The sequence below is a fragment of the Pararge aegeria genome, chromosome 15 (assembly GCF_905163445.1).
Source record: "Pararge aegeria chromosome 15, ilParAegt1.1, whole genome shotgun sequence".
Lineage (NCBI taxonomy): Eukaryota > Metazoa > Arthropoda > Insecta > Lepidoptera > Nymphalidae > Pararge > Pararge aegeria.
This window is the reverse complement of record NC_053194.1, coordinates 6,494,059-6,782,416: the sequence shown is the minus strand read 5'-3', so window position 1 is coordinate 6,782,416 and position 288,358 is coordinate 6,494,059. Positions and strand designations below refer to the sequence as shown.

General features: G+C 35.2%; 14 protein-coding genes and 1 long non-coding RNA gene across 20 annotated transcripts in view; 8 read left to right on the top strand and 7 right to left on the bottom strand.

Moving 5' to 3' along the window:
• The window catches only part of LOC120630050 (circadian clock-controlled protein daywake-like), a 20,892-nt gene extending 9,000 nt beyond the window's left edge, over nucleotides 1-11,892 (top strand). The window contains exons 2-5 of the mRNA XM_039899179.1: nucleotides 4,267-4,486; nucleotides 7,336-7,466; nucleotides 9,084-9,239; nucleotides 11,517-11,892. Coding sequence (XP_039755113.1) covers nucleotides 4,267-4,486; nucleotides 7,336-7,466; nucleotides 9,084-9,239; nucleotides 11,517-11,680 — 671 coding nt within the window. The 3' untranslated portion in view covers nucleotides 11,681-11,892. The remainder of the gene's footprint in view (nucleotides 1-4,266; nucleotides 4,487-7,335; nucleotides 7,467-9,083; nucleotides 9,240-11,516) is intronic.
• Nucleotides 11,893-42,736: 30,844 nt separating this feature from the next.
• LOC120629861 (prominin-1-A) lies at nucleotides 42,737-90,357 on the top strand. 2 transcript variants are annotated; one of them, XM_039898933.1, is made up of 18 exons: nucleotides 42,737-43,697; nucleotides 44,147-44,202; nucleotides 61,488-61,711; nucleotides 64,403-64,590; nucleotides 67,410-67,505; nucleotides 67,908-68,110; nucleotides 69,114-69,249; nucleotides 69,323-69,493; nucleotides 70,761-70,860; nucleotides 71,027-71,108; nucleotides 74,166-74,326; nucleotides 77,349-77,570; nucleotides 78,268-78,383; nucleotides 79,450-79,640; nucleotides 82,098-82,256; nucleotides 84,424-84,557; nucleotides 85,802-85,857; nucleotides 89,920-90,357. In XM_039898933.1, exons 1-18 carry the CDS (start codon nucleotides 42,773-42,775, stop codon nucleotides 90,075-90,077), a joined length of 3,378 nt encoding a protein of 1,125 aa, XP_039754867.1. In that variant the 5' UTR covers nucleotides 42,737-42,772; the 3' UTR covers nucleotides 90,078-90,357. The 2 variants fall into 2 exon arrangements, with proteins under 2 accessions (XP_039754867.1, XP_039754869.1); XM_039898935.1 differs by having other exon boundaries at nucleotides 85,798-85,857; nucleotides 89,920-90,044.
• On the bottom strand, nucleotides 45,954-52,881 carry LOC120629862 (protein takeout-like). Its single transcript, XM_039898936.1, has 5 exons — nucleotides 52,809-52,881; nucleotides 48,147-48,369; nucleotides 47,056-47,180; nucleotides 46,558-46,710; nucleotides 45,954-46,105 (listed from the first exon to the last, which is right to left on the bottom strand). The coding sequence occupies exons 1-5, from the start codon at nucleotides 52,879-52,881 to the stop codon at nucleotides 45,954-45,956; spliced, it is 726 nt and encodes a 241-aa protein (XP_039754870.1).
• Nucleotides 88,304-88,837, bottom strand: LOC120629865. Its single transcript, XR_005659004.1, has 2 exons — nucleotides 88,663-88,837; nucleotides 88,304-88,376 (listed from the first exon to the last, which is right to left on the bottom strand). It is a non-coding gene; the product is annotated as an uncharacterized LOC120629865 (long non-coding RNA).
• A 40,235-nt stretch (nucleotides 90,358-130,592) lies between the features above and the next one.
• LOC120630133 (pupal cuticle protein C1B-like) lies at nucleotides 130,593-131,929 on the top strand. Its single transcript, XM_039899283.1, has 2 exons — nucleotides 130,593-130,604; nucleotides 131,366-131,929. Exons 1-2 carry the CDS (start codon nucleotides 130,593-130,595, stop codon nucleotides 131,927-131,929), a joined length of 576 nt encoding a protein of 191 aa, XP_039755217.1.
• A 10,512-nt stretch (nucleotides 131,930-142,441) lies between these two features.
• On the top strand, nucleotides 142,442-143,911 carry LOC120629863 (cuticle protein 16.5-like). The gene is made up of 2 exons (XM_039898937.1): nucleotides 142,442-142,473; nucleotides 143,180-143,911. Exons 1-2 carry the CDS (start codon nucleotides 142,462-142,464, stop codon nucleotides 143,846-143,848), a joined length of 681 nt encoding a protein of 226 aa, XP_039754871.1. The 5' UTR covers nucleotides 142,442-142,461; the 3' UTR covers nucleotides 143,849-143,911.
• A 3,878-nt stretch (nucleotides 143,912-147,789) lies between these two features.
• On the top strand, nucleotides 147,790-157,986 carry LOC120630131 (RNA-binding protein 14-like). The gene is made up of 8 exons (XM_039899282.1): nucleotides 147,790-147,814; nucleotides 148,351-148,886; nucleotides 151,866-151,929; nucleotides 152,280-152,815; nucleotides 155,477-155,522; nucleotides 156,310-156,412; nucleotides 156,843-156,859; nucleotides 157,417-157,986. Exons 1-8 carry the CDS (start codon nucleotides 147,803-147,805, stop codon nucleotides 157,984-157,986), a joined length of 1,884 nt encoding a protein of 627 aa, XP_039755216.1. The 5' UTR covers nucleotides 147,790-147,802.
• Nucleotides 157,987-162,260: 4,274 nt separating this feature from the next.
• LOC120629864 (pupal cuticle protein C1B) lies at nucleotides 162,261-163,743 on the top strand. The gene is made up of 2 exons (XM_039898938.1): nucleotides 162,261-162,272; nucleotides 163,240-163,743. The coding sequence occupies exons 1-2, from the start codon at nucleotides 162,261-162,263 to the stop codon at nucleotides 163,741-163,743; spliced, it is 516 nt and encodes a 171-aa protein (XP_039754872.1).
• A 957-nt stretch (nucleotides 163,744-164,700) lies between these two features.
• LOC120629913 (PHD finger protein ALFIN-LIKE 3-like) lies at nucleotides 164,701-166,129 on the bottom strand. The gene is made up of 2 exons (XM_039898996.1): nucleotides 166,090-166,129; nucleotides 164,701-165,803 (listed from the first exon to the last, which is right to left on the bottom strand). Exon 2 carries the CDS (start codon nucleotides 165,414-165,416, stop codon nucleotides 164,739-164,741), a length of 678 nt encoding a protein of 225 aa, XP_039754930.1. The 5' UTR covers nucleotides 165,417-165,803; nucleotides 166,090-166,129; the 3' UTR covers nucleotides 164,701-164,738.
• Nucleotides 166,130-168,030: 1,901 nt separating this feature from the next.
• On the bottom strand, nucleotides 168,031-186,177 carry LOC120630130 (ice-structuring glycoprotein-like). Its single transcript, XM_039899281.1, has 6 exons — nucleotides 186,155-186,177; nucleotides 185,387-186,072; nucleotides 175,654-175,711; nucleotides 174,413-175,155; nucleotides 169,555-169,597; nucleotides 168,031-168,789 (listed from the first exon to the last, which is right to left on the bottom strand). Exons 1-6 carry the CDS (start codon nucleotides 186,164-186,166, stop codon nucleotides 168,031-168,033), a joined length of 2,301 nt encoding a protein of 766 aa, XP_039755215.1. The 5' UTR covers nucleotides 186,167-186,177.
• A 19,390-nt stretch (nucleotides 186,178-205,567) lies between these two features.
• LOC120629849 lies at nucleotides 205,568-225,199 on the bottom strand. Of its 4 annotated transcripts, XM_039898912.1 has the most exons (9): nucleotides 224,954-225,032; nucleotides 224,533-224,680; nucleotides 217,042-219,436; nucleotides 215,499-215,757; nucleotides 213,148-213,264; nucleotides 212,068-212,177; nucleotides 211,233-211,365; nucleotides 210,295-210,536; nucleotides 205,568-207,515 (listed from the first exon to the last, which is right to left on the bottom strand). In XM_039898912.1, the coding sequence occupies exons 3-9, from the start codon at nucleotides 219,411-219,413 to the stop codon at nucleotides 207,440-207,442; spliced, it is 3,309 nt and encodes a 1,102-aa protein (XP_039754846.1). In that variant the 5' UTR covers nucleotides 219,414-219,436; nucleotides 224,533-224,680; nucleotides 224,954-225,032; the 3' UTR covers nucleotides 205,568-207,439. The 4 variants fall into 4 exon arrangements, with proteins under 4 accessions (XP_039754846.1, XP_039754844.1, XP_039754845.1 ...); XM_039898910.1 differs by lacking the exon at nucleotides 224,533-224,680 and having other exon boundaries at nucleotides 224,954-225,199; XM_039898911.1 differs by lacking the exons at nucleotides 213,148-213,264; nucleotides 224,533-224,680 and having other exon boundaries at nucleotides 224,954-225,199.
• Nucleotides 225,200-227,674: 2,475 nt separating this feature from the next.
• Nucleotides 227,675-239,451, top strand: LOC120630011 (cyclin-dependent kinase 8). The gene is made up of 8 exons (XM_039899128.1): nucleotides 227,675-228,070; nucleotides 228,908-229,159; nucleotides 229,951-230,140; nucleotides 231,316-231,529; nucleotides 232,458-232,626; nucleotides 235,070-235,186; nucleotides 237,248-237,320; nucleotides 238,775-239,451. Exons 1-8 carry the CDS (start codon nucleotides 227,825-227,827, stop codon nucleotides 238,903-238,905), a joined length of 1,392 nt encoding a protein of 463 aa, XP_039755062.1. The 5' UTR covers nucleotides 227,675-227,824; the 3' UTR covers nucleotides 238,906-239,451.
• A 370-nt stretch (nucleotides 239,452-239,821) lies between these two features.
• LOC120629961 (mucin-2-like) lies at nucleotides 239,822-247,938 on the bottom strand. Of its 2 annotated transcripts, none has more exons than XM_039899056.1 (3): nucleotides 247,824-247,938; nucleotides 241,795-242,793; nucleotides 239,822-241,161 (listed from the first exon to the last, which is right to left on the bottom strand). In XM_039899056.1, the coding sequence occupies exons 1-3, from the start codon at nucleotides 247,855-247,857 to the stop codon at nucleotides 240,998-241,000; spliced, it is 1,197 nt and encodes a 398-aa protein (XP_039754990.1). In that variant the 5' UTR covers nucleotides 247,858-247,938; the 3' UTR covers nucleotides 239,822-240,997. The 2 variants fall into 2 exon arrangements, with proteins under 2 accessions (XP_039754990.1, XP_039754992.1); XM_039899058.1 differs by having other exon boundaries at nucleotides 239,822-241,158.
• A 3,006-nt stretch (nucleotides 247,939-250,944) lies between these two features.
• Nucleotides 250,945-256,406, top strand: LOC120630045. The gene is made up of 6 exons (XM_039899173.1): nucleotides 250,945-250,956; nucleotides 251,776-251,897; nucleotides 253,133-253,289; nucleotides 253,738-253,848; nucleotides 255,461-255,595; nucleotides 256,055-256,406. The coding sequence occupies exons 3-6, from the start codon at nucleotides 253,200-253,202 to the stop codon at nucleotides 256,277-256,279; spliced, it is 561 nt and encodes a 186-aa protein (XP_039755107.1). The 5' UTR covers nucleotides 250,945-250,956; nucleotides 251,776-251,897; nucleotides 253,133-253,199; the 3' UTR covers nucleotides 256,280-256,406.
• Nucleotides 256,320-266,394, bottom strand: LOC120630129 (coagulation factor IX-like). Its single transcript, XM_039899280.1, has 12 exons — nucleotides 266,381-266,394; nucleotides 264,600-264,759; nucleotides 264,386-264,502; nucleotides 263,507-263,635; nucleotides 262,672-262,743; nucleotides 261,643-261,804; nucleotides 260,926-261,071; nucleotides 259,802-259,964; nucleotides 259,270-259,386; nucleotides 259,004-259,129; nucleotides 257,873-258,037; nucleotides 256,320-256,331 (listed from the first exon to the last, which is right to left on the bottom strand). The coding sequence occupies exons 1-12, from the start codon at nucleotides 266,392-266,394 to the stop codon at nucleotides 256,320-256,322; spliced, it is 1,383 nt and encodes a 460-aa protein (XP_039755214.1).
• Nucleotides 266,395-288,358: the final 21,964 nt, after the last annotated feature.

Genomic DNA, 288,358 nt, shown 5'->3' with positions numbered 1-288,358 from the left:
AATACATCTTACTTATCTAGACAAAATCACTTTGCATTTTATGTATAACCTATTCTTGACATTAATAATTAATAATTCGCTGCTGATATCTAAAGGCATTATTATGAGTGATGATAAGCCCTGACTAGATCCTAATCCTAACCTACCACCAAACCCCATTGGGGTAACCTTAAGGGTATTACTATCCTTCCCTTCTATGGAAAGACCAGTGCCCTGCAGTGAAAAAATGTTGATGATGACTTGATGAGCTATGAACCAAAAATTTGTTGATGTGTTATTCATTAATATCGTGTGCAACGTAGTCCAACGCATATTATATACCTCTCGTTAAAACAATATAGCTTCAATTCTTACGAAATTGAAAAGGTCAAAGACAAGTTTACGTTCATTTATAATTATTTATGCTGTATGTTAAACGTTTATTAAACGTTTTAAGACAATCTGGTTCAATGTTATTCGTTTTATATAGGAGTGAAGGAGTGCAAACTCCAAAAGCACTGCTAAACTTCTGTTTTCTCTCAACTGCTCCAGAAGAGTGACATTTGTTTCTAAGTTATGTATGTAATATACCTTAGAAACATTTGAATATAATCAAAATTCTTACTAGTTATAATGCAAGCAATCTGGGTGTAACATTTTTAAGTCTACAGTATTTTCTAAATTTAATTAAATATTTATATATTTTTTTGGTTTGTCTTTATTCTGACTTACTTGTATTTATACTTTTCATCATCGAACGGTTAGAAAGCTGGACGAGATAATGTCTTTTATATAAGCTTATGAGATATGAAAATTAATATTTCAATTTAAAATTTAAAATTAACTCTAAAATAATTTACTTTAAATGACATTGAAATGTGTGTGCGTCTGAACGTGTCGGTGATTTCTTCTTTAATATTATCTAGGAACCACAGAATTCAGTGTTCTGTATTCTGAGCTAGGAAGATATTTTTTTACGTTATCATAGTAATCCGTGAGCCCATTTGGCCACGAATGTAAACACAGCTGATGTTATGATTGCCACTGCATATTTCTTATCACAACTTTGGAAAGTTATCCCTAAAAAGTTAATAATACGGCTAAGTATCACCTTGTGAAGCTGTGAGCACAGCACTCTCTTTATTTTCTTTCGTGTTAGGTTTGGCCAAAATCACGTCTATTTACTACTTATTATTTAAAGAAGATTTATTATTATTAATAGTGCTTTTGGCGTACCTACAGAATATTACTTACTAGTATATTCAAAAACAAATTGTTACAAGTACGATATTATGTAGATACATTAGACTATGCAATGTATCTAAGTGTATGATGAGCCAAATCAATAACACCTGCTGTTTTATTTAAGACTCTGTTTGTACAGCAATAAGAGCCATAAAGGTGAGATGTCTTCATGTGAACGCATGTTTCGTGTATGGAGGATTCAAAATGCAATTATAGGGTATTTCGTGAGAAGCCTGAAAGATTTTCTCCCATGATGAACAATATGTGGTGCGTTTGATGTTAGGGCACAAAATCTAATTACAAGATTGATTCCGTTCGTTCGAGATATTGATGTATTCGCAATTATTTATTGCTTGTGTTAATATTATTAAGGGCCATTTTAACTGTTACTGTAGCTTAGAAATTCCTGATCTCATTTGACCTTTAAAGTAAATACAGTTGATATTATGGTTGTCGCTGAGTACTTTTCTATGTAATAGTGTTGATCTCAGGAAAAAGTTGAAAAACAAATGTTTTATCCTTGTTATGAATAATGTTATACACCCCTCGGCTTATTATTATTTAACAACACACCTTAAATAAAATTGCTATTGATCAAGACTTAATAATATACCCACTTGTATTGGTAAATCTTACCTAATACCTATTACATTGAGGTAGGTGTGTTATGTTGTGAAACATTGGCTGGCTTTGAACTTGGCCTTTGGGCTCCGCATAATATTATGTTTCTATGTGTTCACAATATAATAAGGTTTATTTCATAAGATTAGGTTTATTTAATGTCAGACATGGTCCATATATCAACATAAAAGAGAATCCACAAAGAAGTGTTCTAATTTATTTTATAGAACAAATAGTTTCATAATTTTTACACTTACCTACTTTACACAGCAAAATAGTTTTTTTTTAATCAAATTGCTTGGCTTAATTACTAAAGATTTGTTTCATCTATTAGATAGAATCAGATAAAGAATATTTTAGACACTTTGCAAGTCAGGTTCAGGTACAGTAGTTCTCTAAAATAAAATAATTCCTTTACTTTGTGCTTTTGTTTTAAGTAAATTAAAATCTCGATGGCCAAACCTAAGGAATTGTATATGTATATATTTTATTAAAGGAAGCATGGTATGGTGATTTATGTTCACTTATCGAGGAACTGGATAAGAAATTTGACTCGTTCAACATGCATAAGAAGATTAAAGAGTTAATAGCCCCTAAACACCAAGGATGTTCCCAAACAACTCTTGTTAATAATGATGGCAATTACACAACCTGCACGAACGAAATACTAGTTACTTGGGAACAATATGTAAAAGAACTCTTTCATGATACGCGGTGTGATCCGGTCGATTTCATTTGTAAAGACGCGGGGCCAGCCATTACCAGGAGTGAAGTCTATCATGCCATTAAAACTGCAAAAACAAGAAAAGCTGTTGGTCCCGATGAGATACCAGTTGAGATTATTAAGGAAATTGAGGAGTTTAACATATATTATCTCGTGAAGCTCTTCAATGCTATTTATGACTCTGGTAATATTCCATCCGATTGGCTCAAATCAACATTTATCACCTTACCAAAAATCAAAAATCCAAAGAAATGTAGCGATTATCGCACTATATCACTCATGAGCCATGTTTTGAAGCTGTTCTTGAAAGTCATTCACAACAGAATTTACTCAAAATGTGAATCACAATTGTCATACACCCAGTTTGGTTTTAGAAACGGGCTAGGTACGAGAGACGCACTTTTCGGCTATCAAGTGCTGGTACAAAGATTTTGGGATATGAATAGAAATCTTTTTGTCTGCTTTATCGATTATGAGAAGGCCTTCGATAGAGTGCGCCATGTAAAATTGATGCAAGTTCTTCAGAAGATAGGTTTGGACTTCAAAGACTGCCGATTCATAAAAAATCTGTACTGGAATCAGAGTGCAAATATAAGGGTGAACAGAAACTTGTCTTCTTACATCGACATAGAAAGAGGCGTAAGACAAGGCTGTATTTTATCACCCTTACTATTCAATTTGTATGCTGAAGCTATATTTTCGGAAGCGCTAGATAACATTTCAGACGGTATATCAATTAATGGTAAGACGTTAAATAACATCAGATACGCAGATGATACCATATTAATCGCGGATAGTCTTGAAGGGCTTCAAAACATAGTCAATTCTGTAGCTTCCGTTAGTGCTGAGTATGGTATTAACATCAATACCAAAAAGACGAAATTTATGGAAATAAGCCGGACACCTGAGCTAATCAATTCTTTGTACCTTAATGGTCAGGTTCTTGAACGGGTATCCAAGTTCAGATATCTAGGCACAATGGTTGACGACAAAGGGGATCATAGTCTTGAAGTACGCTGCAGAATAGAGCAAGCACGCAACGCCTTTTCTAGACTGAAAAGAGTTCTCTGTGACCGAAACCTAAGCATTGCTCTTCGAACACGCATAGCGCGGTGTTATGTGTTCTCTGTACTCCTATATGGCGTAGAAGCTTGGACTCTAACAGAGACCATGTCCAGGAAACTCGAAGCGTTCGAGATGTGGGTGTACAGACGTATGTTAAAAATATCTTGGACAGATCGTGTACGGAATAGCACTGTATTGCAGAGAATGGGTAAGGTTCCAGAGGTACTCTTAACAATTAAAAAAAGAAAGTTAGAATATTTTGGTCATGTGATGCGGAACACCAAAAAGTATGAACTTCTTCAGCTTATCGTACAAGGTAAAGTGGCAGGCAGAAGAAGGCCTGGCCGAAGAAGAATATCATGGCTCAAAAATCTACGACAATGGTTTGGAAAGAGCACCAAATCATTATTTAGAGCAGCGGTGTCCAAGGTAGAGATAGCCCTAATGATTGCCAACCTTCGTAAGGAGACGGCACCCTAAGAAGAAGATATTTTATTATTTTTTTTATTTTGTGTCTTTCACATTGTCTTTTAATTCCCAAATATTACACATATAAACAGAATGGTATTATACCATTGTTATAATAGTTGAAGTTGAATAAGTTTTATCTTTATACTTTTTGTTATTTCTAGCCGACTTCATCCACCCTTGCAACGCGACAACAAGGGAATGCCTTGTAAAGGCAACTCAGGACGCCATCCCGGACTTCGTGAAAGGCATTCCCAGCCTAGACGTGCCTTCTTTAGACCCTTTTGTGATCGAAAGGCTGTCGATACCGCTGAATGGGCTAAAAGTTACATTTTACAAGGGAAAAGTCACGGGCTTTAGGAAATGTATTGTGGATAACGTCATGTAAGTTGACAAGTGAAGTAGATATTTTTTCATATTCTTTATGCTTTAGGTTGAATAGATAAGTATATTATAGTAAGGTATTAGAATTATAAGTATAATATTCAGCATCATCATATCAACCCATTAACGGCCCACTACAGGGCACGGGTCTCCTCCCACAATGAGAAGTTAATGTGAGCGACAAATATCAATTAGTAAGTAAGTAATAGCAAGGTACTAGACTTGAAACCCGTATTGGGGTAAACATTATTAGGATTATTTATGAAAAAATCGAAGTACCAGTGACGAGGACTTATGTATGACGAATGTACCAGTGGCGTTATGATCCATTTGTTCAAACGCTCCTTTTTATTATAGAAATAATAAACATCTGATTATAACCTTAAGAGTCCGCCTACCCGCGCAAGAGCAACATAGATGAAATTAGCTCCAAAGCTCTTATAATATGAGAGAATTCTTTTATTCAGAAGTGGGATATTTATGAACTAATGATGACGACGATGAAGTTATTAACACTATGTTAGTACTTTATAAATCTTAATAATGCACAAAATTAAATAATGTTAATCGTTATAAAAAAGTGGAGAGACCAATGAGGAAATACCTTAGTAAAATCCGTCAATCAAATTTTGACGGATAAGCTCTTAAATTTGATAGATTAGCTCTACCGATGCGTGATAGGGGGCTTGATTTAGCGGCACTAATTGGATTGGATTCACTTGTCAATACTACGACCTGGGTCTGGCGTTACTACATCTACCAGGAATTTGCTTATAGAAATAATTAGGCTAAGATTCAACAATCAACAACAAAAACAATCTATCTAATATATGTAATCTGAATCTCGAAAACTCAAGCGTTTGTCCCGAAACCAGAAGACCCCGGTTCGAGGTTCGAGAGCTGATTTTTTTATTTTATTTTTTAGCTCTGTATTTTAATTATTTAGCAAAAAATTAATTTAAAAATTAGTTCCCACTTTTTATAGAACTCTCAAATGACCTTGTTATTATTTTTTTCATTTAATTTGAGAGTTTCAAATAGTTATTTATCTGTTTGAAACTTGAAATAATAATTAATACTTTCAAAATAAAAATAAAATGGGAAATACAAGCTAGAAATGTTTATTTTATAGATAATAAAGTGAGCAATAACAACTTAAAAAATATTGTATTATTACCATAAATGTTTAAAGGCTATTTAGCTGCAGAATTTGGAAATCTAAAGCAAAAGGTCGGAATATCCTATCAGTATAACATTTACGTAACATTTACAAAATCCTACTTAGCTATATCAAATGTACCTGCATAGCTATGTGTAATTACATCCCTACTTAATAATTCAACCAACGTGCTGCTTGAGAGAATCAGTGTGTTGAAATATAAAGTCATTGAAAACAAGAACCGTCAATGAATTTAAATGCAGCAGACCTAATTTCTAACAGCACAACATTAAAAACCAAATGAGTGTAGTGCTACTTTTGCCTTTACTTTTGAGCTGAAATTACTAAGGAGTTTTTATTTTATTGGAACGTTAAATCGCTTGGCAGTACGTCTTTGCATGTAGGTTGGTAATTAGCCACGTCTGAAGCCACACAAAAAACAGCTACTTAAATTGAATATATGGTTTTGAGGGCTTTTAGGACCCTAGGAGTATTTGAAGTATTTAAATGTCAAAGTAAGTCTGTTTGTTACGCTTTTACGCAAAAACTACTTAACCGATCCTCATGAAACTTTGTACACATATTCTTGGAAGTGTTACAAGTAATATAGGATACTTTTCATCCCGACATTAAGCTCGGTTCCTTTGGGAGAGGGGATGAGTGTTTGACGATTTTACACCACTCCGACAAATTATAACCAATTTAAATAATTATTTTTGTACTATAGAGGTTATAGTTATAATATATGTGTTTAATTTTGCCCAAACTGTGGTTAGAGATAGAAGACAGAACTCCTCAGCGAACAGCAAACCCCTCATTTAAGGCTTAGCGGTACTGAATACTTCAATTTTTTTAGATCTACAACTAAATTTAATGCCACATCAAAAACAAAAACAAACGCAGACGAAGTCGTGGGCAGCAGCTAGTATATAATAATTATTTTAATGTATGGGAAAATAATGATATAATATCAAATAATCAGTCAAAAAATAACCGCCATTATATCTTTAATAATGCAGTATGATAGGAATATGGACGAGTCAAAAGAGTCAATTGAATTAGCTTGATTGTATCCATGTTACTACCGCATATTTATTAAATCAAGTAATTAACTATGCCGACTAAGCTGACCTTATATGTCACACACATCAGTAGCCTTTAATAAACCTTTCATTGGTACATGCTACAAAAACGTAATAGTTAGTCCGTATTTCTTCATACGAGAAAAAAAACTTAAGCTTATATGTAGAGTCCTGAACATAGACTGGCCCATTATTAATACGAAGTACGCAGAGTATGCGTTGGGGTAGTTGAGAAGTGTTTTGTAACATTCTGTGATTTAAAATGTGTTGTCAGTTGAAGTGTTGGGACAAAAGACTGCGTAACTGTTCTGACTTTACGATACGTTTTTTAGTGGTATAAGCAGAACAAAAAAGGTCTTAAAAACCTGCTAGGTCAGACTTAAAAACCTACTACTTACTCCAATGAATTACCAAAATTGGTATATTAAGATATGTGCTCCAACTTGAGGCTAGTAAATAAAATAAGCTCACAATTTTTTTTTATTAAAACATATTGATACATATACTGTATTGCAAAGAACTTTTCCTCCAAGTCAGTGTTGCTTTTATCATAAATGCTGTAATTTTTACAATAAAACTGTATATGTTGTGTAATGTGTATGTTTCAGATCCGAATTGGACAAAAGACACTTTGTTTTGGAATTCCATTGCAATCTAACAATCAAAGGCCAGTACGACGCAGTTGGTAGAATTCTTCTATTTCCTATCAACGGAGAAGGGGATGCTAAAGTTAAACTAAGTGAGTTCGAAAATTAAATTATATTTGACGGCATATTGATTGAATTATTACATAAATAACTGTTACATACACAATTATAATAATGTTCGACTTATACGTCGCTGCCCACTGCGCCAATTGGCCGTCATATGAAATGAAATATGAAATTACTGATAGTAAAGCAAATAACATTCAATGACATTATTACTACTTCAATAAGAATGTTCTCAATTCGTTTAACCGCCCTTGTGGCGCAGAGACTTCATAAAGTGCAGAGTCCCTAGAGGTTTTGAGCTTGACCTCATTCCACGACCCTATTAAGACCCTCACCAAAACCGTAGGCCGCCAAGTTTCCGCTTTCTCTTTGCGGGTTCCAGTTTAAAGCTATCTTGCTTTATTGTGTTACGATGTTTCATTTTAACATATGTGGACCAATCTTGCAGCTTCAACTGCTGAAGTTAACACTGCTAATTTGAGAATAACTCAAAGTCATTGTTACGTTGATAGAATTCTATGTCTTTATGTCTATACTGTAATATTATAAAGAGTGAAGATTGTATCATTATACAGAAAGCGTGTACATGTTTAATATTGAAGCGTCAAAAACCACTCCAATTTAGTACACTACCTTCTTCTTTTTCTCAAAAAAAATATGGCCGAATAACAGTTCTGTATGTTCTTAATTCTATGTATGTAACTAACAACCTTTAAAAAATCTTTATAAATATTGACATTATATTATCAAGATAAAGTTAAGCTTAAATAGACAGCTTATATAGCTAAACCTGTATAGCATGTTATTTATACGCGTACTTTAGGAGCTAAAACAATTAAAAGTTTCTGTTAAAAAGATTATGTTAACTGTTACGAGACTCGGAAAAAGCTAGCGATATTATAAAGTACGTAACCTTTGTAATAATATAATAAGAGATGGTTTGAAAAGCCACAGAATAAAATTATAGTAATAATTTATAATTGGGATCTTTTAATGAGACAGCCGTCGGTCGCCACCTAAGTAAGTCATAATTATCTCTCCAAGCTTCTTCATAAAAAAATTACAAAAAAATTCCGTTAAAAAGCAGTTATTATTTTGTAATTAATTAAGCACTAAATAATATTTTATTACAACTGAAAGGCCATATTCTGTCCGGTGGTCTAGTAGTTTTGATACTCGAATTTGGATGGTGGGTTTTCCTGTCAAAAATTGAATAAAAGCACAAAGACGGGACATTAGTTGTATAATAATAAATAAACATATCTTGCCCCAAAATAAACGTTACTTGTGGTATTAAGATGACTTATTAATATTTTTATGAATATTATACATAAATACTTATTTTACAAAAAAAAAATCAGTTTTAGGAAACCTTGAACTCAGAAAGCAGGGTGCTCACTGCGCCAAACGGCCGTCTATTTGTACTATTCTAGTACCACTCACGTAATAATCTCTAAAACCCGCCAACCGGAGCGCGGAGGGTTTAATCTCTAAATCTCTCTTTTCTATGTGATAGGAGTCTCCTCATTATTATTAACCTTCCACGGAGCCTATTGATGTTCTTATAAATAAGCCACTGAAAAGTAATTTCAGAAAAAAAATTGCGCAAGAACTAAATTAATTGTATTTTTTTAATTTTCCAGCAAATCTAAGAATGAAAGTGGATATCAACACGAAATACGTTAAAGACAAACAAGGCATCGACTACTTCGGGATTAAGAGCTACAAATATTCCTTCGATTACGGTGACCGCGTGCATTTTGACCTCAAGAACCTCTTCAAGGAAAGCAAAGAACTAAGTAAGTAGCACTTTTTACTTGAAAACCAGCAATGGCGTTCAGTGGCGTGCACTTGGTTTCTCAGCAGGGTATACATACAGCAGGAAAATTGCATAAAACAGCAAAAATCTCCTACTATACGAGTTATAATATCAATTTTAGGGTAGGCAGTGCTTTTGTGCATGTATGAAGTGCACGCCACTGATGGCGTACATACAGAGTATGCTCCAAGTGATGATATACAATTGACAAAATATCCAGTCATCATCATCATCATCATAATTTCAACCAATGGACGTCAACTGCTGGACATAGGTCTTTTGTAGGGAATTCCACAATCAACGGTCCTGGGCCGCTTACCTCCAGCGGCTCCCAGCGACTCGCTTGATGTCATCTGTCGCACTAGGGGCCGACCTACGCTGCGTTTAACGGTGCGGGTCGCCATTCCAGCACCTTAAGACCCCAACGTCCATCGGTTCTCCGAGCTATGATCTACCCATTGCCACTTCAGCTTCGCGACTCGCTGAGAGATGTCGGTAACTCTTATTCTCCTACGGATCTCCTCATTTCTGATCACGTAGAGATACTGCTAGCATAGCTCTCTCCATCGCCGCATAGTTAGCAACCACGTCTGAGATCCGTAAGTCATCACTGGCAACACGCACTGTTCGAAGACTTTAGTCTTCAGGCACTGGGGGATTTTGGACGAAAAGATGTCACGAAGTTTCCCGAACGCTGCCCATCCGAGTAAGATTCGGCGGTTCACCTCTTTCTCAAAATTGAAACGAGTACATATACCTAGGATATACGATCCAGTTGATCGTATGTCCTAGGTATATGTACTCGTCTAAAAATATCCAGTACGAGTTATAAAACCTTAACTGTAGGCTTTCTATAACTCGTACAATGTACACTTAAGTTTTTGTTTGTGTTGGAGGTTTTTCCGTTTTTCATCATCTGCCCACTGAGTGTGCACGCCACGGAACAGCAGGTTTATGTTTTTCGGGTGTATTAATTTTATGTTTACACGCATGACCGAAATACATCATTATTTAGAAATGCCAAATGTAATCAAAGACCCTAAGTATCGAGTGCGCTTGCTAAACATACCAAGTATACTGACTGTGCGAAGAATCAGACTTCTGAAGCGGCCAGGGGGCTTGATACTGTTATTTGTCTAGTTATAGTCTATAGACTGATTGAAAATGTAAATGATGACAAAAAGATGTTATGATTATATTGGAAATCTTTCCTTCAAAGATATCCATTGAAAATCAAAACGTAGATAATTTAAAACGAATTCTATTTTATCTGGAAAGTCATTTATTTGTCACCTGCGAAACTCGAGACGTTATGATGAAATAGACTACGCTAAAACCAATCAAACTTTTAATTAGAAATGTTAAACTTTTTAGCTATTTTCATTACTTTGCTGATTTCTTCATTAGGTTGTGACCGGAATGGCCTTTTATTGAGAATTTATAAAAAGATTAAATCATTTGTGTAATGTGCTGCTTTCCATCGAGGAAATTCAATGTATCTAATCCTTATTAAACTGACCTATTAGACCAAAGTAAACTTATAAAATATATTTGATCAAGATATGCAATAGTAGCATTGACAGAAATAAAAAAGGGTCTCGCAGAGATTCTATTTTTGAAAGTTGGTTCAATATTATTGAATAGTAATGACCGTATTCCTTCGATTATACACTCTGGAGTATATATTTAAGTATATGCCGTGTGATAATAGCAGTCGATCAGAATACAGGTGTCACCAACCCTCCTATGTCCGTGGATGGTGTCCAAGGCGACTAAGGCAATATAATGGTAAAACCGGTAGCAGCATCGTCTGAGCTAGTACTAACATCTTCTGCGATCTCCAAACGTCTGCTTAGCGTGGTGATTATGGGAAAACCCTCCCTTCGCAATTATAGTGCAAAAACTGAAATTGGTTCATATTTACAAAAATAACAAGTATATTAATAAAAAATATTATATCTTTTTTCTTCAAGTTAATTCAGACATACTGTCTAAGGATTAAATAAACTGCTCCATTAGGGCAATAAAAACCAATATTGTTCATAATGCTAGATCTAGTAAGCTATTTCTTTTTTGGAGGGCAAGGCCAATACGAACTTACATATTAACCTTTAAACTTTAGGGTTTAAGATAGGTACTAATACAAATGGTCTACAAATTATTGATGGTGATGAAATATAGCGCTATTCCGAAGTGAAGAGTTGCATCTGCTGTATTTATATAACCGAATGACTAAATAACCTCATTTATTTTTCAGGTGAAACAGTATTAAATTTCCTAAATGAAAATTGGAAGACCGTCGCCGAAGAATTCGGGAAACCTCTCGTTGATTACGCAGTAGATTTAGCGATTAGGACCATAGAGGTATTCTTTAATAAGGTTCCTTACAGTGAATTGATCTACGTCCCATTGCCGGCTTGAAATAAAAAATAGCTTTTAGTTATTTAGTAATAAGTTTTAGTATATATTATAATATCTGAGATACCCGATATTCGGACCTTGGAACTGAAATCGCGGCCAGGGTACTTTAAAAATTAAGCAATATTATTATCCGACTCCCAAGGCGTCGAGATTCGTGATATAAATTAGTATAAACTTAAGTGTATGAAATGTAGTATATGAAATACCTATAATTAAATATTTTTTTTTAATGTTCCTAATAATGTTGTTTCTTTTTTTAACTATCCATGTCATATATTGATTTTTGAATCTCAACAGCGCATTGAAATGCATTCTATGTTCTGGGAATATTAAATTTTAAACCGTTCTCCAAAAGTTTCATCTCGTCATTCAAAGTCAAAGTCAAATATTTCTTTATTTAAATACATAAATGGCACTTTTGATGCGTTGATTATATACAGAATGTGTACATAGCAGTGAGTATGGCGGTAACTACATTCGTAAACTTAAAACTAAAGCTACGAGGGTGCCCAACACTTTTGACAAACGAGTATCCGTAAGATTATTTTCGCGGAGTATAGCAAAATAAGCTTAATGTTCATGGTACATTACACATTGTGGGTACTAGTGTGTTACTATAAGATTGTTAGAGGAAACCAGCGTTGTTGACTGCTGCCTTGATATGATTCTATTCTGTATCGTTCTGTTAAGCAGATAGGATAATGTTTTAACCATCTGCGAGCAATATTCCGGACGTTTCAATAGTATATAGTTTGTTTGGGTAAAAGATAATTCTTAATTTTAAGAAACCGCACAATTATGAATGAATGAAAGAATGAATACACTTTTGTTGTACACTAAGGGAATACAGAGTAGTTACAGCGATATAAAAACACAAAACATAGAGCAAGAGGGTACAATTTAGTGGCCTTGTCGCTACATAGCGATTTTTTCCAGGCAACCAAAGGCGTAAGAGGAAAAAACATAGATAACATGTAGGTGGTGCAATAAATAATATATAAACATTACAAAAATATATAAATATAATATATATATTATATTATCTGTTTTGGATGAAGTATTCTTATTTTTATCCACTTGGTGTTGAGTGCTGATGTCAAAGAAGGTATCGGTGACCGGTGGGACCGGTGCGATTGCAATCAAGATTGCAAAAAAAAATCCTTATATCAATTTTTTGAAGTTAGATAGTGGCCGGGATCAACGGCTTAAATTTCTCTCCTAGACACGGGGTTGGACACCGAGAAATTCAACTCAAGGCTAGATCAGAATTTTTACCATAACTAACAAATCTTTACCTCACCTGGGAATCTACTCGATTTACAAACCAGTAGTAACTAGAGACCTTAGTGTCTATATCATACTAACCCATTACCGTACACTACAGAGCACGGGTCTCTCCTGGCGTTTAGTAATACGTTTACTACTACTTTAAATTAAGTGAATTAATTAGGTAAAGTAATAAATTATTTAATCAATGCATGTTACTCACCGGATCGACACGATTATTAGGTAATTTTACGAGTCAGCTCTAAAAGGAAAGGATGGATTCTAATATTCAAACCTTGATGCGGCTGCGCTTAGCGGTTTACTAAATAGATGAAATGTAGGTCGAAGCTAATAAGTAGTTTAGGTAATGTATTTTTTTTAATTAAACAGTAAACAAAAAAGTACAGGACAAAGACCTAGGATTTTTTTTTATATTGTACATTGGTTTATTATAGAAATTGGTAAATTAAAAAGTGATATTAAACTCAAAATCTTCGAAAGAGTAAGAATGTTGAGGAGTAAAAAAAAACTTGTAGTGTTTAAAGTTAGGGCGTCGTACGAGGCGACTAAGGGAATATATTTTATGTTCTATATTATACTAGCTGTTGCCCGCGACTTCGTCTGTGTTTGATTTTGTTTTTTGATGTGGCATTAAATTTAGTTGTATATCTAAAAAAAATAAAGTATTCAGTATGGCTAAGCCTTAAATGAGGGGTTTGCTGCTGTCCGCTGAGGAGTTCTGTCCTCTACCTCACACCACAGTTTGGGCAAAATTAAACATATAATATAACCTCTATAGTACAAAAATAATTGTTTAAATTGTAGGTACGCGGACAAAGTCAGAGGGAACTGCTAGTGGGTAGTAGAATATTTGTATTTTGTGATCGAGCTGGTATAATTAAAATTCCATTATATACAAATTTGTTATTAAGTTGTTGGCCACGACATCGTAACAGACAGAGTTAGCGATCAAGGGCGATTCGTGGGAAATTTGTATTGCATTCAAATTGCATAATCCAGTAATTCGTGTATAATATACTAGAGATCTCCGCAACATTGTCTGAGTCTATTTTATAAGGTTGCTATAACGGACTTTTTTATTTTTTAAGAGGAATTACAATATTCGTGTAAGGCGCATCTCACGCACTGGAAATCTAAAAATGAGGAATTTTTCCCCGCTATTCCAACATTAAAAGCCAAAAAAGCGGTGATAGCTCAGTGGTTAGGGCTTCGACTAGGAGTTCTAATCCCAAGCACACACCTCTAACTCTTCTAAGTTATGTATGTTTTAAAAAATTCAAATATAAATTGCTTCAACGGTGAAGGAAAACATCGTGAGGAAACTTGCAAGCCCGGGAGTTCCCCATAATGTTCTCATAGGAGCGTGGAGTCCACCGATCCCCACTGGACCAGCGTGGTGGACTACGGCCTTAACCGTCTGTAATTGTGTGAGGAGACCCGTGCCCTGTAGTGGGCCGGTGATGGGTCGATATGATGATTCCAACATAATTAATTGAGGCTTCGCTCCTATTGTTCTTAGCACGATTTTATATAGCCCATTTATAGTCCTCTATAAATGGACTTCCTATCATAAAAGGATTTTTCCGATTCGGACAGTAGTTGCTGAGATTAGCACGTTCAACAAAACAAACTGTTTGGTTTTATAATATTACAACGTACCAGCTGCGTGCATAAAGGCTATGCACAGGGTATGCAGATGATATAAAATGAAGAAAATCTCCAGTACGTGTTATAAAAAACTTAAGGATAGGAATTGTAAGAGTTATAAAAAGCCTACCCTTAAGTATTTATAACTCGTACTTGAGATTTTCTTCAGTTTATACCATCCGCATACCCTCTATGCACGCCACTGCAACGTACATTGTTATCTAATATAATAAACGTTGATATCGTACTTACGAGTATGTAAACGTGAAAGTTTGTGACTCTGCTCGCGGCTTGCTACCGCCCTACCGACAAAGCGTTATAAAGCGTTCCAATAGGTAAGCGTAGAAACCGATTAGGGGTGCGTTTAATATATGCCATACTTACCCTTACCTTATAACATTAACTTGTAATCAAACCAGCTTACCTACACAGTAGTAACTTTATTTTAAGTGCACTTATTTTACCTTATAACAATCGTAGACATTTCTAATCCATCCACTTTATGTCCCCACGTTATGTGTGTGTTTATGTATGTGTATTAGACGGCCGATTTGCGCAGCTGCGACCCTGCTGCCCAAGGCCGTGGGTTCGATTCCCACTACTGGAAAATGTTTGTGTGATGAGCATGACTGTTTTTCAGTGTCTGGGTGTTTATATGTATATTCTAAGTATTTTTATGTTTAATAATATACATAAAGTATATTATTCATTATGGGTTGGCCACTGGGTTATTCATTTATAATGTAGTTAGCACTGTAATATCTTGGAGAGGAAAACTGTAACCTCACAGTGCCATCAATATTATTGGAGTCCTTTGTACCTATTTGTCGTGTTCGTAAGATCATTAGTCTTAGTTAGACAGATTCTAGGCACGCCTTTCCCCGGTCACCACCGCCGCGCCGCTAAGCAGAAACTCTACGACATATATTTGTAACGTCAGGGTAACTTCATTTTTATGACTATTCCAGTGAGACTTATGCTTAGAAACTTGAGAAACATAGCAAAATACCCTAGAAAAAAACTAAGTAATCAAAGTTTTATGAAAACAAGTCAAATTTTATATCTTTTGCCCGCGGCTTCGCTCACAAGAATTTCAACTACAAAGGTTTGAAAAATATCTTGCTGCAAATAGAAAAGTATGAACGTAAATTATTTTAAAACTCAGGAACTTTCATATATATTTTCATCTCCTATTGATGCCTTTGGAATTGGAATTATTTAAAATTTGTGAAGCACGCATATCTTTATTTTTCGAAAACCTAAAATCAAAGTTTCATTGATGTAACTTGAACAATAAATTGATAAATGTTAGTAGTTATAATTATAGTTATATAATAGTTTTAATAACTATCTGTGTGCTAAATTTCAGCTCGATCCATCGAGTGGTTAGAGCTGTGCGTTGATGGATTAGTCAGTCAGTCAGTCAGTCTGCTATTTGCATTTTATACATATAGATTTTAAAGTTCTGGCGTGTGTGTGTTCGTTTTTGTTCTATACTTTGATATTTTTTTCTACTCTTACTTACTTGAATAGTTTTGAGCTATAGTTAAACACGGTAGACAGCACTGTTGTACAGATCCAGATAAAAAAAAAAGATAAATTAATTAGCCTAACGTGTCCGCCATTTAGGATAGCATAGGAATCTGCGTCTGTCATGCCTTCACTGATAATCATCTGAATTAATTGTAGTATTTGTGTTATTCTGATGTAAAACCTATACAGCTGTAAAGTTGTAATAAACTCCGGTCTGTAGTTTGTACGTAGAAGAGTAACAAACAACCACCCATCCATCCATACAAACATTGGCATATTAATAGGACAGGATATATTAAAAAATATTATCCCGTGTGATCAGGGATGTCGGCAGATCAGAATACAGTTACAGATCAGAGTACATATTTCACTTAGTATACACGTATAATTTGAGTACCTTCAAGGCTAGAGTGAATAGGCTTTTTCTAGGCAAGCGTGCTTCAACCGAGACCTTATTCTAACGGACATGATCGTCAAGCGTTTGCCTATCTTTAATAAGTTCGAGGGAATATAAATAAGAACGGGCAGTAGCGTCCTCTGTGATATGCTTTTACTACAATCATCTTTTATTATCCACGAACCCTGCCATTGGGTGCTGATATTTAAAAATCTTCTAATTTTAATAAAATCATACCACCTGAACCCTAGATAAAATTCCATCTGAAACTTCATCTACAGTGACAACTAACGTTATAGTTGTACATCACAAAGTCTCAAAACAACGTACAACTCTTCCGAAAGCAACAAAGTTCTAACAACTTGACACAACTCGTCCTCGTTAGCACATCCCCACTTATTATATCGGCAGAGATGTGTGTTACATTGCATGCTCTCAAATTATAATAATGAAGGAATCTTATTCCTATTCTTACTTGATATTATATAGCAGTAGTATAGCTTTTTGAGACAGAGCTAGTCCGGCAAAGTACTATCGCCATGCTTATTTCTGCCGTTAAGCAGCATTATTGCAATGCTGTGTTCTGGGTTGATGGGCGTGGTTGCCGGCACATGAGGCTTAACACCTACGCTTCAAATAAATGGAAACAAGGCGGCATGTTGCAGGACGTGCTTCTTGATTGCCCTGTGAAGTGTCGCTATTTTTACAGGTGGTTTTCCACTTACAAATAATACTATAAAATATATATATATATATATATATATATATATATATATATATATATATATATGCTAGTAATCACATCTCCGAGACACCCAAGGCAAGTGGGGTACCCTAGTAACTCATTGGATTCCACGAGACAGTAAATAATCGATATAAAATAAATAAATAAAAACGATGGTAAAAATATTCGAATGCTATACCTAGATTTGTTGAATAGTTATTCAACAAATCTAGGTATAGCATTTGAATTATATTATAATTATAATTATAATAATTATAATTATAATTATAATATAATTATAATTATAATAATTATAATTAAATGGAATAGCATTTGAATTATATTATAATTATAATTATAATAAATATAGATTTGTTGAATAACTATTCAACAAATCTAGGTATAGCATTCGAATATTTTTACCATCGTTTTTATTTATTTATTTTATATCGATTATTTACTGTCTCGTGGAATCCAATGAGTTACTAGGGTACCCCACTTGCCTTGGGTGTCTCGGAGATGTGATTACTAGCATATATATATATATATATATATATATATATATATATATATATATATATATATATATATATATATATATATAATTCAAATGCTATTCAACAAATCTATCATATTCAACATATTAATTATTCAACATATCTATTATAATTATAATTATAATTATAGGTATAGCAGGTTGAATCTTTTATTATTGAAAATGGGGGCCGTACCATTTTGAAAACGGTTAGGTACTAACTGAAATTACTAACTGTAATGCAATGTTGGTAACGTGACATTTTGCTATTTTCTTCAGCATGTCAAAAATATTCATCACTCATCTTAGCAGTCATAACACAAGCTACGCTTACTACGAGCTAGATGGCGATGTGTGTATTGTCGTAGTAAAAGTTTTTTTTTATTTACCTGAAGAATAATTGAATAGAGAAGTTTTAAGGAGCCTGTGACAATTTTATTAGCAGTAACAACAAAGAGCAGTAACTAGTGGAACAGCTCAAAGAGTCAAAACAAGTCACAACTCATCCGGAAGCTAACAACTTGTAACAACTTGAATGAACTTGTCCAACTAAGCAAACCTCGAGTCAGACTTATTGTGTTGAAATGGCTAGGGAACGTTAAAGTTTTTCTCATATTTGTAGAAAAAAATGTGTTAAAACGATCTTTATTTCAAGATGCACTGGAATTAATGCGGTAAATATATACTTTACATATTATAACGGATGCAGTGTATACTATATACCAATATAAGTAACTAGCTAAATCTCTATCTATCTCTAATGTGGCTGACGCATGATTAAAAAGTAATATCTGTTCTAGTAAGTACATAGGAATAAACGTTAATAAAAACACGTATAATGTAAATACAATTTTGTATTAAAATTTAAAGATTACTTCTATTGCATTTAGGGCCGTCACGTTAAATGGTATGACGCTCTTTTAGCTCTCTTATGCCGTCAAGCCACAGCGCTCCCGACTCCGTTGAGTGTATCACAGAATACAATTTATGTCAATTTCTAATTATATATTTAGATTATTGTTTTTTTTTTAGTAACAAAACACTATTCCTATTTTTATATTATGTTACTGTAAGTTTCTTTTATTTATTTTTATTATTTACAACATTTTTGCATTACACATCTATCGGGCGTCACTTGATAGCCAAATCTATACTTATAATAAAACTGTAACTGGAAAATTTCTGTACATTTAATATATTTCGAAAATTTTGACCGGGGGGTGCTTTATAATCGATCGAGTCCAAAACAGATTTTTATTTAATTTTTGTCGGTCTGTCTGTCTGTCTGTCCGGGCATCACGTGAAATCTACTGAATGAATTTAAATAAAATTTGGTATAGTGGTAGCTGATATTCCGAATCAACATATAGGCTACTTTTTATCCCGATAAACAATAAGCTTCTCCCGGGAAATGAGATGAAAATTTTTAAAATTTTACTTCATAGCTCCGTTAAATTTGAACCGATTTTTTATTTGAAAGTGTATACTATCAAGCATGTGTTGTGTAATTTTAAAGAAGATCTGATAAATATTGTCGGAGTTAAAAGACATAAATTTTCACAGATAACAGCGAGTCGCAAGGCATATGGGCCACGATCGAATGCATGCGTACCATCTTACTTATATTATAAATGCGAAAGTTTGTGAGTATGGAGGTATGGATGGATGGACATATGTATGTATGGATCGATGGACATGTTTAAAGTAATCATTATTACATTAAAAAATGTCTAACTGTTAAGGCACAATAACCGCTTTTTGTTATAATTTGTCAATTAAAACACGGGTACAATCTTAAGATGGTGACCTATCAGATCTTTATCCAAATATAGTTTTCTAGTTAAAATTGATTATGTACTTGCAAATTTCTCTTTAAATTATTCAAATTGGACCTATCGTTTAGACGTTACGACGGGTATAGAAATGCTTAAAAATATTTTAATTATATTTGATGCAGACGAAGTTGCGCGAGTCAGCTAGTTATTTTATATAATACATTCTAGTCATCATTACTATAAAGAATACAACAATAAATAATGGGAGTGGGCTATATTAAAATTATCGTAAACAATCGGTTATCGTTACATGAACAATAATAATACAAAAAAAAATCTAGTAAAGAAGTAGGTGGTATTTATTAATTTTAAATAGTAGTATTGAAAATTTAATTGTTCCAGTACAATTTTCTAATTTACAGCCAGCATATATTCATCATAATGAAATACACGACAATTTCACGATACATTTAACAGCACAATAAATCAAAATTCCAAACAGTCTGATGAACTTTTGGCAGTTCTAAAATATTCCATACCACACTATTTTACGCTTCAGTATAAAGTACCGCAATGTTGAAATTAGGCTGATATCCAATTTATACGTCAATTTCTATGTTTTGAGTATATTCAAATGTGTTATCTTTTGCTTGAAATTCATGTTTATATTGTCCTGCACTTTTATCAGTTCTTATGAAATATTTGTTAGTTATTTAAATAAATGAATATATATAACAAAAGAAAATCAAACGAGTTTAGTATTCGCAAATAATTAGGCTTAGAAATGTGACGCTAAATGTTACAGGCGTTTGCTACACATTTGCATTGTACTACACACTTGTTTTGAAAACTACGGAACCGATGTTGATGGAACTTACTCTATTTTCTATTTGAAGTAAATAGAAAAATGGTGATAGTGTTATTACTAGATTCAGAGGAATACGTGGATAAAGGGACATAAATACGGCTATGTTTATGACAACCTCAGTACCTCCCTGGCACTTTGGTAAGCAATGTGGCTGAGCCCCGGCTGGGGGAAATTCGGGAATTAATAATCTTGAATTATCTCTGGTAATTATATTAGACTGCATCATCGCCCACCAGTAGTTGAACTAAAAAAATATCATTTAATAATATTTCACACGTTCGTACTTAAGTATTTAATTGATAACCTCCTTTTTTGATTTCAGTAAATAAGTCAAGTACATAGGATATAAGATTTTCGCATAATAGACTTTAGAAATGTGTCGAAGAATATACTTGTGCACCATGAATACTTTATTCTGGATAGCGAATCGAGATTTAGCATGAAATGTGGCGAAGGCGACGTGGATAGGCGCTTATCGGGTTTCTATTGGCTAGATCGCATCAAGATGGCGTCGTTGCTTCCGGCGTTGAAAATGTGAATTCTCTCTTTGAGTAAATTTTCAACAAGTTGTTTTATTAAAACAAAAACCTTTACTATAAAGTTATTAATATTGCTTACTTTTCTTTTTGTTGAACTTTGCTGCCAAACTGGTTTTAAATAATTTTAGACGTACATAATATTACACTTTTTATCCCAGTAAGGCATCCCGGGACTATAATATAACAATAAAATAAACTTAACCTTAACTTAAAAAAGGAACCGATCATGACAAAATGAAGCATAGAAATAGCTTCAAATGTTTCTCTATTGCAGATATACCTTGCCTTCCTAAACAAAACTCGAAGCTATATTCAGATTCTTTCACGGTTACTGCAATCAAACTGTGGAACGCAGTAGGTACTCCAAAACATAAGTCAAGCACTTAACATTTTCAAATCAAAAAAGTGTTTAAATACTTTTTTGACGATCCTAGAGCAACGGTGAGCGCTGTGAATTTAATTACGAGGTCTCGCGTTCGATTTCCGGCAGGGGAAATTTGTGAATTTATTTTTTATGAATATTCTCTGGTATGGTCTGGTGGGAGGCTTTGTTGTTACCACCCTACAGACGAAGACGTGCAGCTAAGCGATTTAGTGTTTCGGTGCGATGTTGCGTAGAAACCGATTAAGGGTATGACTACCATACCTGCTCCCTAACAGGTTAGCCAGTCTGGGTTAAGACTTACCACCAGGTGATATCGCAGACAATTGCGAACTGAATTAAGTAGTGGTATAAAAAAAATCTTTACGGACCATCCAAATTCTTCATCAAAGTTTGCATTGTACCGTAATATGTATTATATTATTTATTTGTTTTATGTTAATACATAAATCAACACTTTGTATTTGTTCTATTGTGTTTGTTAAATTTTACGTTTCCTAATAGATATTTTGCTTTTGTTTTTTTTTTTCATATATCACAAAGTTACATCACTTTCGTTTTTTGTTGTGGTCCTTTTAAGTGTCTAATCTACGCAAAATTATTAAAACCCTTTCCACATTACTAAAGGTTAGACTGGTAGAAAATTTCTCCATGAAGAAAGTTTCGCCTATGTATATATTCACTTTTAGTCTATACAATAAAGTGTAAAAAAAACAAACCACCTGGAGACTAAGAAACGATACATTTTCCTGTGAGAAAAATTCCCACAGTTTAAAAAAAACACAGAAACAACCAAGTACCTAATATTTTCGGAAATTGCGTAATTTTGTGTACTTTTCACAACTCTGGAAAATCTAAACAGCAATCACATAAAACTCTGTTTCCCAACAAAAGTAGGTCGCGGGAAAAATTTGCCCGCAGCGGAACGTGAGGGGGGTAAATTCGATTACGACATCAACACCCCCCCAGTCGGCACCTGTAAGTTTTAACTTGATTAGGTCTAAATGACATAATATTAGTTAACACAACTTCGCACTACCCTGACATTAAGGCTTTAGCTAAATGTACTTAGTTGACTGAAGTGTCGTTATCTTTGACATAGCGACATGGTAACCTTACGGTACTTAAGCAAGGTGAATTAACATCCTGAACATTATAAATGCATGAATCATAATACTCATGTCTAGAATGGCATAATTAGCTGGCAACGCTTGATTGGCAGCTCGTCATGTGCATCGGCAGCACTAATGGAGGCAATAATAATCTCTTATCACCCGCACCCCATCTTGGGGTACAAAGAACCCCAAGTGCGTTACCCCTGTCTCACTGATACTAATAAAGCACCTAGAAAATGTATCAATAATACTTGATTAGAAATTTAAATCAGATATCTGTAAATAATAGAAAATATTACAACCCTAGCAAATTATAATGATTTGAATGCATATTAAAATTTGCATGTGTGCGTATGAACTTGTGATATTGTTTAAAAATTATCTAAAACCATAACCTTTTTCTGTTGTCCTAGTAATACGTGACCTCATTTGACCTTACACGTAAGCACAGCTGATGTTATGGTTGTAAAAGGAGTATTTTTTAATAACAACGTTGTTTTGTACGGTTATTTATATTTACTTATATCATAAATAGGAAATATTATTTGTTTATTTGTTATTTAATTTGCCGATGGGTTTTCACTTACTGTCAAGTGAGTCATCTGCTAGGTCCCTTAGTATCATTACGACTAGAATAAAATACTATACATTAACAACAAAAACAAAATTATTGATGATTTGGCGTAGTAAAAAACAAGAAATTTCGAAAATTCTCACATTTACTCGCATGTAAAGAAGTCATAAAATTTTGTGAATTTCTGAAAATTGTGAAACGTGACGCGTGCTCATTATAATGGTATCGCTTCACTTCGCACCAGATCTACTGTTCATTATCTAAGGAATGGTGGTGTAAGTTGGAAAAAACATCATTTCGGTCCAAAATCAAACATCGTCGACATTGTGTCCATAAACCTGAGGCTATCCTCAGGTTTATGGACACAAGCGGCTTTCTGTAGTTCTGTGTGTGTTGTGCCTCATGTGCCATTACGCTGGCAGCCTTGTCCTTCAGACCGGAATACAGCATTGCTGCTGGATGCATAACTGGAAAATGTTTGTTTGATGAGCATGAATTTTTTTCAGTTTCTGGGTGTTTATATGTATATTCTAAGTATTTATGTATATTATTCATAAAATATTCATCAGTCATCTTAGTACCCATATCACAAACTATGCTTACTTTGGGGCTAGGTGGCGATGTGTGTATTGTCGTAGTATATTTATTTATTATTATTTATTTATTTAATAACAAGGACGTTCCCGTCACTAAAAGCTCTTCTTCTGCTCATAAAAACACAACTACCTCTAATTTAAACACAAACTGACATGTTAACGTCATTAACGATTAGACGGCCGATTCGCGCAGGCAATGATACGGCTTTCTGGGTTCGAGTCTCAAAACTGACAACTGGAAAATGTTTGTGCGATGAACATGAATGTTTCTCAATGTCTAGGTGTTCATCTGCATAGTTCAGATATTTATGTATAGTATTCAAAATTCAAAATCAGTTATGTAACACTAATGTAAGTGATGGTGATAACTGAATTCGTTTACTTAAAACTAAAGCTATAAGGGTTTCAAACGCGCCATGGTATAAGAAGAACCCACAAAAAACTTAGCCAGGTTTTTTTAATTATATTTTTTGGTATTCTTAAAACTATTCATCAGTCATACCTACCAATAACACACGCTGCGCTTACTTTGGGGCTAGATGGCGAAGTGTGTATTGTCTATATATATATATATTTATTGATTTACTTACAAAACATTTTAATCTCCAAATATCCCCTGACATAAGCCTAATGACCACCGCGTTCTTGGGATTACTATTACTAATCACCTGACTAATGCTGAGCAATGGAATCTGTCCCAAGGGAAAAGTGAAGCTGTGTGGATATAATCTTATGAAATTCGTTAACAACTTCTGTTTGAATTAGTGTTACTACTTCCTATACACAAACTTAATTAGGTAAGTTTGTGGTTAGCTGAAAGCTAGAACTATAGAGTTGTGAGATATTGGAACTTTCAAAGGCGAATGCTACACAATCAATATTTGATTCATAGTATTATAATATTGAAGAAGAAGGCATACTTTATTGCACTCAAATCTAAAATTATACAGAAAACAGAGCAGGGAAGACAAGTAGAAATGTACTGCATACTTTTTTTAATACACAATAAGCTAGCCCTTGACTGAAAACTCAACTGGTGGTGAGAAATGAAACAGTGTGTGATGGTAGCGGGCTTACCTGTAAGGAGTATGGCAGCTATCTTAAACTGGCATGGTCTCAATATATCCCCATAGAAAATGTGCATTGAGTTGACGACTGTCGCTTTCAAATAATACGTTTTGTATGAAGACAACGAGTTGGAAACTTGTTAGAAAAGTTATTGAATCGGGCAGCACATCAAAGAAGATTCTAAAATTATAAATTATTTGAATGCCTCTCAGGATCGAACCTTAAACCTCCCATATCTTCACCTCCCATATCTTCAAATCGTGCCGGGAAACTCGTCAAATGATTGATACGTTATATACTCCGCTTCAATACAGCGGTGAAGCCCAACAGCGATGCTAATTTGACAAGGGTAAAATACTCACAGTGACATCTGTATCTTGTAGTCTCGTATTGCCATTTTGTTTTCCCTCATCAGTAGTTTGTTTGAGTTCTGATTACAAAAGCGATATATTTGACACGACTGACAAGCACCAATACCCCGCGAACTATTCAATAGGTTTGTTGCATAGTTCGCGTTGCGCTTAAGCCCAACTAATAACTCGTACATTGTCAGTTGGCCCTTAGTCCAATTAGTTTGGTGGGCTATGAGCCCTTTAACATAAAATTTAGCTGTGTAGGCAATGTAAGGTAAGATAAAGACAATGTGCAGCAAAGCGAGCAAATTTCAACTTAATGGCGCGGGGTAGTATTACTTTAAAATAAAAACATTATTTCTGAGGACGGTTTCTGATGTGCTCTCGAATTATATATTCTTCCCTGAATACCAAAAGATACGCTGAAAGCGAGAAAACTTCCCACATCATTAGGAATAAACTTATCTTCGAATTGCTAAACCTTACAAAAGTAGTTTGTAGCCTCATATACTCCAGACCAATCGACTTGTAAGTTGTAAAGATACCTGGAATGCTGACTAAGGTCTAGGCAAGTTTTATTCCGTCCGAGAAACCAGATTGTGAAAATAGGTTTAAATTTCAGGCGTAACATTATTCAAGAATAATCCTTTTGATGTCGATATTGAAGATGCTTTTTTTTACTTTTTACTGAAGAACGCACATTCCTATTGCCCGCGACTTCAGTTTAAAAACCCGAGGAGACTTACCCAGACAAATTCGTTCACAATAAGCTGTACCTACTACTCAAGGTTCTAAGCATTATCATATAATGTATGGCATGGGAACCAGTCCTTTTACCTTGTATAAAAAGAAGCATATCTTTAGCATATAAAGTTGCCGCCAAAATCAAGTCACGTTGCACGGTGGCTGGGTGAAAGTCATACTAACATTTCTTTTTTTTAATTATTAATAAATGACACGACACATCGCCGTCTAGCCCCAAAGCAAACGTAGCTTGAGTTAAGGATACTAAGATGACTGATGAATATTGTAATTAATATTGTACATAAATACTTATAATGTTCATATAAACACATAGACGCTGAAAAACATTAATTAATGTTCATCACACAAATATTTGCTAGTTTTGGTAATCGAACCCAGGGCCTTGGACTAGGGTAGGGTCGCTACCAACTGCGCCAATTGCCCGTCAATATACTTTAACCATACACTTTTGCGTTTGTTGGTATTTGGTATAGTACCGGAACGGAAAATCGCTTGGCAGCACGTCTTTGTCAGTAGGGTGGCAAATCAATACAGAGAAATTCAGAAAGCAATGATTTCTAAATTGCCCTTGTTGGAGAGCAAACCCGGGGCCTCCCACTTATAAAAACTGCGCTAACTTTTAGGTTAGTCGGTCGTCAAAATTTATAGTATTAGTAGCGAATTCAGATGTTAATAAATGTACCGTAAAAGGCGAAATATTCTGTCGATGAAATAATGCGGGCTATTTATAAACGACGAGTAAAGATATCGGGTGGCGACATAGGATACTCTCATTCTGTCAACGTCGACTCTTAATGAGCTATACGTGAATCAATCTCCAGCTCTATTTCAGCGGTCAAGTGTGTCTTTTTGTGAAAAATGTATGACACTTTATCTTATTCTGCGGCAACGAGTATCATTTCCCACCCGGAAACGTTTTTTCCATCATATATTTTGATCTATCGATAAGTATTTAAGTCCACACGGACCATGAATAAGAAGATGAATAGAAATATTGTACGTATTCCTATGATGAAATCCTATATTTCTCAGTGGATCTTACTAGATTGATTTATTTTTATGCCGTCTCGAACCGTGACGAACATAATATTTTGTGAAGAGAGAGCGGTGTGGCAAGTAATTATTCTATAGTTTTGGTTTACCATATCAAGTTAATATAATAGAAATGAAAAGAACATATCAACCTAGTTAAGGCCGTGGTTCATCTCGCTGGCCCTTTGAGACAACCGTTATTGAGAACTCTCAGGCATACAGATCTCCTCTCCTTAACTGTTAGAGCAAGTGATATTATAATTGCTGAAAATTCACATATCTTACAAAAGTTAGATGTGCGAGCTGGGATTCGAACTCGGCCCTTCGAATGTTTATTCAAAGTCCTAACCAATAGACTATCAGCGCTTCCGAAAGTCGAGTCAATTTGGAAGCAGCTCGGCAATGATTTGCCTTTTCCATGCATGACCTCGAATTATGAAGGAAGGAAATCTATACACCATCGATAATTAGCAAAATAGGTAATAATATTCGAATGATAACAATACCCTATTTTTGTCTGGTGGTAGGATCCAACCTCGGCTAGTTGCCACCCTATGGAAGTGGCGCCAAGCGATTTAGTGTAGCGGTAGATGTCATTTAGAAATTAGGGGGTTCGGGTTTAACATAATTGCCTTAATCACATTTAAAAGGTTAACTCGCTATTATATTCGTTGAGATTGCAACCTTTTTTTTTATTGAATGAAGGGTCAATTTGTAGTAAAAAAAACTAATATATATTCCTTTATATTACCAAAAAATACATATGACAAATCACGAAACGCTGTAACAACAACTTCATACCAAATGCAGCTAAAATAAAAAAAAACAACCATAGCTTTCAAAAGGCTCCAATATTCGTAGTTTTTATAGGTATCACCATTACAAAAAATTTACGCAGTTTGTGCATGTGTTTCGTGAATTCTTTTTTACGATGTTCGTTGCTTAGAGCTTTCGTCATTAGATCATTCGGCATAGCAAACTCTGATGTGATGTTTATTTGGCGTGTCATACATTTAGGTCGCAGACAGTAGTGCTGTAAAATGCACGATGCGAGATAATTATGTCATCCTTTATATCTTTTTTTTCTTTGTATGAAAATAAGTATTTAAAATGGTAGATATAATTATCTCACGGCACGCATGAACTCATGGAGACTCTGTGGGACTGTTAAACTATTTAGTAATATTTGCAGCTGTTTCCTGTAAAATACGACTATTGACTTAAAATACCTACACTTAAGTTTGTTTTGCAAGAACTTACCTAGTAAGTATTACAATATGAGCCCTGCGTCATATTTACCATCAAAATATTAATTTACGATAAATTTTGATACAACTAATTAAGTAAGTTTTTGACACTTTGACGGCCATAATTTAAATAAGATAACTGTTTAATTTGGCAATATATCATTGATTATATGATATTTATGGGGTAAGATTTTAAAAACTCCCCGATTTTAACAACCCGTTCCTTCCAATAACTACTATCGCCAAAGGTTGTCTGGGAGAGATCGCTTTAGCGATAAGACCGCCTTTGCACACCTAAACTAGTTTTTTTTTAAATTATTTCTGTAAATGTGTTTATTTGTATTTTGTTTTTGTGTGTGCAATAAAGAATTTATTATTATTATTATTATTAAACTTTAATACTTTGTAAGAAGGTTGTCCAAGTACCTAACTTAAAATTATGGTATTTTTTCCACTCTTTAAGATTGTCTTTTTAAGCACCTAGCTATTAAAGTAACATGAATTATATCTTGCATGCTGTTGAACTAAAATACAATGATTTCTCAATTCCTTCCTTCTTTAATAGCAGGATCATTAATTTCAAATTGTGTAGCGACGTGATTTGAACCCGCATCCCTTTGACTCGCAGCTCGATTGGCCTGGCCAATTAATTATTCGTCTACGATTCACTTGTTAAATTTATATTAATTTTTCAATCTTATCAATTGCATTGACGTCTAGTGACGATCAATATTTACAAACATGGTACTTGCAAAACTTAGTTTTGGTGAAAACTGCCGAATTGGAATTATCGAATAGTCACATTTCTTCTAGTCTAGTGGTTAGTACGTTTGACTAAGGATCACAAAGTCCTGGGTTCAAATTTTGATTGAAAATTTTAATGCTAGCCCGGATTTAGGAAATTGGTAGTCTTCTTGTTATCGTCAAAAACTACCCACGTTGGAGCAGCATGGTGAATCAGTGCTCTAATTCTGTCTCCTATACGGGAAAGAAGGAAGCCCGTGCAGCAAAGATAGGATAAAGATAAAATATCAAATTCATGTTATGTTTTTATCCTTAATGAAATTTGAGTAAATGCGTTAAGTAAATTAAAACTATATTCTCTATTAAAATAAAGTAGAATACTTCATTTTATAAGTACACAAAATACATCAAAGTACTACGAGTTTAGGAGCTTAAAGTGTAATTGAATTGGTTCTGCCTTCCGCCGTCGCAATGTTTGACTTTGAAATAGGTTTCATGTGCATCGAACCTAAAATCACGGTCTTAAGAATTTCTAATTAAATTACGTTTCAGATAATTCCTAATGGTTGCCACGACTCGTCTGCGTAGGATTTCTGTTAGCTTGTGTCACTAATAGGTACATTTTCCTAGGGTGAAAAATGCGTGTGTCTGAAAAATCTCCTAAATGAAAATTTATTTATTTATACTCTGTATTAGTACACCACATCAATTTCAAAAAAAAGAACAAACAATTCTCGTCATTAAGAATGTAGCGATCTCTGCCAGGATCTCTGCTTAGGATTAGGAAAACTAAATATAAAAACGAAAAGGTAGGGTACACTGTTTAAAACATACATACGAATAACTAAATACTAAAACATACACCAGACTAAACACATACCATTGATTAATATATAAAAAAAAATATACTAATAAATACTTTAGCATACCATAAATACTTAAATATGAGTTAGAGTAGATAAATAAAAGTCGTCTCTATTGAGCGAGATAATGAGCCTTTACAGCATTTTTAAATAGGCCCACTGACTTCGACCGTCTTATGTTCCGTCTTAGGATCAGTGAATTTTCCATATTTGACGACGTCTTTCCAAGTTTCCACCTAGATGGGGTCTACCAACGCTGCGGTTAACGGTGCAGGGTCGTCATACTAGCACCTTAAGATCCCAGCATTCATGGGTTGTCCAAGCTATTTTCCCCGTTCATTACCACTTCAGCTTCACCACTATAGTTGAGCTATATCGGTAATTCTGATACTTCTACAGATCTCATTATTACTGATTTGATCACGAAGAGACACTTCGAGGATAGCTACGAAAGAACAAGACTTGCCGCCAAGTGATTTAGCGTTCCAGTACGATTCCGCCTAAACTTTAATTAGGGTTTAATAACGGTTAAGGAAAACATCGTGAGGAAACCTGCAAGGTTGAAAGTTCTCCATAATGTCTTACAGGTGTGTAGAGTCCACCAATACGCACTGGGCCAGCATGGTGAACTACGGCCTTAACCCTTTCTTATAGTGGAAGGAGATCCATGCCCTGTACTGGTCCGGTAATTAGTTGGAAATGATGATGATGGGTTTAATAAAACTCTACCCTTAACAGCTTCATCCGGCTTCTTACACCGCATAATCAATTACCTTACCTTGAGGATTGCAATGAAGTGCTAATAAGATCGATATATTTTTTTTTATAAGTTTGAGACTTATCTTGACATGATACTATTGCGTTTTAAAGTGTTGATTAGGACAATAAGGGATCCAATACGAGTAAAATAATTTAAAAAATCTTTGATTAAACCTTTTTACCAGACCATTGATGGTCTGGTAAATACGTTTAAAAACCATTCGTTGAATTTTCAAAACATAAATTCCAGCTTTGTAAATTTTTCACGGCTTATGCTAAAATCCTTTGGAAAACATAGGATATTTTACACGAACGAAACGCTTCTTTACATTTATCTTGTGCAGCGTTTGACTTTCTAGCTTAGACAGAACTTCAAGCTTTCTCGCCAATATTTTTCTACAAACACTATTAACGTGGTATTGAAAGTACAAATCCTTTTGAAGTGAAAACTTTACAAAGTAAAATAATTTGTCACTACAACGCTCTCTTGGCGTTTAGCGTACTCGATTAAAAATCTTGATGTCTTGGGTTTGATTCCCAAGTCGAGCCTCAAATTGTTATGATATTTTTTTCTTCCGTCAAGTGTCATTTTCCAAGTTCCCTAAACATTACCGCGGAATCGTTGTTGTATCTATAGATGGCACAACGCTTTATTTTCCCTTCACCCAAATCATAGGCATCCAATTTAAGCGTTACCTATATTTAGTAACAACGGACAATAGTGTTTATGATCTGATCCCACTGATATAATGCATTTCGTCTGGGCTAGATGGCGATTATTATTCATTATTTACTGATGAAGCTTATTACTGAACATAAGTCTTTAAAGTAGTGATTTCTAAATTACACTGTAAGAATTAAGTAATTAGCGAATACCTGCGACTCATTGAGAAGATCCGTAGAAGATTACAGATAAAGCTCAACAAGACAGCATGAGCAACGCCAAAACTGTTCAATGTGTATTTTTATACATAGTTGATTATTTTTTATTTGTATGGGTTTTACTACATAATTCCTGTTTCTCGAATTTTCCGTCAAAAGTGCAAACCAATTTTTGTTGAAGCCAGAATCAATGCTTTCTCTGTATTTTGCTCCAATGAAAACTTCGGGCGCAACCGATAAGCTTGTAGTTTTCCTATTGGAGGCGTTCGAGTAAAGTTTTAGTTTATACGGGCCGAGCACTAACAAACGGAAATGCAAAACGGAGTGCATGTTTTGTTTATTTATTTATCTTTAATTAGTTCGTTAACTAATATAATGTAGCAAACACTCGTATACTTTTACTGCGGTAAGCAGAAAGCCGTTATGTATTTAATGGGCCGTACTATATCATTATATCAACATCATAGTCATCCACGGCTGAATATAAGTATTTTGTAGGGAGTTCCAAATTCCACGGTATTGTGCTGCTTGGACTACCTGCGACGGGCTTTATATTCTCTGACGTTGAAGACAAACCTTGAACCTCGTTTGGGTCGACCAACGCTGCGCTTACGAGTACGGGCCTGCCATTCCAACACCTTGGACCCATTGCCACTTTTGCTTCGCGACTCTGTGAGCTATGTCGGTAACTTCTACAGATCTCCTCATTTCCGATTTAATCACGTACAAATATAATACAACATAAATACCAAAATATTTAAAAGTTGTTGCTATTAGTTTAGGATAGAGACTGAATTCTTAACGAAAGTGCACCGACATATGAAAATGTCCCTGTAATAAATAAGTAAAAATATTCAAACTTTCTTTCTTTCTGAATGGAAGTTTGTGTTGGTGTTCAATTTGCCAGGATTTTTTAATGATTTCTCTGTCTAATGAGCAATCATGCTTTTATTAAGGTTTTTGACAGTACATTTTGAGTGACACATCGGAGTATTCAATTGGCGTTGTCCATCCTGGGCAAGCACGTTAAGCCGCTAGCCCCGGTTATAATTACTGAAATTACGTGAATAATTGTTAGCAGCATTAAAACAGCGTATACAGCATAAGCTCCTAAACCTTCTCCAGTACAAGAGAGGAGGCCCGTATCCCGCAGTGATTATAATATAATCAGTCAGTATAACAGTCCACTGCTGGACTAAAGGCCTTTCCTAACGGGAGGGGTTGCACATCCTCACCACGCTGGGTTGGTGATCGCAGTAGATGGTAGTACAGAGGACGCCTCGTACTGTGAAGAATAAGGGGACAACTGTATTCTGATCGGCTGTCACCACACAACACATAATTACATGTCGGATAGGTACACAATTGACTTGATTGATTTGTAGAACCCTATTTAATTATTTTATTTTTCTATAATTGGAAAACCAACAGTTGTAGATACTAAATAGTTAACAAATTGTTTCACTTAAAACTAATAACAGGTTTCCACAGATAAGTCTTATATAAACAAAGGTACCTGATAGAAACCAGCAAAAATGCAGCAAACTAAAACTAAATATTAAGTTTACCATGCAACAGTTTATCTACTAAGTTGCGAAGTACACTGTTCATATTACCATAAAATAAATGTGACAAATGTCATGACATCCCAAATAAAACAGAAAACTGTGAAAAGCCAATTAATTATAGAGGGCAAGAGAGTTATAATTAATTTAAACATCCATCTTGAAGATCAAATTGAGCAATATTCTAAATTAAATCTGAGAAACTAAGTTATAGCTGAGATATTAGCGGAAATTGCCTATAAATCTTCGGTTATTTCTAGGCAGGTACTAGGATGTAGATTTTCATTAATTTCTGACGTTCCACTCAAATTGCCAGAGCATTTAATTAAACGGAATGAAATTGCTCTAGATTGGAGTCCAAGTATCGGTCAAACCGTACGAGAGGTCTATGTAGTATACTACATGCGACACTTATTTTTGCTACAACGACTTGTACGCAAAGCAGTTATGCAACATTACATATATTCCTTTATCAGAGACATATAAACACTCAACGCAAGGTTCACTCCCACTCCAAATTCCAATGTATTTTTGTTGTTGCAAATTAAACACTCTCAATTGTTTTAATTATTTATTTGGTCATGTAATGAAGAAAGAAGAAAATCATATAAAGGATAAAAATCTTGAGAAAGACAAAAGGCGAGATAGGTTATGTGAAATCCTACTATCCTACTAATCCTAATATCCTACTATCCTACTAATATTATAAATGCGCCATATACAAACTTTATAACCGAAACTATATGCTTTTTTTCTAATAATTCTGCTGTTTTTTTAAAACATAAAGATTAGGCAATTTTATTTATTGATTATTAGAGGTTTCAAAATTACCATCGGAATGGCAAGATAAACGTTAGGTACTTTTTGGTAGTTAATTTTATACCCACCAAAAACACCTAAGAGAAATAAAACACCTGTAATGATATATATTTGAATTTTTGTTTGGATTGAAAAGTAGAATTTTGCCATCGATTCGACGGATAAGTGAAGCGTAGCCAAATTTGTCAAAGGCACATACATCGTCCATGATATCCAGAGAGATGCGGGTAAGTATTTAGTATATATACCATTTTCTATTTTCCCATTTTTTTACTGCAGGTACTGCATTGTCTTATATTGTAAAATAATTAAAATTAAAAAAAATTTACTACCAGCCTCAGAGTTCTTCACTTACCTAATACAGCTGCATTGCTTTTAAATTTAAGTAGGCACTGACTAATGACTTCTTGGTTTAATGGTTAGTATGCTCAGCTACGAATCATAAGGTCATGTGTTCGATTCCCGGGTAGAACCAAACATTGATTTTGTGTAAAAAAAAAATTGTACCAGCTCGGAGTTATTTAACGGTAATTGGCAGACTCCCCGTACCGCAGAGAGCACGTTCAAACCGAATTAAAACCGATTAGGGGTATGACTAACATACTCGCTAACAGGTTAGCCAGCTACCATCTTAGACTGCATCATCACTTACCACCAGGTGAGATTGCAGACAAGGACTAACTTAGTTTAGGATTAACTAGTGGAATTAAATAACGAAAAAAAATAAAATAAAAAAAAGTTGGAGCAGAGAGCCCTGTGAGAAAAGAGATCAGCAGTTTAAAGGCCGATGGAAATGATGAATTTCATACACAAACTCTGTCACAGAAAGGACTACTAGGGACTCAATATGAGAAATAATTATATATTATTTGCACATTTTTTATTTCGCGGTTGTTTGTATATATTTATTTATTCGTTCGTTAAAGGTCACCTGCGTTTCCAGCATCCGATAGACTTTGGCTACCCAGATAGGCATCGCGCCCTAGTTGACGCTGTAATTAATACAAATATGTGCCAACAGGGCCGGATTGGATAACAGGGACCTGCCGAATTTGACTCGTGGAATGTATTGTCGATATATCATGATCGCATAATATGTGGAAGGATGAGGATACGCAGTCAAGATCCGCAGTCTCGGCTCTGATCTGATATCCGATGGCCGGTTCTATGTATGAGTTTACATCCTATAATAAAAGAAGATCTGACAAAACTAATTTTATTTGATACGCGATCAAAAATATTTACTACTAGGACAATAAACACATCGCCATCTAGCCCCAAAGTAAGCGTAGCTTATGTTATGGGTACCAAGATAGCTGATGAATATTTTTTTTATAAATATAATACACATAAATACTTATAATATACAGATAAACACCCAGACACTGAAAAACATTCATGTTCATCACACAAACATTTTCCAGTTGTGGGAATCGAACCCACGGCCTTGGACTCAGAAAGCATCTTCGGTGCCCACTGCGCCACTCGGCCGTCCAAAATCATGGTATTGTAAGTAGCCTATATATTGTTATAAATGAGCTGAGCAAAACTTATTCGTAGGTAGGTCCAAAATTACCTTAAAACCTATACTGCCTACTATATGCTAATATTATAAAACTACTGGACCATTTTAACCATTTTGCTACCAATATAAAGTTAAGTTATCAGGAACTTAAGCTATTATTAATTTTCAAAAAATCCTTGAGAATATTGCAATGATATAACTATAAATAAGAACTTTTTTTAATTTCGCTGCAAAATAAATTATATAAAATTGAAATTGGATCACCGTTAGACACAAAAGTTGGTTGCATTTGTATCGTAGTATTATTAATTCTCATTCATATAATTAGTTAATAACCGAATACCCAATTCGCGAAGCAGTAAAACATTAACAATAAATAGCTTAATAAATAATAGTTTCTCTATATTGTTATAAATTTAATGTGAAGCTAATTCTTTAATAATGTTGCTATTGCTTAAACATTTTCATATTTTCAGGTTGATAAATAGCAAATTTATAATCACGTTTATTATCAACTTATTTTGAACTTCCGTAAACAAATGTATCTTCTGTTTAAATAAGCCTCAGATGCGACCCTGGTGACACATGAACATGACACGCCGAGACCCGCTGACCTGTTTCTCTTTAACCACCCGCGACTAGTCAGTTTACCTTAAAAAATCTCGGAAAACCTCGTCCAAAAGAAAAGCGCCGTGTTGACTTAACACACATACATAACCCACAACGGTCACGCGCCCTTCTTTTACGCTACAAGCGAAACAAATCAGTCACATTATTCACAACTAAGCTTTTAAAGTCCACTTTCCTTTACATTTAAACCGGCTACTTCGGACGTTCGGTTTATTCTTTCAGTAGTAGTTAAGACTTTGTATTTATGATATTGAAACTGAAGCCACATAGTGTCTGCTTAGTGTCTAATAGACTCATAAATAAAATATTATATGGTTCGTGATACTAAGCTTTAAAAATTACTGAGTTAGTTTTAGTTTTTACTTAAAAGCCAGTCGTATAAAGTTAACTAATGTTTTTATGGTTGCAGAGGCTGCAATTTATAGTTGCAACCCATTTATTTAGTATGTTGACCGCCTTTCCAGTGCGGTGATCTTTCCTCTTTTTTCTAAGTAAGACCCTGGTTCAATTATCAGCTGGTATATGTTTGACCGCCTTTCTAGTGCGGCGATCTATCCTCTTGTTTCTAAGTAAGACCCTGGTTCAATTATCAGCTGGTATATGTTTGACCGCCTTTCTAGTGCGGCGATCTATCCTCTTGTTTCTAAGTAAGACCCTGGTTCAATTATCAGCTGGTATATGTTTGACCGCCTTTCTAGTGCGGCGATCTATCCTCTTGTTTCTAAGTAAGACCCTGGTTCAATTATCAGCTGGTATATGTTTGACCGCCTTTCTAGTGCGGCGATCTATCCTCTTGTTTCTAAGTAAGACCCTGGTTCAATTATCAGCTGGTATATGTTTGACCGCCTTTCTAGTGCGGCGATCTATCCTCTTGTTTCTAAGTAAGACCCTGGTTCAATTATCAGCTGGTATATGTTTGACCGCCTTTCTAGTGCGGCGATCTATCATCTTGTTTCTAAGTAAGACCCTGGTTCAATTATCAGCTGGTATATGTTTGACCGCCTTTCTAGTGCGGCGATCTATCCTCTTGTTTCTAAGTAAGACCCTGGTTCAATTATCAGCTGGTATATGTTTGACCGCCTTTCTAGTGCGGCGATCTATCCTCTTATTTCTAAGTAAGACCCTGGTTCAATTATCAACTGGTATATGTTTGACCGCCTTTCTAGTGCGGCGATCTATCCTCTTGTTTCTAAGTAAGACCCTGGTTCAATTATCAGCTGGTATATGTTTGACCGCCTTTCTAGTGCGGCGATCTATCCTCTTGTTTCTAAGTAAGACCCTGGTTCAATTATCAGCTGGTATATGTTTGACCGCCTTTCTAGTGCGGCGATCTATCCTCTTGTTTCTAAGTAAGACCCTGGTTCAATTATCAGCTGGTATATGTTTGACCGCCTTTCTAGTGCGGCGAACTATCCTCTTGTTTCTAAGTAAGACCCTGGTTCAATTATCAGCTGGTATATGTTTGACCGCCTTTCTAGTGCGGCGATCTATCCTCTTGTTTCTAAGTAAGACCCTGGTTCAATTATCAGCTGGTATATGTTTGACCGCCTTTCTAGTGCGGCGATCTATCCTCTTGTTTCTAAGTAAGACCCTGGTTCAATTATCAGCTGGTATATGTTTGACCGCCTTTCTAGTGCGGCGATCTATCCTCTTGTTTCTAAGTAAGACCCTGGTTCAATTATCAGCTGGTATATGTTTGACCGCCTTTCTAGTGCGGCGATCTATCCTCTTGTTTCTAAGTAAGACCCTGGTTCAATTATCAGCTGGTATATGTTTGACCGCCTTTCTAGTGCGGCGATCTATCCTCTTGTTTCTAAGTAAGACCCTGGTTCAATTATCAGCTGGTATATGTTTGACCGCCTTTCTAGTGCGGCGATCTATCCTCTTGTTTCTAAGTAAGACCCTGGTTCAATTATCAGCTGGTATATGTTTGACCGCCTTTCTAGTGCGGCGATCTATCCTCTTGTTTCTAAGTAAGACCCTGGTTCAATTATCAGCTGGTATATGTTTGACCGCCTTTCTAGTGCGGCGAACTATCCTCTTGTTTCTAAGTAAGACCCTGGTTCAATTATCAGCTGGTATATGTTTGACCGCCTTTCTAGTGCGGCGATCTATCCTCTTGTTTCTAAGTAAGACCCTGGTTCAATTATCAGCTGGTATATGTTTGACCGCCTTTCTAGTGCGGCGATCTATCCTCTTGTTTCTAAGTAAGACCCTGGTTCAATTATCAGCTGGTATATGTTTGACCGCCTTTCTAGTGCGGCGATCTATCCTCTTGTTTCTAAGTAAGACCCTGGTTCAATTATCAGCTGGTATATGTTTGACCGCCTTTCTAGTGCGGCGATCTATCATCTTGTTTCTAAGTAAGACCCTGGTTCAATTATCAGCTGGTATATGTTTGACCGCCTTTCTAGTGCGGCGATCTATCCTCTTGTTTCTAAGTAAGACCCTGGTTCAATTATCAGCTGGTATATGTTTGACCGCCTTTCTAGTGCGGCGATCTATCCTCTTGTTTCTAAGTAAGACCCTGGTTCAATTATCAGCTGGTATATGTTTGACCGCCTTTCTAGTGCGGCGATCTATCCTCTTGTTTCTAAGTAAGACCCTGGTTCAATTATCAGCTGGTATATGTTTGACCGCCTTTCTAGTGCGGCGATCTATCCTCTTGTTTCTAAGTAAGACCCTGGTTCAATTATCAGCTGGTATATGTTTGACCGCCTTTCTAGTGCGGCGATCTATCCTCTTGTTTCTAAGTAAGACCCTGGTTCAATTATCAGCTGGTATATGTTTGACCGCCTTTCTAGTGCGGCGAACTATCCTCTTGTTTCTAAGTAAGACCCTGGTTCAATTATCAGCTGGTATATGTTTGACCGCCTTTCTAGTGCGGCGATCTATCCTCTTGTTTCTAAGTAAGACCCTGGTTCAATTATCAGCTGGTATATGTTTGACCGCCTTTCTAGTGCGGCGATCTATCCTCTTGTTTCTAAGTAAGACCCTGGTTCAATTATCAGCTGGTATATGTTTGACCGCCTTTCTAGTGCGGCGATCTATCCTCTTGTTTCTAAGTAAGACCCTGGTTCAATTATCAGCTGGTATATGTTTGACCGCCTTTCTAGTGCGGCGATCTATCATCTTGTTTCTAAGTAAGACCCTGGTTCAATTATCAGCTGGTATATGTTTGACCGCCTTTCTAGTGCGGCGATCTATCCTCTTGTTTCTAAGTAAGACCCTGGTTCAATTATCAGCTGGTATATGTTTGACCGCCTTTCTAGTGCGGCGATCTATCCTCTTGTTTCTAAGTAAGACCCTGGTTCAATTATCAGCTGGTATATGTTTGACCGCCTTTCTAGTGCGGCGATCTATCCTCTTGTTTCTAAGTAAGACCCTGGTTCAATTATCAGCTGGTATATGTTTGACCGCCTTTCTAGTGCGGCGATCTATCCTCTTGTTTCTAAGTAAGACCCTGGTTCAATTATCAGCTGGTATATGTTTGACCGCCTTTCTAGTGCGGCGATCTATCCTCTTGTTTCTAAGTAAGACCCTGGTTCAATTATCAGCTGGTATATGTTTGACCGCCTTTCTAGTGCGGCGAACTATCCTCTTGTTTCTAAGTAAGACCCTGGTTCAATTATCAGCTGGTATATGTTTGACCGCCTTTCTAGTGCGGCGATCTATCCTCTTGTTTCTAAGTAAGACCCTGGTTCAATTATCAGCTGGTATATGTTTGACCGCCTTTCTAGTGCGGCGATCTATCCTCTTGTTTCTAAGTAAGACCCTGGTTCAATTATCAGCTGGTATATGTTTGACCGCCTTTCTAGTGCGGCGATCTATCCTCTTGTTTCTAAGTAAGACCCTGGTTCAATTATCAGCTGGTATATGTTTGACCGCCTTTCTAGTGCGGCGATCTATCCTCTTGTTTCTAAGTAAGACCCTGGTTCAATTATCAGCTGGTATATGTTTGACCGCCTTTCTAGTGCGGCGATCTATCCTCTTGTTTCTAAGTAAGACCCTGGTTCAATTATCAGCTGGTATATGTTTGACCGCCTTTCTAGTGCGGCGATCTATCCTCTTGTTTCTAAGTAAGACCCTGGTTCAATTATCAGCTGGTATATGTTTGACCGCCTTTCTAGTGCGGCGATCTATCCTCTTGTTTCTAAGTAAGACCCTGGTTCAATTATCAGCTGGTATATGTTTGACCGCCTTTCTAGTGCGGCGAACTATCCTCTTGTTTCTAAGTAAGACCCTGGTTCAATTATCAGCTGGTATATGTTTGACCGCCTTTCTAGTGCGGCGATCTATCCTCTTGTTTCTAAGTAAGACCCTGGTTCAATTATCAGCTGGTATATGTTTGACCGCCTTTCTAGTGCGGCGATCTATCCTCTTGTTTCTAAGTAAGACCCTGGTTCAATTATCAGCTGGTATATGTTTGACCGCCTTTCTAGTGCGGCGATCTATCCTCTTGTTTCTAAGTAAGACCCTGGTTCAATTTTCAGCTGGTAAAAGACTTTGGCCGCTGCTAGTAACACCCAAGCGGGAAATGTTTTATTCCTATAGTAATCATTGAAGAATCAGATGGCTGGCCCACCTGATTAAAAGTGGAAACCCGTTGCCTATAAATAGAGCATCATATCGCAGGGTATGCGAAGGACAAGTTCTGCAAAGTGCCGCGCTGTATCCATAAATCTGAGGCGTAGGTTGTTAAGCCTCATTTATTTTATTTATTTAAACAACTTTATTGCATAATAAATGTAACACACACAGGAACACTTACTTGACATAAATTATGTGCAAAAGGCGGCCTTATCACTAAAAGTGATCTCTTTCAGGCTACATTAACTAATGAAATAAGGCAATGAGAAACGGGAAATCACAACTCTATAAAAAAAAAATATACTACGACAATACACTTATCGCCATCTAGCCCAAAAGTAGCTTGTATTATGGGTGCTAAGATGACTGATGAATATTTTGATAAATAATATATTTAAATACTTATAATATACATATAAACACCCAGACACTGAAAAACATTCATATTCATCACACAAATATTTTCCAGTCGTGGGAATCGAACCCACGGCCTTTGACTCAGAAAGCAGGTTCGCTGCCCAGTGCGCCAATCGGCCGTCAAAATACATATATAATTAAATAAAATAATAAATGTAATAATATTTATATATATGTAATAATATATTTAATATTTATATAAATATATATGCATAAATACACATACATATACACATAATATTAACATGTTTCTTGTTCATGTTCTATATTATTCGACGCTCTAAATCCCTTGCGATCCCTTGATTTGAGCGTCGAATGTCATCAGGGAGTGTATTCCACAACATTGCCGCTTTTACAAAAAAGGACTCCGAATAACTGCGAGATTTACACTTTACCATTCTTAGCACATTTTCTGTGGTGGATCGCTGAGAGCCTTGGGATGAAAGAAATGGGAAGAAATTTGAAGCGTTCTTTATAGTATTCCTTATGTGTTTTTTAACCTAATTACACCGGCAACCACGCCTTTCAGGCCGGAAAACAGCAACGCTTCTTTGCGGCAGAAATAAGCATGGCGTTAGTACTTTCCCGGACGAGCTCTAAAAAAGAAAGCATGTGTGTGTGTGGTATCTGCATATCGTCTGCATAGGTACAGAAATCCTTGGTATGGTTACAGTTAAAGCTAAGGATTAATTTTAGACCAATGCAATTGTGTTTTAATTGTATTGTAACTTATTTAATACATCGAGGCAGTGGCGTGCATAGAGGGTATGCACAGAAGAAAATCTTAAGTAAGAGTTATAAAAAACTTAAGAGTAGACATTGTAAGATTTATATAAAGCCTACCCCCAAGGATTTATAACTCATACTGGAGATTTTCTTAATTTTATATCATCTGCATACCCTGTGCATACCCTCTATGCACGCCACTGCTGATCGAGGAAACTATAGAATTTTAATTTCATAAAAACGGATACGATTTCAGTAGCCAACTTTGCAATTTGTATTTTATTGCATTTTTTGATGAATTTAAGATTTTATTCTACTATTTTTTTACTTTCACGCGTAATAATATCAGTATAAATTAGTAATTAACTAAATTAACATAACCAAATTTACAGTATTTCATAAATTCAATTTTTTATTCAAAATTCAAAATCAATATTATTTTCTTGATTTGTAATGAATAAAGAAAAATAGTTATGCATAGTGAGATATTTTTAGAATGTTTTGGTAAAAAATCTTAAAACACACGATATAAACGCAAAAGCCAAGATTTTGCAGGTGGGTCACGCAGTCTTATTTGACATTCTACAATTAAACTACGAAATTCAAACTCGAAGTTCTAATTGCAACATAATCGTCAACATTTAAATTTTCATTAAAATCTTTTAAACTAAAACTTCGAAAATAAAAGTTCTATTCCTACAAACTGAAAATAAAAAAAACAAAATATTTTCTACCATATTTTGAAGTCGGTGACAAGTAAAATGTAAAAGCTTACACACATTCCTAGCTATTATTGCAAATGGTATACAAAGTGAGTGGTAAATTTTGTTTAAATTTTTTTTAAGTCGGTTAAAAACATGATAAATGTTCAACTTTACATACGTACGTAACATAAAGACAACAAATATTTAAATTAAAAACAACAATACAAATTGTATCTGTACTAAATGTTCAAATAATTAAAAAAGCAACAATTTGTGTTCGATTACACTTCTCATAATCCAGTAAGTGAGTCGGCAGACTGCTAAGTGCTACAAATCCCTTTTCCAATGCCCCGCGCCGCAGTGCTCCATCGTTATTAACATTTATACGACGTGGACAGTAAAAATACAGTACAAAATAAAATCTTACATTCATGATGTCTTTAACCCCTCTGGTTTTATCAATTTTGCTAGCAAATCAAGTTTTATCGCAGACCGACCGTAACACAGTCAGTGAAGTAAAGACGCTGCAGTGGAGCTCTACAGAATCTGTTTTTGCCTTGCAAATCCGACAATTCCGGACGTCGGCGGAAGAGACGCCCGCGGCTTCTGCCGGAAACAATCTTAATGTCTTCAATCCCGACCTAGCAAGCAACTTTCTTGAAGCACAAGATGAAAATTTCCGAGTAATCTCGACTTTTCATCCGATTGGGAAAACGAATGCCGCTGAAGAAATCAAAAACGATCAAGACGAAGGAAACAGCAAATTACTTTCAACGCTTCAAGCTAATTTCCTTGATGATAAAAAAAGTGACAAAGTGTATAATTTAAAAGAACCTGAAAATATTATATGGGAGAATTGCTTTGATATAAATTCAAAATCAGACGTGAAAAATTCTCATAATTTAGAATCTGAAAAAGTTAGGACATTAGGAAACTATTTAAATAAACGGAATTCTCTATCAACAAATGATTCGTCAGCATTAAGATCTTGGTTGGAGAAATATAACATATTGAAAAGTGGACGAACTGAACCGCCTAGAATTTTAACTGAAACAGCAACTGAGTCGTTTACTACAAGTTCATCTACAATACAAATTATACCAATAACAACGAGTATACCAAGTTCTTATACAGACCCAATAAACATAACGCTAGATATAATCACAGAACATAGCGTTCGAGAGACTGACACAAGTGATTGGTATATGAACGTCGATAAAAATAAGATAAAGTTTGGAAGTTTGCCTCAAACACAAACGTATCTGATACCAAAATTCAAACTCGATGAAGAATTTCACCCGTTCAGTTTTATGTCGAATTTCTTTTCAGTAATTTATCTTTTTGATTATCCTATCGGTAAGTCATATCTTTCATAATTATAAAGGTATTTTTAACGAAGTTTTTTTTGCTTTAATACTAATTGGGTAAGTTTTCTCCAAAGTCAGTTTCGTTACACGGGTGCGTACTAACCTTCGCAGCCTATTAACAGCTAATCAGTAACACATTGAAAAAGTCTTCACCTTCGATTAATAAACTTAATTAAACCATTCGCGGAGTTCAACTTTAAAGTTTAAAGAGAGAAAACATAAATAAGACGACTACGTACATTTAACAGTCCTTAGTAGATGCTTCTATAAAACAGTTTTTGGCGAACCGTGATTTAATATTGTTCGGTATATTATACGTAAAAACTAGATTTGGCAAACTGTGTTTTATTTTTATCTACATGATGTGTGTCTGGTGTGCATAGTAATATTATATATAAACATACAAATTTAATAATTAAATCAAAAACTGTTCCTCAGGTCTTGTCAAGGATATTGTGAAAGGGAAATTCAACTTCCCTTATTCATTTTTACAGGTAATTTTTTTATTCTTAACTCTTTTCTATTATTGGCGTTGTTTTGTCTGTTCATAACCTATTTAAAAATTCTCAAATCAGTTATATTTTTTAATCTTTCTAGAGTAGCTAACTAGTAACTAACCAAATAAATATAAGTCAAATAATAATAAGTCATTCAGTAGAGAATATAATAAATCAATATCTAAATGTTCTTTTTGTAGAACCAGTTTATTGCAGAAACAAAATACGTGGTCCAACGCTATTAATGATAATATTTATTTAATTACCTTTGCCTTTTGGAAAACTGCTGAAGTTTTATTACGAAACTTTAATAGGAACAAAGGTTTTAGTGGGAATGCTTTTAACAATCGGGCACTCTGCCCAAAGCCTCACTATTGTACACGTCAGATAATGGGAAAACTAACTACTAACAACTAACCCTTTTTATTTTTGTGTAAAGACTTTGTTTTCTTTAAAACAAAAGGGTTTTTGTTTCTATTTAATGAAATTTTTATAAAAACTATAAACGTGGCTTTCTTTCTCGAAATGTAAGTTGTAGCATTTCAAATAGCACGAGGTTAAAACTAGCTAATTAAATAAAGTCTTTGTGGAATTCTAACTCAGGTCACGCAAGCGACATTACGTTATTCAAAACGTGAATCGAAGTGAAGGATTCAATGAATATATTATTTTGTGCGTATAGCAAGCCTTCATGTTTCTTTCATTAGAGTTTTTCTATCGTGAATGTCCTGAATACCTAAGTTTATTTTATTGGACTTTTAACAGGCGATGAAAAAAGAAGGTAGTTTATATAAATAGATAAATTGTTTCCATTTATTTCATACACGCTCATTGACTGAGGTCTTAGATTTATTTTATTCACTCGCAATTATAAATAGCTATTAAAATCAATCAAAAACGTTGATATGTTGGTTTGTTAAAAAAACGTGCGTCTGAAGCATAAGTGATAACTGAAACTAATCTAAGTTGAACTATTTAATACTGATATTTTTTTATAATCAATTCTTGATAGTTCAGGGTTATATGATCACTGTCAACAGTTTATTATGTCTATATTGAGTATAGAGGCAAGCGTCTAGCGCTGTGAGATAGGAGAGTGGACGAGCCTGCCTGTGTGAGAAAAAAGGTAGCCAGACAGACAGGTGCCGTAACGCGTTACGTAACGAAGCAGTTTAACATCCCATAAGAAAATATCACTTAAAAAATATATTTACTAAACTTTTAAAACTTCTTTCATAATATTAATAGTTTTGATTATTTTAAATATTTATAGTGAGGACGCCTGCGTCAAATATCAGAGCAATCGAAAACATGATAAACGATGATTGACTTTACTAGAAGCTAAACATTGTAACTATCATAACTTATTCCATTGTCTTTTACGGCCGCAATTTTTTTTTAAATACTTGTTCGTTTTATTTGCACAAATTCTCATTATATTTATATTGCATATTTGGGCAACTACAGATAAAGTAGGTCGGTATACCCGATGTACGGCTTCGGCCGTGCCAAGTAACCACCCTATCAACAAAGACGTGCCGCCAAGCAAGTAGACTAGAAACTGAACAGGGGTATGCGTTTAATATAACTGCCATACCACTAACAAGTTTTAATTTTTGGTTACGATGGTAAGGTTGGTAAAAATAAAAAGTAAAGTAACTCTACAATTGAGCGTTTAAGTAGATAATTTAATCGAAGAACTTACTTAATATTTTAATTTACTATAAATATTTTCTATTACATCTAAATCAAGAAACATAGAGTTCGTCTCTGGGTATGGAGTGGAAGAACTTCTTTATGATATTAAATACCATACTGACGATTGTATCCGTGATTGGTTTTCCGAATTCATCCAATACTTGTTTCCAATTTTCGTTGATAAAGGTCAAAACTGTATCGCCTGTAAAATAAGTTTTTAAATTATTTCAAATGTGCAAATGAAAAAATGTAAATTAAGTAGTAAAAATTGAAAGTTTAAACTATTATATATTCATAAAACAACTACAAAATTTTAAAATGCTTTAGAAGAAAGCTATTTTGTGTATGTGTGTGTGCTACAATGCTACAATTTTGATGAGGTTTGCGCATTTAACAAGTATGGACTTTGAAAACAATGCATTTATTTGCCATAATGTTTTTACTTAACAAGTGACAGCAGAGAAGGTTCTTAAGTAAGTTTTAATAAAGTAAGGGCCAACTCGTGTCGCTATGCGTCGTAATTAATTTTCCTCTTTTTACGTCATTAATTTAAACATACAAAATAAGAATTATATAATAATAGTTCTGGTTTTACCGATGATTAATACAAATCCACAAATCCAAAAGATGTATCTTATAAATTTCCATACTTACTGAGTTCAGGATTTCCTTTGAAAAGATTCGTAAATTGGAAATTTACTTTATCGTCGTAACTGTATGACGCTTTATAGTCTTTAATCTCCCGATATATAACTCCGTCACGCGTTACATCCTCAAACGTTATTTTACAGGAGAAGGCAACGTTCGCTGAAAATATAAACAACAGTGTTAACTAGTAATCATATGAATTATCCCCACAAATCTACGTCAATATGAGTGCTAATAGTCTAGGGCTTCGGCCTCACTTTCGAGAGAACCACGTTCGATTCCCGCCACACAATATTAATTGTAAAAGCTCGCTAAACCGCATTGGTAAATCATAACTTTAAATGTCCCTTAGCGAGAAATGAGAAAGGAGGCCTTAGATTCAGAAGAATTTCTACCAAAAGCAGCCTATAATTTTTTTAACAATGCCACCAAAAGCCAACCACTCGAAATTATTTTAATCATATTCAATTTTTAAAGTAAGGGGACCAATCAAAAATCACTTACGAGTTTTTATCCGAGCGTCTCCTTCCCCATTGATAGCGAAGATCAAAACTCTACCGGTGGCTTTGTATTTTCCTTTCAGAGATAAACTACATCGTAAGTTTAGTTGTGCTTCCAAACCTTCGTATCTGAAAAAGAAATGAATACCAATTCCTGAATTCTTTAGCCAACCTTCTATAGATCTATATTATCAGCATTAACCTATTACCAACCCACTACGGTGCAAGGCTTTCCTCCTAGAATAATAAGGAGTTAAGGCCGCAAACATTCGAAATAAAATGGCGATCTCTTGGGCATGCAAGCTACCTCGCGATGTTTAACTTGACCGTGATATTAAATTGCTCACAATGTACATTAGGTACTCCGAAAAGTGATGTGTTCGTTTGAGTCATTGAACTCGCTTGAGGTCGGTGTCATAACCACTGGGCTATCACTGCTCTACACATAGTATACATCGTAAATATTAAACAGGAGGCCTATGCTTGGGTGTTAAATATTAATTCTTTGCTTTTAATTATAACGTTCTGTGTCCTTTAATTATAAATTCCCGCCACGTGCCTTCAGTGCGTTCAAAGCAAGTGTGAATATTATTGCTCTAACCAGGTTGCTCTTCTAATAATTTAAAATTACATTGTGAGATGGTGATAACAAAAAAAAAAACACCCGGCTAAGTTTGTTGTGGGCTTCTTCTTAGACCGGGACGCGTTTGGAACCCTCGCTTTAGTTTTAAGTTTACAAATGTGGTTATCGCCATCATCTCACTACCGTGTAATTCTTATGTACGCATCAAAAGTGCCACCTATGGGCCTACTTGAATAAAGATATTTTTGACTTTGACTTTGACTTTGACATTTTATAGGCAAACGCGCTACAACCTAAACCACATTGTGTTTCATCTGAGATCTGTGAGATATTCTACCTACGTTTACTTATCCGATTGCGTTAAAGTTAACTACGATTGATACGGTATCGAAAGAGCGATATCTAGTAACGGTACTGTTTACGAGTATTGTTACTTGGTGGGACTCGTAGACTAGGTACACTTGGCATTGCAGAATGAGAACCTTGTCTGAGTGGAAAAAAATATAACTTACTTAACATGTTCGACGACGCATTTTCTGAAGCCCTTAATTACACCGTCATTGAATTCAATCTTCAGGCCCCCAGCAAGGTCCAAATGAACTGGATCACCAAATAAAGGATCTGTAGAGTTGATACCTAAACTTGGAATGCCCTTTACGAAGTGCGGAATAGTTTCTTGAATATTTTTCTTGAGACATTCCGACTTGAGTCCCGGGCAAGGTTTTATGTAGTCCGCTAAAACAAAAGAATATCAATATATTAAGATAGACTACAACTGACGAGGAACTGGTTTCTCGTTCGTCCAGTGGTTAATATGTTCAAGTGCGGGTCACAATTCATGAGGTCCTGGCATCAAATAAGAATTACCCATTTAATCGAATATTAATATATTAAGTGTACTATTCTTAACTATTTCTGATAATATTTTTGCCAGTGGCCATACTATGCTGTGTGTACAAAGAGCCAGGTCTTCAGATATACGTAAAATTTGTATCATCATCGCCCGATTAACGATCCATTACTGGGCACATGTCTCCTTTCTCATGGGAAAGAGGGTTTTAAGAGCACATACCCTACATAACGAGCATAACGACATCTCTTGCCTACGCAGTCCCGTCGTGACCACGATCCATGAAACTGGGTCGAAATATCGACAAATCCAAAATATTATCGTGGTATGTACCCGTTGAACTATAGTTAAAAAATGTTGATTAACCACGAAAATCTTAGTTTAAAATCTTTAATAACGACTATTATTATAACTTAGCGATAGCCAAGACCAATGGCTTAATATGCATTTGAAGAAATAGGGGTTATCACCGCAAATTTTTTGACTCCGGGCTAGTACTCGTCACCTAACCATTCATGCCCCATCATCATCATCCCATAAACCCATTACCAACCCACTACAGAGCACGGGTCTCCTCCCACAATGAGAAGGGGTTAAGGCCGTACTGCGCCTTGGTGTTTTCGGATTGGTGGACTCCACACACCTCTTAGAACATTATGGAAAAGTCTCAGGCATGCCGGTTTACACACGATGTTTTCCTTCACCGTTGAAGAAAGTTTTATTTTAATTGCTTCAATCGCACATAACTTAGAAAAGTTAGAGGCGTACTGGGATTCGAACTCGACCCTCCGACAGTGAAGTCGAGCTGCTACCCAATGCGCTATCACTGCTTTAATAAGAAAATTTCTCTTAACCAAAGCAACTATAGTAAGTGTCATATAAAAGCAGCATTAATAATACTGTTAGCGAGTTGCGTAGTGGAATTTTTATAGAATAACTTGCTTATTCTAAGCATATGCAATGATTGCAGTTAAGCATTTATTTTGAAATGCATTTCGCCCAGACCATGTTCCTTGACATACATATTTTCCAAAACACAACCACGGCCAAGGTCTGTAAGCTGCAAGTGATTAGTAAAATAAGCTAAATATACAAAAGTAGCATTGCATGGAAAAAATGAGCTGACCTCTGCAACCTGTTATCTAATTTGTAGTCATGGATTATAATCATATTAAAAAAAGCTTCGTATTTTGTGATGAACATATTTGTGTGATGAACATGAATGTTTTTCAGTATCTGGGTGTTTATATATAAACAACGATAGTGCTGTATTCACCTATAAAGTATACAGCGCCAATCAGCCGTCAAAATTTGAGATTGAATTCTATGTAAAACTAGCTTCCAGTCGCAGAAAAATATGCAAACTTTGATAGAAAATGTGGGTAAACCATAAACATAACCTTTTCTAGGCTACAGGCGTGATGTTTTGTTGTGTGATTGCTTTAACTATGCATATTTATACGATAACAGCAATCGCGATTTGTTTTCTGTAATTTTTTGAAGAGTTGTATGTGTTCGAAACTTTTCATCAGATTGGTATGAAAGTTAAATGGGATCATTCCGGCATATAGTCATTTTGAACAAAATAATATTTTGCTAATCCTTCTGGAAATAACGGAGCTATTCCCGAACATCAATACAATTTTATTTCAAAAGCTCAACCAAAGAATCAGGTTACTTCTAAATAAGCCACTGTATGTACCGTTCATTTTGAATTCATAACGCGTGGACAACGTTGCAGCCATGCTTCTGTTGTGAAACTTATATAAACATATGAAGGGTACAGTTGCAAAAGATGGAATGGCACCAAAATAAAATATTGTGTGACTTAATCCATACTTATATTATTAATGCGAAAGTGTAGCTGTTACTTTTTTAACTCTATCTTCCGTGACGGATTTTTATAGGTAGGTAACCAATGCTAGGGTCCAAAGAAAGAGGGATCTATCGATTTTTACAGTATTTAAATTATACTAGCTGTTCGCGTTTTTCGACCGTTAATTACTGTTTATCAAAAAACTCGTGGGATCCGTTTGTTTTCCTGGGAAAAAAGTTTTTGACGACCTCCCTGGCGCAACGGTGAGCGCTGTGAATTTTAGTAGGAGGTCCCGGGTTCGATTCCCGGTAGGGGCAATTTGGGGATTTACAATTTCTGAACTTTCTCTCGTCTGGTCAGGTGGGAGGCTTTGGCCGCTAGTTAGGGGTATGACTACCATACTTCCTAACTTGTTAGCACGCTACCGTCTTAGACTGCATCACGACTTACTACCAGGTGAGATTAGATTTGATTGCAGTCAAAAGCTAACTTGTAGTGGAATGAAAAAAAAATGTTACTCCCAATTTTTACGACTGACTTTATGTCAAAAATCTATAATATTTTATTGGTTGCTTGATTAAAGCGTAGTGAAAGTACAACTAGACAAACCAACAGACACAATTTTGCATTTATAACATTAGTTAGGACAGTCGGCATCGTGAATCCCTTTGTGTTTTTTTAAGTAATTAACTAATATACTGCCGTCCATAGAAAGAGGGGCGGAGGAAGGTAATTTTGCAGTATTGAAATAAATAAATAAATACGGAATCGCGCATCTTGGAGTACTTTTATTTTTTGCAAACGAGCTCTTTTTAGAATTAAAGTTATGCCCGTTTTCATTAACCTAGAACAAACCTGCCTATATAAATAATGCCTAAAATAAGGAGATTCCTTCGCATTCATCAACCATTCTCCAATAGTTATCACCTAAAAGTTGGCGAAACTTTTTTTCTATAGAAGCGCCATTAATCATTAAATTTAGACGATGCCTTGGTTTAGTGAAAACGGGCATTAGTTTATGATACAACTGATATTCAATTTAAAGATTTAATATTTATAGTCTACGTGTGTTTTTATTAGATACACCAGTTTTCTTACGGTAACGGTAAATTGTCCCAGCACGATCAATACACACTATATAAAGCCTTTATAATGATAGGGTTTATGTTATCATCATCATCATATCAGCACATTTCCGGCCCACCGCAGGGCACGGGTCTCCTCCCCCAATGAGAAGGGGCTAAGGCCGTAGTCCACCGATCTGGCCCAGTGTGGATTGGTGGACTTCACACACCTTTGAAAAAATTATGGAGAACTCTCAGGTATGCAGGTTTCCTCACGATGTTTTCCTTCACCTTTGAAGCAAGGGATATTTTATTTGCTTAAAACTCACATAATTTAGAAAAATGAGTTGCGTTCCGGGATTCGAACTCGCTCCCCGAAGTTAAGTCGAAGTCCTATCCACTGCACTATCACCGCTTCTTTAGGCTTTATATAGTAAACCTTATAAATTATGCAAGATGCTATATATAATACACAGTAAAATCTGTGTATTTTTGTCGTCTCTGTTAGAGATTATGTCATTTCCGTACCTAAGACAGTCATTCTTCGTTAGATCAGTAATATAACATTAAAGTTAATAGGATTTCTTTATGTAGTAATAATTTACGGAGCGGCAAGCAAATGGGCCACCGTAAGTGGACAACCATCGCCATTAAACAGAGCAACTAGGCCTGCCCCCTTTGTCCATCAACCTAAGGCATAGATGTTAAGCCGGCAAACCCTTCCTTCAGATCGAAACAGAGCATTGCAATAATGCTGCTTAGTCGCAGAAATAAGCCGGGTATTTCCCCTTATTTAAGTGCTTCTAGATAAGATGGGACTTTAACATTTTTTTTCAACGCCAGCTTAACCTACAACTAAGAACTCGTCCAGACAGACCAACAGATAAAACTTTTATACCATCTTTGGTTTCTTAAAATAATCATATTTATTTTATAAAAGGGGCAGTTATTTTGAAATCACAGATAGACATGTCCTTTTTATTTGGGTGCATTTATTCGTAAACTCTAATCTTATGATCTCATGTACCTATACTTTAAAATTGAGACTATAGTACGTGTCATCAAATTAAGGTAAAGCCTTATGAAGCATCATTTATGCCGCTACATGCCGAAGTGCCGAAAAAACTACGATATTTTTTAACACTTTTTACGTTGTATTCGATTACCAAAAGCATCCAAAGTATTATGTAAACATATCCAAAATAATGTTGTAATAAAAAAATAGCCATACATAGCTGAGACTACATAAATGACTGCACAGCAATAACGCGGCTTTATTATCTGTTTCAAAAATTATACTTCGTGCGTGTGATACAACTAAAATAATAATTATTATTTAAATAGTACAAATAATAAAATTATTACCACCAAATTTTAGGTTTAGTCAAATATTCTAATTTTTAAAACTATTGAAATTATAATGAACAAATTAATATTTACTTACGCGCTGATTTTGAAGAACTTTCACAAAACAAAATAACGAAAGCTATTAAAGTTAAATCCTTATACCTAAACATTTTTATCACAGAAATATAAAATACTAAAAAAAATTTATAGTATTCGCGAGACGATTGTTTTAATCCACTTCCTATTACACACTGGGACGAAACTAGAAAACTTGAATTTATAAATTAAACGTCCTTAATGCTTTAAGTGAATATATCAATGTACAATGTTTTGACAGTGTCTCAAATATTTATAGGTATATAGACCAGGGTAGTGTGTGTGCGTGTGTGTAAGCGTGGCTAAGCGAGTTATTTTTGAAAAAAGACGTACCTAGTTGGTACCCTAATATTATTAGAATGTTTGTAGCCTACGCTTTAACAATGTGATAATGATTTTTGAAAACACAGATTATTACGATTTTTCATCGTTCGAAAAGACATTGTTTAATTTACACTGTGTCTGTTATTACTATAAAATATATTTTACCAATATTTGAAGTATTATGTCAATCAAGTTAAAAGTTTGTCATCAATTTTGCCAATTTCCAGCGTGCCACAAATTTTTCGGTAGAAAAGTTTAGTTTTAATTCAATTAAAATATATTAACTCGCAAGTATAAGTGTCCTGCGTGCCACTAACCTTGAAACATACTCATAGTTTAAATCCCAGCCGTGCTTTTCTTTAAAATGGAGAAAGGTTATCGACTGGTGATGTTACTTCATATTGCCAAAGCCGATTGCAATATATTTGTTCGAAAAGTGTGCCGTCAAGCTGGTTCGGTTTAAATCTTATGAGGATATATAAAACTATCTCAAAAGACAAAATGAAATTATTCGCATTTAAACTAGCTACGAGCACTTAAACGCTGGTACGAAGAGGAAAGCCTTGTCGCTAGGACTTCGGCATCCCTTAGGTCTCCCACGTTTTGATCGAGTTCGAACTCCGATACTCGCCTCTAACTTTGCAGAGTAATTTGGGTTTTAAACCTGCTTGTTTTGCTTGCTTCAACGGTGAAGAAATTCATCGTGGCCGGCCAAGCTTTTTAATCCAATAAATTCTCTTTATATTTAAAGTGTCACGAAGTACGTTCCCAACAGCTTTAATGATTATTTTTTATTTAGATATTGCCTCTATGATATAAATTACTCTGTAGATCTTAAATAAAATTGTTTGTAAGTAGCGAAGGAAAACAAATCAACAGCAGATGTTTGTATTAAAGTCAAATGATCAATTCAACAATGATCAATGAACAATCGATGAGTAATAGCATTTCAGAATGAAACTTTATCGTGTTACCATAATAAACTATTTACCTGTATATATAATGATTTCGTAAATAATCCGTAGTGTATATGTATAAGAAATGTACCTACATATTATGTGTAATAAATATTTAGAAACGCGAACTTGGAGCTTTTCCAAGTATTTAGTTAATATTAAATCTCCTGTTATTTTAATAATTTAATAGTACTTTTAATAGTATGTATATACTTACTCATTTATTGTATGTTAAAGTATTTAATTATGTAAGTGTTGTTATTATATATATTAGTTTATTTTTATATTTATTTATTTATTATATTATTTACTTTTTATCTATTTGTGCACACTAGTTTATGTATTAGCATGTAGTTATTTGCATGTATGTATTTTAATATTTGTACCACCAGCAGTCTATTCTCCTCTTCTTTTTTTTCCTAATTCTAAGGTTGCCTGGCAGAGATCGCTATTAAGCGAAAAGGCCGCCTTTTGTATTACTACTTCTTTCGCTGTTTCTGTTTTTGTTATATTTTAAATGTTGTGGTATAAAAATAAAGAGTTTAATAATAATAATAATAATAGTAATACATTTTAGAACTATATAATATTACGTGTATAAAAAAACGTTTAAAATAATGTCACAAGTTTGCATTTCAAATTTATTATCCACGTGGAATATTCCATTGCACGTTTTTGGTATACCCTTAATTGATTTACATAAATTTCGGTCATTGTTATCAATACTTATTCCACATGCTCGTAAATATAATTTGCTAATTATCTAACAAATTTAAATATTAACAAAATTATCCAATCAGACAATAATCAATGTGTAACAACAGTCCGCATATCTTTTTAAAAAGTGGACCCAAGACGATAGGTTCCTGATAAAGAAAGGACTAGACTAGGGCTAGAAGCATTATTTCATGAGAAATAAACAAGCGTGAAAATGAAGTTATTATTTTTAATCTCAACTACATAGTTATTATTTCTATTTCTATTTCTATATCTATTAGGAGAAATATATTTATATTAAATGAGTAAGTATCGAATGTTATTCATTCTCTCTTTCACGCCCCTGTGGACTTTCATTGATATAGGTAATATATTTTAAAAATTTCAGTTTCTTTTCTTTTAACCGTCCCGTCTACCGTCGTCCGTTTCATCTAAAAGTTGTTTCCGCATTCGAAATGTTGCCTTAATATAAAGCTTTACTAATTCCATAATCTAAAGGTGTAAATTATAAAAAAAATATATAGATATTTCCTACATTTTTAAGGTGCTAAGCATCAAAAAAGGCTAGACATACATTGTTCTCCTTTCGTTATTACAGCGGCAAGGAAGGAATGTTTTACTTTGCACCGACTGGTAAATTCGAACGTAAATATTTATTTACAATGCATACCTACTTCTTGGTTTAAAATTAAAATAAAAAAAAATTCTTGTGGCGCCGAACCGTTTCAAAACGCTAAGAAAAGAATGTCAAGGAGACAATAATAAGGAAAGAGTGCCCGAATGGCAAGGCCAAAGGGCCTATCATTTGCACTTAGTCTTGGTGCTGTTTCGGACGTTTCTACCTAAACGGTCAGAAAAAGGTCGACAAAGTTACATGAAAGGTAAACAACACTAATTGAAGATAATAGAATATCACTAAACAGGCGTATTTACCATAATAGGATTAAAAATAAACTAAACCTACTTCCGTGTGTAATGTATATTTTTACTACTGCACTATTTATACTATGTTTTCCGTTAAGGATATCTGTGGATCTTCACCGGATCTTTGTAAGATTGAATCGAGCCATACTAGGCGGTCATATTTTAATAATAAGAGAATTTGAATTTGTTACAGGGAATCCTAGAGTGGAAAAGTAACTGAATACTATTCATTTCGTGCCATTTTTTATTAAGCTACTTAGTAATTATTGTGATTATTACAACGTAGTATGTAGCTTTTGAGGGATCACTTATAGCTAAAAAAAGGGAGACATGTACTTGGAGTGTGGCGACAGCCACAGCAGTGGTTAGAGCTTCACTTTTGATCCCCGGCACAAACGTCTAACTTTTGTTTGTATGATTTATGCTATTAGAAATAATTTGCTTTAGAGATAAGGCTAACTTAGAGTTTTCCATAATATTCCCAAAGAACTGGTGTCAAATGTGATCGATACCCGACACATCTGGCGCCACCACCACCACCAGAAATAATAAATTTATTTGTTAATTTCTCAAATCCAGGGGGGGTTCGAGAATTTATTTGTTAAATTCTCAAATTCAGGGGGGATTTAAGAATTTATTATTGCTGTTGTGCAGTGGAAGGATTCGGCGATTCTATTTACCACCTTTTCAACATCGACATGCCGTCAACCGATTTACCGTTACGATATAATACTGCGAAGAAACCGATTAATGTTATGATAGCGAGCTATTAGGGATACCGATATGGTATTCATACCAATACCACACCCCTTACTGGTTAGCATACTAGCAGTGAAAAGAACTCGTCCGGAGAAGCGTTTTGCCGCGGCCTGAATGGCATTATAAGCACTATAGGCTTAACACGTATGCACAGTGGCGTGCACTTCATACATGCACAAAAGCACTGCCTACCCTAAAATTGATATATAACTCGTATAGGAGGAGAATTTTTCTGTATTATGCAGTTTTCCCGGTGAGAAACTCAGTGCACGCCATTGCGTATGCATCAGATTCCCGGGCCGCACTTTCTAAGACGCGTTTCTCTTGTTGTGACAGTACATCAGAATACAATTAGCCGTCGAGTCATAGGCTGTTGATGAAGATGATGATGATATTTGACATCCGATTGGCGCAGTGGGCAGCGACCCTGTTTTCTGAGACCAAGGCTCGATTCAAAAGGCACAAATGGAAAATGTTTGTGTGATGAACTTAAATGTTTTTCAGTCTGGGGGTTTATCTGCATATTATTAGTATTTATGTATATTATTCATAAAACTATTCATCAGTTATCTTAGTACCTATAACACAAGCTTACTTACTTAAATTTAGATCTACTTTTAGTTATTACCTGTTTTGTGTACCTAATAACAATAAACAAAAAAAAACAATAAACAAAATAAACAAGCTACGCTTACTTTGGCGATTGATGGTGTTGTGTGTATAATTGTCGTATTATATTTATTTATTTATTATCACAAGTTACTGTCTGCGTCACATACTTCTAAAAGCTGGCCAACTTCAAATATTCTTCATTCAGCTTAATTTAATAAAGGCGTTTTCCTTTGATATTATGGTCGCCGCGTGTCCATCGGCGTGCATACATATCGTTAGACATGACTGCTCTTATTCGTAGAACATTATTACTTAATACTATGGACATAGCAGTAGACTGCGCATTCATATGATACCAGTCGCACTGGATTTAATACTTGCCTATCCATTTGGACAGGATTTCTCAGAGGATTAATGTATGTACTGTAGCTAAATTGCTGTTCACATTATTATGTTAACAATACTATGCTGCCTCGTCGATCGAGCGGTTAGCATTCGACTACGAACCACGAGACCACGAGGCCCTGAGTTTGAGTCCCGGTTTAAGTATCGAGTTTTTAAGCGGTGATAGCCTAATTGTTAGGACTTCGGCATCACACTCGAGGGGACCGAGTTTAATTCCCCGAGGTGACAGCAGGTACGTACCACTTTTTTTTTAAGTTATGTGCGTCTTAAGCAAATAAATATCACTTCCTTCAACGGTTAAATAAAGCATTGAATTCCGCAAATGGGCGCTTGACACCCGTGCCATGAGTTGTTGTCTAGAATATATTTTTAGTACCGGCTGTGCTGTGCTCTGGAGATACATACACCTACCAAACGGCATTGGAGAAGTATGGTGTGTCTTATTCCCATTTTCCTCTCCTCTTGAGGGAGGATGCCCAATGGGATATGAATGAATTGATGATGATAAAAATACAAGCAGTATTTGTTTCATTATTAACTCATGAGTATTCTGAGGGGGAAATCTATTTTCAACACGACACAAATTAAATAAAATGTAACTAACCCTAACATGAGCTAATATTAACACTTTTCTCTCCGCCTCAATTATCATTTATCAACTACTCATTACCGTACCATTAGTATTTCTCGTTCCCCTAAACTAATGCATGTTCCCCTAAACATTAAAATTAGTACCTATAAATAAATAATATAAAAAAACTAGAACCTCTCGGATATCAATCAACCCCCTATACCTCCGAGCTATTATGGTTTCATACTTACATTTAGTTTAACTCTAACGCCCCAATCGGCGCCGACAGGGTGTTGGCACTCATAACTTATTAAGTTATTACAGTGTCCGATTTCAGGAAGTTCAGGAAGCGATCCTTTTAAAACGTCACTGTAGATGTACGAATTATCTTTAGTGAGAATTCTTTGTTAACAATTTTAAAATACTCGTTCGCGTTGGCACTTAGTACTTCTTGGCAAATATTAGAGTGTAGATACGACGTTCTAATTTCGCATTTGTGAAACAATACATAAAAATTAGCTACTAAAAGTCCTTGGCAGGTTTTGTTTCTTTTGCATTAATATTATATTATTATAGAATTACTTTGGTTTTTAGTTTTGTATACATACTTTTTCTTTTTTACATTTTCTTTTCGTGTTATAGTTTCCTACTTCATTTAGCATCATTATTGAATAGTTATTAAGCATGTTGCAGCTACCTACAAGTTAAATCATTTGTGTATCTAATTCCTTAGGCTATTATCATATGTCAATGTATTGCATGTGATTCTGTTCTGGTGCTTTAAGTAAATAATTAAATAAGTGCAGGTTAACTTGTCAGCAGGTTAACTTGTAATTATAAAAGTAACAAATATTCGATACACATAATGTGGAGGTAAAGCCTGTTACAAATATGTACCTCTAATTTGGTACATATTTGTGTATACGGTGTGGTGTTTAGTTGTATACGGTGATCGGTCACCGTATCAGTCGGCGTATCACATTTTGGACATCGCTCAGTTCACTCCATATCATAACATAAGACAGTCGAAGTCACTGGGCATATTTAAAAATGCTGTTAAGACTCATTATCTCTCTCAATAAAGACGACTATTATTATTTATTTATCTACTCTAATTCATATTTAGGTTTTAAGGTAGGTTTATTATATGTATTAGTATATTTATTTTTGATATTTATCAGTAATTGTAGTAGTTGTATTTGTGTAGTCTGGTTTATGTATTAGTATGCAGTAATTCGTATGTTTGTTTTAAATAGTGTGTATCCCACCTATTCGTTTTTCTTTTTAGTTTTTCTAATTCTAAGATTGCCTGGCAGAGATCGCTACTTAGCGATGAGGCCGCGTTTTGTATCCTGCTTCATTCTTCACGTGTTTGTTCTTTTTTTTAGTTTTTCTGAGTGGTGTACAAATAAAGAGTATAAATAAAAAAATATCATCAAATTGTTCAGTTTTCTAACAAATCTTTAATCTATTCTCTAATTTATTTCAAGTAGGCCTAATACAAGCACTTTTGAAACGTCAAGTCTGTCCGTGTGTAGTGACTCTACCACCGGTTCGGAAGGCAGATTCTACCGAGAAGAAGCCGGCAAGAAACTCAGCAGTTGCTCTTTTCCAACATCAAAAATTTACATTTTATATTTTAACATTCATTTTTCTATCTTGTGAGAGATGAAAGCGGGGCCGGATGCTTCCGAGCAACCTTGTCATTAAGAAACTCATCAATTGTATAATAACCTCGCTGTAATAAATGTGTTTTAACACATTCTTTAAACTTATGGATTGGTAGGTCCAAAATTACCTTAGGAATCATATTATAAAAGCGTATACTCAATCCCACAAATGACTTCTGCACCTTTCGCAGACGATATGCAGATGTCACTAATTTATGACCATTTCTTGTAAGTCGACTGTTTATATCCACTTTTTGTTTATAAAGACTAATATGTTGTCTTACAAATACTATATTGTTATAAATGTATCAAATGTATCGAGAATCAATTATGTTTATTTGTTATAAACCGTGGCAGTTTCATCTACATTAATTTACTTTACATTAAAAAACTGTTCAATTCAGACAGACTCCTAAAACAAGTTTTTTTTTAATGCTAATAACAACCAGGTACAAGGTGAATGATAATACTATTTCCGATATAAACAAAACATTCCAAATGACCGGAACAAATAAAATATTTTATGTAGATTCAGATTAGACTTAGGTATTTGATGTAGGTTATACAATAAGAATCCCGTAGCCCAACGCTACGTATGCTGAGTCAAATAAGTTTTTGAATATTATAAGATAGCCTTTAATCGTACAGCGATGGAATTGGTAGGAATATTACAATATAATGTTACTCGGATATACCGTATTTTATAATGTAGATATTGGTGCTAATTCATTATCATAATCATCAAGACATCCAATGGACGTCCACGGCTGGACAGAGTCTTTTGTCCATGCGTCTAGTTCAAGGGTCAAGGGAACCGGAGTCGCAATTTCAGCCTCCTGGGACCTCAACGTCCATAGTTCTCCGAGCTACATGCCCCGCCTATTGCCACATCAGCTTCGTATACGAATCTCTTTCCTGATTTGATCACGGAGATATACTCTAACTATAGCTCACTCCATCGCCTGATGAGTGACCAGGATCCTTTTTCTGGCGTAGTGTGAAGCAGTGAAAGCCCAGTGGGTAGGACTTCGACTTAACTTTCGGGGGGCCGAGTTCAAGCACGCACCTCTTACTGTTCTAAGATAAAGTTGCATTTAAAGCAATTAAAATATCACTTGCTACAACGGTGAAGGAAAATATCGTGAGGAAACCTGCATTCCTGAGAGTTCTCCGTTATGTTCTCATAGGTATGTGGAGTTCACCGAACCACACTGGGCGTGGTGGTGGTGGACTACGGCCTTAACCCCTTCAAATTGTGGGAAGAGACCCTGTAGTGGGCCAGTAATGGGTTGATATAATAATGATGATGATAACAGTATGAAAAACTAAAGCACTCTTTAAGATCCCGTCAATGTGCTTAAGTTAAGAGATTTATGCAACAGAGAATCGGCGCCAATGTATCTAATTGATCAACTGCCTTGTTTTAAATGTATCCCTATCCTTGTCCCTATTATATCAACCGACGAGGGGTAAAATTTACTTATCCACCTGCCAAAGCAAGGCAAAAAAGTGAGTGAATAAAACTGTGGGGGAAGATAAACATTTTTTCGTTAACCCGTAGATAATATTGTCTACTGCCCATGCTAGCCATGTTGTCATATATTTGACATGGTGGGTCATTAATATAAAATATCTCCTATATCGTACTCCGTTGCTGTGTGAAAGAAACTTTCGCTGTTCATCAATAATACTATTAGAGAAATAGGGACATTTGCTTTAATTTTTCTTTCTCTTTTTTACAGTCAATCAAAGTGGAGTCTACATTTTTGGTGATAATAATAACATTCGGTGTATTCGCCCTGATCATTCCATTGTATCTGTTCATATTGAGCTTAATATCGCTGTTTTCTAAATCGAAATGCACCGATGAAATTGAATCTGGAACCTTATTCTTAGAGCCGGAGCAACCAGATTGCCATGACAAAGTCCTCGTGATTTTCACGTTCCTTTTTTTACTTATATGCTGGTAAGTGCTTACATTTACATACTACAATCTCCTTTTTATTTTTACCGTAGGGATATGATAAAACGTGCATAATCCCTAGAGTAAGTATTTAAGTTAAAAAAAAAAGTGTGTTTACTTAGGTACACGCGTTAGAAGTTATACTTCTTTGGCGAAACAAGATACTCGTATCAATCTTTATAAAAATTTCATCTTTCACCTTATTCTACTTTTGTAAAAAAAAAAAGAGATTAACAATGGACAACCAAGTTTCACTCAACGTTAAAATTGAATAACTGCAATAAGCCCGCGGACTTTGACAATTAAAAGTGTACAGTGTGAAACCTTTCTTGAAAAACTAAAATGCTTACTATAGCTCACTTTAGAATGCGGGTTTTCTGTGACGGTATGCGCGCGCATCGTATAAATTTACCCTCATAATTTTTCCCTAAAGCGCCAAAAGAAGTATTACTTCAAAAATACTTGGGAGTTATGCTAATTTATTAAAGACTATTTAGATAGGAGGAAATATCACTAATATTCTATTTAGAAAAGTTATTAGTTATAATATGCTAATATATTTTTTATGAATAATATACATAAATACTGATAAAATACATATAAACACCCAGCCACTGAAAAAAATTCCTGTTCATCACACAAACATTTTCCAGCTGTGGGAATCGAACCCACGGCCCTTGACTCAGAAAGCAGGGTCGCTGGCCACTGCGCCAATCGGCCATCAAAAAAGAATCAAACGAGACTCAATTAAGAACACCTACTCGTATTGTACCTGTCTATCTACAGATCGACTTCAAAAGTAACATGCTGACAAAAATTTTATTAGTTTTTTATAGATATACAAATGACCTAAATTTCCGGTGTTTAAATAAATACAGCGTTTCTTCGTATTTTTTACAATATTTGTACCCATCAACTTCAAAGTCAAGTCTCATAATATGTAAATAGTGTTTTTAAATAATAGTTTAGGTATGAACTTCCTAGAACCAACAGTCAAACGAGTCAAGGTTTACAAAGGAAGGACTCTAGAAATATTGTATTTTTACCTTCAGGATATACATTTTAAATGGGTTAGTAAGAGGACAATGCTGACTTTTCAGCTTTAAGAAACAGCTTTAAGAAAGATTAATTTATAGACCTCCCCGACGCACTAGGGAGCTCTATGGAAGTTATAAGTTTGAGGTTCCGGGTTCGCTCTCCGGCAAGGAAATTTGGGAATTTATAATTGTCTAGTGGGAGGCTCTTGAAGCGTGTCTAGTCCCTAGACCCTACCGACCAAGATGTGCCACTAAACGATCTAACGGTCCGTTACGATGTCACTAACTGGGGCTAACAGTTTAGCCCAGTACCATCTTAGACTGCATCATAACTTACCATCAGGTCAGATTACAGTGAAAGGCACACTCTTAGCTTTTTTTAGTGAAATAAAAAAACAGACAATGGTTTGGTTTTGCTCGGTATTGGTTTAAGAGTTAACTAAAACCTAGTCTTGTTTTACTTTACTAATCTGTATACACCATATCGTTTTCTTTTGTCCTTTTTAATTTGGTTGACCCGCTATTTTACTCAATTAAATTCTAAAAGTTCCAAAATAAAAATTTAGTTTGCTTAAGAACAATGATATTCAAATTACAAATACAATGTGTTGACGACGATAATGATTACTCCACCAGTTGGGACACCAACGATACCTAGTATAAAAAATTGGGCATTTTTGGATATACTTGACAATCTTAAAACAGACAAGCAAACAATGCTAAAATCAAACCCATCTCGCTGCCAAGCCAAACATTTTAAGCGTACATCTCAAAAGTTAAATTATTTTTACGAGAATTTTTACTTGTAGATGCAGTGCTTTTTATTTGAAACATTTAGATTACAATCCTGTGTATAAAGCCAAATCAGACAAACCAACTTTACTAGTATTTTAGGTTTGGTATTTAGTATTAGCTGACTCGTGTTGACCGTACTCAAGCGTGTCATTTAAAAATTGAAATAAAAAAAACATCGGATCGTTTGATGATGACAGATTAAAGTTAACTCCAGTGTGGCGTTAGATTGCAGATCTCTATAAATTTCATAGATGTCTGTTTTATTTGATGAAGGTTGACATATTGGTAAAGGAAATATGAAGAGGAATTGATACATTATTTCTTTGCAATATACTCCGATATTTTGCACAACAGTTATTTGTCTATTTACTTTTTAGTCGTTAGAAAGCATGCCACAAGAGGAACATTAACTTGTCAATTATATAGGAATTGTCGAATTAAATTAGGTTGTCAATACAAAACGAAAGATTTGCTTTGAAACTGCTTTATTGAAAACTTACTATAGAGGTAAGAGTAATCTTTTGAGCATTATTTTATAATAAAGCTATGAAGCTAACTACTAACCATTTACAAGTAATATTCACAAGCAAAAGAGCAATGAAATTAAAACAACACGCAGTTATCCCGATAGATAGCTTATTATTTACATACTCAATTCAAAATTCTACTTTATGCGGTTTACGGCACACACAACACAATATAAACCTAAAAGTCAAAGTTTGCTCTTAGCATTTTCAAAACGAAACTTGCATTCAACACGCGCATTTAATAAGTGTTAAACTTATTAATAAATAAAAATTGCAAGCGACTATACAAAAAACAATGTTATGTTGTTATATTTAAAGCTGTGTTTAAATTACAGTGCTCTTATATCCGGAATGGTTTTGAGTAATGAGCAGTCCCGGATGGCTGTGGCGGAGAGTCGCAACGTTATTAGCTGCGCCTGCGCAGATATAGCTTCCTGGCTTTCAACTGCTGCGCAGGAGTTGCACCAGAGTCTGGTACCTCCAGTGGATATGGTGTTTTATGCTTATAACGAGGATTTGAGGAGTAAGCTTTTAAGATTTAATTTTTGTAAACATAATATATTAACAACTAGCATTTTTCGGTAAGTATATAAGTTTTTATTTCGATCTACCGTCCCATGCTATCTGTTTCGTGGATGCAAGCTATCACTATGCTAAATTTGTAACCATCAATGATCTTGCCATCGGTATTTTATATTTCTCCGCAACAGTCTCGTAATGCTTTCCTGGTATTAAAAGTACCTAGTCAATGTCTGCTTCCAGGATGCAAGCTATCTTTATATTCAATTTCTACAAGGTCAGTGCAGTGGTTTAGCTGAATATAAGTAAGAAACAAACAAACAGACGGACTTTTGCATGTATAAAAATAGCACGGATATGGAGCACACAAAGATGCCAACACTACATAGAGCATGGATAACAAGCTCCATGTTGTCCGCAACCAATCTTTAATACAATCTTTAATTATATTTTTTCTAAGAGACTTAAGGAAGATATTGCTTTAGCAATAAGAAGGCCTTTGTATACCAATGTTGTGGCATTATATTGCTACTTCATTTGTGTTATTTGTAATGAATCGATAAGTCTATCAATGTACATAGAAGTCGTGATATTAAAACAAAGATATCATTACCATACATCTTCGTGACTACGTTTAGGTTGATTCTTCTGTACCATGACGCTTATATCTAGGTATCTTTAACTAAATTTTTGGATATTTTCATATCTTTGGTCAGGTGATTCAGGTCTAATTTTCTTCGTCTGGGAAGAGTTGCGAATTCCTGGGTGTCTAGCAGAGCGAGTAAGGGGAAATACCGTGGTAGTTTTTAATTCCGGTATATCCAACGGGGAGAATATCCCACGTATGGGGAAGCCATTAATTTTTTCACCACGATAAGATAAAAGTTCTGATTTATGTCGGTCTATTTCATTCTACTCCGGGTCAAAAAACTGAAATTCAGATCTGTGTCCGCTCTGGTCAGATCTATTAAGGTCCGTTTTACTATATAAGTCTTATATTATACCTCCCTTGGTAAATAGCTGAACCTTCAATATTTACAGGCATATAAACAAAAAAGTAACCGAGCCATGATAAGAACCTTTTTGTACGCACTTTGCCGTAAACATCTCTCTTGACAATTTATAGGCTACCAAACTATCATGAACTCCGAGCAAAATTTTGTTGGCCCGAATGTTTCAAAGAGGTATTTACTAGGGATGTAACAAATTTTGAAAGTATTAGCCGTTGGTCATCATCATCATTTTTTGTTTATTTAGCTAGATTGTGACACGGTCCTCTTTACATGCAGAAAATACTATATCTAGGCTTAGCCTAGTCCAATAATTTCGTGGCCAACAAAACTCTGGATCGGTGGTTGACGCCTATTCACCTGTAAAAATAGCGCTTACTGCATCTGTTGTACAATAATTGCGTCGTTGGTCAAGTGTACAACAAATGATCACGAGGTTCTGTTATTTATTCTCGGATCGAGCAAAGTATTGAAAGTTGGTTTTACTGCTAAAAATCTCAGTACCTGCCCAGACTTAGGAAAGTGACGGTGTATAAGTCAAGTATAAGCTGACCTCCATGACTTTGACGACCTTCCTGGCGCAGCGGTGAGCGCCGTGATTTTAAGTAGGAAGTTACGGGTTCGATTACCGGCAGGGGCAATTTGGAAATTAATAACTTCTAAATAATCTCTGGTCTGGTCTCGTTGGAGGCTTTAGACGTGGCTAACTAACACCCTACCGAAAGACGTACCGCTAAGCGATTTAGTGTCCCGGTGCGTGTAAACCGATTAGGAGTATGACTACCAAAGTCCCTAACAGGTCAACCCACTGCATCTTAGACTGCATCATGACTTACTACCAGGTGAGATGAGGTGGGATTGCAGTCAAGGGCCAACTTGTGAAAAAAAACTATACTTTATGAATAAAAATAGAATAATAAAATTGTAAAACCCTCTCTCCTATGACAGGCTAGACCTGTGCCCAGCAGTGGGACTTTGATAGGCTGCGGAAATGATGATGAATGAAATTGATTGTAAACTGTTTGTTTTAAACAAACGTGAAAACGCATTTAGTAAAATATTAACCTACAGAACTAAACATTATGCAGTTACTCAACCCTAGATATACGTCTAACGAGCTCTCCATCGTTAAATGAGACCCCTTGATATAATTCAAAGGGCAAACCTGAAGTTTCCGGAAAGACACGCTGATGACACATTATATCCATATTTTATACGTTTCTATACATTTGAGGCGCAATAAAACGTTGCTGTTGAGTGTGTATTTCCCTTGTTCCCAATCTTTGTCGGTGTTTTGAATATAAATGTACATTTATTTCCATAATAACATAGCCTCTGGGTGTGATGGAGATCTTTTTGTATACTTGCATTGATTGTGTTCCTACATTTCTCTGTTACAATTTCAGTCTTTGGATCTCTTAATATATGTATTAGCTGTTGCCCGCGACTTCATACACGTTTGTACCGTTTTTAAGTAACAATTCCGTCATACACAATTTTTGCATCACCATTTAGGCAGCGCACGCCACGGAACCTCTCAAAAGGAATAATCATTCTTATTTTGAAAATATTTTTTACTGATACTCCGTTTCTATGGATTGTAGCATGATGTTATATACCCTATGATGTTAACCCTATAGCTTTCCTTGGTAAACTGACTAGCTAACAAACAACAAGTTGTTATTCGTTGGATAGTCCAACAACAAACAGTTGTTTGTTGTTTGTTGGATACTTAGTCCATCTATCATCCATTTAAAATAAACCCTTTGGCATGATAATATTAGTCCAGATTTAATAATATTTTTATTTACAGATGTAGCAACGCTTTTAGGACAACCAATACAGCAAGCAATAGCATCAGAAAGTGGCATTGATTTAGTTCTGGATTCTTTAGCAGATATTATCACAGGTACATATAAATAGTAGAGTAAACCAGACATTCAAACGTAATTAATACTAATCTAGGAGTATAAGTAAGTACTCTATCAAGGGGTAAAATAGTGACTATATTACATTCCAATTTTATAATAAGTCCCGCACATCAGCTACACAAACGCATAAATCACCTGAATAGAAATAATGTTTTACTACTTGTTTAACTACAAGTACTTCTCGGAACTTCTAGAACAGTTTTTGCCCAGGCTAAACTGTAAATTCTCGTTATGTGAGATCATAGACCCAAACCAAGACACACAATTTTTGAATTTTTGAATGCAAAATTAAGTCATTAACGCACGTGCTGCCATTTTGAAAATTACAAAACCAACTTTATTCATACCTATGATAAATAATAAAGATTTTTTTATTTTAGAGAGTGAAGACTTATCAACAAAGGTGTCGTCATTACGGGAATCTTGCACCAAAGCTAGTCTTCTCGCAACAGCAGCTTCAGAAAAGATTAGTGATTTGGCTCAGCAATTAGATAGCCTGAGGCAACACTGTGTTGAAAAGGACATCCCTCTTTGTGACACTCTTAGAACGAATACGCTACATATAATGATGAAATTTGATTCAGTGAGTAATTTCCTTTTTACAAACATTCAGATTTATATATGTGATCCACGATAAGCAAAATCTTTTTGAGTTTCCAGGGTAAAGTGAGCGTGACCTGAGGATTCTCTAGTATCGAAGTAAAACGGCGTAAATCGTAAATAAAAATCATTTGAATTACGCCGTAGGTACAGATTGGCTGTCAGTAAAATGTTCATAGTACATATTGGACTTCCGTAAAGTAACGCCCGCATTTATCCAAAGCTTCCTAGTATTAATTCAAATTTTTGCATTTAGATAGTCTATAATTAGTAGGTATTAATTTTAGAGGACAAATAATTTAAACTTAAAAAAACCAATTTTGTCCAGCATTTGTAGTTCGTTTTCATAAACGAAAAAGTTGATTATGGTTTTAAATGATATATTTAATATAAATAGCTCCCACAATTTAGTTTCCACCAACTCACGATTTTGTGCACATTTGTACACGTAAAATCACTCGTATCTTCTTGTACAAAGTTTGTATTTAATTACCGAGTAAGAGCTGTTATGTGGAGACATCTTTACAAACTTTCAAATTAACATTATTTTATATATTTTACTAAAATTAAGTGAATACTGGTGTCATTTTCTGTCAGTGTGATTTTCTGACATTTATAATTTCTTAAACGATAATAAAAATAATTTTAATCGTTAGTCGTAGAAATACCAACTCATATCTGATTGGTCAATGTAAAATTACTATATTTCCCGCGCTTTCCTTTTGGCCAATCAGAACGTTTCCCGGGCAGATGTGAAAATAAGAAAAAGGATAGAGGATGGAAGGCGAATAATGATGGAAAATATAGTGGTGAAGCGGTTTTAACGATAAGAGCGCTGCAATTATATTGTATTATCGTACAAGATAATTGGAATAAAGTTGTAATTAATTAACGCTGGATTTGATTAGCAAACTAGTTTTTTGTGATATCGATGTAAGCAAAACTAAACTGAAGTGTTTGGAGTAATTAAAAATCTACAATTATAGATACTTCAAGAGGAACAACTTCTAGAACTAAACAATTTGGGCGTTACAAACTTAACACAGGCTATATCTACAGCAAGGAAAGAATTTCGTACTTTGCCAACTGCTATATCATCGCAAACTGAGAGAATAAGAGCAGGTAAGGGAGACAACGAAAGAAACACATGTCAAAATTGTTTAAGTTTCTAATACCGGTCAACATTTTTTTTCAGATATTCTCCGCGATATAGAAAATCGAAGACAAATTGTACACAACTCTGCAAAGGTTCTAAACGATATAGTGAGACATCTAACAGCAGGACTGCATAGTCTTGCACGACAAATGGATATGGGTTTAGATAGACTTAATAAGTATGAGATGTGGCGTTGGATAATAGTATTAGGTAACTATTCAATTAAATAATGAATGCCATGAGCGCTCAACTCCTCCACCATGAAAAAAGTGTAATTGGAATATGTTCATCACTTAAAATTTTAACGACCTCTTTCGCGTTCCGGTGAACGCTGTGGTTTAAGGGGGGCCCGAATTCTATCCCAGAAAGGGGCGACTAGGAAATTTATAATATCTGAATTTTCTCTGGTTAAGTCTGGTGAGAGGCTTAAGCCGTGGCTAGTTACTACTCTACCGACAAAGACGTGCCGCTAAGCAATTTAGTGTTCCCCTACTAAATAGCCCTAACAAGTTAGCCCATTACCATCTTAGGCTGCATCATCACTTACTATCAGGTGAGTGGTGCACTCAATTGCTAACTTGTAGTGGCATAAAAAAACTATATACTTATACATAAAACAAGTTATAAAACCCATTATTGATTTATATTCAGTAAATAGCACCAATTCCGTTGTCATGTTGTACCAAGGTAAACAAGTAAGATCTAAAAGCATTGATGTTCTTTTCACAATATTTCCGTTCTAAAAAAAATAGCACTCAAACTTGTAAGACACATCATCAAATTAGTATTTATTTTTAATATCACCCTACCTTACATCAGAACGATACTATAACATAACTATAACTAATATAAATAGATTGGCCATTCAATATTATCCAGCACTATTTTTGGCCTGACAGACGTCAATGGCGCAAAAACATCCACCTAACGACACTCGAATCTGAAATTCTTGTTTTCCATGACGGCGCTTCGCTTGCGTTCGTAAAACTTCGCGGTAGTCAACTTGTCACGTTTCCGTTCGGAAAGGCGGCAAACATGAGTGCGACAACACTTGTCAATTTAGTTTCGTTTAGAGATGTATGACTTAGGTAATGGGCACTAACATCTTGGATTACGATTGGATTAGTGATAGATTAGTGCCTGTGAGTTACTTTCTGATGTCTGTAGAGTTCTGACCACTACTTCTTTAGAGTTAGCCAGTCCAAAAAAAAGTACAATCGCAATCCGCTCAGATTTGATGCATACCTGGATGGTGTCTCATAATAAGCCATACAAAGTATATGAAACGTTTCCATGCAATAAATAAGCTTAAATAAATATCCCTATAAATAAAAATTAGAATGATTAATAGTAATATTTAAGAATAAATAATACAAATCTTGACCTATACCCAACTTATAATAATGGATGGATAGCTTCTTAAGTTTCCTTGGTGGCTATTTATTTCTGAAACCAGTTTTTTTCTTGTATTTCACAGCGTGCAATGTAATTATTTGTTTCGTGATGTTGCTCATCCTTCTAGCAATGTGTTGCGGATGTGGCAATGCGAAAATTCACGCAAAAAGAACTCTACAAGTGTAAGTATGTCGTAATTTTTCTTTCCTTTAACATTGGAAACAAACGACGTAATCATGTGTTTCCATATCTTAACTTCTCCAAATTTATCATAAATTTAATTTAATAGTCCATATTCAATTACCCAATTTATTTATATTTATTGTTTATGTTTTATTCCTTTTTCAGATCATCATTTGGTTTATGTATTGTGTCAATCATTCTATGGAGTGTTGTTTCTGCTATATTTCTTATCTCTGGGTATGCTGAGGTAGGTTATTATTTATTCTTAACTACTCAGTTTATCTTCGTTTCATCTCTAAAATTAATTTTAGGTACGTTTACTATTCGTAAATACGATTGTTTTCTATCTTAATCTACAGACATTTATTAAAAACAATTCTAAGTAGGTATTGCCACTTCAAATTTTTTGTCTCCCTAAACTACCGCAAACAAAATCAAAAAAGGGGATTAATCGATTGGGAAAAATTTTAAAACACTGACAACAATAGATTGCTGTCCACACTAAAATTAAAATTGCAGAATTGTATATGTTTGTTTGTTTTACGTAGCTCAACCACTGCATTAGTTTTGAAAAAAATAAGCAAAGAATAGCAAGGATATTGCTTGCACTCTGGGGATGGATGTAGAGCATCCTACATTTTATCCCGGAAAAACTAACAGTTCTTAGGGATTTTTTTTAATCGAAAAAATGTGGACGTCGTCTCGATCAACACCTAGTATAATAGCTGTAGCCCACGGCTTCACTCACGTTAACGTAGATTTTGTCAATCATAACCTGAATTCCTATTTTTCCAGCCCTCAGTAGTTTTTCCTGAACAAAAGATAAAGACCCTATGTTCTGTACCTACTTCGCAAATTTCATTCGCATTTATAACATTACGTTAATGTTAGTATTAGCAAATTCATTCTCGTAGTAAATTATCAAACAACATGTTTGTCTAAAGCAGTATCAATCACACAAAAATAATAACATAGGAATATTTTAACCCGGATCCGGTATTAGATATAAACCTGTTTACTAATTGTTGAAAAACTATGGAGTATCATAAATAAACACGCAAAAAATTGAGCTATATTATTAATCCTTGAAGTGTCACTCACCAACGAATAAATTAGCTATAGTATATAGCTATACTAGCGGTTGCCCGCGATTTCGTCTGCGTTTGATTTTGTTTTTTGATGTGGTATTCAATTTGGTTATAGTTCTAAAAAAATTAAACCTTAAATGAGGGGTTTTGTGCTGTCCGCTGATGAGTTCTGTCCTCTATCTCCAACCACATTCATCAGATCTACACAAAGTTTGGGCAAAATTAAACACTTATTATAACCTCTATAGTCCAAAAATAATTATTTAAATCTGTTATAATTTGTCGGATTTATGGTGTAAAGTCGTCAAACACTTTCATCCCCTCTCCCAAAGGAACCGAGCTTAATGTCGAGATAAAAAGTATCCTATATTACTTCTAACACTTCCAAAAATATGTGTACAAAGTTTCATGAGGATCAGTTAAGTAGTTTTTGCGTGAAAGCGTAACAAACAAACATACATTGACAATACTTGAAGTTCAATTAAGTTATTAATATATACTAGTAGTTTTTGTGACAGAGCTAGTCCGTAGAAGTACTACCACCGTGCTTATTTATGCCGCCAAGCAGAATTGGTGCAATGCTGTGTTCGGGTAAGAAAAGCGTGCTTGGCGGGCCTGTTGGGTAATTAACTAAGGGGTGGGTGCTAAGCCTCATGTGCCTGAAATGTCAACATCAACCTAAGGGAGCTTGATGTTGCAGACCGTATTCCTTGCATGCCCTGCGGAGTATTCATGTGTTTTAAGGCGAAAGTTTTCCAATTACCTTAAGGTCCGAGAATGATGAAGAAGAAAAAAAAATGTTCAAAATAAGAATTCTCAAATAGCGATTCCAGAGGAATTAGTTTAAAACCGTAATAAACTCGGGACGAAGAACGCGGGCATCTGCTAGTATAAAAATTACTGTTGTTGTAAGTTGAAGTGCTTACGTTTATAACTGCAAATCAAAATAATATACAAATGCATTAAATATAACGACACGCAGTTGATTATAAAGGAAGTGAAATAGGCTAATATTGCTTCCGAAATAAATTATCTACTTACTTAATATTAACAAAGTACGTAAGCAAAAATATTACCATGGAACGTAATAATTTCATAACGTGTATTTTTTCATAAATAAAAGAAAAAAAAATGAACGTCCTTGCGTTCTTTTATTACAAAAGAATGTGTCTAGATATGACAAAGATCGCGAACCATCGATTTCCTAACAATTTATTTCCACGATGTAACATAACTATTTTATTAGCAATCTCTTAGTCGTCGTTATTCGCTCTTTCTTATTTAGTAGGCTCTCGAAAATTATATTCGGATCCGAATGGGGCTGCTTCAGCTCTTGCTCTGATATTTAACTAATAATTTTTATAACTTCCTTTGAACCGAACTTTCCTCATCAAATAAGTTATATTTTACTTGTGACACTGACGATCTTTTAGAGAGAGAGAGAGTTATGCGTTGTCAGTATACCTACCAATCAAATGAATTTGTGTAAGTATTAGGTTTGTCTACACAATTGCTCTTTCATATTTGACTTGCGTCTCCAACTTCCAAGCATCTCCTAAAGTTAATAACATAGGTGCGAGTTTTAATGACGATGAATATTAAACCGTACCTATAAGTCTTAAGTAATCTAGGCTTTTGTCACCCTACAATGAGTATACGAACAATTCGTTTTGCGCCATACTGAATCTATATGATTGGATAAACAGTGACTTCCACAGTAGTAAGAAACTTTTCAATATTTAGTTAGTTTTTACGAAAAAACATTATGTTCGAAAATAAAAAAAATCCTTGCTGTTATATTATAAGTGCGAAAGTGTGTTGGTTTGTTTGTCCTTCTTACACACCCCAACTAAGCAAACATTCTTAACTTTTGACATAGAGTTAGTTTAAAGGACGGAGAGTAACATAGGCAAATCGGTTCCAGAGGAATTAGTTAAAAACCATAATAAACGCGGACGCAGAACGCGGGCATCTGCTAGTATAAAAATTACTGTTGAAGTTTCTGCTTACGTTTATAGCTGCGAAACAAAATAATTCAAACCTAAATATAAATATAATGAAATATGCTAAAGATGACAACAGCGAGTTAAAAACCCTGAACATGATAATGTGATGCTAGGATACTAATGATTTAAATATTAATTTATCAATCAACAAGTTTATTATATGTGTAATTATATTGTACCAAGTATAGTAATAGTTTACTCATATTTCAGGTTTATGCATGCCAAATTTTGTGGGAGGGAAAATATGAGACCTTGTCAACACTTTTGGATCGTCCATCCCCTCTACTATACAATAACGATGGAATTTTCGATGTCTTATTTAAAGATCTATACAATGTCACCGTAGATGTACCTGTCAAAAATGTTTTAAGGTAAAACGTTTCTGTGTAAAGATATAAAGTAATAGGATATATTAGGTTGGACATAATACCCTTAAAAGTTAAAAGCGACAACAAAAAGCTTTTACGTGAAGAAATTCGGAGAAGATATAATATGCTTATTTTTATCATATTATGTGAAATTTTTTATATCTAAGAATATCAAGAAAAGTTTTTTATATTGATAATTCAATATGCACTGTCTACATGATCAGGAGTTGTGCGTATGTATATGTTCTTATTGGATTGGCTAACTGGTGAGTCTAGACTAAACTAGCTGTGTCTGTTATGTAGTTAATACGCATGTTCGATTATGGATTACACACACACACACACAGACAGGGTTCGATATCCGGATAAAACCAAAAATAAATAAATAATAAATAAATATATTACGACAATATACACGTAACCTAGCCCCAAAGTAAGCGTAGCTTGTTTTTCGTGTAAGATGATTGATTAATATTTTAATGAATAATATACATAAATACTTATAGTATACAGAAAAGCACCCTTATACTGAATAACATTCCTGTTCATCACACAGAGATTTTCCAGTTGTTGGAATCGCACCCACGGCCTTGGACTCAGAAAGCAGGGTCACTACCCACTGCGCCAATCGGCCGTACAAATGTAATGTAATGCTTAATTTGGCCAGTAGGTTGGAAGTTGGAGTGGTCCAGCCCAGTATCTCGTAGAACATGCAAGGTTTAGCATGTTCTTGTAGCCTCTGTTACTATGATTAACATCTGATAAAAACCCGCACTGTCGCAGCAAGGCCAGTCTTTGCTCTAGAAACCCTTTCTCATGCGAGAGTGCTATTATTTAGGTGCAGGCTGCACCTAAATAATAGCTTGTATACATATCGTCTACCTTGTTAATGAATAACAAACTTTTGGAAGGCGTTAGGTTACTCCAAATGGCTGATGGGCCAAATCACTGTTACTCAAGATTTATTTTGAAATGACATGGGTATGTTGCTGAACTATCGTAAATAATAGTATTTTTCTTTTTTTAACTAAACTGAATTCAAGGTGTTGCGTATAAGTACATTAAAGTAGCATCTTATAGCGACTTACAGCGACAAGTTTATTACATATCGGTAACAATTACTGTTACTGAATTATTCATCATCATCATCATCATTTCAGCCTAAGCCTAAGAGCATAGGCCTTTCCCAAGAAGCGCCACCACACCCGGCCCTCAGCTTTCCTCATCCACCCACACCCCGTCACTCTCTTTATTTCGTCAATACGATGGAATGACGAAGTTATTATTTTAAATTATCAAAAACAACGTGAGGAAACCTGCATACCTGAGAGTTCTCCATAATTTTCTCAAAGGTGTGTGAAGTACACCAAATTCGCACTATAATACAATAATCATTTACATATGTATTTATTATAATGATAGTATTAACTTAATTAATATTTATAATAGCAGGTTAAATATGTTTATATTCAGTATATTTTATACATTGCGCCGCTACCCTTTATATAAGAAGAGATTGCTTTAGCAATAAGGCCCCCTTTGCATACCAATTTTTTTATAATTTTTTTATTATATGTATTTTGTGTTTTTGCCTATAAATTTGTGTGCAATAAATTTTCATGTATCTATTTATCTACCTCATCGCCAATTTATCTTCGCAGCTCGTTTATCAACATGGGTATCTATAGTTTTCTGTTTTTTAAGTTCTATCAATCAACAGCTGTCCGACCGTATTTTGAAGTCATCACTGGCAACATAAACCTTTGATAGAATTTAGTTTTCAGACACCAAGGCATTTACAACTAAAACTGGCATACTTTTGCAAAATCAGGCTAAATTTCGCCAGAGAAATTTAACAAAGGAAAATGCCTGACAAGATAAATTACATAAACAAAGAGCCAATAAAATGTACACGATACTCCCTTAACAAATATTCTTTAAGCCTTTGTAATAGCAATTTATGTAACAAAAAAGCTATTGTTGCCCAAAATAAAAAGCTTTCAGCGTAAATACAATTTGTTTCAAGTAGAATAGCTTTTTTGTATCACAATTCAAATAAATTGCGATAATTACTGTCCTTGACCCTAATTTTTAATCTTTCGTGTGCCTCAGACACACAGTCTGGTCGGCAGTCAGCTACCTAAATATTTCTGTCTATCCTATAGCAAGACTTTAGTTCAGCGGTACATTTTCAGTTGTAGCGTTGTAAGACATTTTTGCTGATACAGTAACTCTTCTTCCAACATAATGATAAGCTGTAGAAGTTCCCATCCCTCGTTTTGGGCACGTGCCCTAATCATTCTTGCATCGTTGATGTCGGTAAAGGGATAGGCGTTATACTTAAGCAGTTGGATTTTAGCCTTTACCGTCGCGACCGTTGCCACGGTCTTCCTCTACAGCTTTGTCCTTCAACATTAATAATTAATGTTTTTTTTTTAAACTTGCAGTCTAGTATTATGAAAATTAAGCTTACTTTGCTATACTCCGCGAAAAGCAGGAGAATCTGTACGTTTTAATTTACAGATTTTAACGAATTATTGGTAAGTATTAACAATTATTCCTTGTTAAGTCTACCACTTCTGAGGATAGTAGAGAGTATATTTCCGAAGATCTGATTGGTGTTGAGTATAAAAATTGGAGAAATTATAAATAACACCACATAGATTCTCCTGCTTTCACGGAGTTAAGCAATTTAAGTTTAGTTTTCATAATATATCATGGAATTTCGCAAAGCCCAATATTGCAGTCAAATGCTTACTTTTTATCGAAAAAATAGCTAAAAATAATGTTGAATTGCGGGATACAAAAAGCGACATGTTTTCTTATAACAAATATCCTACGAGTAAATAAAATAGTAAACCATCACACACTACATATACGTAGTAAAGATTCTACGTTGAAAAGAAGTCAGACTGATTATCTTAAATTAAAATTTAATCAACAATTTTGGCTAGGCCGATTGAAATCAACAATTCACTAGTTTCTCAACGCGAATGAAATTTTAATCCAAACACTTTGTTTTCAGAGAATGTGAAAAAAATGAACCAGCGTACACTGTATTCCAACTCGAAAAAGTATTAGACGTGAACAAAGAGACTTCTTACTTTGAATGGGACGAGCTACAAGATGATTTAAGAAGATTAACAAATTCTATCGACGTTGGTTTCCTAAAGACAATTTCAGATAAATTCAACAAGTTGTTAAATAGAATACTATTCGTCTCTGATGTTAACTTAACGACTTATAGGTAACACAATATGTTGATACTTATTCTGTCGGTCAGAACATTTTTGTCTTTTACATTATATTCACTGATGCGAATTGATATAAATGAACGCAGAGGATTTTTTTTGTTTTTGAAGCTTGGATATTAGTGTATGTATTATCTATATCGGGTCGGTCGCTTACTATGGGCCTCATAAGAAGGCTCAGAGTCACTCAGCGGGCGATGGAGAGAGCTATGCTAGGAATATCTCTACATGATCTACAGCTGGAGGCGAGAGGGGCAGAACCGTGGATTGTGGAACTCCCTACAAAAGACCTATGTCCAGCAGTGGACGCCAATTGCTTGAATCGATTATGAAGATGATGATTATCAATCTATGCTTTCGATACATCCAGTCACAAGGGGATATGAGTTTGTCGTTCTTCTTTTGATTAACCTCACAGCGTTGCAGCTACTAGACTATTCACTTGGTGAACAAGTCAATAATCGATTGTTACGCTAGGAACGGTTTTGTACACAAACGCATCAAAGCTAGCGGGTGGCCTTTAGAGCTTGACCCTTTTTGAATCATTCAATCATAATGGAATGTGTGAAGTCATTTTTAAGCATTGCATGCTTCTCAGTCACGCATCTTCATGTCTACTCCTCTGAATTCTGTGGATTACTCTGTTTAAAAAGATAAAGTATTTTTAATGGAAACATTTTGAATTTGTTCTAGAATGGAATACAATGGTCCCGTTTTGGGAAAGGATTTGCCATCATTTGTGGATCAGCTAGAAAACGTTGCAGTTCAAGTAAGCGATTTGAACACCGCAGGAAGGTTAGAAAGCTTAGGTAAATTGCTTAATGATTTTACATAACAATTGTATCTTTTAAAAGTATGCGCAGTAACATACTATATGAACAACTATAAGGAATTGAAGCTCAAACTACTCGTCATTAGATGAGGGTCCCTTATTTTTAAATCTTAAACACTAGGCTATCGACGCTCGTACAAACGTATAAACCTACTTCAATACAAATCAAAAAGTAAATTAAAAACTATTTTCATTTAAGAAGCAATAACAGACACCCTACATTAAAAGTTTTAATAGATAGGAGCTTCCGTATTAATCTGAAAGCTTCTAAGAGTCTCTTGGAAGTAAACTTGCTAGACAAGTTTACTAGCGCCTCTTCCTTTGCGCTTCCTTGTTTATTTTTAATTTTGTGTCGTCTACACTTATATGTCCATTAAAAAATATGAGAAATTACTTAGTGTCCCGATTTGTAGGCAATACTATTGATGATGTTACTATAAGCTCACTGGGCAATACTAATTTGATAATTGTTCATCGACTTCTTTTAAAAGTATGGCGAGCTTAGCCTTCGAGACACAGAGTTAAAAGTGATATTATGACGCCCACCAATCATGAAAATTAAAACAAATAAATGCAACTGAAATCAAAACCAAACAAAAACCGCACGTTTTTTCTGTAAGATTTTGTATGAGCCTGGGAACGTACAATGTACATGATTGATCAAAGCAAAAGTTCATACTTTAATTTTTAACGTTAAGACTGCCTCGATCTAGCGGTTTGTATGTGGAAATCCAAATCATGGGTTCAATATCAGGCCAATAAATAGTACCTATTGGATTTTTCTATTAAAAAATTCTTAGTTTTAGACTGGAGTTTGGAAATTGATGGTAACCCCCTTGCCTAAAAGAGCACTTTAAGCCAGTCATGTAGGAGCTGCTTCTTTCGGTCTATGAGAGTGAGAATAGAGAGTGCACTTTTGTTTACGCGCTATAATATATCCCGCGTAGTTGGAAAATGGCTGAAATCAGTCAGGGAAAGTTTTGTTTTTCACCTAATTAAGCGTAAGGTAATTTGCGTCAAGAAATCCAATTTTATTGTTTCAGCAACAAGAACCCAAAGAATACATCTATCGAACATCAAGCCACTGGAGCAGTTACGAACGGAGTTGGTCTTCAAATTGACGGAGCTCGAGCTGCAAATTATGCCTTTTAGAAGAAAATTGAACATCTCACTGAGCCACATACACACGGCACAATTTTACATCGACAATCAAGGGGATGTGATCGCCCAAAAGGTAATGTATTATAAATACATGAATATACAATAGAACATCGTGTTTTGTTTAGGAATGTCTGAAGATTTAAATGCGTTGCAAAGATGGCACTCGAATTAAAAATGCTGCTGCGTTAGTAATATTACGATAATGGATGAACTCACGTTGGCTTCTTTGCTTACACATTTTTTAAGCGAACATTCCAAAAAAATACCTAATATAAATATAATATTTGGTTACGCTCGCATTAAACGTATTTAGATTGGCACGTTATGTGAGATTGGCTAAACATCTCGCCTGTTTATTATTCAATCAGTCCTTTTGTAAAAAAATTATCATTGGCCGTGCTAAAATGTTTGCGACCCCTGCGTTAATTTGATTAACAATATTGCTTCTCTTCTTGCGATTTTTTTGGTTTTTCATAAATCACGCAAGAAATTTAAATTTTTCCGGAATAAGAGTCGACTGTGTGTTGTTATGTGTTGTATGTGTTATTCCAAATTTCAGTCATCTTCAGTAGTAATCGAGTAACAAACATTCATCCATACAAACTTTTTACTACTACTAGTTGGTATTCGTCCATAGTTAATTTAAATTATAAGTTTGACCATTATTAAGGTTCTAGTGTCAAAGACATATACTTCTTTAATCGCAGATTTTGCCAAGGCTATACTTTCAATACTTGCCTATTTTTCCAAACAAATTATAATCGAAAAAATAATTAAAGATTATATATATAATAATGTGTCAAATACAGGGTATTGTGTGTAATGTGATTTTTATTGATTTAATGAATTTTTTATCCATAATTTAAATAAATATGAGCATTCTGCATTCCTTCCCTATATGAAATATAAGTTTGGAAAATTTTATACTCCTCCATCCGCGCAATTTTCGTAAAAAGCGGTACAAAGTTTTTTTTCACGTATTAATATATAGTTTTATTTCAAAATTATAAGAGGACCGTTTAGTTGCTGTTCGAGAAATAAGCCTGGGAAACTAGATTCTATGGTGCCGGCCGTATACGCAAGTACCTACTTGCGTTATATTCTCGTATAAACCTGCTCTCATCATAAATCAAACAAAGAGATTCAAAACAAGGATAATATCTGAGTGTTTGAAATGTGAACTATGACATAATTACTTGCGTTTCAAAGTATTCTTTGCCTTAGTTTCTAACATTCGCACATTATTTTGCTTTTAATAGAGAATTCTTTTAATAATAGAGAACAGAATTAAAACTCATAGCGGACTTAAATTATAGTAGCCACGTACCAACCTAATTGCTTTGTGTATATTCTGTGTTTATGTGGTTTGAACGTGACCGAGTAAAGTGCCAAATAGCTTAATTTGCAGTATAGAATCTTTAGAAAACAACACTGGTACATTTTATTTTTAATCATTAATATTTAGGTACTGAGTGTTAAGATATGATAATTCATATCTATTAAATTCAACTAGACTAGTTTACAACCTTCTCAGTCTAAAACGAGACCCGTGCCCTGCAGTGGCCTGGTAATGGATAAATAATAGTGGCGTGCACTTCAAACATGAACAAAAGCACTGCATAAACTTAAAACGTGGTAAATCCTATGTTTCCCATGTCAATCTTCACGAGATGGCTATGAAGCTAAGTATGCCAAATTTCATCAAGATTGGAGCAGTGTATAAACGGAACATAGGACATAAACAAACAATCAAAAATAAACACGATGCATTTATAATATAAGTAAGGAGAAGCGCTAACCAATCCCGGGCCCCTAGCCTTGGAGTGAACTTGGTTATATCTTCGTGATAATCATATGGGATTTGTCAGTCTCCTTTGAAATTGTTTGCGCAGGAAAAGGACATCAATATATATCTAATAATAATAAAAAACGTGGAAAGGAAGGTATTTTATACGTATCAATAGATATATAGAAATAGCGCAAACTAGTGACAACACTGTTTCCCAGTATGTTATTGGCACTCTTTCTATTCCACAGAAATCATAGTTTGCTTTCATGTGATTGAATATTAAAATAAAAGAACATCCGACACTAGACACTCAGAGCAACACTTTTAGCCCGTTTTAATTCTCATGTTCTTGTAATTACAATGGCAACCACACCCTTAAGATCGGAACAACAATGAATATATTAAAACGTTCAAAACAGCTCCACAAAGGTGTACGTACCTACGAGGCCCCAAATCTAGTTAGTACCCGCGACTAAAATCCTGCGATAATAGCTTTGGGGCCTTGTCGGTGCGTGCATCTGTGTGAGTGTGCCGTTTTGAACATTTGTTCCTAGTTTCCATGCTGCTTTAAAATAGTTACTGTGCTGGAACATAGCAATGCTGCTTGATAACAAAAATTAGCACAGAGGTAGAACTTGTCCGGAAGAGCTCTTTCACAAAAAGATCTACTGATATAGAGATAAGATATATAAGATATACTTATATGATGTTGATGATGATGATGACGTGTCTCGCTTCCAGAAGCTGTCAACATTCATATCCCGCTTGGTGTCCCACACTGCTGGGTGGCGTACCCACGTCCTCTCGGCTGCGAGTGAACACGCGGGTCGCTGTGGGCCGTTGTTCACAGTCTTTGCAGCTATAAGGACACTGGTCTGCACGAAATATGTCTCCTCTTTGGTAAGGGTTCTTAACCAACAAGCTGATTGTATATTGATTAAAGGTTGACCATCGCTATACAGCGCGGCAATGCTGTCAGTCAACAGGGCTAGCACGGGCAGGAGATAAAAATTATATCCCCCGATAATACCCCTAATAAGAGATATAATTAACGTGTTCAGCTCCTAAATTACAGGAACATGGAATAGGAGAAGTTTACCCCCGTTTATAATTACACATATATTATTTGGATATTATTTCCACTAGTGCTCTGAGAGTTCAAAAAACTGTGAGAGAAGATAATTCTTTATCCTTTCCCCGGGGATATAATCCTCCTGCCCATGCTAGCCTTGCTGATGGGCACTTTTGTCCCGGGAGCAAACAGGACGTGGCTCCTTGAAGAGGCGTAAGCCTATTCTGCTTTTGTTTTTTTTTTTTTTTTTTTAAAGATAGATGAATAAATAAGCCTACTTTACCAGACTAATCTGTACAGTATTATTTATAATTTATTTACTCTGTATTCGCCAAATGAGACATATCTTCCAAAATTCGCTCTCTACGTAAGTTTTGTTCCAACTATACCGGCATTCTTAAGAGGTGTTGACTTCATAACGCACAATTGCTGCCGATAACAATTGCCAATTCAAGAAAGTTTAAACGGTACTTCACAGCAAACTGTTAAGAACGTGGCATGACCAGATTCGATTTCAGAACGTTTCAAACTAAACGCGACATAAATGCTACGAGGCCGTACTTTTCCATTTCCACTTTTCTCAGATTTTTTAGTTGGCTAAACAGAACAAAAAGTATCAGTAACATATCATATACCTAGTATTTTTTTATTTTAGCTCTACGATTTTAGTACATGACGATGATGAAAATAATTCTATTGATCTGCATTCCAGCAGTATTGAAGGTCAAAGCCTGTATCCCCTTGGAAAGTAAGATTTCACCCAGCGTAAGGATATTAATAAGGCTGATAAAGATAATTAAAACTCTTCCATACACGCCCGATTCTCTTGCCGGCCGTTGCTCTTTTCAAGTATCATTATATAATAAAAAAAAAATTTTCAATTTCTGAGAGATGAAAGCCTGCTTCCCAACAATCTTGTCACTAAGAAATTAATCAATAAATTGGTCTAACTAACTGATGTACCTATTTTAAAGCCCTATTTTAGAATTTGAACTTTCGTAAAACTTACTTTACATAAAACTCTTTATACTATTTATTGCTCTAGGGGTATCCAGTCGTAATCCAATTTCAAAGTACTTATACAATTTTATACTTTCCTCTCCCTATATTTTCTAACTTTTAGTGGAATTTTCATCATAATATAAGGAACATAAATGTTTTATCATCAATGAAATTTAATGAAACCATGAACATTTTGCTATTATGCGCCACTAACAACGGTTATTTTAGCCTTTGTGTTAACGATTGAACAATTCAGTTATTCCGCTATTAGGCAATTTTGGTTATTGTTATTAAAAGTTGCTATGTTGTGAATTAGGTCATATACAAGGGCCTAATACTACAATATTCAAAAATGCGCGCTATTAAATAGCATTCCGAAATTTATAAATTTCGGAAACATTTTTTTTTTCTATTATTTTCAATTTGCGATAATTATTTCGTAATGATGATGTAAGCATTCGTTTGCACTTACACAAAACATAGATTTTTACACAAAACTGTAGAAGAAAGGTTTATTTGAATGAAGAAAATTTGCACTTACTTTTTACTAACCAGGAATTAGTTTGGTGTTCGCTAGTTTTTTTGTTATCGCTAATAAAACAATATTGACATATATTTTTTTTCGTTTGTTTTTTTGCCTAATTTGTTAATGTTATTTATAATAAAAGTATATTTTTTATGAAATTAGCATACACTGCGTCGCTGTGAGAGCGGTGACCGTAAGATACCAGCTGATACGTAGTCATCCTGACCTTTTATCGGTACCAAAGTTCTTAATTTCGGTATCGTTAATGTCTGTATTCGTAAAACAATTCGAGTTATCAAAATTTGTGCCCTGGAAAAAATAATCCTTTATAGGTTCCTCATGTTATTATATCATCATCCTCAGGTTTGATTTATTGATATTATGAACGAGGGATAGAGAGCTTGGACCCACGAATCTACCACGTTTTGGGTTTGCGGGCTGTAGCTCATATTCTCATATATTTCCAGCACGGGTGGTGGTTCTGCGGATTTTTGTTGGGATTCATCTGGTGCACAATTTTCACTCCACTATGTGTCAAACTCTGGAGATCATACGCCAAAAAATTGCGGACCCTGGATACATTGACATTGACCAACATAGGGTAAGTTCGTTTAAATAATTTCTTGATACAAATACGATTTATCTAAAAAGATACCTAGCATCGATATCTTCCATGACTCACCCACAGCTTTTAGAAAAAAACTCACCGAACATTTATCGGTGAGTTAAATATTGTGTTAAATTTTTTTTTTTCTTATTTGCAAATTAAGTTTGTATGACGCTTTGTCAATGCTATGTGCACTTGTCATTGACGTGCATATCAGTCCATGTGTTCGTGTGTGTGCTATGTTTAAAAAAATGTGTAAGATGCATGTTGTTAGTGCTCTTAAATAAATAAATAAAATGAAAATAAATAAAATAATTGTACATATGTTCTATTTAGATTGTTAGTGATGTTCTGCAATATTTCTATAGCACTTTATGGTTTTGCTTCATATAATCTAGTAATCTGGTAATATTTTACTTCAGTTCAACAATCATGACGTATGATGTATGATGTTGATGCCCACCCGGAGTTTTTACGTACCTTCTATTAGTTCTGTTAATAAATATGGCAAAAGCAAGTCAGACTAGCTCACAAAGTTTTCGCGCCTTGGAAGGAAAATAATAAATAGTTATTAGGTTAAATTTGTTTTATAAATATAACCAAGAATCTAAAACGTTTTCGAAATCACTGCAGCGAAGCACAGTTCCCAAGATGCTGGCAGCATTGCCCCTTTGGATGGCCAAACTCGTTGACCAAGGTAACTGCCCGCTCTAGGATCACCGGTATACTGGGTTAAATACATTATTTAATCACTTTCAAAGGGCCGAACTAAAATCTTATTTGAATGGCTGCTGATTTAGAGAAAAAAAAAATATGCTAGCTTGGGACATGGTTTTATTTTTCTTACATAAATCAACTGTTAAGAATAAGCGTTTCCGGATTAATCTGGGATAAGGGAGGGAATGGTTGGGGCCCTTATATGAGGCCTTAATAAAAAATCTGGAGGTGGAAAATTCGGATATAACACCCTTATATCCGATTGTAAATAAAGCCTTCGGTCCTAAATATAACCGCGTTTAACATTAATGTTAAAACCCACCAAAGACTCAAGTAGAACAGTGAGAAAACATTAATCCTCTCTCTCCCATAAGTTATTCACTTATGAGACAGAGAGATTTAATTTTTTTTTTTACCTTTACCCAGCAGTGGAACGTAAATAGGTCCAAGATAGAAGTAATAATCAATAAACTCATTGTTGTTGGTTTTATATCGATTTGAAATTAATTTGGAACAGACAGGAACCCGGTACACCCGCGACAGCCACCTGCGACGACACAAACTGGAACACGCCAGGGTAAGTTAAATTTCTGTCCTAATATTCCCATTTCAAAGCCTTAATATACCATCATCGTTATTTTTTTTTATATGTGTTCCTTCCTATTTTCCTCCGACATGACGGTCGGAGACTGTTCTAGGTCGGTATACTTACAATTTCGCTCAGTTATTGTATTTGCTCTGTTTAGAGTATTCCCATATACATTGAGGTGCAGATTTGTCATTCGGTGTACATTCTTATGTATCACGCTGATTTTACGAGTATACTACTTTTACATTACATCAAATTACATATTTACATATTAGTCTTACTTATTTTATAGTACTTACCTACAAGCTCGTCATTATAAGCTCATTACCGCATCGTCATTCATTACCGGCCTACAACAGCGCACGGGTCCTCTCCCAGAATGAGATGTGTTTAAGCCTACCCATCCGCACTTGGTGGACACCAAGTGCGGATGATAGACTGCACAAGCCAAACAGCAAATTTAAGTCATCGTACAGCTTTTTGTGACAAAGCTCAAAAAATCAAAATTCAAAAATAATAATAATAATAATAATATAAGCACTTTTGAAACGTCAAGTCTGTCTGTTTGTAGTGTACCAACGGTTTGGAAGGCGGATTCTACCGAGAAGAATCCGGCAAGAAACTCCGCAGTTGCTCTTTTCCAACATTTACTTTTTACATTTTAACATTCATTTTTCTGTCTCGTGAGAGATGAAAGCGGAGCCGGATGCTTTCAAGCAACCTTGTCATTAAGAAGAAGCTCGTCAGGGGAAGCACTATCAACTATCAAATTTTTGCAATGCTGTGGTCCGATCGGAAGGGCGTGGTTACCGGTGTAATTCAGGTACATGAGACTTTACATCTACGACTCAATGGACGCCGTGGTGGACGCAGGGCATGTTGCAGGACGCGTTCCTTGCATGAAGTGTTGCTCTGTTTATATGCGATGGTTTTCCACTTACCATCAGGTTCGCCATCTGCTTGGTCAATTTTATAATCTCCCAGGCAAGCAGCAAAGCATCGTTTTCCTTCACCGTTAAACAAGACATATTTAATTGCTTAAGACGCAGATAACTCCGAAAATTTAGAGGAGCATGCCATATATAAGGTACACCCGCAATAAGGTAGGGGAGGCCGGGGCTGAAAGTTCCGATTTTCAAATAACATGTAATTTTATGATAAAAAAATAAGATTTTAATTTTTAATATTTGATTTTATTAAAAAGTCTTAATCGGTCTCTGTAATAGTGAAGTCATTTCTGCTAGTTTCTCAATATATTTTTTTGTACAGGCATATTTTTGCATAATTTTGGAAAGGAACATTTAACCCCACTTTGGGGCGAGTTGTTCCATGTGTGGGGCAAATTGTTCCACTTGGATAATTTAAATAAAGTAAAAGGATAATATAAGGTTTCTTTGAAATAAAACAATAATTTCTATAGTTACGTTCATTACGTTGTTATGAAATAGTATAAACTTTAAAAAAACAATAAAAAAAAATTACTAGCTACATCTAGATTAACATTTTGAAATGTTGACACTTCCATAACTGAACTTAAAAAAAGATAACAGAATATAACTGGCAATCTTCAGATAAATATTTCTTTTAATTCAACTGTAATAGAGATTCATCAAGTTAAAAACCTTACAAACATAACTGCACTTATTTTAACTACATAACAAAATAGGTAACCTTCTTGAAAACGCTTCAATAATAAATTTAATGGAAAGTGAGATCAAAACTTACAATTATAATAACTAAACAAATAACGTCAAATTATTTATCACCTTGAGGTTATCAAATTATTTTTATTAAGTGAAATAAAATTACAATGAAGACAAGTCATCAGTCTTGTTTTAATCAGTCGTAATCAACTTTGGTAACTTTTATTCTTATTCATCATTAAATTCTTCATCTGACTCACAGTTGGGACACATATAAGTAATGTTATCAGTTTCATTTATACATTTAACATGTGCCCAATTTTTACACAAGCTACATTCTATCCACTTTTCTCTTGGTAGTGAATTTGAATATGAATCACAACAAATTATGCAGTACCATTCCAGAACCTCATCATCACTATCACTCTCGCTTTCTTGTAATACTCTTCGTTTAGCTTTTTTTGAGCTTTTCCCTTGCCTTTACCTTTTTCTTTATTATTGTTGTTTTCTTTCCCCTTGTTTCTAATTGCTTCGTCTTTCCTTGATTTCTTCTTTACCTGTTCTTCAGCTAATGCATTTTTTCTGGCGTGTCGGTCAAAACAGCTGTCTTTCTAATACGGCGTTTTGTAGCCATCTGCAATCTTGGGGATGCCTTTGGTAAAGGCTTTACAATTTCAGGATTAAACACAGCTGAAGCATTCATCTTTACTGGTGTAAATTGAAGTTCTTGGGCACTATTAATGGTTAAATCGATGTAATGTCATGTGGCAAATTTCCAGTTGTATGACAGCATTGGCAGCTTGACGTAATAACGTTTCGGATATTTTCCCTCTCTCAGTTTTCCGTTTGTAGGTACGTACCATCCTAAAAAAATGAAAAATATACTGTAAAAATGTATAGAAAATTTAAGGATCGATTGGGGTAAGTTGTTCCGGGGAACAACTAGCCCCTTTGGGAGGGAACTTGTAGCCCCAAATTATATTTTTGGATAAAAACTGTCATGCTAGCAACTTAACAAATTCAATTGAAAAAACATTCAAGCTATAAAATACCTCACAAATGCCACTCTAAAATTGGAAAGATGCACATAAATCGGTCAATAATAAAGAAAAATAGACCAAAAAGTTTAATTACGAAAAAATTTACTCACGTGGTGTTCTAATAGCACAGTGCACACAGCCACTCTTTCGCCGCCGTCGAAGCAACTAAGATGGCCGCCAAAGTGGCGCGCCGCCTGATGCTTCAACGACGCACTTCACGTGTATTGCTATCTCTTTTCTTTACAAAGTTATTACTGTCGGAACAACGTGCCCCGGGAACTTCCAGCCCCGGCCTCCCCTACACGCGTAATAATTTTACACAACCTGTCCGCTCTCGCTCATCTTATCCTAATCCAAAGGTTGCCTGGCAGATATCGATACGATTGTATTTCTATTGTTTTTTTATTTTCCTAACTTCATAGTTGTGTAAAAATAAAGAGTTAAGTTAAATAATAATAAGGATATATAGAAGACTATCATGAATTCGTCGATAAGTTATCGGTACTGAAGCAGTATCTACTTATAACTTATCGACGAATTCACGTTATATACAATATTGTATAGAAGCAGGCGTTTTGAAGAGTTGTTTATAAATATTGAAGAAATTATGAATTGTATTATTCAGATTTTCCTTGTTTTCACGTATTGTAGCAAATCATCGTTTAGTATACGCTTAGTGCATATTCATATTCATAACTTGTATACTCAAAGTCCAAAAAGGCTTAAGAGATTTGCAATTGCTGTCCATTCCGTTAAACACAAATCTGTTATATAAACTACTCTAAATTGGGATAAATGGTGTTATTCTTTTCATGGGATTTTTAATTTGTATACATTAGAATTGGCACTATCAATTGCAAAATAATAATTTATTCGGTTATTCACGCCACGATAGAACAAAAAGTTAGTGAAAAATTAGAACGTGATAATATCAACCGGCAAATTGGCGTAACTGATAAATCAAACATTTCAGAAAGAAGGTTTATTTGTATTTGTAAATAAAGTTTATTTTGGAATAAATATTTTCGATACGTTCTGCCCTTTTCATCTAGCGGTTAGAATATTCGACTACGATAATCTACATTAAGGCTTAATAAGGGATAAGGTGAAGCCAAAAATTGTTAATCAAGATTTAACATTGGTTTTTATTCGAGCACTTATAAATTTTGTAAACTCAAAATTTCATTATAAGCAATTAGTTTAAATTATTATTATTTTTCTGCTACTTGTCGTTTTAATAAAATCTTTTTATTTTATGGGTGTTGCTAACGCTCTGAATAACGGTTGATCCAGACGCCTTATTAAAACACGTGCAAAACCTGTCGCTGCCAAAAGAAGTTAATTTATGTTATGATTTATATTTCCAGACCCCCACCGCCACCTCGAGACGACCACGACAGTTGGTGATTATCATTTTACATACATGGAAAATGGATCAAATGTGGATTGTAACATAAGCGATAATGCCGACCCAATGTCGCCTACTAGCACAAAATACGATAAAGATTATACGTACTACGAATAAGGAGTTTTGTGCTTTGATGTTTTAGATTTGATGTTTTGCGAACAAACATGACATGTAAACCCGACTGTTTATGAGTAAATCTTTAATTACACGAACTTATGTATAAGGTTTGTCACGTAAAAAGAGCGCCGAAAGTTGAGCTGCACAATAAATTGTTCTACGATTGCATGCAATTAATTGTCAATAAACTATAAATTTATTGTTACAAGTAATATGTATTCGGTCAATAAATAGTACTAGATTATGGATTATGAACAAAAAACAATGCTCCTTTGGTAATGTTTACACACAAAAAAATCATTATACTTATATATAACTACGTTTATAGCGTATTTTAGGTAACGTACTTTACCTTACCTAACGTACGCTATAAACGTAATTTACATTACTAATTAAAATTTACATATAAAAAGAGTTTTAAAGGTTCGCTCGTAATTCTAAAGTCATATATTTTAGACTAAAATTAAACATAATATCTTAGTTAATTATGATTAGAACATGCTTATTTGAAGAAATAAAGTATATTTGTGCTCTTATTTGCTATATCTAAGAAGCTTTGAACCGCTTTGCTTGGGCTTGTCAGAAATTAAGTGCTTTTATTGATCGAAAATTAAATAGAAGTTTATCGTTATGAAGCTAAATAAATATTCATAATCTTATTTTATTGCCTAGACTGTCTGATCTGCAGATCAACCCCCAGCGCTCTTTTAATGTGACATCTTTCGCATTAAATCAACTCGTAGATAAATAAAGCAACAGTAAATAATACGATTTTGTGTGGACTGTAACTTTTTCCTTGTCGTACGAATTTAGGAAAGTTCCAACCTAAGTACGAATAAGTACTGACTTCAGTTTGTTATTTTAGCTTTTTATTTTAGGAATAAGTAAAGTGAATAGTTATTTTTAATTTTATCTAGTTATTAACCTTTGCGTGGTAGTTTTTGCTATGTGACTTGAAATTGTGAATAAAAATGCCTACACCTCATAGAAGTTACCAAAAATATTTTGGAAATATCTATTTATTAAAAAATTTTACTCAAGTATTGTTTCTATTATAAGTATATTATTATTGAAAGTATGTTGCAATTTATGAAATAAAATTTATAGCAATTATATAAATGCTGTATTTTTAAGTAAAGCCTTAGTCGAAAGACGTCCCTGATTCTATTCTTCCTTATCGTAACACAATCTTCACGTCTCAATTTACAGGAAAATTTGGTCGTAGGTACCTAGTACCAAATACATTAAAAAATATTAATTATTCTGAGATTAAGGCATACTACCACCGCTTAATACAGTATTATTTTAAAAAGAAGAGTACTATTATTTTAAAAGCCCCAGAAATCACCAAAATAAAGATTATAATACTGGAACAAGATGTGTGAAAAGTTTTAAACAAATACATACGATGGAAGCAATTACCTAAATTTGATTTTGACGGCCGATTGGCGCAGATTGCAGAGACCTTGCATTCTGAGCCCAAGGCCGTGGGTTCGATTCCCACAACTGGAAAATGTTTGAGAGATGAGCATGAATGTTTTTCAGTGTCTGGGTGTTTATATGTAAATTCTAAGTATTTATGTATATTATTCATAAAAAATATTCATCAGTCATCTTAGTATCCATAACACAAGCTACGCTTACTTTGGGGCTAGATGGCGATGTGTGTATTGTCGTAGTATATTTATTTATTATTTATTCATAATTAAAAAAATAATAGTTCTTGCACTGTACAACTAAATACTGGTTCTAATACAAAAAAACTATTTTTCTGCACTATCTTATAACAAAACTTTAACTAGACAAAAATCTGTGCATAAAGCAAATAATTTTGATCATGAGAAGTTGTAACACATATAATATTGAGCATCTACCCTTGTTCTCTAATCTAATTAAGGATCTGCACTCTGAGTTCTGCAGGCACTATTTTGGTTCAAAAATAAGTTAAGAAACCTGTATCCATTGCCCCAAGGGACTGGTTGTCCGTGATGTGAATACAACACAGTTGCAAATAAACACGTGTGGCCTAGAATGCTTTAGACTTTATGGTCAAATTTTAATACGAAAATTATGCTGTGAATGAAATTACTTTAGTACTACAATATGGAAACGAAATATTTATGACATCGCTCTCCAGCATAAAGTCGACAGAACACACAAAGTTGCTAACATCTCTTACGTGCTCTAGGGACTCAAAGGTGCAAGTCAATTTGAGATTGTCGACACTTGGAACTTCGAACTTCTGTTTCCGGTCAAATGGATGGAATTACTAGTGAGGTGCACCAGCCCAATGGTGTGATCATTGAACTCTTACTTAATTTTTATCCTGTTGGCATAAAATTACTTCTATATTTTATTTTAACTTGCACAAATCATTGAGCTATTAAAATTCTTTGCTTATTTTTCCTATTACTTATTTTCACTACCTACACCGTTCGGGGTTCGTTTCCTTTTTCTCGCTTGAAAAACAACTAGGTCACAGAAGATAAGAGTGGATTAACACGGGCCACGATTATGTAGATCAATGCTTTGAATACACAATTAGTGGCGTTAAAAGGTGTTACATGCGATTGCAATTGGTGATGCAAAATTTACTTATTGTATGATAAGATGTCTTGTTAATGCTAAAAATCTGTCCTCTGTTAAGGCATATTCAAGCAGCATATCTAAGATGGACTCGTGTAACTTAATTTACTAGTGCGACTAGTGTGATTATTATATTCACCATTCATAGCTATCAAGGTTAGAAAATTATATGACAAATATTTTTAAATATATGATAATCCTGGAAAAATATCGGCATGTATGCTAAATTTCAATCTTATTACTAGTGCAGGAACTAGCTAGCAAACAGACAAAAATCTACACATCGAAACATTTATTGCTAGTTATACAACTGACTACTAACTGCAAAAGTCCAGCAAACGGCCGTTCTAAAGATTAGTTCCTAGCAAACAAAAATTTACAACATTATTTGTCCAAACAAACATATTATGGTGGAATTTGTTTCGAAATAAGGAGAGTTACTGACTTATTTTTACTTATAAAGATTATGGCTCGTGTGAGCAGATTCTATTAATAGCCATTGGCTCATAACAATAAATAAAAGGGCATAAAACTTATTGGAGCCAGCGACCCAAACGAAATGTGAAAATATAATATTTTAGGGCTCCCTACCTGTTAATGCTATCAAAATAAGAAAATCTGTAAACGGAAGCGGAAACCGTAAGCCGTGCCTTACCGACGTTTGACGTCTCATAGTTATGGAGCCAGTGGTAGTTACTTTTAATTAAGAGACATCATTATGAGTTAATTTGCCTCTCGCGTTAATAAAAATGTTACCGATTTAAACATCTATATTGTATTAAAAATAAATAGTAAACAGAACAGCGAAGTGAAACTAAATCTGTTATGTTATATTAATAATAGTAATCCAAAAGTGTTTTGTTTGTTTATTTCTTACCATTACCCGGTTTAACCGATAAACATAATTTTGACATGCCGTTAAGGGATTTAGTGTTCCGGTGCGATGTCGGGTAGAAACCGATTAGGGATATAACTACCATACTCCCTAGCAGGTTAGCCCGCTACCATATTAGACTGTATCGTCATTTACCACCAGGTGAGATTACAGTCAAGGGCTAACTTGGAGTGGAATAAAAAAAAAATAAAGAACTAAGATCAGTCCCAGGCAACACGCACCTCCCAGAGTTATATGGCTTTTTAGTTTAAGCAATTAAATACAGCTCGCTTTAACACAGACGTTTGTATAACGTTCTCAAAGGCGTGTGAAGTCTACCAATCTGCACTTGGCCAGCAACGTGCGGAACTACGGCCTATAGCCTTCTCATTCTGAGAGGAAACCCGTACTCTATAATGGGCCGGTAATGATGATGAAGGTAAATTCTTTCTTCTTACTAATATGATAAGTTTGTTAGTTTATATATTTGTTTGTTTGTTTGCTTACATTATTTGTGAGGACTGAGCAACCAATCAATGTTTTGACATAGAGTTACTTGTAAGAACGGAAAGTGACATAGGCCACTTTTATCAAAGGTAAACAAACGGTTCTCACGGGATTTGTAAAAAAAACGTAATAAACACGGACGAGAACTCGAGCAAAAGCTAGTAGACTGTACTCCGAAGTTACCACTAGCTCCTACACTATAAAGTGTTGGCATGGGGCCAGATCCTTCGTTATGCGGGATTAAGGTATCCGGGCTGATATTTTTCTGCATTAGTAACAGAATTGACTCTGCAGTCTGATATCGGGGGAAATGCAACTGTGCAGGGAAACCTGCGGGTACTATAATTCTTTATGGCTGCTTCCTGTACGTCCTGGTGATTTATTATTACCTCAAAGGAACGAAAACGGTATATGTTTGGGGTAAGTAGTTGTGAATATGTTACGGTATGTGTTTGGTTGTGAATTTGTTATTTTCTTTGTGTTTACATCTGTTACGATTTTCTTCAAAACCTGCAGGAATGTTTAATTTTATAAAAATATATTTAAATTTGAGGGTTGTGTACCAAAATTAATTAAAATATAACCTTTTATTTTTATATTATTATAAAATATTAACAGTTTGGTCCCTTCATTTGAGGTATAGAAAAATGCTTCTTGTCTAATTTTTTCCCCCGTGGGTGTCTAAATATGCAGCATAAAGGGCCGTTAAGTTGCAGTTTAATTTTTAACAGCCTTGACGGATATATTAAGTATTTTTGCAATCGTCATAATAAATATACTAAACCAATTTCATTCAAGCAATTGTGTAACGAGTAGTCTGCGAGTAGGTACATGATAATATTAAACTACCTACTCGTAAGATAGGTTCGACACGCGCTCCGCCCAGTAACCTACTCGCTAGTTAATAAATAATTCTTGTCGGGAATAACTGAGTCACAGTGAAAGGTACTATTGCGTGATTTTGAAACACATACAAGCATTTATTTTATCGGACCATAAGTATTTACTGGACTTTTAAAACTATTGCTACCACTTTAACATCTCTCGGTTATTCGACGGCCCATTGGCGCAGTTTGCAGCGACCCTGCTTTCTGAGTCAAAGGCCGTGGGTTCGATTCCCACGACTGGAAAGTGTTTGTGTGATGAACATGAAAGTTTTTCAGTGTCTGGGTGTTTATCTGTATATTATAAGTATTTTATGTATATTATTTATAAAAATATTCATCAGTTATCTTAGTACCCATAACACAAGCTACGCTTACTTTGGGGCTAGATTGCGATGTGTGTATTGTCGTAGTATATTTATTTATTTATTTATTTATTTATTTATTAGCAGAATGAAAACTCAAATACTTTATGTGAAACCGTAATGGATCCCCGGGACGGTAATTTGCGTCTGACAGTGTTACTTGTGAATGTGTGCCTGAATGTTTGCGTGTTACCTATGTTTGGCTTAATCCTGACCGATCTTGATGGAATTTGTCAAACCGGGCGCTAGTTTTTGTTTGCGCTAAAAACGTACGAAATCATAATCATCGTCATCATCATCACATTAACCCATTACCAGCCCACTATGGAGCACTGGTCTCACCAGACCAGACCAGAGCAAATTCGAGAAATAATTAATTCCCAGATCTCCCCAAATATATCTTTCATTATAAATGCGAAAGTGTGTTTGTTATTTGGTATGTCTGTCCTTTCTTCACGCCCTAACTAAGCCACAAATCAACTTTATTCTTTGCGGGTATGAGAGTGAGAGAGAGTAAAAGAGTAAGTGTCACAGGCTCCTTTTTATCCCAGAGAAACGCAGATAATAGCTACTTTTAAATAAGCCTGGAAAGTAAAGAGTTTTTTTTTCGCTCTAGTGCAGTGCTTATACCTACTTATCCCTAATATTAAGAAGTACATGTTTAAGGTGAAGCTATAAACGAAAAAAGCAAATATAACCGTAACATTTTAAATAAGTTACCTCACTAATTTGCTTAAGAACCGAAAAACAATGCAGGCCTAACTCTACCGAAGTTACTGAATTAACATTTTTACTTAACAAACACATTTGAATTCCGATTTGAAGGAATCCGAAATGATTTACACAAAGGTCAGTATTTATTAAGTTGAACTTCCGCCTTCGTTAAAACTTTTGTTAAGTAAAACGACGAAATTGATGATTTTCTACTTGAATGAATATTCAGACAGAGTCTTGAATGTTGTCGTTTCGTTCCGCTATGATTATAAGCTAAAGCTATTATCAAGTTTAGGGTATACGCTTACAAGTTATGCAAAGTTGGGCAGACCTCTCGCTGGCTTTGTGTCACGATACTACTTAGCGTCAAAGTTAGGTGAGAAATATTTTTTGTTTGAGTCCAGAAGTTATGCAAATAGTTGATGCTAATTTAAGATATAAAGTATAAAGTTACGTCATGGGAAGAGGTTATGACTTTTACCGATATAACGGTATGGTATTACAATTTCTTAAAGCTGTATTTTAACATTGTTAACGTTTTTTCAGAATTTACTGTTAATCTGTTATTTAAGAGGAATGTGCAGTACCTAGACAAGTCGATAAGGCTTAAGGGGGCGAAGAAGCTATAAAATATGTTATATTTTATTACAATAAATAAATAAATAAAAAAAAAGTTATAGTCGTCAGTTTTAGGAACCCCCTGGCGCACTGTTGTCGTATAAGCGGAGTTTCTGCGTTCGATCCCAAACCCGGTTATAAATTTGGGAATTCATTCTGAATTTTGTTTGGTTGGATTTTTGACACGGACTTTGGACATGACTCTAGTTCCTGCCCTTACGACGAAGACGTCCTACCAAGCGATCTTAGCGTTCCTGTACGATACTGTGTAGAAACCGATCCGGGGATCTTACTTATAACAGGTTTGTTAGTACGCTACCATCTTAGACTGTATAACCACTGACTGACCACCAAAAAGCTAACTTAAAAAATATTACAAATTAGCCTATTTAATTAGTATAAGACCAAAGGGAGGACCCTTACCTACCCTGCACGAGATCCAAGTAGAAGTCACTAGGTAGGCGCATTTTCATGTGACGTTAGCGACAGTTTTACGACTCAATATAACCCAGGCCTTTTTCTTCTATTGTATTAATGATGCAAGTTTCCAATAAAGTAAAACTCATTTTTTTTTCAAATTGGCCAATTACATATTGTGTACGTAATAAGCCACAACATACTTAGCCGGGTGTTCCTTATGCTATCACCATCTCACATTGTCATTTAAATTTTTAAGCATATACGAGAGAACAATAAACACAAGTTTTAGGTAAATTTTCAGGTGAACTACGCAATTCGATGAAATAGTTGCAAGATCCTGCCACTGCAACGTTATCTATACAATTAAAATAGTAACCATCCGGTGTTCGACCTATTTATCTAGAACTCGGCCGTTGCTCTCGTTTACAATGAGTAAAAAACTGAGTGCAAAGTGTGAGAGACATTCTCGCATCAAGCGTTCCGTACATACGAAGACGTACAGTTTTATTTAACTTTTATATTTTTTCAAATAATTTTTATTGATATAATTCAATATTATTATTTTTTAACCACACCATAAACAAAGAGAAATAAATAATAATATCCGTCTTGTTTCATCACCATATCCGCAGCCTATTGATTTCCCATTGCTGGGGATAGACCTCGTCTCTAATAGGAAAGCGACTCAGCACTCTAGCTCTTTTATTTGGAATACCGTCAAATTTTGAATTAGTTTGGTACTTTTTGTGATAAAAAAAAAAATATCAAAATTTTCAAATCAATGAAATTTAACATCATCATCAATCAAACCATTACCGGACCAATAACGAGTCTCTTCTCACTCGCCAGGTGCGGATTAGTAGTGAACATTGTGGAGACCTTAAAGGCCTGCAGGTTTCGATGGTTTCCTTCACCTTTAAACCAAGTGATATTTAATTGTCTGCAACGCACATAACTCTGAATAGTTAGGTGTTAGATCGTACTCGTTCTATCCGAAAGGGAGACTGAAGTCTTACCCACAAAACTGACATAGCTTCATGAAATGAAATTCATAGGCGAACATACTGACTAATTTTATAAATTTAAAATGCATATAAAAATTTTCGGAACCGACAGAATTTGAACCTGCGACTCTCTGGCAATCGCCAAGTGTAGATAAAAACACTAATAAAAATTGTAAAAGTTATATATATAACCGAAGTTCTTTTTTTACCATTTCAATACGGAACCCTATAAAGCAATTTGTAATCAATTCCGCACCCACCGCTCCAATTAGAGGAAATCTAGGTGTTTTCGTCGCGAATTATAATCTGTGTGGATATTACGAAAGTGTAATGATCCATCAAGCGAAACTTGACCGGTTAACATTTGCGCGGCCTTAAGAGCAAGTTGCACCACAGATTAACGGAGACTACTATTGTCATTAAAGGTTAGGGTATCCACGTCTACTTTGGGACTTTTTTCAGTCGGCTTTGTGAGGAATCAAGTGCTGCATATCGTCAATAGCCGCTAATTTGACGGCCGAATGGCGCAGTTTGCAGCGACCCTGCTTTCTGAGTCCAAGGTCGTGAGTTCGGTTCCCACAACTGGAAAATGTTTGTGTGATGAGCATGAATGTTTTTCAGTGTCTGGGTGTTTATATGTATATCGCTATTTATTTATGTATATTATTCATAAAAATATTCAACAGTCATCTTAGTACCCATAACACAAGCTACGCTTACTTTGGGGCTAGGTGGTGATGTGTGTATTGTCGTAGTATATTTATATTTATTTATAATAGCCTATGACATTCCACTTTTAGACTAAAAGCTTCCCCAAAAGGCACTGGGTAGACGGGTTGGTGATCAAATTACGAGTAGATGGTAATAAGACGCTGCTGTTCCTTCGTTGCTATATACCCTCAGTCGCGTCGTACGACACCCGTGAAAAGAAGAGTGATGATGACAACTGTATACTGATCTGCCGTCACCACAAGGCACAATAATTATACATATAGCTGTATATATTAAACGGAGGGTCTAAAGTTCCTTACAGGCATCGGAGCTACGTTGTACTCGTTATTAGACAAAATGGGAAATAAATATTAATTTTGATTCTAGAATTGTGATGCGTTTGGCGAAATAATATTTCGCGAAAAAGAAAAATTTTTTAAAATCTGGTAAGTGATTTATATTGTATAATATTATTTTTGATTTATATTTCTTACCCTATATATATATATATATTTATATTTATTTATTTATTATACCCTAAATCAATGTATATAATATATATCTAATTGTATCTTAGTATCTATAATATATAAATATTTAGATCATAAAAGGAAGTATCCTAGTCCTATGTTAATCTAAAAGAGAAGTCTTTCATGGTCTCCACGATACAGGCTACCACTAGCAATTGATTTTTGTAATCTTTTGAAAATAAAGATATTTTTTTTTTTTTTTTAATATCACACATCTACTAAACAAAAGTAACTCGTGTTAGCTACTAAAGTTAAACTAGAGCAAATTGAAACAGAAAAAGAATACACAATCCTAGTTTATCATAATTACGTATGGTGACACTTATAAAAAATCTCTAACACTCCATTACATAAAAATTAAGCGTTTTTTTCCGTTAAATTATAAATTATTGATATGTCGTCAAGCACTTCCGGTGATCTAGATAAAATATTAATTTGTACGTACGTTTTTTTTTTTATAATTTTTAAGTAGTGTTTCAAATTTATTTCCTCCAAGTGTTATCTACACTTGGAGGAAATAAATTTGTATAGGTATATACATATATACCTATACAAAATATGTATAACAATAAGTTATTATTTTGCAGTCAAATTGACCGTAAAAAGATTTTTACTACTTATAACAAAAAAAACCTTTCAAAAAAGCAAAATTCAAAAGAAGAGAAAGAACAAAGTATTTCTTTTTTATCCGATGACAAAACAACGCTTTAAAAGAATCTCAACTATGCTACAGGTAAGTGACAATGTAATCTAAGTTGCACAATTTACTCGTTATGACGTCACGTAGATCCTTCACCGACGACCACTTGATGATTAGTAAATATCAATTAAGATAAACATCATGATATAACCAATGAATGACCATATCCAATTTAAATTATCACTAGCTGACCCGTGCAACTTCGTTGCACCAATAACCGATTACCGGAAAACACAAATAAAATTACATTTTCTAAAAATGAATCCTAGCTAGATCGATTTATCGCCCCCGAAACCCCCTGTATACTAAATTTCATGAAAATCGTTGGAGCCGATTCCGAGATTCCAATTATATATATATATATATGTATATATATATATATGTATATCTATATACAAGAATTGCTCGTTTAAAGATATAAGATAAGATTTTCTAAAAATGAATCCTAGCTAGATCGATTTATCGCCCCCGAAACCCCCTGTATACTAAATTTCATGAAAATCGTTGGAGCCGATTCCGAGATTCCAATTATATATATATATGTATATATATATATATACAAGAATTGCTCGTTTAAAGATATAAGATAAGATTTTCTAAAAATGAATCCTAGCTAGATCGTTTTATCGCCCCCGAAACCCCCTGTATACTAAATTTCATGAAAATCGTTGGAGCCGATTCCGAGATTCCAATTATATATATATATGTATATATATATACAAGAATTGCTCGTTTAAAGATATAAGATAAGATTTTCTAAAAATGAATCCTAGCTAGATCGTTTTATCGCCCCCAAAACCCCCTGTATACTAAATTTCATGAAAATCGTTGGAGCCGATTCCGAGATTCCAATTATATATATATATGTATATATATATACAAGAATTGCTCGTTTAAAGATATAAGATAAGATTTTCTAAAAATGAATCCTAGCTAGATCGATTTATCGCCCCCGAAACCCCCCGTATACTAAATTTCATGAAAATCGTTGGAGCCGATTCCGAGATTCCAATTATATATATATATATATATATATATATATATAATTGGAATCTCGCTATTAATTGCTCGTTTAAAGATATAAGATAGAGACCATATCAGCGCGTAGACAGTTGCCTTGGCACAGTATCATACAATGACTAATTAGCAAGAGCTATAAATCAAGATTTGCATCAAAAATTTGAGCGCGATATTTACTCGAGTGTGTATCTCAATAATATAGAGCAAACTATTACCAACTATTTATTATCAACTATCTATGCTGTAGCCAAGGGAAAACTTAAAAGTATTTTGGATCTAAGTTTCTTAAAAGTAACTCCGTCTGCACTTTATTAACTTTTCTTTTTTTTATGTTTATAGGCGAGCGCTTGACTGATATCACATCTGATGGTAAATGATGATGCAGCCTAAGGTGGAGCGCGTTGAGATGACTATTCACTCTTGATTTGAAGGTACTCATATTGTAGGTACTCGGGAAAATGCAAGCTGGAAGAGCATTCCAGATACTTGCGGTGCGAATCAGAAACGAAGATGAAAAGCGATTTGTACGCGTCCATGGTTTATCAATCACGTAGGGATGCAGATCCTTACGGTGCCTTGCGGTTCGATGGTAAAAGGTGAGGGGGGAACTAGATTACACAGTTCTCAAAAACTGTTATTATTCGATAAGATATATTTCATCTTATAGAAAACAGAAAGGCAGACAATCTTGCGACGATGCGCCAAACTCTGATGTTTTTATTGCCTAGGTCACCGATGAGCCTTCTAGCATGGCAATCCACTGAATCCAAGGCATCAAGCTGATATTTGGCAGAGCCATCCCATAAATGGAAGCAGTACTCTATGCACGAAGAATTTCATAAACATTAATATTCTAACACGAATGTATCTGTTTGGTTATTGGTTAGCTATATATGGTATAACCTCTTCATCGATTATGACGAAATTTGGCAAGAGATAAAGGCCTTCTGGAGGCGAACGTCGGACATAGGTTGCTCTGTATGCGAGGCATAGAGTATGGACCTTTGTAAAGTAGATCGAAACTGCAATGCTTTGTACTAGATGGCGCAATAAGACTGACAAAGAAGGCATATATTAATTACGGCATTGGTGGAATGAGCTTAGTCGTAATGAGCTCCAGGCCTCGATTGTCAGAGAGTAGCTGGTTCAAATCCTGTCGGTTCCGAAATTTGTAAAAGCATTTTAAAAATTTATAAATTTGAGATTTCCCCCAAGTAAAAACAGTATAAAAATATTAAATTAAAATAAAAAAGTCTTTTAGGATCACATTATATACGAATAACCGGTCATCAACCGCTAGGAGTTCAAATTTACTACGAGTGTGATGAGTAAAGTTCACCTTGAACTGTCTGTCTGTTAAGTCACGTGCTCTAACACTTTAACGGTTAACCCACGCCGCGTGCCGCAATAAATAATGGCCTGACTAACTCATCTGCTAATAATCTACAAGATTTATTTCGAAATGGATGTGGTATTTTGAAATCAATACTAAATTTGAGAATGGACTTATCATTATAATCTCAACGTACACTGCTGGACGCTGATGGTATATTGATATTATATATACAAATATATAAATATATATGTTTTACTATATATATGTAGTATTAGTATGTAATGTTTAAATATAATAATATAATATAATAAATATACTACGACAATACACACATTGCACCAAAGTAAGCGTAGCTTGTGTTATGGGTACTAAGATAACTGATGAAAAATTTTGTGAATAACATACATAAATACTTATCATACACACAAATACACCCAGACACTGAAAAACATTCATGTTCATTACACAAACATTTTCCAGTTGTGGGAATCGAACCCACGGCCTTGGACTCAGAAAGCAGGGTCGCTGCCCACTGCGCCATTCGGCCGTCGATAATTAGCACAATTTAATTATTGCACTATACCGTTTTCTCTAATGTTGTGATGTTTCTTCAACCAAAGGTTGTCTGGAGGAGATCGCTTCAAGCGATAAGACCGCCTTTGTGCATATGTATAGTTTTTATTTTTTATTTTTTTTGTTAACCTGATTTTATATTTGTATGTGCAATAAAGACTTTTTCTTCTTCTTCTGGACGTAGGTCTTTGGATCGGCTGTGGTTTATATAAATTACTTAAATATATAGAGGATTGCGCTTGACAACAATCATGCCTGATAGAATCCAATGATCTTTATTTGGAGGACTTACTCTTGCCTGGAATGCACTCAAGTTTTACATGACAGGAAACACAGACGCCGGAAGGGCGTTCCACGCCTTAGCGGTTCATATCAGAAACTAAGTTGCGGCTGTAAGTTTAATAAATTTACTCGTTGGTCAAGTGGTAAGCATATTCATGAGGTCCTGGGCTCCTATCCGGGATCAGGCCAAATTTTTTTTATGTTTTGTGTATTTTCTATTAATGAATTTTCCGTGCCGCCCGGAGTTAGAAAGTTGGCTGTATCAACCCTCGTGCCAAGGAGAAGAAGTTCAGCCATCGATCCCGGTTACATCCGGCACCTATAATATGATTCGTGAAATTCCACCAACATATATTAGAGTGGCGTGGTGGGTTTGTGCTCTTTAAAAGTCTCTCCCATAAAAGAGGAGGCCTATGATGCCGATTGCCGATGATGATTATATAGCTATTACAAGATCCATCGCCATTAATCTTGCTAATCAACTCTACGTGCAAGATAGATATGGTATGCTCTTAACAGAGCCAATACAGCTAAGTAGGTAGCTTTGTAGATTATATAAAGACAACAATCTCGTTTGATGAAAAGCTTTGATGAAGCAGGAACGCATTATTTATATATTAAGAAGCAAAAACTTTGAACACCCCTTTAAACACCCCTTATTAAGAAAATTGCGCGGACGGATGTATGTAAAATTTCCCACACTTATAGTTTATACGGAGAAAAATAATGCATTTTTTTAAATATGCACAAAGATACAAGATGAAGATAAGATATAGATGAAAAAAAAAATTACACTCTCTACCATATATCTGATACACATGCATAAATACTCTATTTCAGTAGTGACATAAGATAAATTAGCAATGTAGCCTTGGGTGTATAATCTGTGATTATAGAAGTGCAATATTGGAAACAAACAAATAATGTTAAAACTTATAATTTAAATTAATTTTGGTTGAATTTCGATCATTAGGCGACCACTGCCCAGTGCCTGAAGACGAAAGTCTTCGAACAGTGCGTGTTGCCAGTGATGACTTACGGATCTGAGACATGGTCGCTAACTATGGGCCTCATAAGAAGGCTCAGAGTCTCTCAGCGGGCGATGGAGAGAGCTGTTAGGAGTATCTCTACGTGATCAAATCAGAAATGAAGAGATCCGTAGAAGAACTAGAGTTACCGACATAGCTCAGCGACTCGCGAAGCTGAAGTTTACGATAGACGTTGGGATCTTAAGGTGCTGGAATGGCGACCCCGCACCGGTAAACGCAGCGTAGGTCGACCCCCAACGAGGTGGACAGCTGACATCAGACGAGTAGCTCGGAGCCGCTGGAGGCAAGCGGCCCAGGACCTATACAAAAGACCTATGTCCAGCATTGGACGTCAATTGGTTGAGGTGATGATGAGGCCACGACTAGTTTGTATAAATTCGTCTGCATTCCTATTCCTGGTGTTTTTATTTCGGTAATGAAGGATTTAAAAAAGTATTTCGGTAAGATAAAGTTGTGTAGTACAGTAGTAGGTACTCGTAATTATGTCATTACAATATTTTGTACGTTAGTCATATCCACATTTGTTGTTAAGTTTCCTCTTTCATGTTACAAACTATTATAAATGAAGATGTAATACAACCTTGAACTTTGTTGTAATGCCATTGCCCGGCAGTCTGCGCCCGCGCATCTTAGGATGCATACATAGTTACATCGTGAATGTATATGATGTAACTTATATAACGCGTTGAATGAAACCAGTCACGATTTCTTGGTTATATGGGTACTATATTAAATGAATGAATAAATTTATTGTACACCACAGAGAAACATCAAAAGAATTCAAGTACAATAGAGCTAAGTTAGAACATCAAAGGTATTTTTATATAGTGCTACGTGGGCACTAGATAAAAGTGGGAAACCATCGTCTACAAACAGAGCACCACTTTGCAGGATATGTATCTAGGGTAGGTATGGGGTAGGGATGTGCTTTTGAATCCATCACCCTCATTCGTACCTACGATGGATGGAAATCGATGTATTCAAAAGCAGCACTTTTTGGCAAAACAGCAAGACAGCACCGGTACCGTCATGACGATTTTAGTAGCTAGGCCCGTCATGAAGATACTATCGCCATGCTTATTTCTGCCGCTAAACAGCAATGTTGCAATGCTGTGTTCCAGTGTATTTGGTTGCCGGTGTACAGGCACATGTGGCTTAAAACCTTTGCCTCAAATTGATCTGTGGCATGACCTTGCATGCCGTGTCAAGTTTGCAGACGAGCTCTATCACAAAAAGCTTTAATTAAATTAGATTTTCTGTCCTTATTTATAATTTGCTGCATAGCGAACTCTTCCAGGGGAGCAAAGACAAAATGCTATTTAGGGACATTACTCAAAAAAATGGAACTGTAAACATCATCATCATCAAATCAACCCGTTACCGACCCACTACAGAGTACGGCTCTCCACCCACAATGAGAAGGGGTTAGGGCCGTAGTCGACCACGCTGGCCCAGTGCGAGTGTGAGAGTTTGGTGGCCTCCACACTTTAAGAACATTATGTGGAACTCTCGGGTAGCAGGTTTCCTCACGATGGTTTAAAACGCACAAAACTTAGAAATGATAGAGGTGCGTGCAGGGATCCGAACTCAGCCCCCCGAAAGTTAAGTCGAGCTCCTACCCAATGCACTATCACAACTTAAAACATACTGTAAATAAAAGTATTATTATAACGATATATCCTATCGATGGCAGAGGCCTTTATAGATATTCTTATAATTGCCGTCCTATTTTAATTAGTTATATCAGCGGAAAGATTCAATGGTTCATACTAAGCAGTCAAACGTCGTGAGAATGTTTTCATCAAGTTCAATTATTAGCATTACTCGAAGATATGCCAATTATTCCCCACTTAATCTAATAATACATTGTAATTGTAGCACATGCAAGATCTACCGTGGCTAATGGATACTTTATATACTCTTTTGTAATAGTCGATACGCTATCCCGATCGATTTCACAGTGGTTTGGGATTGCAAAAGATCGGGTTCGTTGGCCTTTCGCCACAAAAGTCTCGATCTAGATTTAGATAAGCGCGTGTGTCTGTACGCACGACCATGCCCAGCTTGCGAAATCAAAGTGGTCGCTTTAAGAAGTCATGATAAACGGTGTGATGAAACTTTAGCGCTTTGTCGGTGAGATTTAAAAAATTATTAGCTATTTACAATTAAAGGCTGGCCGCAAATTGGCTATGATCGCTTGTGGGATAACCACTTGGACTTTTCAGTAGTAGAGGTAACAAATAAGCTGCTTAAATAACACGCGTGTGAATAAGCTTATGGACAACTAACTTTTTTCTGTTTTATTTGATGATAGATCCAACCCATAATCAGCTTCTCAACGAAGTCATACCGGAATATTAAAGCAAGCGATAAGGTTAGAGTAGATTGAAAACTAGCAGCAACTGAAGATTCTCACTAAACCAGCCATAACATTTAGTATTTTTATAAGAGTTGCTAATTTATAATCGTCTCCATACAAAAGTTGGAAATGTCACGAACTGAGTCAGCCAGTCCATTTCAGCTTATTGAGAAGGTCAAAAAACCCAATAAACTAGTTTTCGAACCCGGCATCTCCAACTATTTAGGCTACAGTGAATAACACAGAAAACAGCAACTAGTAATGTAATGCATCTTTTTGCGATTATATAAGTTATTATTTTGAGTTTTAGAATAGTCTTGCAACTCTATGTCTAACTATGAGTTTAATCAAAATGTTAAAAATGTATAATCACAACCGAGTTGTTTTTTATGAGCCTATATGCGGCTGCCCTAACTACATATAGCTGGCAACGCCTTTATTTCTAAGTAGAATCTGTAAATGTTTTAAGTTAATTTCACTTTAACCGTTAAACTATTAATTATACCGCTAAACATGCAATCCTTATAAAAACTCCCGTTTTGGTAAGTCAAAGTCTAAAATCCTAAGAAAAACCTCTAAGATAATAACGTGTAAACGATATATGCTTATAAGTACAGGCCCCGGCCAATATTTAAAAGGAGAGGAATTCAGAGCTTTGATTGAGGCGTGCGGACTAATCACCGTCCGAAACCATATCTCTCTAATCGTCGCCTTAGCTGAGGCCTCACATGTGACGCCTTAACGCCGACGATTCCTTTGCTCCTACGTGCCTTAGGGCTCAAACTCATTCCTAGCGGAGCCTCTGATCTAGAATAAACCCTACTTTAACCAACTACACACAATCCCCTTTTTCTTTTTGACATTATACGAATTCTATTTGGGGGTCAGGCCTCCTTGTACATATACGCCAGGTATGTATATCATGTGTTTGTCATAGGCACATACAATCCAAAAAAAAAAAATGCCCAAATAGGTTTGATAGGGGATTATATTTCCATCTCAGTGATACTAAATATCTCGGAGGCACGAACTCTGGACTCGTACTAAACGTTCTGAAACCCATAACAATTATACGCCAGACTGGAGAATCGAAGCCAGCAACTTGCGATCCATCCACTACTAGGTATAATTATATTCCTTGTAGTGGAATAAAATAAGACAAATATTTACTAATATTATAAATGCTAACGTATGTTTTTATGCTTGTGCTACCTACACGCCCTAACTAACAAACCAGTCACCAGTTGATTTTTGGCATAGAGTTACTTGAAAAGACGGAGAGTAATATAGCGGGGATAAAAACAGTTCCCACAGGATTTATAAAAAACTGTAATAAATGCCAACGAAGACCTCGGGCGCAGCCAGTAGGTAATAACATTGTTTGCAATATGTTTTACTTCAAGGAAAATAAAAGCGCTTTTGGTTTAGTTCAACCTTCACAGATTTGTCCTAAACATACTCGTATATAATCGCATGCATTATATCGCGTGAGACCTCATTGCTAAACGTTTACATTGCCTACCTATTGAGATCATTAGGCTACCTCGACATTTAATGAGACGCGTGGGTGGCGAACATGTAGTATGTTTCTAATAATAGGGTCCTCAATCAAATCAAAAAGATTGAGTCACATGAGGACATAGAAATGTACAGGTTAAACCAGTGGTAAATTAACCAAGTTAAATATTATTTTATTTTTTATTTATTTATTAAAGAACACCTACAGCTTGTTCACAATACATATTAAAGGAAAATTAATTTTTTTTTTAATCAGTGTGACAAGCCAGTTAAAGGTGTGCACTGCATTTACTACAAAATAAAGGATAATAACACTATAAACTATAATAAAAATACATAAAAAATATGACGAAAATAGCTTATAATATCCTTAACAATATAAGACCTGATATTTGAACCATAGACTTGGTTATCTGCAGTCAAACTAAGCACTAGACAACTACGTATCAGAAACGTGGATAAAAACGTTTCATGCTTGTTGATGGAATGTCAACCACATAAGGATGCCACCGCTCACTACGTCTCGCTGTTCTGTGGTAGAACGGGGACGGAGGAACAAGATTGTGAAGTTCCTGAGCACACTCACCGTGGTAGGAAGGTACATAGATCCGATGCTGATAATGGTTAGGGCCTTTTTACATTCCTTTACATAGATCATGGTAAACTGTAGGTCCCGGTTACAATCACGTCCTAGTCATTGGAGCAGAGTAGAAGGTTCAATTTCAAGATGCCTCTATTTTATTTAGGAAGATTCTTAATCCCCCACAGAATTCGGATATCAATCAATTTAGTATCTTCAAAAAGCAGCATTCCTTTTGATACTCGTAGTTACATAGAAGTTGATGAACCCGAATCTAATTAAATCTTTGCTTTATTACTCAATATAAACAACGCAACTGGGTCATAAGACTCTTGAAATTAATTTATAACAACATGTTAACATTTGCAAAAGTTAAATATTTTGCAATAAAAACGTTTAATATTTTAAGAATGTTATAATAAAGCGGCACACTGTATGCGAGGTATGTATTTTGTGCTCATAAATTTATAGTAAGTACTCTTACATAAGAGCAAAATGGCGATACATTCCTCATACATAGCACACATTATTAATCAATACAATTCGGTTAAAATTGTATCTCGGGTTATAGAGAAACGACTTGTTCATTAATTAAAATAAGAAGCTTTGTTAGTCTAGTGGTTAGAACTTCAGCTTCACATCCGTAGGGATCAAGTACGTAACCCGGCACGCAGCTCTAACTTTTCGAAGTTATGCGCGTTTTAAGCAATTTGGTATAACTTGTTTTAACGGAGAATGATAACATCGTCAGGAAACCTGCATGCCTGAGAGTTCTCTACATTATTCTGAAGGGCGTCTGATGTCCACCAAACCGCACTTAGCCAGCGTGGTGTACCATTTGCTTTCTGGGAGATGATTTCCTTGTCATGTAGTAGTTCATTATCATATATTGCGATAGTTTCATCTTGATATTAATTTTAGTCAGATAAAGTGCCAAAGAACTAGTTCACCAATTTAAAATACAGGTGGGTAATATTAACTTCCTTTCTCGTCACATGACATATCTATAGCAATGAAAATGACTTTACACTTTTTTGTACAGTAAATGAAGAGTAATTTAAAATATGAGAAAAATCGTAACTTATGAATTAGATCAAATAGTTATTTTATCTGAAAAATAGAAACAATAACTAGGGATATTGTACATAAAGGTTGGTTAACGTTACACCAATTTGCCTTGTCAGAGACCGTTCAATAAAAAAGGCGAGGTACTGCAAAACCACGCAATCTAGCTCGTAGTTTAGTGATTAAAAAACTTGACCATGGCATTAGAACTTTGTCTGTGCCAAATCTGGGACAAGCCCATAGATCCGTCCTGTCAAGGTACATAGTGTAGCGAATGCAATAATTCATTTTTATAGCAATATTTGCTATTTTATAAAAGCTTTTCCTTAACTTACTTCGGTGTAATTCGGCGGTTGAAAAAATGCGTCCGTAATCGGTCGTGACTGAATGACTGAATAATTGTTAATTTGTTCTTCTAGCAAAGAGGTTTAATTATATTACAAACTATTTTTTTATAAGGATACCTCAACTGTTTATTATTGTTTTATTTATATTAAACTTACTTTGTGACCAAATCACCCTGGGTAACACCGTGGAATAGACGGAAGGTTCAATATTTGGTGTAAAAACACAAAAATTCCTGCAGAAAAACAACAAAGTTCCAAGGTGTTTACTAAGATGAGAGTAACCTTGGATCGATTATTTTTTCCAGAATCATAATTTAACCCATATTACTATACAAGGCCGCTGGTTCAATTCCCACAACTGGAAAATTTTTGTGTGATGAGCATGAATGTTTTTCAGTACCTGGGTATTTATACGTATATTCTAAGTATTTATGTATATTATTCATAAAAATATTCTCAGTCATCTTAGTACAAATCTACGTTTTCTTTGGGGCTAGATGGCGATGTGCGCGTTGTCGTAAAATATTTATTTATTTATATTTCTTTATTTTATTATATTTATTTATTTTATAATTATACTCTCCGTACTATGCCAAAAAAAACGTCGCGTCGGCTGGTGATTTCGTTAGGGCTAAATAAACAAACACACTTTGGCATTTATAATATAAAATAAAATATAGGATATCAAATTTATTTAAAACATCCTTTATTTCTATCAAGACGGCCTGCTTTCAAAAATAGTATTTACTAAGTGAGTAATGAGCTAGCATTTTCGCCACACTGATGCCGAGATAATGGCTTAGATTGATTGAATGATACCTTCTGATCCTTTGAGGCTTAGCTCATAGCACTGGGTAAACTTATAATGAACTTTACATTCACTTGAAGCCGGTTTAAGATAAGCGAACACATTATCACGTAACACATATACGTTTTTACGACCTCCCAGGCGCAGTGGTTATAAGTAGGAGGTCTCTGGTTTGCGGTAGCAATTTAAAAAATTATAATTTCTGAATTTTCTCTGGTCTGAACTGTAACCGAAAAGCCGTGATACCAAGTAATGTAGTAGAGCACAGCGTTCCGGTACGATGCGATAGAAATCAAGTGAGGGAATTGGGTTTAAATTACTCCTAACATGTTATCCCGCTACGATCTTAGACTGTTACATAACTTACCTCCAGGGACGATTGCATTGAAAGGATTTCTTAAAGTAAATTTAAAAAAAAATACACTGGCCAAAACATTAAAGCTGCAAAATCTGCTCTGAAGTGGGTGGAGGCTCTATTTCACAGAAACCAAATACAGGTAGCTCACTCACTCACTTCTCTGAGGCTCACTGTCATCTAAAATTACGTCGATGCGTGAATATACAACCAAAAATGCAAGCAAATAAAACAAGGTAAAAATTAGATATTTTACTTATAGCAAAGAAAGGTTGAGTTCTGAATATAATGTTTGGATACCGCTAAGGAACTGTAGTTACGTGAAATCATAATAACAAATCATAAACTGAGCTCGTAACAAATTGTGTGTTACATCCAAACAATAAACTAGTCAATTGATCTCACACTATATGTTACAACACCGTATGTTACAACAACCAAGATTAAACATTTAATTAAGACGCAATCGGTCCTGAACTTTAAAGTACTAAGAAATGTAGAGCATATAAATTATATGAACTTACATTAATTTTTATAATGTCGCATGGTTAATAAAGTTACTTAAAAATACAGGTCATATTAAAAATAATCGTGACATTCAAAATATATTTTCAAAAATATTGCATAAAAGTAGGACACAAATAATTATATTTTTTGTAAATAGCGATTCATATTGATACGAAAAAAAACATTATGCAAATAATTGTTTATTAAACTTCAAAATCTTATTATATCGATTATACTATGGGCAAAGAGATTAATTTTATGAATTTTCATCTGCTTTTTAGTTAGCTAATCGGACATTGAATGAATTTCAAAAATACAGAGGTGTTGACACCAGGGCTTCCTTAAGCGCAATGCACTAGTTATCTTATAATAAGTCAACAGAAATTTCATAATAGCTCAGAGATAGCTTCTCTTTAGTGACGATTTATAATGTGCTACACTTAACACAGCCTCCATAGACTGTGAGACAACTTTTAACGGGTTTTATAATCACGCAAGCAGACAATGAAATTAATTATTATATTGTGCTTGGTAACATTTAATTAATTCTATAAATAGTACCTAAGAATAAGAGCTCATTAAGAATTGTTTAAATCTCTGTTTACTGATGTTCGTTTAACGTGTCGGCGTCGTTTATTTGACACACCACCTTATATACTCTTCTTTAAATATTTTTTTCAAATTGTCAACAGTGTCAGCGTCAGTGCTAGTTCCTTGGCAAAATTATAGAAGTAAAGTCTTTGACAATAGAACCTTTATAATATTCAAACTTATAATTAAAGTTAATTGTGGTCGAATTTTCACAACTGGTGAGCAATAGTATATCGATAAACACGTGTTTATACATATAATGGTACATGACGCAATTTCACAATACCAATTAAAGGAATATCCATCATAAGGATTAATTTCGTACAAACGCCAGCAAATTACTTCTCCATTACTAATTGACTGCAGGCGGAACCGAGACATAAAAACACTCATTATCTTCTCTAACTCTGCTTATTAATGGCTAGGGAATCATTTCGTAAGAATAAAGTACAGTAAAATACAAAACCTTTTAATCTAAAATCTTAAAAGAGAATAATGTTTAAGATGCATTCGCTTGGCATTGGAAGAGTTCCAAATGCAGTAACTATATTTTTAGACTAAAAAAAAATAATCATGTGTAAGAAAGTCGTATTTTTCGCTCCAAGCTGTCAGCGATATTTCATGGAGATATTATAACCTTCAAAGAACGGTTTCCAGACCAAGAAATAATTTAAAATTCAGAGTCGACAGACTTAGATTCTCTCCTGACTCTATTTAAAGTGCACTTCTTTTGAGAACCGTGCGCGTTTGGTTCCCTTATAACAAAATTTTATCACAATCAACTAAAGTAGGTGTGATTTGATTCTGATTCTGATGCCTGATTTTTTTAGTTACATGCAACATTAGGGCAACTGATTGCCGTGTCTCTTTGTCATAGACGTGATTAATGATTTATTCTACTGGAAGTCATTATAGATCTGTTTTTACCTCTTCATGGTAAACGGCTGAATTGATTTTTATTAAATTTGACATTAAGGTGTTAGGCCATAAAATTATATACAGGTGACAGGATACGTTAAAGGCTGGAAAATTTTGATTACCTCGAAAGTGTCGATTTTTTTTTTGCGTCATAAACGACCGTATCATTTTTCCTTTAACTTAGATATTTGATTTTTATATGGACTTGAGTGTATGGTTTTAATTTAAAATCGATACCAATATAACGCGTTCCCGATTTAAAGGGTCAAAACGCGGACGAACAGACCGACAAACGGCGAACAAAGTGATCCAATAAGAGTAAAATTTTTGCCATGGAGGTACAGAGCCGTAAAAACGTGTTTGCAAAATCGCTCGGTATCTCAACCATTTGCGCAGTCGCTTTTTCGCGCCAGATCCGAGGTAAGAAAGGCACATACTGTTCTGGAAGAACGTTATAGCTTAAAGGTTACGATACGTTAAAGGCTGGAAACGTGTCCGATTCCGGTGTAGATATTTAATTATCTGCCTGGCGCAGTGTCGCTGTGGTCTTTATAAGCAAGCCAGGGTTCGATGTCCGGCGGGTGCAATTTGGTATTTTATAATTACACCGAAACAAAAATTTTGTAAGGTTACTTGAACCCATAACCTCATAAGCCATTGTCGAACGTCCTAACCACTATACCAAAGACCCAGTTCCATTTACTTTTAATTGTTTAAATAGCGCAAACATAAAAATGGTGCAAGTAGTCTGAACTATTTCACTCTAACGCATTTCAACGCTTAAATAATGAATCGATAAGCTATTTGAAATACCTTTTCAAGTCATAAGTTAAAAACAAGAACCAGAAATAAAACAGTAATTCCTTTTAGGTATGAATTTCTTGCGGAAGTTCTTACGAAATTATAAATAATTAATTGATACACCTAACTATTCGAATCTTTATTCTATTACGATTTTTTAAATTAGTAATTATTGCAATTTATTGCAATTGAATTAACAGTTTTTTGTCTGTTACATACTTAATGTAAGTGCATTCCTAACATTGCATCACTGTAATAGGTAAAACAATAATTTTAGTATGCTGTATACAGCATAACATAACTATCGTTCTACCTATCTGTTTTGTTACACTTTTATATTCCATGATCCACATATTATTTCAGCTTATTTGATCTGATTATTCCTAGAAGTTGCTTACAAATTTTGATTACCTCGAAAGTGTCGTTTTTTTTTTTTGCGTCATAAACGACCGTATCATTTTTCCTTTAACTTAGATATTTGATTTTTATATGGACTTGAGTGTATGGTTTTAATTTAAAATCGATACCTATATAACGCGTTCCCGATTTAAAGGGTCATAACGCGGACGAACAGACCGACAAACAGCGAACAAAGTGATCCAATAAGAGTAAATTTTTTGCCTTGGAGGTACAGAGCCGTAAAAACGTGTTTGCAAAATCGCTCGGTATTTCAACCATTTGCGCAGTCGCTTTTTCGCGCCAGATCCGAGGTAAGATAGGCACATACTGTTCTGGAAGAAATTACAAAAGTTGTACCAAACTAAACATCGTAAGCGTATACTATTAACTTGATAATCTCATCAACTAAAAATGACAGTTAAACGAAACAGCAACATCCGAAGTTACTTAACTCTATTTAAATATTAATTGACTCTTGATTGTATTTTGCCCGCGTCCTTCGTTCGCGTTTATTACAGTTTTTTTACAAATCCCGTGGTTTGGTTTCCTGGAAATGCTACTCTCTGTACTTTCAACTAACTCCTCGCCAAAAATCAAGTTGATTGGTGTCGCATTTAGGACGTAAAGGAAGGACAAAAAAACAAACACACAACAAAAAAGAACGGCTTACAACCTGCGGACTAAAAGATTTTACTCAAGCATTTTCTACCAGCCTCCATTCGGACGTGCGAGAAAAAACGAGTGAGGGCCTAAAACGAAGTACGAACGTGGGAAGTCAGAAAGATATATATTTCCATTTGGATGTGAATGTCAGTTACAGTCGGTGGTCACGCAGTTAGGCGCTGGTACGCGGGCATTCAGGCGGGAAGACAGGCGGGCAGACAAGCGAGCAAGCAGGCGGGCAGTCAGGCGGGCAGGCAGGCTGGCAGGCAGGTGGGTAGACAAGCGGGCAGAGAGGCGGGCAAGCGATTTTACGTTACGGTACTATAAACCGATTAACCGATTAATTTTACGATAATATCACTAACAGGTGAGCCCGCTACCACCAGGTGAGGTTGCCGCGGCTTATTTGTTTAGGAATAAAAAAAGCTTCTCATTCAAGATAGGAGGTCAGTGTCCAGCAGAGGAATATTACTAATATTTTTTAGAATTCGTCTGAGAAGCAGGTTATACTCTACTCGAATAAGTGATCCGCATACATTGCTATCTGAACATACATAGAAACTTGTAGTTTCACACGCAGCTATTAGTAAAGGTAATTAATATGACAAACTGTCACAGCAGTATCAGAGGTAGCACCGATTAATTCAGCCGTCATGGCAACATGTTTAATAAGGTCCCGCATGTAATAACATGAAACGTTTCTTTGATGCGATTCTCATTGGTTGATTATTAAATTATTTGGTAATTAAAAATAAAAATATAATATTTCTTTAGTAGAAAAAATATATATTATTCGTGTTCACTTTTAAAACTTACATACGAATAACTACATACTTGTTACATATACATAAACCTGACTACACAGATAAAACAATACTGTTAATAAATATAGAAAATAAATCTACTAATACCTAATTTACCACATCATAATTGGTTGAACGTGATGAAAAAAAACCATGTTTAACAACTAAATCTAAAAGACTTGCAAAATAAGCGTTCTATGTATTACCAACTGAAAACTTTTCGGATGTCAATATTCTTAAAACTTAAAGCTTAAAGCAATATTATTGAAGTGAAACTTCTTTAGATTCGTTGTGATTTCAAATTCGATGTAACGAAAAAATAAGTCCATAGAGATACACATAAATGTATAGGACAGAGTGAGATAGAAAACATTATGTTTTTTTTTACCTATTCTAGTTACCATGGAAACTAAATAATAATCCTTACCTTTATCCTAATAGTTCTGATATTCTATATCCACCTCAATCTCTTTGTTTAATTTTTTATTTTATGTACTTGTTATGTATTAAGTATATTGCTTATTTTAGTGACAATCCTTTTAGGCGGTAAAAAATACTGATTTTTACGGAACCTATCGTTACACAATTGACTCTGGCATAACTTGTATTACTTAAGTGAATATGGTTCAAGGCGAACACTATGTGAAGTACGACCGCATCAATACATCAGCTAACATAAAGGACGTGCATCCTTTTTGGAATATTCGTACCTACCTATCTATGGCATTCGAAGAAAACACTGTTGGCAACAACAATTAAATAAAGCAATGTTATAAAAGAATATTATGTATTATACACAGTGTAAATGAAAACCGAAATAATAGTCTTTAGAGGTAAATAATGTACTGTCTCTGAGGCTTATCTGTGAAACCGAAAAGCTAATAGTTTTTGAGTAAACCACTGCCATAGATTTTACTGAAATAAATCAGATACAGACCTACCATGTGACTCATGCCACTTTATTAGGTACGCGTGGCGTAGTGTAGGTATGCGCGTGGCGGTCTTTAATCTTCAATAGGGTTGCCATAAGTAAACACTTAGAATGATTTGAATTCGTTTGTATGGAAAAATTAATAGGCTTCATTTGATTTAATATTTTTACAGGGTGAATTCTTATGAAATATACTTATGCATCCTTCAATACTATTTCGTAATTCTGTTACACGTAGTATATGCTGTGTGGTGATGGCAGATCAGACTACAGTAGTCACCACCTCGCCTCTTGCGGGTACAAAGTGACTAATCTAATATAACGGAAAACATGCAGCAGCATCCTAAGTGGTACTACTACAGTATACTGTATATTCAGCGTGGTGATTATAAAAAAACCCTGTTATTAGTAGAGACCTTTAGTCCAGCAGTGGTCTGTTATAGGCTATCAAAGCCAATATTGTCAAATTCTACTTCTAAATATTTTTCATAGTCTAACATTCGCGAGCTTATAGTAAGTGCAAGAAAACGCAGAAATAAATGAAATGTTTAAATATATTAGATATTGTAAGCGTATTTTAGCGCTGTTAACATTATTTTTGCTTTTAGGATTTCCGTATAATTGTTATAATTAATTATTTGCACCAGAAGTTCCGTGACCTCAAAACTCGTGTCATTGATCATAATATAAATATTTTAATCTCATTAATTACATTATCCCTAATTGCGTTAACAATGCAAACTCTATTAGAGTAACACTCTTATTAAATATGTATTACAATTTACGAAAAAAATGCTTTAGTACCACTAACTAAGTTTGGTAAATTACAACTCGGTACTAAGCATTATTTTCTAAAAAATATAACTTAGTAAAAAGTCAGTTACAAAATTGCGCTTTTATCTTATGACCATGACCAAATTATGAAAAAGTATTCCCCTACCAATTTGGTAAATTTTGATCAACGTTTTGCTAGACAGATTTAAAACCAAACTCTTGAAACGTTAAGTCTGTCTGTTTGTAGTGACTCAATCACCAGTTTTGAATGCAATTTCTACTGAGAAGCACACGAAACTCAGCAGTTGCTCTTTTCCAACTTCAACAACTTAGTAACCATTATTCTATCTTCTATTTATTCACTACAAGTTAGGCCTTGACTGCCATCTCAACTGATGGGAAGAGATATGCAGTCTAAGGTGGTAAGCTGTTATGGTTTCAATTGGTTTTTACGCGACATCGTATCAGAACGTTATAACGCTAAGTGACTTGGCCGTCTTTGTTTGCTGGATGGTAACTAGAGTCTTGTGAAAGACGAAGCCTGGCCCGAACCAGCCTGGGAACGAACCCAGGACCTGTTTATCCGTAGTCGTCCATCTACTAAACTAACAAGGCCGTCAAGTAATAATATAATTGTAAAGAGTTAATTAAATTGTTGCGTGTGAAGATAACATTATGATCCATTTTATGAAAATATTTTGCATATATTGTAACCTTGGTATAAAAATTTAACGTTGTATCAAACTATTGCAAGGATATCAAGGTGTGTCATTCATTTAAATGCTGACTTACTTCCGAATATGTATAGTTTAATTATCTGAGGCGTGTATAAGGTTTTTTTTGATAGTTTTTTCCCCAACTCTATATTTTACACGTTATGATTTTGGCTCGTAATGCAGTGATATATTATTAAACTGGAGTCTGCACTAACTCATTCAAAACTAACTTATCTCTTGGGACTTAAATCGCTATTCCATACTTGAATTTGTAAATTTAATTTGTGTTCGTAACAATTTTTAATAATAGAGAAAACATGCCTGTTTTCAACACAGTTATTGTTATAAATTATATTCAATACAGTTGATGAACATTACAAGTAAACGTAAACTTGTAGTACTAGGTTTAACTAGTTACTGAATTAGTTATTATTCAATAAAACAATATTGTTTATTATTTCAAAACAAAGTAGCTTTTGCCAACGACTTTTTTCATGATAAGTTCAATTTTCATACAAATTTCAAATCCCTATTTCCATCCCTTAAGAAATGAATTTTCAAAAATCAATAACTTAATTTAATTTGATTAGTATCAAGAAATGAAATGAAAAAATTAAATTGCTCTAACATTGAGACACAATATACCAAATTTGAGGCCCAGTTGTGTAACTCTGATTAATAACATATCATTGATAAACAACAATAATATTTAAGTTCCCACCAAACTAGTTTTTGTTTTTTATCAAAGGCAAGTTAAACGTCATGACAATAGGTGACTGTCAATGTTATCTAAGATTAAAGCTGTGTGTAATGGTGCCGGACCACATTTAACTCTGAAGCAATCTTCTGCGTCATCTAAATCTTCTAAATTATTGGATACATTTTATTAAGCCTGTATTGAAACTATACTAAAGCTGCGTATCTAATACGTGATCACCCATCCACCACAAGAATGGTGCCAAGTGTGAGATTTCCAAACACGTCTAACTATTCAATCGTGTGAAAAATAACTATGGATTTGTATGGAATTTAAAGAGCGCCATCTGTTTTCCAGTATTGTAACTAGTTGGTGCTCTTTTGATTCCATACGAATCGTAGTCAACTTTGGTCAACTTTCACGCGATCTAGGTAGCAAATCTCACACTTAGCACTGTTACTAACTCGTTCAACTAAATCTTTAACTCTGATTATTCAACGGATCTTATAATTTCTAATTTGAGATAATCGCATATCGCTTCCTGCCAACCACTGGGTGACTTTGGGCTATCTTTCGGGTTAGTTAACACCGGTTATAGCTTCAATTAGCTAAATTCCAAAAGAAACACACCACATTAACCTAAATAGTGATAGAAGGCCGCACAAATGTCAACAGGACCTTTGCAATGAGAAACAGACCACCTGTTTATAAGCAAACCACCTTTGGGTCTTCGTCGACTGTACAGTTCACATTGATCGTACCCTTACCGACTATTTAGAAGCTGTACAAACAAAGAAAATGAAATGAACTAAAATGAAAATACAACTATATTGTACACCTAAGACAATGAAATTATAAACAAAAAAAAAACACTAAATATAACACACAGGTACAATAGGCGGCCTTATCGCTACAAAGCGATCCCTGCCAGGCAACCCAACAACAGGGAAAAAAAGAAAAACTTAGCCTTTAGGGCTAGGTTGTACACACAAGAAGTTACTTAATTAAAAAAAAAACATCAATCGTTATATCATCCAAAGTATAAGCCTACAACACAAAGGAAAATGACTCGGAATCGAAAAAAAACAAATTAGGTTGGCATAAAATGCTTTTTCTCTTGAAAATCGGTAGTTACTGCGCTCGCCTAATTTGGAAGGGGAGTTTCACAGCCAAACAGCTCCAACTGAAAAGGTGGAACTGATTTAGAATAGAAAAAAGTAATACAATAGTAATAATATAGAAGTACAATGAAACATGTAAAGAATTAAAATTATTAAACCCGAGAAACTTTAAAGCAGTGCTATTTGATTCGTTTTTTTTTTGTAAAGCCCACTTGTATTCAAGACAACAAAACAAAACACATCCGTTCTAAAACAAAAAGAAAATGAATGCATATCTCTTAGTTACCGACTAAAGATTCAAATACGTAGACACTAAATTAATATATACACAGTTAATATTTTATTCCAGTAATTATTCCCTCAAATAAATAGGTATACCTAACAGAATTCCACGTTGATAAACAATATATAGCTTGATTTCATTTTTGCCTAGTTATAGTAGTAGAAGGTTTTTTTTTTACTGCTATCTCAGTGACTCTATTGGTAAGTTATAATGCAATCTATGATGGTAGCGGGCTAATCCGTTAGGGTGCGGTAGTTATACCCACTCCTAATACGTTTCTACGCGACAACGCACCTGAACCGGTAGGGTGGTAACTAGCCATTGCCAAAGCCTCCCACCAGACCAGACCAGAGAACATTCAGAAATTATAAATTCCCAGATTGTCACTGCCGGCGGGAATAGAACCCGGGACATCCTAATTAAATTTACAGCGCTCACCGTTGCGCCAGGGAGGTCGTCAAAAGGTAAGGTAATACTGAAGACTTTGGATTCGTTTGATTATTAATTACTAGCGTTACAATCACGAAGACGAAGTCGTAAAATAAAGTTCGTTATTTCACAAATCATCTTAACTTGTAAGTGCAGTGGCCGCTCAACTTTATAGACAATGTTGTAATGTGCTCTGTAAACATGCAGGTAAGCTTTTGCGTATTTGCATATTCGCACTATGTAAAATCTAAACGCAATTAAAATATATTATAACCAGTCTTAACAAAGTAGCATATCTAAGGAAATTCGTAGGTCAGTTATGAGATTATATTTAGAACCTCTTTAAATGTATTGTTAGAAAACAAGCTTCTAATTAATATACTCTTAACGAATAACGAATAACTCTAAAACGAATGAGTACAAACTCTGTTGGACCTATTAAATGCAAGCTTTATGGTATTCTAGATGTCTGTTGATATACAAACCATCGGTCCATCCAACCACCCATACTTACTAATATTAAAAATGTAAAAGTAAGTAGTTACCTATTTTACGGGCAACCATTGCACCGATCTTGTTGAAATTTTTGGCGGCCGATTGGCGCAGTTGGCAGCGACCCTGCTTTCTGAGTCCTAGGCCTTGGGTCCCACAACTGGAAAATGTCTGTGTGATGAACATGTATGTTTTTCAGTGTATGGGTGTTTATATGTATTATAAGTATTTATATGTATTATATTCAAAAAAATATAAATAATATATATACAGCTGTCTTAGTACCCATAACACAAGCTACGCTTACTTTGAGACTAGATGGCAATGTGTGTATTGTCGTAGTATATTTATTTATTTATTTATTTTGCGTACAAATAACATCTTAGAGACTGTCTTCGCCCGCATTTATTAAAAATTACGCAGGCACTGTTGATTTTCCCGGGAAAAAGTAGTTTATTCCTTTTCCAGCATATGTGCTAGATCTAAATATCATCACGATTAGTTAAGAGCTGCTAAGCCATGCATAGATAATAAAGGGAATGTAAACAAAATATGGGTGTAGTACTTGGGATCTTTTTCGGAAAAAATCCGTTAGACGACATCAACAAAAAAATATGATAAAGGTTATTTCTATCATTTTTCCTGTCGTGTTAACGTTGAGTGAAAAATAATAACTTTTATTCGAGTGAGAATTTACCCGAATGAACCGTGTGAAACAAGCTTAAGTCAGTACATATTATAATAGCTGGGTCATTTTTATTACACATAATATCACATAGCGTATAGACTACCTCACAGTATGTTTAAGTTATCCAATTTGCATTGTATTGTGTCACAAAGTCTATTGTCTTGAACTGATGAAGCAATATAATACGAAGGTCTGGTCTTCCTTATTATTATTAGGTATAAACAACGTAATACTATTGTACAATAAGATAAGATTATTTTAATTGACGCAAAAAGAGCTATAATTAAGTTGTTGAAGATGCTATATTTATTAACAAGGGCATTGCTCTGCGCATAAGATGGGTAAGTGACTCTTCATTTTAATTTCGACATTTCAACAGGAAACAACACTATAATTTAATAGCTTTATATATTTATCCTTACAAATAATGGCAAACAGATTAGTAGTTTAAATATTTATTTTATAAATATCCACTTTAAAAAAAAAAATCTATTACTTAGTTATAAACTAATGCAATATTCTCATTACTAAAAAAAAAACAGGAAAGGAATTTGCAGGAAAATTGTCACATCGTAAAAAATATATATAAATTTTAAATTTAAAAAACCCCTGACTTTCAATTTAGTGTACATTATTCTACTAGTCAAGCCTTTTTCTTTGATACCCATAATGAGGCAATTGTAAACAAAATGTAATTTGCCATTTTGTGCTGGCGGCCATCTTAAACCGATTTTCATCAAAAATAGCTAAGAGCATTCCCAATTTATTCAACTATCAATGATATCACAAAATATAACAAAATCAAAATACTAAGTCACAAACAGACACACACACACACACACACAGAACACGCTTCAAACTTATAACAAACCGTCGTTTTTGCCTCGGATGTTATAAATGAAGAACATAATACATTATGTCACACAACATCACATTTTGATGTCTAAAACCAAATCCGACTTTGCTTACGAAAGTCGTGAAACGTTTATTGAATTTGGATTTGAGAGATAAGCGCTTTTAAAGAAACGAAAAAATAAACTCTTCAGCTTTAATATAAGTAGATATATATACGAGTAGATAAACTAACTTGGATACTTACTGAACCTACATGGTCGCATTCCTACGGAATCCTGATTAATGTAATAGATTATGCAGCTTAATTTTAAGGCTTGATAATTTACCATTAAAGGATAATGAGTTAAGCGGTGTGGTTCATGTAACCAACGCCATATATCTTGGCTTAGGCTTAGAACGCAAATACCATATCTGCTGCAATTAGTTTGGATCAATTACTGAGCTACGAGTATGGACGTCATGTACATTTCCTCCACTGATTTAAATCAGTACTATACAACGTGTCAGAGAATTACGAAATAATATTGAAGAATGCATAAGTATGTTTTATAACGAAAAAATATTCAATCAAAAGAAGCATATTTATTTCTCAATGAAAACGAATTTAAAACATTCTAAGTGTTTATTTATGACAACCCTATTGAAGATAAAAGACCAACACGCATATAGTACCTACGCTACGCGTCGTGTACCTAATTAAGTGACAGAAGTCACACGATTTTACTCAAAATCTATTAGGTTTTTGGTTTCACAGGTAAGTCTTAGAGACAGCACGACTCTAAAGCCTGTGAAGTTTCATTTCGGTTTATTTACACGTTTTATACATAATAGGTAGTTTAATTTGGGATCACAAACGTTTTATAATTAAAAGCATTTGGCTGCGATTTCGTCCACGTTTTTTTTTATAGTGATAATTGACGGATCAAGCAAACCTTTTTTTGGAAAAACATCACGTGCACACGGCAACTCTTCCCAGGTTGCGAGGAACACGTCCTGCAACGTGTCATCCTGTGTCCAGCAACCTGTAAAAACACCGGCTACTCTTTATTTTGGGTATTGAAAACTTCCGCACGAACGCATTATTTACGCAGGGTAAAATGTGTCTATCTAGCATACAAGCTATTTGTATGCAATGTTACTTATGCCCAGCAATTGTCTGAAATTTCAGCTAATGACGATACTAAAAAATCTAAAAGAAATAAGCAAACGGGCCGCTCTATTCAGACATGCAAGGCTACAATAATTTGGAGGTCTTAAAATAAAGTCTTAAAATAAGGTCAAAGGTCTTTAAATATATAAATGCTGATAAAAGTTACCCTCGGAATTAAAAAAACAGCATTAGTTACCTATGTTTTATGGCTTGGCCGCTTAACTTATCGTGGTGTCCTTTTGCATTCTGGAGACGGCTGTAGGATACATTCTATCCCAGGAAGACACTCGTAAAGGGTCCTTCGGTATTTTTAAAAATCCAAATCAAATCAACAGCTAGTACTTAATAGTACTTAATAAAAGCAAGGCCGCATAACTACTAATATATAATTGTAACGAAATGGGTTTTAATGTATTTCTAAGTAAATTAAAATATTGCAAAGTTCGTAACAACCAACAGTTTTAAGCAATCATATGCGAGACAACTTTAGAAAATTGCAAACACTTACCCGTATTACACATACGAATCAAAATGCGCATGTAGGGTTGGCAAAAAAATGTGTTAAAATTTTAACACATTTTTCAAACCTACCTTATGTTTTTTTGTTTGTTTTTACGTTGTAATTACTTGTCGCAACGTTACTTACTACTACTTTTACTAATACTTTTGTTGTTGTATATTCATGCAGCCTAAAATTTAAAACGGCTGCAGCAAGTAGGTTCCAGCTGTTTCAATAACAAATGCGTCAAAATATCCACCTAGCCCATAGTTTTCGTCTGTAATTTTTATTTTATATACTGTACAATTCTCCCATATACATTCAGTGACTTTCAAAAAAAAAGCTTTCAGATATCACGAAAACTGGACATCCTTATGGGATATTGGCTATTTCAGTTCGGGGTTAAGTTAAGTTTATGTATTCAAATCTACTTATTTACTTTATGAATGTTATATATTTATATATATAATGTATATTTTATATTTATATATTACGTATATTTATTTAAATTACCTATTTATTTTATCATATATACATTTTGGTATTTATGTATATATATATATATATCAACACTCTTGGCACTATCCCGTTCTCTTGCTGTAAGTCCTGTCTACATTTTATACTGTATACTCTTTACTTTTTTTTCCTGTATGTTATACGTGCAATAAAATGTTTCTTCTTCTTAAATCCATGAAAATAAAAATGATAATAAATGCATTTTTGACGTTAATAAACGGAAATAAATAAATGTTCGATAAGTAACTTTTAATTCTATAATTCTTTTGCAGACCTTACTGGTGGTGGTACAATAAATGCAAATGAAAAATGTACATTCATTCTAAGTCTATGTAATTAAGTCGGCTTGACTATAAAGTGGATTCTTTATTGCTTTACGATCAAGTGCTCGCTCCTTACATTGTAGCAGTGTATTAAATCATACATTACATACATTTGTCTTAAAAGGTCAAGGTTATCAACGGCGTTTGAATCATATATCATATGTACATAGGCCTTTTACATTATTTTTATAACGAGCTCGTAATTTGCCTTCTTACAAAAGTTGTTATCGTGAATTTTGACGACCTCCCTGAAGCTGTGCGCTGCTGTTTTAAGTGGGAGGTTCATGGTACGTTCTGAATATCGGAGGCTTTGTAAAAGTCAAAGTCAAATATTTCTTTATTCAAAAAGGCACATATATGACAATTTTGATGCGTACATTACATGAAAATATAACATAGAAGTGATTTTATGGTGATAACTAAATTCGTCAAAACTAAAGCTACGAGGGTTCCAAACGCGCCCTGGTCTAAGAAGAAGCCTACAACAAACTTAGCCAGTGGTTTTTTTTTTTGTAATCACCATCTAACATTGTCACTTAAAACTATTAAAGAAGCAACCCGGTTAGAGCAATATTTTACACCAAAGCCTTTTTATCGTTGACGTAGTCCTTAATACTATAATAGTACTTTTCTATAAGCTTACGTTCTATGTACTATGTATGTATGTGTGCAAAGCGATACCATGTCGCGTAAAAACCGATTAGGTATGGCTTAATTATAACTGCCATACCCCTAACAGGTTAGCCCGTTACTTTCTTAGACTGCATCATCACTTACCAGGTGAGATTACAAGAGCTAACTTAAATTGAGATGAAAATAAAAAAATATTTCTGTGTGTAATTAAAACGCAGATTATTACAATATACAGTCAAAGGCGATGAAAACTTTATGTAAGTAAAGTTGATAGCATATACCTGCAAGACCATCCGCAAACTTTCTAAATAATGGGTGAGTTGTACCGGACACGTTTTGACTGGCAATCCTTATATGTCAATTAAAACCATAATCTTATATGTTTTTACAGGAAGTGGATGATTTTAATATCTAATATGAAAATTAAAAAGACAAAAATTAAAAAGACAAAATTAAAAAGACAAAGACAGCTCGTATGTCAACTACACAAGGCCCAAAAGTGTATTTTATTGATCATCGGCTAGGGCATGTGGTACCAACTGTTGGTTCTGAACCAATAGTTTCTTGCGCCTCGTTCTCCTTCTATTGCTTTTGAAACTCATACAACCATTTAGGCGTTTGCCTATATTACGGCGTGTGCAGCTGTGCGCTGTTAACTTAAGCATGAATAGTTCAAGATTTTTTAGCACTTAAACCACTGTACCTGCATTATTTATGACACCTAATGTAGCTGCTAATTCTATGGAGGTACACTGTCATTATTATATTGTAGGTGTACCTAAGTATCTGAAGTTATTAAATATCAGAACGTACTTCTTATAAACTTTTCAAAGATTCTATGTCCCGAATTTTAAGCCTTTAAGCCCATCTATAAGCTAACCTAAAAAAGGTCTAATTAATGCTGAAACATTTTTATTGGACGTGCAAGAAAAACTAGAGTGATTTTCAAAAAAATTATTAAGTATAAAAATAGATTTATTCAATCTACTCGTATGTGCATGATTAGTACAATAAACTGAATTATGAATGGATATATAAATAAACCGGCTTAAAATACATTTATGTTTGTATGACGAAGCTGAATTTAATGAAGATTATATAAGGTGATACTGATGACTCTGATACTTAACTAACCTTAACCTCCAAATAGTAAGCGACCAAATGGTAAAAGTGTAATAAAATGATCCACCAACAAATCCGTTGCGAACAAATAGAGCCCTTTATTTAAAATTCAATTACTTTGCCTTAGTAAGATTCGTAAAAAACTCGTTGTGATCCGACATGGGCTGGCACTTTTCATTTCATGTTTTATTGATGCGAACTGAGGAGCATTAAACTTTCATTGTTTTATCAGGGTTATATAAAACCTGTGCTTATTTGTGGTAACATTAAGTTATATCGTATGAAAATAGTACAGACGACATTAATGGGTTTGAATGTATATGCTTTTATAACCTGGAATCCAAGGTAATTTTAGATTTAACTTTGCATAACAATGTGTCAGAAGACATTTACAAGTAAAACAACGTCGCTATTATACAGTTGATGAATTTCTTAATGACAAGGTTGATTTGAGGCAGGCCACTCCGCCTTTATGTCCCATAAGATAGAAAAAATAATGTTAAACAGTAAAGTTATGTTCGTAATGAGCAACTTTGTTTCCTGCTTCTTCACAGTTACACTTACATTAGACCTACTTGAAATAAATGTACTTAGAATTTGTATATACCTACGTGTGCATTATATCACTAATATTCTTTTTTTCGGACCGCCTGTTGTTGACCACTGTCCTATATCGAGTTGAGGTCCGACACTTAACGGTGACGTCTCCCCTTCTTCTCCCGATGACAATAATAAACAAAGACATTTTCTCCAAGAGGGAAAGGACAAAATATTTATCCTCTCGCACAGTTTTATCCACTGAACGAGCATGGACGCGCGGGTGAAAATAATATCCAAATAACATACGTGTATTATCTAAAAGGCGATTTTTTTTTTTCTTCACCCTGGACTGTGCTTTGGCAGGTGGACCAGTAACTTATATACATTCTGCCTGTTATAGCCGTGGCAAGCACCACACACCCAACACCCCCCGATTTCGCCTTTACAACCCTTAGGATGGGGATGTTATCAGCTACTGTCCTTATATAGCTTTGTAACTTCTATTTCTAATTTAATTTTTTGCTCGGTATTCTGAGGGAGCAGGCTTCGGTCGCGGCTAACGTATCGACTACAACATTGTTACTCGAGCAAACTAGTTAAATGTGGAATATAACGGTATAAAAACATTAAAAATATATAGAAGCTCCGACAACGATGTAGGCATGAATAAAACATTACAAATCTGCATAATAGGTATAGATGAATAAATCATCGACCCTGGTTCGCAAATTGAAAAGATGCAGTTTACAGTGCAAATGTTAAAAATAAGGTAAATAGTGGCATTCTCAATTCAAATAAGCGCCACACACTTTACATGGATTTTTTTAAATTGTTTAGAAATAAATAAAAAAAAGGTGTAAAAGTATATTTTACCTAGTTACCTACGAATCCCTTTATAATGGAAGGTTAGTTGAAATCTCGTCTTTCTAAAATATTTGTAAAAATGTTATTTTTCTATGCAATAATAATTTCAAACAAAGAACCATCTCTTTTTATTAGTAAAAAAAATACGATTAAATCCTTATGTCGGATCTGCATGATAATCTGTCGTTTTTCATTTATAAGATGTCTAGATGTCTAGATTTCAATTTCACACGTATTTTAGAATATAATATTACCAAATGGCTTTCCTTTTTTATCCCAACAAACGATGCGGTTGCCACTAGATTTTATAAACGCGGTCGAAGTTAGTTAATAAAAAGTTAATGATTAATTCATTTCAGGGAACATTGTACCATTGTACCTATATAAGGAAATATTGTATGTTTCATTACGTCTACTCGATTCGATTGGCATGTGATAAACATGTCTTTCAAACAACTTAAAAAAAATTATATACCTACAGTCGAAAGTACCTATATTATTAGACAGAGTGAAAGAAAAAGTGAACTTAAAGTGAATTATTTTCGAGAACTTATTAACCTCACATAATATAGGTAACAAAACAAAAAAGTTCCATTGCTTTTTATGCGATAAAACTGTCCGAACGGCCTTCAAAATCTCAGACCGACGTCTCGTACGTATAACTCATTCGTTATTTAAGCCACGAAGTTGCAAGATATTTTGATAAAATTCGCTAGTAAAAATGTAACTCCCCACCCTACGGGACGTGTTCTCGCCACGTGTTCCGTGAGTATTGCACATTGCTACAAGACCCCATACCGCGCTTGCAATATGATACATGCCTCCTGAGTTGCCATGCAAGAGTTTCTATGCCGATCTAGGATGGATCTGGCTGTCTTCGTATATAGATTCTTCGTCCATTTTCATCATGGCATATCCTTTTATATGTTATGTTATATATTGTATATTATTATTTTTGAGATACTTATTGTTAGGGATATAATTAAATTAGCGCACCAACCCGTTTCTTTATTTTTCCCTACGCCAAAGGTTGTATCATTGTAGCGATGTCTCGAATAGCGGTAAGACCGCCTTTTCACGTCTCAATGTCTAAATTAAGTTTCTTCTATGCACGTGTTTCATTACTTCGTATAAAATTTGTTTGTGGAATAAAGTATTGAAACCATAAATAGCCCATAACAATCCGATACTGGACTATTAAATAAATCATAGTTCAGTATCGGAAATGCATTTCGAAATAGAAGTGTTCGTACATAATCACCAAGCTGTGCAGACGGTTTTGTGATCACAGTAGATGGTACTTAGTAGTAGCACTGAGGACGCTGCTAACTATACTCCGTTATATTCCTCTAGTTTCCTCGGTGGGACACCCGCCAGAAGAGTAGGCGTGGCAAGTATTATGTAGGGATTTCTAAATTCTATGGTCGTTCAGTTTGCATCCACCAGCTACCAGTGTATTGTTTGATATCGTCTGTCCATTTAGTTGAAGGTCTACCAATGCTGAGCATTCACATGCCCGAAATTGGTTATGTAAATTTAGAAATACATATTGCATGTGAGTATACATGTAGTCTAAAAGGCACTGGCTACTACTAGTATTGCGTACTAGCCATATCACAAATCCTTGCATTTTACCTACGCATTTTAAAAGAGATACTAATCGAAACGTAACTGGAGTCAACAAGTACCTGGCGCTCACGGCCGAGATATTATGCGATTAAAACTTGTGAAAAAATTTACCAACGTTATTAAAAATTCCGCAGAATTTATACCATGACATGACTACTTTTACATATTTTGGAACGCTCGTTGAATACGGCTAAAGGCAAAGTTTAAGGTCAAAACTGGTTTTGCCAGCCATGTAGGCAATCTTTTACAAAAAAGGCTGCAGTTGATGAAGTAAGATTAATTTCATGCGGTTACATCGTATAAAAAGCTTGGTACTTAAAGGTACATTGTAATTTAATAAACTGTACCTGAATAAGAATTATAAAAATGATTGATAAGGTAAACATATGTTTTATTACTGGGGCACTATACCGTGGTGAAAATATTGGAACTGTCGAAAGAGTGTCAAATATCGTGCGATGGACGGAGACTGAAGCCGCATGATAAAACCAAGAATGGAAGGAGAACGATTTACACCTCCGTAGGACAATGTGAAGTGAAAATGTTGACTCTCTAAGAGACCTTGTTTTAGTAGAGGACTTCGGTCTTACGATGACTACGTATCTTATTATTCGTATACTAGTTTATATGGCAAACGACGCGACGCTTATGTGACTGGAAGGTTCTGTAGTTGATACCATATGGTGCTATGCTTACATTATAATATCTGATGCCTACAGCAATGTAATGTTATAAATACGAAAAAGTGTATTTATGTGTGTTTATTTGTTAACTGTGTTTGGCTGAACCAATGAACCGTTCTTATGAAGTTTGGAACTGCGATAAATGTCCTATGTCACCAGAGATCAGTCCTATGATTTTTTAGCCCGAGAAAATAAACGGTTACCGTATCTTTCTTATTAAACCGAAACAAACGAAACGAAGTCCTGGGCAGCAGTTAATAGATGTTTGAACGATGTATTTAGTTGTCTTGTTTGTAAACTCAAAAAGAATATAGCATTAGCCCACTAATTAGGCTTTAAGGTTAGTAGGAAATAAAAAAATGCACATCTTACCTAATGTATATAATATTTTGGACTGCAATACATGTAAAGATTTTTGTCTTTATAGGTTTTAACTTAAACCTTTAATTATTACAGATAGTCATTGTATTGGTCTGCTTGTCTTACGCCCGAGCGGAATACTACAGTTCTCACTCATCGGTTCCATCGGTGGGACTTTACGGCTCAATCAACAATGGTCCAGGTACCAGGAGAGCATACCCAACAACACCTGCTCCGATATACGAAGACAATATGGATAACATACAATCCACGTATGGGTCTCAAATGCCCTTAATTGAAGTTATAAATACGCCATTTACGAGTAGGAGATCTGACAGTACAGTCAATATAGATCACCATTCAAATCGATACTCATCACATGCGATACAAAATCAAGTTTTATTTCAACCCGCGTACAATCCACCGCCAGTTATACCTGGAAGTTTATCTGCTCCGGTGACATACACGGCCTATACTCATTCCACACCATTAGTGAATGCATACTCGGGACCTGTTGTTGCGACAACTTATGGACAGCCATCTTATGCTTCACATATTCCGATAGCAAGTCAAGCTGTTAAAACTACTATCACTTATTCGGAAGCCCCTGCTGTATCTCATGTGACATTCGCCAGTCACGGCCCAAGATTTACTTGGTAAAGAGTTATTTAATTGTACAGTTTCATGGTACGCGCGACTGACATTTTAATTAAGTTTAATTTATATTAAAGCTATGTTAAGTGTTTTTATAATGTAGTTATTTTAAATAAATTATGTCTAGAATTTTTGGGGCAAACATGTGTTTTATTTTTAGGTTAAAATTTTTTAGAGAAACATTATAAATTTTGTGTGGTTTTTAAAACCCAAAGAAATGTTTGCGGTTATTGATGTTAAGTTAAGACGTAAGACAAATACTCTCCTTCTAAACTAATGAAAATCACAATCAATCAAGCTTTAGAAAGAAGGTAGGCACAGAATAAATTACCGTATTAAATAAACTTACAAAACAATCAACGAATTTCTTGAATACATAATTGACCACTCTACTTTTTACTATTGCATTCTTTAATCTGCCCGCACATTGACTTCTCCTGCATCGATAGTATCACCTCAGCAACTAATTGCTGTAAATAATTGTTTTTTAATTGTCTCTGCAGCGTTAGCTTTAACGTCTAGTCTAGTTGAGATTCGTGACCTAGTTGCGTGAGTAGAAATGAATCGATTCTGATGCTAGAACTTGGTCTTTAACTTTCCTTTTTGCACTTTAAACCACTGTTCCTGATTATTAACACTAATACCCAGTTATAATCGCTAAATAATCCTCCAATCCATAGTAGAGCAGACTGACCGCAATGTTTTCCAGCTCTATAGACCTTATCATCTTTCTCATATATTAAACGCCTGTGCATGCAGTGGACAATTCATTAAATTAATTTTGTCTGTGTCTAAGCAACAGGAATGTTGCTTGTGCAACTACTCAAGAATCTCTCCTTATTTTAGAGTTACCCAAGAAAGGACACAATGAATGAAATGTACAAGTAGTGTATTTGAATAAAGAAACGTATCAATTCTGAATAAGTAGCTCAAAAGCAAGATAATATGCGATCAACTTTGCTACCAAAAAGAAACCGGCCTTTATAAAAATAAAACACACGCTCGTATCAACGCATTGTCTCGTAAACGCGTGCTAAAGTATACGCAATTGAATAACCAACCTTGTGGTGTAAACGTGGAGCTTATAATTCTATACAAGTAGCACGTTGTATAAAAGGCATTGTATCTTGATGCATTTGTCGAACGAAACAACGTTACCGTGTGCATAATACACTACTGTGCTCTGTTATAACTTTACCAGTATAACTTTAATCTGTCTAGTCTAGTTTGGATTTCATGAGGGCGAGGCACGATTGACCTGTCCGGGAGTATTGCAAAACTTCAACATACTGGGTCTTTCAAGTATTACAGTATCGCCTATTAATATGTATTCCCATTGAATTTATTAAGGGCTTTCTCACAGATTGATATATCAACCGCAACCGTCGTGTCGATATTATTGTAAATAGTTTTAACCGATTGATGCTCACAGCTGAACTGTATCACTTGTATCCAGCTACTCATTAGTTTGAGATGGGGTTAAAGCCGTAGGCCACCACGCTGGACCAGTGCGGTTCGGTGGACTCCACACACCTTTGAGAACTCTCAGGCTTGCCGGTTTCCTCACGATGTTTTCATTCACCGTTGAAGCAAGTAATATTTTTTAATTACTCAAAACGCACCTAACACTGTTTGATCAAATTGTGATCCTCCGAAGATAGCTCTCGCCTTTGCCCGTCAATAAACTCTGAGTTTTATGTGGGCCATAGTTCTAAAGACCATTTATCGAGCTCACTACATAATAATAATAATAAACATATTGAATTAAATCTTGAAACATAAAACTCAACGGTAAGAATTTATTATCTTGGGAATAATATATAAATGTACCTTCTAATAAAGAAAGGCCTTGACCACCTGTAGGAATCCATAGGATGTTATTAAGTATTGGGAAAGTATCAACACATGATCAACGTACACAAAAGTCCTTGTAAATGAAAATGGCGTAATCTGTTCGATAACTAAGAGACACAGGATATGAGTCATCTGCAAAAGAGGAAGTTTGAAACGCACGCTAGATACATGATTATTTTTATACATTAAAAACCCCGCTAAATTCGAGTTGGATTCGCAGTCGGATGGTCCCGTAGCATAGTGCAATATCAAATACTACAAAATTGAATTTTGAAAATTTGATTCTGAATGTTTCTCAGTGGCTGCATTTTTATTATAAGTAATTCATTGGTTATCTTAGTTCTCATAACACAATCTACGCTCAATTTGGGGCTATATGACGATGTTTGTATTGTCGTAATATTTTTTCAAAAAAAGCATTATTAAGGTCGATAAAAAACACCAAGAAAAAGCGTTTCTTGTACGTGAGTAGTAGTAATAGAAGTACAAATTATACTTTACCCCTCCGTATCTACTACGGTTCATAAGATACAGCCCGCTTTCAACTTACTGACGGACCGGACGGTTAGACCGGACACTAGAGGCTTAGTAATATGGTCCCATTAGCAACCTTCGATTCGGAACGGAATCCTAATACCAAATACAAGTTATTTATTGGTAGCGATAAACCTGATATATTTATGTAAGTAATTTGTAGAGCTATGGCAAATCGCACGTAATCTTTAAAGTGACGGGTTTACTAGTCGACTTCTAAAACCAAATTATCGTAATTATTTTTCTAGGTACTCTTATATATTGGTTGTGGAATTATATAAAGTTTTAAATTAAATGTGTAACTTCATATGTTTTCTAAAGCATTTTTGTGCTTGTCTTGCTGAAGTTGTCTGAGTACCTAAAAAATCTTTCTCAGATTCAAAAACCGGCTAGTTGCGAGTTGGAATTGACACAAACGGTTCCGTACCAAGGTGCAATATGAAGCACTACGTCATAGTATCATTAAAAAAAACATGTTTCTGGTATGGTCCTCAGGAGAGGTTTACTTTACAATAGTTGTAAGTTGACTTAACAATTATTCATACCAAGATCTGTTTGGTGTGGAGTATAAGGATTAAAGAAATTATAGGTTTCACCATACAGATTCTCCTACTTTTCGCGGAGTATAGCAAATAAAACTTAATTTACATAAAATAATATTTGTAGTCGCGAAGCTGAAGTGGCAATGGGCGGGGCACATAGCTCGGAGAACCGATGGACGTTGGGGTCTTAAGGTGCTGGAATGGCGACTCCGCACCGGTAAACGTAGCGTAGGTCGGCCCCCATCGAGGTGGACAGATGACATCAGTCGAGTAGCTGGGAGCCGCTGGAGGCAAGCGGCCCAGGACCGTGCATTTGACGGCCCATTGGCGCAGTTTGCAGCGACTCTGTTTTCTGAGTCAAAGGCCGTGGGTTCGATTCCCACGACTGGAATGGAAAGTGTTTGTGCCATGAACATGAAAGTTTTTCAGTGTCTGGGTGTTTATCTGTATATTATAAGTATTTTATGTATATTATTAATAAAAATATTCATCAGTTATCTTAGTACCCATAACACAAGCTACGCTTACTTTGGGGCTAGATTGCGATGTGTGTATGTCGTAGTATATTTATTTATTTATTTATTTATTGTGGAACTCCCTACAAAAGACCTATACCTATCCAGAAGTGGACGTCAATTGGTTGAGATGATGATGATGATGAATATTTGTAATTTTCCTTCAATATGTATTGTGAACAAGCTTTTGGTGTGTTCTATTAAATAAATAAGAGACATTCGCTAAATTTTATTAGAAAATCCACCCCTAAGGAAGTTAAAAGGTCGAATGCTTAGAAGCTTGAATAAAAGTCACACGTTTATAACGAAATGAAACGTTGTATTTAAAGCTTTACTTATCAGATATTCCGGACAAAGGGCGAGTGAACCGCTTGATATATAATACTTATAATAATTCTAATAAGTCACCTGTTTTGGACTGCTTTAAGTGGTAGTTTACTCAACCAATGCACTCAATAAATATTGCAGTGATTATATCTTATACGTGATTTATACCTCCTCATATTAAAAATCGAATGTAACGCTGTTTTTCCTTTTTTTATTCCACAAAAATTCAGTCCTTGACTGCAATCTCACCTACTAGTAAATGATGGTGCCGTCTAAGACGGTTATGGGCTAATCTGTTAGGGATATATTAAACTAGTTTAAATTAATGAATGAATGAATGAATACACTTTTATTGTACACCAAAGAAAAAAAAAAGTAGTTACAAAGATATAAATACATATCAAGAGAGTACAATTTGGTGGCCTTATCGCTACATAGCGATTTCTTCCAGGCAACCAATGGCGTAAAAGGAAAAAACATAGAAAAGAGGTAGGTGGTGCAATAAATAAGATTTAAAAATTATACAAATATATAAATACAAATTAAATATATATAAATATAACTAAAATATATATATATAAATATAAATACCTTTTCGGTTTCTACGCGACATCTCACCGGAACGCTAAATCGCTTAGCAGCACGTCTTTGTCGTAAGGTTGGTAACTTGCAACGGCCGAAGCCTCTACCAGATAATATAATTGTTTTTTTTTATTATCCCACTACAAGTTAGCCCTAGACTGCAATCTAACCTGGTAAGTGATGTTGCAGTCTAAGATGGTAGTGGGCTTACATTTTAGGGAGTGTGGTAGTCATACCCCTAATCGGTTACTACGCGACATCGCACTTTAACACTAAAACGCTTAGCGGTACGTCTTTGTCGGTAGGGTAGCGAATAGCCACTGCCAAAGCCTCCCACCAGACCAGACCAAAGAAAACTCAAAAATTATAAATTCCAAAATCGCCCGGCTGGGAATCTAACCCGGGACCTCCCAACCAAAAAAAATATATTCATATATTCATAATTGTTCCTAATCTTTTCACGTCTAAAAAACTGATGAAATTGAAATTTGCTGTGGCCTTCCCCAGACTAAAGTGATTTATCCAGACATACTTATGATAAACTAGTTGTTGCCCTCGACTTTGTTCCCGTGGAAATTTTGATATGTTTGCCTATTTTTCTCTAATGCATAAAACATACATCTATTCCTCTGTGAAAACCAAAAGATCCCACGGTAACAGTAAATTTTGCGCACTTAAACTAATTTTTTTTTGTTATATCTATTGTGTTTCTCCTTATATTTTGTTTATGTGTGTTAGATAAAGAAAAAAAAATTTAATAATAATATTTTTTGCAGGATCAAAACAGCCTATGTGGTATTCCAGTCTATAATATACCTCTGTACTAAATATAATACAGATCCGTCCATCATTAAGAACAAACATCCATCCAAACTAAGGCATTTTATAATGCTAATATAGACGATTTTATAAACTGTTGTAAAAATAAATTGCTGTTCCTATAAACATTTTTTATTACTTAGTTTTGAGCTTATTTCATCCAAGGACGGTAAATTCTTACGTCACAAATAGGGGGCGAGTGTGATACGATTATAATGTAATATAGAGAATCAGGGCCCGGCAAAATTCTTGTACTAAAAACTATGTTTAAATGCCGTTAGGCGTTTATATAAATACAATTGCATAATAGGTATGTGTTCACAACAGTTGAAAGACTAACCTATTCTCTTATTAGAGCACAAGCCCACCAAGCCTTGCATATTTCGAAACTGTATAATATGGGTTTTAGCAATTAAATAACATTTGATTTAATGGTGAAGGAAACCATTATGAGTGAACCTGCATGCCTGAACATCACATCAATATGTTCTCAAAGGCTGAGCGCAGACAATCAATATTATTTTCAGTATAAATATTGACAGTATTTTTTTATCAATAATAAATCAGTTAGCGATGTATATAACCTATATGTATAATCAATTAAATCGATTTTTTAATGTGAACCGTCTTCTTCTCTCTATGCTAAGTAATACCAAAGCTGAATTTATTTTTATGGTTTGTTTGACTACCCGCCGGTTTGTGTGAAACTGATGATATGAAAGTCCAATTTTTGAGTAACGTTTGAGATTTGTGAGGAATTTTAAAAAAAAAATATTCATATAGGCCTATCTTACGGTCACTCGGTCACTGTACGGTCACATATAAACTTATCACGTGAATCCCTCCGTAAAATAATAAAAGAAAGAAGTATACTTACGGTAGCCTATTTATGACAATATAGTATTTGTAAGACAAAACATTACTCTTTACAAACGAAAAGTGGATATAAACACCCGCCTTACTCATAATCGACGGCCGATTGGCGCAGTGGGCAGCGACCCTGCTTTCTGAGCCAAGGCCGTGGGTTCGATTCCCACAACTGGACAATGTTTGTGTGATGGACATGAGTGTCTTTCAGTGTCTGGGTGTTTATCTAGATATATATTATAAGTATTTACGTATATTATTCATATAATTATTCATCAGCCATCTTAGTACCCATAACACAAGCTACGCTTACTTTGGGGCTACACGGCGATGTGTGTATTGTCGTAGTATATTTATTTAATTATTTTAATTATTTTATTTTTTAATTTAGTGATATCTTCATATCGTTTGCGAAAGGTGCAGAAGTCATTTGTGGGATTGAGAACATACTTTTATAATATGATTCCCAAGGTAATTTTGGACCTGCCAATGCATAACTTTAAACAATGTGTTAAAACACATTTAATAAATCGTGGTTACTATACGATTGATGAATTTCTTAACGACAAGGCTGCTTGGAAGCAGGCTCCGCTCTCATCTCTCACAAGATAGAAAATTTAAAAGATAGTAAACTGTAAAATGATGTTCAAAAAGAGCAATCTGCTGATTTCGTTGCGGGCTCTGCTTGGTGGAATCTGCCTTCCGAACCGGTGGTAGAGTGAACAAACAACAAACAGACTGACTTGACCTTTCAAAAGTGCTTATAAACTGGAACTACTTGAAATAAATGAATTTTGAATTTCAGGCACTGATGAAGCCTAGCCTGAGTTATGACTTCATTCGTTAACTTAAAACTAAAGCTAGGGCCCTCCTCCAAACACGCCTTGGTCTAAGAAAAGCCCACAAAAAACTAAGCTGGTTTAATATTAGGAGCCGAACAAAACAACTAATAGCGGTGGGTCAAAATTCAAAATTCAAAATTCATTTATTTCAAGTAGGCCTAATATAAGCACTTTTGAAACGTCAAGTCTGTCCGTCTGTAGTGACTCTACCACCGGTTCGGAAGGCAGATTCTACCGAGAAGAAGCCGGCAAGAAACTCAGTCGGAGTATGATGTGTAGAATAGCAGATTAGAGTCTGAAGGTTTCCCTTCAGACTCTAATAATCGTACCCGGACGAAGTCACGGAAAAACGCTTATATTATAATAATTGAACAGGAGATGCGCATGTGAAGTCAGTCTCGTATATTTTCTAGATCGAAGAATATTCAACAATTCCATTACTGAACCCACTGAATTCGAAAATTAGACAAGATTCTCGAACCATTATGTTAACAAAGAACATGATACCGTGTATAAAGGAACGAATCATGCGAAATTATAATATTCTAATAGTGCAAGGCGCATGCGAGATTTGAAAATATAATATGTTCATTGAATAAAATGTTACGCCTCATCAACATCATCGTGGTAATGAAGAAGTCGATCGACTAGCTAAATAAGCATCACATTCCCGGTACCCAGCATATGATTGGTATACCTATTTTAGTTATCACATTTTTAAATAAGGAAAGGTGTTATTTAATATAACATTTGTTACTTATGCACGGCGTCAAAATTAAATCGGACGTCGATCAAAATTTTGCAAAGACATCTGGCACCCTGGACAGGCGTAGCTTTAGATTTAAGTTGGCGAACGAAGTTATCACCATCCCCTTACAATTATGTAAACAAATATGTATGAACGCTTCATAAGTGCCTGTGATATGCCTACATGAATAAAGAAATTTTGAACTTTTTGGCGCATACTGCTTACCGCGGGAAAACTAACAGCTACCACCTAAAAAAAATGGAATAAAGTGGAGGAGGTTTTTATAACCTCCCTGGCGCAGCGGTGGGCGCTGTGGTTTTAAGTGGGTTCGATTCCCGGTAGGGGCATTTGGGAATTTGGAATTTCTTAGTTTTCACCGGTCTAGTCTGGCGGAAGGCTTCGGCCGTGGCTAGTTACCACCCTTTAGCGTTCCGGTACGATGTCGCTTAGAAACCGTTCAGGGGTATGGGCTTAGTATAACTCTCATACTCCCTAATAGGTTACCACTACCATCTTAGACTGCATCATCACTTGATTGCAGTCACGGGTAAACTTGTAAAGGAATAAAAAAGTCACGGGCAACAGCTAGTTTAACTATATAATTAGGTAACTAACTAGGCCAAAAAATATATAACAACGATGCGTTAAAAGCCTTCGACATTGATCTACATTTCGCACTTGAAAATATCACTTTCGAAACGACCGTGAGTCACATCACTTCATTGCACTACTTGGCACTAACATCTTTTTAACCGACATCTGAAAAGGCAAGTTTCTTAATACTATGTGTATGTTTCAAGTATGAATCAATGATTGAGTGAATCCATTTTTATTGTACATACATATTTGCAGCGACCCTGCTTTCTGAGTCAAAGGCCGTGGGTTCGATACCCACAACTGGAAAAGTTTGTGTGATGAACGGGAATGTTTTTCAGTTCAGTTTCAATTTTATAAGTATTTATGTATATTATTCATAAAAAAAATACATTCATCAGTCATCTTAGCACGTAACACAAGCTACGTTTAGTTTGGGGCTAGATTGCGATGTGTGTATTGTCATAGTATATTTATTTATTATTTATTGTAGATACACAGCATAGAAAAATGAAAATAAAAAAGGGAAATATAGAAGGTACAATTTGACAGCCTTAGAGAGAAATGCTGTAGATCCATGAAAAGTGGTTCAATAAATAATATATAGGTACACATTATGCAACGAATTAGTTTGACCATCCAAAGGGGCATCTGCCAGCATCTTAGGAACTGTGCCTCGCTGCGGTGGTTTCGAGGACGTTTTAGATTTTATTTAGTTTTAAATAGTTTATTTTAGGTTATATTTATAAAACAATTATTTTAACGAATAAATAAATAGTCATTATTAATAAAAAATGGTAATTGAAGGACCAAATACATGGCAAACCTGATGTACTTAAGTTTAAAAGACCATCGCCTATAAACACTCTGAAGGGCAAGGAACTCGTACTACAAAATGCCCACAGTGTCCAACAGCCTAAAGCATAGGGGTAAACTTATTTATTCCCAAATTGCCAAGGGCTATAAAGCAATAAAGCCTATCTCTTTTCTCGTGTGAAAAAAGGGATGAAAGGATAGTATAAGCGTTGAGAGCCTAGTTAAAAATTAGCGATAGCCCAGTGATTCAAATCAGCCCTACTTTCGGGGAGACCAAGTTCTAACCCCAGCACGCACCTCTGGCAATTAAACATCGCTGTAACCGTGAAGAAAAACATCTTGAGGAATTTTTTTTTAATTAAATTTTCCAAGATCTATGAAGCAATAAAGCCTATCTCTTTTCTCGTGTGAAAAAAGTGATGAAAGGATAGTGTAAGCGTTGACAGCCTAGTAAAAAAATGAGCGATAGCCCAGTGATTAAGAAATCAGCCCTACTTTCGGGGGGACCAAGCAATTAAACATCACTGTAACGGTGAAGAAAAACATCTTGAGGTTACCTACATACATACATGAGGATTCTCCATAATGCTCTGAAAGCCATAGCTCAACCAATCCGCACTTGGCCAGCATGGTGGACTATGGCCTAAACCCTTCTTATTCTTAGAGTAGGTCCGTGTACTTCAATGGGCTGGTAACGGATTGATTAAAATGATGAGGATTTTCTCGTCTCATGACATACAAATTGGACGAGAAAATTGTAGTATGTACCTACTATGCTCCATTTTTTTTGTTAAATAGGCTTCAGGCACTCAGGCTTCTTCTCTCATACGAAAGAGTGTTTTAGAACATGGAAACCTGCGCTGTTTTGCGGGCGTTAGCGGTTATACTCACGTTATTAAATGTACACGTTATTAATAACTTCCTACTTGTTATTCAAGTTGATTTTTAAAATGATTTTTAATAGCTCTGATACCCCTTTTATTATGGTTTATTACAAATTAAATGAGAACAGTTACTTTTTCTGGTTTAAAAAGTACTTTATGTCACTCTCAACTTAATCTATGCCAAAATTAAGTTCATTGGTTGTTTAGTTAAGGCGTGCAGGAAGGTCACACAAACAAACATTTATAATGTGACAATTTCGCATTTATATTATGACTAAACATACTTTGTAACTTAAACACTGAATAAATATCGCGTTAGACTGCATATGAATCTATGAATCTAAAGTTAAGGAGTAAGTAGGTCATGAATAATTGTTAGTAATTGGTATAAAAATAAATTATGCCTATTTTGGACTACAAAGTAAAAAGCTACGCTAAAGCGTGTGTTGGAAATTAACTGAGTAAGAAAATGTTGACATCCGCAACGGGGTTCTAATGTCCTAGAACGAGACGCAAGCTTCGTTTGCGCACGGGGATACAGATTGTGAATGGTATAAATATACGCGCTCGCGTTCCAACCGTATCACTTGCAGTACAGGATTTAATAACATAAAATGGCAGCTAAGGTAAAAATAAATATTATAAAATATTTTATTTATAATATTTAAGTACTTATAAAAAAGTTTTATATAAATTACTTATTCAAAAGATAATTTTAAAAGGAAAAAAAATCAAGGAGCATACTAAAAAGTTTTATTAAAATCAGTTACGAAAGGTTCAAAGAGTAATTAATAATACTCAAAAAAAACGTAAAAAAATATATTCTAAAGGAAAATATTATGAATCAATATAATAATATTAAAATAACAGTTAAATCATAATCTGTGCTTAATGAACGTAAAAATAAATAACATTTTGAATCAAATCTATCAAATGGAGTTCTCACATTTAATATTATTTGTAAAAGCGTTTGTGTTTTCATTAAATATTTTATTTTTGTAATTTAATTAATTAATACTGTTAGTCATTTTTTCAAAATTAATTATATTAATCATAGAGATTTTTAAAGTTATCATTTTTAAAATTCCTTGAAACGGCAAGTTTTTTCTAATTGATTGTTTTACTATTATGATTGTAGCAAAAAGTTGGAGGATATAATTTAGTTGTAATTCATCCTATTTTTTTTCTATAAATATTAAAGCACTTGTACAACTGAGTTGCCTCATTTACTATTTAGATACATTAACGAAGTATAACGAAATAAAAAAACAAATGTATCGCTAAAAATTTCATAATATTTGGTAATACTATAATGGCCTTTCTTTCTCACAGTTTCTAGTATTCCTGTGCGCGGTGGCGACCGCCCGCGCTGGTGGCTTATACGGCGCCTCATACGCCGCAGCCCCAGTGGCCACTTACGCTGCAGCACCCGTTGCCACATACTCGGGAGGCCACTACGCTGCACCCGCATACTCGGCATATGCCGCTCCTTCCTACGCATCCTATGCCGCTCCTTCCTACTCTTCTTACGCCGTGCCCGCTGTGCAATCTTACGCCGCACCAGCCATCGCCTCTTACGCCGCAGCACCCGTAGCCTACTCCGCACCCATCGTTAAGGCTGTCGCACCCGCAGTGTCCTCAGTATCATCGTACTCCACCCACACATCTCACGGCACACCCGTGGTAACTAAAGCCATTGCCCCCGTCGCAACTTACGCAGCAGCACCCATCATCAAGAGCTACGCTGCACCCGCGATCTCTACCTACGCCGCTGCCCCAGCTTACTCTACGTATGCTGCTCCTGCCTACTCGACCTACGCCGCAGCCGCTCCAGTAGTCAAGAGCTACGCTGCACCCGCCGTGTCGTACTCAGCTCCCCTGACTTATGCTTCCCACGCTGCCCCAGTTGCCACTTACTCAGCTGCACCCGCGGTCGCATACGGCTCATACGGCGGCTACGGCTCATACGGTTCATACGGAGGCTACGGTCACGGCTGGTAATCACCCAACCAATGTGTACAAATCTAGGTGTAGATATAGTAATGTGTATATATTTATTTTTATCAAAATAAAACAATGCGAATAAAATTTTAATAATAACATTTTAGTTTTTTATTCTTTTACCATAAAATAAAACTTCTATAAATACCTTCCCCCCTACTGTAAACGTTGTAAAGCTGTCGCTTATTTTACCTTCTTCTTTCAAAAGTGAAATTATGAAGAAGAGAGAAAACATTGTATACCTAATCACCAGCTAAACAACGTTTATTAGTAAGGCATTTATAATTAAAATAGGCATTTTTTTTAAAGTCACAATCATTTATGGAATCATTACAAAAGGGTTGAAATACCAAAGGTTATGAATCATATCACGATTACCTGTAATGATGACTGTTATTATCATTGACGATCGATAAAATAAACAATTACAAACGAATTATATTCTTTTGTCTGAACAAAGATCCATAGCAGGTAATTATTATGAAGAAAAAATAATAAGATTGAAATTGCAGAAAATATATTAAAATCTTACAATATTAATTCACCATCAACCCATTACCGTCCCAATACAGGACACGGGTCTCATCTCAGAACGGGAAAAGTTTAGGGCTGCAATCCACCATGCTGGCCAAGAGTGGATGCGCGGACTTCACTCGCCTTTAAGAACGTTATGGAGAACTCTCAGGCATGCAGGTTTTCTCATGATGTTTTCCTTCACAGTAAATATGCACATAACTCCAAAACCTTAGAAATGCTTTGCTACTAACCACTAGGCTGTCATTGCAATATTAATTAGTAGGTCAAATATCTAGAGTAGATAAAAGAAGAATCTATGACATAGGTATGAAAAGTTGGTAAGGCTTTAGATTAGTTTCCATTGAAAAGCTACAGTTTCGCATACACCACGTATGAAAGGTTTCTGAAGAATGTCGTAGGCCGATAGAAAAAACCGACTAATTGCCATAAGTCCCTTAGACGTACGATTGGCGCAGTGGACAGCGACCCTGCTTTCCGACTACAAATACGTGAGTTCGATACACAGCTAGAAAATGTTTGTGTGATGAACATGAATGTTTTACAATGTCTGGGTGTGTATATGTATATTATAAGTATTTATATATATTATTCATAAATAATATTAATCAGTTATCTTAGTACCCATAGCACAAGCTATGCTTACTTTGGACCTGAATGGCGATGTGTGTATTGTCGTAGTATATTTGTTTATTTATTACATACATACATATCGTGGTAGCCTAGTATCATGAAATGCTAACTACACGAACCAGAAGGCAATCAGGAGGCAATAACACCTAGCGGTTGCTCGCAACACATAAACATTGTCCTTGGGATTTCAAAATGCTAGAAATGAGTCTCCGCATCGGATATACTCAACGTTGGTAGACCTTTCACGATGTCGCTGGGAGCTGCTGGATCTACGCTATGCCATTAAGTGTGAAACTCCTAACTTGAGATCTTAGTCCAAAATTAAAAGTTTTTCTTTGAGAATTAGAAACTTTACGGGGAGAAAGATTTTCCTGTTAGCCTACGACATGATTATTAAAATCGACCCGGCTTACAGTAGCCAGACAGTATATTCGGTGCAAAAGCCTTTGTCTCCCTGCTCACTTCAATCCCAAGTCCTTATCTTGTCAATTCAATTAGGTATATTCCACAGTGTATTTATCTTACATTTGCATCCTTCATTTTTCTAACTAGTATTTATTATTTATTTTTTATATAAAATGCAATATTAGTTCACAAACTAAAAGAGGGAGACCCTGTGTGTTGAAATTAAGGTACCAAATTCAAATTCAAATTCAAAATGTTCAATAAAGTAATCCATGTAGACCTAATCACAGTCACTTATGAAGCGTTCATACATATAACATTTTACCACTAATGTTAGGTGATGGCGATAACTACATTAGTTTTTTTTAAACTAAGGGTATGAGAGTTCCAAGTACGTACTGCTCTAAGAAGAGCCCACAACCAACATAGCCAGGCTTTTTTCAGGCAAGCCTATGAATATTTCACATTAAAATAAAAGTTATTGACCTAATTTATTATTGTCAAATTTATATCTAGGCTAAGTACGCACTTACGAAATTAAATACCTAAAAAGGTACCTCTCTATTCATTACTTAGAATTTATGTAATTAATAGTGAGATATCAAATATGTACATACATATTTTTTCGCTTATATAATTATTGTAAAGGATGTAAATTGACATTTATTAGTAAGTGAACCGGAAACAAATCATTAACAGAGGTTAACATTAACATACTAGCATAGCAATTGTACAATGTACTTATTATGGTGATAAAATAAATAGTTTTAACATTTCAACTAAAACCTTTGCCCAGAACAATAATTCAATAAACCTTGCCATAGAAATAAAATATAATTAATGATACACTTATTTATTAATTAAAAAAATTGCGTGCGTAATTACGAATTTTAATTGATAACTATAATTGGTTTTGTGTGACCAAACCCCCTCGTAGCCTCGTTGATGTAGGATTTGGCATTTGCAGCAACGATTATTATCTGCTATCAAAAAATGCACTTGAATGTGTGTTTTTTCTTAGATTAACTTTTTGTTAATGAGCAATCATTTTTGCGTTATTAACTTATTGTAACTAGTATTACTTAGTATAAGTTACTTATATATAATTAAACCAAACTCCCGTATCATTATGATAATTTTAATTAATAGTGAAAACTTTATTGGCTTGTGTAAGATCTATGATTAAGTTTATTCATTGTTGAAATTTATTTAAAGCTGTTTGTTTTCCAAATAAAAAAAAAAAAAAAACGAATCATGAGTTTCAGGGTTTGAACCTATCAAAGCCCTGTTCTTCGACCAGCAGGGATGATGGGTATAGATGGATTTTTGGTTATGAAGTCATGATCATCAACCCACTAAACACAGGCACAGGTCTTCTCAGAATGAGAAGGGTCAAAACGATGGTATAGCTAGGAAAAACTTTAATTATTGCCATCGCGCTGACCTTGTCTTCCCCGATATTCTATTTCTGCGATATAACTCAGACCGCTTTTACCTATAAAATTTAACGAGATCACGTGTTGTATTCCCATCAAAAACTGAACCGATTTAATTATTTTTGACATGAACGTTTTAAGAAAGATTACTTCTAGAGTCCTCTTTCTTTCCTTATGTTTTTTTTTCAACTTGTCTCTGACCGTAGCGGTAAATAAGGTTAATTATTGGTCATTTGAAAGAGTCAGGTTTTCTAAAGTATTTATTTAGCTTTTCAAGAAAAAAGATATGATAGCGACATGTCTATGCTAAAGGTTAGAGGTGTTTTAAGAGTATAGAGCCCTCCGAAAGGATAAGGGCTATCACTACAGTTCTTAAATGCATATAAATGTATATTGTGTCAATGATTTTGTACACAAATTTCAAAATAGAAATTACTCTAAAAATTGTTTAATTTTAAGTGTAATTTCTCAACTCAAATTTCAGTTTTTTTTGTATTCCTCTACAAGTGAACCTTTGACTGCAATCTGACCTGATGGTAAGTTATGACGCAGTCTGATATGGTAGCGGGCTAACCTGTTAGAGTCTACACGGCATCGTACCGGAACGCTTAATTGCTTAGCGGCACATCTGTGTCGGTAGGGTGTTAACTACCTAGAACCAAAACCTCCCACCAGATCAGAGAAAATTCCGAAATATCTAAATTTCCGGTACCCCGGTTCCTCCCACTTAAGACCACAGAACTCGCCACTGCGCGAGGTCGTCAAAAATTTAATGAGGTGGAGTTTGAACCAACCTGCAGCCTTGACACTGGATAAAAGCGCCCACGGCGATGGCCCGAAACGAGTTCTCTTTAAATGTCAATACCAACACTTACCATCGTTGCTATATAAAAGCATCTGCTGTAGAATCAAAATTCATTCCAACCACGACAACAAACAAGCAAACATGTACACAAAGGTAGGAATATACTTTTGTATACAACAATAGATCATAAACTTTAATATTAAAACTGCATTGATGTAATTAAACATCTAATAGATTGATTTCAATGTACATAATGCTATAGTGTGTTTCCTTCATCCATTGCTCTAGTCAGTGTTCGTTTTCAGCTGGCCAGTTTGATATTGGCCAGGGTGCGTTTGGAATCCCCGTTACTTTAAGTTTAAAGAATTTCGAAAGTAGTATAAAAAAATTAGAGAACGCACCAAAAAGCTTATAAAGATTCATTTAAATACAGAAATATTCGACGTTGACTTTGACGACGTTCGTGCTATAATACCTCTTACGAATTTTCATCATTTTCATTTCGGTTTAGATTAAGGGGGTTACATCTGAACTTATTAACTTCTAGTATACCTAACTAACTTTATTTATCTTGATTGCAAAAATAACACACATGTTTTTTGGTTACCTGAACAGTTTTGTCGAACAACTTACTACGGATAACTATTATTTAGGAATAATAAGATATATAATATGTATGTTTTTTCTAGGTCGTAATCTTCATGTGCGCCGCGGGCATCGCCTCCGCTGGCAACCTTCTCCACGCCGCACCAGTCGCGTACAGCTCTCCAGTGTCCTCCGTATCTTACTCCTCTCAAACTACTGCTCACGCTGCACCGCTGGCGTACGCCGCCGCTCCTGTTGTCACCAAAACACTCTCTCCAGCTGTATCCTATCAAACTATCTCTACACACTCCTCCCCTGCCGTCGCTACTTACTCCGCACCCGCCGTGGCTGCTTACTCTACACCCTACGTGACTAAGACCATCGCCGCACCCTCAGTCTACGCCTCCGCACCTGTATCTTACTCTTCCGTGGCTCACCCAGCCGTGTCATACTCATCAGTTGCCCACGCTGGTCCAGTAGCCACTTACGCTGCCGCTCCCGCCTACACTACTTACGCTGCGGCTGCTCCCGCTTACTCCACGTACGCCGCCGCACCCTTAGTGAAGTCTGCCATCACTTACTCCGCCGCACCCGCGGTCTCTCACGTCTCTTATTCCGGCTTAGGCGCTTCCTATGGATGGTAAACAATGAAATGACAATCTGTAAATAACCGTTATTATGTTTATTATAACTTATTAAATTATTTATAATAAAAATATTAATAATAAAAAGACACGTTTTATTCTCTTCTATCCCTGATTAATGTTATATTAATAAGCGTAAAATAACGGCGGCAAGTTGGAAGAAGAATACATGGTAGGTCAAAGTCAAACCCACATATAGTGTGGGGTAGGGGTAGGAATAAGTAACCCTTTATGAGGCATAAAGGTATAACAGGTTTTGATGCGAGTTTACGTGAAGACTGTTTCTCCTGCTCTTCATCATTAATATGGAACTTTAAAAAAATCTGTTTAGTCTTAATTTATTTGTTTTAAAATGTTTTTTTTTACTGTATCACTTTTGTTTTTATTATTAACAATCATATATATATTATTTTGACATTGATTCTACATTGTGATTATGTTTAGATTTTTTATACTTATTTCATAATATTATTACGTACGCCCGGCTGTAGGTATTCATGTTTCAAATGCTTTTCTAGGCCTTGTCAACTGTTTTTCTATATATAAAGAGTGAAGTATAAAATTCTATTCTATTCCATTCTATTCAGGTAAAAGAAGAAACTGTTCATGGTTTAAGAATAACAGTAATAATAATATATGTCACTGTCTGATAAATGAAGAAACTACTGTAATGTTGCCAAAACATTGCAAAAAACATTTATTTAAGAGCAAATCAATGATAATTCACTGTGGTTAAAATACCTTTAAAAGAAAGAAAGCATTTCCTGTTTTAACTTGCCTACCTGCATAATGCCTAGCCTAGCCGAATTCCCTGTGCACATTAGACACCAATCAACAAATCCCAATTCCTGTGAACCTGGTGATAAAAAAAAAAAGGTTTAGTTTGGCTTTGGGTGACAAAAGGCTTAATATCCTCGTAGCTTAATTTTTAAATAATTTGGAACTAGCGTTTGCCCACGGCGCCGCTCGCTTTGGATTTTCTCAATCAATTTATCCTATTCTAAAAGCTGTTTTGCTTTTCCTTCAGGAACAGTAAGTTAAAGTCAAAGTTAAATAAAATTCTCTTATGACACTTCTTATGCATGCATTACATAATAATTTAATGCACGCATAAAAAGTGTAGGTACATGGTAGTTAGATGATAGCGATAACTACATTCGCTAACTTAAAACTAAAGCTACGACAGTACTTACCCCATATCTTTTTCTGTACTTGTAACAATATTTATGATTTATGATGTTGAGAAGTCAAGGCCTAAAAGTGTAACGAACCGAGTCACATTCGAATTTGTCGTATAAGTTAGGATTAGAATAAAAGCTTCAACTCAAAGCACTGTGAAAAATATGTATGAACTTTACAATATTTTTAAGTAGACTATACAAAGAATATTAAAAAAAAAGTAGTAGGCCGAGATGTGAAAATATGAAAACCTTAATAGTAGTTTAATAAGGCGGTGTGACATATAATAATATTAATATTTATGAATAAAGGATTATTGACTATGTTTATTGTTTGGCCATTCAAAGAAGCAACGCTGCCAACAACTTAGACACTATATCTCGCTGCGTTGGTTTCGAAGACGTTTTATGTTATTTCGTTTCATTCTAGTATATGGGTTATTTTTTATTTATAAATATTTAAAAGTTTACACTTTGTACACTTCGTTTTTACCATTAAAATATAAAACGTAAGTATTTTGATTTTAGTGATTGTATGTTTATGCGAATTGAGATTGTTTGTTTCCTTCTGAGCTTCGAAGGGCATGTCAAACCATTCATCCTAGTATTTATATCGATATAAAATAATCTCGCATTCTTAATAAACTGCCCTAATATATTTATTAAATCATAGTTTTTTACCAGAGAAAAACACCACGTTAATGGATGGATGGCCCATTGGTAGATTTCAAGTGGCTTTGAGAACGTTAAGAAGAACTCATACAGGTTTACTCGCGATATTTTCATCTTAAAGCAAGTGATATTTTAAATGTGTAAATTAAAAATGCACATAAGTCCGAAATGTTAGTGAGGCGTGTCGGGGTGCGTGCTTGGCGAAAAATTAGTGGAAACGAACTCGGTCCCTCCGAAAGGCAGACCGAAGCTCTTTCTCAAACTCTACTTCTAACTAACCTAAACACTGGGGTATCACTGCTATATACTTCGCATGTATATATAATGTTTGAAATGTCAAAGAGTATATGTGTGCTTTTTAATGTGTCTGGTTACACTACTAAAAAGATCTTAATAAAATTTCATTTGCATTTGCATCCTCAAAACGAATTAACGGTACATCGGCGGGGAATAGTAATCGGACACCGTTTTCTGAGGGTTACCAATGAAGCTTTTAGACTTGAACTGACAAACATAGCTCAGAAAATCGATGAAAGTTTGGGTTCAGGGGTAGTAGAATAGCAAGGGCATGGCGTTGGTAGAACTCTAAACGATAGACATACAACATCAAATGAGTCCAATTGCAGGTCAAACATCATAAGAAAAAACCGAAAACTGGAAATCCAAATGAAATTCCAAATACTCTCTGAATTCATCATCATCATCACATAAACATATTTCTGGCCTACTACGTAAAACAGGACTCCTCCCACAATGAGGAGAGTAAGTCTACCACGCTGGCCCAGTGCGGATTGGTAGACTTCACACACCTTTGAGATTGTTATGGAGAACTCTCAGGCATGGCGTTTGAATTGCTTAACACACGTAACTTAGAGATGGATGTTGGGATTCTAACTCAGCCCCTCAGAAAGAAAAGGCAAAGTCCAAAACAACGGGGTTCACCGTTTTACCTAAATCTAGTACCTAAACGTAAGGTTAAATTTGTCTTTAAATTAGTATTTAATGTTTTGTAGTACGAACCGAACTCTAGCCTTGACACTGGATAATAGCGCCCAGGGCGATGGGCCGCAAACGAGTTCACTGTAAATATCAATATCAACACTTAACGGCTATACTATATAAAAGCATCTGCTCTTCAATCGAAATTCATTCCAACCACAACAACAAACGAGCAAACATGTACACAAAGGTAAAAGCATACTTTTGTACCTATATATTCAAATTTAAAATATGAATAGATTTATTATGATGTCTAAAAAATTCCATAAGTGAGAACTTGCGTTAGACATATAATCAGATCCTCATCTTATTTAAACTAGTCGGTATATCCTTGCACCCATCACATAAAAAACACATAAAAATAACATACGTGTAAAATTTATAACCTTCAAGTTTTATCGAAATCGGTCAATCAGTTATAATTAGTTTATACTAGAAAGTAGAGTTTTTTATTTATAATTTTCAAAAATTCAAATTACTGCTACATTTGTTTTTTTTATATAAAATTCTAGTCTAATACGATATTTATGTTTTTTCTAGGTCGTAATCTTCATGTGCGCCGCGGGCATCGCCTCCGCTGGTAACCTTCTCCACGCCGCGCCAGTCGCGTACAGCTCTCCAGTGTCCTCCGTCTCTTACTCCTCTCAAACTACTGCTCACGCTGCACCGCTGGCGTACGCCGCCGCTCCCGTTGTCACCAAAACACTCTCCCCAGCTGTGTCCTACCAAACTATCTCTACACACTCCTCCCCTGCCGTCGCTACTTACTCCGCACCCGCCGTGGCTGCTTACTCTACACCCTACGTGACTAAGACCATCGCCGCACCCTCTGTCTACGCCTCCGCACCTGTATCTTACTCTTCCGTGGCTCACCCAGCCGTGTCATACTCATCAGTTGCCCACGCTGCTCCAGTAGCCACTTACGCTGCCGCTCCCGCCTACACTACTTACGCTGCGGCTGCTCCCGCTTACTCCACGTACGCCGCCGCACCCTTAGTGAAGTCTGCCATCACTTACTCCGCCGCACCCGCGGTCTCTCACGTCTCTTATTCCGGCTTAGGCGCTACTTACGGATGGTAAACAATGAAATGCAAATAAGAACAATATGTTAATAACTGTCATTATAACTTGTTAATTTATTACAATAAAAACATTAAGTACACAGAGAATATTTTATATTTCTATTGTCCCCTATGCATGATAAGTTATATTAGCCTACAGTATCCTAAATGTCTGTGTATACAGTTCTTCGTTTATTATAATAATACCTATAAGTTTTTATATTAAAATATACACACACGGAAAATAACCACGATCTTTTAAATTACGTACAAATGAAAATATTGAAATATTAAGTACACACAGTTGAAATTTCCAAATAGTATCGACCGCAATTAATTGTGGTTAGGTATACCTATACTATACTATAACAGTGGGTTAGAACCTAAAATCAGTGTGTGCCTAAACGTGAATCAATGTTTTGTAACGTAAGAATGTAATATGAACTGACAGCTTTGACGTCACGAGATGCGGTACCTAATTAAAATGATACCATAGCAACATATTGATGATACAGCAATGGTTGAAATGAACAAAAGCCTGTCTACAAACTGTTTTTAAACTTTTTAGAAAATAAATACGCAAAGAGAAGACATCGGGCTACTCGTTAAAAAAATATACACAATCCACTACAAGAAGTCTTCAAGTATAAAGAAGAAAAGTTGTATCGACCCCACAGGCCACATTATAACATTAACCTGTTTAATCTTTATGCCTTATAAAGATAAGGCAAAAATGTAATCAAACTACTAAAATGTAACTACTCCCGACTTTCAAAATAGTGTCCCTTATTCTAGTCCATATATTAGCCAACTCCTTTAATTTGATAACCATATTGCAGAAGTTGTCATATTTTAAACGAGCAATTCTTGTATATATACTTATATATAATTGGAATCTCGGAATCGGCTCCAACGATTGACATGAAATTTAGTATACAGGGGGTTTCGGGGGCGATAAATCGATCTAGCTAGGATTCATTTTTAGAAAATGACATTTTATTCGTGTTTTATCGATAAATATATATAAATATATATAATTGGAATCTCGGAATCGGCTCCAAAGACTTTCGAGAAATTTAGTATACAGGGGGTTTCGGGGGCGATAAAACGATCTAGCTACGATTCCTTTATATTGGAATCTCAGAATCATTTATATTGGACATACGACTATTTTTTTAGGTCAACTCATTCGCGGACGAAGTCGCGTGGGTCCGCTAGTAAAACATAATTTGCTGTTATGTATTGTAAACTTGTCACAGTATTTAGTGTTCTACTAGTCAAGCCCTTTTATTTGATAACCATATTAAGAGACCTGTGAAAAATACTATGTAATCTACCATTTCGTGCCGGCCGGGTGATCTTAGACCGATTTTCATCAAACATAGCTAAGAACACTCTATACACTTAATGATGAATAATGAATACACTTTTATTGTACACCAAAGAAACAAAAAGTAGTTACAAAAGATATAAATACAATCAAGAGAGTACAATTTGGTGGCCTTATCGCTACATAGCGATTTCTTCCAGGCAACCAATGGCGTAAAAGGAAAAAACGTAGAAAAGAGGTAGGTGGTGCAATAAATAAGATTTAAAAATTATACAAATATATAAATATAAATAATATATATATATATATATATATATATATAAATATAACTATAATATATATATAAATATATTATATATAAATACAAATAAAATATATAACATAAATATCTATATAAATATATTACATATAACATCCCCAATTAGTATGAAATACATAAATAATTCAAATTACACACTTAAAATGATTCGCTTCAGCGTTGTTCGGCTGAAAGAGACAAATAATGATCCTTCACTAGTTTCTTGAAGGTCCCAATCGATTGTGACTCACGGATATCTAACGGCAAGGCGTTCCATAATTTAATAGCCTGAACCGTAAATGATCCGTTGAAGAAGGAGGATTTGTGACCAGGCACCTTCAAGACTAACTTCCTCGTAGAACGAAGTTCGTCTGGGAGTCCTACAAATTTAAACCTCTCTTTCAGGTAAAGAGGAGTAGAAGGATGAAACAAAACACAGTACAGAATAGAAACAATGTGCAAATTCCGGCGAAGTCTGATAGGTAACCACTTGAGACGAGACCGAAATTGAGAAATATGATCATATTTGCGCAACCCAAATATGAAACGAATGCTAGAATTCTGGAGTCTCTCAAGTTTATTTAACTGATCTTCAGTTAAGTTAACATAGCTTGCGTCAGCGTAGTCAAGAATGGGAAGGAGTAGAGTCTGTGCGAGCATAATTTTGGTAGGTATAGGAAGTAAATACCGAAGACGACGCAAAGAGCCTAGAGCTGCAAATGTCTTTATCACTTATTCACCTTTCAAACAAAACAACCAAATCATTATCGTTTCACTTGTTCGGGAAGTATAATACTACATTCAGACATGTGTGTGTCACACAGAGACACGTCTAACTTAAAACTCCCCGTTGTTTTTACGTTGGGGGTTAAAAATGGAAACTGTCCATGGTTTTTGTGTACTCATATAAATTAAATTAAAAACGGTTTCAGAAAGTATTTCCATTTTAAATTGTCTACTTATTAAATTGCCTAGGCTAATCGAATACCCTGTGCTTACGACAGCCTGGGAAATATTTTATGATGTAAATAAATTTTTCATTCTATAGCACTGGTGATAAAAAATATCCGGCTGAGTTTGAAGAAGGCTCTTGGGCGAGTATGTGCTTAAGACCCTCGCAACTTTAGATATCAATAATTATTTGAAACTAGCTTTCACTCCTTTTAATATGTAGTTTTATAAATCAACTCAGTTTGTCCCATTGTAAAAGTTTTTTTTCCATTTCTCAGGAACAGCTCTTAATATAATGATACTTTCTGTACCCCTGATAATATGTATGTAAAGTTTCATTATGATCTGTTGATAAGTTAAGACCAAAAATTGCAACAACCAAAGTCACATAAAAACAATTATAAAAATTTAAATTCAAAAAATAAAGGATGGCTGTTCACATAAAATAGAGACTTCGGTAACGTTGCCTGAATTCCGCATTTTCTTACCTGCATTAGGTACCAACGTACCTATCCTTACCAACAAAGATGATGTGGCCTCGATGCGATGTTAAAAGTCAAAACATTCATCTATCGCAGCAACTGGTTGGTTGTACGAATTGGAGGATCAAATATAGTCCTATGACGTTCCTCTGCGCCCTAGGGATGTTAAGCCCAGGCTCTATATTTATTGATAAGCAATATCGTAAACTTAATAAACTGCTTTTATACAGTTATGTACATTATAGATCATAGTAAGATATTAATATTTTACTTTTGCATAAAGACCTTGCATACTGGAGTCTTTTTAAGCAAAATCAGCTAGGATTTAATGTTTATTTATTCTTACGATTATAATTGTTATTGTTATAGTATTAATGGTTTTGAAATTCAAATTGATACTCAAATATTTTACTGAATATAATTTCTCTTTTAATATATAATTTCGCAGAGAATCGTAGTAGAACTGTACAACTACACTACACAACTGTACAAAATTACTGGTGTAGCTCATAGACTTGCTCGAACAAATATAGCTCGAGAGATCGATGGAGGTTTGGGTTTTAAAGTGGCAACAACACGGCGATAAATGCAGCATTGATATAACCCTTGTAGGTAGGAAGATGACATCGGGCAGGGCAAGCGTCATTGGAAAAATCAAAAAGCGTAAATCCGTCCAAAATACCTATTTTCATACGTTCAATGGGTTAAATAATAATGATGAGTAGAACCATACCTATTTGATTCATAGAAAATAACTAATAAACGCTAAAAAACTAAACTACATTTTACCTAAAATAAATGTGAAATTTTAAATTAGGACGTAATGTTTTACGAACAAACCTGTAGCCTTGACACTGGATAAAAGCCCCCACGGCGATGGGCCATAACGAGTTCACTGTAAATATCAACACTTAACGGCTATACTATATATAGGCATCTGCTGTTGAATCTAAATTCATTCCAACCACAACACCAAACAAGCAAACATGTACACAAAGGTAATAAGATAATTGTGTACGTAAACAAAAATTAATAATGAATTTTACATTTAACTTAAAATATAATATACGAATAGATATACAATGTAGTTAGCAAAGTTTTATAAATATTGTAATGGCTAAAATAGTACATAAATGAGCATTTGAATTAATCTCAGCTCATTTAAATTACATATAAAATAGACGGTATAGCCTTGCACCTAATACGTCGTAAAAAAATCATTTAATTCGCTTCTAATTTAACCATTATTTATCAAAATCACATGGCCTAATATAACAAAAATGTATCATTTAAAGTTTTATTGAAATCGGTCAATTAAATATTTCAATTATTATTCGTACGAGTATAGAAGATTTTTTTATTATATCTTTAATAGCAAAAATTACTCATTTAATTTCTATTTCTTTATTTATTTATATCAATGTTATTCTTGTCTTTTTGAAAGTATCTGAACTGATTATTCTGAGACATACGTCTCAGAGTAATCAGTTCTATTATTATTCTGTCAATTTCTATATTTTTTTATTTATTCTAATACGATTTTTATGTTTTTTAGGTCGTAATCTTCATGTGCGCCGCGGGCATCGCCTCCGCTGGCAACCTCCTACACGCTGCGCCAGTCGCGTACAGCTCTCCTGTGTCTTCCGTGTCATACTCCTCCCAGACTACTGCTCACGCTGCGCCGCTTGCGTACGCTGCCGCTCCCGTTGTCACCAAAACACTGTCTCCAGCCGTATCCTACCAAACCATCTCTACCCACTCCTCCCCCGCCGTCGCTGCGTACTCCGCACCAGCCGTCGCTGCTTACTCTACACCCTACGTGACTAAGACCGTCGCCGCACCCTCAGTCTACGCCTCCGGGCCTGTCTCTTACTCGTCCGTGGCTCATCCGGCCGTGTCATACTCATCAGTCGCCCACGCCGGTCCAGTAGCCACTTACGCTGCCGCTCCCGCCTACACTACTTACGCTGCGGCTGCTCCCGCCTACACTAGTTATGCTGCGGCTGCTCCCGCTTACTCCACGTATGCCGCCGCACCCATAGTGAAGTCTGCTATAACTTACTCAGCCGCACCCGCAGTCTCTCACGTCTCTTATTCCGGCTTAGGCGCCACCTACGGATGGTAAACAAGGAAATTAAAATAATAAGAATCTGCAAATAGGCGCTATTATGTTTATTAAAACTTATTAAATTATTTATAATAAAAAAAATAACGATAATGAAAACCTTTTTTAATTATAATAATCAATGAACAATAACTTATTAACGTTGGTTACGTCGGGAATTTATTAATAGGGCATACCGTCGGAATTGAGTAATGCAGTAATTTGTAACAACACTGAATGAAAAAACACTGTGTTACTATTCCAACGTTGCGCTTATTTGGTATATTATTATATTAAAAAATTTATACATTTTATAATTGTCATTCAAAAAGTAACCGCAGTTTGATAATCAAATTCAAATGGTCAAGTATAGAATATTAAAGGCTACCTCTCGTTTAAATCGCCAAATAGTAACGACCACATTTAAATGTGGTTGGATCTTAAAACCAGGGCGTGAAATTCACGACAAAATCAAATTAGATTCCTCTTCATACGGTCAATAAGGTCACAAATTTCAGTAAGTATAGAATATCAATCTAATAAAAATCAGGGCCCCTGAGTACCGAATTAAAGAAAAACGGTCAAGTTAGGGTCACAATAACTGTGCAACTTCTCCGGACTCTAGAAGAATAGACGTTAAAGTAAAACTTTAATAATAACTATTCTTTATGTATATCTCTATCATCATCATCATATCAACCTATTACCAGCCCACTACAGAGCACGGGGCTCCTCCTATAATGAGAAGGTGTTAACGCCGTAGTCCACCAGGCTGGCCCAGTACGGATTGGCAGTGGCGTGCACTTCATACATGCACAAAAGCACTGCTTACCCTAAAATTGAAATATAGCTCGTCTAGGAGGAGGATTTTTGCCATTTTATGCAATTTTCCTGCCTTATGCATACCCTGGTAAGAAACCCAGTGCACGCCACTGCGGATTGGTTGACTCCACTCGCCTTTGAGAACATTATGTATAAATCTTAGGCATGCAGGTTTCCTCACGATGTTTTCCTTCACCGTTGAAGCAATTGATATTTGAATTACTTAAAAAGCAGATAACTTAGAAAAGTTAGAGATGCGAGCTGCGATTCGAACTCAGGCCCCCGAAAGTGAGGTCGAGCTCCTACCCAATATAACCGCTTCTCTTCTAAATCTATACTAATAGGGGTAATCTATGGCTGTTCTTAACCGATTTCGAAAATTCTCTCACCGACAGAAAGCTACATTATTTGTGAGTGCCATAGGTTATTTATTAAACTAATAATAACTTATCGCGGTAGTCGTATTTGCAAAGTAATTCGACGAAAAAACGTTTCTTACGAAAGCTGCCTTAATCATTAGAGATATATAAATAAATAAATGTAAAATGACAATACACACATCGCCATCTAGCCCAAAAGTAAGCGTAGCTTGTTTTATGGCTAATAAGATGACTGATGAATATTTTATGAATAATATACATAAATACTCAGAATATACAATATATAAACACCCAGGCACTGAGAAACATTCTTGCTCATCACACAAACATTTTCCAGTAGTGGAAATCGAACCGACGGCCTTGGACTCAGAAAGCAGGGTCGCTGCAAACTGCGCCAATCGGCCGTCAATATATGATTAAGTTCTATTGAAAAGTTGTAGAACTTAATAATGCCTACAACAGAGTATCAGTTTAACTTTTATAATTAAGTAACAAAAGTATTTAAGCAACATATGTATAACTTAAATATTGAAAAAAAAGTAGTTTTTTATGTAAAAAAATATATGCAATCTTTTAGTCGTGTTTATTGGTCGTATTATCAAAAATTATGAATTCTTATCAATAAAAGTAAACTTACTTATAACGTCTTAAATATAAAAACAAAAGTTACTTTTTACTGCATATAATTTTGACAAACGGTTAAAGAGATAATCCGAGATAGAAATGGAACCGCGAGGCGATCATGTCGTGATCCTTGAGTGATAAACTATTTTTTTTTTAATATTGTGAGTTTATGTTGTTGATTGGTATATATCAGTCCAGTAGTTTCGGATTCTATTTGGCACAAACAAACAAATCTTTTCTATTTAAAAATGTATGATTTTAGTATTATATTATTATTTAGTATTAGTATGATAGTATATTATTATGAAGTGTTATAGATGTATATTCAACTTAATGAGCTGCAGATATTACTTAGCTTAGTTGGTATGGTTGACTTCAAGGAAAACGTTACAGAGTGATCCATAAATTAAAGTCTGTTTTATACTTAAAATTTGCTGCCAAAGCAAAAAACAAATTGTATTAGAATAAATCACTGTCGTTACGTCACGTTAATAACTTTTTGTTTGGTTTTGTATGTCAATTGTTTTTTAACTCATTGGCAGATGATATAAAACGTAAAATCTCGCTACAAAACGAGTTATCAAAAACTTTAAGGCAGGCAGGGCTGTAACGCATGGGTGCATGCATTAAAACTGATCACTCTGGTTTATTATATTCTAAGAGTTGTGTAAAAGCTGATGTGATTTAATCCTTAACTTACGTTATTTACTCGTACTGTTAATTCTCCAAAACAAACAACATCCATATACCAGTTTACAGACAGGTTACGAGGTTGCAGGATGAATATAAATACACACTGCGTATCTTGAGTTTTAAGTTAACTTATGTTATTTTTTATATTATGTACCTACCGTGAGCTTATTGTAGTTATGTAATTTGCCATGCATTTGCATTTGTAGTTAAGGTAATTTTGGACCTACCGATGCATAAGTTTAAAGAATGTGTTAAAACACATTTATTACAGCGAGGTTATTATACAATTGATGAGTTTCTTAATGAGAAGGTTGCTTGGAAGCATCCGGCTCCGCTTTCATCTCTCACAAGATAGAAAAATGAATGTTAAAATATAAAATGTAAATTTTTGATGTTGGAAAAGAGCAACTGCTGAGTTTCTTGCCGGCTTCTTCTCGGTAGAATCTGCCTTCCGAACCGGTGGTAGAGTCACTACACACGGACAGACTTGACGTTTCAAAAGTGCTTGTATTAGGCCTACTTGAAATAAATGAATTTTGAATTTTGAATTTTATATATTCAGTAGGAGTAGAGTTTCTTGTGACAGAGTTCGTTCGAGGAAGTACTAGCACCATGGTTATTTTTGCCGTAAAGCAGTCTCTGGCAATGCTATGGTCTGAAGGGTATGGTTGCCGGTGTAAATAAAGGCACATGATGACCTCAATTTAATGGGCACACGACGACACGATGCAGGATGCGCTCCTGGCATGGCAAAGTCTGCAAAGTTTGCCTCTTACTCTAAGGATGCTATATTTCAGGCCCGCCAATTAATGCTATAAAACAATACAATCGCCAAAATTAGTAGATGTGCCTTCAACAGATATGTATAAGAACAAGAATGCCTATAAAAACAACATGTGGATCTAATGAAGCCACAAAATAAATAATAATAATAATAATAATAAATATACTACGACAATACACACATCGCCACCTAGCCCCAAAGTAAGCGTAGCTTGTGTTATGGGTACTAAGATGACTGATGAATATTTTTATGAATTATATATACATAAATACTTAGAAAATACATATAAACACCCAGACACTGAAAAACAATTATGCTCATCACACAAACAATTTCCAGTTGTGGGAATCGAACCCACGGCCTTGGACTCAGAAAGCAGGGTCGCTGCCCACTGCGCCAGTCGGCCGTCTAAACAAAATGTTAGTCAAAATAAGTTTAATAAATGTTTCAGGACATACGAGTAACCTAACATTATATTATACAGGTATGTAATAAATTACGACTTATACAAGGAAAATGCAGCTCACAAACCTTAAATAGTTAAGTATTACGCTTTAACTGTATACAAATTGATTTGTTTCTTTGAAATCTTTTACATTTTTTAATTGCGCACACAGTTAGCTGACCCGATGTTTTAACGTGATGATAATAGAAGAATTTGTGTATGTGTATTCTCAAGCTTTAAAATTTTTGTAGTGCGGTTTAAATTAAGCCAAAAATTATTCCAAAAATAGCGTACATATATGGCCATCGGAACAAGAAGCCATATTATATTTTAAGGGAATTTTCCTTATCTTACAAGTTCAACCTCATATGAATTGAACGATCGAAGATGGACCTTGACACTGAAACGGAATATGCCTGCAGCGATGTCCGGAACATTAAGTGAGGTAGGTACATCGTAAATGTCAATACCAGTGCCGAACAACCATATAAAAGCATCTGAAGTTGATCCCAAAATCATTCCAACAGAAACATCGGAACAAGCAATCATGTACGCAAAGGTACTATCGGAAGTTTATTCGTGCGAAGTTCGAACTAATGGACTTAAGTTATCACCAGAAGTGTTGTTCGAAATTGAATTTGGACGTCCTTAAAGTTTTCCTCGGAATTCAATTCAGTTTTTATTTTCGTCGTCGTGAAATTTTAAAACTTATACGGGCAAAGATAACTTACTCGTATTTAAACTTAAATTATGTGATTTATTGTGATATTTTTTTGCAAATCATTTAACTGGGTTGGTTAAAGACCGCATAAAAATTTATAACTTAGCATAATCTTGGCCTTACTTAATAAGGTTGTATATTGGGTGAACAGAAATACCTGGTGGTAACTGATTTCTATATTTTTCTCATGAGTTTAAACATTTGATATAACAAGACGATGCATTGTGTTACTATAGAACTTGTTTCGTTTTGTGGTATTAAATACGAAAGAATATGTTGAGCCAGTTCTTCATATAACTGATCCTCATTTCATGTCGATAGCTTTACTGAATTTCGTGTATAACCTAACTTGGCAGACGACCATCATGAGGGTTCTATTGCAACCATTTTTGCACGGAACGGAATTCTTAAAATCGGCTATTTTCCTAATTACCGAATATGTAGCTGCAGTAATAACTTGCTGATAAATTATACTGCTGGATGCAGAATTGTAGGTTAATAGTCGAATGTATTTAGTAATCATGACAGTCGATTGGTGCAGTGGGCACTCTGCTTTCTGAGACCAACGCGGTGGGCTCGATTCTCATATTTGGAAAATGTTTGTGTGATTAACGTGAACGTTTTTCAGTGTCTGGGTGTTTATCTGTTTATTATAAGTATTTATGTTATTTATTATTCGTGAAAATATTGATCAGGTGTTTTTAGTACCCTACGCTTATTTTGGGGCTAAATGGCGATGTCTGTATTTTGGTAGTATATTTATAATTATTAATATTAATCCTATGTATTTTTATGTAATTATTAGGTCATCATCTTCATGTGCGCCGCGGGCATCGCCTCCGCTGGTAACCTCCTGCATGCTGCCCCGGTCGCGTACGCAGCAGCACCTGTTGTTACCAAAACAATCTCTCCAGCTGTATCCTACCAGACCATCTCTACTCACTCAGCCCCGGCCCTCGCCACGTACTCAGCACCTGCCGTCGCTGCTTACTCTTCCCCCTACGTGACTAAGACTATCTCCGCCCCTGTATCTTACTCCTCTGTGGCGCACCCGGCCGTGTCTTACTCGTCTGTGTCCCACGCTTCCCCAGTAGCGTACTCAAGTCCGGTTTTGACTAAGACCATCGCTGCTCCCGCCTACTCTACTTACGCCGCAGCGGCTCCCGCCTACTCTACTTACACAGCAGCTGCTCCCGCTTACTCTACTTACGCTGCCGCACCCGTACTGAAGTCTGCCATCACTTACTCCGCCGCACCCGCGGTCTCTCACGTCACTTACTCTGGTTTGGGTGTCAATTACGCCTGGTAAAAACTTGTTTCAATTAATAGCCAAATATGTTAATACATTACTTCGTTGCCTTAATTTATTGAAGTTACCTTAAATTATTAAACAGTCAATAAAAAGAAATTAAGAAAAATATGTTTTCTTTAACACTTATAACCCTAAGGTATTACTTATTATAACTAGACAAGCTGTTGCCACTTTGTTCCATTCAATTGGAGACGAAATACGCTGTAATCATATAATTAAAAAATATATATAGGGGAGGCCGGGGCTGAAAGTTCCGATTTTCAAATAACATGTAATTTTATGAAAAAAAAATAAGATTTCAATTTTTAATATTTGATTTTATTAAAAAGTCTTAATCGGTCTCTGTAATAGTGAAGTCATTTCTGCTAGTTTCTTAATATATTTTTTTGTACAGGCATATTTTTGCATAATTTTGGAAAGGAACATTTAACCCCACTTTGGGGCGAGTTGTTCCATGTGTGGGGCAAATTGTTCCACTTGGGTAATTTAAATAAAGTAAAAGGATAATATAAGGTTTCTTTAAAATAAAACAATAATTTCTATAAATACGTTTATTACGTTGTTATGAAATGGTATAAACTTTAAAAAACACAAAAAAATTACTAGCTACATCTAGATTAACATTTTGAAATGTTGACACTTCCATAACTGAACTTAAAAAAAGATAACAGAACATAACTGGCAATCTTCAGATAAATATTTCTTTTAATTCAACTATAATAGAGATTCATCAAGTTAAAAACCTTACAAACATAACTGCACTTATTTTAACTACATAAAAAAATAGGTAACCTTCTTGCAAACGCTTCAATAATAAATTTAATGGAAAGTGAGATCAAAACTTACAATTATAATAACTAAACAAATAACGTCAAATTATTTATCACCTTGAGGTTATCAAATTATTTTTATTAAGTGAAATAAAATTACAATGAAGACAAGTCATCAGTCTTGTTTTAATAAGTCGTAATCAACTTTGGTAACTTTTATTCTTATTCATCGTTAAATTCTTCATCTGACTCACAGTTGGGACACACATAAGTAATGTTATCAGTTTCATTTATACATTTAACATATGCCCAATTTCTACACAAGCTACATTCTATCCACTTTTCTCTTGGTAGTGAATTTGAATATGAATCACAACAAATTATGCAGTACCATTCCAGAACCTCATCATCACTATCACTCTCGCTTTCTTGTAATACTCTTCGTTTACCTTTTTTTTGAGCTTTTCCCTTGCCTGTACCTTTTTCTTTATTATTGTTGTTTTCTTTCCCCTTGTTTCTAATTGCTTTTTCTTTCCTTGATTTCTTCTTTACCTGTTCTTCAGCTAATGCATTTTTTTCTGGCGTGTCGGTCAAAACAGCTGTCTTTCTAATACGGCGTTTTGTAGCCATCTGCAATCTTGGGGATGCCTTTGGTAAAGGCTTTACAATTTCAGGATTAAACACAGCTGAAGCATTCATATTTACTGGTGTAAATTGAAGTTCTTGGGCACTATTAATGGTCACAGAGGCAGCCTGAGATACATCACCCTGATCTGTTGCAGATTGTTGAGGTGGTTCACAAATCTGACCCGATGTTGAAGTGTTTATGGTAATAGATTCCGGCTGCAAAGTAATCTGAGGTAATATTTGAATATTGGATGGTCCTGGCTGGTCATCCATTTCAATCGTAACTGAACTGCTAGAAGGCTGGAGGCGTTCCTCATTTGAAAAGAAAATTTAACTACACATTCATACGCAAGTTTTTCGCACCTCTTCTGGCAGCAAACCGAAGTATATCGATGAACACTTTAAAATGTAGTTAACTAGCTCTTTTTCCTGTTCTGTGGTAAACACTGATCTGCTTTTATAACCTCTTCTTTATAGATAAGATAAGATCTTTACCAGCTTTAATTTTTTTTACAAATCGATGTCATGTGGCAAATTTCCAGTTCTCTGGCTACCATTTTTACTTTTCTTCCATCTTGTATGACAGCATTGGCAGCTTGACGTAATAACGTTTCGGATATTTCCCCTCTCTCAGTTTTTCGTTTGTAGGTACGTACCATCCTAAAAAAATGAAAAATATACTGTAAAAATGTATAGAAAATTTAAGGATCGATTGGGGTAAGTTGTTCCGGGGAACAACCAGCCCCTTTAGGAGGGAACTTGTAGCCCCAAATTATATTTTTGGATAAAAACTGTCATGCTAGCAAATTAACAAATTCAATTGAAAAAACATTCAAGCTACAAAATACCTCACAAATGCCACTCTAAAATTTGAAAGATGCACATAAATCGGTCAATTATAAAGAAAAATAGACCAAAAAGTTTAATAACGAAAAAATTTACTCACGTGGTGTTCTAATAGCACAGTGCACACGGCCACACTTTCGCCGCCGTCGAAGCAACTAAGATGGCCGCCAAAGTGGCGCGGTACCTGATGCTTCAACGACGCACTTCACGTGAATTGCTATCTCTTTTCTTTACAAAGTTATTACTGTCGGAACAACGTGCCCCAGGAACTTCCAGCCCCGGCCTCCCCTACATTAACACAGAATTCAGCTATTGTTACGCGGAATGTTGCTAGCTCACAAAATTTTACCACTCTCTCCATTTTATAGTAAACGCTTAAAACATCAGAGTATAATTACTGTCAATTACTAAATGAAATGAAGTGACTAACCCACTGTTCGAGAATCACTACTAAATTGAAGTGGTTTTTGACGTTTCATTATTAGTCGTGTACGCGGTTTCTGTATTTTCTTAATTCTGTGGCTGTAAAACATACGATTATTAAAGGAACTTAAATTAGACTTTTTTTAAATCTTTTTAAAAAAAAGTTAGTTCCAGAGACACTCGTATGTTATATTATGTTGCATTCGGAATTAGGACAAATTTACGCTGTCATTTGTTTAGGATAACCAGTCCAATATTATTTTTAGAAGAGGAGTTAACACCCCAATTGGTCATTGACACCTATCTGTTTAAACGATCTAAAGACTGCGCTACATGGGAACTCCTCCATACAAACGTAATTGGATTCACTACTGATTTAGTATTTCAGTCAATGTCTAACTAACTTGTGGTAGAATTAAAACAATCTTTAATTAGATTATTTACGAGCAAAGCTTAGATCAACGGTAATTACTAAACGAGATATTCCTAGGAAGAGCCCTGAAAAAACGAAAGATACATATCTTTCGTTTACGATAACATTCATTAACTTTACAAAGTAAACAACCGCAAACAATACTTGCGTGATGGGTTCTTACAGAACACTTCCGTATCAGTACAGACCAACCTAGTTCAATGGACTGGCAATTTAATATAATAATAGTTCTATAGTTCTATTAGTTTGGCCATCCAAAGGGGCAATGCTGCCAGCATCTTAGGAACTGTACCTCGCTGCGGTGGTTTCGAAGACGTTTTAGAATTTGTTTAGTTTTACATAGTATTTTTTAAGAGTATATATAAAAAAACAAATTTACGCCCTAAACTTAATTATAAAGAACGACTTTCTCTTGAATAAAACATATATTATATTTTTAGGATTTATGTACACAATGAGCCGTTTTACGTAACACCTTAACAAACAAAATTATTATAATGGTAAATATGACGGTTATATTAGATTTGTTGGAATGCTTAGATATACCGCCTTAACTGTCAAAACCTCCCAAAATGCTAAGAAAAATATCATTTATCAAAATCTACTTTATATAAGGCTACAGCTAAGCTAGAGCCAACGCTAGAGTGAAAATATTATACGTAAGAAAGTGAAGATGATGGAAACAGTACACCATTTATTATCTGTTCATGTTCTATATAAATATAGTTTCTAGTATATAGAATAAGGAACTTCATTACGATTTCCAAAAAGAAGTAGAAGAAGTCATCATCATCATCATATCAACCGATAGACGTCCACAGCTGGGCATAGGTCTTTTGTATCGAGTTACAATATTCACGGTTCTATGCCGCTTGGATCCAGCGGCTACCTGGCTTATCGTCGTCTGTCCACCTCGTTTGGGGTCGACCAACGCTGCGAAGAAGAAGTATCTTAGGTAATTAATGTATACATTCGCATTCATGTATACATTTAATTCAAAATGCATTCGCTATTTACCGTAACAATTTATAATAGAAAGAACACAAAAAGAAAACAAATTAATTTTCCTTTATCAATTTTAGTTTATTTAATGTTCGCCCATAACAATAATATTAATCAACAAATTTATGTCTTAATTACATTTAGATAAAATTGTACGTATTTACAAAATGCATCCCTCATTATTTACCATCCGTGGCCAACGCCCCATCCGTTGCGAGCCCATCCGTGACCAGCGTATCCAACTGAGAGAGCAGGAGCGGCAGCGTAAGAAACAGCGGGAGCAGCAGCATAAGTTGAATAGGCAGGAGCAGCGTAGGACACCGGAGCAGCATAGGACACCGGAGCAGCGTAAGATACCGTACGGGCCACAGGTGCAGCATAGCTGGCGATCGCAGGTACGGAATAACTTCTAGCGATGACTGGAGCGGCAGCGGCGTATGTCCTTATAGCAGGAGCAGCGGCAGCGTATCTCACAACGGGAGCAGCGGCATAAGTTCTAGTGACTAAGGGCGCGGCATAACTCTTTGCTAACACAGGTGCGGAAGCGGCGTACGCTACTGGGCTAGTTTGAATAGAAACACTTTGGTGGGACACCGACGGAGCAGAAGCGTATGCAGCAACAGGTGCTACTGCCTTGGTAACTAACGGGGCAGCGTACGAAGCGACGGGTGCTGCGTAGGAAACCGCTGGAGCTGCGTAGGAAACCGCTGGGGCTGCGTAGGAAACCGCCGGGGCCGCGTAAGAAACCGCTGGGGCTGCGTAGGAAACCGCTGGGGCTGCGTAGGAAACTGCCGGTGCAGCGTAAGCAGCGACGGGAGCCGCGTGTGACGTGGTAGTTGTAGAGTAAGATACGGATGTGGCAGGCGCACTGTATGCCACATGTGCACCGTGCAATAGGTTGCCAGCGGAAGCGATCCCCGCGGCGCAAAGGAAAATGATGACCTGAAAAGGATACCTTATTAGCTATATAGCATTCGGTTATCAATCTACAATATCGTGTCAATTGTTTTGCTAGTAATTAATAATGATCTAAATATATTCAGATAACATTGAATTTAGTAGTAATGCCCTTATCAATATGGAAGAGTACAAAAAAGATAGCATTACTAAATTCAATTCAGTTTATTAATTTCGGGCGATAGGTAATAGCTTCGATATTTGTATGACATTGAAAACATAACCCATTGAGGCAGTACTTGTTCATAGCCTGTCAACGTACTGTCTAGTTTCTCGTTACGAATTACATAAACTGGTGAGGTACAATCGAATTAAAACAATGCAGAATCAGTAGTGGATGAAACTATAAAATTAATGAAACTAAGTAATGACATTAAGCCTAATTTAATTCAACGGGGACGAATTTCCGGTTAACCAATATTATTAATGTAACTGATTACTCGTGGAACGAACTGTAATTCAAGCGCCGAACAAACTATATGTTTACTCATATGATTATAAAAAGCAAGACTTTATGACCCAACATTTCACATTAATATTATAAAGATTAAAGAATGTGAAGATGTTTATAGCAGTAGCACTCTATCAGAACAATGATAGACTAGATTCTGATTTAGAACAAAGGTTTCTTTATATCCCGGGCAGTTGTTTACTCCTGCCTTATACAGAAATTCCACAAGCATGAGTTCGCGAAACGACTAATAACTGTGATTTTTTTTGAAGAATATAAGGAAAAATAAATGTTCGTACCTTAGAGTACATGTTAGAGTTACGGTATCTATTTACAGAGTAACTGTGAAAACACACGCGTTCACTTTTATACTAAACTGAATAGACTGGTACCTTATTCTTACAGAAGCTTATTGCATTGCAAAGATCACTTGCTTGATATGGGAAGTTGTCTCTTTGAGCTTTGTGTTAAGCTTAGTTTTCGTCTGATATATCATAGAACTAGGGACCTAAAACCCTGTGTCCCAGTAACAATGTCAGGGTGATAGCATGCCCGGTTCACCTATAAATGTATGCACTAGATATTTATTCAACAGTTCGACAGTGAGGTTACCCAATCCAGTAACGAATGGACCGGTATCACGAAATTATTGTGATATTTTACCTATTAATTGTTAACTAGCTAACTTGAGCTGGAATGAGATGATAAAGTATCTATACATTAGTAGTTATTTTATAAAGCTTTTTTTTTGTAAAAAAAGTCAACGGTATGGAAATATTCTAGTCAAATTTGCAAACTTATACACGTCAATATTTATCATCATCATTATCGAACTACTATCGGACAGAGACTCACTTCCTGTAGTGAGGTGGAGTGGAATGGCACTCCACCTCACTACAGTGAAGTGAGTCTCTTCTCAAAATGAATAGAGCTTAGGCTGTATCCACAACGCCAAAAAAATAAATTGAAAAAAAGTAAGACATGCATGCCGGGGTTTGAACTCGCTACTTCTGACAGGGAACGTGACGTCTTACTTACTAGGCTGCTGCCAATATTTTTTTGTAGCTTCAAAACAAGACTGCAAGTAAGGTATGCAATCTAGTTGTAAATCGGCTTTTATAAGTATTCATATATTTAAAAACTTTTGTTAATTTAGAACCTGTTTATGAGTTTTTTTTTTTTTTTTTTTTTTTTAATTTGTAGATTGTTTAAAATATTCGTTTTATAAATATAACCTTAAATAAAATATTTAAAACTAAATACAATCTTAAATGTCTTCGAAACCACGGCAGCGAGGAACAGCTCCTAAGATGCTGGCAGCATTGCCAATTTGGATGGCCACAATAATTCGTTGGCCAAGGTAACTGCCCGCTCTAGGATCACCGGTAGACTCGATAACTCTTTTAAAAGAGCTCGTGCCTCCGGACCCCACGTTCCCAAAATCTCTACTCCAAAAGGCACAAAAATGAAGCTGCTATACAGGTTTTCATATTGACGCCTCTTGGCCTGCTCTGCACTGGTAGCAGCCGCACCCACCATTGACGAGGTGGACTGGATGTGTGATGCAGCTAGGGTATCGACACAAGTTGCATCCCACACAAGTGACTTTCCCAGCCTCCAAGGCATGAGTTCAACACTTTTAAACAAATTACTGTACAAAGTTGTCATAAAAATATGGTGTGCAGCCATAACATAAGCTGTGTTTATATCTAAGGGTAACGGATAACTATCGAAACAGCAGAAAGGTTCTGGAGAATATTAAAACAATAATTCACACAAACTTTCTTCCGCATACATACTTAAGTGCGATTTTAAGAGGGGTTCTAGGTTAGATTTCCATGAAAACTGGAATATACTTTATTTGAAATTATAATTATTTTCCTCTAAATCAGGTATTAGTGATTCATTTTATGGTTAGAGTAAGAGTACCCCAGTTCACACTACACTTGGAAGTAACTTCCCGGTCTAAGGTATCTTTATGTAAGAAGTACGATAATAGTAGAAACGAGACAGCAAGATAATGGTTGCATTTTATTAATTTATTTTTTAATGGCACGGCTTCTATTGGCGTACTCTTTTTAATTTATTTTTGTCTATTAATTTCATTATTGTTTTTCTATTTTTAAAATATAAAAATTAAAATATTGTGTTAATTATTATAAACAGTTTTAAAACATTGTAGTTATTATTTATTGAAAAATACACAGAATAATTACATTACGTTCTCGCAACTTATCCTACGCCGCAAACGGTTTACGTTAATATTAAAATATACTTAGAGCTACCTATTAAAGAATAGATCATAAATATAGATAGGCATAATTGAAATTGAAGTTTCAATAAATTATTTATTGAAAATAGGTAGGCGCCGAAAACCTTATGTGTTTGCGACCTAGTTTGTAAGAAATTTTAAATCGAAATTGCGTCATTTTAAGGGCAATTACACGAGCCGATACATAATGCATATGTACCTACTCCCAGCTCACATTAATAACGAACTGGAGCAAACCTTAGCAAGCACTATCAGAGGAAATTACTCGTAAAATGTAAATGTCAACGGAACACTAAAGTTAAGTATTAAATCTGAAATATTTAACATGCTTTATTAATTTCAATCCTTTTCTCATAAATAATAAATATATATATTATATTTTGGAATTTTAAAATATATATATTTTATCCATTATGTTAATTACATATTGAAAAAAATATTACTATAGTCGTAAAAATGTAATAGGCCCGTTTTGACATTTGTCATCGCGACGTAACTAGTTATGGAACCATAAGACTCTGTACTCGATAATCACGATAAATCAATTCAAGTTTGTATCAGTACTTGATTGATATTATTATGTATTGTAAAGTGTTCGTTCGTTCAAAGTATTCCTTTAACTTCACAACCAATACGCGTGACTGGCTGTTGATTATACGTCCACTTTTCAACATGTTGAAACAGAGTTAGTACTATATAACAACAAACACAAAAATCGAGTCAAATGACTATGTTTAAATTAATGTCCAAAATAGAAGAGCCATAGTTAACGTAATAGTAAACAATATATATCAAACTTAAACGAGTGCACAGTCAACTTTACAAGACGAGGAACGAAAAACTGCGCAGTGCGCGCGGGGACGTTTCAGTCATGTGCCGCTTGGTCAGATACATCATCTCAGACTCATTATTTAGAACCCATTTTGAGAACCAAGCTCATTCTTTGCAGTAAAGATAACTACTCAATATTTAATTTCGATATTCAGTAAAAAAATGGTTACAGCTCTAGTATAAAAAAAAAAGACTGAGAACGTAACTGTTTTCGGAACGTTTCGCAACAATTATAAATTGCATACTACTATGAAGTAAGCGCAAAAAGAATACTCGCGATATATTCTTTCATATTATTTAACGTCCCAAAAAAATTTACGTATTTTTTAAAACACTGTATGTAATTCATTTTTATTTTTTTGTTTCTTTCAGTTTCGTTCCAAGTTACATTCTATGTTCTTGCACAAATGTCAAAACGGGCCTATTACATTTTTCCGACTATAGCGGTCCCGCGGTAAAACTTCTGATAAAGCTACCGATACAAATTTTGTTCCGATACTACATAATATACCCCAAACAAACGCTTCGACTCGCCCTATTCCTCAAAAGGTAGTGATTCAAACAAAAAACTTACTACAGAAATCTTATGAGTTAAGAATTCTGACTAATAAACTTTCATCCCAAATTTAACAACTTGGAGGTGGAATTTTTATAAATCCTTAAACATGTGTACTGTAATTTTATTTGTAAACCTAAATACCAATAACGTCATGGATTTGATCTCTTTCCTATGATCAAAGAGGACTTTGGCCAGCAGTGCAAATATACGAGTAATAAATCTCTAAATTAAATTGACACATATAAAAAGTAGCTGACTTTTCTCAATTTATTATTCCTCATAAGGATACTAGTCAGTAGATATTTTTAGACCTTTCCATTTTGAAGTTATACTTCTTTTGGCGCGATTGAGAAAAATGGTGAATTTTTACGATGCGCGCGCACACCGACACCTGAATTCTACATCGTAAAGTTAGTTCTAGGTGGCATGAAAATCGATAATTATGTTCAAGTTGTATATTCTAGTATTTTTATATTTAGAACACGTGTTTCGCAACAGTACAAACAGTGTGAATAAATAAATATTATTACGTTAATAAAATCTTTTTTTAATTAATTATAATCTTTTTGATTAATTTTTAAATTTATCGTTAATCACTAATGCATTTTAGTTATATTTTTTTCCATACGCCAAGGAAGTATAACTTCTATCGCGTGTACATAAGTGCACACACTTTTTGTTTAGTTCAGACGTTTGAGAACAAATTGACACCATAATTATTTATTTCTGTTATTGACCAAGTTAATAAGCTAATTAAGCGACAATAATCATCATTGAGACAAAAATAACTACCATCATCGAAATAATAATACACAATTAATTAATTAATTATTGTAAATGCGTAATTGAGTGTGTATTCGTTTCCATTGAATGATACATTTATGGGATAATTCAGCGTGTTGCTAACGAGAGTAGTCTCTATAAGTTTTAACCACGTACCTACTTCGTGCTTTAATTGTTGGGGGGTAGACCATCACCTCCGTCCTGCAAGGGTCGGACGTAGTCATAAAGCTTTTCCACCACACAACAAAAAAATAAGATTAGAACGTTAGCATATTAAAAGTACCTACTCTTTTTTGTACACAACAGTTATAGTATATATAAATATCAAAAATCTACTAGCAAGAAGATAAGTGAAAACTTATGTTTCTTATTATTCGACCTTCTTATGTTTTAAAAGTTATTATTGAACCATGGACCTAATATTGAATGCATACATTCACTGACTTCAAGATCATAAACTATGCTCGCAGAAGTTAAGAAGGCGCTCATAAAAGTCGAATTGGATTCCTTACAGGCAAGCTTTGTCTTATGAAATATTAAAAAGGCTGTTCAGCACCTTTCCGATACTTTGCTTTTATGGCGTGTTAGGTAAAGCTGCTACATATTTATTAAAGAAAAAAACATGGTTTACAACATTAACATGTTTATTTATTTATACATTTTGTTTTTTTGACTATGATTTTCGATAAGACTTATTAGGATCTCAGTTTACCAAGCGTAGTTGGCACCGTGGGCATTGTAAGAAATGTGAGACACGGCGGGTGCGGCGGAGTATGATACAGCTGATCGGAGGACGGGAGCGGCCGCGGCATAGGTGGAAACAACGGGGGTGGCGTACGCTCTGGAGTAAGACGCGACAGCAGGGGCAGCGTAGGTCCTAGCGTATGAGGTCAGAGCGGGGGCAGCATAAGTCCTGGCGTAGGAGGCAATGGCGGGCGCAGCATAAGTCCTGGCGTAAGAGGTGTAAGCGGGGGCGGCGTACGCTGCAACAGCGGGTGCGGCGTAGGAAGAGTAGGAAGACACAGCTGGGGCAATGGTGCGGGTCACAGCTACAGCTGGGGCAGCAGCGGCGTAAGTGGCGATGGGAGATCCGTGGGAGGTTGAGGTTGAGTAAGAAGAGTATGAAGTGCTGGCGGGAGCTGTGTATGTGCTGATGGCGGGAGAGGCGTAGGCGCGGATGGCGGGAGCAGCGGCGTAGGTGGTGACGGGAGCTGCAGCGTAAGTGGCGACGGGAGCAGCGGCGTAAGTGGCGACGGGAGCAGCGGCGTAAGTCGCGACGGGAGCAGCGTGTGCGGTCTGGGTAGAGTAGGAAGAGATGGAGGAGACCGCGGGGGTGATAGTCCTGGAGACAACGGCTGCAGGTGCCGCGATAGCGTGGCTGCTGTATGCAACAGGACCGGCCGCCAGAAGGCCACTGCCGTGAGCAAGCCCTACGGCGCACAGAGCAACGATCAACTGCAACAATGAACAATACAAATTAAGTTTTCTCAACATAAGTAATTGTACCTAATTCTTAGATATTAATTAATATTAAAGTTTAGGTTAATAAAAATCTAATAAGAAATTATAAAGGCTAGATTTTAGTTTGGATAAAGTTTCACGTAGCAAGGTGAACCTTTATAGAAAAAAATCATTGACCATAGCTTGACATAGGTATTTTGTAGCAATGGCAAGGGTTTTATGCAGCTTTTGACCAGCGATTCCATGCGACACTTTTGATATCAACTGTTCGTCTGCCCACGCTTCGTTTTGCTGTACAGGGTCGCACTTTCAGCAATTTAGGACCCTAGCATCCATCGGCCATTCTGGAAATGTGCCCTGCTTAAACCTTCCCAACTTGCTGAACTGCAACTGGCACTGTTTTCACAGATTTAACCATTTCTGATTTGATCACGTATATATTATATTAATAATACAATTTAATAGATAATTATTGAAATAAAAGTAACACACCTTAGCGAACATGTTGGTGTAATTAAATTCGGTAACTGAATAATTTCCGTAGCAATTGCTCCGGTTTTTATACGAAAAAATTTGCATCCACAAATATTTACCACTTCAGTTCTACTTTCATTGCCAAGGCAAGCAAGGAGCAGTTGTTGAGTAAATTCATATAAGGATCTACCTTCAATCGCTTTCAAGTTGATCGACATAACTGCAAAAAAATTATTTCGCATAAATACGACAGAAAAAAACTCTAGAAATTATTGTCTTTTTAAATTGAGATTTATCCCGTGGCCGGCACGTTAGATAAATTCAGTCCTACGGGTAAGAATAATAGTTCAACTTGTGGAATGAATTAGTCTAAGTTAGAAACTTCGGTGATTAGATATAGTTAGTAACTAGATAGATATTTTAGGTAATTTTGCAGTTGTACGCGTCGTAATAACTTTTTGTTTAACATTTCTCACAAGCGGGCATTCGTGGCCCACTACCATATATTAGTCCACTCATCATAACTGCATGGCCCGCCATACGGTCCACGCTTCAAGTTAAGATGAACGGAATATAAGTTCAAATATCCTGGACATTAGTCAGTTGCTATCTCAAATCTACTCTTATCTAATCTTTTAGATGTATGGCATTAATATTAAACTCAAACAAGTCACATTTATTGCGGAGTGTGGGTATGGACTTAAGTACTTAAAATCTAGAAATAATTATGTTATATTAAATACAAAACTACTATGTATCTTCTAAAGTGACGGCCGATTGGCGCAGTTTGCTGCGACCCAGCTTTCTGAGTCCAAGGCCGTGGGTTCGATTCCCACAACTGGAAAATGTTTTATTGTGTGATGAGCATGAATGTTTTTCAGTGTCTGGGTGTTTATATGTATATTCTAAGTATTTATGTATATTATTCATGAAAATATTCATCAGTCATCTTAGTACCCATAACACAAGCTACGCTTACTTTGGGGCTAGGTGGCGATGTGTGTATTGTCGTAGTATATTTATATTTAAAAAAAAGGTCCGCGGCTGTCTTCCAATCATTCACTGAGTTCGATCCCCGGAGCGCACCTGTAACTTTTTGGAGTTATGTGCGTTTTTAATACGTCTATAGAAACTGCATGCCTGGGAGGTCTGTATAATGTTATCAAACGCGTGCGAAGTCCACCGATCAGCACTTAACCAGCGTGGTGGACTAAGGCCTAAACCCTTCTCATTCTGAATGGTAGCCCAGTAGTGGGCCGATAATAGGTTGACGATGGTGAGCATCTTCTTTATGTGGCGTGCAGTGGCGTGCATAGAGGGTATTGCACAGGGTATGCAGTTGATATAAAATGGAGAAAATCTCCAGTACTGTTCGAAATACCGTATAATTTCTACCGCGCACTTGCAAATCATAAAACAATCTCCCATCTGATGTGTTTCCTCAAAAATACAATCTAGGGTTATTCAAGGGGCGGATAAACAAATTCCCTTAAAGCCGGCAACGCATCGGTCGCTCCTCTGGTGCTGCAGATGTTTATGGGCGGCGTTGATCAATTAACATCAGGTGACCCACTTGCTCCTTTGCCCGCTATTAAATTTAAAAAAAAACCCTAATGCTTTTTTTTTTCATTTTATATAATCTGCTCGCATAGTCCCTGTACGCATGCCATTGATAGCGTTTTACTAGTGGTAATCGGCACTCCTTCACACTACTCTACTCAACAATAGATATACCCTGGCCACTAACCCAGTATACATCAGCGTATTGGGTTTACGCCCTTAAACCCAGTGCACCTGTCCGGTTTGTGTCCACCTGTCTAGCCTGATAATTTCTGGTGCTTAAAATAAAGAATGATATTTGTTTTTGAACCGGAAGGAAAGGCGCAATCAACACAAGAAAAAGCGCCTTAATATACTTACGTGTAAAACTATATAATTAACCTCAGAACTTGCCGGATATGTCCTTACATGACCAAACGCGACTCAGTGCGCAACTACGATAATACATAATCATTAATAATAACAGCTTTAAGATGACAAGTGATAACTGTCCCGAACATAAGAACCTACATGGTAATGGGCTTCGAGTGATCTCTTACACGGAATGTTGAGCCTTCTAAATAAATTCGTCGTCCGCGGCCTATTAACCACCACCACTGCTTTACACAGACCTCGTCTCTAATAGAAGAGACGGTTTTAGAGCATACACGCACCAAACTGCTCTAATGTGGTGGGTTTTATCGACTATAAAAGCAAGTAAAAAATAATAACTGGGACCAACGTCTTAATGCACGCTCCCCAGGGCATGGCGTTTTTGCACGCGCCTTCGACTGCATGGACTTCAGAATTGGGTCTAAAGCTTCGCTCTTAAACAATTTTTAATGTTACCACGGGAACTTTTTGAGAGTTCGCTGTAGAAAGTACATGTCCTTTTCCATAGCATAGGTGACATGCATATCAAATTTCAAACCATGCCATTCCCTGGGGAACTACTTCAGGAATCGGGATAAAAGGTAGCCTGTGTTCTTTTCCATGTCAAAGGCTACATGCGGCTCAAATTTTATACAAATCCGTTCAGCCATTTTTGCGTGATTGATTAACAAACATGCACACCTTTACACTTATTATATTAGTATATAGTAGAATATTTCTCGTGAAAGGTTTCGGCAGTGGCTAGTTTCAACCTGAGCGACAAAGACGTGCAGCCAAGCGATTTAGCGTTCCAGTACAATGGCGCATTGAAATCGATCAGGGGGATTTTGGGGGGGGCGAAACAGCTATAACCCTAACAGATAAACACTTAACAATCATACCACATTATTATTTTAAGTGAAATTGCAGTACTTTATTTTATTATGAGGTATTTTCTATAATCATTATTATTATTAATATTGATTTATTTAGTAATGAACGTGAATGTTTTTCAGTGTCTGGGCGTTTATCTGTATATTATAAGTATTTATGTGTATTTATTTCATTTATAATGCTGAGCTGGAACCTTTAACCAGGTTGTTTGACACATGACAAGGGTTATCCAGGCGTTTCTGTTATGAGAGCCTATTCAATGCTATGTGCTCAGTTAGCGGAGGCTCCGGCGCCGAGTATAATCTAGAACTCAAGTGCATAGTAATTATACTGTAGTTTTCAAAAAATTCAAAATTCATTCATTTCAAGACAGGCCTAATATAGGCACTTTTGAAACGTCAAGTCTGTCTGTGTGTAGTACTCTACCACCGGTTCGGAAGGCAGATTCTACCGAGAAGAAGCCGGCAAGAAACTCAGCAGTTGCTCTTTTCCAATATCAACAATTTACATTTTACATTTTAAAATTCATTTTTCTATCTTGTGAGAGATGAAAGCGGAGCCGGATGCTTCCAAGCAACCTTGTCATTAAGTTATTCATCAATTGTATAATAACCTCGCTGTAATAAATGTGTTTTAACACATTCTTTAAACTTACGCAATGGTAGGTCCAAAATTATGGCTTATATCTTTTTTTTTTAATTTATTTTATTTTATATAGCAGCATGAATCTCCTTATTAACTAGACACAGTGATACTATTGATTTGTGCACAAAGAAGAGGTTAAACACTCGCACTAAGGTAACTTGTGTTACGAGTGTCACCACCTTCCTTCGGACCCATTACAACAGCGTGAAATTAGTAAAATACAATCATCGCGATACATAATAGATCTTTGATAATTTAATATATATCTTATATCTTAAAACGAGCAATATTTGGAATGTCGGAATCGGCTCCAACGATTTTCATCAAATTTATTATACAGGGGGTTTCGGGGGCGATAAATCGATCTAGCTAGGATTCATTTTTAGAATATGTCAATTTAATCGTGTTTTATCGATAAATATATATTTAATTAGAATCTCGGAATCGGCTTTAACGATTTTTATGAACTTTAGTATACAGGGGGTTTCGGGGGCGAGTAATTGATCAAGCTAGGATTCATTTATATTGGAATCTCGGAATCATTTATATTGGACATACGACTTTTTTTTAAGTCGACTCATTCGCGGACGAAGTCGCGCAGGTCCGCTAGTTAAATTAATTACAATGATTTGAGTATTTTTATTATAATTTTGTGTTAAAGTGACATTGTGTGTGTGTGTGTGTGTGTGTGTGTGTGATTGAAAAGTGCATAACATACTATAATTAGTTTATGATTTTAAGTAATTTGGTTATCCATTTCTTTCTTTCTTCCAATAAAGGGTACATAAAAAAGTATAACAAAGCAACGTATATAATTTACAATAAACCATATCAAAAAATGCAAATATTGCGAAAATCGAATTAGGAAGGTAACTTGAAAGAAATCATTTCTTTCATTATTTAATTTTAAATAGACCTAAAAACACCACTTTTGATGCATAACTAATTACTTACAAAATCAGTGAAAACAATCGCTTCCGGGTGTAATAAAAAAATTGTAAGTTGTAAGACCATAGTGAGTGTTCTTTTAACATGCTTCGACGTATACCAGATATTAATCTATAGGTAGGAATTAAAAATACGAACTTAATAATAATTTGTGACTATGAAATAATTACCTAAAAAGTTATATACTAATTTGAATGACCTTTTAGCGCCATTCTAACATTTTGTTGTCTAATTTGGAAATGTTAAGTTTCTGATTTATTGCTTTTTGATTATGTATTCTTTATATAGGCGTGTTATATTATATTTTAATAGGCGGTAATAGCCTTGTGGGTAGGTACCACATTCGTAAACTTAAAACTAAAGCTACGAGGGTTCCAAACGCGTCCTGGTCAAAGAAGCCCACAACAAACATAGCCGGGTGTTTTTTTTTTGTTATCACCATATCACAATGTCATTTTAAATTATTAGAAGAGCAACCTGGTTAGAGCAATAATTTACACCCAAGCTTTTTTATCGATTACGTAGTCCTTTATACTATAATAGGACTTTTCTATAAGCTTACGTTTAATACAAACTTTGAACTTTTTAAGAGACATCTCCAAGATGTCAATTGGTAATTTATTGCGGAATTGTATGCAATTTCCTTTAAACGAATTATGAATTTTATGTAACCTAGTATATTGCACTGTAAGTTTATTCTTACTTCTAATGTTTAAATTATTGCAGTAACATTTTTTCTTAAATTTAGAAATGTTTTTATGAACGTACATTAAATTTTCAAATATGTACTGACTATACACTGTCATTATTTTAAAATCTTGAAATTTATTAGGTTTATGAGGTGGTGAAAATCGAATAAATGTATGTTTAAATATAAAAGGAATCTTCTTGGATTATGCGTTAAATAATAATAATAATATAATATTTCTTTTTATAGAAAAAATAATAATTAAATCTTTATTTGGAACAGTTACAATGGCACTTAAAATATTAGCAAGGGTTATTATATTAATAAACTAAATAAAATAATATAAATATAAATAATAATAAAATAATAATAAGCAAGCAATAGTATAAACTGTGCTGCATGTACAACCGCCGACCTCCGAGTTATAGTACACCAATTATTAAAATGTTCAACAGAATGTGTGCATGTGTGTGTGTCTGTGTGTGTGTGTGTGTGTGTGGGCGTGTGCGCGTGTGTGTGTGTGTGTGGGTGTGTGTGCGCGTGGGTGTGTGTGCGCGTGTTGGGGGGAGGGGGTATTTACTTATGCATTACCTTGTTCGTCGTTAGTTAAAACGCGCAAGTCTTTGGAGTCTGCAATTCAATAATGCAACAGCCTGAAAGAGAACCAGGAAGTTTATACACCCTAAAGCAGCAAACGATAGACTCATGTTTGGACTTATAAGTTATTTAATTTAATTGCACACTGCCACAAAATCCGCAAGCGTCCCAAAAGTCGCCGACGATACACCAGAACGCAACATTTTGTCCTGCTAAAATGTTCTAGAAAACCTAGAATCCCTTAGTTGTTAAACAATGCACAATTGAAGACGCTATAGTAGGTTAGTTTTTGGTACACCATCAGAAGATCCGCAAGCGATTGAAAATGCATAAAAAGCAAAATTCACACGCAAATCTTTTTTCACCGCTTGCTCACCAAATCGGATGCGAACTAGGAAATACTTGGTGCATTCGAATCGTGCATGTTCACATATTACTTCAAAGATGGTATATGGAAACAAAATAAATGAATATTGCCGTCGCGTTAAGCCTAAACTCCCCATGTCTTCCTCCGTGGTGAGCGATAGAGGCAGCTGTAGCTTGACCAATTTTACCTATAAAAATATACGAGATCGACGTTTTTATTCCCCTGTTTTTTCTTGCTAAACTATGCCAACTCAGTTATTTTGGCATGAAAATGTTAAGAAAGATTACATAATTCTATTTGTTCTCTTTATTTTAATTTTTTTTTTTCTTTGCGTCGTCTGAACATGGCGATAAACGATCATTTCGGAGGGTCAGTTTTTCTAAAGCAATTTTCAGTAAAGAGAAATGATAGTTATATGTCTGCACTAGACTAAAAATCGGGGAATACATTGGCTTTAGCGACTCTTGCGGTAATCTACAACAGACTTTAACGAACTTGTAGTTTTAATGAAGTGGTAGAATTAAATCTACGAGTTGGTACACGTGTTGTGGCACGTGGTTATACTTGTAGATCGTCGGTGTGACCTTGACCTGATGCCACTGCCCGGAAGGTCAGTGGGTGCTCTGTTCTTAAAACATCTAATTCTATGTTTATAAATCGATTTAAGGCTTTTAGAGTTCCGTAGTAAGACATTCCATAATACCTAAAGTTGCTTCCAGTCCTTCCTTCTGAGTGGCACAGGCTTCAGAGGTACATTATGTACTGTCTCTGAGACTTATCAGTGAAACTGAAAACCTAATAATTTTTAATTAAATCCAGATATAGCCCTAACATCACAAGCAAAATTAAAATCTTGTGACTCCTGTCACTTTATTAGATGCGCAACGCGTAGCAGTCGGCTTAACTATGCGCGTGTCACTCTTTTATCTTCCATGGGGTTGTTATAAGTAAACACTTAGAATGTTTTGAATTCGGTTGTATGGAAAAATAAATATGCTTCTTTTGATTTCATATTTTTTACAGGTTGACTCCTTATGAAATACTTACGCATCTTTCAATATTATATATTCGTAATTCTGTTACACGCTGTATATATTTATATATATCTCTTCATTTCTTTCATTTGATCACGTAGAGATACTCCTAACATAGCCCTTTCCATCTCTCGCTGACTTAGGGTTGCATAATAAAACGAAAAAAAGAAAATTTTTTAAAACCAAAAGTGCACGACTCATAATGCTCATTTAATTATCAAATATTGAAAAAAAAAAAAAACATAAGTCGTTAAAAAATAGTTGCCGAAAAAACAGCTATACTAGGAAGGTACTGCACAAGCGCCCCTGGTGGAATAAAATGTACAAAATATCTATAGATATAGATATATCACCATCCATGTTAATTTTACATGGATATATATAGATATACAGTCTTGCAGTTTTCGTTTTTTATTTATTGCAATTAAACTACACTGAATTAGTTAATCATTCGCATTCAGTGACCTACAATCGTCGATTAGAATTTTAAAAAAAAAAATTTAACTCAAATAATGGATTTTTTCACAACTTAGAGTGTTTTCGGGTTTCACACATGACGGACAGGAAAATTTTTTGACCTATTTTGGTGTTTTTTTCCAATTCTATTGCAGTAAATCAATTTTTTAAAAGTATGGAATTAATCTCCATTAAATTATCTCGACAATAGTATGCAAAATATCTTGATTCCGTGAACTAACAAGGCTATAATAATAAAAATAGCCGCCGAAATGAGTCGAAAAAAATTTTTCGATCGTAAAGCACTCTCTGATGCTTCGCATCATGAGTCGTGCAATATTATAGTTTCGTCCAATGCTAACCGTCTAACTGCTATTTTATTGAGAAACTTTAAAAAATTATACGTATAATGCAATCACATTCGACACAAAACTAGTCTTATTAAATTTTACACCTTTTATAGACAAGTAGTCTTCCGGTTACCATATCCGGATCAAGTGCGAAATAAAATAGCTTATCTACTTGTCACCAACTGTTACAACACTGCCATTACATGTTATGTTTAATAAATAGATCTTATTTAATTCTTTTTCTATTCTATCTGGACAGATGGACATATGACAAGTCGCAGAGAGCCGCTGGATCCATGCGACACAAGACTCCATTGATATTTGGAACTCCCTTCAAAATACCTATGTAATTGACGGCCGATTGGCGCAGTGGACAGCGTCCCTGCTTTTTGAGTCCAAGGCCGTGGGTTCGATTCCCACCACTGGAAAATGTTTGTGTGATGAACATGAATGTTTTTCAGTGTCTGGGTGTTTATCTGTATTTTATAAGTATTTATGTATATTATTCATTATGAAAATTCATTCTGTGTGTTGACTTAACAATTATTAATTGTAAAGTCAACATCTCTTGAAGATGCCCCGGTTTCGGAGCGAAACGTACGTAAAGGGTACATTACTGGTGTGGAGTATAAGGATTGAAGAAATTATAAATTACACCATCTCCTGCTGTTCGCAGAGTATAGCAAATTAAGCTTAATTTAAATGTAACGCCTGCTTCTATCCAATATCCAATGTATATTGTTAATAAAAATATTGTTCAGTCATATTAGTACCCATAACACAAGCTATATCTATTTAAATACGACACCCGACAAGTGGAAACGGGGTGTAATAGTTGGAAGAAAAGCTACATGTACCGTGTGGTAACGTCAGATCAGAATACGGTTGTCACCACCACTCTTCTTCCCGCGGGTGTCGTACGACGCGACTGAGGGATAATGACGGAGAATGGGCAGCATCCTGTGTGCTACTACTACCATCTACTGCACTGCGATCACCAACCCGTCTGCCCAGCGTTTTGATTTTGGGTTAAACCTCCCGTTGGATCCTTTAGTCCAGCATTGGACTGCCATTGGTTATTGATGATAGGTGACATTTTGCTTCTTATTTGAAAAACACTTCCAGTTTCCGGGATACACAACACACATAAATCTTTTATTTTCAAGCATAGTTACGGAACCCTTTTTTGCCTATAAGTGTTATGACAGGGACTTGGCTACTATTTTTTATTAAAGGTAAGAAACATTAATTATTTCCTGATAGGTATTTGAATATTCAATATTTTATATGAAATTATAATTATTTGTATGGTAATTTGAAATTTTTTGAAATAAATCAAATAATCTTTATAAAAGATTAAAAGGGTGCGGCGTAAGATTATTTGATTTATTTGAATATTTGTTGTAATAATATATAGTTTTTGCATTCTCTATTTCAATCCCTAACATAATTAACACAATGTCTTGTAACTTTTAGATTTTTTCAACAAATTGGTTCTATATTCTTCTAGCTAGTCTCAAATTTGACTTCTGGTTTAAAAAAAATCTTGAATCGCAGATTATTAAGCAACGTTTAGCGATAATACGTTCTTAATACAAATATTAAACAAAAATAACTAACTAGCGTTAGTATATACATACCTAATGATATGTATATACTAACTCTAGTTAGTCCCTCTAGTATATCCCTGTGTTCACCATAAGTCAGCAATCAAATGCGGCAGCTATTTTAATTATGGGGAACAATGGGATAAAACAATGGGTTTGAAACAAGATTGAAACAACTGAGTAACTTTACTTATCGAGAAGTCGTTTTATTTTAGATATTTATTTACAGGTACAGATTCGATGATTCAGTTTACCAGGCGTAGTTGGCACCGTGGGCATTGTAGGCAATGTGAGACACGGCGGGGGCGGCGGAGTAAGACACAGCTGATCTGAGGACGGGCGCGGCCGCGGCGTAGGTGGAGACTACGGGGGCGTACGCTCGGGAGTAAGTAGCTACGGCGGGTGCGGCGTAGGTCCTAGCGTAAGAGGCGACAGCGGGAGCGGCGTATGAGGTGTAGGCTGGGGCGGCGTATGAGGCCACGGCGGGAGCGGCGTAGGTGGCTACAGCGGGAGCGGCGGCGTAAGTCGCGACGGGAGATCCGTGAGAGGTGGAGGTTGAGTAGGAAGAGTAAGATGTGCTGGCAGGAGAGATAGTCCTGGTCACTACAGCGGGAGCGGCAGCGGCGTAGGTGTTGTAGGCGGGAGCGGCGTAGCTCCTGGCGACAACGGGTGCGGCAGCGTAGCTAGCTACGGGAGCAGCGGCGTAGGTGGCGACGGGGGCAGCAGCGTAGGTGGCGACGGGGGCGGCGGCGTAGGTGGTGACGGGAGAGGCGTGTGCGGTCTGGGTAGAGTATGAGGACACTGAGGTGACTCCGGGGGTGATGGTCCTGGAGACAACGGCAGCGGGAGCAGCGACGGCGTGGCTGCTGTATGCCACTGGGGCAGCGGCCAAGAGGCCACTTCCGTGGGCGACGCCTAAAGCGCAAAGAGCGACGATCAACTGTGAACAATTAACAAATATTTAGAATAAATATATTCAGACACACAAAATTTAATAATTATTCGCTAATTAAAATACACACCTTAGCGTACATGTTTATTCTGGTTATGCTGGCAACTGAATAATTTCTGAAGGAGTGCTCCGGTTTTTATACAAAAGCTCGGTTCACATTGTCCAATTCACTTTCATTGCCAAGGTAAACTGGTACGGGCTAAACGTAAGCTAACTCGCTGACTCAGTGATAGCCTTTCGATTTCATTAGTGTTCCGTTTTGCACAAACCTAACGCTGGCATTGCGAATTTAAATCGCGGGGGTTTTTGCAAGTTTTTATTTTTCAAAATTTTAATAAATGCATATTATATTCGTACATAACATTATTAACACTTATATCATAAGCATACAGACCGATTAACGGATTAAAATGTGTTTACTTTGCATTGTGTAGATACATGTTCATTTGATGTTTTTCATAATCTAACCTATTTGTTTAATTTTTTTACGTAATACGACAAAAAAAAATTTATGATACTTATTTTCATCATCATCATCTTCGTATTCAACTTATAAACTCAGAACATTAGACTAACAATATAAATACCTACAATCTTTGTTCCAACCTGAAAATCAATACCGGGACCTCGTAATCCGTAGATAAGTTTCCAGTTAAAGATTTAAAAAGGGGCTATATAATAACCTTTAGGTAGTGAGTGTTTATACATAATATATTTGCATAGTAGCGATAAACTATTTCCTCTAGCCTAAATTAAGCAAACCGGTTTTATTGCAATCATAAAAATATATTTCTAAATTATTTAAATGAAATACCTACCTAAGTTTATACGTACTTACAATATAATATTCATTAGGTACGCAGTGTTACGTTAGTTTAGTCTACTTATTATAGTAAAACAATTTAATAGCTTTGTTTCATTTCAAAATGACTAATACTTAACGTATTTAATAATTACTAAAAAAAAACGCGATTTTATATAAAAATAGGGCGTTCATATTTCGTTAGTATAATCTTACCTATGTACATGGAAATATTACCAAATGCTAATAATATGGAAGCGGTGACAGCTCATTGGGTAGGAGCTCGACTTCACTTTCTGGTGGCCGTGTTCGAATCCCACACGCACCTGTAACTATTCTAAGTTATGTGCGTTTTAAGTAATTAAAATATCACTTGCTTCAACGGTGAAGGAAAACATCGTGAGGACACCTACATGCCTGAGAGTTCTAAATAATGTTCTCAAAGGTATGTGGAGTCCACCAATCCGCACTGAGTCAGCGTGGAGTACGGCCTTAACCCCTTTGTGGGAGGAGACCCGTGCTCTGTAGTGGGCCGGTAATTGGTTGATGTGATGATGATGATAATGATGCCAATAATATTGTGGTATGTAAAGTTTAATAGGATTTATAATCTCAGTTTACTTTTTTTTAATTTGATTTGGTAAACACAGCGTTGGTAAACCCCCGGTGAGGTGGACAGATGACATCAAGGAAGCCGCTGGAACCAAGCGGCACAAGACCGTGGTAGTTCGTGCTCCCTACAAAAAACCTATGTCCAGCAGTGGACGTCCATTGGTTGACGTGAAACGCTTGACTGTTCTTGGTCGCAGACTAAAAAGGACACATGATAAATCGGCATGTAGTATACATGCATAATTTATGCTCTATAGTAAAACCTGATAAAAACCAATTATTAGATCTAAAGGTAAAGGCGTGTTTGCCTAGAAGATGCATACTCACTCTGGATTTTCTTTTTCTTTTTTTTTTACACCACTACAATGGTGATAAACGATGATGCAGTATATAATGGTAGCGGGCTAACTTGGTACTGTTAGCAGTTACCTATAATCGGTTACTACGCGGCAACGTACCGGGACGCTAAATCGCTTGGTGGCACGCCTATGTCGTTAGTTACTAAACTAGCCGAAGCCCACTGCCCAGACCAGACCATAAATTTTTAATTCTCAAATTGCTTTTGCCGGGTATAAAACCCGGGATCTGTGCTCAATCGTCGTCTGTCTAGTTTAAATCGTGTTTGCCTAAAATATGCTTTGGTGTTTAAGTTGTACCGTGAATACTGGAAGGTGTACATACACTACTTAGCGGTATGTATCTGAAGAGTGCAAGAAAAATGTTTAAGTGATTAGAAATCCGCATCGACTACATACCAATGTCATTGTCTAACGCTTTGCAAGAAAGGTCAGCAATACGTGAATATAACCTTTTTTAGAAGCACCTTGGCAGGGCTTTTATTAATAAATAAATAAATAAATATACTACGACAATACACACATCGCCATCTAGCCCCAAAGTAAGCGTAGCTTGTATTATGGGTACTAAGATGACTGATGAATATTTTTATGAATAATATACATAAATACTTATAATATAAAGATTAAACTAATGCTGACTAGTTAAATCAACCTCAATGAAAAAAGTAAGTAGATTCGATTCTCTGAGTTAAGTAATTGGCGGTGTCCACACCCGTGCCTTGCAGAGCACGTAAAGCCATTTCTCTCGTCGCGTTAAATGAGAATTTATTAAAGCCCACCAAATCGCATTAGAGCAGGATGATGGGTGTATGCTCTACAACTCTCTCTCGTATGAGAGAGGAGACATGTCCCTAGTGGACGCTAATAGACGGACAATTAATAAATGCTAAAAAAATACTTTATCCATTTCTTGCTGGCAACCCTATTATTTAAATTAAAAAAGGAAGGAAGTTGCCGAGATTGCAACACATAAGCGGGGTCTAGATTACGCGGGGAACCTAGCGAGGAAGTTATTTCGCTTGAACTAAGCTGGAAATTCTTGTGTAGTGTAACGACAGTTTCTAGCTCTCAATTATTGATGGGAAAACGCAGGGTATATGCCTCGCATACCTACATTAGCAGCGGAATAGTCAGCATAAATACACTGCAAGTGCACGCTGGAATTGTAACATCATCACCATCTGCTACAGGGTACAGGAATCCTGTCAGAATGAGAATGGTTTATGTCATATTCCACCACGCTGGCCAAGCGCGGATTGATAGACTTCACACGTCCATGAGAACATTATGGAGAACTCTCAGGCATGCAGGTTTCAAATTCAAATTCAAATCTTTATTTGCGTGATTGCAGGTTAGAAAATATGATCTTATATCTTATAATATAACATAACATGTTCCGTGCTATAAACTTTTTCAATCATTCTATGGCAATGCAAATTATAACAATAGCTTAATATTAAAATTATTTTCCATTTTATAGTAATATTGATTATATTACTGTAAAATGGAATATTATTTTAATCTTGCTTCATACGATCCTCACAATGTTTTCCTTCACAGCTAAAGCTTGACTGAAGTCTGACCTGGTGGTTAGTGCTGTTTAAGATGGTAGCGGGCTAACTATTTAGTGAGTATGGCAATTATATTAAACCCATACCGGTTTATTATCATTATCATCACCTCAACCGACGTCCACTGCTGGGCATCGGTCTTTTATAGGGTGTTCCACAATACACGGTCTACCAGCTAATCGCCTGATGTTATTTGTCCACCTCGTTGGGGGGCGAACTACGCTGCGTTTACCGTTGCAGGGTCGCCATTCCAGCACCTTAAGACAGCAACGTCCATCGGTTCTCAGAGCTATGCCCATATGCTGATAGTGGCAATGGGCGGGGCACATGCCCCGCTCATTGCCACTTCAGCTTCGCGTCTCGCGGAGCTATGTCTGTAACTCTAGTTCTTCTACGGATCTCCTCGTTTCTGATTTGATTACGTAGAGATACTCCTAACATAGCTCTCTCCATTGCCCGCTGAGTGACTCTGAGCCTTCTTATAAAGCCCATAACTGACATAAATGCCATATCTGCCATACTTACTGCCTAAACGGTTTCTAGGTGACATCGTACCGAAACAATGAATGGCTTAGCAGCACATCTACTGGAAGGGTGGTAACTAGCCACGGCGAAGCCTACCACCACACATAAATTATACCACATAATTAATATTTATTTTAATTTTATTTTTTATTTATACACATTATAAAACCTCGTACGTACTCGTACAGCACAAATAGGAAAAAAAAACAGTAAAGTAGGATACAAAGGGCGGCCTTATCGCTTAGTAGCGATCTCTTCCAGGCAACCTTAGGATTAGGAAAACCAAGGGAAACCGATATTTAATATTTTAATTATTATTCATCGTTTAAATTTTAAAAAATCGCACTCTGATAAGTTAAAGGTACGTGCGTGGTGCACAGTTCGATCTCGGTCCCACAAGGGAAGCCGAAACCTTACCCACTAGGCTAACAACGCTTTTTGGAATTGTAGTATACTCTATAAAACATCGGCACAAATCAATTTTGCTCACTGTGTAAGCAATCACAGCAATATCTTGCCATGAAACAAAAGAAACGCTTGCAGGCCGGACGCTTCGCGCGCAACCTCGCAAATTTGGACCCTACTTATAATGTTTTCTAATAATAACTCGTTAGGATATTTGCACATTGCCACATCAAGGCCATTTGTATTGTCTGCTTTAGTCTTTGCTGTAGGTATGCCCTCAGGCGATTTTTTTGAACGGCATGATTTAATTTCTTTAGCCAGCTGGATAAAATTACATTCGGCCGGTATATGAAGCCTTTGTGGGTCCGATGAGGAAAGAAAAATAGTCAAGCAGTTGACAATCTTCGTACGTAACTAAAAAAATGTAGAGCCATACTTTTTACAGTTTCCTGTGGAATAGGATGCAACTAATTTTACTATATTCTAGTTTAGAAATGTGTTACCAAGGCATAAGCATTAATATATTGTACAATCTATTCTCTATGTCTATAGGTGTAAAATGTGTCACGTAAAACAAGCGCTCAGTGTGTTACTTATAAGGCGATTTTTATATTAGGTAAGTACACACGTGTAAGAGTATCCTGTCTATTGTCTTGTGTTTATGTATATGGTTATATCATCAATATTTTTAGCCTATGAATGTCCCGTAACAAGGTTGGTACTAGCCTACTCCCTTGTAGAAGAAAGCGATTCAGAGCAAAACTAAGACATGTTCCCAAGCTTCTATACGAATATCTAACCATGTTTAAGGCCCAATAAGGATTCTACCCCAGTTCTTCGTTTCCTATAGGCAAACATGCAATTGCAACACACACAAGACCCGTTGTACTGAACCAATGTACTTTACACTTAATTAATATTTCTTAAATAATCCAGATGCACTCTTATATTATTAAGTAAATTATATTAATCATAGCAACCCATTACCGGAACACAACAGGGCACGCCCCCACAATAAGAAGGGATTTGGATGTAGTCCACCACGCTGACCAAGTGTGGATTGGTGGATTCCACACGCCTTTAAGAACATTATGCAGAACTTTGAGGCATGGAGGTAACGATGCTTTCCTTCACAATAGAAGCAAGTGATATTTTAATTGCTTAAAACGAACTAGGCTTGGCCTAGGTGGAATTCGGGCTAGGCCTCCTGAAGGTGAAGCCGTAGTGCGTACCAATAGACTATCGTCGCTTTCGAAATAATATTCAAAATATTAATTTCAAGTGGGTCTAATATATAAGCACTTTTGAAACGTTATTTATCTACTTCATTTCGTTCATCAGTGCCCTGTTCCCGTGCCAGCTATTATAGTAGTTAAACTTGCACGTCAACAAATATACTAGGTTTTATAAATTACAAAATATCTTTCTCTTTTACACAGGTAGTTTAAAACAATATTATCAATGTAAGGTAGTTTTAATAGCCTTGACTTTTAAGCTTGCGGTTGTTATTTATTCTGCAGTTAATTATAAATATCCTTAGGCATAATGCAGCTTTCGATAATAACAACCTTTCTTTAGAATAAAGAATTATTTTCTTAGCCCACATGCCTCTTTTGCATCAATGTAAAAAGGAATCTCTTTTCTCTTTATAAGATTTATATAAAAAAAATGTGATATAACTTTCCTCCCCTATTGTACAAACCGTAACAAGGCGTTATTTATAAAGAATTGCTGCAGGTATTTTATAATTTTAAACGATGAACTTTAATGCCGACCTTTTTGTTTTTACCTAACCTCAAAAAATGCAATTTTCTAACTACCATTTCAGTCCTTATGGAAGTTGTTCATTAAACTGCATTTCTGCCCCATTATAGAAACCTTTCAAACTTCAAGTATATAGTTTTATTATTAGGGGAAAAGGATTTCGTGAATAGTCAGTTATCTGTTGGACTAAGATTATTGAGTGATATTTAACTAAAATATTTGTTTGTGGTTTGTGTACGAATAACACCTAGGTACAAATACACAATATACAAAATACAAAAGTTCTGTTAAAACTAAGTATTTAAGGATCATCATCATCAACCCATTACCGGCCTTCTACTAGGCATGGATGGGTCTAGTGATGTAGTCCACCACGCTGAACCAGTGCGGATTGGTGAACTTCACACGTTCTTAAGAACATTATAGAGAACTCTCAGGCATGCATGTTTCCTCGCGATGTTTTCATACAGCGTTTTAGTAAGTGATATTTAATTCGTTGAACGCAGATAACTTTGAAAGTTAGAAAGGGTTCGAATTCGGCCCCCCGTAAGTGAAGCAGAGGTTCCACCCACTAGGCCATCATCGCTTCAGTAAAGCCGATCTCACAGCCGATGTCACTAGGCTACCTTTTTTATTTTTCTGACCATGCTTTTATGTTATGCATTGAAATACGAACAAAAATATTTACAAGAAAACATAAACAAACTCATTCACCATAAAAAAGTACCATTACGACTATGACCAGAGAGGCCGTGGGAAATTTTAAAGAGGTGCTTGATAAAACTGCTGGAAGCTACAATTCCTCTGTACTCTAAAATTAATAAATATTATCTATAGTTTAGTTTAGAGAATTGTGTACATCAGAATCGGCACCATTGTGTCTACCTTTCTTCAGTGCAGCAAACAAGCCCGGTGGCTAATTCGAGGTATTGTTTTTAACTTAATCAATTCAATGTACCTTAAAAAAATAACTTTCTAATTAAAACTTATTCAGTTTGTTATTTTTCGGAAATATAACAGAAGACATAGCAAATTTTACATATTTAATTTAGAAGTTCATAAAAGATTCGTTCCATGTATTACGCTGTCAAAATGACAACAATACTTTTTCTAAAAAAAGTAAGAATCTCAGATCAGTTAAATAACCTACTTAACACTATACCCCAAATCCCAATGCAACCATAATATAAACTTTTTTTTTTCAGTGCATCAGCAACAATTATTGGAGGCTCTCAGATTAAAATTCGTTTGCAGCATTTAATTTATTATGTTCAGCGCAGGTAAACTGCGTAACATTGCAAGTTCAAAAAAAAAGAAAAAATATATCACATTTAAACGCGAGGAAATTTTCCGTTGTTCTCTCTAGTGTTTTTAAATTCAATTGTGACCTGAGCGTCAAGCTCGCACACAATCACTGCTGTTCTAGATTTACGTAAGCACTCGAACATAATAACTTACTTAGTTCTTTTGCATACAATACCTACATGCCAAGACGTCTGACTCCCTTGTAAGTTGTAAAGGTCGTTGACCAAAGGCTGAGAAGTAAGCTCTCAAATTAATATTTTTTAAGTACGCTTCATCTTATATAAAGAGTGGTTCGGTAGATAATTTTACCCCAAACAAAAATTGGAGGCTTATTCATTGTTCCGTAAGTACCTACTTTTATTTGCAATGTGTCTTGTTTGTTTGTTACCTGGTTGGCTCAATAGCTGCACTGATTTTGTGTTGAGTCTGAGTTGAGTTTGTGTGTTGAGTCCATACATAGTGTATTTTTATTATAGAATATAAAAACAAAATCATTGTTATCCATATCCATCCATGCATAGCTTGATAGCTGAACCGATCTTAATGACATTTTGGTTTGTGATGGCAAGACTTTTCAACCCAGGAAACGAACGGTCCCTGCGGGATATTTAAAAAAACCGACGTAAATGCGGGCGTAGTAGGGACGTTAGCTATAAGTGTTATACATATAAGTTTTTATTTATTACTTACATTCTCTACTATTGAGGTAACAGACTAAAAAGATTTATAGAGTTAAATAAATTAAACGAAACAAATTAATAGATTTTAATTAATTCGACGTCGTTAGTTGTGAGTGTTATCGGCTTTGTGAAACTATAGTCACAATATACGATGTACCTATGTTGCGAATCTATGTTATCTTCTTCTTCTTCTGCTCCTGGGTCTTTTCCGTACTTGGTTGGTCTGGAACCGTCCGTTGTACGTATGGCCCCTGATGCGGCTACCCGCTGGATCACGCCAAGCAGCCGAGCTCACTCCAGAAGCTTAGCAGGCCGCCCAGGTCGCCGAGTGCTTCATGTAGTGTTGCTGAGGAGCCAAGGTGTGCTGCGCGTTGTTCTGCTACTCCATTGCATTGGAGAATCACGTCTATCGGTGTTTCTTCCGTCTCCATGCATGCTCTGCAGATATGACTGTCAGTTATACCTAAAATGGAAAGGTAAATAAAAAATAAATAAATATACTACGACAATACACACATCGCCATCCAGCCCCAAAGTAAGCGTAGCTTGTGTTATGGGTACTAAGATGACTGATGCATATTTTTATGAATAATATACATAAATACTTATAACATACTAACATACCAACTGTCCTTAGTTTAACCTGATTAAGTTGCATTAATTTCGTTGTTAATCGTGGGTTGAGGTCTGGTAAGGCCCCTTCGTGTTTGCAATCTTTTGTTTTAAACCATAGCTCCAAATGTGTCGATTCTATGTTATGTTTGGATTCCTTTTTTTTATTTCACTTCTAGGTAGCCCTTGGCTGCAATATGGTGGTACCTAAGATGCAGTTTAAGATAGTAGCGTGCATTATATTAAACCTCACCCCAAATCGGTTTCTACGTGACATCGTACCAAAATACTTTACCGCTTGGCGGCACGTCTTTGCCAGTAAGGCTAGCCACGGCCAAAGACTACTGAGACCAAACCTGAGAATATTAATAATTTATAAAGCAAATTTCCCCGGCGAGAACGAATCCGGGACCTCGGCTTATAAGACCACAGCGTTCTCCAATGCGCCACGGAGGTCATCCAAATACTTAATGGTTTACTTTAGAGTCTACTGAGCTCCAAAACTCGACTGCAACTAATTATTAATGTCAGCAGTTACTACAACCTTAAAAGTAGGTAGTCCCGACCGGTTTTTTTTTTAATATCAGTTGTGCTTTGTCTGTAACAGTGTAAGCTAGTTACTCATTATTTATTGAGTTGTATATACTTATCGGTCAATATATAAACTTAAATCACGTGAATCCCTCCGTGAAAAATTTAAAGAAATTGGTATACTTACGGTAGCCTCACAATACATTTATAACAATATAGTATTTGTAAGACAACATATTAGTCTTTATAAACAAAAAGTGGATATAAACAGTCGACTTACAAGAAATGGTCATAAATTAGTGACATCTGCATATCGTCTGCGAAAGGTGCAGAAGTCATTTGTGGGATTGAGTATACGCTTTTATAATATGATTCCTAAGGTAATTTTGGACCTACCAATCCATAAGTTTAAAGAATGTGTTAAAACACATTTATTACAGCGAGGTTATTATACAATTGATGAGTTTCTTAATGACAAGGTTGCTTGGAAGCATCCGGCTCCGCTTTCATCTCTCACAAGATAGAAAAATGAATGTTAAAATATAAAATGTAAATTTTTGATGTTGGAAAAGAGCAACTGCTGAGTTTCTTGCCGGCTTCTTCTCGGTAGAATCTGCCTTCCGAACCGGTGGTAGAGTCACTACACACGGACAGACTTGACGTTTCAAAAGTGCTTGTATTAGGCCTACTTGAAATAAATGAATTTTGAATTTTGAATTTTGAATTTTGAATTTTTATTATGAAATAGTAATAGGTGCCGTGTGGTGGCAACAGATCAGAACACATTGTCACCACCCCACCTCTTCCCGATAATAAAATATAATTTTCTAGCTGTACCCTGCCACGCTTCGCTGTGGAACATTGTGATTGAGTGGTTGAGAAAAATAGATAAAAACAATCCTTGATGCGTATTATTTCAGAAATATAAAATTTCTGCTCGATCAGTGCAGAACAGTGCAGAACTTTTTGAGTTTTTGAAGCGTACACAAACCAACATAACATATACCTAAATCTATATATATAGGTATATAGATATAGGTACCAATTTAATTTAAATGTTATTTTTTAATTGACATTCCATGATTATAAATTTATTATTCCATACAGTAAAATTCATGACATTTTTATTATACTGTATTACTGGAGATTTTCTTCATTTTATATCATTTGCATAGCCTGTGCATGCCCTCTATGCACGCCACTAGTACCTAGGTACGTACTTATTTTACGAAACTTATCCTCATTCATTTTTTGCCGTTTATTAAAATGCCCACTATTCTATGCCAAATTTCATCAAGATCGGTACAGATTTTGAGCCGAACGTAGATAACAATAAAATAAACAAACACACAATTTCGCATAGCCTTATATTCTGGTACTGCGTGTCAGATAACCGTTGGTGGAGTCGCGGTAGTATGCGAAAGTCCCGTGGCTCCGTCGTTAAGCTTTGAGTACCTAAGCCATAAGCATTTCCGCACGATATTAACTATATATACCTAATAAAAGGCCATAATAATAATTATTATTATGAGCTATTCTCCATGAATTAGGTTATATAATAGGCGCACTCATCCGGCACTGGTAGTTTTTAGGGAATTCGTAATTTCTGAATTTTTCTAGCCAGGTCTGATGGTGACTTCGGCCTAGGTTTATTTCTAACCTACCGAAAATGATGTGCCGTTAAGTGATTTAAAGTTCGAGTACATACCTACCTATGATGCGGCAAAGAAACAAATAAGAGGTAGGAATGTTGTAACTGTCATATCCCTGACAGATTAGCCCGCAACCATCTTGGCTCTGCGTCATCGCTTACTACCACAGACTGCAGGTAAGGACTAACTTGTAATGGATAAAAAAACTTTTCATATCTTAAAATACCTTTTAGTAAAAGCTGAAACAGTTAGACACCAATTAATCAGAAGCATTCATGTTTTTAATGCTTGTAGCAAAGCCAATGTTCTTGAAAAGCGAAAGGCAAACATTTAAATTTACAATACTTTTATTTTATGGTTATTCAGTAGCTGTCTTCTACACTGTTTTTTTTATCCTATCATTAAAAGTGAAATGCTATATTATATTCGACCGTTTTGTCTATTTATCTGTGAGTCTTTGTTGTCCCACAAACGGAGAGACAAATTCAATAAGTCTTTTGAGATACCACGTGTAGCCGAATTATGAAATACTGTTGAAGAATGCATAAGCATATTTCATATTTTTGCATACAAACTAATTCGAAACTTTCCAAGTGTTTACTTATGACAACCCTGTCGAAGATAAGACTGATACGAGCATAATACCTACGCTACGCGAGTCACTTGTTTTTAATTTAGCACGTGATGTTAGGGCTGTATCTGATTTCTTTCAGTAAAACTATTGTATTGGTTTACTCAAAAACTATTAGCGTTTTGGTTTTACAGAACAGTCTCAGAGACAGTAAATAATGTACCTCCTGTTTAGGAATATTTCGGTTTTCATTTACTCGTTGTATATACGAAGGAATATTTATTCACGATTCTGGGCTATATTTAATGAAAATTAGGTACTGCCGTTGGGCGTTGTGTGAGGAAGAGGTTTCTACCAGAGTCCAGAACGCATACCAAAATGCCAAGCTCGCTTTCCCGCCCTGCAGTCTAGACAAGGCTCTCGCGACCAATAAGTGGCAGTATAGCCTCTCTAATTTGGTCTACTGCACAAATTGCTCACAGTCGGGCAGCAGCGACGCCGGTGCGACCAGTCTAGCTTGCGATGACCAACTCGCCTGCCTAACGCGGTCATTATTAGCATAGCTTTGATTCAGAGCACGAATAAACCACAGCCCCTAGTCCCCGGCGCCTCCACCATTCCTGGCTCGGGCAGTGGTTATGGTAAAGTGGCGCGTCGTTTGTTAACAATCTCCGGCTTCGCTTCGAAACGTGACCGCCAACTATGGATCTCATAAGGCTTAGGTTAGCACGCGATCGAGAGAGCTTTTTATGCGATTTTTCATTTCAACCCCTTATCGGTTTCTGCGGTATTGTGTATTTTTGTCAAGAAATCCTCAGTAGAACAACGTAGGGGTCTAAAATCAAAATCCCTCACTCCAATGGGAGAACGCCTGTGCCCAGCAGTTGCCACAGCTGTAGTCTGAAAATGTTGATGGCCACATGCTTCAATGTCATAGCCCGGGGTCACCTTACACTTTATAAACAAAGAAAACAATTGAATAAGCACAACATCAAATTTATTTGTCTTTCAATTGACAGTAAAACTAGGACTTATGCACTAATTTACAAAGAAAAACACAGAAATCTACGGACATTATTTTAGGGCGAAATGCCATTTAAAAAAATCATAGTTAACAAAATTAATATAACAAAGCTTATTTCTTGTCTTTTATAAATAAATACTTATTATAATACCCTTCTCAGAAACATTCCAAAATTCCCAATTTATTTTATTTTTGGTAACTTATACATGGTCGAATCTTAAAAAGACGTCAAAGGACGGGACCAGCTCTAGCTAATATTGACGAATCTGCCGGCGTAACTTACACTGTAATTATAATATTAAAGATATTTAGGCCCCGGATCTAGCAGCAGTGTAGTAAGAGGGTCACAGGGCAACAATAACAACAAAAATAATTCATTCAGCCTTGAAAAAAGTTGAAAAAATTACATTGAACAAATGACCAAACTGGACGGGAATTATCCTTACAGAGACAATTGTATATGATATTACATAATAAGCGTACACAAAATTTACTTTTCATATCTCATATTCCGAAAAAACTAAACTGCGGGTTGTAAAGTAATTCAAAATGAGAAAACACGGAACAGCCTCTAAACCCATACTTTATTATTTTTTTGTTGTTTTTGTTGTTGATTTGTCCCCTTCAGAACAAGCAAAGATCATTAACCATACAGCCCATACAGCCCATACAGCTCATACAGCCTGTTCAGCCGAATCTCCATTTTTGAATAGAAAATCAATTGATTAATCTATTAGGGTGCGATTCAGTTAAATGATCAATTAAACGCACGACAAAAAATAAGAGCACAAATAAATATTTTTTTAACATAAATTTACTCCCGAGACAGGACAGATTTTTCGTTGTGCCTCCCCAAGATCCGGGGCTGGATGTTACGTAAATTGTTGATCTTTTATTATTTATTTCTATGTACCTATTTATTGTTTCGTAACGATATATTATTTTTCCCTCAAACTATATGTTAAAAAAGCGGACGCTTAGCAGATTTAACAACAACTAATAATAATTAAGTAAACTGTATAAAAAGGCAGACTTTTTAGTAAATATGTGAAGTGTGCGTTCTGTCTAAAGTAAGTAAGGCCGGCAATAGAACCTTTTGCTAGATAGAGTGGTTTCTTCTGTCAAGATCTTATATATAAACAGCGAACCACCGCCCTCCAGAAAATTTCGCTTAAAGCAAAACTCATACATACCATGAGGTATTTTGACAGGAACTGTAAATAGCTTTTAATTGGAAGATTGCTTTAGCTTCTCGTAATTTTACTTTACCATAATGTTCACAGCATAATTATGACATGAAAATTGTACTTAAAGTATAATTATTTACTTATGTTAAAAAAAACTAGAAACTTAGGTAACTTAAAATTTAATAGAAATATATTTTTATTTTAATAGGCCGTGTATTATGATTTAAACTCGTGATAGTAGTTCATTTTTCAAGTTAAACTTAGTCCAGATTGGCCCCACGTTGAACGCCAAAATGTAAGGTATTTTTTTTTTCGTTTAGATAATTTAGACTGTCTCGTTTTTTTTAAATAGAAATAGGCGCAACTACTTAACTCCAACAAACAGATCATACGAAGTTTTAACTGTAAAGTTTAGAGATTTAATAGAAGAACCTATCATATTGGCGCCCAACGTGTGACCGATATTATATGTTTTTTTTTTGTTTTACTTTTATAGACTAGCGCTTGACCACAATCTCACCTGATGGAAAGTGTTAATGAAGCCTAAGATGGGACGCGCTTGCTTAGAAGATGCATACATACCTCGATAGTTAATTATTATATAATTTGTTCCCACTTTGCCCCCCTTACAAGGATTGTGGCAAAGGCAGTATTGGTAACGGGGCTGTGTCAGATATATAATCTATCTAGCTGCCTTCTTCTTCGAATTAAAGGTAACGCGGATTGTTCGGCTACACCATAAACATTTTAATAACTACGGTGACATTTAAAAATATATTTTATATTATTTCTAGTCACTTATGTGAAGCTAAAGCAGTCATGTATTTAAAACAACATTACATTTATTATTCTTTATATACAGATAAGTTTTAGAAGTACAGTAAAATAAAACCTCTGAAAAGTCAAACTTTTAGAGTGGTACTCTTAAAGTAAAGCTGTCACTCGAAAGAGTAAGACAACTAGTAAAACCTCGCACTTTAATGCTCGCTATGTTTAATATAATTTCATTCGTTACTTTTTAGAGTTAATTAATCAAGTACAAAATTAAATGTATAAAGCACCAAGTTTTAGCAAAATATTTTTTATTTGTGCAAATAATTTCAATTGTTGCAACCGAAAATAAAAACTTAAATATAGAAATAAAAAAATACCGTCAAACACGATTCAAAAGACACTTTAAAACCTTATCCTACAAACATTAAATTTAAACCATTAAATAACCGTATCATGAGATCTGATTATTAATATTAAAGGCTCTCACAGATTGGGTCTGTTCACACTTAAAGCACCATATGTGCATTTTATTTTGCAAGTGTAGTTCGTGCCAGTTCAAACCATTAGATCTATAAAAACGGACCGTAAAGATGAACATTATGGATATTCCGGCAGGCACATCATACCTGCTTCTGGAGAACCTTTATGTCAACATGGTTCAAAACCAACTTACTACTGTAAATAACAAATATTACAGACAACGTCTACACTACAACATTTAAAACTTATTAATAAACTTGTTTATACTTATTGGCACATCACTTTAGAATCTCATATTCCACTGAAATAATTTCAACACTTCATATGATTGAAATCCGGATCCAACGGATCTAAAAATATTGATAAATTCGACCATATTTTGTTCAAAATATGGCCGAAGTTTAGAATGCCAAGAAATGTAAACTTTTCTCGACTATTTTTTTTTTTCTATTCTAGGTACATTATTATGTTACGTGGCAACATTAAAATAACCGGGGGGGGGGGAAAAATTGTAAAGAATCCTAACCATCCTTCAATCTGATGTATATCCTTGGCCCTTTTTCTTAAACTCCCTAATCAATCCAATAGGATCTTAACCCGTACAATTTCATTCTGATATATTACACTAAATTTTTTAGCAAATCAAAGTGACCTCGTCACTATTAATTCAATTTATATTAACAAGCAAACAATTCAAATATATTTATAACAATGGTGGTCCCACACAGAAATAAAGGGCTGTATGCGAAACTAAAAAAAAATGTAGCGCATCACTACCTGGCTATCGCTAATGATTAATGTTGTTTCATCAGCCTAAGTTTTATTTTTGTCTACTACATGTTAGCCCTGGACTGCAATCGGTAAGTGTGGACTTTGGATGCAGTCTAAGATGGTAACGGGCTAACCTGTTAGTGTATAAAAGTTAAAATAAACCCATACCCCCTAATCAGTTTTTACATCAAGTTCCATCTTTGTTTCTAATTCACATTTTCTGATTACAGCTCCAACATATTGGCAGAATAAAAATATTTGCTATACAGAAACAAAGCTACATATATTTCACGTGCCCGTGCGCACTATTGCAACGCTTTTAACGCTCTCAAGGATTTAAATAAATCCTAATAAGATTTTAAGTTTGTGAGCATGTATGGATTTATGAATGTTTGTTACTCTCTCACAAACTACTGAACGGATTTGATGGAAATATAGAATGGAGCTAGCTTAAACCCTAGATTAAAGCATAACACCTATGCTAATAGACTATTTCACGTTATTTCACGTATGTAAATAACTATTGCTGTAGTGTAAAGCAACTTCCTCGACTGCATCAGATTTATTCTAGCCCCCAAATTTCCCGTAACGTATAAAAATATATAAAAACTTTTTTGCAAAAATTTACTTTTAGTAAAATACAAGAAAAGAAAAAAAAAACAAACAAGAAAATATGAACGTCACTCAGACAAAGATTTTCCTAGGATCTTTCATCATCGTCACGTTCGTTTAAAAAAATGTAAAACTTAACTGTAAATTTTGCAACGCCTGTTACATTCTGTGTGGGTGCCTCCACTTCAAGGCATTTTATTTTTGTTCACTTCCGTGTTCCGCTTACCAATAATTATTATATATTAATCAAAGTCTGTTTTGCATATTGTCTTGACCTTGAATATTGCCTGAATCGGAACATCCGTAAGCCAATAGGTAATCCCATATTTATACAGGATGAGTTTTGTATTAAAGTAAAAACTTTTGAGTTCCATCACATTGTACTAACTAGAAAAATATGTCCATACCTTATTTTGTTTCTTTTGGACATAAATTAATTATTTTTGTAAAATCTTTTAATTAAGTTTTAATGCTGTCAAAACTAAACTATTTAGGACTCCAAACTTCTTATCACTAAAGGTATTATAATAAACTAGTATGAAATGAAACCGATCACCTATAAGTTTTTCTTTTCCAGTATTATGGTTTTACAATATTCTGAATAATCTGAAACTTCTGTCTGTCTGAAATCATTAAAAAAAAAATAGTCAAATTAGTTGTTAAAAATTGAGTTAAATAAAGCCTTTGAGTTAGTTTTAAACCTTTTAGCCTTTTTTTAAAGTTTCTCGAAGATATTTGCTATCACGGGTTAAAAGGCAATGTTTAAAATTATAGTGAAAAACCTTAGGTGATCGGTTTAATTGCAAATTAGTTTATATATCACAATAATGATAATTTAAATATACTTAGACAATGTAAGTTTAATAATTTGCTGATAAGGATATACAGGGAAAAAATACCAGGGCAGTTTCCGAAACCGGCATCTTAATTCGTATGGTACCCTTAACTTTAAAGATTTGATTTATCTTTAACAGTTATCACATTTAAACGTATAGAAACTACATCACAAGGGTTTTTAAAAGTAAACTACGAGCTTTAGAAGCATAGAAACAATTTTATTTTCTCAAAAGTTCTGATGCAATTGATGCTTTAAAACGTTATTAAGACCCTAGATGGATTTCTAGCAGGCCTTAAAACTCGTAACGACTGACTCGAACAGCTCGCAACTATTCTAAGGTACGAAGGTAGGTATACGAAGTTTCCAAAAGATGCTGGTGTCGAAAACTAGCCGTATAATTTTTCTACTACTGATTAGGTATGAATTTGCAAGAGATATTTAGTAGTAAATTATTAATGCTATTTTACAAAAGTTCTCAAATTCAGCATGGTTTCATTGTAAAATTTAATTAATTTTACCCTGTTACGATCCAGGCCAGTTCACCTAGGTTATAGAAATAGCATTTTTTTTTAATTTTTAAAAATAAATCTAATGCCTTCATGTAAACTCGTTTACAAATGGATCTCCATTACAAAAGTATACAAATCGGCCAAATAAGCCTTTATAGTACCAAAACTTTAAAAAAATATTTTTCCTTTTGGACCGCAGTTCAAGGAAATAAAGTTTAAACATTTGGTTTACGTTCGAACTCTATAACCATCAAACTTTTCAATTAAAACTTGGAGATGTTTCTACATGCCATTCCTAAAATTCCGCGAAGGCCAATCATTTCTTCTTTATTTTAAACGTCACATGACGTAATTTGGATGTAAACTATACTATTTGAAACTTATCCTAACTTACATTTTGTAACATTCATCACATTAAATTGACACAGAAACATCAAGAGAAGAATAATAATAATATTCTGATGGCACACTACAAACGATAATATTCAAACAAAAAGATTTTTAAATGTCAAAGATTGTTTGACAAATGGGAACAGTACAAGGTCATAATATGACAAACAATTTCAAGTAAAATTATTTAAAACGAAATAGTCACTTTCTTAAACACCCTTTTTTCAAAATGACATTACATACCAATACGCAAAAAGATAGAGCAGAGAGATAAGAAATTAGGACGAGTAAATTTTTTAATATTTTCAGTAAGTGCTTAAAAATCTTTAGTCGTGTCTCGTCTTGTAATGTGCTATCAGCTTTAAAAGTTACTTACGTCATTTGATCGACATAATTAAAATCTCTAACACCTATCTACAGAAATACTTTTTAGTCACCGTCCTAATTAACTATTTTGAGTGAAAATAACAAAACTCTTTTATTATTATCACTCCGTTCTAAAATATTGCGATACACGGTTATTCGAAGTTATCGCAAGAAGAGTACGTTTGCAGACACCTTTTTTGGGGTTTTTTAAATAGCATGTTGTCGGTGTAAAAGCGTACAGACCGTATACCGAAAGAAAATAATGGACGAATGTGACCAAAATCTTCCATATCCATTATTTATTGTATCTAATCTAACACAAAGACATAGATTTTTTCTTAACAATAAAATTTATTTACTTTCAAAACGAGACGAATACAATCACTCGAGAACCATCGAGTCCATAAACTGACTTACTTTTATGCAATTAATAAGATAATTCTTATTTTATTCTATTACAGTAAACTGTTGTAATTATTTTTTAATCGTAAACACCTGTCATGTTATAATTGTAAAATTCCAAGTGTAAATGTCAAACAATAAGGCTTTTAATGTTTTATAACTATTCTTTCCCTTTTATGCTAGATAAAACAAGTTCTTTAAATCATTGGTATTTTTAAATATATCTTAATATCATAATAATTATCGCATGACATATTCAAGAGGATAATATGCCGAGAAGAGAGCTTATAAAATATACTGATATTTAGTAACACAGAATGATACTCCATTCAAAGTTGATAAAAATGTTTTATAAGAGAGAATATAATATCTTTTTGTATTAAAAAAACTCCATTTCTATATTATTTAAATTGATAAGTGACTTCCTAACTATTCAACAGTTTAATTTCAAAAGTTATCATTGTAAACCAATTATCTGTATGTAGCTATGTATCATAATAAAAGCATTTATCTGACGTGTTTTACTAAGCATATTTTTTAATTGAGCTCACTTATCAAATTATATAATTTCGTTTTAGATATTCAAAAATAATAAATTAGTTTTATAAGGCTATCTGAGGTATCTTAATTTCAACGTAATTAAAAATATCATATAGTGAGGACCTAGAGATAAAAGTTAATTTAAAAAATAAAGATGATCTGAGATTATCAGAAATTTCTTTGAAAAAATTTGTACTTTTCTTATTAAGACAATATAGTGTAAGAATTTTTTAATATGTTCAAAAATAATGTTATATTTTCTTTTTAACTTATATAGCGAAAAATATATGTTAAATACGGAAAAATAGCGATAACGAGAAAATGGCAAGAAACATAATTGGAGGCTAAGCATATACAAAGCTGCAGAACAGCAGATATAGAACGGTAAGCCATTATTTCAGGAACGTATGCTGAGACCCCAAAGACCCCAGCTGTTTTGTGCATATACAATTACAAAATGCTGTTCTCAAATGCTACGTCTTGCCATGGCTAGCCCATCAGTTTATGTTAATAACTTAATTTTTTTTTTTGTTTTGAGCAGGCTGTATAAACAACTACAAAATCCTTGTTTAAAGTCCGGGCTTATTGTACAGGTGCTTTTCTATCATCGCTTTAAGTAGGATGAATATAACATTGTCGAAGTTTTGTTACAGATTTGTAATCCTTATTTTTAAGGACGTCAATGTATATATAAATAAACTGAGAATAAATCTTAAGATCTTAAGATACTTTACTAACTAAAACTTAGCATTGTGTGTATTAGACAAAATAAGATTAATTATTTATGAAATTGATCACCGACTACTGAAAAGTGTCTCAATTTTCAAGGTCCTCTTATCTTGTTTTAAATTTTAACGAATACGCTTAATAATTGAGGAAACTGAACTGATTGAGAATTCTGTATTCGGCCACTACACTAACTACTACATAATACGACAAGAATCCGAGTTCTACTGAAAACTTCCTACTTATTTACACAAAAGTTTCATACTAAATTGATATAATATGAACATGTGGTAGTACACTTATATTCATAAAACTTTGGACAAACGGTGTACATATTAAAGCGAATATTATAAAAATGTGGATCGAGCGAAGTTTAACTACTCGGGTGAACGTTTTACAATAAATTAATTAAACTCTAGTAATCTAAGCTGCTATGTAAAATTATGGCGCAAAGCCAAAAATGAAACCATACTTACTAGAAAAAAAAAATGCTGTCTTATAAGTACTTAACAGACTAGAAAACATTTTTTCTCTCGTAAAAGTACATTGCGATGACAATCTTTCCACTTGGTATTCACATATTTATAAATTTCCATCAAAATATGTATGCAGGTATGAAAATAACAGCTTATGTGATCGAATTTTATTGTTGAAAACATCCGTTTTGGTTTCAAAACCAAAATTTCATATTCTGCTTAGATTTTATTGAAAACTGTATATTATTTTCATTTTTCACATCAACCTCGAGTTCTTTTCTAAATATCAGTGCAATTACTAAGTTTAACAATCACCAAGGTTCTTCAATGTGCAATTTACCAGGCGGTCATTTGACAGTTTTTCAACAGTTCTTGATAAATATTTAGATTTTTTGTGAACAGTTTACAGCTATAATAAATTTAAGCCACTTCCGTCCGTGCGTGCTGTTAAAAGTCTCTTTCTTACACAAAAAAAAGCACTTTTCACTGCATATTCTGGAATCTATCCAGTTAAAATCCAGTCAAAGCCGAAGTTTTATTCAGCAACATCAAATAAGCTCGCAGCATTTAACCGAACTTGTCACATATCACTTGTATTCTAAATTAACGGTTCTTGTCTATAGAAGAAAAATGACGAACGCGGGGTTGTGATCATATCGACGCACAGAACATTTTGTGTAGGCGGAGCACATACAACGCAATGATTGCAATACGGGCAATAAGGTGTGTACATAAAATGATTAGTGAAATGATTAGTATAAACTGGGACATTGTACGTCTCATAATACTGTGGGAATGGGGGGAATTGGGGGAAATAAAGGTTTCTATGGTGTGATTGTAATCGCTCTTGATCGAGCGATTTCATTCGACACTAAGCGATTTCGTCAGATAATTTGTCGATAGCGGACACCCTAGCAGTAAGCAAGCCTGGGTTCTTCTCGGTAAAGCTGCAAACAAAAAAAAGCTAAAATGAGAAGAGGCACACAGGGTTAAATAAAAAATACCAAAAATCCCTCGGCTTTGTAGTTCCTACTAACAAGTAGAGTATCTATATATGTAAAATATTTAATGTTTCACAAACTATCGAGTTAAACAAAAAGTTGTAGATAAATGTAGTTAGTTTCTAATGAAAACAACTATAGGACGAGAGCTTTCTGGTATTTTTGATTTAACCCTGTATACAGAGTGAATTTTTCAATATGGCGGGCATGAAAATCTTCAAAAAGCTTTCGAGGATTTGGGAAAAATCCACTTATGCGCATTTACTTTTCATCAAATCAGAGCCTTTGATAATGCATGACCACTTGAAATTCAGCCTGTATAAATATTGCAATCATTTGCAATAGTGCTAATTCTGTTGTGAATGACACAACTCAACTAGTGTTGTAAAATTGAACTAGAAAATAGTGCTATCCTTTTCTATCGGATGGCGTGTAAAAAGGGCAGCATTACTTTTAAGACTTGTCAATTTAATTTAGCTAAGAGATTTGTCTGCTACAGAAGCGGCATCCATGTTGCCAATTCTATTGTACCTAGACAAATCAAACAAGTGCATTAATTTATTCACTGGAGTAAGCTGGCAGGTGCTAATGTCAAATTGTTATTTAGTGTTATTTTATTTTAGTAATTGTAATTTTCTAGTTCAGTAGTAATGCTTTTCCATCAGTATTATAACGTCAGGAGCGCCATCTAGTGGGAAACATTGCAGTCTTTTATAAGCATTTTATTATATATAAAAATCTATGTATAATTAAGGACCATTTGGTAATCTTACATACACGCCCTGCTGAACTGACGCTTGTGCCAATGAATATACTAACACTGAGACGTAAGAAATTCTAAATGTATTTCAAGTAATATAAACTATATTCGTAAAAAAGTAATAGGCCCGTTTTGACATTTGTCATCGCGACGTAACTAATTATGGAACCATAAGACTCGGTACTCGATACTCACGATATATCAATTTAAGTTTGTATCAGTACTTGATTGATATGATTATGTATTGTAAAGTGTTCGTTCGTTCAAAGTTTTCCTTTAACTTCACAACTAATTCGCGTGACTGGCTGTTGATTATACGTCGACTTTTCAACATGTTGAAACAGAGTTCGTACTATATAACAACAAACACAAAAATCGAGTCAAATCACTATGTTTAAATCAATGCCAAAGTAGAAGAGCCAAAGTTAACGTAATAGTTAACAATATATATCAAACTTAAACGAGCGCACAGTCAACTTTACAAGATGGGGAACGAAAAACTGCGCAGTGCGCGCGGGGACGCTTCAGTCATGTGCCATACATCAAATCAGACTCATTATTTAGAACCCAATGTCGTCAATTCAAAATTTTATTTGCGGCTTTGAGTACCAAGCTCATTCTTTGCAGTAAAGATTACTACACAATATTTAATTTCAATATTCAGTAGAAAAAATGGTTACAACTCTAGAATAAAAAAAAAAGACTGAGAACGTAAATGTTTTCGAAACGTTTCGCAACAATTATAAATTGCGTAAGCGCAAAAAGAATACTCGCGATATATTCTTTCATATTATTTAACGTCCCAAAAAAAATTACGTATTTTTTAAAACACTGTATGTAATTGATTTTATTTTATTTTTACTTTCAGTGTCGTTCCAAGTTACATTCTATGGTCTTTACAAATGTCAAAACGGGCCTATTAATTTTTTACGACTATAGGCCTTATTACGCACTTTTGAAACGTCAAGTCCGTCTGTTCTGTCTACTGAGATATCTTATATAGAGGATATATCTGTGCACGAGATATCTTATAAATATAAATGTACATCACTAAATTATCTATTAATAATTAATTAGATTAGTTTAAAACTAAGTATATAAACCCTAAGTATATAAACCAATTTATTGAATATTGTTTTAATTGTTTCGAAAATTAAGTTAGAATGCAATAATAATTTTTCTTTGATTAGGTGACCTAAAATTCAAAACCCGTCTAGTTATCAAGGTTTGCAAATTGGTAAGAAACTTGCATGTCTTTGTTGTCACAAAGATGCTTGAAAGAATCTAAGACAGGTGTTCAAAAATGTGCAAACTTCAACTCTTTACTTCAAAACGGGTGACAATAGGATCCTACTTTAATCATTAAAACCATTTTTACTACTTGTGTAATTATAAAGATTAAAATTGTTAAACTATATTTACATATAATATGACCTCTTTATAAGACCTGTGAGTGTGAGGGAAATAAATATGATTTATGACCCGAAGGTTCAGTTTAAAATGTTTCGATTATAGTGGTCGCCCAATTCCATTTTTAATATAAATTATAAGTCAAAGTCAAAGCCACGTACTGGCGCCACTGTTATGGAAGTTTACCTTATGTCCCATAATATAAACCTCACGTTTTATCAATCAATCGATCAAAAATACTTTGTTGCACACAAGAAATAAATAAAAGAGAACAAAGGTACAGGTCATTTAAATTTGTGTAACAAAGGCGGCCTTATCACTTTTAGTGATTTCATCCAGGCAGCCATTATGAGAAATTGGCTCCCATATGAATCCTTATAGCGGTGCGCAAAGCTCTAAGAATATACATACATATTAATAATTACAAAAACAGTACATATATATAAAATAAATAAAATAAACTAATACATATTTACTTTACGTAAAGATAATATTTAAAAGAGTCACAGTCGATGGTATGCTAGGTCAAAATAATGTAGTTATAAATGTACTCACGCTAAGCCCCGTTCCAAAAGCCTTTTCATAACAGCAGGTTTAATCTTTGGCTTGCCATTACTGTGGAGTCCCCGTCCGGTTATGAAAAATAGCGTATGGAATTGAACGCCATTCTTATCTAGCATCTCCCTTAGTTTCTGAATGTGCGTATCGATGAATAGATCGAGGGATTCCTTGGCTTCACCCACTCTCAGGTAGTGCAGATCTATGCTGGAGTTATCAGGAGACCGGCTTGCGTGGAACTTAAAAGAAAAAAAAAATCTTCCAGTGTTTACTTTTAACTTTCGGTGGTATCACAGACTATATCCATCAACAATCCCTATCCCTACTAATATTATAAATGTGAATGTAAGTTTGTTTGTTACGCTTTCACGCAAAAACTACTTAACCGATCCTCATGAAACTTTGTACACATATTCTTGGAAGTGTTAGAAGTAATACAGAATACTTTTTATCCCGATATTAAGCTCGGTTCCTTTGGGAGAGGGGATGAGTGTTTGACGATTTATACCATAACTCCGACAAATTATAACCGATTGAAATAATTATTTCTGTACTTCTTAGGGAATCGGGATAAAAGGTAAGCCTATGTCCTTTTTCATTTGAAATGCCTCATGCATGTCAAATTTCATCCAAATCCTTTCAGCCGATTTTGCGTGATTGAGAAACAAACATACACACTTTCACATTTATAATATTAATAAGATTTTAATTTTTTAATTTAATTGTAGTTTTTATTTCATATAAGTTATATTATCGTAGTATTTTGCTTAGCTTTTTTAATTTTTATCATATGAGTAAAAATAAAAGCATTTATTATTTATTTATTATTATTATTTTGTTTTTAACGCTCGCCGCCCCGCGCTAAGTTGCCGATGTTAGCGGTGGAGTCGTCGCAAGGCTGTTACGCGGTTTGCTAGTAGTTTATAAAGACTTACTTGTATAAGAGTGGCAGCCGCCTTGCTATTGGACAATTCGTACATCCTCTTATGATACTCGGCTACTCCGCTGACGTAGGTCGCGGCCGGGGTCATGCCGCGCCTAATATATTCCTGAGCCTTCTGGTAATAGCTGTAGATAAAATTACAAAAATCAAATCACAAATATGTATTTTTTTTAGTCCTTTACAAGTTAGCCCTCAATTGTAAGCAACTCTAAAACGTTAACGGGCTAACCTGTTAGTGGCTAGGGTAGTTAAATGAAACCCATAACCCTTATCGGTTTCTACGCGACACCGTACCGGAAGGCTATATCGCTTGGCAGCACGCCTTAGGGATTAGGGTGGTAGCTAGCCACGACCAAAGCCTCCCAAAAGGTACACACACATTGTACAGTCCATTTTTTCTGACCTGTCTTGAAAACGTAAGTTGTTTTTATTACTTTTTAGACAAATATTTAGTTCTCTTTATGTTCTAAGTATACCTATAATATTTATAATTGATGCCACTTCAAGTCGCTTTAACGTGCTGAGAGCTGCTAAACGAGGTTAAAATAACAAAAAACTATTAATAATTTAGTATTTTCCAAGCGAAAAAAAATATTATTCTAGAGTACATTTCAAATTAAATTTATTTTTTAACTAAGCCAAATTACACTAGTAAAGTCAATTGATTGCAACACAATATAAAGTAAAATAAATTAGAATACGTGACTAATTAAAATTATTGCTTTTAAAAAGGCTTATTAATTTAGGCGTACTTGAATAAATGAATTATGAATTTTTGAATTTTTTGAATTAACAATGAAAAATTATTAAGGGTGTTTTCAACTTACTGGTTCCTCGAGCGCAAATGTTTCTCGGCCTCATCGCGATAATGGTCTACGACTAACATGTCCACTTTCTCTGACTTCGGGAGCAGTGGCCATTCCACCTCCGATATAGTCTGTAACAAAACAAAACCATCATCTATGAAACGTTTCTCCAAATACTCTTCTGGCTTACTTAACTCACATTGAACTGGTCATTCGTAATCAATGAATCTATCAGTAGTAGTAGAGCTATTTGTGACAGAGCTCGTCCGGGGAAGTACTGTCGCCATTATTTCTGCCGCTAAGCAGCATTGTTGCAATGCTGTGCTCCGGTATGAAGGGATGGTTGCCGGTGTCATCACAGGCACATGATACTTAACCCTACAAATGATGGTTGGTCCTTGGATGCCCTGTGAAGGGTTGCTCTGTTTATAGACGATGGTTTTCCACTTACCATCAGGTGGGCCATCTGATTGGTCCCTCAATTATTACTATAATAAAAAATCATGGCGAATATTAGGAAACTGTTTTGGAGAATGTTTAATGTTAGAAAATTATACAGTAAAATTTTAATGTTTTGAACACATGCACTTTATAATATATTTTATAGTTACTGCGCTAATAATTAATTTACCTAAAAATTATAAAATTGTTAAAACAAAACTTTGGGACAACAACATAAAAAAAAAACTTGCAACTTAAAAAAACAGTAGAAAAAATCTAAAATCCTCACGATATACAGCTATGAAAGATACCAGTTTTTTAGCATCTGTACTAAAAATAATATTAAGTAAAACTAGATTGCGCTGGGCAGTGTTACATCAAGCTAATGAGTTTTTGGTTCTAAGATGGTACAGTCTACCGGTTTATATTTCTCGATCTATTATATACGTGTATACCAGTCCACCCGATGCAGTTTAATATAGTTTAATATTATAAAAGACCAGTGCAATGTTTCATTTGGCAATGGTGCCCGAAGTCGAGCATTCCAGAATCCAGATACTAGGCTATGGGTGGGCAATACCCAAAGATGTAGAGTCAAATCGCCTAGTTGTTCAGAATTATTGCAAACTAGTTGCGTATGTACTGAATACAATATTTCACCTTTCTCTCCTCTTCCAGCAATTTCTGCTGTCTCTCAGTTTCTTTCTCCATAACATATCTGCCGACGCCATTTTTTGTTTCAAGATATTCGGTTTTACCGGTAGATATCAAGAGGCACTGGAAATAATAAAAGCAATAAAAATCTAATTAAACCGTGACTATAAAACTTTGAGAGCCCTCTGGTATGATTTAATCTTAAAACATATCGACATTATTACCAAGTTATGAAAAACCCACCACTGTGATCAAATGCAGTATGATGTTTTTACAGTTTAGGTTTAGTTGTAATAACCGGGGCCGACGACGGCTTAAACTGATCTCCCAGACACGCGGGTGGAGACCATAAATTTCCTAACTCGCGCCTGTTACTGCATTTTCTGATTTAGTTTTTTTTTTAGATATATATATTAACGCGGGCAAACGAGCAAGTGGGTCCCCTGATTTTAAGTGATCTGCAGCACCAGATGTGTGAAGCCACCAGAGCTTTTCCGGCTTTTAACTCTAAAAAATCTATTTTTATATAATCTAAAAAAAAAATCGGTCAGATCTGACAATGCCGTCTGAAATACAATATCTCAAGAGAAAGTTCTTGGGGTATTCCTGTGGACAATTTTTTCTATCCGCCCCTTGAATAACCTTGATTGCAGTTTGGAGGGATCACATGTGATGGGAGATTGTTCCACAACTTGTAAACGTACGCGGTCGAAATTAGCTGGTATTCCAAATAGCAGAAAAATGCCAGGCATGGTGAGGATGGAATTTATTTCTGCGACGTGAGGCGCAGTCAGAGGACAGGGAAGGCGGTATCAGTGTAAATAACTCTTCAGAACAATCTCCATTATAGAGTCGATAGAACACACAAAGGGAGCTAACATCTCTTCGGTGCCCCAAACCGCTAGTAAATTTGGGATTGTCAACTAGTCGATCACGTAGTTGTCAAACGGGTTATGGAATTGCCGACTATCGTGGACTTGTGGACTATGCAGCATTAGGTCAAGGTTACCTTGCTATTTGTAGTAATCAAAGGGGTTTGAATATTTTAGTATCAAGTTTATGCCGCTTTGTATTGCTACTGCCGGCCATTTTTGTAATCCACTGTATTGATCAATGGGTAGTATATGAGCCATTAGCTTGTGAGACTAGTTTCCTATAAAGCTAAAGTTTACGAGATATAAGCTATCAAAGTTTTACCGTTGGTATATATAGCGAAATGATTTTTTTATTTTATTTTATTCCAGCTGTTTATTGGGACATTTATTTGGCTTCTAACTGATTACTTATAATATTATTTTATCAAAAATAGGTAGGTAATTTAGTTAGTTACTAATTAGTTCTTAGTCGATATAACCGATGATTATAATGACTTAACTTAACTTTAAGTGACATTACGATATGGATAACAAAAGAATAACTGGTTCAATGTGTATTGGCTTCTACGCAATTATCAGATAACGACTAAGACACCCGGAGGTATCTTTGCATCGCTGAATCTTATCCAAGATGAAGATGTATCGAAAATGCACCCGTTTTATATCACTGTCATTTTTGCTTTCATTGAATTTAATTAGTTTCACTCTCATGCAGGTTTGTGTTTTTTACGTCGAGTTGAGATAATAATTATATTTCGTATACCTACGTATAAGCTTAATCGAATGCAGTGTTGTGTTTTGGAGCCCTGTGACTCTCAATGAAGATAACCTTAGTTTTCCTCGGAACCTGGGGTTCCAATCAAAAAAAAATATTTCGAAATAAGGATAATCAAGCTTTATTTTATGATAACATTTATCGATATACAGAAGTATTAGAAAGTGTCCTAGATCCATACTGTGCTGGTCATTCTCCTTTCCAGAACGAAAACGTTAGAACCAAAAACGCACTGTGTTTTCTTTTGCTACACCACCGCCATACTTATCATTAGTCCTTCGAGCCGTTTCTGTAGCACTGGTGCCATGGAAACTCGTTTCATTTTGTAAACTGAGTGAAAGCAAAGAAAAAGAGGAAAAAACTAATGAAGTAACGCAAAGAAAAAGCCAAAAGAGGAAAAAACTAATGAAGTAGAAGGGGTTTCAAAACACCAAAGAATGAGTAAATAGCTGTATAAATTTTAAATAAGAATTCGTAACCAAAGAGTTTACGTAACGACAAAACGCCAATATCATAAGTAAGAACCGAATATTATTGACGTTTTGTTTCATAATTATAATACATAGAGAAGCCAAGGTAGGTCAAATAAAACTGACATTTATAAATAAAGTTTTAAATGATGGTAGTGAGCCAGTATCTAGCTAAATAAATATTATTACTTGTAAATTAACACACAAGATGAGTAAACTTTAAAGAAATTTACTTACCTCAACAGTTTCTTGGAAATTATTATCATGAGCCATAAGCAGTTCAGTTAAGATGTCATGAGGAACGTCCTGGAATAGGTTATATAATTTTTCCCTTGTCAATCTGGCGGCTAGGTCATCTGGCAGATTGTTACGCCACTCGTCTATATCTTTTCGGTAAATCGAAAGTGCTAAATCCAAATCCATTAATTCCTTGAAATCAGGTACTTCGGGTTCTTTGCCTGCTTTTGTCATTTCTGCTTGTTTTTTTGCTAATTGACTGTGGAAAATCGTAAGAAAACTATTTTTAGACAAATATCTTTATTTTTTGAGTTTCAGCTTTATTGTGTTATTCGTTTACGAACACTCGCCTGCTTTACAAGTCAATCCGGAAGAAAAGTAAAACTATGGAGAAAATTGAACCTGCTGTGATAAAAGTCAGTGAAAGATAGGTACCGAGAAAAAGGAACGACAACGCGTCGATACGTCAAACCAATTTTTTTAGTTGTGTGGAGACCAACCTGCGCAGATTTTGGAGGGGATTGTTACCGGGATTGTTACAGTCTATGCAATGGCAAAAAAAGGGGAAACCGCCAAAGAAATTCAAAGTGTCGGAGTCGGCGGAAAAGTTGATGGTTATTGTATTGGGATTGTAAGCGGATAATACTGATTGATAACAAGGAAAAAGGTAGGGCCATAACCGGAGAATACTACGCAACAAAACTAGAAAAATAAAAGGAGGCCATCCAGGAAACATGTCGAGAAGATTGACCCTTGTGTGTTGCTCTTGCAAGACAAGACCCCGGTTTACAAGAACAGAACTGCAATGGCTGCTCTGCACACGCATGGCTTCGAATCACTAGTCAACCTACCGAGTCCAGGTCGAGCCCCATGTGATTTTTATTGGTTCTCCAATTAAAAAAATACTTAAGGGGTAAAAAATTTGGCTCATTTTAAGGCAGGAGATAAAAAATATGTTTACGATGTTTTAGAAAAAATCATTCATAGATTTATTGAGCTTAAGGGTGATTTTATCGAACAGAAACAAAAGATTTGTTGCTTCATTTTATTTGAAGCCCTTTCATTCTACCAACTGTTGGACCTCCCCTCGTAAGAAGAATAAGTCTAAACAACGTCTCCGCAAACACAATTAACTTTCAATGTAAACAAAGCTGGTGGTTCTCACGCACGTGCTTTACGCAAAATTTATAAGTAGGTACAGTTATTTCTCTAAAAGTATTGATCCCAGCAAAAATTTTGCATTATCATGTTGTTTACTAGCCCAGCTGCATACTACTCCCCATCATGTGGAATCTGAACCAATTCCAGTATAATAATAATTAAGTATATTGTAAAGATGAACTTCTAAATATAGAATGAAACCCCTTACTGGACCAAATCACATTTAGTTCAATTGTTATGTATACACCATACTTTTAAAACATTAGTAGGAAGTACGCAACACATTCGCGTAAGATTTTTTGTAAATATAATAGAGTAATTAACTTTGCGCGCAAAAAGTTAGACGAAACAAAAAATCACATAAATTAAAAAAAATACTCACTAAGCAAACTCTACATCCTGTTGGACCATCATTTCTGCTGATTGTTTAACGTCTTCATCTAGTTGGTCCACGAGTGATTCCATCCATAATGCGTTGATTTCTTCCAAAAGGGACATGGGCATATTAATTTTAGGGATAACATTCGGAGGGTACTCCATATTACGGCGTCCGAAAATATCATCAAGTTGAGATACGAATTCTTTTCCCAAATTAATACTTAAATTTTTTTCAATATCTTCAAAAACAACGGGCGAATTTTCTGTTCCTGCGTCGTTATTCTCAATTCTTGATGTGCTTGGATTATTGTTATGATTTGAGATGTACTGTTCGTTTGACGATGTACATGCTTCATTATTTTCAGTTTTATGAGGCTCAGGTGTTACTGTATTACTTTGTTCATCATTAGTGTTTCCCACTTCATCAGTTATAGATTCACCCCGTCGAAGTTTTCTTATTTTTAAACAATGTTCTGAGTAATGATTATCCGATATGACTACATTCTTTTCTATTTGTCGTTTTAATTGTATGGAACTTACTGAAACCGTGTTTTCTTTTTTACCTTTAGACTTTAAAGGCGTCGGTGTAGACTGAGTATTATGACTAGTATTATTTATCTCTAATACTGGCGGTGGCAATGGGTTATTATGATCCGGTATGATATCGTATGCCGCTAAACATTGGCATAAATCAACGTTATCCTCTTGCGCTTCGGCTTCTGTATCTGAATAATCATTACTATCAACATTATCTAATTTAATTCCGGCTCCACCTGTTAATACAATATTAACAGCCCAGTTAACATCACCGAAGCAATTGTCAAATACGTCCCGTAAGTCCGATCTGGCTATATTTTTGAAAAGTTTTCTAAATACATTGAAATGCTGCTCTTTATTCGGACAATTAAAAGTTATAATATTATTGTTATTATTAGTAGAAGTACTTTTATCAAGCATCCACTTTTCTGGCATTTTCTTATCTTTTACTGGAACATGATATTCATTGATATTTCTTGGTGCAGCAGTTAAAACTTTTAAAGGATTTTTTGAAGGGGATATTGTTGTATCACCGTATTCTATGCAAGTGCTACTTGATCTCTTTTCTATAACAGGAATACACTCCATCTGTGTAATATTGCTTGCTTCTCCCCAAGATGGTAATAACTTGAAACATCTGCTCCAATCATTATCAACTTCATCAGAAGATTGAAAATTTTCTGTAATACCAGATCTCAGTAACTTATTTTGTCTTTGAGGTTTCGAACTCACAGAACCGGAATCCACACTATTTTGAGCTTTATTTTGGCCGTTATCTTCCCAATTATCACCATTTTCCCACTCTTTTTCTACTTTCTCCATCTCTTCGAGGCATTTTTGTAGTTCTGCAAACTGATCACAATTATTAGATAATGGTGACGATTTTTGAGAGTTGTCAATTGTGATCTCTGCCAAACTTCTTTGAGAATTATCATGAGTTGCATCCACTGAATCTTTATTACTCTCCGAAATATTCACAGATTCTGTATTTATTGATTGATCTGTTAATTTTAATGAAAATGGAGGCTTTGTTCTTAAAATAGGTGGCCTTTCAGATGATGTATATCGCAACTTAAATATCTTTAATAAATAGTCACCATTTATGCCACTTTGAAAGTTATCCAACTTTCTTCTAATAGCGGCGACTGGAACATTATGAGAGTTTCTTCTGCATAATTGATTTGCTTTTTTTGCCCATGGTGTATTTGGTTCTAAAACTTCAATAATGTATCCATTTTTTACCCCTTGCACTACATAGCACTCCATTTCCCAAAGTTCTATATTCGTGTTATCTATAATTACAGGACTTACTCCTTCCGCCATGGCATCTCTAGCTCTTCTTTGATTCCACTCGTGTGCCTCAGAAATTCTTGATTTATCATATATATAATCGCCATTGCGCATAAAGTAAGCGTCGGTACTAAGTATATGAGTTGAATAATATTGGTTTCTCGTGCAATAAATTGCATCGATAATTCTTTCAGCAAGATAAGTCTTTCCACTTCCAGGTAAACCTCGCATAATTATTAAAATACGTGAGCCCTTTTCATGATGTTTAAATATTTTCCCAATCTGATCAGTCCAAACATTTTGCATACCTGGAGCAGAAGTCGCGTTTGAAGCCTGATATACAAGCGGAATTGCTGATCTAGAAGTGTTAGCATTTGACGCAGCTGCTTTGAATATTCCAGAAGTTTTATAGTCCATAGTGTTATTTATATCTGAACTGGTCTTGTATGTTTTAGGTTGGTTATCTTCTTCTACTGCTTGCTCTAACTGGTTTATACTTGAACCAGGTTGTGTATTATTAACTTCTTTTTCTTCCATAATGATGTTCATTACAGCATTTGCAGATTCTTCAACTGGTGGCAGTAACAAAAAATGTAATATACAGAATGTTAGTTAGGAATGAGTAAAAACTCTAAATTAGTAAGGGTGGTAGTTATTATTTTTTTCAAAATAGCGGCCTCATATAAAACTATTTTATTATAGTATGTATATTTTTTCTAGCATAATAACTGGCATCAATATTATAATCGATACTGAGTCCAAAACCGATTTTTATTTAATTTTTGTCTTTCTGTCTGTCTGTCTGTCTGTCTGTCTGTTAGTCCGTCCGTCCGTTATTTGAAAGTGTATACTATCAAGCATGTATTGTCTAATTTTAAGATCTGATAAATATTCTCTGAGATAAAGTGCATAACTCTTCACTCATAACAGCAAGTAGCAAGGCATATAGCACATAGCAACGAATGCATGCGTACCGTCCTACTAATGCTATAAATGCGAAAGTTTGTGAGAATGAATGTATGGATGAATGGATGAATGGATGAATGGATGAATGGATGTATGTATGGATGGATGGATGGATGTCTGTTTGCTTTAACGCCACAACGAAAGAACCGATTTGGCTGAAATTTGGCAGAGACATACAATATAGTCTGGAATAGCTCATAGGCTTCTTTTATGCCAGAAAAGAAAAAAAGTTCCAACAAGATAGCATCGCTATCTTTCCGCAATTGTTTTAGATTGACGTGAAAAGTAACAAAGGCTTCTTTCTGTCTGTCTTAGCGAAAAACTGAAACTACCGAAAGGATTTTCGTACGGTTTTCACTAATGAACATAGTGTGACTCATGTGGAAGGTTTTAGTGTATTTTATTATGGTTTTCTGTAAATTGGCTGAAATATAACGATGTTTGTTAATGATAATGAATGATAATATATAAAAATAATGTACTACATGTTGAAAGTAATCATTATTACCTACAAAAAGTCCGGTAGGCTATATGTCTAACTGTTATGTCTTAATAACCGCTTTTTGTTATAATTTGTCACTCAAAACATGGGTGCAATGTTGACATTCCTAACATGATGTTAATCCTTATCCAAATAAATAGTTTTATAATTAAAATTGATTAATTATCTGCAAATTCCTCTTTAAATTTACATTAGACCTTTTAGAAGTTACGAAGGGTATAGAAATGCTAAAGCAAGAAATATGCAGAGGGACGCTCGGCCGCGTATTATATAGTTTGAAAATAAAACTGCTGCGGCTAAAACGGCGAACTTCCATACATCACATTATTTTATATAAAATTGTGGCGCCTATACCTAGTTGAAAAAATAATTAATTTATTTATTATTAAACTCTTTATTTGTATACCACAACATTTAAAATGTAACAAAAACAGAAACATCGAAAGAAGTAGTAATACAAAAGGCGGCCTTATCGCTTAATAGCGATCTCTGCCAGGCAACCTTAGAATTAGGAAAAAAAAAAGAAGAGGAGAATAGACTGCTGGTGGTACAAATATTAAAATACATACATGCAAATAACTACATGCCAATACATAAACTAGTGTGCACAAATAGATAAAAAGTAAATAATATAATAAATAAATAAATATAAAAATAAACTAATATATATAATAACAACACTTACATAATTAAATACTTTAACATACAATAAATGAGTAAGTACATATATACATACTATTAAAAGTCGTTAACAATATAATGGGCCTTAACTGCTCTTTTAAATATCGCCAGTGATTTGGATCGTCGTATGCTCAATGGAAGCGCATTCCACAATTCCACAGCTCGTACGCTAAACGAACGCTTATAAAATTTTGTCTTATGATAAGGCATACACAGCGTCAGCGCACGGCACGATCTTACACCAGATTGCTCACCAAGAAAAGTGAACTTCTCTTTTAAATACGAGGGAGTATTTAGATGAAATAACACACAGTACAGAAGAGAAAGTACATGCATATCCCGGCGACGACGAATAGGAAGCCACTTGAGTTTTTGTCGAAATACGGAAACATGGTCATATTTGCGAAGGCCAAATATGAACCGAATAGCCAGATTTTGAAGACGCTCAAGTTTATTAAGCTGATCCTCGGTCAGATTAAGAAAGCTTGCATCCGCATAATCGAGAATAGATAGAAAAAGAGAATGTGCTAGCATAACTTTGGTCGGAATTGGAAGAAATGATTGCAGCCTTCGCAACGAGCTCATCGCCACAAACACTTTCTGACTCAGCTCTTTGACATGCACTGTCCATGACAATTCCCGGTCGAGGTATACACCAAGATCTTTCACAGAGTCGCAAAAAGGAATAGCGATGCCATTATAAATAACAGAAGGAATGCTCAGCCAATCAACCCTCGCGATCATTCCTGAGCTACCAATAACGATAGCTTTTGATTTTGCAGGATTGACCTTTAGCCCATATTGCCTGCTCCACTCAGAAATTGCAGCCATATCATTATTTATAGCTGCAATAGCAGAACCAAGATTTTGAAGGGTAGATGAGCGATATATTTGGATATCATCTGCATACATGTGATAGAGAGAAGAGATGTTCAGCAACAGATCGTATTCAGTACGTATTCAGTTTTTAACTTTTGTACGTTATTTCTATTTAATATCAGTGTCACGATGTTTGTCCGGGTTGAACTCTGAAACTACTGAACTGATTTTATATTTTTTTCTTTTAAATATGTGTTTTGTTCCTACTGAAGATATATCTCAATTTATAAATGCATGCAATGCAATGCATTTATTTCGAGTTATTTTTTCTACCTAAGAATTGAACAAAATACAAGAAAACCACAGCAACGCGCGGCCGGTGCCTTACAAATGTTCTAGCATGGAATATGGTAGGATCAATAAAACAAGTATATTTTGTGCTACTATTCAGCTATCTATCCAGACAAACTCTGAGACATTAAGGGTTTATGTTTAAAATATATGTTAATAAAGTATCTAAAAAACTAAAAAATCGGAAATAGATAATTAATTATTATTCAATTAAGTTTTGTATAAAATGAATTTTAATACCCGGTTTTTACTGTTTTAGGCGATAGCTTGATAAAATATGGATAATTTTGAAAGTATGTTTGATAAAAATGTGTTCACTAGACGCTTAAATTTTAGTCAAATAAGATTTCGCCATTGTTCTTTAAGAATCGTCTAATTGAATCACAAACAACAACAATAATTTTTAACAAACTTCACCTCTTTCAAAGATACTCACAAAGACAGGACAACAGTCAAAAATTAAAAAATAAAGTTTCATTCATGCATTCATGCTATTAATTGTTATGTTATTAAGCTATATTGTAATTAACCAAGTATTAAAAGCAAGCAGAGGGTCCACCCAACGGTAACCATCGGTAAACCATCGGGTGAATGCAGGGCATGGCAGGTGTAGGCACACATCCTGTTATGTGGCGCCCTGTGACCATCAAGCTATATATATATGGGGTATTCCATGCCAAATCGACCCCTTTTGAACCTTACCCCTTTAGATTTCAGCTTACCTTACCCCTTGAGGTAGAAAAAGATAAAAAAAAATCAGCGAACTGCTATATACTGCTATATATGACATACTGCTATATAGTCTACACCTACATCAGTAATTCAGATACCAAACATATTTTTTTTGCAATTGTACTGGAAGGATCTAATATTCAAACCTATGATATTAAGTACAGATACAATTTCAACATAGTTAAACAAATTTGCATATTATTATTAATAATTGTTTTGCCTTAATTAAAATACTTTGAATTCCCCTGACAAATGACTGCATTAATAATGTTTGGCATAAAAGCAGCACTACATATTAGTCGATAGCAGTTGGTAAGCTATGATGACCCAAGTCAGTAAATGGATGGATGCCCGTCTTTGGAAGTATGAAAGATAATTTGTTATCCATTAGTCTCTGCTCCTATCAATTACAAGAAATAGTAATTGTTAACGGAAGAAACAAAATCGCATTGTTAGTTGATTTGTATGCTAAAAGTTTACCATGAAAATTTCTAACAGTTTTTATTTAGTCCTAGCGCTGAAGTCATCGTAAATGTAGTTACACTTCATGTATTCAGTATTGTTATGCCTTAAATGAGGGGTTTTCGGCTGCCTGCTGAGGAGTTCTGTCCTGTATCTCTAATCATATTCATCATATCTACACAAAATTTGAGCAAAATTAGCTGATTAACCTATCCAATACAAAAGAAATATTTAAATTGATTTGCATTTTACAGAGTTATGGTGATAAATTGTCAAACAATTTCACTTTCAAAGTTGAATGTCAACCTATCCTATACAAATGAATTATTTAAATTGATTTACATTTGCCAGAGTTATGGTGATAAATTGTAAAAAGCTTTCACTTTCAGATTTGAGTTTTAGGATAAAAAGTATCCTATGTCCTACCTTGTAGTATGAACTCAAATTGTGCAGTTCCATTTGAATTCATTCAGTAGTTACAGCATGATGCGCGGTCCAGATACAGAAAAATATTACAGTTTAGGGTTCAATATAGGTTATAGAGTGCCCTCCGTAAAAAAATTACAGAATGTGCAGTACAGTGTACAGAATTCGACCGATATACTAGCAGACTCTCATATACTAGCAGGCATCTGTCAGGCTAATTTGTGAATCTAAACCATCCAAGGTGCCACCCAAATGTAGGTATACCAAAAAATTCGTTCAAATTGGTCCAGCCGTCTAGGAGTTCTGTGACATACACACACACTCAAGAAATATATATATATATAAAGAGATAGCCATATAATAATTAGAAATTCAGATTCTGATTTTCATAATTTTTGGTGCATAGGTGTAAAGAACTATTAACTTTAAAAATATACAGATTACAAAGAAGAAGAAATAATGAAAAAAACATACCCTAACATACTACAATAGGATAGCAGCATCACTTTACACTTAAGACATATCAATTCAATTATGGTACCATCTAAATCAAATTTAACTGTATAACTAAACTAACACAGATCAAGAGCAAGGCCTTACATTGAAAACAAAAATAGCAGATTTTCATCAAACATTTAAATCTACAATCACTAACATTCTAAAACACTGCAGTACATAATAGATCATAATAGATTGTAAAATACATTAATTGTGGGTTAAATCACATACCTAAATGTAACTTCAGATTCAAACTAAGGCAGAACAAAGGATGTTGGTGCTTCGGTCTGACCGGCAATAATCAATACTGTGCAGTCGCCAAATAAATCAATGCAGGGTTTGCATCCCGGGAAAATATTAGTAAGGGTTTACAATTTACCTGCAAATGAAACTGAACCTTTTAGCAATAACCATAAGGTTTGTTTTAAGCAGATTTTTAGCTTTGCGCCCTAACGATAGCCTTGTAGAAAGAGGCGCGCAATATGTATCATATACAATACTGTACACAAATACGTATACAAACACTTGCACACCTACAAACACACTGATGAATGCGTCCAAATGAGTTTGATGTAATTCACGAGTGTGTGTATCACAATCACAGGTAGAAAAACAATACGTTTTTAAAATATGGCAAATAAATTTTACTTACGGTCTCCCCCAAAGTTTTCAACGATGTTGTATAATACGTCTCTGCTTAAAACTTCGCCAAAGGTGCTTATTATTACATCAATAATATTATTGTAATCTGCCTGGTCTTGGTACTCCATGTTGTTAACACAATATAATTTCACAAGCAAACTAATAAGGTATACTACTAATCAATTTTAATGTCTGCTTTAGATTCACTACGGAATAAATAGAAAATAGAACATTAACGTGTTTATTACGAAACTCATATTTTACCACTGCAGTACCCATAGATTATACACTATACTAGAGAGCAGTACCACACAATTGACTAATATTGTTTTTTAATTCCTCTCAGGACAGGCAAAGATCATTGACCATACAGCCTCAGAATAGACTAAATACCAACGTACTGAAGTGTCAGTCGCATACAGGCTACAGCGAACTCAGCAGTTTCAAGTCAGATTGGTATTTATTTTCAATAAATAAAACTGCAAAATCTAGCGATCTGCTATGGCGGTTGAATCGCCGAATTCAAAGTTACAATTTACAATAATTAATATAAATTAGAAAATATAAATATAAATTAGAAACAATAATTTCTTTTTCTGTGAAAATCACTGCGTATACCAATTATTTTGAGATTTTTAAACTATCAGTTGCAAAGTTTTTTGTTATCAATACCAAAAACAATAATCTTTAGCTAGGGAACGGACTTTATCAGGGGTGTGGTAGGGTACTCTCCCATTTTCTAAAAAACTTCTATACAATGCCATAGTTGGCAGTCATTTAGACTATGGGCTATTTGAATTAAACCCCATAAACAAATTGATTAAAATTCATTTAAAATCTTTGAGACTCTACAAAATCTTACTTGAAGCAATGAAATCCTGGCTTGAAATTGTAAAAAGTGAAATATGTGTAAATTTCAAGTGCAAACCACAATCCTCGGTATTCACTAGGGAGTCTTTAGAAATCCTTGAAAACATCCTTTTTGTAGAATCTCATAATATTAAGCAATCTTTTATATTGACTGACTCTTTAAGCTGCATTCAAGCGCCTAAGGCAAATCCCTTTCAAAGCAAAGGTCTTAATCTTTATCATCTTTTAGATCAGGTAAATCCTACGGCAAGCAGCCCGAAAAGAGGCCTGTTTGTCACTTTGGCCTGGATACCAGGTCACATGGGTATAAAAGGTAATGAGACTGTTAATGTGTGTGCGAAACTTGCCCCATTGAGATGAGTTCTTTAGTCCATTTTTAAAACTTCCTCCATCTTCGATCTTCGATCTCTCTTGCAAATCGATGACTATTAAAGGCAAATTCTATTAATTAGTTCAACCAGATATACAACGCCAACCATGGTTCTTTATGTTCCGTAATATGAATCGTTGGGTGTCATCCACAATAAGTCGGCTGCGTATCGGTCATGCCTGCACTGCACACATCTCAGTGAGTTGAAAATACGGGACCACTCCTTGTATGAATGGGGTCTTGACGAACGATCGGTCGCTCATATTCTGTTTTCCTGCCCGAAACTCCTCCATAAACTTTTCGATGTCCTTCCTACTCCATCAAATGTCGAGAGTTTTGTTATTCTAGTTTATAGTCGTAAAATTTGGATGTAAATATATTCAATCTAACAAAATTAAGCTTTAAATATCCTATCACGATTGATAATATATTTTCCTTTCAGTTATAAACACTAACCAAAGGCCACACTCCATTACGTACGGCTAATTTTGGAATAATAAGATTTATAAAAAGTAGTGTATATTTATATATTTTTCTTTGTGGATGTGGATCTTCCAAGTTAAGTCACATTGACAAAATACAACGTTTTTGCACACTTTTCATTTTGCAAAAGCTAAAAAAGCAAAAGAAGAAGAAGAAGGTTTACTTACTAATAATAAGCAAAATAATGAATTATTTACATCGTGTATTCAACAAAGAGGAGACAGTTTTTATCTATGTTATTAAAACTATTAAATTTAATTATGACTACTTACTTACTTACGAGTGAAATGTTACACTAGCTAATTTTCCTTGGCTTCGCTTTTGCAGCCCAAAACACACACCACAAAACCTTAGGCGCACAATTTAATAACTTAAAAACTAAATGAAATATCGCAAAAACAAACTTTTCCTTTGGCTACGTCATGAACGACATTTGTGTGTCAGAACTCACAATTGGCATCTTATTATTTCCCTCTAATGCTTTACGTAATGAACTTTCTTTCTATAAGTAGCAATCAAGGCAAATAACAGATAGTAACAAATTAAATCAATAGTAAATACTATCAAGACCACAACACTTTAGCAGTAAGACTGGGGAAAGCAGTAACAAATCTGGCAGGATATTAAATGAAAAAATAGAGTCCCTTACTCCCTTAGCTTATTCCAATTTCCAACACTTGTTAGTCGGATGCCCATTTTTACCCTAGGAACCGCCCAAATCAAATACCTAATGATTTGGGCGATAAACCGATGTCTGTAGAAAACCCGTTTCAGTAACTCTTAGGTCAGTCGAAGGTTAATGTATGACTAGGAATATCCTTAGACTAGGCGTTATTTATTAATTGCTTCGTGAAATATTGTGTGTGAAATATTATAATATCATGCTCTTCACACTGCACATAACACAACACCTGAAAATCTGAAATCTCATTAATCTGTGACAACCTTCCATTTGACAACCATACTTGATGATATCCTACTTAAAAATCTGTGGTGAACTTCAGAAGACAACGACAGGGACGATTAAACACAGACTATTAAATATTAATTTCGTTACGATAATTTTATTGCTTTGATAAATTTAAAATAATAAGTACCTGAAAGTGAATAACTGAGTCACTTTTTGAGCTTGTTTAAGTTTGTTTGTTACCTGACATAATGGCCGACAACTTCCAAAACAAAACCATGGCATCAGTTATGATGGATTATGAATTTAAAATGAAAACTCAAAACGAACGATCCAAAGTTGAGGACTTGTTTGATTATGAAGGTTGTAAAGTTGGAAGAGGCACCTACGGCCATGTTTATAAAGCCAGGAGAAAGGACGGTTCGGATACTAAAGATTACGCCCTCAAACAGATTGAGGGAACTGGCCTTTCTATGTCGGCTTGTAGAGAAATAGCGGTATATCAATTGACACTTTCTTAGTGAGATCATTTTGCTCTCTTTCCTATAGAACAAGTCACAACTCTAAAACGAATTTTCGATGTGTACATAGAATGTTTACCACTAAGACCATGGTGATAACTATATTTTTTAACATTAAAACTAAAGAAGAGCCCACAAGAACTTGCCACTTAGCACCCATCCCTTCCTACACTAACCCTGGTTATAATCAACTCTACAAATTTTTAGCAAAAGCCAAATGGTTCCTCTGTGGAACTCCTCTGTATCTCTTATATTAAAACCTAGCTCACCTTAAACAATTTGAGCAAGTCTTGTGAATTATTGTCACAAAGCTCTGTTTACTTGTATCAAAATATGATAGTCATGTTTAACTGCTATACCAGAAGTTAAACATGACTATCATATTTTGATTGGGCTAGATTCTAGGATCTTGATGATTTCCCTTGATCAGAATAGGTAGTGCAATCTTGAGAAATTTTGTTATGTTATCTTAATTTATTTAAAATCAGAATGTGGATAAGTAATTCTACTAGTTCGGATTTATGTTTGTAGATATTACTATGTTAAAATTTCACACAAAAACACTGACTTTATTGTTATACAATTTTACACAACCCTTATTTGAGCAGCAGGGTGGTGTAAGTTATGTTGCACAGGCCTTTTCCATAACAGGGTATCTCTCTACCCTGTGGGCCTGTCTCTAGGCCTATGCCTATTAGCCTTTATTAGACTTCTTTAAGTATTGCTGAGGATGATAGTATTTTAAAGAGTTTCGAGTGGTTATCATAAACATAAAAAAAAAATCTATAACAATATCATTCTTTAATTTTACAGTTACTCCGAGAATTGAAGCATTCAAATGTTATTAACCTTATACGAGTATTTCTATCACACACAGATAGAAAAGTATGGTTGTTATTTGATTATGCGGAGCATGATTTATGGCACATTATAAAGTTCCACAGAGCTGCGAAGGCTAACAAGAAATCTGTAATGGTCCCTAAAGGCATGGTGAAAAGTCTACTTTATCAAATTTTAGATGGCATACATTACTTGCATTCTAATTGGGTTTTACATAGAGATTTGGTAAGTATATATGAATATTTTAATAATTGTTGTTGTTGTGATGTAGATAAAAAAATTTATATCTGGATATTGTATATTCAGATTCAAAATTCAAAAAATTCAAAATTCATTTACTTCAAGTAGGCCTTTTGAAACGTCACGTCTGTCGCTGTGTAGTGACTCTTCCACTTCATATTTCATTATTATTATTATTATTATTATTTCTAAATAATATATATATATAAAATGAAAAAATAATATATATAAAAAAAAAACAACAATTTATAAAAAAAAAACACTACTCGCTTGCGGGGCTTTTGAGCGACCAAGCAACCAGGGGGCAGGGCTCTAGAGTGAGGAACCTCACAATACGAGCCTTTTCAAGGACTACCTACTGCCTTTTGTATCTGACCCTTGATCCAACAACTAAGCAAAAGCTTTTTAAGAAGTTGGTTAAAGCTTTTCACCAGAAGACCATTGACTGAAACAATAATAACGATAATTATTATTGTTATAACACTGACTCACTCAAGGCACCCTTAAGGTTTAAAAACTTTAAGGGCTTTAGGCTGTAGTCTATTAAGCAGTAGTACTGTGTAATTTTACACACCAAGTAAATAGTTTTTAGCCCAAAAAAATATTTTTTACGCCTTGTAGTCGCTAGATTTGCAATTATCTTATTTTCAAAAGCCAAATGTCAACTGTTAAACCGGTTTTAATGCACAAGTGCATTTAAACTGCAACTTTCTGCCGCTTTGCAGTTCAAATACAATCCACATATAAACTCTAAACCATAATATGTTTTGTTCCAGAAACCAGCCAACATTTTGGTAATGGGTGAAGGGCCAGAAAGGGGCAGGGTGAAGATTGCTGATATGGGATTTGCGAGACTATTCAACGCGCCGTTAAAACCACTTGCCGACTTGGACCCTGTGGTTGTCACATTTTGGTACAGAGCACCTGAGCTGTTGTTAGGCGCAAGGCATTACACTAAGGCTATAGGTAGGCAAAGTTTTGCTGAAAACTGTATTAGCTGTATAACAGAAGTTAGGTTTATATTATGGAAGTCCATCGTATGAAAATTTGTGTTTAGGTTAACAAATTAGTGAAACTCATGTTTAATGATATATAAAAATTCCGAAGTCTAAGTTGTTAAATAGGAGTTGGAGGTTCATTTTACTGAACGTTAGCGCGTTACCTTGGGGTATATCATCATCATCATCAACAAAACATTACCGGTCCAAAACATGACACAGGATTCCCCTCGGAATGAGATAGGTTTAGGCTGTCGTCCACCAGGCGGGCCAAGTGCAATTTAAAGACTTCACAGACTTTGAAAACTCATGTAGCAAATTTCCTCACGATGTTACCCTTAGATAGATAGATAGATACCCTTCACTGTTAAAGGGATATTTTAATAGCTTAAATTTGATGGTCCAATTCTTGAGAACGGCAGGTGAATAGTCGACATGGTGGGACGGGATATACTGTGGTATAGCAGAAGAAACGTATCACAAGTTTTACGCACACAAAGTGCATTTATGTCGTATGCTGACACTTCACATACTTTTCTACAAGACGAAGTGACTATAAACTAGTTTACAGTGCAAGCTTTTGAATTGTCGAAGCGCTCCCTCTAAATATACGTGAGGCAAAATCGCTTGTAACATTTAAAAACGCGGTGAAAGCATATTATCTTGCTCAATAATGACGACTTTTAGTACCTTGTTTGTGTTTATTTTTTTTATCTACTTATGTGTTCTTAAGTATTTATGTATGATTGAGTATCCATTACTTTATTATTTTATATTTATTTATTATATTTTTCTTATTTGTGCAATTTTGTTTATGTATTTGTATTTAGCTATTTCAATGTAGGTTTATAATAATTTTACACCACCTGTCCGCTCTCGCTCATCTTGTCCTAATCCAAAGGTTGCCTGGCAGAGATCGCTACTAAGCGATAAGGCCGCCTTTTGTATTCTACTTCTGTCTTCGTATTTCTATTGTTTTTTTTTTATTTTCCTAACTTCATAGTGGTGTACAAATAAAGAGTTAAATAACAATAAATAATAATAATAATAATTCCCCATGCAGCGTCGCTACACCAACATCTTGGAAACGAGCATCTATTGGATCTCTGAACAAATTGCTAATACCAAATATATAATTTCCAGATATATGGGCAATAGGATGTATATTTGCAGAGCTACTAACGTCAGAACCAATATTTCACTGCCGCCAAGAAGATATCAAAACAAGTAATCCTTACCACCACGATCAATTGGACAGGATATTTAACGTCATGGGCTTCCCACAGGAGAAGGATTGGGAAGATATAAGAAAAATGCCAGAGCACGCCACCTTAGTGAAAGACTTCAAAAGGTCAAAGTAAGTGGGACATCTATTATCATCTTCAGCATATTAATGCCTTACTGATCATTGCTGGGCACCGGCCTCCCGTCTCCCAAAAAAGAGAGAGCTTAATGGCAAAGACCGACCATGCTGTGCCAATGCATGTTGGCAGGCTTAAACTATTATTATCATGGAACGGACATGCCTGTTTCCTAAATCCTGGCTGGTATTGAGAACTTTAGAATCAAAAATCTAATATGTCATCAATCGTGATCTGTAGTGAACCGCTTGAAGAACAAGGCAGTATTTATTTATAACAAGTATGTAGATAGTTGATTAAAATTATTAATACAAGTTATTAAAACTGTGTGGTAAGCCGATTTCTATGATTTTTCAAGACAGATTTGGCTTATGCATAATAAAATATTAAATAGACCGGTCTTATAACATATTTTTGTATACTTAAAAGAAATTTGGTTTTCTTTGAGTAGCTTATTGTTGTTGGAACCCTTGCGTCGGATAACGGCAATCTAAACTTACAGTAATTTAAACTTTTACAAATTAAAAGATATATATATAACGTATAACCGAATAACGAAATACTGTTGAATGGTGCATAAGGATATTTCATACGGAATCAACCTGTAAAAATATGAAATCAAAAGACAAACAAACGAATTAAAAACATTCTAAGTGTTTATTTATTACAACCATATTGAAGATCAAAGATCGACTCACGCATAGTACCTATTCTAAGCGATGCGTTTAGACCTAATAAAGTGACAGGAGTTACTGTATCTTCAGTAAAAGTGGTTAACTCAAAAACTTTTAGTGTGTCGGATTCACAGACGTCTTAGAGATATTTCAGTTTTGATTTACACGTTGTATGTATAATCTATAATCATATTTTGATAAGGAACCCTCTGCGAAAAAAAGTCTAAATTCGAATTATTTAATTTTTCAGCTACCAAAACTGCTCACTCAGCAAATATATGGACCGGCACAAAATTAAACCAGACAGCAAGGCATTTAGTCTTCTACAAAGGCTTTTGCTAATGGATCCCAACAGAAGAATAACTTCCGAACAGGCCATGCAAGATCCTTATTTCTCCGAGGATCCTTTACCAACGCAGGTATTAATTTGTTTATTTATTCTTCATATTTCGCATAGGTTTATTTCCTGCTAATTTATAAAAATTTTGTGAACCACTTTAATTCAGCCCTGGACTGCATTTTCATCATGCTGGCATAAACCCTCTCGGTAACATCATACCGGAACTCGAAATCGGTTGGTGATACGTCTTTGTACAAAGACGGATGGCGGCGGCTGCCAACAACGGTAACGATGTTGGCAGCCAAGCGATTAGCGCCTACCAACGACTGGAGCCTCCCACTAGAAGACATACAGAGCTACAAGAAGAATACGAAATATTTACATGGAAGGATAAAGAAGTATTTAAGGCCAAACAAGAGATGGATGGATTGTTTACAAGAGAATATACGAGTATTAGTGAATATACGAGTAACAGCTAACATATATGACTGGAAGAAGATATGGGTCGACCTCACGTATTCTGGGATAAAGGCAATCATAATCATCAGCCATCAACAGCTGCGCCAAGTTTTCCTATTTTCGGATTTCCTCATCAAGTCGATGCTTGCCACTTTTCGGAGGTCGTGGCTCCATCTAGTTGGGGGGCGTCCGACACTCCGTTTACCGACACGCGGTCTCCACTCGAGGACCTTTCGAATCCAACGTCCATCGGTCCTCCGACAAACGTGACCAGCCCACTGCCACTTTAATATGCTAACACGAAAGGCTATGTCAGTTACTTTAGTTCTTTGGCGAATCACTTCGTTACGGATCTTATGGCTCAAAGAAATACCAAGCATAGCTCTTGAAATAAAGATGACGAGGTTATTTTCTGCTTGTTAGAAAATCTGAAGTAGAATATCGGAAGTATTTTCGCAAAACAGCATTGCAGTGTTCCAGTCTAAAGAGCGTGGTTGCCGGTGTCATTACAGGGAAATGAGGCTCATCACCTTAATAGACTGCGCCGCACTTTAAAGGGCGTGTACGTCACATACCCTGCGAAGTGTTGCTTTGTTTAGACGCGGCGTGTTTTCATTTACAATCAGGTGGGCCATGCTCGGTTCGTTAATTATTACGCTAAGAAATGAATAATCTTTCTTGCATTTGATAGCCTAATACTTGAGGAAGCTGTAGGCTATTTAAAACCACACAACGACCATTAGGAGCCGATAAATCCAAGTACAAGTAATAGCGTGGGTGGCGACGTTATCGTCCGGTATATTTATTGTTTATTTATACTTAGTATTTATCTAGTTTTAGTTTCTTCACACTAGTAATTTTGTGAATAGAAAATGGGATGACGTAAGGCTAAAGCGATCTTTCATAGACAACCTTTGACGTTACGTAAGACAAATAACGTCAGGGTGATTACGTATCTCGCGACAGGCTGCGACAGGCGTACATTTTGCAATCACTGCTGTCAAATGTCACTTTTCCATAAAGTAAATAAACAAAAGTGACGTTTGACCGCGGTGATTGCAAGATGTACCCTGCCGGATGGTGCGGCGATTTAATTTATTACAAAAGAAGTGTAAGGTTTTACCTCCTTATTGCGACGTGCGAACATATTGCTTCAGATGCAATGACTTATAATAGTAGTATAGATAGGAAGAAGATGTATGTGCTTCGATCAAAAATGTACTATAAGTCGTAAAAATGTAATAGGCCCGTTTTGACATTTGTGCAAGACCATAGAATGTAACTTGGAACGAAACTGAAAGAAACAATAAAACAAAAATCAATTATATACAGTGTTTTAAAAATACGTAAATTTTTTTGGGACGTTAAATAATATGAAAGAATATATCGCGAGTATTCTTTTTGCGCTTACTTTATAGTAGCAAGCAATTTATAATTGTTGCGAAACGTTCCGAAAACAGTTACGTTCTCAGTCTTTTTTTTTATACTAGAGCTGTAACCATTTTTTTACTGAATATCGAAATTAAACATTGTGTTGTAATCTTTACTGCAAAGAATGAGCTTGGTTCTCAAAATGGGTTCTAAATAAGGAGTATGAGTTGATGTATCTGACCAAGCGGCACATGACTGAAGCGTCCCCGCGCGCACTGCGCAGTTTTTCGTTCCTCATCTTGTAAAGTTGACTGTGCGCTCGTTTAAGTTTGATATATATTGTTTACTATTATGTTAACTATGGCTCTTCTATTTTGGACATTAATTTAAACATAGTGATTTGACTCGATTTTTATGTTTGTTGTTATATAGTACTAACTCTGTTTCAACATGTTGAAAAGTGGACGTATAAACAGCCAGTCACGCGTATTGGTTGTGATGTTAAAGGAATACTTTGAACGAACGAACACTTTACAATACATAATAATATCAATCAAGTACTGATACAAACTTGAATTGATTTATCGTGAGTATCGAGTCCCGAGTCTTATGGTTCCATAACTAGTTACGTCTCGATGACAAATGTCAAAACCTATTACTTTTTTCCGACTATAGATATTTTATTTCCTCAGGATGTCTTCGCCGGCTGTCCAATACCTTACCCAAAGAGGGAGTTCTTGACAGATGACGATCAAGATGATAAGAGCGATTCCAAAGCGCGGCAAAATCAACAGCAACAGCAGCCCAATGTAAGATTGTATTACCTAATTTTTTTATTTCTTTTATGTAAGAAGTATTAGTTCCTGTTTTATTTTATTTTGTTTGAACCTTCTAATCTGAGGAAGTAACTGTCGTATTTGTTTTGTTTTTTTTTTTGTTTTTGGTAATCTTATTCTTGAGGAAGTTTATAAGCTTAGGAGCCGAACAAAAAATCGGTTGGGGTATATTTTGATGAATAGTCGTTTAGGAAACTTATCAGAAATTGTACGGACGAAGTAGATAGGGATAAACACAATGTGCCACATTGGATAGAAGCAGGCGTTACTTTCGGAAAATCCGATGATATATTATGAAAATTATGCTTAATTTTCATAATATAATGTGCCATCCTTTGAAACGAAGAAGTTTCCACAAGAAGGGCGATGTACCTATAACACACCAATGTTCCCACTCTATTTCATTAATTTCAATCAATCATTTGAGCGGCGATTGCCCAGCGGTTTCTTCAACTTTTCGTAGTTTTGTGCGTTTTAAGCTTTTAAATATCACTTGCTTTGACAGTGATTAGGAAATCATCGCGACGAAACCTGCATACCTGAGAGTTTGATCTCAAAGGCGTGCGAAGTCAACCAATCCGCATTTGGCCAGCATGTTGGACTACGGCCTAAATACTTCTCATTCCGTGCCCTGTGGTAGATAGGTGATGGGTTAATCATGATTATGGTGATGATGAATCATCGTAGCCTATCAAATATAAGAAGGAGGGGTTCTGAGACTCACTACTGGTTCAAAGTCAAAGTCAAAAATATCTTTATTCAAGTAGGCCTATAGGTGGCACTTTTGATGCGTACATTAGAATTACACGGTAGTGAGATGATGGCGATAACCACATTCGTAAACTTAAAACTAAAGCTACGAGGGTTCCAAACGCGTCCTGGTCTAAGAAGAAGCCCACAACAAACATAGCCGGGTGTTTTTTTTTTGTTATCACCATCTCACAATGTCATTTTAAATTATTAGAAGAGCAACCTGGTTAGAGCAATAATTTACACCCAAGCCTTTTTATCGATTACGTAGTCCTTTATTCTATAATAGGACTATATGCTTGCGTTTAATACAAACTTTGAACTTTTTAAGAGATATCTCCAAGATGTCAATTGGTAGTTTATTGTAGAATTGTATGCAATTTCCTTTAAACGAATTATGAATTTTATGTAACCTAGTATATTGCACTGTAAGTTTATTACTTCTAATGTTTAAATTATTGCAGTAACATTTTTTCTTAAATTTAGAAATGTTTTTATGAACGTACATTAAATTTTCAAATATATACTGACTATACACTGTCATTATTTGGTTCTTCTCCTTCGTCGTCTACTTCATTACTGAAGTGTCCGGATTCAAGTTCCATCGTAGCGATTTTTACTACAGCCTTCCATCCTGATATCATATCCTCGGCCTTTTTGATAGCTTCTGTGATAGTGACTTTATTTGGTCAGACCAGCGACGAGGTGATCGGCCACGTGGTCATTTACCCTCCACCATACCTACAAGTATTAACTTATCAATATTACTGGGCAGTGGTCGAGCAATGTGACCAAAGTAGCTAAGAATATTCTTGTAGCACAATGTGGAGAGCCTGATGTTAATACGTAGCTGCTCGAGGCAAGAGCAACTGCTGAGTTTCTTGCCGGCTTCTTCTAATCTAGAATCTGCCTTCCGAACCGTTGGTAGAGTCACTACAAACAGACATAGTTGACGTTTCAAAAGTGCTTATATTAGGCCTACTTGAAATAAATGAATTTTTTAAATTTTTGAATTTTTGAGGTTGGAGGCACTACTGGTTACCTTGGTACTTAATAGGGTTGAGTTCACTGAACATTAGCAGTAAAACTTTGATAGTTTATAGTTCCTCAAAAACCTGCCATTTTTTGTCTCATGTAATACTTATTTGTATGGATACCGTCTTTCGATTAATACGAGTATATTCAGTGGCCGATGTTGTTAAAAAAAAACATAAAAAAAAGAAAATGGTGGACTCGTCGATATTCTTTCGCCTTAAATATTCAAAGGCGTTTATTTTTTTCCAGACACAGCAAAACCAAGTGCAAGCTAACAACCATGATCATGCAGCCAACAATGCTAAGAGAATGAGAATGTCAGGTTCGTTTGTTTTATTACCTTAGCGACAACTTACCTACCTTACCTTATTACCTGTTATATCTCCTCGCCTTTGGTTGCCGCACTGATCGCTATGTAAAGCTAAGGACGCCAAATTATGTAGTACCTATATATTGTGTTGTGTTTGCCTTTTTTGTACTTTTTGCGGTGTGCAATAAAAAGGTATTGATTCATTCATTCATTCTTACATATAATAGCGTAGATGAGACTGGGAATTCGGTTGAATTTGACATCTTGATAAAGATAACTTAGTTCCATAAAAAATATCCTATGCCCAGTGGCGGGCAAATAGGGTATGCAGACGATATAAAATTAAGAAAATCACCAGTAAAAGTTGTTTTTTTTTGTAAATGAAAAAATGCTTTAATAAAGAAAAACAAAACAGAATCAAAAGTACTTAAACATAACATATTTTGCACAGATAAAAAGTGTGCCTTTTCTCCGAACTAGTTGAGACTGTGTCTCGGAAAACAGGGCTAACCCGCTCGATGACATAGCTTAATAATAAGAAATTAATATCACTTGTATGTCCAAGTACTCGTGGTCATAAGTGTCCATGTCAGAATGAGTGTTTGTGTCTGTGCGTGTGTGTGTGGTTGCGAGTGTATTTATGTGTGTGTGTGTGTGTGCGTGCGTAAATGTAACTATGAACAGAGTTATAAATACATTAAGTATTTATAAAATTCACTCTCGGTAGGCCTGTATAACTCTTAAATTGCCTATCTTTAAGTTTTATTATAACTCTTACTGGAGATTTTCTTCATTTTATATCATCTGCATACCCTGTGTATACCCTCTATGCGGCACTGCCTATGCCCATCCCCAGATTCATCATCAAGAGTTTATAACAGTCCACTGCTGGGCTTAATACCTCTCTTAAGATGCCCAAAGATGCCCAAAGTTGGTAGTAGTAGCACAATAGACACACTGCTGCCCCTGAGTCGCCTCATACGACACCCGTGGAAATTTCCCGCATGCTAAAATGTGCCAAATTTCATCAAAATTTGTAATGTAGTTGGACCGAACATAAAAAACAAACCAAAACAACGCATCGTATTTATAATTTTATTATAGATATAGGTTTAAAAAACCAGTTTACAAAAGACGGGTCCAATTATTATGAGCATTAAGTGTTTTTCAGTGTCTGGGTGTTTATATGTATTTTCTAAGTATTTATGTATATATAATTCATTAAAATATTCATCAGTCATCTTAGTACCCATAACACAAGCTACGCTTACTTTGGGGCTAGGTGGCGATGTGTGTATTGTCGTAGTATATTTATTTATTATTATTTATTTAATTATTTATCGAACCTACAAACAGTTTGACGTGGGCAGCGCCTCTTAGCCTAGAACAGCCTCTAAGGTCTGTTACCTAAGACATACGTCATTTCATTAATTAATTTTGTCAATTCGTTTATCCTTACTTTGTAGGCCAAAATCAAGGCAACAACACCGGCGGGGGTGGTCAACAGGAGTTCCACCAACAACAGCAGATGATGTTCGGTGGCCAACAACAAGGGTCTAGTAACCAACAACAAGGCAACTTTCAGCAAAGGTTTTAGAAAGTCTAACTCCAAACCACCACAAATTATTGAATGGAACTGGAATTCCTACGACAACTATGAACTGTGGGCAACAAGGAAAAGATTTAAACACAGAAGAGGTCAGATAGAGGTTTTCCAACAACTATATTATGGCTTTAGATGGTCAAAAACAAGAAGCAAGCACATCACAACAATGACATTTTTAGCAAAGGTTTTAGACTTTAATTGACTCGTGATAACATTGTTTTCTAGAAAATTATCCAATATCGTTTGACAATATGGCACGGGCGCGCAACAACAATGAGTTCCGAAGGCAAAAATATTATGTGTGACCCCGGCTCCACAAGTTGGTTCCATCGTTGGCAGCAATGTGTGACAGTAATTCCCAATGTTGGTGCCACTGTTGGGGCCAAAAAATTTGCCGATCAACACTTTCGCATAACAGCGTTGGAAGTTGGTGATGACGGTCTGTTAATCTTGATATTTTTGTAAATACTAGTGAATAAGGTGTAGTTTATTTTGAAACACAATGAATTAAATAAAATATTGTCCTTTTGTAAATCATACCGTCTTTAATTTATTTTTTAATACTTTGTTAACATTAAATAAGTAAAAAATACATATAAATTTAATGCTTATTACAATATAATAAAATAATTATTTTAATCTATGGACGGAATCAATTTCTTTTTATCAGGGTTCGTTGCATATAAAAATCAGCGGATTTAAACTCCGTTTTCTCACTTTTCTTATAATGCAGACACATTTTTTTATTACGTTTTAGTGTACTAGTTGTACGTATCACAATAGTAGAGTGCAAGCTTGAAACCTAAATAAAATCATAAAATTAATGGAGAGATTTTGGATGTTGTTGCTTAAATAAAATTAATAATATCAAATTTTTTTTAATTCGTTTTTTAATTCGTATATATATATTTTTTTTTTAATTCGTGATTAATTTCATCAGATAGTTATAGGTTATTGTGACTTCCCGGATATTCACGAACCCTGCATATTAATAAATAAGTCATAGTCCATCAACTTTGGAGTCACGCTTAGTATAAAGCGGCTTGAGCTATTTGAGCTGTTGATGGTCGTGAGATAATTCTATTGTCGTAAATTACGTTGAACCTTTCATAATAAGAAAGGCTATTCTGAACGTACCTGTATTTTTACATTATCAAGAAATGCTCAACATGGTTTTCTTACTAAATTTTTCCTCCTTAGGTGGTTTTCACCAGGGATGTCAGAACGCGCTATTAAGTGCGTGAAATCCAGTAATAAGATCGCTTCATTTTTATAGTTTAGCACACCCCTTGTCGCCCATCCCTTATGGAAGTGCTGCCTTATCCAATTTAATGTTATTTATGCCAGGTTATCACAGAAGTCTACAGTGACAAAGTGATGACCCTGATTGGTTGTCGCAGCGAAGCGTGAGCGTATCTTTAATTCAGCCAATAAAAAAGTCAAAGTGAAAATGTTACAATCACAAATACGACGTTAAATCTCAAGGTCATCAGACTTCGATCGACATCAGACTTCGATCGACCTAAACTATTCTAGATTTAGCACTCCTGGGCCCCAAGTTTGGAATGACATGTCTCAGTGGTTTCGAAAAGGATTCAATAGATCATTGTTAAAAAATATTAAAAAACGTTTATATATAGTTGGTACCTAAGAGTAGCCTTTATCTTGGACGCTTGGTTACCGTTATTATTTTTTATTAGTGCTATGATATCATAGATTGACCACTGAGATACAATTGGTTTAGCAGACTTAGGGCTCTGGATCAAAGATGATCAATACTAGAAAATAAACTATAAATACTTATACAATGTTAAAAAGGTGGGCAGAAATTACATCAATCATATTATTACAATCTGTAGTGCTACCGTAACAGATATACCAAGCACAACAAAGAAAACACAATTTATCATTCCGTAACAACGAATATCTTATTCAATCATATTACTTTGTATTAAAGAAGCTATAAAAACTTATTACACACAACATTCCTGTCTATTTGAACACGACTAGTTTATGCGTGATGTTATGACTGCTCCGTCGATAGTTTTTTTTAACTTTTGTGCAATCAATTTTCTCCGTTATCTCATTGTCTTACCGGCGAGAATTCCACGACAGTTTCCGGGGCATTATGCACTATGGTGTATTGGGCTTTGTTTAGCTCTTCCCTGTTGAGTTTTTTCTTGTCAACAGGCCTTATGCGCGTGCGCAGTTTACCGCATCGTCCGTCTGTCACTTTTTCGTACACTTCTGAAAGTAATTCAAATTTGTTTGAAACTGTCAACATATAAAGTAAGGCTTTGAGATACAGGAACAACCCAATCTGACTCAGGACGTCACTTTCCGTAGTTTAACACGCCAACCACTATACCAACGAGGCATTTAGGAAAATACTGGTAGGTAACAGTGGCCACTAAAAGTCTAGAAAGTGTACCTACTGTATTTAATGGACTTGATAGTGTAAGTTAGCGCGTAAAACCTGTACTTTAACCTAATCAAAAGAAATGAAATGACAAGTAATAACCATTTCTAGAGTTAATGCTTTAACTTTATAAATGGTAATAATAAAACAAAATAAAAAAATTGTACTTTATAAACAATCTATTAAAAGAAATTATTAAGTTTGTCTTTTTTTAAATAAGGGCTCTTCTAGTCCATATAGATAAATCTGCACTTAGTTTTATTTTATACTATAAATGCTAATGAACAATTTTAAAATGTCATTGATACTTTTAGAAAAGAGCAACTGCTGATTTTCTTGCCGGTTTGTCGTTACAAGTTGCGTTCCGAACAGTCGCGGTGGGTAGAGTCTCGACAAAGAGACAGATTTGACGAATCAATAAGGCTTGAAAGAATATGAAAATTATTACATAATATACTCACGTTCTTTCCTGAAAGAATTGTGGCAGGCCATATGGCACAATGAAGGGAAACCTTTCAACGTATTTGGATTTATGGGATTTACTCCCGTGGGGGTGCTACAGATAGGTTCCTTTCTTCCTTTACAAGAATTAACACATCCATCGTAGTTATTGGTCTTTCTCGTAGACTTTCGCCGTTTAGTCGTTGTTGGTCGAACTGTTGTCGTTGGGTTTATATGTATATTGGTAATCGAACCTCTTGGGGCTTTGACGCGTACAGTCAAAACTGGTCTTGATTTCAGAGACTGAGTAGTTGAGTTCAGAGGTCGTGGAAATGAGTTCGGAGGAACTGCTGGTAAACTTGGAACAGCTGTTGATGTAACTGGTAACACAGTTGAGTTTACATTAGTGTTAACACCTGGAAACTGAATTGGATAGACTAACACCGAACCACGTGGCCAGGCAGGTGCAGATAAAGTACTCAGGATTTGTGGTGGTATGCCAGGCTGGAAGGGTGGTAATGTTGCTTGAGTGGCTGGAACTGCAGTGGTTGACTGTGATGTGGAGGATGTGGCAGTTGGAGTGGTTACTCGATTTGGTACTACTGTCGTTTGAGTCATTGTTGGTGGTGAAGACGGTATAGCAGCTTGTTCGATATTCTGATTCAACTGTCCCCTTGGATCAAAAACTATAAGAAAGTTCGGTAAATCGTTATTCGGTGGATTTTCTGCAACTTGCGACATTATTTCTGGTGTTTGACGAATTTGCACTCCCCCATTTTGTAACGGACGTGAGGTAGCATTCTGAGGCTCTGGGGCGTTAGGCGTAGGCCTTGAAGTGGGTGGTAATGTCGAAGTTGTTCCGGTTGTAGGTTGTGTAAAAAGTGCTGGATTCTTGGAGGTAAACGGTGAATCACTTGTGAATATCTCCGTTATAGGTTTCGGCGTGAAACTTGGATCGTTGACGAGGTTTGCAGCGAACCATTCCGGCTGTGTTTTTTGGCCTTGGCATAGTTGTAACACTGAAAGAAAAAGAAAATGCTCGGTTAAGTTATTAAATATAAATTATTAATTATTCAATCCAATGATTAGTGGTGTGTGTTTATAGTTGAGAACTTAAATATATATGTAAATGTGTGACTCTTGAGTTCTCCATGGAGTGGAGAGTCCTGAGATAATCCTACGAGTCCTGAGAGAATTCCGAGCCATAGACCAATAAAATGCGCTGATGACGGAACGCATTTTGATTGGTCAATAACTCAGGATTCCTCTCAGTAACATTCAAAAATATTCGTCAGTGGATATCATATGAGTTTAACGTTATATATACCTACGTAATGTATAACATATATGAATACTACTTTAGCTAAGCGAAATGAAGGATTACAAAATTTAAAATTCGATTCTAAATATTAAAATCTCTAATCTCGAAAATTCCGCTCAGTTAGCCATGAAGTTTGAAGTCCAAAATTTTAATTATAATATTTTCTCAGATCCGTAGTTAAGTCTAGTCAAGGAAAAGATATTTAAAAAGTAGAGACTAAAGCATCAGGCTTCCTACAAAGTTATCTGTATACATGCAACAATTCAGTGCGTTGTTTTCTCTTCTTTGCCGATCTTCACAACTGGGAGCGGAACTTAAACGAGTTTTCAAGGTCCACTTTTTGCGATTGCTCTCCCTAAGGTCAAGTCCCTCGATGGGTGACAGGAATGTTATGTCGTTTCATTGATTAATCTCGTGGATACGATTGTATACATTTCGACTGCAACGATTCCTTCATTTTACAATTGAATATAATAATAAGCATGATGACAGTAACAAAGAATCGGGAAAATACTAAATTTTTTTATGATATATGATTAATGTGTTATAAAACGTATTTTTATTTAAAATCTAAGTGAGATTGATTTTTTTTTGTAAATTAATAAAACGGTTAAACCAGGCGATCCGCCATAACAGTTAAGCCGAATTCAAAATGACGACGTAAATTCTATATAAACATAATTTTGTACTGCTTTGACTTTTAAAATCTCTGCGTAACAAGTATTTTGTGATTTCAAAAAATGAGTTGCTACGAGTAAGTTTTGTGTTATCAATACCAAAATCAATAATCTTAAGAACAAAGAGTTACTAAAGCTCTAATTTGCGTATGACATCACGGATTCGGGCATGACACCCACCCACCGTGCCCACTTGCTAAATCACTGGAATATGGAATAGGAGAGGATTAAATCCGTTTATTATACACATATATTATTTGGATTTTATATTCTTTTCCCGGGGATAGGTATAATTGTCTCCTGCCCATGCTAGCCGTGCTGAGCCGTGGAAATAATATCTAAATAATATATGTGTAATAATAAACGGGGGTAAACTTCTTCTATTCCCTGTTCCCGTTCTTTAGCAGTTTGACACCTTAATTATATACCTTGTCGGGGGATATAATCGGATTATATACCTTGTCGGGGGATATAATCGGGGCATTTTTGTTTCCTGCCCGTGCAAGCCCTGCAGATGGTAATGGAGTTTGGAAGCAGTTATCATTCATCTTCCATTTGAATATTTAAAAAAATGTAGGTTATAGGAAAGATTCTAGGAAACACACCTATCAGGAAATAAGCAACGGGAAATAATTGATAAATAGCAATTCTAATATATGCAAAATGCCCTAGGTATGAATTTAGTAGGTTTTGTAACAGTACAATTATAAATGCCAATTTATATAATTCGCATAATTACGTTTATTATCGTATTGGATGGTTCAATGATTGATGTTGTTTTAAGTAAGAATAGGTATTGGCATTGGTTCATTGTTCATTAAATATTGTTGAAGAGTAAATAAGTAGATACTTATGTTAAAGCGATTTAACTTAAACTCATGAAGATATATTGCAGGGGGAAAAAAAGGGGACACCTTGTTTTTTATTAGATAGCAGACCTACATGCAGCTTTAGTATTTTATAACTAATAACCAATAAAAAATTATTATCTCGTTTAATTATTGCTTAGGTACAAAAGTGAAAGTGTTTAATAGTGTAAGTAGGCATAATTTCATTATACAAAACATGGCTAATCTGACAGCGAGATTGTATGAATGAAAATGAACCCAGGTATCATAGTTGTGTCTTGTATAGATATAAAGTATTTATCACCAAGAAATACCTGAATGACCAGGTTGAAAAAACAATAAATTCTAATAAGACACTTAATGCTATTGTGTTAAAGAGTATTTTCAATTGTATGTATCGATAAATGCGTTACTTGGTTGAGTTAAGGCTTGCGTACACATCACAATGCAAGAATTTTAAGTAGGTAAGTAAGGTAGGTTTGAATGGTATAACTACACTTCTGCCACTGTCCTAGACATTATATTGCTACGAAAGCAATATCTAGGTTTAGCTATTAAAAAGAAGAAATGAGAAAAACATTGTCTCTTACTACTAAAAATCCACTACATTTTATGCTAACGAGAACGGGATATTTTCAAGACCGTCGCCTACCGAATTTATAGAGATATCTACGTAGACATAATATGGCCCTGACTTCCAATACAGTGTACATTATTCTAAACATAACATAACACAACAAACATAGATACGCACGCACGTGCCTACACACACACACATACACGCACGCACAGACACGAAAAACTGCAAACACCCCGACGTTTTTTGCGTTGGGGGTTAAAAAAGTTGCGTCGGTAAAAAAGGAGTTCCTACTCTAATAGCATATGCATTACATTTCATTACATAAAACACTTGCATAATTTGCCGGAAACATAATAGTTAGATAGGTACATTAGTGATTTGCATTCGATGAACAATGTCATGAAAATTAATTTCCTTAAAGGACATTTATACAAGGGCTAGTGAAAAAGGTCTAAAATGATAAAAAACTCTTGTTGCACAGATATTTTCCGGGGACCAATCATCATACTCATCACGTCAATCAATAGACGTTCCATGCTAAACATATGGAATGCCAAATACCACGGTGTTTAAGAAGAGAAGATACGCAGAGATAATTATTTCATCAGCTGTATTTAGGTACATTTAAGGTCGGGATTACCTAGGCAACAAGTACCTGGAGGAAAAGAGCTCGTCCAGGAAAGTACTATTGATATGCTTATAACAGGCACTGAGGGTGAGAACCTAAACCTAATGGTTGTAGGACACAGAGCGACACCTTGTGCCCTGCGAACATGCTCTGTTTATAGGCCATAGTTTTATATCTATCATTAGATGCGACATCTGCTTTGTCATATATATTCAAATGCGCACATACTTATACGCAAATCAAACGCAAACGAATAACGGGTTTATTAATATTTTTTCTTTTCCAAGTTTCCTTGATCCAATCTCCAAGGTGCAAGATACCTATCACTTTGCACACTGTTATCGGTTCGGTTTAGCTGTTAAGCCGTATGTATCTAAACCGCAACGAAGGATACTTAGAATCCTACTGTGATGATCTTAGAGTGCTTTTCCAGGAGGAAATTACCCTTCAAATTAAGTTATCCTTCTTCTTTAAAAGCAAGCTATCTCTTGATCAAGATTAAACACACTCGCATTTATAGTACCTAAGGAGAAACTAAGTAATATTAATGTCTGGTGTATCTGTTGAATATATGTTATTATTCCGAAACGCAGCCTATATCCATGATATTAAACCATAAATCACTTGTCAAAACATTACACCAGCGTTAGCCAACAATACACCTGTAATGAGAATTTGGTACCTATTACAAATAGTTGTTGCATTATGCCGGAAATAAGCAATTTAACAGCAAAAGTTAATTATTTTTAATATTTCAAATTAAATCGATTATATTAGGTCGGTATGTTGTGTATACATTATCAAAGCTAAAGCAATACTAGCAGAGGTTGCCTGTAAGAGAATGCTTGCAGCAATATGGCCTCCTTTGCATGCCTACAATTATTTGATTCTTTTATTTGGTTTATTCTTTATTGTATGTATATTTTGATGATTGTGTAAAATAAAGTACTCGTATTTCTTCAATGTGTTCTGTGTGCTGGGATTCGAACTTGTACCCTCGAAAGTGAAGTTAAGCTCCTACCCACTGGGCTATAACCGCTACCTAAGCTAGATATATGTATTTTATTTAATTGCATAAAACACATAATTTGAAGGGCATTAATTAGATCATACGAGGCTAAAAGTGAGTACTAAACCGATACTTTTATTCTTAAATTTCTTCCAGTGATATGCTACTATACTTAAATAACTGTAAAAAGTTGTCATAAAAAATTACGGAGTGACAGCCATAACATTAGCTGCTTATACTTAGGGGTCAAATAGGGTCACTGATTACTAGGGCAACAGAAAAAAGGTGATGGTCTAAGATAGTAGTAGAACAACAACTCAATCATACCTTTAAACACAACGACGTGTAAATGTGATTTCATGCGACATTACAAAGAAGTATAGCTATATTAGAGTTGTCAATTTTAAAGGTTAGGTTTATATGAAACTGAACTCCATTTACTAATTTCCAGTCTAAAATTAAAATCATGTTAAGAGCACTCGGCTAAGAGACATGATTAAGGTGTTAATGATAATTTTAATAAGTGAGGGTTCTAAAGCTGAGATGTTTGAACTAAGGCTCATAAAGTGCAAAGCAAGAAATATTTACTTAAACTCTTACTTTCTTACTAAAAGGCATCGTCTCTATCTACTCAAAAGCTACATTCGACTATTGCCTTTTTGGATAAACGTTAGCCGTTGTTTTAAATAAGTCAAACAAGAGGTGAAAAACCGAATCTTCGCGTTTGTTTTTGTCAAAATAACTACGCAAAACTTGTTTGAATTTACTTTATAAGTACCTAAGCAGTTAGCAGCCATATTTGTCCAAATCACACACGTATCATTGCATCCAAACAATAGGTGAAAGTATCACAACAGGACTAGCTCGTAGTAAGAATTGAATTGTATCACGGTTCAATGGAAAATGTTGAAACGGTATTTAACGGTTACTTTAATTGTATTTCCGACCTTATTTGTATGAATATAAGATAGACAATAAACACTCACGTGATAAAACGACGAGCGCGAACGCGTGCTCCATACTGGATGGTCGCAGTTGGTCTGCTATTCAAACAGCCAAAGACCAGTCCGAGTAAAACCAGTACAACAATTCCAGTAGCTCTCAAACGTATACACGTTCGATTAACCGATTGTGATTCATGGTTTTGGTTGTTATGAAATCTGGCACGTCGAACTGCTGGCTATTTATTATTTTTATTGTAAGGTTAAGTTTGTTAATTAATTAAACTTGCTTAAATAAAGATTTTAGGGTTGGGAAGGTTATAAAAGGCTTACAAAATGCTCAAATCAGACAGCCATCAAGCACAGCTATGATTTGCTGCAGAAATACTAATGGCTGTAGTACTTCCCTAGACGAGCTCTGTCTGTATATTTTTGACTCAACTAATCAAGCTCAACTTGGTTAAACATAAATATACTTATATACTAATACTACATAACTTTAACCACATACCTACTATGGTTATATATCATACAAAAGAGAAAAAAAAATATAAAAACATAAGATTAGATAGGTATGTCTTAATAAAACAAAAACAAATTGACCTTAATGTGCTGGAAATACTCGTATTTTCCCAAAAACCGTCAAACTCACTATATCATCAAGAGATATTGACTTCACAACGCCAAATTGCGAAGTCTCGCAATAAGGTATGCGTTCTGGAGTCGCGGATTTTAGCTTCAGTGCATAACGTGGACTTCCGGAAATTCATTGCGTATAATGGACATTTCTATCCAATATAAAAAATAGTTCAAATCGAAAGCAATCGGTTATGCTTTTATGTTATTTAAATCCAGACACCTAGGTAATTTTTTTTTTATATATTTATTTAATACCTAGGTTATACTTGGCTTAAAATTGTAAAAAACTATCATTTTAGCAACTTGCTAATTTTCGTTGCCTCTGCTTTTCCTAAGAGTTGAACAATTGGTAGAGTCCGCAAACAGGCAGATTTGTCGAAATTGATTATAAAATATGTCTTCTAAAGATTTAGGAACAAGGTATTTGTACTTATAAGAATTTTGAAATTATTAGCAAACGTTGTGAAAACATGTAATAAGCTGAACATTCACTTAGCTCACAATATAGAAACTTGACAAGAAAAAAATAATTACTTAATAAAAATAATTAAGTAATTACGCCTGACGAACTCAGGGTGGCACTTGGCTGGACGTGACTACTCGCATACCCTGTGAAGTGTTGCTCTGTACTTAGTCGATGGGTTTCCTTTAACCATCAGGTGTGTTATGGGTACTAAGATGACTGATGAATATTTTTATAAATAACTAGCGTACCCAGCCCGCTTCGCCGGGCTAGATTTAGCTTTATTTAAAATAAAGCTAAATCTAGCCTATTTAAATTTTTAATTTAAGTCTCATAATATATTAAATCATTTATTTCTCTCCGTATTCATTCTCTTCTATTCTCTTCTCGAGCGGGTGAAGATAATTTCTACACCCATGTAAACCCAACAATAGAATATCATCATTGTAAATAACAGCTGTATTTGACAGTTTGACAGTTCAAAAATAGAAGAGCTCCGAACGTCACCAAACTTTACAGGATTGTTCGCCAGGTCAATCCGGAGATTCCCTGAAAGTTTCATTAAAATCGGTCCAGAGGTTTCGAAGCCTATACGGGACATACCCACACACTTTCCCTTCTTTTAAGTATATATAGATAGATAGATAGATATACATAAATACTTAATATATAAACATTAACACCCAAACACTGAAAAACATGAATGTTCATCACACAATCATTTTCCAGCTCATCTGCTTTAAAACTTTTTTGCAGCTTTAACATCATGGTTGGTATATTGATCTCCATTGGTTCGAGCGCAGCGGATACTAATAATTAACTCAAAACTATCGCATTGATTGTCTGCTATGGAGTTCCGTCCTCCATATTAATTATATGGATCGAATTAAAGACCTCCTCTATTTGAGAAGTCCAGTTAGTTTGGAACAATGAAGAATCCAGTTAAAACTTCTTGTTAACTCAGAGAGAATCTAGAATATAGTACTGAAGTGTCCGATCACTTCTGTTGACTTCTATCATCAATTAATCAAGATAGCTTTTATAAACTTTTTATGGTAGCAACAATTTTGTGTAAAAGAATCGCAGTTTGGAATGCCAATATTATATCCGAATCTGCTATGATTTACAATTCTTAGGATACAAAGCACATAAAGCACATAAATTTCAAAGATCTAATACGTTCTTACGTGTTAAAAGCCACTCATAAATTCGTATTGGAGTGCATATTTCTTTATTCGTTCATATTTTAATTCGGAAAATTGGAGAGTTCGTTTTGAAGTTGTTTATCAGTACGATTTTCTTGCCGATTGTTATTTTAAGCCTATCGTTTTTAGTTACAGCTAACACAAATGCCACAATTGGAAAGGTATTTATTGTTCTTACGTATCTTTAAGGTATTCGTACAATTATGTATTATTTTATTTGCGTAGAGTTCACAGAAAGAATACATAGCAGTTACACAGTAGGTTTGTACTTACTCGTATATGTGTTCCATTGCTTATAACTATTATATAATGTTAAGGATTACTTAAACGCTTCATAGCTATTAACTTACTTACTAACTCAACTTCATAGCTTAATATTAATATACTGAGGGGTGGTGATAACAAAAAAAAAACTCAGCTAAGTTTCTTGTGGACTCTTCTTAGACCAGGGCGCGTTTGGAACCCTCGTAGCATTCATACATATATGTTTACGTTCATACATATATGTTTACAATTATGTAAACATATATGTATGCTTCATAAGTGCTTGTGATAGGCTTACATGAATAAAGGAATTTTGAATTTGAATTTCGAATTTAAATAAAACGTAGCGGTTATCCCTCCTCCATGCTTTGGAGAAACCGTTTACCCATCTATCCCAGGTTATACTACCCATCACTCACATGCCTGACAACCTGCATTGGAGCATCGTGGGGGGTCTTTGCTCTGAAACCCTCTCTGTTGACGAGTGGGACGTTAAAAGGCCAATTAATAATTCAAATTTTTTTTTTTAACATTACAGCGTTCCATAAACATACTAAAAGATACTTTTACCAATCGCGAAGTAAAGCTTGGAGAACTGAGACATCATGTAAGTATCCTTCACATTAAACAGTAGATATAACCTGTGGATGTATAATATATGTATGTTATATATATAGATGTATGTATGTTAGCATTTGCATTTATAAAATCTATATTCATACCGGCCGATAGGCACAGTTTGCGGCGACCGTGATTTCTGAGTCAAAGACCGTGGGCTCGATTCCCACTACTGGAAAAATAAAAATGTTTGTGTGATGTGATGAGCATGAATGATGTGCCTGGGTGTTTATATGTATATTCTGAATATTTATGTATATTATATATATATTTATGTATATTACGACTACACACATCGCCACCAAGCCCCAAAGCAAGCGTAGTTTGCGTTATGGATACTAAGATGACTGATGAATATTTTTAAATAATATACATAAATACTTATAATATACACCCCGACTCTAAAAAACTTTCATTTTTATTAAAACATCTTTATTGCGTAGTAAAGGAGAAATTACAAATATACTTAAAAAAAATTAAAAGCAAAAGGCGACCTTATCACTAAAAGTGATCTCTGCCATCATGTTCATCATACAAATATTTTCCAGTGGTGGGAATCGAACCCAAAGCCTTAAACTCAGAAAGCCGGGTCACTGTCCTCGCGCCAATCGGCTGTTAATTGCATGATAAGGATGTTGCAAGCTATAAGTAAGAGCTATAAGAGATGACAAGTTGAGGACTCTCAACTTGTCATCCTTCCTCGCGTCAGCAATAGTTTATTGAAATACCTATTTATCAAACTTGCTCTTAGACCATTGTATCGTACTTCTAGATCATAATAATATTATGATATTATACAATATTACAGGTATTTATATTCCGTTTACATAACAAGTGGACGCTTTGGTATCGAGCCTTCTGCGCTGGGAGTATTATAACACACGAGAGAGTACTTACGTCAGCGCATTGTTTCCTTACCAATAAAAAGAGGTTTGTTACTTTACAGTGAATGAAAACATCGTGAGGAAACCTGCATATCTACGAGTTCTCCTTTATGTTCCCAAAGGTGAAGTCTACTAATCCGAACTTTGCCAATGTGTTGGACTACGACCTTATCCCTTCTCATGCCGTGGGGGACCTGTGCCCTGTAGTGGGCCGGCTCTACAGGAACCAAACTACAGGAATAAAACAAATATTAGACGGATCTCCGACTTGAGCTAGATTTTGGTCCACTATGGAGCTTATCATTTATTTAACACTTCAGCTATACTCATTGTAAATCATCCTAATGAGCCCAAGCAATGTAGTATACTGTTTCTGAGGTATTATTATCAAAATTAAGCTTAATTTGCTATACTCCGCAAAAAGCAGGAGAATCTGTGTGGTGTAATTTATAATTTCTTCAATCCTTATACTCCACACCAAACAGATCTTCGGCAATACCCTCTACGCACGTTTCGCTCCGAAACCGGAGAATCCTCAGGAGATGTTGATTTTACAATGAATAATTGTTAAGTCATTAAGCTTAATTTTGATAATATATCATGGATTTCCGAAAAGTAACGACTTATTCTATCCAATGTTTCTGAGGTTTTTAAGATTTAAAAACCAAGTTTGTCTGCTTAGAGGCTTCGGCCTTGGCTATTTAACAGCCTACCGACAAAGATGTGCCGCCAGGCGTCCCGCTAAGATAGGAGCTAATTAATGTTATCGGCTTTATATAATTGTCATACCCATAACAGGTTACCCCCACTATCTCAGACTGCATCAACAATTACAGTATTAGTAAGGGGTAGGGTGAGATAGCAGTAATGGGGCTAACTTGTTGAGGAATAAAAGAAGAAGAACATAGTGGCATTTCAACACTGTACGTAATGAAGTGCCTATATAATTTCTAGCCCTCAAAATAGGTTCAGACGTTTCGAAAATTTACCCTTTCAAATAAAAACATAGATACCTTTTTTTGTTGACGGGGGGAGAAATCTCCTGATTACAAGATACCCGAATTCTTGGGGGAGAGAATTTGGCTATTTTGGATTTCTACTCACTAAAACCCCATCGGTGGCCGGCCTTGGCACATGATGAGAGGCTCCGAGATCTCCTAAGAACGCATCGGTGTCCATAAAACACACTATTTACCATTTAATATTAACTATTGTTTGATATACTAATAATCGTCATATAGTTTACATAACAGGACTTTTATTTATTTTATTTATTTACAGGAGAAAACTTAATTTTGACCATATAAGAATCGTGGCAGGCATTCTACACGTCCAAGAGCAACAGCCAATGTTCGATGACGTCCAGCAATGGCGGATGATTGCCCACCTCTACTCGCAAAGGCTATATAGGTTCCCAGCATATGACTTGGCGATTGTGGTAATTACAACAAATAAATAAATATACTACGACAATACACACATCGCCATCTAGCCCCAAAGTAAGCTTAACTTGTGTTATGGGTACTACGATGACTGATGTTTATTTTTTATGAATAATATACATAAATACTTATAACATACAAACATTTTCCAAATGTGGGAATCGAACCCACGGCCTTGGACTCAGAAAGCAGGGTCGCTGCCCACTGCGTCAATCGGCTGTCAAATAGTTTTTTTTTTTTGTATGATGCTGTCTCGTTGTTCTCTATATTATATTACATGTGAGATGTACATTGATTTCACGGGTTTATCCGCAATCCGCACCAGCCCACTGAGTCAACTGACCAGCGCGGCGTGGTGGATTACAGCCTAAACCGCACCTGCAATAAACCGGACCTGAAATAATACGTTGATAATGATGAAGGAGTTATTTATTATCTTTACAGAAAGTAGATAAGTCATGGATATTCAACCAATTTGTCAACAAAATACCATACGCTACATTGGATCAAGATTTCGATGGCGTATGTGTAGGTACTGCGGTGAAAACTACAAAGGTATATATAAGTATATATGGAGATAAGTTATTTATGGAAAAGTTATTTAGTTAGTCATTTATGGATTTTTCTTTAAATTTCTTGTGAACTCGTTTGTAGAGGATTGGTGTTGTTGGTATTGTGCATTTTGTAGTGGTTGGCTGTTTGTATGGGTGAGTTTAGACTTTAAAATTTACAATATAATATTTTACAGACCTTGGATATATAGGCGGCTAGCTGCTGTGGGAACGGTACTGGTACTGCTACGGCAGTATAGGCAGCACCAGTCCTTTTCGGGGCGTGTTTTCGGTTAGATTTGGTGAAATGTATTGGGCCCGCGTCCGCCATGTGCGAAGTTTCCCGCCCTTTTCGTCAGTCAATTTCTTTTGATATTTTATATTTTAAGCTTCCCTAACTTTTATTAAACATATATACACCTGACATTGGCTAATCTGTGTAAAATCAGAAAAAAAAAGTTATTTATTACTTAAGGATTTTTTAAGTGCTAGAGTGGCGACTCTATAAACGCAACGCTGGTAGTGTTTGTAAGTGTATCTAGAGATGACATCAAACGAGTCACAGGGTCGCCTCAGACAGTACTTTGGAGATAGTGTGTAACCCTACAAAATACACTAGTTCAGCTATTGTCAACTGCCCATTTAGACGATAGTTAGGTTAGGTTAGTGATTGGGGATAAGACAGTAGATAGACATATTAATTTGTTTATCGTTTGATCAAAGTAATGCTTACTATTTCCATGGCGTCATTTGGACTGAGGTTCAATGGTAGCCTGCAGCGCTGCAAGCTCTCACGGTTGAGAGAGCAAGTAGAACAATGCTGGGCTATTAAAAGTATCCACTTTTAGTAGTCCAAACCTTTCACGTCATCATGGCGTTTCCATTATTAATTGGCGTTTAAGTAGTGGAATCTCCGTATTAATATGTAATCTTTGCATTTCTTAAAGTAGTTAAACGCGTACCCGTTTACCACAATAATATTAAGGGATTAAAAAATAGATCCCATAATACTATCGTGGTATGTACCCGTTGAACTAATATAAGAAATGTTTATTAATCACGAAAATCTTAGTTTGTAAATTTAGGTACAATTTTCGCGGACACTTGAGAATACAGACATTTTGATATAGAAATGTTATTTTGTATAATAATGACAAGTGAATTGCAAATAGTAAATTACCGGAGCGTAATTTTTATACACCTATTGAGATATTTGATAGCCGATTGGCGCAGTGGGCAGCGACCCTGCTTGCTGAGTCCAAGGCTGTGGGTTCGATTCCCACAACTGGACAATATTTGTGTGATCAACATGAATGTTTTTCAGTGTCTGAGTGTTTATCTATATATTATAAGTATTTATGTATATTATTAATAATAAATATTCATCAGTTATCCTAGTACCCATAACACAAGCTACGCTTACTTTGGGACTAGATCGCGATGTGTGTATTGTCGTAGTATATTTATTTATTTATTTATTTTTATTTATTTTTACCTATATAAGTATAATCCTATTCCTTGTCAAGATTTGTTGATTAAGAAAAAGCCATAGGTTATGATATTTTCGAGGTTATAAGCTGGTGATTAAACAGATTGTTTCAAATGTCTATTTGTAGAGTTGGTCAAGGGACCGATACCTATACGCAGCCAACTTCCACTTGACTAGTAGAAGAAATTGTGAACGGCAATTACTTAGAAGTTGCCTATTATATTATTGCACGGATTATGATGTCTCGATGTCTTCATCTACGGTAAGTTACGGGGATCTCCGAAAAGATACCGAGGGCGACATTGGAATTCGAGTAGGTGGCCCTCAGCATATGATGGGAAGCTTTTAAATCCCCTTCGAGCATGGCACCTTGTTGTTAGGCCTACATTTTTCTAATAAGGGACCTATTCTTTAGAGCTAGGATAAACAACCTGAGACACTGAAATGAACTTAATTAATCTGTATTATTAGGAGCGGCGATAGCCCAGTGGGTAGGAGATCGACTTTACTTTCGGAGGGACGAGTTCGGATCCCAGCACGCAACTCTAACTTTTCTAAGTTATGTGTGTTTCAAACAATTAAGATATCACCTGCTTAAACGGCGAAGGAAAATATCAAGAGCTTGCAAGCTTGTTTACATCTTAGATTTCATCATTACTGAAAATTTGGTGGGATTGCAGTTAAGGGCGTGTAAAATAATAGAAGTATGTGTCTTTTGCAGGAAATAGAAGGCGGTGGTCTAATATGCCACGGCACCGGCGATCCAGCAGAAGACGATAACCTCGGGCTCTTAGTTGGAGTATTATCGCTCATTAACATAGACCTTCCTTCTTTGCATAACCGTGTTGGCCCGTTTCACGCTTGGATAACTGATGATAGTTCTAAAACAAATATTAATCTTCAGTTGCTTTTTTCTTGTATCGCCCTACTTGGTATTACGTTTTAAGGAGTATGTACTTCTAGAAGAGGCTGTGGTGTATCTATATCTATTTAGGACCCTATAAAATAACAACAAACTCGTATTCTGCAACATTAGTCGCCAACTGACATTCAGTGTCTATTGTCCCTTGTAGCGATTGAGGGTACCGAATGTTAATAGGAGTTTGACAGTTGTATGATGGTAAATTTAATGCCCATTGAAATAGAGAATAGGTTTCCAGTTGCTCAAGTTCGTGGTCGCAAAAGCCACCAACCAAGTACCAAGATGCGCTGGTAGAACTTATTCGATCGTTACAACCAAAAGTTGGGCCTTTTGAAGTTTTCCCAATTCAATAAATGTTTTTTTTTCAAAGTCAGGTATTTCTTATTTCTTCGGCACCAGCTATTGTCCGCGCTTATAACGTGGAAAACCCGTGGGAACCGTTTCTTTGCCAGCGATAAAAAGTAGCCTTTGTTACTCTCAGTACCAAAAATCTAATTGATTTGTGGCTTAGTTTGGGGGTTAATCAAAGACAAACAAACAAACACACTTTCGCGTTTATAATATAAGTAAGGATGAACTACTGTTTATGTGATGTGAAAGCTACAATCGTTCATTTATTACTGCCTTGGCTTGAAGCAGTATTATTTCAATATTGTAAATCTCATGTTTCAAAATTATAGATCTTATCTTTGGGGGCATCAAGTTATGACATAAAAAACTAATCTTAAAGTAATTCAAATACAAAATTCTAAGTTGCTATTATAGTAGAAAGTCCCCAACGCTTTTGGCTACCTTATGGTTTTATTACCACCTTCATCTCACGACAATGAATCTGTCTAGGGCCGAATAAAGGGTAAAAACTTCTATGCACGCATCATAAGTGCCATATGCTATACGTCTAGCAACATTGAGATCACCTTAATGAAAGCATTGGATACTTCTTATAGAATCATCAGAATGTTGCGCACTAACTTGTACACTATAGTATCTGCCGCATAGTTGGAAAATCTCTCTAGAGGTTTACCACCGTGGCCGAAAGCAGTCAGGGACCTAATCACCTAGCAGTCATGGGTGTTTTTCTGCATATTATAAGTATTTATGGGTATTATATTCATAAAAATATTCATCAGCTATCTTAGTATTCAAAACACTGCGCTTACTTTGGGGCTGGATGGCGATGTAATGTCGTATTATATTTATTTATTATTTATTATTAATATTTACTATTATTATCATCAACATTATTGTCATCATATCAACCCAATACCGGCCTACAACAAGCCACGGGTCTCCTGACACAATGGGAAGGGGTTAAGGCCATAATCCACCACGCTGGCCCAGTGCAGATTGATGGACTTCACACTCCTTTGAAAACATTATGGAGGACTCTCAGGTATTCTGGTTTCGTAACTATGTTTTCCGTCATCGTTGGAGCAAGTAATATTTTAAGTGGATTGAACTAGGATTTGAAACCGCCCCCGAGAGTGTCGAAGTCGTACCCACTGGTCTATCACCACTTTCCACCAGCTAGTAGTAAATAAAACTAATTCAAAATAGCAAAAAGTTTGCTTGTATTGTAAAGATTAAACTGAAGAATCTTAGCTCTAATTGGTTTACAGAACATCGGTTTCTCTCAATGTACGAGTAGTAGGCTGAAACTCTTGTAAAGAATGAGCCAACGCGGTATCGATGTCCACTGACGACGCCAACTAGTATGCCTTTTCCTCCCACTTCATTGGGATCGCCCGTGTTAGCGCAAACAAGAGGTCCACCAGAATCACCCTGCAATAAAAAGCGCTATATATGATTTAATTTATAAAAAACAGAGGATTTAAATTCGACGCTTATGCTTATATCAGTTAAGATACTTCATGATGCCTCACAGATCCGAGACAGACCGATGCAGCGTAAAATACGATTAGAACGTATATTAGGTAGGTACAGGACAGTTTTTTGTTCATTCGGGATTAGTCGGAAGACTTAAGAAGAAATTGTACACATGTAAAAATTGTTTAATTTGCTGATGATGAAAATATTCGAGTTTTATTAATGATTAATTTAATTTATTTGAATATGTCACCTGCCGTCCGTCCGCATTAATATTATTAGGTACTATTTATCCAATAAAAAAATGCCCTTAACAGCAATCATACTTATTATGCTAACTAGGTATTTTTGGCTATTTATGGCTCTAGAAGTTATTGTAGAGCTATAAATGAAAAAGAAAAATATCAAATCTCGGTGAGATTCTTCTCTTACATAAAGTAATGACATGTCCCTACCTTAAATAGAGTCGTCCTTAAAAATTCAACTTATTCCAATCCATCCATCGTAATCGTAATTCCTAGTCTACCAAATTTTTATTTAAAACTTACGATGCGAACTTAAGTTGGTCTTATTTTACTTAAGTCTTTGAAATTTTATTACTATTTTTTAACTCTTTATTTGTACACCACTATGAAGTTAGGAAAATAAAAAAAAACAATAGAAATAGAATACAAAAGACGGCCTTATCGCTTAGTAGCGATCTTTGCTACGCAACCTTTGGATAAGACACCACCTGTCCGCCCTCGCTCATCGACAAGATGGTGGTGTAAAATTTTCTTGAATATCAGCAACAATCAGTGTGATTGCTTAATCTTATCATCGTGCAAACGCCAAGACGCATTATGTACAACGACCAACCCCGTATTTCCAATTTCAAATTGCCATCAACTTTAGTAGTTGTACTATTAAAAAAGTTCTTACCTTTCCAACGTCAGTTAAAGCGCTAGAAGTGCAAACAAATAATCGCATATTTCTTCTATGCATATAGTTGCAATTCCTTGCAGATATGAGTTTTAAATTTGCGAGAAGAAGTTTATCTGACGTTGCCTGAAAAAATATCTGTATAAAATATCATTTGTAGAGTAGGTAATTATTTATTTTAATCATATAATTACACTCTTTATATATATATTAACGAAAACAAATTAGAAAGGAGACTCAAGAAGGAGAATATGTTTTATCGTTACCTTTCCGGAAATCCGCCCAAAACCAGACACCAGACATTCTCCGATGTAGTCGGTATTTATCGAAGCAATCGGTATGAAATCAACGTAACTATTGTAGATAAAAGGCCTGTGAGTCCACTGTAATAGTGTATCTATTAGTAATTAAAATTAAAATAATAACTAAACCGGTCAAGTGGAAATCATACTATTAACGAGCCCCGGGGGTCCAAAATTTGCAATGAAATCTAATAATATAATTATTACAGTATAACTGAGGTAGTATAACTATATCTGTATCTATCTGTGTCAACTAATACTTAATTTGAGACTTTACACTTTTGTGCACTACGGAGATAGAGGGAGGAAAAAGATTTTAGTTTTATGGCCGGAATGACATAGGTCTGACAGAAATACGTTGTAAATAACTTATAAATAATCGTTAAATAAGAATTACAGTATGTTGTCTGAGCTATAGTCATAAGTCCCATAAGAGAGGAAGTCATTGCCAATATTAAACGGCTGATGATGAATGCATTTATTTTATAATATTCACCAAAATAGCTATGTCATCTCTTGGAAATCTATAAGTCCTTGGATACACAACGTCCTTCAAAGTCCGCCATTGACCTTCTTCATCGGAATCAATTTGACTGCGGTAACCGCGGTTTCTTAGGTTGCCAGCCACGGCGTACTTATTCACCAAGGAATTCTTCTTTCTGAAAGAGATCGGTAGGTTCAAATATTATGAATGCGAAAGTGTTCGGTTGTTTGTCTGTCATTTCTTAAAGCTCTATCTAGAAGAACCAATCGACCAGATTGTTTAAGCTTCATAGTGTTAGCTGAAAGGACGGAGATTAAAGTAACATAGGCTTCTTTTTATCCCAGGAATACTTTCTACTTAACTACTTAGTAGACTAGAGTTAGCCCCAATCACGGGACGGAACCATTCCATCAGATCTTATCATTTAAATATTTTTCAAACTTTAACTGAGGAACAAATAAGACGTTTGGAAGTTGTTTCCTTGGACTTGACTTCCTATGACTCTATTGATGTAGTGAGTCAATCTTGAAACGCTATTCACCAGATCAGGGTCGCCACTTGCACCTTGGGATCTCAACATGCCTCGAACCTACCTTGCTATGTGGCCTGGCCACTGCCATTCTAGCTTTGCAACACGTTGATCTATCTCGTTAGATAGAACTTGATCACGCAGATATAGAATAGAATAGAATATAATACTTTATTGGGCACAAAGAAACAAGTACAATTATAATGGTATACAGAAAGACACATTAGTTATTAGTTAAATGATCCAAGCAATTGTTACATATATAATACTTTAAGCTATATAAGCTATTTTGAGGTTTCTTTTGCGACTTATACATAGATAATTAGTTAGTGATCATGTTGCGAAACTTAGACATTACTCGCAACTGTAAGATTTTGATCTTCTGCCAAAAATGGATTATGACCGAGAAAATGTGATGGAGCTTCTCAAACACTGCATAACCAAATATGTATACTCTTGCCTAAAATATAGCAATGAATTTGTTTTTCTTCGAAAGAGAAAAATATTCATCCAATTAGATCGGTTCAATTTTGAGCTTGATTTGTTGAAACATTACAGAAAGAAAAAAATAAACATTAGCAAGTGGTTAATAAAATAAAAAACTTACACGCCTATGCCACACATTTTAAAACAAACATTCTGATCCCGCGTGAAGCAATGAGCTGCTGAAAGCAGTTTAGTTGGAGAGGTGATCACGCCCCCGCAGAACGTGGCGTATATGCGTGTCCTTTTGACCAACATCTTAAATGCTATCTGAGTACAACATATACAACTGTATTGTAAGTTTAAACGCCACATTTACGTTAACGTACATTTTTCATTTTATATGAAGATGATACAAAAGTTAAGTGTGTTGACTTGAGTCTTTAAGTTGAGAAAGTCTTTAAGTCACTTAACTAAACTTAACCCTTTAATTTTGCTCTATATAATATCTATTACCTATTTTTCATTTTTATGAGCAAGTTTTTTTTATGTGTAATAATACCTATGTGATTATTGTGTTGCCACCTGGAACTTTCGCCAGGCACAGTACCGAAAGCTTAAGGAGCTAAGAATTTCTTAATAGAGAAACCCAATAGGTACTATTCATTGGCTCGTCACGGTGGTCCTACCAAGGACCTCGTGGTCCGCAGTCGTACATGCTCACCACTAAACCAACAAAGCAGAAAGCAGAGGCCATACATATTATTATGCCAATGAGATAGTTACTACTAACTCATTTTATTACGCGCCTCACAACGAAAGTTATATTTTGGCACTGGTTTTAGGCCATTTAAGCTTTCAAAAAATGAATCCTTTGCTTGAACACAGATGAAACATTTACCTGATATGGTACATCACCCAGTTTGGCTGGCCTGCCATTGACAACACGTGGCACAAAGTCATTCAAATGGAGGTCCGATTCATTATCACTTTTACTAACAGACACGTCTAAAAGATTTATCAAAATAAAAGTAAAATATAAATAAAATGTAAACATGAAGAAAGATTACAAAACATCGATCAAAAAAAATTATATTGTCAGATATGACGGAATTTTTATGAATCCACGGTTTTTAAAATGATAATATAAACAGTGTATGTATCCCACGATGTGTTTGTATCCTCTTTGTAGAGGCTAAACACAAAAGGATAGCTTTTTTATGTTTCTATATCAACTTTCACAAATATGGTGAAGATAGAATATGTTTTTTGAGTGGTATTCTTTGCTCCAAGTGTTTTGTAGGGAGTTCCATACCAAGGTATTGTGCCGTTTGAGTGTAGTGGCTCGTCGGGGGTCTGCTGTGTTGCTACCAATGCTGCGTTTACCGGTGCGAGCGTGTGTCGGTTCAAGCATAGCTCTCTGCACCATGAACCTTCTTATGATGCCCATAGTTAGCGACCACTGTCAGAGCCATAGGTCTGATCACTGGCAACACTCACTGTTCGAAGACTCCCGAGAAATTACCCAACCGAAACTCATCTGTTCAAGAGACCCTGGGACCTAAGCAGTCCGGGCTATCACCCTTTTGAAAGTACACCGGGAAAAGAAATGTATGACTCCCAGTTCGTAATATATCCACTCCAAACTTTTAGTGGTACGATCGCAGGGAGCCGTCGGTCGTCGACAAGTATTTTCCATAGCTAAAGTGCTAAATGGCATTTCTAGCGTCTTCTTATTAAGATTTCTTGGTGAATAAATAAAACTATATAAAAATAGCAAACATTTTGTATGTATTGTCATGATTAAACTGAAGAATCTAATATCTAGCCCTTTTATAGAACAGTGGTTCCTCTTGATGTAAGGGTAGAATTCTGAGACCCTTGTAAAGAAGGAGCCAACGCCTGGTTCATGTCCACTGACAATCCCTACCAGTATGCCCTTTCCTTCAACTTCGTTGGGATCGCCCGTGTTATAGCATACGAGGGGGCCACCATAGTCACCCTGTAATCATGAAAAATATGATTATTTGTAACCGGAAGTTTTTTTTAATAGAAGCGACTGTGCTTCTGTGATAACTTCAGCGATAATTATTATGTTTCTTCCGTTCCACCATCATATTCATCATCAAATAGACTGCTGGACATGAGGCTTTTGTAGGGAGCCATATACCATTGCTTGTGTCGCTTGGGTCCAGCTGCTTCCTGCGATCCGTTAAATGTCATCTGTCCAACTCGTCGGTGGTCTATAATCGCTGTGTTTACCGATTCGAGATCGCCATTGCAGGACCCCAACGTCCATCATTTCTCCGACCCATAAGCACCGTTAATTGCCACTTCAGCTTTGCGTCGCATTGAGCTATAACCGAAGAACCGGTATTCTTCCGATTTAGCCATTGCTGATTTGATACTAAGAGCAAAGCTCTTTATTTTTTATTTATTTATTTATTTATTTAAATATAGCTCTATCCATCGCCGCGCTGAGTGAATCTGAGCATTCTTATGAAACCCAAAATCAGCGACCACGTTTCGGAGCCATAACTGGCTACACGCACTATTCGAAGAATTTAGTCTTCAGGCTCAGGGCCTCGTATTTTGGACGAAAATATGTCCAGGTGTTTCCCGAACGCTGCCCAAACGAATTCTTCCGATTACTTCTGTCCAATGTGTGAGGTTTGTTTAAAGATTGATGAGAAGGCTTTAAACCGTTGAGCTAGTGAGGCTATTATAGTACACGGAAAATACCACATGTTTGTACAAAACCTTACCTTGCTAACGTAAGTCACTAGGTCGGAAGTGCAGATAAAATTGCGCATATTTCTTCCTGCATACTTTATGATGCATGCCCTATAAGGAATTAGTTGCAGATATGCCACTAGAAGTTTTTCAGACAGCTCCTAAAATTACATATTAATGTTATAAATACGAAAATGGTTCATTTTGTCTGTTTGTTTGCTAAATATGTTCGGCTCAGTCACTTTAAGAATTTTGAGAAAATTTGGCAGAAATGTATACTGCATCCAAGAGATTTTAGATGCATAGTATACAAATACTAATGTATAAAATACCGGTGCATGTAATACCAATACTAAATATGGCAAAAAGATTAAAAGCTTTCATAAAAAATAATCATACTTATTTGTTAAATAATAAGATAATTTAGGAAAATGTAATTTTGTTAGTCTATATATATATATATATATTTTTCTCAACTAAGTATTCAATCACAATGTTCCACAGCGAAGCGTGGCAGGGTACAGCTAGTTACCTATATATGTTGTGTAGTATGTATTGATGCTTTAAACTTAGCTATTTAAATATTATTACCTACTGAAGGTTCTTGAAGGGTTAGCCTTTTTTTAAACCGGTTGTATATGTTCATATTTATAGTTTCACTAGCGGTTCCTCGCGACTTCGTCCGAGTGAAACTTTTGCTAAGCTAATTCTTAAAATTTCATTTAACGACCTACCGCTGCACCGACCAATAGCCAAAGGCGTATGTATAATCTTCCCCAAGAATTAAGCTCGCAAATGCAAGATATTTCCAATTTAAGTGGTAGTTTCACAAAAATGTGTGTTCAAAAAAAAACAACTCTCGGCTACATCATTAGTGAAGATAAAGATAGATACAGACAGTAAGAGCTTACCTTTTTGGAAATCCGCCCAAAACCTGACACTAGACATTCTTCAACGTAGTCTTTACCCTTTTTAGCGATGGGAATGAAGTCAACGAAACTATTGTAGATAAAAGGCTTGTGAGTCCACTGAAAAAATTAAATTAAATTGTATTTTGATCTGTCGCTGTGAAGACTCGAATTACTCTAATCGGAACTCATTGATGATGATCTTAGAAATATTTACCAAAATAGCTATGTTATCTTTTGGATATATGTATGACCTTGGATAAACCACGTTCTTCAAAGTCCGCCATTGCCCTTGTTCATCGGAATCGTTTTGGCTGCGGTAACCGAGGTTTCTTAAGTTGCCAGCCACAGCGTACTTATCTTTCAAGGAAGTCTTGCTGTTGAGAATTATTATCGATCGAATTATTATTCTGAATAAGTATACAAGAGGTTACATCGGTAGGTAATTCTAAGCGCATTATCAAAAGCGAAATTAAACACACCCGCGTAACGTAAAACTTGGACCGCGTTTACGCTTTATATACTGTGCAAATAGAAGAGAAGAGAAGATAAGTGGTTGCATTTTATATCAGTTAAAGAGAATAGAAGAATACTAAATATAGGACGACAATACACATATCGCCATCTACTTAGTCCCAAAGTAAGCATAGCTAGCTGCAGTGGCGTGCATAGAGGGTATGCACAGGGTAAGCAGATGATATAAAATGAAGAATGTCTCCAGAACTAGTTATAAATACTTTAGGTTAGGCTTTCTATAACTCTTACAATGCCTATCCTTAAGTTTTTTATAAGTCATACGTGAGATTTTTTTTCATTTTATATCATCTGCATACCCTGTGCATACCCTCTATGCACGCCACTGGCTAGCTGATGAATATTTGTATGATTAATGTACGTAAATATTTATAATAGTAAACAAATAAACACCCTGACACTGAAAAACATTAATGTTCATCACACAAACATTTTCCAGTTGAGGGAATCGAACCCACAGCCTTGGACTCAGAGAGCAGGGTAAATCAGCCGTCAAAAAAAGAAGCTCGCAAGCGTCAGGGGTGGTGGCCCCTGATGCTTCAGGAAGTGTATAGGAATATGGTAGAATCTATGATACCACCTGGCTCGATTTTCTTGCGTAGTAAAATTAAGGTCCGCCAGAGCGACAGCTTTAATGATCCTCTGTTTTCGCTGTAGCGGTATTATTTAAATATTAATAAAATTAATGTAAATGGTACTAAGTAGAATTTAAACAATTTCAAATAAAATAAAAAGTCGGTTTACGATATATAAAGGAAAACGATGGAATTAAGGAATGCAACTTGAACAGTTTATTTCCTATGTCCTTAGGAAATCGTTTTAAAAATAATAAAAAATCATACGCCAAGATGTCAAAGATTATGAAGCAAATATTCTGGTGGGTGGTAAAGCAATAAGCTGCCGATAGTAATTTGGTTGGAGAGATGATTACTCCTCCGCAGAAAGTGAAGTACATGTGGCCTCTTCTAGCCAACTTCTTGAACGCTATCTGAGTACAAAAAAAACAAATCGTCATGATCGTAGCAAAGTGGCGGTTTTGGTTCCATTCAAATTTTACACCTTTTGGCGCCATTTAAAATAATTAAGATTTATTTTAAAATATATTGAAATGAAAAAAAAAACTTATTTATATCCTTCGCAAACCACAACGTCACGACATGAAGTAAACGTATTGATATTTCATGTCAGAGATGTAAAACACCGGAATGCTAAATTTCTTGGCGGCACGTCTTTGCCGGCAGGGTGGTAGCCACTAGCCACGGCGTATTAGCATAAAGAATCCACCGTCATCAGTGATCGATATGATATAAATCTCACATTTCAATGCTACAATTTGAGTGGAGTAGGTTTTGAGTCGATTTGAAATCACTCGAGCGCACAAAACCAAAGTTTATGCATATTAGTGTGTGAATTAACCAAAAGGAATTACTTAAACTCACTGAAACCATCCTCATGAGAATTTACCTGGTAGGGGACATCACCCAGTTTGGCCGGCCTACCATTCACAACGCGGGGCACGAAGTCATTTAAATAGAGACCAGATTCATTATTGCTTTTCCTTAAAGACGCTTCCAAGGGGCGAATTAAAATAATCGCAAAATAAAAATAAATTGTAAACATTAAGAAAGATTATAAAACATTGATAGGAATATATCCTTTTTGTCAGATGGTGATAGAACCCACAGATTATTATTTATATTTTGAAAAGCTCTAATTCTAAAGGTTTTAGGCTCTCGGCTCTTTCAAACCGGCGGTACACAGAATATTTGTAAGCTCATAAAAGTGCATATAAAATAGGCCTATTTCAACTACTTAAAATTAATCGCTGCGTGTGTTCCAAGCCCTAGAGTTTTCAGTATAACTATTTACTCCTTTTACATCCTCCTTTTTAATAAGCCTTTACACATGTCCCAAATAATAAAGCCTCATAAACAATACCTGGCTGGTATTTTAGGTGGGCGCGGGCCTTTTATTTTTTTTTTTCATTTTACATTAAACAAGAAAATAAAATTAATCGTTAGGGTTGGTACTTTATTTGTGTGTAGTATTGTGTTTCATTGGAATTATTAAATACCTCACGGGTAAAAAAATACCTTACGGGTCAAAATTGCTGTTGGGTTAGGTGGAATCGGCTTGTCCATGGTAGTTTAAAGAAAACCATAGAGCTATCAAATTCAAAAAGTTATGTGTTCCTATAATATCAAATACAGATTGTAAAGGGTTACTACTTGGAGCTATATGTACACGCGTCGAGTCTAGGTTCTGGTTCAGTAAGGGAAAGATAGACGAAGTTGTGATGATTTATTGGTTTCATCTTCTTCTTTATAGAATACTGAATCTGACAACATTTTTGACGCAACAGTCTGCATCGTGACTTAAAGTAAGACGTTTTGGGGCAACTTTTTCTTTGAAAATTTCTGTTCGCCGGGATTTAAAACATATTGGTAAATCACATGGAACCAAATACTATCCAGCTGCTACACAGAATTTCAGGAAATCTGTGTGTAGGCAAAAAAATTTACACCAAATCGATTTGTTTGTGTTGTAGTTGTTTTAAAAAAAAAATCGTTCATTATTTAATAAGCAAGCGATGTGCATTGTCTATGCAATATCGTCGCTTTTACTGTTTATTGTGTTATGTAAAATAAATAAAGAGCACAAGTCACATTTATTTTCCTATCCCAACTCCAATGAATATTTTAAAATGCCACCTATTAAACTATCGATGGACTAACAGGTATGAAAGTATCTTACAACCTGATGCAAGCCGCAAATTTCAGTTTCTTTTCCTAAAAGTGCTGTCTGTTTGTTGCAGATGGCGCTTTTGTACTTCCGTAATAGTACTAAAACCATTAGTTAGATGGCGCTGCACAGAAAATTTAAAGACCTTTATCTCGCTCGTCCTAGTCAAGCCTAATACCAAAATACCAAATTATCATCTGAATTATGATGAAGGATTAATTTCAGTGTTAGCCAAGGCACATTAAGGGTTCATTTTTCAAACATAGTTTAGGCAGCTGCTGGTTTAATGTACAGATTGTTACTAAAAGTGGCAAGGAGCGTAGAGGAGTTAGAATAGAATTCTGAGGATAAAAATCCGGAATAGGACAACTTTCGGAAAAGCATATAATCAATGACATCTACAAAAGCAGTAGCAAGCTGAATTATTAAATTTTCGTACCAGTGTCTCAAATATGTTACTGACCATTTGAAAAAGCTAGGTTTATCTATTTAAGGTTTTTCTAATAAAAGCTTTTTGAAGACATAATAAAGACAAAAACTACCGCGTCGCTCAACAATTATAATTACATAAATAATTTTAACGCCCCCACAATCTCCTCTAGGGCTAATTTTTTTCGAAATCTGATAGTAGTGACCTTAATTTAACAAACATGAAACTTTTATTAAATTTTAAGTCTGTGGGAATTTTAGTATAAAATTTTCATTTTTTTTCATTAGCACCCCCGTAACCGATTTTGTGATTTAAACTTAATTCAATACATTCTTGTTTGCTCGTAACACACCCAAAAAAAAAATGGCCATTTCGAAAGCCAAATTTAAAAAATTAAATCAAAAAGGCAACCTTATCGCTAAGTAGCGCTCTCTTCCAGGTAACCTTAGCATTAAGAAAAACAATAGAAACCGAGTTATGGTGGTACCCACTACCTATATAAAATAAAATGTGGCTGACACTATGTTTATTATACCGCACTGGTCATGACTCCTGTCAAATATTAAAAGGTATTTCTGGTGTAACAAACAAGACAAAAACTTCATATCGCACTGGTGTAAAAATCTCGTGTAACCTGGCCTCAGAATAATAAATTTCTTTATTATGAGGACCTAGCAGAACTGTGTGACAAAGGCTTGCATTTCGTTTCCCAAAGTCATGTTTTGGAAGCGTGCACATTAATAAATTCCTCCACGATTGGTGCTGGAGTGTTGAAATATTGGCTTTGTGCTGTAAAAAGATCATAATGCCCTGAAAAAAATAAAATAGGTACTAATCTTGTTTTTTGTAGAAAAAATAAAGAGCTACGTTGATAGATACATGGATACACTGTCATACGGACACACATAATAATGTTCTAACACCCCTCTCATGTCTTGCGGGTTAAAAAGATTAGCTGCGAAGAACTCCTACAGCGAAGGTACGAGCAGGTACTTCTCGTAAGTGAACGTCTAACTAATTTCCTTACTTAACTATATCTTAGTTCGGAGGTGATTTCAGACGGCGTGCATTAAACATCAGGTGTATTGCGTCTGTAGTCGGGCCCTGACGGAAACTGAAGGCGGGGGCCGGAACTCGCTTCATAAATTATAACTTCCTCTAGTTTAGAGTGCGATAGATGTGTTGGATCTCACTAGGTGGTTTTGTTTAATTTCTCAGCTTATTAGTGTCCCACTGTTGGGCATAAGCCTTATGGGCTCTCTCTTCTATGCGACTTCCGCGTTTCTTAAGGATCCCCGTTGATGCAACGTTTCCGGGCTTTAACTCTTGTTATCACATTGTTTCCGCTAGAAACAACAACTTAACGTTTTTTTATTCCGCTACAATTTAGCCCTTGACTGCAATCTCACCTGGTGGTAAGTGATGATGCAGTCTAAGATGGTAGCGGGCGAGCAGTGGCTTGCACTTCATACATGCATAAAAACACTGCATACCCTAAAATATAGTATAACTCATAAGCATCTTCCTTCTTTATGCATACCCTGGTCAAAAACCCTATGCACGCCACTGTGGGCTAGCCTGTTAGGGAGTATGGTAGTTTAACGGAAGGTCTAACCCGGTTTCTACGCGACATAGCGCCGGAACACTAAATCACTTAGAGCACGTATTTGTCGATAGGGTGGTAACTAGCCACGGCCAAAGCTTCCCACCAGACCAGACCAGAGAAAATTTAGAAATTGTAATTTTTTTTTTTTGCCCCTGCCGTGAATAGAATCCGGGAACTCCTATAACATATTAATATAATCAATCAATAGCCTATAACATTCCACGGCTGGACTAAAGGCCTCTCCTGATTAAAGGTACTAAGATTAAAAATAGTTATGTTAAAGTTTATATCTATATATTTTAAAAGTATAAGAGACTCAAAACCGAGGCCATGAAAATATACGACCTTAACAATCTACAAACAAGCTACAAAAAAATCTTAATATCATCAGGAGGTATAAGTTTGTAAGTTTATAAGTGTGTATAATTAAAACAATACTAAATTATCTTCTTGTTCTATAGAGTTCTACAACAATAAAAAGGCATATGTATAAGTGAATAATAACTATATTGTTACGAGTGCGAGAAGTTAGTCCATAAAATATATCTATTAAAAAATAAAAAAAATATGATATTTTCATCTACATCACTATCAAGAAAATATGTAGCTAGGTTGATACTAGACCTAGAGGAGGCGGTAAACCAAAAATATTTGCGGGATGAATCTTTTAGTGATGCCGTTTTAAATTATTCGCCTAGTGTGTCTGCGCTCCACCAAAATCTCGGGTATTGTCTTGAGATTCGTATTTAATTAGCGCGACCTCAAGCTGCTGCCCGGATATTAAGCCACGCATTAATAACTACCTGTAGCCTGTACCTACACTAAATTACACTACACATAACGTAAGCAGAGATCAACTCCATGACTTTATGTAAATCCCTAAGAAGTTTGTTGGTTTTTTGAATTGTCGGCTCTGGTTTGCTGGTAGGACTACATAGACCTTCCGTTATACTCGCTATTTTCGCTAATTTGTGAAACGACCCTTAACATCTGCGGTGTTAACTAGGCCTGAATGTGAGCTTATTCAAAGGAAGGTTAAACAAATATCTCAAGTCGGCAATAGCCTCGGGTGCTGGACATTTTAATGCAGAGGTACCGTACTTACAAAGCCTGAAAGTACTTTTAGTGCGGAAAAAGTACACGGTTCAGTTAAAGTCAAAGTCAAAGTCAAATATTTCTTTATTCAAATAGGCACATAGATGGCACTTTTGATGCGTTATTATATACAAAATGTGTACATAGCAGTGAGTAGTGATGGCGATAACTACAATCGTAAACTTAAAACTAAAGCTACGAGGGTTCCAATCGCGCCCTGGTCTTAGAAGAAGCCCACAACAAACTTAGCCGGGTGTTCTTTTTGATATCACCATCTCACATTGTCATTAGAAAATATTTAAGAAGCAACCTGGTTAGAGCAATTGTTTACACCCAAGCTTTTTTATCGTTTACGTAATCCTTTATACTATAATAGGAATTTTCTATAAGCTTTCGCTTAATACAAACTTTGAACTTCTTTAGTGACATCCCCAAGTTATAAACCTTAAGGCGCAGTTTTGTTATTACCCCTGCATTTTTTGTATTTGGTATTAAAGTAAAATAGTCTTGGTATAATATACAATTATATAGTATATAAATGCGAAAATGGTTTGTTCGTTTGTCCTCACATCATTATCATCAACTCATTACCGGCAAACTTTGAAAATGACTCTTAGGCGTGCAGATTTCCCCAGGATGTTTTCCTTAGCCGTTAAAGCAAGTAATTAGGTACTTATATAATTACCTACGTAAAATTAAAAACACACAAAACCGAAAAGTTCCAGGTGCTTGCCAGGGATCGAACTTGATCCCTCAAAAGGGATGCCGTAGCCTACCACCCTAAAAGCCCTAACCACTAGCACCGCTTAAATAAGCACGTTAATCCGACTAACGCTAAAATGATTGATTTTTACCGTTCATACAATATAATTTATTTTCGCAAATGTTAATTTAGGCACCTACTGTAAATACCCAGTTTCTTGCTATTGTAGTAATCGTGTTATAATAATTCGAAGAACTATTCTTATCTAAGGAAATTTAATGTCGTTTGTGTTTTTTAAAATTTAATATTATTATTAAATTCTTTATTGAACACACAGAAACAAAATACTAAAAGAAACACATTAGATTAAAAAAGTAGTTATGTGTGTAAAGGCGTTCTTATCGCTAAAGCGATCTCTCCCAAACAAACAACCTTTGGCGAAAGTAGTACTAATAACGAACGATTTAGTGAATGATCACAAAATCACAAACCGACAAAATAAAATTACTTAAAGGTACTTGTGATAATACCATTGAAAGAATCAAAAGTTTACTTTTGTACACTCATACAAAAGTAAAATTTACTTACTTAATTTACTTTTGTATACCTCGTGAGGTATATCTATTTACATCGGGGTTAGAATCTATTTAGTACGTATACAGTATCTAGGTATACATAAGTACATATATAGTTACAAAACCGTCCAATGAAGACGGTATAGTTCGGCTGATACTCACTTAGTACTAATTAGGTCTAGCGAGTTAAACAAGACAGACCGAGATACTAATTAAGTGTTACAAGTTATCCTGCTAAGCTGGTTAAGTTCAGCTAAGTTGTATTGTCTAAGTTTGCTTGTTTGGCTCTGGCCACTTTGATATGGAAACTTAGCAAGACTAGTACAAGTAGGTACCTCTAGCAACCAGCGGATAAAAGCATTAATTAATTTCGAATCATCATCTTCTCATCATAATTGTAACCTGGAGACGTATGTCTATACGTCTTTTCATTTTGAAAGGACTACCGTAAGCATTGGCGTGCATAGAGGGTATGCACAGGGTAAGCAGATAGTATAAAATGAAGAAAATCTCCTGTAACAGTTATAAGTAGTTAACGGTAGGCTTTTTATAACTCTTACAATGCCTGTCATTAAGTTTAAGTGTAACTCGTACTGGAGATTTTCTTCATTTTATATCATCTGCATACCCTTTGCATACCCTCTATGCACGCCACTGACTGTAAGGGACAAGTTTAGCACAGAACCGTGCAGTGTACAACTCATAGAGTAACGGAAAACTCTAGGATCACCGGTAGACTAGATAACTCTTAAATATTATATATTATAAAAACACCATTTCAGCATTTTCTTCTGGTCTAATATTCTAGTGAAGATAACTGGGACCGATGGCTTAATCAAGGCACAGGGGTTCGCAACGCTTTTGCTACCTCGGACTTAGTACGGTTAGTCGGCTGCGAATTTATGTCAAATAAGTTATTAAATAAAACCTTTACTAAACTTCACCTGAAGTCAGAACCGCAAGCTCTATCATAAAAAGCACTATTAGTACTACTCTTCTTCTCTTCCTGACAACCCTTGAGATAAGTATATAGTTTTTTACATAACAATATTAACAATACACGTAAAAATCTAAGTACATTGTTGGTCCAGTGGTAAGCCTGATCAAATAACACAGCCGGAGGTCCTTGGTCGGCCCAAGAACTTCTAGATAGACAATATCTATCATTAGAACTACAATGCACTACGTGTTTTGTTAAAATTGTTATATAAAAAACTATATACTTATCCCAAGGTTTGCCAGGAAGAAATTGCTTTAGCAATAACCCCTTTTGCATAACAATGCTGTGTAAATATTATTTCGTTGTATATGCGTTGTTTTTATGTATTTATGTGCAATAATGTGCTAATATCTATCAATCTAATAAAATTTTAGAAAAAAGTTTTTATTTTACCATAAATATTTACTATAACAAATAAAAATTGCATTTGACATTACCCCGCTACGATGCAGGAATAGGTAGGTACTGTTTACTGCACATTATGCGATATTAAATTGAAAGGCACTCGTTGGCCTAACGAAGTATTGTGGCGCATCTGTTCGCATCTCTAGTGGCTTTTTGTGTTTTTTTGACGTTGATGGTTGACTATAATATCATCCATTATGCGCTCACTTTTAGTGCGTGTACAAGTACTGCAAATGTTTCACCAACGCGGTACATATTCGGTTATTGGATTGGTGGAGAGTTCTATGTTTAAAACGACTAGGTGTAAGAATCGCATTGAGGTGCTGAGTGTCGTAAAAACTTACACTATTAATAATCGATTCAGTTAAGCTAAAAATAAAATTGTATCCTTGTAAATTCGTAATAAGAGGTAGTTCGTTTTCATGATAACCTAAATATTTTTTTTGATAGAAAAAAAGTAAAATGTTTATTGTATGTTAAAGTATTTAAATATATGTAATGTAAGTGTTGTTATTATATAATATATTACTTTATTTTTATATTTATTTATTAATTATATTATGTACTTTTGATATATTTGTGTACCATAGTTTATGAATTATTATGTAGTTATTCGCATGTATGTATTTTAAAATTAGTACCACCAGAAGTCTATTCTCTTCTTCTTTTTCCTAATTCAAAGGTTACCTGGCAGAGATCGCTATTAAGCGATAAGGTATTCTCGCTTAATAGCGATCTCTGTATTCTACTTCTTTCTATATGTTTCTGTTTTTATTATATATTGTATATATTAATGTTGTGGTATACAAATAAAGAGTTTAATAATAAAATGTCAAAAGTTACTTGTAAGGAAAACTTAAAGTATGTTTTTCTTAGTAATTCGTTACAATTTATTTCGGGATATAATATAAAATATTGTATATTATTTACTTTGCTGCCGTGACTTGTGCTGATGGCTGATTAGAATACAGTTGGCATCACCCTTCCTCTTCCCGTAGGTGTCGTAGATGTCGTAAAGGAGAACGGGCAGCAGGGTCCTCTGCGATACTACTACCATGTACTGCGGTTATAGGCAAACCCTCCCGTAGGGAGAGGCCATAAGACCAGCAGTAGACTGTTACAGACTTTTATACTTAACTAAGTATTATGGTTGTTTAAATTTATGAGACTTAGCAAAGATATTGATTGTTTCCCTTTTTTTTCTCTGTAACTTTATGCTGCGTTTCCCATTTAAAAAAGTTTTGTTGCTTTGTTATTTAATATAATCTATAAAGGAAGTTTTCTTGCTCCTACATCCTACCTTCGTGAGGATAATTTCAGCAGATTAGAAATGTAATTGAGCGAACTGATGCTTAAGACTTTTATATTTAGACTTTTATTCTTTTAATTTTTTTTTAAGCTGACAAAAGATAATTCTAGAGGCAGCCACAACCATGCTCATACTTCACTTACTGAAAATGCAAATGTCGATCAGTATTAACTTTATAACAATGTCCCTCAAAATAACAGAATGCAACGTCACTCGCTAATGGCCTAACAAAAAGCTGTAAAGAGTGGGCCACTCACCCATTACAGGGCACTGGTGCTTATTAAAAATGTGGCCTGAATATCAAATTGCTATCTTTCCATTGTATCGCCCCTGCGCACCTATTGTACCAGCGCTAGCGCCCCTCAGATTTTGAACAAGTTTTTCTATAGTTTAGATTTCAACAGAGAGGACTGTAAAATACGTGCACATGTTTAAATATTCTATTGCGTTAAGAATAACAAGTAATTAAGGAAGGAATACATCTTCATTATTTTTTTTTAAACAAACAAATAAAGCGGTAAGCACAATATTGTGCAGAATACAGATAGGATTCAGATCAGAATCGTTGATTTCAACACGAGGAGGGTATCCTCGTGTCGTGAAAATCACTCTTTTCCAGTTTGTATATACTGTAAATAAAACAAAGGTCCCTTAATAATAATAACCAAAAATTAAAAATATTATTTCTGGTGGGATAGGAGTGGCAATATTTGGCAATATTGCCACTCTTGTCCCATCAGATATAGTCTGTGGGTTGGTGTTTGTGAGAGTGTGTGTGTGTGTGTGCGCTGGTGTTTGTTTGTGTATGAGCGCGTGTGTTGTTTGTGTGTCTGTCTTGTTTACTGTTTTAATATTGACGTATTTTACGTCTTTGGTGGCATTTTTACGTATTTACGTGCTATCTAACTTCTTTTATCTTATTAGTATTTCTGCTATTCGTCCCCATAGTTTATAGTCAATCTGTATTCATTGACTTATACTTAGCCCTTTTGCCAGATGGGCTTAGCTGTAAATGCATAAATTTGGTAAAAGCAAATTTTTTATCAATCAGTTCTTCCAGTTGGAATGAATGCTTTGTAGTCGTAAAAATAAAACCGGTATCTAGATTTTGCCTTCGCAGTCTGTCAAAAATGATTATCTTAAATATCTAGTTGAAAAAGGTTACCAAACAGACAAATTTCGTAGACTGAGATCCTAAAAAGCATCATATTCCTCGGCAACTTTAAAACCTCAATTTTTTAACCTAATGCTTCGGTTGATAGCTACTCTGTGCTTAAAATGCTAAGAGAAGAGTAAAATTGTTATCCATGGGGCAGTGGGGCACTTTTGTTTGTTTTTTATATGAATAAATTCAGTTGTCACATCTCACATGATAAATGGTTGCAATGACACCGTAGTCATATGGCGATTTTGGAGCCACTTGTCGCCCAAGGTTTGTTATTTCGCCGTTTTTAGGGGGCTCGTTATGAAATATTGCCACGATTTTTATATATAACTCTAAATTATGCCTATTGTGTCGTGATTTCGATGAACAAGTGTGCGGCAATATGTAAACAAAGGCCGGTGATTGAGTGTTAGTTTCATTTGGTACGATTCAGATGATTTTCTCTGTCAAGGCTGGGATAGGTATGGCGGAATCTTTTAACACCATTAATGCGTAGGTTACGCATTAATCTTTGACTTACTTTCGTGCCGTGGTAACAAATAGTCTTAGGTGATTACGTAAGTGATCATTAGTTGGTTAAAACACAGTTGATTTAACACCATAATAATTTATACTTAAGAAAAAATAATTGTAAATTTTTGAATTTTTAGTGCAGTATACAGTCGATAAGTTGATTAAGTTTACAAAAACAAATAAAACACAAACTAAACATCGCTATGTTAATAAGCATAACATTTTGAATTAATTGAATGATGCGAGCAATTTTAAGAAGAACCAAATTAACAGAAAATCTAAGTAAGAATTCAGTACTTAAGTAAGTATTTAATGCTTTTCAAGTATTCATACCGCAGGACGATTATTATTCAAACGAAAATATCATAACTAAGAAAATGTCCAAGTTAAAAATATCAACGTCATAACAATTTAGTGTTTGAAATTAAAGTAAAGCCAAGTCTGATTCAGTTTCTGGCGTAAATAAGTAATAAGCTTGCAAATCCATTTGCAGGGGTTTCAGCGTTTTTTCGGGATTTTTTCGTTTCCATTACAGCGGTGCGCGCCCAATTTGAAAATATTGAATAAGTAATATAATGCTTCCTGTTCAGATATCAGGGCTAAGAGCATGTTTATGTACAGAAGCGTTACTCGAATTAGTTTCTACCTATCTGAAACAACATATTTAATATGAGTAAAGTTCGTCGAACTCAAAACCTTATTTGTTATTTTTTATTTAACTTTTTAAATCCTATTCGTAAAACCGTAAGTGAAAAATAAATACAAGTAATAATATCAATATAGATTACGTACTCATTGTTGATTTCTATTTGTGAATATTCGTACCTACATGTACAAGCGTCTCGTGAAATGGTAGTGAAATATACTAAGCGCCTTTTTTAAAAACACAGTCTTTTGCTTAATGTTTTTCCTACTTTCATAGCTTATGAAAGATTGTATTAGAAACATAAAAGATCTAGGACTATCACCGAATGGAGATGTTTTCTTGAACGTCAAAACGCATTTACGTTTTAAATCAGAACATTCTGATAAAAAAAAATTCATTAAGATTTATAGACGATATAAATTTTCTTTTCGAAATTGTTGTTTTTGTATTTATGTTGATGTTTGTTATCCCAAATATATAAATATTGGCCACCCGCTCTCAATTTTTCATCAGGTATGACCGGTCAAATTAGTAACAGATAGTAAAAAAGTGAGAACTGTCCGGTAAATGTTTCGCAATCAAATTTGAAATCAAATCAAACTTATTCTTTGTTCGCCATAAAAGCGGTAAGGGCTAAACGCATTATGACGATCTGCCTCGAGTTTATCATACAGCCGCCGCCAAAATTACGCGGAACGTGTGGCGGGAAAACCTGGAAAATATAACGCCATTAAAATAATGCAAATTGTTCGCTTGACGCCACTTCTTTTTACTGAAAGCGAGAAGTTTCTGTGTTGTTATTTTTGCATGTGAACGTATTTTATTTAGGGCAAATTTTTCATTTACCTACAAACTCTGCAGACCCCTCGTGCCAGTGAGGTCTTATAATGTACTTTGTAAAATATTACTTGCTTTAACTAACTGACTATGTGTACATACTTATTTATTAAGTAACTTAATACATATCACACACACACACAGGCGCGTCAGCTATTGTAAAGTGCACTAGATAATATTTTCTCAATGATTTAATCAATGTTTGAGAAGGCACTGACCCCTAAGATAAGGGATTTCCTAAGATTCCTTCATATAGTTAGTTTTTCTAATATATATTTCTATTTCTTTCTGCACTGGACCAGTGTGGCGGAGTTAGGCCTAAGACCTTCTCATTCTGGTGAGAGACCCGTGTCCTATAGTGGATTGCTAATGGTCAAATGATCTTAAGGAATATTAAATAAACAAATAGTTTTATTTGCTAGAATATGGTTTCATATTAGGTTTTATATATTTATAATCCTACATTTGGTATAAATCAAAAACCATTCAAACCTTCATTTCAACATTCAAATTCCTCGGCGTGAAAATATATTTAAAGTCAGTATTTTTAAATAATAACTATACCCCCGATGTTCATTACAAATGAGAAATTGTTAAAGTATGAAATTCTTACCAATACATTTGAACTAGAGATATCACCAAAAGCGAATAATTAAATAACATTTACCCTCATCTACTTAAATAAGTTTTTCTATAGAATTATAGTACCTATTTCTAAAATTGTTGAAAGTTTACCATCTTTGTTAAATTAACCACTTGGTACAGGAATATTTATTTATACTGGGTCTTACGAGTATATAGAGTCATGTTATAACAATTAAATAAGTAACATTATGAGAAAAATGCCATTCCTTACCCCTTACAACTTATTCATTTCTTGCTATTAATTCCAAAACATACACAAAAAACTGTATCATAACGTTAAGTCATCGTTCCTTCCATTTACATCCCAAATAACAAGTAACAGTTATAATTCCCATAACAATTTCGAAGCCCGTAATCATTATCCTTTTAAGAAACAGTAGTCTTTGAATGACAGACGCTCATTCATTTAGTGCGAATGTTATTATATGCGGTGTGCGCGACCAAAGGCCTGCTTAAGATTTATTTATGATTTCGGTTGGGCCTTTGTGTCAAAATGTTTGCCGTATTTGTTCACCCAGCGTGCGACTTTTGTAGAATCTGTTTGCATTCCCGAGACAAACAAATACCAAGTTAAACGTTACTCATAAAATAGGTAACGTTTTACTTCATCAATATTATTTAGTTGCCAACCAAACTTTTTTTTATCCTTAGGAATCTGTTGCCTTCTCTTGATCTTACTTGCTTCTGTTGTTAGGATGAAAGTTAAGTATATAAGTGCAAAATATAATCAAGATATGTACCCACACTGGCAAAAAATAATCAAACGTCTTCAAATGTGAAATTCTACTAAGGACATAAATATATTTATCATTTGCAAAACAATCTTTATTCGATATAAATCATTAGGTTATCTAATGATTTAAAATGCAGTCTCATCATTATTATCCACCTACTGTCCTACTTCTAGGCACGGGTCTTCTATCGGAATGAATAGGCCGTTATCCAACACGCCTTTGAGACATTATGGAGAACTAAGTAAAGCTGTTTTTATTTATATTTTATAAAGTAGTAAAAAAATAAATATACTACGTACGACACTACACACATCGTCATCTAACCCTAAAAGTAAGCGTAGCGTGTACTATGCGCACTAAGATGACTGGTGAAGATGTTTATTAATAATATACATGGGTAAAACAATAAATAAAAAATACACCTACTACGACAATACACACATCGCCATCCAGCCCAAAAGTAAGCATAGCTTGGTTTATGGGTACTATGACTGATGATATCTCTATGAATAATATACTCCAATACTTTTAATATACACCCAGACACTGAAAAACATTCATGTTCATTTTTTATCAATTTTAATTCATAGCTCCGTTAAATTTGAACCGATTTAAATCATTCTTTTTTATTTGTAAGTGTATATTATCAAGCATGTATTGTCTCAATTTAATGAAGATCTGATAAATATTATCGGAGATAAAGGATATAACTATTCACAAATAACAGTAAGTCGCAAGAAATATAGGACAACGATCGAATGCATATACTAATATTAAAATGTGAAAGTTTGCGAGGATGGATGCATGAATAGATGTATGTATGAATCCACTAAAAAAATTACAACTTACTAACTCAGTATACCATGTAAAATAAAAGTAGGTACATAGCTAGTCACGATGATTATTATGTTAACATCAGATCTATTCTACCTTCTCGATTGACTTATACGCGGACGAAGTCGCGAGGGTCCGCTTTTAAATAAATAAAGTATTCTAAAAAAGGAAAAATAATATGGTTATCGAGGATAGTATACTCGTATTTATACACCCAAAAAGTGACCGGAAACCTTATTGAAGAAATAAAATCACCTCTATTTTAATTCTTACTTAAAAAAAGTGAGAAGTGCAACATTCATAAATCATCAAATTAAAGAGGAAGCTAAGTGGATCATCGTGTTTCGTGTGAAACTTTGTTTACATTCTTATAATTTTTTTTGCCCAAAACACTCCTCAAATCGGAATCGGAAGCAGCAAGACCTAATACCTAAAAAAATGACCGCTGAAGTGGCCAAACGACATCGAAATTCTCACCCGCTACACGCAAACCGATCAATTCCTTCCGTACCCATCTGTCTGTTTTTGTCGTCCCGTTTTCAGGCCCTTCATAGAAAAGCAATCGGGTAGTCGTAAACGTTAAGGGTCTAAAAGCACCCCCCGGGGGCTTCTAAAGGTACTACGTTCCTTCGCACTAGAAAAAGTACTGGTAGCCCTAATCCGGGACAGCCGCCGAGGGTGTTATAAGGACGGCAAAAAGCGTAATTTAAAGCTGACTTAAGGTTTCGAATTAAAATGAAGAGGATACTCGAGTGCCAATAAACATTTCGTTCCTTGTAAATTTTTAGTGAGTTTTTCGCACCCGGTTTCGTGACGTGCGTTTAAATCGATGCATGATAGTCTAATATGAACTTTTCAATAATTTTGTTTAGGATTTTTCTTTCAGCGACCAATTTGTCGTTCAATGTGACTTTATTGGACCCATGACATGCTGTGGATCGAACCCGTGGCCTCCACTTATAAGACCACGACGCTCACCACTGCGCTATGATGGTCGACAAATAGGTATTGGTGTTATAAATATTCTTCTCGATTATAGTATGTCGTGTAGTAACTGATAGAATAGGCATAAGTGAAGCGGTGATAGCCTAGTGGGTTGCCTGGTTCGGCTTCCCTTTCGAGGGGACCAAGTTCGATCCCCGGCACAAACCTCTAAATTTTCAGAGTCACGTGCGTTCTTAATTTAAGAAAATAAATAGGTACACATCGCGAGGAACCTGCATACCTAGGAGTTCTCCAGAATGTTCTCAAGGGCACCAATCCGCACTCCAGCGTGAAGAACTACGGCCTAAACCCTGCTCACTCTGCGACGAGACCCGTGATAAAACTGACCCAATGGGCTATCACCAATTTTGGGGGGGTTCCCCGACAGCGATGATAGCCCATTGGGTAAGACTTCAACTTCACATTCAAGAGTTCTTTGCGATTTAAGCAATTAAAATATCACAAGCTTCAACGGTGAAGGAAAATATCGTGAGGAAACCTGCATGCCTCAGAGTTTTCCATAATTTTCTCAAAGGTGTGTGGAGTCCACCAATCCGCACAGGGCCAGCGTGGTGGACTACGGCCTTAACCCCTTCTCAATGTGAGAGGAGACCCGTGCTCTGTAGTGGGCCGGTAATGGGTTGATATGATGACCCCTAACAGGTTAGCCCGTAACCATTTTAGCAGACATCATCTCTTACCAGCCAGTGGGATGCCAGTAAAGAGGTTACTTGTATAGGAATAAAATAAAAAGAGTGTGTGTCAGCTCCGACGCACGACTGGAGTTTACTCCTTAAGTACGATTGTCTAAACATACACAAAAAGAGTTTATTTAGCTGAACCAAGATTAATACTATATGAAAGAGTAAATTAAAAATCCTGTGCAATTTATTCACACACGGTGGAAGTGTAACTTCTTAAAAGTAGCCTACGGGAGATTGAGGTGGATGTAGAGTATCAGAACTATTAGGATAAAAGTAATGTTTATTATTTAGTTTCCATGGTAACAAGAATAGGAAAAAAATGTATAATGTTTTCAATCTCACTCTGTCCCATATATTTATGTGTTTCTTTACCTAGATAATATTCGGTTTCCTTGGTAACTTAAATAGGAAAAATAAGTTAATTAAACGAAAGCGACGTTGCATGTTTGCGCATCACAGTTGCCGGGCATGCAACGTCGCAAAGCGAAAACGTAACGAGGTCATTCATCAGTAGATTTTACTCCTCACATTTTTCTCATACCGGGCGCCTTATACAGTCAAACCTGGGTAAGTGAGAACTGGATAAGTGAGAAAACTCTATAAGTGAGAGTAATAGCCAGAACCCATCATTTTAAGCTACCAAAACCTATATTAGCGAGAAACAGAAGCCTTTGTAAGAGAGAGACGTTTTTCCCACACGGACCTCCGTAAGTGAGACTGCTACTTATCTATACCTCTATAAGCGAGCAAGCAATATTCGACAAAATTTATGAGTTGAGAAAAAAATTCAAAATACAAAAACAGAAACAGTAATGTAAATAAGTTCCAAATAAAATAAAATTACATAGTATATGAATATATGTCTTGTTATTGCTGCGTACCTCTATAAGAGAGAAACGCTACCCATGTACCTGCATTAGCGAGAAACTCGGGTTAGTGAGAAACTTCTATAAGCGAGAATGAGATTGTGCTCCCTTGAACTCTCGCTTATCCAGGTTTGACTGTATATGAAAATCGATTCTTCCAAAAAAAATGTTTTTACAGTTTATCACAAAAACAGACATAGAAACTTCGTAGGTGATCAATTTATATCGCGTAATTGAATTTGCATACAGATTCTATTTCCTGAAGGCCTTAAGTAGAACAATGGGGCTAGGTGCAGGCATCACAATCAGGTTATTAATGTGCTCGCAATACCTAACTAGATTATTGTCTTCTGGGATTTACGTTAGTAGGTATATGGTTGGATTGGAAAGCTGTTATTATTTTAAAACTCGGCTGTGTAACTATAAATATAAATTAAAACAAACCAAAAAATTGCCCTTTCCTATGTGCGTTAAAATCTACAATAAATTAACCTGCGCGTTTTTTAAAGAAAAATCTGGCGCATTGGTTGTGTACAAAATGTTTCTATACAATATCCGAGTATCTGACTTCGAATTAAAAATAAAATTATTTTGACATTATTAGGATAACATTGATATTACCTGTATAATTTAATTATTAACTTTTCAATGCTTGCTTAACAAGATTTTGCAAACATGTAATGATTGTTATTGTTCTGCACTTTACATTTCGCATGCTTAATAGTAGAATATGGAGGAATTTTATTATAATAAGACCCAATGTAAGCTCATATTCAGCGAATAAAATTTCATTTCATTTCAACTGTATCTTTAAAGTTCGTTTCAAACGTAGGCAGTGGTGAAGACCATTTATGTAGCTCCGAAGTTAATAAATAAATATGTATGTTCCTTCATAGATAAAATAAGGAATTTCCTTTGTTAAGCTAATATATTCATGTTTAATAATATGTATAATAATATATTACGACAATACACACATCGCAATCTAGTTTCAAAGTACCCATAACATAAGCTTAGCTTGTTTTATGGCTAATATATATAAATACTTAGAATATACAGATAAACACCCAGGCACTGATGCTCATCACACAGACATTTTCCAGTAGTGGGAATCGAACCCACGGCCTTGGTCTCAGAACGCAGGCCGTGAAAATAAAAGAATCCTTAGTACTAATATTATAAATGCGAAAGTGTGTTTGTCTATCTGTTTGTTTGCTCTTCCTTTATGCCATAAGTAAGCAACCATTTCACTTGATTTTTGGTATGGAATTAGTTGAAAGGACGGAGAGTAACGTAGTGCCGATGGCCGATTGGCGCAGTCGGCAGCGACCCTGCTTTCTAAATCCGAGGCCGTGGGTTCGATTCCCACAGCTGGATAATGTTTGTGTGATGGACTTTTTCAGTGTTTGTCTGTTTATTATAAGTATTTTTGGATATTATTTATAAAAATATTAACCTTAGTATCCATAACACAAGCTACGCTTACTTTGGGGCTAGATAGCGATGTGTGTATTGTCGTATTGTCGTTTATAATATATTAGCTTAACAAAGGAAATCCTTTACTTTATCTATGAAGCACCGAGCTAGGTTGGTTTAGACGATTACTATCACGTGTTAATAATAAGAACCGGGATCGACGTAATAACGGGTTCCACGAGGCAGGCGCGTTTTCTAGCTCCGAGTTGGGTTTTATTTATTGGATTTTACAATTAAGGAATTTCTCTTTTAAATATTATAAACGTAAGTCCGTTTTCACTAAACCTAAGCTATGCCCAAATCGAATGCCTAATAAAACGTTTCACCTACTCGAAGTTATTACTATTGGTTAACAATTGATGTATGCGTAGGAATCTCCTTAGATTAGGCGTTACTTATTTAGGCATTACCTTGTTAATCGTATGAAAAAAATAGGCAGTAGTCATACATTATACTTAGTAACGTAGTTAAGTTTTAGTATGTTTGATCTTAGGTATTATGCAGAAATAAATCGTCTTGCAGGACATACCAGGCCGAAGTTGCTATCGATCATAGTTGCAAACAATATTTCAAACTCAAGTCTCTAGGCACTGAGGTGGGCGTGGCGAGCGGTGGGCGGGGCGTAGGCGGTCCCTATGAGACCTCCCAGAGCGCTCTCCGTAGAGGCCTCTACTTGTTGAAACCTATTTTACCCATTTGTTGTGGACGTAGAATGGGATGGTGAAGAATTCTTTAAATCTAGATATTTATTGAGTAGCTAAGAATTATAGATAAGCTCCTGAGCTTATCTATAATTCTCTTAATCAATTAATAGTCTATAACATTCCACTGCTGGACTAAACGCCTCTCCCAACGGGAGGGTTTGCGCATAATTACCACGCTGGGCAGTCGGGTTGCTGATCGCAGTAGATAAAAGTAGCAGCACATAGGATAATGCTGCCCATTCTCCGTTATAAATAAAAAAAAATATACAACTCACCTCGAATTTATAAAGTTTCACCTGGTATAGATTCTGCTGGACATTAATGTTTTTTTTTTTTTTATTTTACAACGTGTAACGGAATTACTAAAAACTGTTAAAGGGTGCATACGTATATTTCATAAGGAATCACCCTGTAAGGATATTAAATAAAAAGAAGCATATTTATTTTTCCATACACACGAATTCAAAACATTGTAAGTTATGACAACCCTTTTGAAGATAAAAAACCGACACGTAGGTACCTACGCTACGCGACTTTTACTTAATAAAGTGACAAGAGTCACTTGATTTTACGTTTACAGGTGATGGCAGGGCTGTATCTGATTATATGGTATTGATGATAAGTAAGTAGATTGAACTGATCTTTAATGATAGCTGTGAATATTTGTTGCTTCAATACTCCTATTACAACGGATTCTGTATTATTTTTTTCAGTGCTATGATAACAAAGTTACTTACATGTTGAATATTAGGTATTGAGAAAAACTTACTTTTTGTGATAGTTACGTACTACTACTACTACTACTACTACTACTACTATTACTACTACTACTACTACCACCACCACTACTACTACTACTACCACCACCACTACTACTACTACTACTACTACTACTACTACTAATACTACTATCACTACCACTAACACTACTACCACTACTAATACTACTACTACTACTAGGTACTACTAGGTACTAACCTATTGACCGCTGCCGCTGTAGTAAAATTACATACCCAGGTAAAGTGGCGTGCATACAGGGTAAGGACAGTTGATATAAAATGATAAAAATCTTCAGTGCTACATATAAAAAACTTAAGAATAGGCATTGATATGTTAGTATATATTAGTTTATTATTATTATTATTTTTTAATATTTATTATATTATGTATTATTTTATTTGTGTAATCTAGTTTAAGTGTTAGTATTTAGTTATTAGTATGTATGTTTTGTTTTTAATATGCACAACCTGCAGTATGTTCTCCTTTTGTTTTCCTTATCCTAAGGTTGCCTGGAAGAGATCGCTACGAAGCGATAAGGCCACCTTTTGTATATTTCTTGTCTGTCTTTTTTTTATTCTTCTTCTGTATTTTTATTTTTGTGTGCAAATAAAGAGTATAAATAAATAAATAGTTAGAGTTATATACATAAAAGCTTACCCTTAAGTTTTTATAACTCGAAGCTACTGGAGATTTTCTTCATTTCACATAATCGTAATACCTCGTGCAAACCCTCTATGCACGTCACTGATGAGCCACTAACACAGATTTCCGACCACCTGAAATATTCAAAGTTCTTTCGAATTATTTAAATTTCGAAAAAAGTTAACTTCTTGGTTAATGCACTCCACAGCAGTGGCGTGCACTTCGTATATGCACAAAAGCACTGCCTACCCTAAAATTAATCTATAACTCGAATAGGAGGAGGATTTATCGCATTTGTTGTAATCATTCCACTGTAATGCATACCCTGGTAAGAAACCCAGTGCAAGCCACTGCTCCACACTAGGCTATAATATCACAGTTCATCACTTACCTAACATCATTTACGTAATTGTAGCGAGAGTGAGTTAACGTTCTCTTCTTCTTCTTTCTCCTGTCTATTATCCTAGTTTATTTGGAGTCAGCCTTCCTAGTATTTCTGCGTTACACCGTGCGGTTGAGGGTTGTCTCTTCTGTTGTGTTAGACGCTTTTATTTAATTTATTAGTCAGGTATTCATGACTCTTTTAGTCATATACCTAGTAAGCGGTTTTCAGTAATTTTTTCATGTATTTTAGCGACTTTAAAAGTACCTCGGAAATATTGCTTAGTTTACATTTTTAAAACTCCCCAAACCAGCGTTACATGTTCATGTCTGTGGTGTGGAGTTTCTATTCATCCATCTTACTCATTGGCCAGCACTTAGATCCAAATAGTATTTCAAGATATTTCGGTGAGTTAGCATTGCAAAGTAAGAAATAATAACCGTTTTATATATAGTTTCTGATTTCTATCTGAAAATCGATAAATCTACTGTGTATGTTCAGATATAAAATTACTCTATTTTTTTTTATTACTTTGAATTTCGCAATAATATGTGGATCTTAACAGAGAGCTACTGAATATTTGCATAAAGACTTCGCAGTGTCTCTATAATTCTAAACGTATACTCAATAAGTACAAAAAAATAATTTTCTATCCATCGGCTAAACATCCCGAACTAAGAACTTTCTTTGTTAGGAAAAATAAACTAGGAATATAAATTTATTTCGACTCATGTTTAAAATGTTCACAGAAGAAACTTTCACGCGGATTAAATTTAGTTATTATATTAAACGGTGGCGATACTATAGGTACCTAAGTGCGTCCCATAATTTTAAGACGGGACCTACCTATATGTTATTTCGATACCAACCTATTTAGGTGGAGACGTTGAACACATTATATAACACGTAGACAGGTTACAGTGCACCTATAGGCTAAAAGTAGATTAATGTATTTTTAAAATGGGGTCCCTATGTTTCATTTCTGAGAACTGCTTGCCTACGATTAAGAAAATATAATAAAGCTAGAGGTATTAAACTATTTTTAAGAATTACCTAACTAAGTATTAGAACAATGTGAATTTCCCTACAGAGTTAAATTTACACGCTTGAATGTTGAATTGATTAATCCACGTTGTATCATAACCCGCGGTTAAAGTTCACATCTACTGTACGTAATAATTAATGTGGCGACAAAACCTCATCTCGCAAGTAGTTAAAGTCAATTCCCACTGAAATTTCATCATCGTCAATCTAACTTGGTTTAATAAGTAATCCTTGCGCCGTGGGCCGTCCCAAGGCAGGGTCTGGTCCAGAGAGATGCTGAGCGTCTCATCTGCCGCCGTCCTTTATTCGCGCGGACCGTTAAGCGGTCTCCACGGGAAACTGCACGCGACCCTTTATTACCTTACAACTCGATACTCTGCGTACCCGTATAAAACCTACTTTCGTGTTAGAAAAAAATACTGGCGATTTATAAATGGAATGGTGATGGAATTTCATTTAATTTTTTAAATTTAGAACACAGTGGAAGATGTATGTAAGTGGCGCCATCTGCGTCAGTCGCTTCGTCCCGCTCTTGAGCCGAGGGCGTGTCCCCAGGGCGCCTCCCACAGTCCGCGGGGACGGACGGGGGCGCCGCGACGCAAGCACTCGGCGGCGCGCTCC

Bases quoted from the DNA above. Each gene is read 5' to 3' on its own strand.
- LOC120629861 (XM_039898933.1), top strand. From the start codon at position 42,773: ATGATGTCTTTAACCCCTCTGGTTTTATCAATTTTGCTAGCAAATCAA. The intron at 74,327-77,348 runs GTAAAACGTTTC...CTTTGTTTTCAG, and splicing joins CCTGTCAAAAATGTTTTAAG to AGAATGTGAAAAAAATGAAC. The intron at 85,858-89,919 runs GTAAGTTAAATT...TTATATTTCCAG, and splicing joins ACAAACTGGAACACGCCAGG to ACCCCCACCGCCACCTCGAG.
- LOC120629862 (XM_039898936.1), bottom strand. From the start codon at position 52,881: ATGTTTAGGTATAAGGATTTAACTTTAATAGCTTTCGTTATTTTGTTT. The intron at 48,370-52,808 runs GTAAGTAAATAT...CTTTTGTTTTAG, and splicing joins AAGTTCTTCAAAATCAGCGC to CGGACTACATAAAACCTTGC. The intron at 46,711-47,055 runs GTAAGTGATTTT...TTATATTTTCAG, and splicing joins AGACGCTCGGATAAAAACTC to CGAACGTTGCCTTCTCCTGT.
- LOC120630131 (XM_039899282.1), top strand. The intron at 151,930-152,279 runs GTAAAAGCATAC...TGTTTTTTCTAG, and splicing joins GAGCAAACATGTACACAAAG to GTCGTAATCTTCATGTGCGC. The intron at 152,816-155,476 runs GTAAACAATGAA...TTCATTCTATAG, and splicing joins TTAGGCGCTACTTACGGATG to CACTGGTGATAAAAAATATC.
- LOC120629913 (XM_039898996.1), bottom strand. From the start codon at position 165,416: ATGGATGACCAGCCAGGACCATCCAATATTCAAATATTACCTCAGATT.
- LOC120630130 (XM_039899281.1), bottom strand. The intron at 175,712-185,386 runs GTAAACTGAATC...TAAAAACCGGAG, and splicing joins CACGGTGCCAACTACGCCTG to CAATTGCTACGGAAATTATT. The intron at 169,598-174,412 runs GTAAACTGAGAT...GTGTTTTCACAG, and splicing joins CACGGTGCCAACTACGCTTG to TTACTCTGTAAATAGATACC.
- LOC120629849 (XM_039898910.1), bottom strand. From the start codon at position 225,071: ATGGAGTACCAAGACCAGGCAGATTACAATAATATTATTGATGTAATA. The intron at 219,437-224,953 runs GTAAGTAAAATT...TACTGCCACCAG, and splicing joins TGAAAACTTTGGGGGAGACC to TTGAAGAATCTGCAAATGCT. The intron at 215,758-217,041 runs GTGAGTATTTTT...GATTTTCCACAG, and splicing joins CAGGATGTAGAGTTTGCTTA to TCAATTAGCAAAAAAACAAG.
- LOC120630011 (XM_039899128.1), top strand. From the start codon at position 227,825: ATGGCCGACAACTTCCAAAACAAAACCATGGCATCAGTTATGATGGAT. The intron at 231,530-232,457 runs GTAAGTGGGACA...TTAATTTTTCAG, and splicing joins AAAGACTTCAAAAGGTCAAA to CTACCAAAACTGCTCACTCA. The intron at 237,321-238,774 runs GTTCGTTTGTTT...CTTACTTTGTAG, and splicing joins TAAGAGAATGAGAATGTCAG to GCCAAAATCAAGGCAACAAC.
- LOC120629961 (XM_039899056.1), bottom strand. From the start codon at position 247,857: ATGGAGCACGCGTTCGCGCTCGTCGTTTTATCAC. The intron at 242,794-247,823 runs GTGAGTGTTTAT...TTTTTCTTTCAG, and splicing joins CGCGCTCGTCGTTTTATCAC to TGTTACAACTATGCCAAGGC. The intron at 241,162-241,794 runs GTGAGTATATTA...AATTACTTTCAG, and splicing joins CAATTCTTTCAGGAAAGAAC to AAGTGTACGAAAAAGTGACA.
- LOC120630045 (XM_039899173.1), top strand. From the start codon at position 253,200: ATGTTCGATGACGTCCAGCAATGGCGGATGATTGCCCACCTCTACTCG. The intron at 253,290-253,737 runs GTAATTACAACA...TTATCTTTACAG, and splicing joins CATATGACTTGGCGATTGTG to AAAGTAGATAAGTCATGGAT. The intron at 253,849-255,460 runs GTATATATAAGT...GTCTATTTGTAG, and splicing joins CTGCGGTGAAAACTACAAAG to AGTTGGTCAAGGGACCGATA.
- LOC120630129 (XM_039899280.1), bottom strand. The intron at 262,744-263,506 runs GTAAGGTTTTGT...TCATGATTACAG, and splicing joins TAGTGACTTACGTTAGCAAG to GGTGACTATGGTGGCCCCCT. The intron at 259,130-259,269 runs GTAACGATAAAA...ATATTTTTTCAG, and splicing joins TTGGGCGGATTTCCGGAAAG to GCAACGTCAGATAAACTTCT.